The following is a 288358-nucleotide window of genomic DNA, read 5'->3' on the forward strand; positions in this document are numbered from 1 at the left end:
AAGACATATAATAAATATCAGTAGGGAATGACAAAATTAGTGTAGTTACTCCTTTTAAACATTTTTTAAAAATTTTAAGTGTTTTTTTTCTCCTCCCTAGTCTATATTTATAAATCAATTATCTAAAGCTACCTTTTTCAAAATTTGTATTTTGTTGATTATATGACCTAATCTATAGGTAGAGAGAATTTTCATACTCTGAAAATGGTCAGCAACCTATGGCAAGATAGACAATGTTGCTTATAGATAAAATGTGGATTTCAAAATATTAATATTTCTTGAAAATGTATAGAGTTGATGGTAATATTAAAAGAACCGATATGCGTTGAGATTTTTTGGGGAAATCTTTTATTATATATAACATATCTCCCAACTAATGGTGAACAATTTCAGGGTATGCAGGACCCTGGTCCCTCCTCAACTCTATATTCCCCCTAAAACTTCCCTCAGCAGCATCAACTTGGAGGAAGGGGCAACTTTTCTATTTTTTATGTCCAAAGGGACAACTGACAGAGTCTTGTTGTAAATCCTCTGTCCTGGAGGTTGCATTTTTTTGTAACTTTCCCTAAAGTGCCCTAAGAGTCCCAGTGGTCCTCAAAGTGTGTATTGTATTTTATCCAAATTCACATATTCCAAAGAGCCTGCTAGTGAGTCTAATCGTAGAGCTTGATGAAAATTATGTTCTTCAGTTCTCCGTCTCCTATCCCCTTATAACAACCTGTTTCAAAATCCTATTGATTTTGGTCTAATATCTTTCCATTACTCCTACCCAAATTAAGCTCCTGCTGATTTCTCAATAGGACAATTGCAAAAATCTCCCAAGGGCCTTCTTATTCTATCCATCTATTTGACAAATAGTTCTTATCAGTTTCTGTGTGTTAGGCACTGTGGAAGTCCCAGTACTGAAATATATCACTACCTGATTAGTATTTCTTAGTGGATAAAATTGATCATATTACTACCCTGGGTAAATGTATTTAATGGCTGCTAATTGAGGGCCCAACTACTCAATTTTGTATGCAAGAGTCCCATAATCTGAACCCAGGCCCTTTCTTTATGATCTACCTTTTCATCAAAATCAATTGGCTCTCTCCAAATATATCTTAAGATTTATCATCTTTGTGCTTTAATCACATCACTTCCTCTATACTGAAAGTCAGGGCTCCTTATTTTTATGTTAGTTGAATATTTTACATTTTTTCATATGCAACTCATGTGCCACTCCTGTAAATCCTTTTCTGGTTCCTCACCCAGGGATCACAATGCATCCCTGTGAAATATGTAACCACATTCTAAATGGGATAATAGTCGTAGGCACAAGCTGATTCCACCATGAGGGTGCTTAGGAGTTCCATGTCATGTCTTTCTTGGTCAATGTTGATGACCTCATAGTGTCCGACTTCACAAAAGTAAGAGCTCCATAAATGTAGTCTATGTGGAAAACCAGAAATGTCTTCTGATGTACACTGATGTTCACTGGGAGAGAATCATCGATTTTAGGTGAGTCTGGAGATCACTTAAATATCTATGTCTGACTAGTACTATAAACTACGTTGCCCTCAGCATGCTGAGATCTCTCTTATCAACTCCTGGAATTATATCACTTTCCAGTTAATCTTCACATCACTTTTCTAGTCACAAGTGACAGATGTTTAGCATGAACATGGTGTTTGTATTTCACATTAGTATCAGGGGAGCCATCAATGGCAAATATAAATCCTATCAGTTTGAGATTAATTCAATCAGTTCAATTTAGTAAATATTTCCTGAGCACACAATCATCTGGGCTTAAGATCTCCTATTTGGCTCATTTTATTCCTATCTTTCTCATTAAATGTCAAGGTAATTTCTATCATATTTTACTTTACACTTTGCACACTTAAATGCCATATATAGTTATTCATTAGGAAAATGTTAAAATACCAGAATTTTTAATAACCTAAATATCTTTATTTTTCAGACAACTTCATAGTTATCCAGAAATTTATAGAAGAGAACATGGGATCCATGTGAGTTGTGCTATGCTAGATTCTTTTTGATGATGATATTTTTGTAATCTTCTCTGCTTCATTCTAGAAATGTTTGTGCTTCTCAAAGATAATTGATTTAAACTAAAAGGTAATAGAAAAATAAATACAGCATTAATTATAATATTCAGGTTGTCAGGCAATTGAATTGTTAACAAAATATAAAATTTATAGCCTTCATATTTAATCTCATGAGTCTATGGAACAAATGCATGTTCCTCTGATTTTTGTTAGTGGAAATTCTGCAGATGATCACTGATTCTCCATGTCCACTGTTGCAGCACCATCATTGCCTTTGCTCAGAATGTTCAGGAAGCAACTTTTGATGAAATGGAAATTCTGATGAAATACGTGATAGAATATAGGGATAAATGTTTGGCTCACAAGACACTTCTAGAGTATGCAGAAATAGCTGTAAGTAAATCCCTTGCAATTCTTAAATACACAAGATTATTTGCCAACACTCAGAATGTTTCTGTATTAGAATCATTGAAAGATGCCATGTGTGCATCATTTTTATTTTTTCTAGTTTCAATATTTGGGATAAGGCATGTTCATCAGGTGAGATGCACTTCTTTTTATGATATACAGAAGGACTTGGGTATATTTGCAATATGTTGGCCTATGCCTTATGTATGCAGTATGCCACATGTATACAAGCAGCAGAGGAGCCTGAACATGCATTTGAGCCCTCCTCCAGAGTCCCTATCTGCATCTCTAGAAACTACTGAACACCATTTCTAAGCCCTTTGCTGATAAACTAACACACTGACCTTGTTACCTCAGGAGATGAGGAGAGAAGTCATGATGAAAGAAAATGTAGATAGCCAAGAAAGTGTAACAGATTAAGGGTCTTGTGGTGGGATAAAGACAGTTTCTCAATGTGTGGAATGGTTGTCAAGGGTGTGGATCAAGATGCTCTGCTGGCAATAGTGGGGAAATTGCAATCCTTTTCCATAAGATAGCACTGAACCTTTGTTGTATCCCTTGTTTCATCTCAGAAGATAGAACAGTTTTACCATGACAAAAAGTTACCCTTTTTTTCTGTTGTCCAGATTAATGTGTTACAGGAAAGGATATATGCTATGGAGGTGTTTCCACAAAAGTATAATTTTTTCACACTGCTGCAGTCAAGTGGACTTTGAAAGAAGACTCTGTTTCTTCTATAACAAGAAAGCTGATATAGGATTTCTGCCTCCTTTCCCTACTCTGAATCCTGAGGAGAAATGCCAGGCTTATAAAAATAAAAGAGAATCTTTTCTAAAGCAGTAAGTTTAATCTTGCTAGATAAGTGATTTAATCAAAGCATTATTCTTAGGCTAAATCCAACTCTTAACTCCAAAGTACATGACTGGGTTCATTGATTGATTGAACCAATGTGTACCATGTGTCAGGATCTGTTGAGGACATAGCTATGAATAAGATGTGGTCCACCTTTAAGACCTTTACATAAGTGCTGTGTATCTTCTGATGAGAAAAGCCCTAGAACAGAGGTATATGCCCCGAGTCAAACTGCTAGGAAAACAGTGAGGAAATGATGTATTTTTCCCAAGGTGAAGTTTCAGCTCTTGCCTTAGGAAGATATGAAATTATTGGCTGTTTAGCTAAAAAGCTATTTTTAATAGTTCAGTATTTGCAGAAGCCCAGGCCCTTTCTGGAAAGCTAGTGTGCTTTGCAAAGTATCACAAATTTATTTGAATATAAGTAATAATTATCCTTGAATTTCAGATGGGGTGTGTATAGGTAGCTGTTCTTTGAATATGGAAGGGAGATCTGATACCCAGCATCAAGGGTAGAGAAAGAGATCATTCATAGATGGGTGTGCTAGATTAGAACTGCAATTATCAATCTTAATTTGGAGTTAGTGATGTCAGAGATACTTGTGGTATAAAATTTTCTATAATGGAAACCTTTCTTTTATCTTCATTTTTTAAAACTTGTTTTTCTTGCCCTCTTCTCTTCTTTCCGTTTTCTCTCCCTTCCCTTCTCTGATCTACCATTTCTTTTCTGCTTCTTCCATTTTCCTTCTCCCATTCTTCTCACCTTGATTCCCTTCTTTCCTCCCTCCCTCTCTCCCTCCCTCTCTCCCTCTCTTCCTTCTTTCATTCTCACCTTCCTTCCTTAGGGCTAGGAATGCAACTCAGGGCCTTGCCCATGTGAGGCAAGTGCTCTATTACTGAGTTATACCTCCACCCCTCCTTCTCTGTTTTAAGAAATAGTTTGAACTTTTCCATAGCTACATGCATGAAGTTGCCAGAGGGAACCACTTTGCCTTTGGCCCTACACTTTTAACTCTTGCTGCTCTCTTTGAAGAAGTGGCAAAAATATGCTGTGAAGAACAACAAAAACCCAACTCCTTTCAAGCAAAGGTGGGTATTGCATTTTTTTTGTTAAAGGATAAGGAATCATCCCACTCCATGGCTCTAGACCCTTACTTAAAATTATAATTATTTTATAGCAAATGAGTTATTTACCACATTCTCATATACCAAGATAGTATCATGTACACTCACTGATTTAAACCCATTCTCTTTACCCAAGACCCTTGTCAGAGAGTCACAAATTTCCAGGGTCTTGTTTTCTGGCTTTATTTTCTTTTAAAGTTGGAGGAAAACGCTAGTGAGTGAATATCAGGGTGAAGGGAACTGTTTATCTTCTATCCTGGACAAACCCTCTTTGACACTTCCTGTTTGACACTGGAGCCATCGCAGTAGAGATGGCCAAGCTCACAGCATACTGCCCAACCAGGTGAGCACCACACATCCCAGTCAGTTCAGCCATCAGAGACACCAGCCTAACCTTCAGAGTGTACCACAAATGCATAGCTCTTTCCATATGCAAATGTGCCAAAACAAAAATTCCATAGATTTTCTTCTGTGAACAAACTCTCTAATGATGGAGATGTAGTTTAAAAATAAGAGAGTAGGGAGATTTTGGTTTTGTTTTCAACAGAATTTCCTCTTTCTCCTTCAGGCAGCACCTGTCACACAATATTTAAAAGCATTGTCTTCCCATGACAAACTGTGGTGCCTTTTTGATATTTGGACCCAAAATGTTAAGCTCTGTATGAGTTCTACATTATCTGTCTTGTCTATACTTGTATTTTCTTGTTTGCATCCCATTTTGGTTAAATAATTGATCCTTTTCATTTGTATTCCTCCTAGTTTCCCAGAGGTTTTGAGGTGGGTGAGCATGGCTGGCTCAGAACCAGGTCAGTCGAACAGGATGAGATAAAACTTGGGAAGAGGGAAGCTGTCAAGGAGAAAGGAGGCACTTCTGAGATGTATTTTGGTCAGTTTGTGGATTATCTATGTCTCCTGTGGGCTCACAGCAGGAAGTGGAGGCCCTTATGCCTTGTGCCCTACTGGGATTATGGAAGGAAACATCTCTTTTGGGTCTTTTATTTCCTTGGATCCAGCCTAGGACTTTTTTTTTTTTAAGTTTTCTTTCTTTTTTTGTCTTTATTAGTTTGTTTGCTTATTTTTATGTGGTGCTGAGGATCCAACCCAGTACCTCACATATGTGAGGCAAGCACTTTGCCACTGAGCTACAACCCCAGCCCCCCAACCTAGGATTTTTAAAAATGATCGTACAGATGGAGCAATATGCCATCAGCTGCTTGATGAGGACATCTGGGCAAAGTCAGTATGATACCAGTGGCTTTGGAGCTGTTTATGTTGTATTAATAAAGAACTCACTATTGTTTTATGGTTGTTCAAATTATTTCAGTGGTTTATCAATTCTCTTTCTAGAAATATTGCTGTATTCAATCAAAAATTCCCCAAGATTGAATTTAAGGAGCTTACTTCCCTTGTAGAAGATGTTTCTTCCATGTATGACGGATGTTGTGAAGGGGATGTTTTGCAGTGCATCCGTTGCCAGGTAAATATTCCCCAAAAGTAAGTAAAAATGGGATTTGTGGCACTCATTTAAAATTTTCTATTTCTAATTTACATGTAAAGTTGTACATGCTTTTTAGATACAGTGTGATATTTCAATAGACATATAAATGCAAACTGATCAAATTTGCAATTAGCCTTTCCATGTTTTTATCATTTCTTTGTTTAGATCTCTTCAAGCTTTTCTAGTTCTTCATAAAATATATATAGGTTCTTATGAACTATAGTTACCTTAATGGACTGAAGAACACTAGAAGTTGTTCTTTTTACCTAACTATATTTTGGTAGCCATTATCCAACCTCCACTGCCTTATGAAGTTCTAGTCTCTAGTAATTGCTATTCTACTCTTGCCTACTTCAAAATAAACTTTTCAAGGTACCATACATGAAAGAAAACATTTCACTCACTTAACATTATATTCTCCAGTTTCAGCCATTTTACCACAAATATTTTATGGCTGAATAGTATTCCTTTGGGTATATAGAACACACTTTTTTTTAAATCTGCCAGTGGCACTTAGGTTGATTCCACACCCTGGCTATTGTGAAGTGTTGCAGTAAATGCAGGTGTGCAGGTATCTCTTTCATATGCTGATTTCATTTCCTTTGGATATAGACCCAGAAGGGCAAAGCTGGAACATACATCTATTGGTATTTTTTGAGGGAAAAGTGTTCTCCATAACAATTGTACTAATTTACATTTTCAGCAGAAGTGTATAGAGTTCCCTTTTCTCTGCATCCTCACCAGCATTTGTTATTTTTTTTACTTTTTTTTTAATCCTAGCTGTTCTGAGTGCAGTAAGTAACCTCTTTGTGGTTTTGACTTGAATTCCCCTGACAGCTAGTGATGTTAACCCTTTTTCTTATAAGCTGGTCATTTGTATTTCTTTTTTTGAGGGATGTCTATTCAGATCATTTGCCTATTTTTGAATTGAAATATCTGCTATTTCTCTTGAAGTTTTTAAGTTCCTTTTATATTCAGAATGCCAACCCTTTCCCAGATAAATAGTTTGTAAATATTTTGTTCTTTCTTAAGGTTGACTCCTTTGCTGTGCAGAAGCTTTTTAGTGTGATGAAATTCTATTTCTCTAAAATTGCTTTTGTTATCACTGTTTTGGGGTCCTTATAAAAAATCATTTTCTGTATAGATGTTTTCAATTGTTTTCCCTGTGTTCTTCCTACCTACCTTCCAATTGACAAGTAAGAATCTGTGCATTTATAGTATATGGTACATTTTGATATAGGTATACATTGTGTAATGTATTAAGCTGTTAGCATATGCATTTCCTTATACACATCTTTTCTGTGGTAAAAACATTTTAAATCTACTTTCTTGGAAAATTTCAAGTGTTTAATATGCTGTTATTAACAATAGTCTCCATGATATGGATTAGATCTCTTTAACTTACTCTTCCTGTTGAATTGTAATTTTGTGTCCTTTGAGCAACAGTACCACTGCCCCTCACCATCTGGTAACCATCAAAGTGTTTTTTATAAGATAATATATTGGCAAACATATTATTGGCATGTTTTGATTTTTTCATGAACTCAAAGATAATACAATTTCATTAAAAATATACGGATTGCTTCAGGGAAATTTGGCTTTATCAGTGTAAATTTTAGTTAAAATGTTTTAGACTCTAATAAGGAGCATATAAATGAAATAGCATGAATTTTACAGTATTGAGAAATACCCTGTGTTTTAATGAGTGGACAGCAGACTTTCCCAAGAATTGTCTTATTTCCTACAGTTTTGCAGTTAAAGGAGTCTCACTCATATTTATTTTTTTTGGTGTTTGATTGCTAATGGAAATGTGGGATTCATAATGTTAAATCTGAGGTACTGAATTAGGACATAATTGAAAATTTCTGTGAAGTTTGGAATTAAAACTAATGTATTCTATTGTATTTCAAATGACCTTCTTTTTAAACACCTTTATAGAGAAATAAGAGGAACTCTATTGTTGTTAATTGAAAATAGAAGTAGATTGTCAGAGAATAATGATGCTGCGCCTAAGACACTGATGGTCTCAGCTGAGATCTGAATATGTGTCTTGTTAGAAAAAAGGTGCCAACCCCCATATCACCTCTAACCTCAACCCCTAACTTCATCCCATTGTATCTGGCAGGTGGGGTTCTCTCTCTGCTTTCTGATCAAAATGTGATGTCCTGCCTCACCAGGAGCCCTGAGGAATGGACACTGCTGTCTCTGCATTGAGACCTCTGAAACCCTGAAAATAAACATTCTCCTTTACAATTGTGCTGGTCAGGTTTTTAGTCACAGCAGTGAAAAAGCCAACTAAACCAATGTCCGAATAATACTCCATTGTGTACCATACTTTTTAATCCAATCATCTGTTGATGAGCATCTGGGCTGATTCTGCAACTTGGCTATTGTGAACTGTGTCACAATTAACACGGGTACAAACATATTTGTAAAATATGCTTGTTGAGAGCCACAGCCGAAGGGGCCCCAGCAAACTTCCAGCTGCCAGCAAACTTCCAGCTGCCGGCTGATGATTGGCTCACAGCGGCCCCAGCAACATCTAGCTGATTGGCTCCTCTGCGGTGATGCTCATTGGGCTGTTTCCCTGCCCTTTCAGACCACGCAGCTGCTCATTGGGGGACTTTTTTGGCTCCGCCCACATGACCCAGCCAATCGGCCTCAAGAGCAGGAGGATTGTGGGAGGTGGAGAGAAGCTTGTGTGGGAGAGAGAGGCTTGTGGAAACCCGGTGGTGGCAGTTGAGGCTCTGAGGGTTTTTCCTGAGAGGCTGTTTTGTTTGGTGTGTGTGGTTCTAAAAATAAAGTTAGTTTCTTTTGACAAGTGGCTCCTGATTGTGCCCAGCCAGACTGCGGCATTTGGTGGCCCGTACGGGGAGCGACTGAGGGTAAGTGAAACTGCTTGCCCCTGAGGGCAGGGCGAGAGGATGGGTAGCCATTTTAAGATTCCTCTTTTATTTTGCTTCACTTTTGTTTTAAGTTGCCTGTCCCTGGAGATGAGTGAGAAGGAAGAAAAACCGCTCACATCTGAGGAAAAACTATTTACGTCTGAGGAACAGATAGGGAGAAAGGACGGATGCACATGTCAGGAGGATAGAAAGGCTATAATGACTTTTTGTTGTTCCCTTTTTATTTCATTCTGTCTCGGTTTTGTTTGGCGTCATCTTGTTGGGTTGTATTATAGTAGAAATATGGGATCAGAAATTAGTAAAAAACAAACTGAAAGAGTGTTAAGTAAATTGTTAGAGGAAGGAGGCATCCCAGTAAAATCAAGAGCAGTCAGGGCATACGTTGATACAATACAAAAATGTAGCCCATGGCTTTTTAAGGAGGAGTTGTTAAATATATCACAATGGAACCATCATGGTGAAGATTTAAAAAGAATAGAAAAGAAAAGCCCAGGGACTCTGCCAGTTGGCACATTGCCATTGTGGACATTCATATCTTGTTTGCTTAGTCCAAAGCCTTCAGTTCAGACAATGGTAGAGGAAGGAGAAGACATATGGATTCAAGTAAAAGAGAAGGTCTCTAAGTTAGTCAGACAGAGGAAATGATTCAAGTAAAAGAGAAGGTCTCTCAAGTAAGTCAGAAAGAGAAAGAAAGTGTAAAAGAGAAAAAGCCATCAGGGGGAAAGTTACAACAGGAAACTGCTACTAACACCTTTCTATCACCAGAGGGTGTAAGTGTCCAACCAACAGCACCACCTCTACAGGAGACTGCTACTAACACCTTTCTATCACCAGAGGGCGTAAGTGTCCAACTAACAAGGCCACCTCCATATGCTGGGAGGTCCCCAACCCCCGCAGTTGATAGTTGGGATCCTGAGACAAGATCTCAAATATTAACATGCCCTGTATTTGAGGCAGGAGGGCAGCGATTTTACCATGTTTTAAATTTCAAAACAGTGAAGCAGCTAAAAGAGGCTGTAACAACCTATGGTCCTCAAGCACCCTTCACTGTAAGCATGGTCGAATCCATTAACAACTTGAACATGATGCCAGCAGATTGGGCTAATATGTGTAAAGCTGTGCTAAACGGAGGACAATACCTGTTATGGAAGGTTGCCAATGAGGAATTTTGCAAGGAGACGGCTAGGCAAAATGCAGCAGCTGGTTATCCTCAGAGAAATCTAGATATGTTGTTAGGAAAGGGACCTTATGAGGATCAGCAGCAACAAATTGCATATGATCCTGGTGTATATGCACAAATTGCTGTAGATGCAATTAAGGCATGAAAGACCAGTATGAGTTCCTCAGTGGCCCCTGACTAAAGAAAAGATACAAGCAGCCCATGACCTGGTCAAACAACAATTAGCAGAAGGACATATACAACCTTCTGTATCTCCCCATAATACTCCCATTTTTGTCATCAAAAAGAAATCTGGTAAATGGAGATTATTGCAAGATTTAAGAGCCATTAATAATGAGATGGTTATTATGGGACCTGCTCAATCAGGGATTCTTCAATTGTCTGCTTTGCCAAAAACCTGGTATGTTTTAGTTATAGATATTAAAGATTGTTTTTTTTCAATTCCAATTCATCCTGAGGATAGTCCACGTTTTGCCGCAGTCCGGCTGCTGCAGCAAAATAACCGGGGGGTGACGAATAACTTGTGTACGTTGATACAGCAGGAGTGGGAGCCATTTATTGCAGGACAGGAGCAGTATTTATACATTCCACACAGCTTATCTAATTAGCATAAACTAGATACATCAGTCAACCAATAAGGAATCTCCACACTTAATGGCTTGTTTTTGTTACTTCTCAAACCACTCCCTCTGGCATTTTGCCAGGCACCATCCAGACTTGTTTACAGACTCTAACATTCCCCTGGCAAAATGCCAGGTGTTATTTTTGACTTGTTTACAGACTCTAACATTTCCCCCTTTTGTTTAATTTAAATAACGACCATAGTGGTTTTTACAGAAACACCATAAATAACCTGCTACAAACAGAAAGGGAGGATACAAAATGCCACAATACCAAGCCACTTGATGGCTCCATGCAAGAAGCCCTTGGAAAAATTATACCAGCAATGACACTGTTAGCAAAGATACTGAGTTACAATTTGTTATAGATTACAGTTTGTTGTCTCAGTCCAGAAAGCAGTGTCTCAATAGATTAACTCACAGTCCAGGTAAATCACAGTCCAGGTAAGTTCTGCAGGCAGCTAGCTTAAATCACAGTCCAGGTAAGTTCTGTAGGCAGCTAGCTTGATACAGACTCTAACAACGTTTTGCATTTACTATCCCTGCACTGAATCATGAAGGTCCTGATCAGAGATATGAATGGAAAGTACTCCCTCAAGGGATGGCTAACAGCCCAACTATGTGTCAAATTTATGTTAACAAAGTAATCCAGCCACTTAGAAATCAAAATCCTGAACTACAAATATTTCACTATATGGATGATGTATTATTAGCACACAAAGATAAAAACACATTGCTAGAATGTTATGCCACACTTACAAATTTATTAAACAATTATAATCTAGAGATAGCAATAGATAAAGTACAATTAAATTTTCTAATTAATTATTTAGGAGTTCTATTATCCTCAACCATGGTCCGTCCACCAAAAATTCAAATACGAGTAGATCAACTCAAATCACTTAATGACTTTCAAAAGTTATTAGGAGACATAAATTGGATAAGGCCTTATTTAGGTATACCAACAGGAGAGTTGGGACCTTTATTTGATATCCTAAAAGGTCCATCAGATCCAAATTCACCCCGTGTGTTAACGCCTGAAGCAAGAAAGGCATTAAAAATCATTGAAACATATATGGAATATATGCATTTGGATAGAATTGATATAAGTTTGCCTTTATTATTTATTGTACTACCAACAAAAAATATTCCTACAGGAGTATTTTGGCAAGAAGGTCCATTATTATGGATACATTTATCTTATTCTCCTAACACTATTCTTACTAGGTATCCTGAGGCTGTAGGACAATTAATACTCAAAGGAATAAAAGCAGCAAAGGGAGTGTTTGGAATTTCTCCCAATAAAATTATTACTCCATATACTATGAATCAAATTGATGAGTTAGCTAATGAGTTAAATACTTGGGCAATAATCATGTGCAAATCTAATGTTTCATTTGATAACCACTTACCATCTAATCCTTTATTGTCTTTTTGGTGTAAGCATCCTGTAATTTTTCCAAAAATGACAAGAAAAACACCTATCATGAATGCTCCAAATATATTCACTGATGGGTCAAATAATGGTACAGCAGCAATAGTTACACCTGATAAAACTTTTACATTTTTACTACCCAAACAATCAGCTCAAAAGGTAGAGCTTAATGCAGTATTACAAGCTTTTGTGATGTTTAAAGATTCTGTATTTAATTTATTTTCTGATAGTCAGTATATAGTTAATGCTATAGTATCCCTTGAAGATGCTGGTAGGATTTCCCCTTCCTCTACTGTTTTCTCTTTGCTTTCCACTATACAAAGTCTAATCTGGGACAGAAAAGATCCATTCTTTATAGGACATATCAGGGCACATACAGGATTGCCTGGAGCCCTTAGTTTGGGCAATGATTTAGCAGATAAAACTACACATGACATACATATTTTCTCTACACTAGAAGAAGCTATAAATTTTCATAAAAAGTTCCATGTCAATGCTAATACTTTACAAAAGCACTTTAAAATAACTAAGGAACAAGCTAGACAAATAATAAAACAATGTCAAAATTGTGTGACCTTTTTACCACAAGTTAATCTTGGAGTCAATCCTAGAGGATTGATACCTAACCATATTTGGCAGATGGACGTCACACACTTGCCAGAATTTGGAAAATTAAAATATTTGCATGTTACAATTGATGCTTCTTCTGGATTTTTGATGGGCTCCCTTCAAAAAAAAAAACTAAAGATGTTATAGCTCATTGCTTACAAAATTTTGCCACTGTTGGTGTTCCAAAACAGTTAAAAACAGATAATGCCCCTGGTTATACTTCTACCTCTTTTAAACAATTTTGCTCAACATTTGGCATTACTCATATAACAGGAATCCCATACAATCCACAGGGACAAGGCATAGTTGAAAGAGCTCATCAAACTATTAAAATGTACTTATTAAAGCAAAAAGAAGGAATTGGGAAGGGGTATATATTCCCCAAAGATAAACTTAAAATAACCCTTTTTACTCTAAACTTTTTAAATTTGGATTCATCAGGACTTCGTGCTGCGGAAAGGCATATGTGTCCAAAAATGTGCATAAGCCCAAGGTACTTTGGAAGGATATTCTAACAGGACAATGGAAAGGTCCTGACCCAGTAATTGTCTGGAGTCGGGGGTCTGTTTGTGTGTTTCCACAGGGAGAACAGCAGCCGATTTGGATTCCAGAAAGATTAACTAAAGCGATTTCTACAGACCAAAAAGAAGATGATTTGGCTCAAATCCATAACAACTGATATCCAAAACTCCAGTTTGGCTATTCTTACATCTGAAACAGAACCAGGATGCTTTTTTCAATATCTATTTTATTATTGCCCTTTGCCATATCATGAAGTTCTATTTTGTTTTTTGAGCTCATACAGACCTAGGTTAATGTTTTGCTGATCAGTTCTATTTTTTGACTATAGAGTTTTTAAACATTGCAATGGAGATTTCACCTGTAAAAAGTTATAAGGCCTTTACTATAATGTTATATGTTGTATGTATTATATTATGTGTGCACACTTGTGTTTTGTGTTATATGTTTGAATGTACGTATGTCCATATATCATATATGATGAGCACTCATGATAAAATGGATCCAAATTTTTTTTTCACGTGATTTATATGATTTAATTTAAATTGGGTAAACAACTGTTGAGGATTGTTTTAATATGTAAACAAAAAAGAAGGTTAACACATCTGTTTGTTTACTTTCACCTTTCCTTTTCATTATATTTAATAATTCTCTTAAAGATAATGTAAATTGTTAAGAAAATTGTTTTCTTTTAGTGCCTTCTGTAATGTTACATAATTTTTTCTTTAGCCATTATTGCCAGAATTCCTATCTTCATCCCAGTGCTGGTGAAGTCAAAGATAAAACCAATCTACAGCTTCTACAATAGCCATCACTGAACTGCTTGCAGAACTTGCCTGGACACATTGTGAACTCACCTGTATGCATTGTGAACTATCTGTTGGTGCAGCAACTTGTGGTAGTGTTGGGGTATTTTTGCTGATGATGTCATTGGTGGTACAATTTTTCCAAAAGGAGCCGTCAATTGGCCTGGTGTATCTTCCTCCCTTCTGCTTGTCAAGATCGTCCAGCTAAAATTTGGGGGCCAACAGAGGTGAGGCAAAGAACCTCACCCCCCCCCCCCCGCTGGTACAAAGACCTCTCCACAGGTGTGGCTGTATACTGGACCGGTAGTCAGTGATGGGTAAGATCCAATTGCAATGGTACCAACCTAAGGACCATATGTACTATTGGACAACCTAAGGCAGGCACGGTCCCTAAGCCACATGCTTGTTGTTTAAACAGAGAGGGGGAGATGTTGAGAGCCACAGCCGAAGGGGCCCCAGCAAACTTCCAGCTGCCAGCAAACTTCCAGCTGCCGGCTGATGATTGGCTCACAGCGGCCCCAGCAACATCTAGCTGATTGGCTCCTCTGTGGTGATGCTCATTGGGCTGTTTCCCTGCCCTTTCAGACCACGCAGCTGCTCATTGGGGGACTTTTTTGGCTCCGCCCACATGACCCAGCCAATCGGCCTCAAGAGCAGGAGGATTGTGGGAGGTGGAGAGAAGCTTGTGTGGGAGAGAGAGGCTTGTGGAAACCCGGTGGTGGCAGTTGAGGCTCTGAGGGTTTTTCCTGAGAGGCTGTTTTGTTTGGTGTGTGTGGTTCTAAAAATAAAGTTAGTTTCTTTTGACAAGTGGCTCCTGATTGTGCCCAGCCCGACTGCGGCATATGCTGACTTCAGTTTTTTCAGATAACTACCAGGGGTAGGATAGCTGAATCATATAGTAGTTCTATTTGTAGTTTTTTTTTTTTTTTTTGAGGAAACTCTGTACTGATTTTCATGGGACTGTCCTCATTTACATTAGTATGTTAGTGTTTCTTCCACATCATTATCAGAATTTCTTGCTTTTGTATTATTGATGATAGTCAGTCTGATTGGAATAAGATGGAATCTTAATGTAACTGTGACTTGCATTTTAACTTATTGGCCATTCATACTTTTTGGAGAAGTATCCATTCAGTTCATTTGCTCATTTACTGTATGGTGTGTTATTATTATTATTTTGGTGTTAAGTTTTTTGACTACTTTATATATTCTGAATATTAATCCTGTCAGAACAAGAGGCAAAGATTTTTCTCCCATTCTATAGGCTCTCTCTTCACTCCATCAGTTTTTTCTTTTGTGGTGCAGAAGTTTTTAATTTATTCCCATTTATCAATTCTTCCTGAGTAATAGGAGCCATGTTTATGAAATCATTGTCTTTGTTTATATCTTGAATTGTTTCCCTGTGTTTTGTTCTAGCAGTTTTCAAGGTTTCAGGTCTTATACTTAGATTGAATTGACTTTAGTACAGTGTAAGATCTAGATATGGATATCCAGTTTGCCAGCATCATTTGACAAAGAAGCTGACTTTTCTTCAATTTTATGTTTTGGTGCTTTTGTCCAGAATCAAATGACTATAGCTGCATGGGTTTAATTCCAACTTTATTCTACCTTATCTGTCTAGATTTTTTTTATGGCAATATCATGCTCCTTTTGTCACTATAGCTCTGAGGTATATTTTGAAATTGGGTGTTGTGATATCTTGGGTATGGCTCTTTTTGCTCATGAGTTCTTTGGATATTGTGGGTCTTTGTTTTTCTACATGAATTTTGGGATTATTTCTTTAGTTCTGTGTGGAAAGTTTTTGATATTTTGAGGCAGACCACAATGGATCTGAAGATTGCCTTTAGTAATATGTCCACTTTAATATATGGACATATAAGTAATATGTCCAATATTAATTCTGCTTATCCATGAACATAGGAGCCCTTTCCATTTTCTAGTGATTTTTTTAAAATTTCTTTCTTTTTTTTTTCTGGTGTTTTGTTATTGTTATTGTAGAGGTCTTTCAATTCCTTGGTTAGGTTTATTCCTAGGTAGGTATGTATGTATTTTAGTTACTGTGAATGAAATTGTTTTCCTGATATCTTCCTCAATAGGCTCATTATTGATATATAGAAAAGCTATTATCATTTGATTTTTGTATCCTGCTACCTTGTTGAATTTGTTTATCAGATCTAAAAGTCTTCTAGAAGGGTCTTTAGGATCTTCTAAGTTTAGGATCATGTCAGCAGCAAATAGGCATACTTTAGTTCTTCCTTTTTTCTATTTTTTAAATTTCTTCCTCTTACCTAATTCCTCCAGGTAAAATTTCAAGTACTATATTGCTGAGGAGTAGGGAGAATGATTGTAGAGGAAACTCGTTCAGATTTAACTCATTCAGTATGACGCTGGCTTTGAGTTTGTCATGCATAGCCTTTATGATATTGAGATGAGATGCTTGTGTCCCTAGTTTCTTCAGGGCTTTTATCATGAAGGGGTGTTGAATTTTTTTTTTTTAATTTTTTATTGTTGGCTGTTCAAAACATTACATAGTTCTTGATATATCATATTTCACAATTTGATTCAAGTGGGTTATGAGCTCCCATTTTTACCCCATATACAGAGTTGCAGAATCACATCAGTTATACATCCATTGATTTACATATTGCCATACTAGTGTCTGTTGTATTCTGCTGCCTTTCCTATCCTCTACTATCCCCCCTCCCCTCCCCTCCCCCCCCCTCTTCTCTCTCTGCTCCCTCTACTGACATTCGTTTGTCCCTCTTATATTATTTTTCCCCTTCCCCTCACTTCCTCTTGTATGTACTTTTGTATAACTCTGAGGGTCTCCTTCCATTTCCATGCATGTTCCCTTCTCTCTCCCTTTCCCTCCCACCTCTCATCCCTGTTTAATGTTAATCTTCTTCTCATGCTCTTCGACCCTACTCTGTTCTTAGTTACTCTCCTTATATCAAAGAAGACATTTGGCATTTGTTTTTTAGGGATTGGCTAGCTTCACTTAGCATAATCTGCTCTAATGCCATCCATTTCCCTGTAAATTCTATGATTTTGTCATTTTTTAATGCAGAGTAATACTCCATTGTGTATAAATGCCACATTTTTTTTATCCATTCATCCATTGAAGGGCATCTAGGTTGGTTCCACAATCTAGCTATTGTGAATTGTGCTGCTATGAACATCGATGTAGCAGTGTCCCTGTAGCATGCTCTTTTTAGGTCTTTAGGGAATAGACCGAGAAGGGGAATAGCTGGATCAAATGGTGGTTCCATTCCCAGCTTTCCAAGAAATCTCCATACTGCTTTCCAAATTGGCTGCACCAATTTGCAGTCCCACCAGCAATGTACAAGTGTACCCTTTTCCCCACATCCTCGCCAGCACTTGTTGTTGTTTGACTTCATAATGGCTGCCAATCTAACTGGAGTGAGATGGTATCTTAGGGTGGTTTTGATTTGCATTTCTCTGACTGCTAGAGATGGTGAGCATCTTTTCATGTACTTGTTGATTGATTGTATGTCCTCCTCTGAGAAGTGTCTGTTCAGGTCCTTGGCCCATTTGTTGATTGGGTTGTTTGTTCTCTTATTGTCTAATTTTTTGAGTTCTTTGTATACTCTGGATATTAGGGCTCTATCTGAAGTGTGAGGAGTAAAGATTTGTTCCCAGGATGTAGGCTCTCTATTTACCTCTCTTATTGTATCTTTTGCTGAGAAAAAACTTTTTAGTTTGAGTAAGTCCCATTTGTTGATTCTAGTTATTAACTTTTGTGCTATGGGTGTCCTATTGAGGAATTTGGAGCCCGACCCCACAGTATGTAGATCGTAGCCAACTTTTTCTTCTATCAGACGGTGTGTCTCTGATTTGATATCAAGCTCCTTGATCCATTTTGAATTAACTTTTGTGCATGGCGAGAGAAAGGGATTCAGTTTCATTTTGTTGCATATGGATTTCCAGTTTTCCCAGCACCATTTGTTGAAGATGCTATCCTTCCTCCATTGCATGCTTTTAGCCCCTTTATCAAATATAAGGTAGTTGTAGTTTTGTGGATTGGTTTCTGTGTCCTCTATTCTGTACCATTGGTCCACCCGCCTGTTTTGGTACCAGTACCATGCTGTTTTTGTTACTATTGCTCTGTAGTATAGTTTGAAGTCTGGTATCGCTATACCGCCTGACTCACACTTCCTGCTTAGCATTGTTTTTGCTATTCTGGGTCTTTTGTTTTTCCATATGAATTTCATGATTGCTTTCTCTATTTCTACAAGAAATGCCGTTGGGATTTTGATTGGCATTGCATTAAACCTATAGAGAACTTTTGGTAATATCACCATTTTGATGATGTTAGTTCTGCCTATCCATGAACAGGGTATATTTTTCCATCTTCTAAGATCTTCTTCTATTTCTCTCTTTAGGGTTCTGTAGTTTTCATTGTATAAGTCTTTCACCTCTTTTGTTAGGTTGATTCCCAAGTATTTTATTTTTTTTGAAGATATTGTGAATGGAGTGGTTGTCCTCATTTCCATTTCAGAGGATTTGTCGCTGATATACAGGAATGCCTTTGATTTATGCGTGTTGATTTTATATCCTGCCACTTTGCTGAATTCATTTATTAGCTCTAATAGTTTCTTTGTAGACCCTTTTGGGTCTGTTAGGTATAGAATCATGTCATCTGCAAATAGTGATAATTTAAGTTCTTCTTTTCCTATTTTGATGCCTTAAATTTCTTTCGTCTGTCTAATTGCTCTGGCCAGTGTTTCGAGAACTATGTTGAACAGAAGTGGTGAGAGAGGGCATCCCTGTCTTGTTCCAGATTTTAGAGGGAATGCCTTCAATTTTTCTCCATTCAGAATGATGCTAGCCTGAGGCTTAGCATAGATTGCTTTTACAATATTGAGGTATGTTCCTGTTATCCCTAGTTTTTCTAGAGTTTTGAACATAAAGGGATGCTGTATTTTGTCAAATGCTTTTTCCGCATCTATCGAGATGATCATATGATTCTTATTTTTAAGTCTATTGATGTGGTGAATAACATTTATTGATTTCCGTATATTGAACCAGCCTTGCATCCCAGGGATGAATCCTACTTGATCATGGTGCACAATTTTTTTGATAAGTTTTTGTATCCGAGTGGCCAGAATTTTATTGAGGATTTTTGCATCTAGGTTCATTAGAGATATTGGTCTGTAGTTTTCTTTCTTTGAAGTGTCTTTGTCTGGTTTAGGTATCAGGGTGATGTTGGCCTCGTAGAATGAATTTGGAAGCTCTCCCTCTTTTTCTATTTCCCGAAGTAGCTTGAAAAGTATTGGTATTAGTTCCTCTTTAAAGGTTTTGTAAAACTCTGCTGTATACCCATCCGGTCCTGGGCTTTTCTTAGTTGGTAGTCTTTTGATGGTTTCTTCTATTTCCTCAATTGATATTGGTCTGTTTAGGTTGTCTATATCCTCCTGACTCAATCTGGGCAGATCATATGACTTAAGAAATTTATCTATGCCTTCACTATCTTCTAATTTATTGGAGTATAAGGATTCAAAATAATTTTTGATTATCTTCTGTATTTCTGAAGTGTCTGTTGTGATATTGCCTCTTTCATCCCGTATGTTAGTAATTTGAGTTCTCTCTCTTCTTCTCTTCACTAGCATGGCTAAGGGTCTGTTGATTTTGTTTATTTTTTCAAAGAACCAACTTTTAGTTTTGTCAATTTTTTCAATTGTTTCTTTTGTTTCGATTTCATTAATTTCAGCTCTGATTTTAATTATTTCTTGCCTTCTACTTCTTTTGCTGTTGTTTTGCTCTTCTTTTTCTAGGATTTTGAGATGAAGTATGAGATCATTTATTTGTTGGTTTTTTCTTTTTTTAATGAATGAACTCCAAGCAATGAATTTTCCTCTTAGAACTGCTTTCAATGTGTCCCATAGATTCCGATATGTTGTGTCTGTGTTTTCATTAATCTCTAAGAATTTTTAAATTTCTTCCTTGATGTCTTCTATAACCCATTGATCATTCAGTAACCTATTGTTCATTCTCCAAGTGATGTATTCTTTTCCCTTCCTTCTTTTATCGTTGATTTTCAGTTCCATTCCATTATGATCAGATAGGATGCATGGTATTATCTCTACTCCTTTATATTGTCTAAGAGTTTCCCTGTGACACAATATATGATCTATTTTTGAGAAGGACCCATGTGCTGCTGAGAAAAAAGTGTAACTGCTTGATGTTGGGTGGTATATTCTATATATGTCAATTAAGTCTAGGTTATTAATTGTGTTATTGAGTTCTATAGTTTCCTTATTCAACTTTTGTTTGGAAGATCTGTCCAGTGGTGATAGAGGTGTGTTGAAGTCTCCCATGATTATTGTATGGTGGTCTATTAGACTCTTGAACTTGAGAAGAGTTTGTTTGATGAACATAGCTGCACCATTGTTTGGGGCATATATATTTATGATTGTTATGTCTTGTTGGTGTATGGTTCCCTTGAGCAGTATGTAGTGTCCCTCTTTATCCCTTTTGATTAACTTTGGCTTGAAATCTATTTTATTTGATATGAGTATGGATACTCCTGCTTGTTTCCGAAGTCCATATGAGTGATATGATTTTTCCCAACCTTTCACCTTCAGCCTATGTATGTCTTTTCCTATCAAATGCGTCTCCTGTAGGCAGCATATTGTTGGGTCTTGTTTTGTGATCCATTCTACTAGCCTGTGTCTCTAGATTGGTGAGTTTAAGCCATTAACATTTAGGGTTATTATTGAGATATGGGTTGTTCTTCCAGCCATATTTGTTTATTTCTGTTACTAAACATGGTTTGTTTTCCTCTTTGATTATTTTCCCCCCTTTAGTGTCCTACCTCCCACTGTTGGTTTTCATTGTTATTTTCCATTTCCTCTTCCTGTAATGTTTTGCCAAGGATGTTTTGAAGAGATGGTTTTCTAGCTGCAAATTCTTTTAACTTTTGTTTATCGTGGAAGGTTTTAATTTCATCTTCCATCCTGAAGCTTAATTTTGCTGGAAACACAATTCTTGGTTGGAACCCATTTTCTTTCAGTGTTTGAAATATGTTATTCCAGGATCTTCTAGCTTTCAGAGTCTGTGTTGAAAGATCAGCTGTTATCCTGATTGGCTTACCCCTAAATGTGATCTGCTTCCTTTCTCTTGTAGCTTTTAAAATTCTCTCCTTATTCTGTATGTTGGGCATCTTCATTATAATGTGTCTAGGTGTGGGTCTCTTATGATTTTGCACATTCGGCGTCCTGTAGGCTTCTAGGATTTGGGGTTCTGTCTCATTCTTCAAGTCTGGGAAGTTTTCTCATATTATTTCATTGAATAGATTGCTCATTCCTTTGGTTTGAAACTCTGTCCCTTCCTGTATCCCAATGACTCTTAAATTTGGTCTCTTGATGTTATCCCATATTTCTTGGATGTTCTGCTCATGGTTTCTTAACAGTCTTGCTGAGCTGTCTATGTTCTTTTCAAGTTGAAATACTATATCTTCATTGTCTGATGTTCTGTCTTCTAAGTGTTCTACTCTGCTGGTAGTATTCTCAACTGAGTTTTTAAGTTTTCTTATTGCTTCCTGCATTTCTAGGATTTCTGTCTGTTTGTTTTTTATAACCTCTATTTCCCTGTATAGTTGATCTTTTGCTTCTTGGATTTGTTTATGTAATTCATTGTTGAAGTGATCTTTCATTGTCTGATTTTGCTGTCTGATATCTTCCTTGAGACTCCAGATCATCTGAAGCATGTATATCCTGAATTCTTTTTCTGACATTCCATCTGCTGCAGCTATTACCTCTTCTAACGTTGAGTTGACCTGCAATGCTTGTGGTCCTTTCTTTCCTTGTCTCTTCATACTGTTCGCGTTCCTTTCTACTTGGTGAAACTGTTGTGCTATTGAATTTTCCCCCTATATATTTATATTGGTCTTGTATAGTTGCAAAGTCTCCCTCGCAGGCGCGGGCGGCGGCTCTGTCCCTCTGCGGGCCGCTAGGCTTTTTCTGTCGGTGGTCACAGTTCTGTCTACTTTGCAGGCGCAGGCAGCGGCACTGCCCCTCTGCAGGCCTCTGGGGCTGTACTGCCAGTGGGTCGCAGGTCCGCCTAACTTGCAGGCGCGGGGGGTGGCGTCTCTACCCTTCCTCAGGCCACTGGGCCTGTTCTGTCTCTCGGTTGCAGGTCTGGCCTGTTCTGATGGTGGTCACAGTTCCGTCTACCTTGCAGGTGCGGGGGGGAGGGGGCGGCTCTGCCTCTCAGCAGGCCGCTGCTCCTCTTCTGCCGGTGGGTCGCAGGCCCGCCTACCTTGCAGGAGTGATTGGAAGCTCTGCCACTCCGCGGGCCACTGGGCCTTTTCTGTCAGTGGTCACAGTTCCGCCTACCTGACAGGCTCGGGGGGTGGGGGGCGGCTCTGCCCCTCAGCAGGCCGCTGGGCCTGTTCTGTGGGTGGTCACAGTTCCCTCTACCTTGCTGATGCAGGGGGAGGGGGCGGCTCTGCCTCTCAGCAGGCCGCTGCTCCTCTTCTGCTGGTGGGTCGCAGGCCCGCCTACCTTGCAGGAGTGATTGGAAGCTCTGTCCCGCCACGGGCCACTGGGCCTTTTCTGTCGGTGGTCACAGTTCCACCTACCTGGCAGGCGCGGGGCGTGGGGGGCGGCTGTGCCCCCCAGCAGGCCGCTGGGCCTGCTCTGTGCGTGGTCACAGTTCCCTCTACCTTGCCGGTGCAGGGGGAGGGGGCGGCTCTGCCTCTCAGCAGGCCGCTGCTCCTCTTCTGCCGGTGGGTCGCAGGCCCGCCTACCTTGCAGGAGTGATTGGAAGCTCTGTCCCGCCGCGGGCCACTGGGCCTTTTCTGTCGGTGGTCACAGTTCCACCTACCTGGCAGGCGCGGGGCGTGGGGGGCGGCTCTGCCCCTCAGCAGGCCGCTGGGCCTGCTCTGTGCGTGGTCACAGTTCCCTCTACCTTGCCGGTGCAGGGGGAGGGGGCGGCTCTGCCTCACAGCAGGTCGCTGCTCCTCTTCTGCTGGTGGGTCGCAGGCCCGCCTACCTTGCAGGAGTGATTGGAAGCTCTGTCCCGCCGTGGGCCACTGGGCCTTTTCTGTCCGTGGTCACAGTTCCCCTACCTGGCAGGCGCGGGGTGTGGGGGGCGGCTCTGCCCCTCAGCAGGCCGCTGGGCCTGCTCTGTGCGTGGTCACAGTTCCCTCTACCTTGCCGGTGCCAGGGGTGTTGAATTTTATTGAAGTTTTTTTTCTAAATCTATGAAGAGAATTGCTGAGAGCCATAGCCAAGTAGGAATGATGCATGGCATTTTTGGTTGAAAGATGATGCCAGCAAGCCATTGAGATGATATGATTATGTTAAGATCTGCATTCAATTGGATATTAGAGCCCTGCTGTCGGCCTAGGCCTGCTACTTTGGAGCTCTACTGGGACTCCTGGAGAGTTCCCATTGGTTGGGGAAGTGCAGTAGGAGGGAATTCCGGAGAAGGGATTTCCTGTTGGTGTAGTGTGGCCCAGGAGAATGCCGCGTGTGTGGTTTGGCATATTTCCCGGGAGCGTGTGTGGCATTGGCGGGAGTTTCAGAAATAAAGTTTGCTCCTACTTGAGTGGCTCGTGATTTTGTGCCCAGCCAGACTGCGGCATTTGGTGGCCTGTGCGGGGAACGCCTGAAGCTCGGAGGTAAGTAAAATTGCTCGCCCCTGAGGGAAGGCAAGAGAATGGGTGACCATTTCAAAAAACAATGTGTACTTGTTTTGATTTATTTTGTTTTTGTTTCATGCTGTGTTTCCCTAGAACTTTCTCAGGCAAACTGGGAAAAATGGTTGGCTCAAGGTTTGAAGTTGTTCAGCCCTGAGGAAAAGAAAATTGATACAACAATTTTTTGTTCCGTTTTTGTTTCATTCTGTTTTTGTTTTGTTTTGTGTTATTTTGTTGGGTTGTGTTATCTTTTAGTAGATTAGAAATTAGTAAAAAACAAACTGAAAGAGTGTTAAGTAAATTGTTAGAGGTCCAGACTATAGTAGAAAACATGTTAGATCAAGCAAAAGAGAAGGTCTCTTGAGCTAGTCAGATAGAAGAAGAAAATTTAAAGGAAGAAAGCTTAGAGGAGAAACAGCTATCAGGGGGGAAGCTACAATAGGAGGCTGCTACTAATTCCGTTCTATCACCAGAGGATGTAATTCAACCAACAGCTCCATCTATGGAGACAGCTGAGTGGCCCTCAACCCCCGTAGTTGATAGATGGAATCCTGAGGCAGGACCTCAAAGATTAGCATGCCCTGTACTTGAGCAGGCAGGAGGGCAACGAATTCACCATGCTTTAGATTTCAAAACAGTGAAGCAATTAAAGGAGGCTGTAACAACCTATGGTCCCCAAGCACCCTTCACTGTAAGCATGGTCTAATCCATTACCAACTTGGACATGATGCCAGCAGATTGGGCTAACATGTGTAAATCTGTGCTAAATGGAGGACAGTATTTGTTATGGAAGGTTGCCAATAAGGAATTTTACATGGAGACAGCTAGGAGAAATGCAGCAGCCAGTTACCCTCAAAGAAATCTAGATATGTTGTTAGGAAAAGGACCTTATGAGGGTCAACAGCAACAAATTGAATATGATCCTGCTATATATGCACAAATTGCTGCAGACGCAGTTAGGGCATGGAAGACTTTACAAGGACATGGAGATTTACAAAGTCAATTATCTAAGGTAATACAGAGAGCTAATGAACCTTATGCTGAATTTGTAGATAGGCTTATTCAAACAGCTGCCAGAATTTTGGGGGATACAGAACAAGCAATGCCATTAATAAAACAACTGGCTTATGACCAAGCAAATCGTTGCTGCAGAGAGGTCATTAGACCATGGAGACATGAAGATTTAAATACATATATTAAATTATGTAGAGACGAGGTGTCCTAGATCAATTAGGTTTGACATTAACAATAACATCAATCCTAACGCGCCCACTACTAGGGCTAGACAAGGTTTTAGGAAAGAAAAAAGATTAGGAGAACAAGAACAAGGTATAGCAGCACCAATTCAAATAGATCAAGGAATAAATAGACATGGATTGGATTTTCAGAAGGGGCCACTGAGACAATAAAAATTACTTAGAAATCAGAAAGACCAGTATGGGTTCCTCAGTGGCCCCTGACTAAAGAAAGATACAAGTATCCCATGACCTGGTCAAACAACAATTTGAGGAGGGACATATACAACCTTCCGTATCTCCCCATAATACTCCCATTTTTGTCATTAAAAAGAAATCTGGTAAATGAGATTATTGCAAGATTTAAGAGCCATTAATAATGAGATGGTTATTATGGGACCTGCTCAATCGGGGATTCCCCAATTTTCTGCTTTGCCAAAAACCTGGTATGTTTTAGCTATAGATATTAAAGATTGTTTTTTTTATTAATTCCAATTCATCCTGAGGATAGTCCACGTTTTGCATTTACTATCCCTGCACTGAATCATGAAGGTCCTGATCAGAGATATGAATGGAAAGTACTCCCTCAAGGGATGGCTAACAGCCCAACTATGTGTCAAATTTATGTTAACAAAGTAATCCAGCCACTTAGAAATCAAAATCCTGAACTACAAATATTTCACTATATGGATGATGTATTATTGGCACATAAAGAAAAAAAACACATTGCTAGAATGTTATGCCACACTTACAAATTTATTAAAAAATTATAATCTAGAGATAGCAATAAAGTACAATTAAATCTTCCAATTAATTATTTAGGAGTTCTATTATCCTCAACCATGGTCTGTCCATCAAAAATTCAAATACGAGTAGATCAACTCAAATCACTTAACGACTTTCAAAAGTTATTGGGAGACATAAATTGGATAAGGCCTTATCTAGGCATACCAAAAGGAGAGTTGGGACCTTTATTTGATATCCTAAAAGGTCTATCAGATCCAAATTCACCCTGCATGTTAATGCCTGAAGCAAGAAAAACATTAAAAATTATTGAAACATATATGGAAAATATGCATTTGGATAGAATTGATATAAGTTTGCCTTTATTATTTATTTTACTACTAACAAAAAATATTCCTACAGGAGTATTTTTGCAAGGAGGTCCATTGTTGTGGATACATTTATCTTATTCTCCTAACACTATTCTTACTAGGTATCCTGAGGCTGTAGGACAATTAATACTCAAAGGAATAAAAGCAGCAAAGGGAGTGTTTGGAATTTCTCCCAATAAAGTTATTACTCCATATACTATGAATCAAATTGATGAGTTAGCTAATGAGTTAAATACTTGGGCAATAATCATGTGTAAATCTAATGTTTCATTTGATAATCACTTACCATCTAATCCTTTGTTGTCTTTTTGGTCTAAGCATCCTGTAGTTTTTCCAAAAATGACAAGAAAAACCTCCATCATGAATGCTCCAAATATATTCACTGAAATAGTGGTACAGCAGCAATAGTTACACCTGATAAAACTTTTACATTTTTACTACCCAAACAATCAGCTCAAAAGGTAGAGCTTAATGCAGTATTACAAGCTTTTGTGATGTTTAAAGATTCTGTATTTAATTTATTTTCTGATAGTCAGTATGTAGTTAATGCTATAGTATCCCTTGAAGATGCTGGTAGGATTTTCCCTTCCTCTACTGTTTTCTCTTTGTTTTCCACTATACAAAGTCTAATTTGGGACAGAAAAGATCCATTCTTTATAGGACACATCAGGGCACATACAGGATTGCCTGGAGCCCTTAGTTTGGGCAATGATTTAGCAGATAAATCTACACATGACATACATATTTTCTCCACAATAGAAGAAGCTATAAATTTTCATAAAAGGTTCCATGTCAATGGTAATACTTTACAAAAGCATTTTAAAATAACTCAGGAAGAAGCCAGACATATAATAAAACAATGTCAAAATTGTGTGACCTTTTTACCACAAGTTAATCTTGGAGTCAATCCTAGAGGATTGATACCTAACCATATTTGGCAGATGGACATCACACACTTGCCAGAATTTGGAAAATTAAAATATTTGCATGTTACAGTTGATACTTCTTCCAGATTTTTGATGGGCTCCCTTCATGCTGGAGAAAAAACTAAAGATATTATAGCTCATTGCTTACAAAATTTTGCCACTGTGGGCGTTCCAAAACAGTTAAAAACAGATAATGGTCCTGGCTATACCTCTACCTCTTTTAAACAATTTTGCTCATCATTTGGCATTACTCACATAACAGGAATTCCATACAATCCACAGGGACAAGGCATAGTTGAAAGAGCTCATCAAACTATTAAAATGTACTTATTAAAGCAAAAAGAGGGAATTGGAAAGGGATATATATCCCCCAAAGATAATCTTAAAATAACCCTTTTTACTCTAAACTTTTTAAATTTGGATTCATCAGGACTTAGTGCTGTGGAAAGACATATGTATCCAAAAAAATGTACATAAGCCTAAGGTACTTTGGAAGGATATTCTAACAGGACAATGGAAAGGTCCTGACCCAGTGATTGTCTGGAGTCAGGGTTCTGTTTGTGTGTTTCCACAGGGAGAACAGCAGCCGATTTGGATTCCAGAGAGATTAACCAAAGTGATTTCTACAGACCAAAAAGAAGATGACTTGACTCAAATCCGTAACAGCTGATATCCAGAGCTCCAGCTTGGCTATTCTTACATCTGCGACAGCAATTAACCAGGATGCTTTTTTCAATATCTATTTTATTATTGCCTTTTCCCACATCATAAAGTTATATTTTATTTTTTGAGCTCATACAGATCTAGGTTAATGTTTTTCTGATTAGTTTTATTTTTTGACTGTGGACTTTTTAAACATTGCAATGGAGATTTCACCTGTGTAAGCTACAAGGCCTTTACTATTGTCCTATGTGTTGTATGTTATGTGTGCACACTTGTGTTTTGTGTTGTATGTCTGTGTGTGCATATGTCCATATATCATATATGAGGAGCGCTCATGAGAAAAATGGATCTGAATTTTTTTTATTCACGTGATTTTAATGGTTTAATTTAAATTGGGTAAACAGCTGTTGAGGATTGTTTTAATATGTGTATAAATAAGGAGGTTAACAGATCTGTTTGTTTACTTTCACCTTCATTTTCATTATATTTAATAATTCTGTTCATAATAATGTAAATTGTTCACAAAATTGTTTTCTTAGTGCCTGTTGGAATGTTACTTAATATTTTTTTAGCCATCATTGTCAGAATTCCTACCTTCATCCCAGTGCTGGTGAAGACAAAGATAAAACCAAACTACAGCTTCTTTGATAGCGATCACAGTAAACTGTATAAACTGATGCATCAATGAATAATAACTCAACAAGTAATGCTCAATAAAGGAGTCGATTTATTTTGGGAGGAAATGGACATATTGATAGATTCCTCCGCTTTGAACTGCTTGCCAAACTTGCCTGGACTATGTATCACTTGTATGCATTGTGAACTATCTGTTGGTGCAGCGAATTGTGATAGTGCTGGCGTATCTTTGCTGATGGTGTCACCAGTGATACAATTTTTCCGAAGGAGCAGTCAATTGGCTTGGTGTTGTGGCATTTCTGTATCCTCCTCCCTTCTACTAGTGATAGTCTAAAATTTGGGGGCCAACAGAGGTGAGGCAAAGAACCTCAGCCCCCCACTGGCACCAAGGCCAAATTTGGGGGCCAACAGAGGTGAGGCAAAGAACCTCAGCCCCCCACTGGCACCAAGGCCAAATTTTGGGGCCAACAGAGGTGAGGCAAAGAACCTCACCCCCCCCACTGGTGCATAGGCCTATCCACAAGTATGGCTGTATGCTGGACCGGTAGTCAGTGACGGGTATGATCCAATTGCAGTGATACCAACCTAAGACAGGAGGCTGACTCCTAGAAGTCAGCTCATCCAATGACGGGTAAGGACCATATGTTGTATTGGACAACCTAACAGGCACGGTCCCTAAGCCACATTGCTTGTTGCTCAATTAAACAGAAGGGGGGAGATGCTGAAAGCCATAGCCAAGTAGAAATGAGGCATGGCATTTTTGGTTGAAAGGTGACGCCAGCAAGCCATTGAGATGATATGATTATGTTAAGATCTGCATTCAATTGGATATTAGAGCCTTGCTGTCTGCTTCGGCCTGCTACTTTGGAGCTCTAGAGGGACTCCTGGAGAGTTCCCATTGGTTGGGGAAGTGCGGTAGGAGGGAATTCCAGAGGAGGGATTTCCTGTTGGTGTAGTGTGGCCCGGGAGAATGCTGCATGTGTGGTTCGGCATATTTCCCGGGAGCGTGTGTGGCATTGGCGGGAGTTTCAGAAATAAAGTTTGTTCCTGCTTGAGTGGCTCATGATTTTGTGCCCAGCCAGACTGCAGCAGAGAATCATTTGATTTTTGTTCTCAATTCTATTTATGGGTTTTATTACTTTTATTATCTTGCATTTGTTAAACCATCTTTGCATCCATGGAATGACACCAGCTTGACATATGTCAACATTTTAATGTGTTGTTGAATTCAGTTTTCAAATATTTAGTGAGAATTTTTACATTAGATTATCCAACTAATGTTCAAGTAAAATAACCTCACTGTCTCCCCAACTCTCTCTACTTTATATAGATGTCAGAATTGGGATGAAGGATAGGGATAGAAGACAGAGTAAGTAATGAAATTTTGTACATTTTTGATAATTTGAATGACTTCAAATTTATAGTAGAGATGAGAAAATGATACTATGAGTAGGGTAGCTTTTTATATCTGAGAAATTTTCACCATGGTAATTGGTATAGTGGTTTATTTATTTTCTATTCTTTCATTCATTTATCAAATATTTATTGAAATTTGTTATGTGCTTTGCCAAGAAGTTTCAGGCCATAAGAGAAACCAAGATAATAGTCATTACATTGACATGTCCTTGATGGCCACCATTGAAAGCACAGGTGTACTCTCAAGGAAAAGCATCAACATTTGGAATATAAGATGCTAATATATGAGGGGAATAGAAAATTTAAATGAACTCCATCTACAAAATTAGCTGATGAAATGATACTAGATATCATGTTTATGATTAATTTTCTATGCAATCATTCCATTATAAAGAAAAACCCAGGGCTGGGGATGTGGCTCAAGCGGTAGCGCGCTCGCCTGGCATGCGTGCGGCCTGGGTTCGCTCCTCAGCACCACATACAAACAAAGATGTTGTGTCCGCCGAAAACTAAAATAAAGAATGAAAGAAAATAAAGAAAACTCCAGCCCTGAAAATTTGAGAATAAAGTTATTTTTGTTCAAAACAAGAATCCATCTCCAGCAAGATCAAAGAAGGCTGTGAAAAGAAAATGCCAGAGCGTGAAACATACATAATTAACTCAAGTAAAGATGATAGACCGCAGGATTTATCTCTAAGAGAAGCAAAATTTACTGACAATGAAAATGTTTGTCAAGAAAGAGACACTGACCTAGACAACTGTTTTGCTGAGTAATATAACTATCTACTGAAATTTATAAGGCAAACAGAAGGAAACCTTATAAAATTTGTTCTATGTAGGCTAATCTGTGTGAAAGGATAAGGAAAGTTGTAATTCACTAGATATATGCAATTTCAAAAAAAAAAAAAAAAAACCACAGCTTTAAACTATAGAGTTTTCACATAAGTTAGTTGTCTTATTATAATGATGGCTAACATATATTGAGTACTTGATATGTGTCAGGCAATGAACTAAATATTTTGTTCAGATTGTCCTTTTTAATCTTACCACATCACTTAAAATAAGTACAGTTCCCCCCAATTTTTCAGATGAGCTTAACAAAGAAGTTAAGGGACTTAAGATTCACACCTACAAATGGCAGATTTAAGATTAGACCCCAGGAGTTCTGACCTAAGAAGTTACCCAGCTGTTAGGGGGAAGGTTAGCATGGACTAAATTGAATTCTGTTTGAGTCAGTAGGACAGATTAAATGTTCTGTGCTTCAAATTTCATCATATATAACGTTCACATGAGAATATTCATATGAAGTTAATAGTAATGAAATATCATTTAAAGACTATGAGGTGTCTTCCTCCAGGACGGTTTCATCTACAGGGAGTGTGAGATGGGAAGAGACAGATGTTCAATTGAAATAGTGCAAAAAATGTTCTTTTAGTTCTGATAGCACTAGGTGCTAGTAGTGTGGCAAATAACAGGTAGTAATGGGAGAGGCTGCTTCTCTTCTCTCAGGAAGGCTGCACTGGGAGTGAAAAGAAAGCCGCACTGCCCCCATCCCAAGTTGGAAGTCTGAATGTATTTTCCAACAGTTTGTAACTGATAAAATACTAGTTGCATCATATACTATTTCTGATACTTGATGAGTTGCATTATTCTAATAATTAACTCTAAGTAACTCTAATAATTCTATCCACTCAGGTTAAAAAAAAAAGCCTAAAACTTAACATAGATGAGAATTTATGAAACCAGAGGAGGAACTTAGCAATTGAAAGTGGACTCAAGATTAGATGTGAGTAGCCTAAAAGAAAGTGAGGCTAGATGTTTTTCTGTAAGTTTTAATATACAAAATATTTTACACATCTCAGATTTCTACATGAATACACAAGGAAACACACAGATCTCTCTACATCAGACCTTCTAAGAATTGCTAGACTATGAGGATCTCCCCGTAGATTGCTGCAACAAAGAAAATCCTCCAAACTGTTACCCTCAGGCGGTAGGTTCCATTGTCACAGGTTTAGAAAATTTTCAATAAATAAATAAATGAATAAAACACTTCAAAACTGATATTCAATTTTTACTCTACTTTAGGCCTGTAAAATGTGATTGATTGTCCTGAGTCTATTTTAGATTCAGTGAGGATGATCACTGGCAAAACCCACATTATCAATTTGGTTTATGCATAATGTTTTGAAGTACCTATCCAGCAGTAATCCAAAAAACTCTTTCTATTTAACATTTTCTATTTCCATGCTCTATTTTATTGAATCCTATTGGATTTTGGTATAATTTTGAAAGTAATAAATGATTATTATAGATGACTAGGAAAGTAGTAAAATTTAGAAAGAAAAAAGTAAAAAAAGAAAAAGAAACTTTCTGATTCTATCACCAAGAAATAGGTATAATTAACATTTACTTTCATCTTTTCTGTGCATATAGGCATATTTGTGTGTGTGTGTGTGTGTGTGTGCATGCGTTTTTAAAAACAAGATTGGAATAATTCTTTTTAGGAAACATTTGGTCCTGCAATTTATTTGGAGTCATAGAAATTTTTGTTAAATGATGCTTTATTATTGTCCTATCATGGTCACAAACGTAGGGACTTAAAATGACAGAAATCTACTCTGCTTGAGGAGACCAGGAGTCTAAAATTGTCTTACAGGGCTAAATCAATGTATTGGAAGGACCTTGTCCCCTCTGAGGCTCTAGGGAGAATCCGATCCTTGACTGTCCCCATTTCAACTTTCCATGTCATTAAACCAGCTTCAAAATAAATATCATTTTAAATAATGGTTTCCCATCATAATGATTTAGTTAATTTAACTGCTTTCCTATTTGGTATTGGTCATTGTGGAAGTTAGGTTGTTTTTTATTTTGATTTTTTTGTTTTGATTTTGTCTTTGATTTTGTAAGTGACTCACGGATAAGTATCTCATATCATTCATTTTTATTAATTTTTTATGAATTTTCTTTGGATAGATTATGAGGGGAAATACTACATCCAATATACTCCTGAAACAGAGTAGATTTCTATCATTTTAAATTACTATGTTTGTGACCATAATAGGATAATATTAAAGCATCATTTAACAAAAATTTCAATGACTCCAAATAATATATGTACTTTTAAAGAATACTTGACACAAATTTCCAAGTTACTTTCTTGCATAAAATGTCCTAGGTCCTAAGTTTGATCCCATCTGGAAAAAAAAAAACAATTGAGAGAGATTTATATGTAAAAAATAATGGTTATGTTTTAAGCAAACATTTATTTGATATTTTAAATTTCATTAACCTGTGAAAAATTTATTTGTGTCTATTATGTATTTTCCTACTGAAATTAGATTTTTTTCATATTAACTCTAATGTAATCCTTATATATTATAGAAACTAAGTATTTGACGTTCTAAAATTTCTCATTCCTTAGATATGTGTCACATTTGCTTTATTTAAAATTCTTCTTTTACTTATAATTGTTAGTTTACTGGCTCAAATTTGAGCAAAGAAGCAAGAAGACTTGAGTTTTTTAATTCTTGCCCTGTCAATTTCCCTTGTTAGGGAAATATATATATATATATATATATATATATATATATATATATATATATATATTTATTTATTTATTTATAATATATATATATAAATACAGTCTGCTCCTGATTCTTTTTTTTTTAATTTTTATTGTTGGTTGTTCAAAACATTACATAGTTCTTGACATATCATATTTCACACTTTGATTCAAGTGGGTTATGAACTCCCATTTTTACCCTGTATACAGATTGCAGAATCACATCGGTTACACATCCACTGATTTACATATTGCCATACTAGTGTCTGTTGTATTCTGCTGCCTTTCCTATCCTCTACTATCCCCCCTCCCCTCCTCTCCCCTCCCCTCTTCTCTCTCTACCCCATCTACTGTAATTCATTTCTCCCCCTTGTTTTTTTTCCCTTTCCCCTCACTTCCTCTTGTATGTAATTTTGTATAACCCTGAGGGTCTCCTTCCATTTCCATGCCATTTCCCTTCTCTCTCCCTTTCCCTCCCACCTCTCATCCCTGTTTAATGTTAATCTTCTTCTCATGCTCTTCGTCCCTACTCTGTTCTTAGTTACTCTCCTTATATCAAAGAAGGCATTTGGCATTTGTTTTTTAGGGATTGGCTAGCTTCACATAGCATAATCTGCTCTAATGCATCCATTTCCCTGCAAATTCTATGATTTTGTCATTTTTTAATGCAGAGTAATACTCCACTGTGTATAAATGCCACATTTTTTTTATCCATTCATCTATTGAAGGGCATCTAGGTTGGTTCCACAGTCTTGCTATTGTGAATTGTGCTGCTATGAACATCGATGTAGCAGTGTCCCTGTAGTATGCTCTTTTTAGGTCTTTAGGGAATAGACCGCGAAGGGGAATACCTGGATCAAATGGTGGTTCCATTCCCAGCTTTCCAAGAAATCTCCATACTGCTTTCCAAATTGGCCGCACCAATTTGCAGTCCCACCAGCAATGTACAATTGTACCCTTTTCCCCACATCCTCGCCAGCACTTGTTGTTGTTTGACTTCATAATGGCTGCCAATCTTACTGGAGTGAGATGGTATCTTAGGGTGGTTTTGATTTGCATTTCTCTGACTGCTAGAGATGTTGAGCATTTTTTCATGTACTTGTTGATTGATTGTATGTCCTCCTCTGAGAAGTGTCTGTTCAGGTCCTTGGCCCATTTGTTGATTGGGTTATTTGTTATCTTATTGTCTAATTTTTTGAGTTCTTTGTATACTCTGGATATTAGGGCTCTATCTGAAGTGTGAGGAGTAAAGATTTGTTCCCAGGATGTAGGCTCCCTATTTACCTGTCTTATTGTATCTTTTGCTGAGAAAAAACTTTTTAGTTTGAGTAAGTCCCATTTGTTGATTCTAGTTATTAACTTTTGTGCTATGGGTGTCCTATTGAGGAATTTGGAGCCCGACCCCACAGTATGTAGATCATAGCCAACTTTTTCTTCTATCAGACGCCGTGTCTCTGATTTGATATCAAGCTCCTTGATCCATTTTGAGTTAACTTTTGTGCATGGCGAGAGAAAGGGATTCAGATTCATTTTGTTGCATATGGATTTCCAGTTTTCCCAGCACCATTTGTTGAAGATGCTATCCTTCCTCCATTGCATGCTTTTAGCCCCTTTATCAAATATAAGATAGTTGTAATTTTGTGGATTGGTTTCTGTGTCCTCTATTCTGTACCATTGGTCCAACCACCTGTTTTGGTACCAGTACCATTTTGTTACTATTGCTCTGTAGTATAGTTTGAAGTCTGGTATCGCTATACCGCCTGATTCACACTTCCTGCTTAGAGTTGTTTTTGCTATTCTGGGTCTTTTATTTTTCCATATGAATTTCATGATTGCTTTCTCTATTTCTACAAGAAATGCCGTTGGGATTTTGATTGGCATTGCATTAAACCTATAGAGAACTTTTGGTAATATCGCCATTTTGATGATGTTGGTTCTGCCTATCCATGAACAGGGTATATTTTTCCATTTTCTAAGATCTTCTTCTATTTCTCTCTTTAGGGTTCTGTAGTTTTCATTGTATAAGTCTTTCACTTCTTTTGTTAGGTTGATTCCCAAGTATTTTATTTTTTTTTGAGGATATTGTGAATGGAGTGGTGTCCTCATTTCCATTTCAGAGGATTTGTCACTGATATACAGGAATGCCTTTGATTTATGCGTGTTGATTTTATATCCTGCCACTTTGCTGAATTCATTTATTAGCTCTAATAGTTTCTTTGTAGACCCTTTTGGGTCTGCTAGGTATAGAATCATGTCAGTTGCAAATAGTGATAATTTAAGTTCTTCTTTTCCTATTTTTACGCCTTTAATTTCTTTCATCTGTCTAATTGCTCTGGCCAGTGTTTCGAGAACTATGTTGAACAGAAGTGGTGAGAGAGGGCAACCCTGTCTTGTTCCAGATTTTAGAGGGAATGCCTTCAATTTTTCTCCGTTCAGAATGTGCTCCTGATTCTTAATGAAGCATGGTGCTAGAAAATTCTCTGTTTAAAGGGAAACAGAATTTGTCCCATGGCATTCATACATGGATATGTAGTTCCTTCTGGTGTTCACTTGGTAGATGTCCAATTTTATGCCATGTGAGATAGAGTACATAAAATATTTGAAGATGACCATTGGAGGTCCCTAAGTTACAAATCTAAATTATGAAAAAAAGATAAAGAGAAATACCGATTTAAATGATCTGCAGTAATACTTACTTGTTGAGTCATTCCAAGTAAGTCACTTAAATTCACAAGGCAGTTTCCTTTACTTAAAAATGCAGATAACAACTACAGTAGCCATTTGAATTGAAAATGGAATATAGTCATTGTCAACATAAAATTTGAATTGCACTTTAAAACTCTTAAAGCTCCAAAAACTGTAGAAGATAATAAAAATTTTGGACTTTCAAATTTTTGCAAAAAATACACCAATAATTGAAAAATTCAAATTCTTACACACATTTAAAAATTGCTGTCAATTTAGTGAGTAACATATAATAAGGAGAGTATGAAAACGTTCTATAAATAGAGAAGCTATTGGTCAAGCTGACAAAGAGTTTAAGATTGAATCTTACATAAAATGTTTGTAACTGTGATTGTTCTTAATTTTAAGGAAGACAAATACAATGAGACAATTGAGAAGAGCCTCAGAATTGTCCAGTAAGAAGGCAACAGTTGCAAAATTTGGGGGAGGATGACTTCAAATACCAGTAAGTTCCTTATACAAGTGTGCTAACATTAGTGACCAGGCAAAATAAAAAAAATTCCTCAGACATAAAAAAATAAAAGTCAGCCTTAATTAAGGCAGTTCACAAACTCTGGGAAAGAATAAAAACAAAAAGTCCAACAATGTACATTAAAATGTCACATTAAATCTTATGTCAGAAATGAGGTTAGAAATGGGAAAAGATCCAGGATTATGGATAAACTGGTTCTCTGATGCTTGAATTTCTGTTTGAAGTTGGCTTTCCTACTCCCAAAACAGGATCCCTGAATTTTGCCTTGTTTGGGAGTAGGATGAGCAAACTAAAGGTCATTATTGTTTCCTAAGAAAGAGATGGTTTGCCCAGGATTTGAGCCTCTCTTAACTGAATTTATAGAAATAACTCTGGAACTGCTTAATAGTGTAATAATTATTCTCTCAGTGCTCTTGTGAGCATTCATGAGTAATATGCAGTTAATTCCTATTTTCTTAGTTACCATGTAGTGCAGTGTTTGTTGATAGTGAACATCTTCAAAACATGGTTTAATCTTTATTTATTTATATATCTATTTATTTATTTGGTATCTGGGATTGAACTCAGAGGCACACAACCAAAAAGCCACATCCTCAGCCTTATTTTGTATTTTATTAGGGTCTCACTGAGTTGCTTAGCTTCTCACTTTTGCTAAGACTGGCTTTGAACTCATGATATTCCTGTCTCAGCCTCCTGAACCTCTGGGATTACAGGCATGTGTTACCACATCAGGTTAAAATATGGTTTTAAAAATATGACTTTACAGTTTTTTCTGCCATCTTGCTGTTAGCTGAGAATTCAAACCCAGACCATTAAAGATCTTATTTTCCTTCACCTCACTGCCAACATGTGTCTATCAATTTCTCCCTTTAACACTTACTAACTACACAAAGGATTTGTAGAAGGATTTTCACTTTCAAGCCAAGGAGCTCCACAGGGAAGAAAGGACAGGCAAATCTAAGAGCTTCTGAGGTAACCATGAAATGAGAAAGGCAGCAAAAATGCAGAGACATAGGAGGCAAGGTTGAGGAAGATGGAGAGTGAGGAGACATTTCTCTACCATTTTCTGAGAGCAGGGAGCACATTGTACTTATTTTGACTTACCTTGAAGGGTCTGGGTTTTAATAGCTATTCCATGGTCGATAGGAACCTACTTATGTTCAGAACCAAATGAATGTTCTCTCAGCTCCCTTATCAAGTTTACAAAGATAGCCCCCCAGCTCTCCACTGAAGAACTGATCTCTCTTGGCAAGGAAATGGTGACAGCTTTGACTACCTGCTGTACACTAAGTAAGGAGTTTGTCTGTGTTGATAATTTGGTGAGCATGGCCCGTACATCTGAAATTGATTCCTGTGCATGTATGAGTTTATCAGGATGAATTCAACTACTGTGTAGAATCATAAAGCTCGAATTAAAATAAATGAATAAAATTTTTTTTTTCTTTCTTTTTTTTTTTTTTTTGGTATCAGGGATTAAACCCAGGGGCACTTATGAATTTATCAGGATGAAATCAACTATTGTGTAGAATCATAAAGCTCTAACAAAAAATAAATAAATAAAAGAGATTCCAAAAACCAAAAAAGTATTTCCACTCTATCTACTTTCTTCTCTTCCTTGTTTTCAACATTGTTGAGCAAGTAATGTCAAGTCCTTCTTTTGGCTTACTGTGTGAAGACCCTAAGAAGCAAAAGAGAATGACTTAAATATTTTTCAAAGATTATCTAAATTACCTTGCTTATTTCTTATTTATATGAGAAATGATTTGGTATGGTAAATGTCCTAGGAATTACAATATTTTTTTATAATGACGCAGGAAACCTTATAATTTTAAGTACCAATACAAATTCTTCCTTTTGCTCTAAGAGGAAGAGTTCAGAAAGACATCTGCTACTTCCAGCCCAATCCTTTTAAGCCTGGGGAGGAAAATACCCAGCAGGGAAACATACCCAAGAAACACAGTGTTTGCTCACTACTTTCTGCTTGTTGACTGCAGTTCTCTGCTTACAACTAAAAGTTTGTGTGTATGTTACCAAGAAATTGATCTGTATGCATTCCAATTGCTATCTTTTGAATATTTGTCATAATGTCACTTAGGACCCCAAGCTTCACCTTCCTTTTGGCATAATACAGTGTTTTGAGATCCTGTGTCTTCTGAGTGAAGTTCACAGTGATCATGAAGCTTATAACTATTCATCTAATCATACTTTTCAAAACTCCATTTAATATTTAAAATCACATCTGAGTTCCAATTCTCATTGGTCCAGGCAGATTTAGATCTTGGAGAATTATATGGAATAAATGAAAATTGAACCATCAACCCTGCTGTGGACCATTGTGTAAAGCAAACTTTGCCTTCAGAAGGCTCTGCTGCAAGTATTTGAAAGCTGATGAAATGTGTGTGTTGCCCTCCTTTCAAGGTTTCTTTACCTCTGGTATGGACTGGTGTCAGGCTCAGAATGAGGACTTTCAGAGGTGTTCTTCTGTGCCTGTTCTTTTCAGCCAGGGGGCACCCCATGCAACCAGGAGAGGTTTACTGTAATAAGTTATGTGCTTTTGGTGTTCCTTCTACCAAATTGTCTACTCTCTCCTGTTCAGAAAAACACCAGTGCGTATTTATTACCACTGTTTATAACAAAATCCCGTTTTGTCTTTTCCTCTGCTAGACACTTGGAGTGCTTAGCAGACAGTGATTTGGAAACGTGAGGTAGGGCAACTAGTAAAACGCTCATGGACAGGTTCTCAATGAATTGGATTTTCTTAAGAGAATGACAAGAATATTCATCTTGAGTATTTCACTTAATGATTGAAAAAAGAAGGGGTCCAAAAGAATTTTACTCTCATTATTTTTTTAAATATTTTTTAGTTGTAGTTGTACACAATATCTTTATTTTATTTTTATGTGGTGCTGGGGATCGATCTCAAGGCCTCGCATGTGCTTGGCGAGCGCTCTACCACTGAGCCACAATCCCAGCCCCTTTACTCTCATTCTTTAAAGTGATATTTTAAATGGTAAGAAATAAACCCATTTTCAAATTTATTTACATAATATCTTTATCAAAAATAGTGGAAATTATATCTTTACTGAAGAAGGGAGATTAGAGTCGTTTTGGAGATAAATTTTCTGGAAAAATCAAGTGTCCTTGTTGCCAAAAGCTTGCTATTGTCCCCCATGCCAATGCAATAACAAGGACATGGTTTTTGAGAAAAAGGCAAAGAAGGTTTATTGCTTTGCTAGCAAAGGAGAAACACAGGGGACTCTTGTCCCAAAGACTGTGATTCTGCCCATCAGCAGGAACACAGGGCTTTTAAAGAGGTGACTCAAAGGCTACATTCCATGTGTTCTCTGTCTGGAGTTGTAATTCACTTGTTAATTTGGGAGCTAGTCATTTCTGAGATCTTCAGATGTCATCCATCCACAAAGTCTGGATTACTTTGTTCCTTGGGTATGTGTGTACTCAGGGACAGATTACTGTGCCTAGGATGCGGAAGAAAGGTCATCCTGTTTCCCCTGAGATTTGGGAGGGGGAGAAATTAGGGAGGAGCAGGGAGACAGCAAGAGAAAGAAACATGTCCATTTTAAAAATAAGTTGCAGTGAGCGAGCAGCAAAGGGTATATTCAAAGCATCAAGTGGACCACTGTTAAAAAATCATTTATTTTATAGCTCTGTTCATTTTTTATACCATTTTGCTTGTAGTTCCACTACCCTCCAAAGAGTCCATCCTAGAAATTTAGTGGAAAATTTTCAAAAATAGAATATTTTAGCTCTTTACATTTCCTCAAGTATTGAGATGGCCAAGACATGTGATTTTCCAACAAGCATTTTGGAAAAGAGGAGTGTCAGGAAGAAATTGTGAATTAGTTCTGTTTGATTTCTTTAGGTCATAGGTTTCTTGTTAATTTGGTGAAGCTTAAGCCTGGATTCTGTAAGCACAGTCAGGCATTGGAGGGGCTCATTTTCTGGGTGGAAAATGGCCTGTGGTTACAGAGGGGCTCTGAGTTTTATAGGTTACAATGAGGGTGAATTAATCATTGGAGATTGTTGGTTTGGCCAATCAGGAAAAAAGTTGTGAAACATCTGAAACTTCTTGTTACTGGGAAGAGCCAAAAGCTCAGAACCAAGCAGGTGTTTACTGTTTATCTTCCTCCTCTGGGATCCATTGTTAGCTGGAGCTTCACTGTTTGCTTTTCTCCAAGAAGGACTCACTGGCTATGGAAAAGGGTGAAAGTCCATGGCCTCAGGCTCAGTCCCTTCCGGATTCTTTGTTATTGGGAAGGGTTAATGTTTGCCTTACTTTTTCTCCCTCCTCTGGGCTACACTGCCGTCCTGTTTTCCCTGGGGCAGTCTTGGGGGATGTTTATTTCCCTAATCCTTCAGACTCACCCAGGAGGAGCTGCAGACTTTGTTAACAAACTTCTCTGATATGGCAGAGAAATGCTGCAAAGTGCAGGAGCCAGAAGCCTGTTTTCTGGAAGAGGTAGTTCTATTTCTTTTCCACTAAGATTTAACTGGTATCTCTGGTCAAATAGAACTCCCCATGGGACTCTGCCTCCTCTGTGCAATGTCTCTGAGACCTGTGTTTGAGAGCACAGGTGCTGTCTAGCTCACCTGCAGGCACCTCTCTGATTCAGGTATTGGGAACTGTCTCCTCCATGAGCACATGGTGTCAGGAAAGCCAAGGTTCTAATCCCTGCAGCTTTGGTTATGTCATTCAAACTGAATTTCAGTTTATCCTATGTAAATGGAACGGTGATAATGCCCTTGAGTTATACCACTGATCCTTACTCACCTGTTTGGAATCTCTCATCATAATAAACAGAGTCAAGGTGACCTACAAAGGAAATCCTGATCTGCTTAAAAGGAAGGAGAGCAGGAAGGATATGAGAAAGGAAAGCCTGGCAGAGGTGGCAGTCTCACCTTCCTGAGCCATCCAGTAGCCCTAGTTGAGAGCACATGAGGGAGTGGAAGGGAAGGAGTGGGGGTAGGGGCGCCCCTACTTCCTCTTGCTCCAGTGACTGCAGCAACTCCTGTGGAGTGAACCTCAGTTACCCGTGAATGTTACCTGCAATAGGTGATATGTGACCTCTAACTCCTGTGGTTATTATTTTATGTCCAGAGCCAATAAGTTCTCATTAGGATTTGGTAAAGTTTTATAGGAGAGAACAGAGTAGACAAACATGTGTGTGGGGATTTTCTGGGAGAAGACACAATGTGAATGTTCTAGATGTTTTTTCCATGTGACATTCGACCTAGTGATAAACTGCTGCCAAAGAGACTGTTGTCATCTAATGACATAGGCTAGTCTGCCTGAGACCTTTCCAGAACACCATGTTCTTGTCCAAAGATAGTGTTATCACAAGGACAACCTGATACCAGAATGATGGTCATTTTTCAGGACTTTATTTCCTTTCTAATTTGGGGCTCACCTAAAGGGATGATTAAGATTTAACTTCCCATACTGCCAAGTATATATGGTTCTATGTTTTACTACTATAGAGTACTTTTCATCTTTTCTCCACTATGTTTAAATCTAATTCTCTTATTGCACAGGATTCTATAGTGTACTATCCACACAGTGAACTATCTTGTGTAGATATTTCAAACTCTTTGTAGCTGAAATATGCCAGGATTCAACTTTACCTAAGATGAAGCTTTGGTGAGGACTGTATTTGGCTGTTCTCACAAAGCATGGCAGATAAATTCACCAAATAGGGCTGTCCTACCCCAACTTCAGACCCATGAGCTGGCGTATGATCTTAGTGCATATGCTTCTCATCCATTCACGGGGCATGTGATTATAACTCCTCAAGGCACAGTGATAAAGATCTTTTAAGAACCCTCTTGCCACTATGTAATTATATTTATATCCACTCTCCAAGAGCCTACCTGGGTTGGCCCAGGCAGTTATTTTGTGAGAGATTGTTCTAAAATTTCCAAATAAGAAGAGAAGTGGTGCAAAGTTGCTTTTGGCTTTCTCCTAAATCTATCTAAATTTCCCTCATTTTACTTCCCTTTTAAGGGATAATAGGTCTCAGAGTGAAATATTCTTTCTGTTGTCATTCTTTTTGAATGTCTCTTTTGCTTTCCTTATTCTTCCTCTGGAAAGTCTCTCCATTTTATTTTTAGGTAGAATGGAATGTCCCTTATTTACATTCAGAGTTCTAGCCACAGCCTATAAAATGACATTAAAAAAAAAAGATTGAGACCATTCAGCTTTTGCTTTTGATATGTAGATGAACAAGATTAAAGTGTAAAATATTTCTCTTCTATCAAAAAAAAGGTCTCAAGATTTTTGCATCCTGAAAACTCTATAATGACAGATGGATAGTAGCATTTCTTTCTCTTTTCATTCCTGCTATAACATTTTAATTTTCCCCAAAGCATTGAATACATAGAAGATAATATATAAGGAGGTAAAAATGAAAACTATTTCAAAAATTATCCTCTGTAAATATGTATTTTCATGTCTACATATATTTATTTTCCTCTTCCTTCTTCTTCCTGGTTTTAGTAAATTAGCTTTAACACCCCACATTTGTTTCAGAAATAATTGTATTCTCTCATTCAAAAGTTCTCTTCTCCCTCCCTTTAGAGAGAGATCCTTGCAGATCACTGTATCTTCACCCAATCTCTGTGGATGTTGATTCTTTACCTTCATCTAGTTCATGCTGTCTCTTTTCCTTAAGTTTACCTGCTTTGGTCCATTAACATGGTTGCATCTCCAGCTTTTGTATGCCAAGCCTATTTCATATCTCTTCTCTATACCTCCTTGCCTTGATTTTGATTACTCTTCTCATTGATAAATATTAAACATCAATGTTATACAACCTTCTTTGGCACCTTATATTTTACCAATTTGTTGGCCTTTCACTTCTTTAAAAGAACAAGTATTTGTCACTTATGTTAGCTGAATGATTCAGATTATAAAAGACTCTCATTTCTACTTTACTTCTCTTTCTATACTAAACACAGAGTCAATCACATTATTTGCAGTTAGGATTTTATTTTATAGGCAATGGAGAGCCATTATAAATTTTTGAGTGGAAGGAAGTTAACAAATGCATATCATATCCCAGAAAAGAAAACTCAAGTGTAGTCATTTATTTTATAGCTCTGTTCATTTTTTATACTATTTTGCTTATAATTCCATGACCCTCCAAAGAGTCTATGGTATAATTTTAATGGGAAAGTTTCAGAAGATCTTTTCAAAAATGGAATATTTTAGCTCATTACATTTACTCAAGAATTGATATGGCCAAGACATGAATTCTCCAACAAGCATTCCGGAAAAGAGGAGTGTCAGGAAGAAATTGTTAATTAATTCTATTTGATTTCTTTGGGCCATAGGTTTCTTGTCTACTTGGTAAAGCTCAAGCTTGGAGTCACCTATGAGGGGCTGCAGTCTTTGTTTACAAATTTCTCTAATATGGTGGAGAAACGTTGCAAAGTGCAGGAGCCAGAGCCTGTTTTCTTGAAGAGGTAGTTTTTGTTTGGAAGATCTATCCAATGGTGATAGAGGTATGTTAAAGTCACCTAGTATTATTGTGTTGTGGTCTATTAGAGTCTTTAACTGGTATCTCTGGTCAAATAAAATCAATGGAACTCCCCATGGGACTCTGTCCACTTTGCAATGTCTCTGAGTCCTGTGGTTTGAGAGCACAGGTGCTGTCCAGCTCACCTGCAGACACCTCTCTGATTCAGGTGTTGGGTATTGTCTCTTCCATGAACACCTGCTGTAAAGAAAGCTGTCAGGAGTCATTATGAGTTTTTGAGTGAAAGATAACAAACACATATCATATTTGAGAAAAGTGTGTGTGGGAATAATGTGAAGGATAGCTTGTGTTTGAAGTAGATCTATTCCTTAATATATTACTACAAGGAAATAGAACTGAGAGAGAGAGAGAGAGAATAAGTACAAGAGATTGAAAGAATCAAAAAGATAAAAGATATTAAACAGTTGTAAGAAAATAAAAAAGTGAACAATTTTTTTTCACCAAGAATATGGGGAACAAAAATAGTATGATTTCAATATTAGAGAATATTGGCCAAATTACATTGCTTTATTGTGTTCATTTATGAATATGTAAGAATATATCCCACCATTAAGTCCAACTATGATGCACCAATAAAAAACATGGAAAAAAACCATGATTTCACTGAGATCAACATGAAATAAGCTAATCAAATGTTATTGACTATGTCCTTTTATATGCATGGAATACATAGCAAATTCTTTCTCATTGGGATTGAATAGTGACTTGAATGCAGTTTCAGAGAAATGATGGGAAGTGGTGTGACAGGAATGTGTGAGTTAGGACTGGGTAGGACTGATGGGAGTGAGGTTCTGTAGTGAACTGGATGATCCATGATCTACCTAATGACATGCAGTTTAAAATGCTTTTAAAACATTTTTCATCACAGTAAAAAACTGGAATATCTGCAAATGTGTTAAGATTGAGGTGTAGAGGGAAGGACCTCTTACATCATGGAGTGGTCATACAACCTGACCTCTACCAAATGTATGTTTAAGTTAGACCTCAGACCTCAGATTTTATATCATATCTTTGCTTTTTATTGAGTAGGAAGTTTAGGAAATGAAACAGTGATAATGGTGACTCACTTGAATTGTCACTATTGCTGGCTATGGAGTTATCCCTGTGCTTGGAATAAGGCAATTTATGTAGTGTTAATATTTATATTTACTCTGGACTCCCCCTACTTTTAGCCTAGTTGAAGAACAACCTGGAACAAAAATGTTAAACACAAATGTGTTAAAATTTTTAGTAAGGAGGGGATAAATGGGTCTTCTTAGAATTCATCACGGCTGTTAATTTTTCCTTTAGTATTTTCACTCCAAAACAAATAATAGTGATCTATAGCCCAGTAATATTACTAATATTATGAACAATATTGTCACTATTTATAGGCAATTGATTTCATTTGTTTAATTAAATGATTAAAATTGCCTTTGAAATATAATTGTGTGGCTTTAATTAAACAAGAGGTTGCATTTTTTTTCCCAATAAAAATAAGCCTATGATGTTTTAAGAAAATCCAATAGAAGAACATAATTACACAATCAGAAGTTTAAGAACATCTTCATTTCAATGCAGAATATTATAAAGCAAAGCAAATAGATTTTATGATATCATAATAAGATATTTTAGCATTATTTTTAAGTATCTGTAACTCAAGATCATATAGGATCATTCTCTTGAAGAGAAAGCAGCTTTTCTATTTCATGGAATAATTGGAGGAGTATTGGTATTAATTCTTCTTTGAAGGTCTTGTAGAAATTGGCTGAGAATCTCTCTGGTCCCAGGTTTTTCTTGGTTGATACGCTTTTGATGGCATATTCTATTTCATTGTTTGAAATTGATCTGTTTAAGTTGTGTATGTCCTCCTGATTCACTTTGGATGAATCATATATCTTTAGAAATATGTCAGTGTCTTCAAGATTTTTTTATTTTATTGGAGTATAAATTTTCAAAATAGTTTCTAATTACATTTTTATTTTAATTGTGTTTGTCATGATATTTTCTGTTTCATCACGAATTTTAGTAATTTGAGTTTTCTCTCTCCTTTTTGTAGGGTAGCTAAGGTTTATCAATTTTATTTATTTTTTTCAAAGAACCAGCTTCTTGTTTTGTCAATTTTTTTCAATTGTTTCTTTTGTTTCAATTTCCTTGATTTCAGCTGTGATTTTAATTATTTCCTGTCTTCTACTACTTTTGGTGTTGACTTTTTCTTCTTTTTCTAGGGTTTTGAGATGTAATATCAGGTCATTTATTTGTTGAATTTTTATTCTTTTAATGAGTGAGTTTAATGCAATGAACTTTCCTCTTAGCACTTTATAGTGTCCCAGAAATTTTGATGTTGTATTGCTGTTCTCATTTACCTTTAAGAATTCTTTTTATCTCCTCCCTGATATCTTTTGTTATTCATGCATCATCAATAACATACTATTTAGTCTCCAGGTGTTGGAGTAACTTCTATTTATTTTTTTATTTTATCATTGATTTCTAATTTCATTTCATGGTGGTCTGATAGATTACAGGGTAATATTTCTATCTCTCTTTGTGGCATACCATGTGGTCTATTTTAGAGAAAGATTCATGTATTGCTGAGAAAAAAGGTATTTGCTCATTGATGGATGAAATATTCTCCATATGTCTGCTAAGTCTAAATTACTGATTGTATTATTGAGTTCTATAATTTCTTTGTTTAGTTTTTGTTTGGAAGATCTATCCAATAGTGATAGATGTATGTTAAAGTCACCCAGTATTATTGTGTTGCAGTCTATTTGATTCTTGAAATTGAGAAGGGTTTGTTTGATATACATAGATGCTCCATTGTTTGGGGCATAAATATTTATGATTGGTATGTCTTCTTGATGTATGATTCCCTTAAGCAGTATGAAATGTCCTTCTTTATCCCTTCTGACTAACTCTGCCTTGGAGTCCACTTTATCTGATATGAGGCTGAAAACCCCTGCTAGTTTATGCTGTTCATGTGATAGTTTTATTTTTTTTCCCCATTCTTTTACCTTCAGTCTATGGATATCTTTTCCTATGAGATGAGTCTCTTAAAGGCAGCATATTTTTGGGTCTTTTTAAAAATCCAATCTGCCTATGTCTTTTGATTGATGAATTTGGGCCATTATGGTTTGTATTCTTGGTTATTTTGGTTTATTTTTATTTTTTAACTTGACATGATTTCTCCTTTGATTGGCTTTTCCTTTAGCATAGTTTCTCCCTTTGCTGATTTTTTTTTTAATTTTTATTTTTGGTTGTTCAAAACATTACATAGTTCTTGTTATATCATATTTCACACTTTGATTCAAGTGGGTTATGAACTCCCATTTTGCTGATTTTCATTTTCTCCTCATGAAATATTTTGCCAAGAATGTCTGTCATGCAGGTTTCTCATTGTAAATTCTTTTAACCTTTGTTTATCATGGAAGGTTTTTATCTCGACATCAAATCTAAAGCTCAGTTTTTTCTTGGTTGGCATCCATTTTCTTTCAGAGCTTGGTATATGTTGTTCCACAATCTCCTAACTTTGAGGGTTTGGGTTGAATAATCTGTTGAGATCTGAATTGTTTTCCCCTATATGTAATCTGATACTTTTCTATTGTGGCAAGGAGAAAAGAAGAACTCAAACTATCACTATTTGCCAAAGACATGACTCTATATTTAGAGGATTCAAAAAATTCCTCCAGAAAACGTTGAGAACTAATAAACAAATTTAGCAAAATAGCAGGATATATAATCAACAACTATAAATCAAACGAATCTCTATACATCAGTGATTAATCCTCTGAAAGAGAAATTAGGAAAACTACCCAGTACACAGTAGCCTCCCTAAAAAATAAAATACTTGTGAATCAATTTAACATAAGAGATGAAAGACCTCTACAATGAAAAACTACATAGTGCTTAAGAAATAAACTGAAGAAGAGTTTAGAAGATGGAAAAAGTCTTTCATATTCTTGGATAGGAAGAATTAATGTTATCAAAATGGCCATACTACCAAAAGCACTATATAGATTTAATGCAATTCCAATTAAAATCCCAGCAACATTCCCCTTAGAAGTAGAAAAAGCAATCACGAAATTCATTTGGAAAAATAAGAGACCAAGAAGAGCCGAAACAATTCTTAGCAGGAAGAGTGAAACAGGAGGCATCACAATACCAGAACTTAAACTATGCTATAGAGCTACAGTAACAAAAATGGCATGGTATTGGCACCAAAATAGAAAGGTAGACCAATGGTACAGAATAGAAGACACAGAGACCATCCCACATAAATATAGTTATCTCATACTAGACAAAGGCACCAAAAACATACAATGGAGAAAAAATAGCCTCTTCAACAAATGGTGCTGGGAGAACTGGAAATCCATGTGCAGCAAAATGAAACTAAACTCCTATCTCTCACCATGCACAAAACTCAACTCCAAGTAGATAAAGGACCTAGGAATTAGACCAGAGACTTTGCACCTAATAGAAGAAAGAGTAGGCCTAAATTTGCATCATGTTGGATGGATTAGGTGCTAAGCTACTTAACAAGACTCCTAAAGTGTAAGAAGTAAAAACAAGAATCAATGAATGGGATGGATTCCAATTAAAAAGCTTCTTCTCAGCAAAGAAAATAATCAATAATGTGAATAAAGATCCTATAGAGTGGGAGAAAATCTTTACCACATGCACATCAGATAGAGCACTTTATTTGTCAGGGTTCTCTACAGGAAAAGAATCAACAGGAAATATAATTATATAAAGGGGATTTATTAAGTTGACTTATGCAACCAGAAGTTGGATAGTCTACAATGGCCATCTGCAGGCTGGAGAGCTGGAAGAAACAGTAGCTGCACAGTCCAAGAAGCTGAAGCCAGAACAAGAGGAATCAACAGTGCTACTCTAGTCTGAGGAAGGCTTCTGGGGAATCACTGGCAGAGTCTGATTTGGAATAATGAAGAAGGGAGAGTCCAATATCCTCAGATGATTACAGCAGGAATCAAGAACCTGTTCAAGAAGAATCAGGCTGGCATTTGCTACTGCTTTCTTATTCTTCCAATTTTTATTCCATCCAAGCCATCATCCTATTGGACAGTGCTTCCCACAATTAGGGAGGGTCTCCACTTCAGTTGGCTATCATACATGACAATCATTCCTAGACACACCCTCATTGACATACCCATAAGTGTTGTAATCCTTGGCATCTCTTAATCCAATCAAGTTGACAATTCAAATTAACCATTGCAAACACTAATTTCCAGGATATATAAAGAACTCAAAAAGCTTAACACCTCCCAAACAAATAATTCAATCAATAAATTGGCTAAGGAAATGAACAGAAACTTCTCAGAAGAATCTATCAACAAATATATGAAAAAATGTTCAACACCTCTAGTTAGAGATAAGCAAATCAAAACTATTCTAAGAGTTCACCTCATTCTAGTCAAAATGGCAGTTATCAAGAATACAAGCAACAATAAGTGATGGCGAGGATGTGGGGAAAAAGGCACACTTAAACATTGTTGGTGGGACTGCTGTTTGGTGCAACCAATCTGGAAAGCAGTGTGGGGATTTCTTAGAAAACTAGGATTAAAGTCACCATTTGACCCAGCTATCTCACTCCTCGGGCTATAATCAAAGGACTTAAAATCAGCATACTATAGTGACACAGCCACATCAATGTTTATAGCAACACAATTCACAATAACTAAACTGTAGAGCCAACCTAGGTGCCCTTCAATGGATAAATGGATAAAGAAACTGTGGTATATATACACAATGGAATATTACTTAGCATTAAAAGAGAATAAAATTATGGCATTTTCAGGTAAATGGATGGAGTTGGAGAACATCATGCTAAGTGAAATAATTCAATCCAAAAAAACCCATGGCCAAATGTTTTATCTGATAAGAAGATGCTGATCCATTGTGGGGGTGGGTAGGGAAAGAATGGAGGAACTTTGGATTGGGCAAAGGGGAGTGAGGGAAGGACAGGAGGTATGGTTAGGAGAGATGGTGAAATGAGAAGGTCATCATTACCCTAGGTACATGTATGATTGCATGAGTGGTGTGACTCTACATCACCAAAGAAATGAAAATTTGTGCTCCATTTGTGTACAATGAATCAAAATGCATTCTACTGCCATGTATAACTAATTAGAACAAATAAAACAGAAAGGATGGAGGTTTATTTTGGCTCATAGTTCTAGAGACTGAAAATCCAAAATTGGACATCTGCATCTGGTGTGGGCTTTGTTCTGTGTTATAACATGATCGGCAGATGAATGTGAGAAGAGACAAAGCAGGAGGGATGGTCTTAGCAGCCCACACTTGTGGTAAATAATCCAGTGCCAGAGAACAGCATTAATCCATTTATGAGGACAGTCCCTATGACCTAAACACCTCTTAAAGAATCCATCCCTTCTCCGTATCATTACATTGTCAATAAAATTTCAATATGAATTTTGGAGGTGAGAAATCACAGTCAAATCATAGCATTCTCCATGAATTTTATTTTATTTTATTTTAGCTGAGTATTTGTTGGCTATTTGGGTAGCACCGATTTTATTTGCAGAGGATGTGGAATATTAAATTTAAGTGCTGTCACTTAAAAATGGACCCATTTGCTTTAAGAGCAGTTGAGCTGATAGACACATTTCTTACAAAATAAGGTTCTTTTCTCCTCCATTTATTTTGAGGAAGGTGTTTTTTTTTTTTCATTTTTCATAAACATATTGTTTAGTGGTTTCTATTCTGCAAAGCCTTCTTATAACCAGCCAGCAGAGTTGATTTTCTTTGTATGCAATTTTATTATCTTACCTGTATGCATCATATATACATTATGATCTCACTTCACTACCTTATATTCTAATTATATGTCTGTGTATCTCCCGCTAGGCTGTCAGTGCCTTAAGGTTAGGAACAGGTATCATTCATCTTTTTGTGTGCCTGTGCTCCCCAGGACAGTGTCTGACATGATGTATAAAGAAAAAGTATAGTGAGTATCTATATATGTTAAATGAATAAATGAAGGACACCCCAGTGTTGAAGTCTGCCTCCAGAATATTAGCACCTCATGCCCAGTATTCTGGATGTAGCCCTTAAAACTAGCATACTGTGTTAATTGGCAAATTCTTGAAACCTTTTTCCTCTTAGCTTATAGAGAAGCATCCTGATGTGTCTCATTGTGATCTGACAAGTGCTATGCTTGATTGCTTGTTGATAATGAGTGGTGATAAGTGCCCTGATAGCAAGGTCATATCTTTCTGTTGGTTGAACATAAGTGGGTTTTACATTTCAAGATGTAGACTTATGAAATAAAAAGAAGAATAAAGCAGCAAGGCAGAGGTGTCTTTTCATATGAAATGTAGGTGACAGAAAAGATGGGAAATCTGAGTACTTTTTCAAAATGAGAATTAGAAGTTTTAGTCTGTACTTTTCCACTATATTCCTAACTCGTGAAATGTACTATTTCAGGGGACAACACCTCTTAAGCAGCATGTGTGTATGTCCAAGGTCTTGTTTAACTTAAAGAGATACAATATCTACCAATTTCCACACAAAAATGATCTGTTCAAAGTTCTGTGACCAGTGGCATGTAAGGTAATCCAATCAGGGCAACTCTGGTGATGCTCTGTTAAATTTCAAAGGTTACCATGCGTGGGCTTTAGAATTTGTTTAGAGAAGCTGTGATAACCTTTACTCCCTTTTGGCAGAAGCACAATTTTATTAATCTGAGACCCACCCCCTATGTTTGAATTATTAACGTTTACCTTGAGTTTCAGGTAATAACATCATTGTACTTCAGGTTACTTGATTCTTGAAGCTGGGTGACTATATCTTGTTTGCTTTTCTTCATGCTCCACCATCTTAAATTATCTTTCTACAATTTAATATTACTTCAGATTATTAAAATTAATGAAAGATGGTCAAATGCAGTTATCAGGGGTCCTTACTGATCTCCTTGTAAATAATAAGATTGGGCTTGTGACTTGATTGCTAAACTCAAGTTTAGGCATTCGTTTTTTTGTTGAAGAAATGGAAATAGATCTTAATTTTATCTTATAAATATTCCACTTTTTATTGGAAAGGTCTTTTGTATACAGGTCAACAAACATTTCTTTCAAAGAAAAATTTAAAGATAAATTGGTTGAGATTGAACCTCATCAAACTCTGTAAAGAGGTGCTTAATGTGCAAGAACATATACTCCATGAGTACCTTCAGGTTTCTCATTCAGGCTTCCCCCTTCCTGTTTTTCATGTGATAAGTTCTCAGTTTTCTTTTATGGTGTCTGAAAGGCAGATGTGCATTTCACTTTATGATGTGTAACAAAACCATAATTGTTATCTTCTGTTAGTTGTGATCTCCTGGTTTCATCCTTTCACATGCCATAAAAATAAAGCTTTTTTTAAAAAATTTTTATTTTGGCAGATGTTGCTGTGACCACCTTTTATTTGACATCTATATTTAACACACATTTCTTGGATATTGGTGCATAAGGTAATAAATATGTTCTTGTGTGCTTTACATGTTTTAAATGAATACTAGGAGAATGGGAGGATGCTAGACTCCAACTTAGAAGAACCAGGTTTTCATCCTGCTCTACCACTTACTAGCATTTGAACTTTGGGCAAGTTTACTCTTCTCTCTGAGCTTTCTTCATTGCCTTCCAGTGCTGTTAGAAGAGTTGTATTCAATTAATTTTGTTGCATAGCTGATAGTGTTACAGTTCTTGTTAGGTCCTGAAATTAAGAACAAGTGCCTGTTTAATTAAATTATGAGGGTCATATTTTGAGCAAAAATCATTGTCAACCAAAAGATTTTTTTCTTTATGAATTTAAATGGGAAGACTTAAAATGTATTACATGAAATTATATTTTTGTATGTTTTTATCTTTATTTTGAAAGATAATTATGTAGTTATCTTTATCTGGAGATAATATTAAATAGAATTACATAAAAATTAGTTTGTCTCAGAAGATTTAGATGGTGATTTGTCACATGTAGGAATCAAAGAGCAGTAATTCGATCATTTAAAATACTTTGAGTAACATTTCTCTCCATTACATGTATTTATTTTGTTGCAAGGAGAAGAAATTGTAGAAAATCAGCTACTTTTATAAAGAATAATTTAAAAATTTTTGTTTTTAATTCAGGAAACATTTGTTTCATATGTGCCCACTCACTTAAGAAATACTTATTGAATGTACAGTATTTCCCCCCTCCCCCCCCGGAGATAGAGTAAGAATTAAGATGGGTTAAGTCCCAGTCCTCAAAGTGCCTATCGTCTTCAGTGAGAAATGTTTCATAATAAAGAAACCAGATCCATTGAAGGCTTTCAAGAAGAGGATGGGAATTCAGAATATAATAAGGATAGTCAGAAGAACATCTAAATTCTTCATGAGACTTCCATTTTCAAAACATAATAGTAAATATTATGATAATGTCCAATGGGATTTCAGGGATATATAAATATGTGTGTATGGGTGTGTGTGTGTGTGTGTGTGTGTGTGTATCTCACATTTTTTCAACCCTGCCCTTTGCCTTTGGTTAATATTTAGGGAATCTCAAAGAGTTCTATGGTCTTAAATGATCAGTGCTTTTCATGTGGATAAAGTATGAGGTTTCTGTGACTCTAAGGCATGCATCAGAGTAGAGTAGTTAAGAGAACTACTTTTGAAGCCAAAACTGCCTGAATTTTGCGTTTTCACCGCACTACTTGCTAACTATGCACTCTCAAATTATTGAGACTAATACTTCAGCTCTTCATCTGTTGAATGGGCATAATAATAGTACTACTTTTTAAATGAGAAATAAATATGTGCATATGTGTAGGGTGTGGTCCATTTAGTGCTATTTAGGGGTTTCATTGGGGGAGTTTAGACAGTTTTCCCAGACAATCTTTAAAAGGGTATATAATATGGAAAGGTTAGAATGAAGTCTGTCATACAATTTCCACTTTTCCTGATGCTCTAATTATTTTACTGTTATTACATATCTCTTAGAATATTTTTTCAAGCTCTCAGAATATAATGTTTTATTTAATTAGTTAAATTCTGTTAAACCATGTCTTGAATTCATTATCTTTACGATTTCTTGGTTTGAATAGAAAGCTTGCTAAAGTAAATATATAATTTTCTATAATTTAGTTTAAAATTTTTACCTATTGAACAATTCCTGGCACACTGCAGGTACTCAGAAAATATTGGTGGACTGATTAACTAAAACAATGAATATTTCAAAGGAGCATAATGTATTTTAAAATGAGCTCAAGATTTTGCTAAAAAATTTTACTAGGGTATTTGAGTAAAGCCTACAAATATACTTAATAGTGAAATAGAAACAGAAAGATACCAGATTAACAAATTAATATAATTTAGAAATCATAGAATATGTAATGCTGAATAATTAATCTGTTTGATCAATTTCCCCCATTATACTCGATAGTTTGGGTGTTTATTTGCATCATAAATTTGTGAATCCTCTGGGGTTTGTTGAATGTGTGGGGAGATGTAGAAAATCTTTTAAAGCAAAATTAGTTTTAATTTACTTGACTACATATAGGTATATGTATGTTTGGGTGTGTTGGATATGTTTGATGTATGAGTGAGAGGGTTCACGTATGTTTTGTAAAAAGAGCAACTGTACAAGAATGTAACTTTCCTTAAAAATAGGTTACATTTTAGAGCAATTTTAGGTTAATAGCAAAATTGAGCAGAAATTCAGAGACTTTGCATATTTCCTCATCCCCTGTACTTGTATGTATCCAACGTCTTCTACCAGAATGGCATAGTTGTTACAATGGATAAATCTACAAGGACACCTCATTATCACCCAGAGTGCACTGTTTACATCAGAGTTCATTCTTAGTATTGTGCATTCTATAGGTTTGGATAAGTTTATGGCATGTATTTACCATTTTAGTACCACACAGAGTAGTTTCATTGTTCTAAAAATCCTCATTGGTTTGCCCATTTATCTTTTCCTCCCCACCAGGCTCTGGTTATCTTTGTACTATCTTCATAATTTTGCCTTTTCCAGAATATCATATAGTTGGTGTCATATGGTATATAAACTTTTCAGATGGGCTTCTTAAACTTAATAATATGCCTTTAAATTTCCTCCATGACTTTTCATGGATTGATACCTTATTTCTTTTGAGTACTGAATAGAATTCTATAGTCTGAGTGTATTGTAGTTTGTTTATCCATTCACCCACTAAAGGACATCTTGGTTGCGTCCAAATTTTGGTGATTATAAATTGATGTTTTACAAACACTTAAGGTTCTATAATCATCTGTGTACAGGTTTTTATGTGGACATGTTTTCAACTCCTCTGGGTAATCAGCAAGGAGTAGAATTTCTGGATCCAAATCAGCCTCATGAGTCATTGAATGATTGTTTTATTATTAAGAAACTCCTGAACAGTCTTGTAATGTGGCTGTACATCTTGAAGTCTCACCAGCAATGAATGAGAGTTCCTGTTACTCCATGCTTTCTGACACTTGCTGTCATGAGAATTCTGGAATTTAGCTATTCTAATAAGTATGTAGTGGTTTCTCACTGCTATTTTAATTTTGCATTTCCCTGATGACATATGACATGGAACATCTTTTCATGTGTGTATTTGCCATCTTTATATCTTCTTTGGGTGAAGTGTCTTTGGCCTATATTTTAATCAGACTGATGTTGCCTTATTACTGAGTCTTAAAAATTCATTGTGTATCTTGGATAACAATCCTTTATTAGTTGTCTTTTGCAAATATTTTCTCCAAGTCTGTGGCTTGTCTTTTCATTCTTTTGGCAGTGTCTTTTGCAGAACAGAACATTTTAATTTTAATGCAGTTCAGCTTATTCAGTTCTTTCATTTATGATTTATTTTTTGCCTTTGGTGTCATACCTAAGAAGTCAATACCAAAATTGAGGCCTTCTAGATCAATTTCCTAGAAGTTGTATAGTTTTGTGTTTAAATTTAAGTCTGTAATATTTCTCAAGTTAATTTTATGAAATTTATAAATTCTGTGCCTATATTCATTTTTTTGACTGTGGATATCTTTTTGTTCTAGCACCATTTGTTGAAAACACAAACTTTTCTCCACTCTATTTCTTTCAGTCCTTTGTCAAAGATTTGTTGACTATATTAGTTGACTATATTTATGTGGGTCTATTCCTCATTCTCTATTTAGTTCCTTTGATAGGTTTGCCTGTTCTTCTGCCAATACTCCATTATCTTGCTTACTGTAGGTTATAGTGAGTCTTAAAATAGGGTAGTGTCAGTTCTCTGACTTTGTTCAATATTGTATTGGCTATTCCTGATCTTTTATCTCTTTATAAATTTCAGATTCACCTTGTCAATATCTACTAAATAACTTGCTAGGATATTACATTGAATCTATTAATCAACTTGGGAAGAACTGACATCACAACAATATTGTTTTCCTATCCATCAACATAGAAAATCTTTGAACTCTATAATATACTTTGTAGTTTCTTATATAGATCTTGTGCACGGTTTCTTAGATTTTTTATCCTAAGATGTCATTTTTTGGGAGGTGCTAAAGTAAATGGTTTTATTTTTCATTTCAAATTCCACTATTCATTGATGACATATAGGAAAGCAATTTACTTTGGGGTATTAATGTTGTACCCTGAAATCTTAGTAATTGCAACAAAATCTTCCAGATTTACTATATTGATGATAATGATTATGTCATTTGCAACAAATTATCTTTTTCCTTCCAAATTTGTATACCTTTTCTTTTCTTTCTTATTTTATTACATTAGCCAGGGCTTCCAGTACAATATGAAAAAAAAAATTATTGAGAGGAGACATCCTTGCCTTATTCCTGAAAACACTCCTTAACTTTGTATAAGCCAAACTTTTTTTCTATTTTGAAGTGGAGACACTTTAATTTTTTATGTGTATGGTTATTTTCTAGGCCCTTTGGATATACTTAATCGCTGAATACTCTAAATAAACTTTTGTTCTTAATTTGTGGTTGAGGAAATTGAGACACAACAGAGTTAATTTGTCTAATAGCAAAAACTAGTAAATGGCAGAGAGAGAATCATACCCAGAAAGACCACATTCTTAGTCACTTCTTTTTCTGAATATAGAAGGCAATATCAGGGCTGTATGTTCTTATTGAATATCATGTTTTTTTTTTTTTTTTTTACATTGGGAATTGAATCCAGGAGCACTTTACTATTGAGATACATCCCCAGCCTTTTAATTTTTTCATTTTGAGACAGAGTCTTGCTAAGTTGCTGAGTATCTTAGTAAATTACTGAGGCTGGCCTTGAACTTGCTATCCTTCTGCCTCAGCCTCATGAGTCACTGGAATTAACAGACATGCACCACCATGCTAAAGCCTACATCATGGGTTTTTGACAATGGTTTAGTGGGGAAAAGAATTATTTACATAAGCCCAATATATTTGGAATAATTTTTCTAATTTGTGTGTAATATAGCACACATTTATATATATATATATATAATATAGCGTATATATATATATATATATATATATATATATATAAAGGTTCATCATATGATGATGAACTTTTATTTATTTATTTTTATGTGGTGCTGAGAATTGAACTCAGTGCCTCACATATTCACATATGCTGGGCAAGTGAGCCACCACTGAGCAACAACCCCCACCCACACATTGCAATTTTAAAAAATTTTTTTTCCACATTGAAAGACATAAGTGATCTTTATAGATATTATAGATATATGACATAACCTCTGGTTTTACCTTACCACATTGTCCCTTACAAATCTTTCTCCACTTATGTCTTTAAAATTGGACTTGATAGAACATGAGACTTAACAATAAAATATGATTTTGGTGTTTCTTCAAATGAGATCTTTATATTTAATTGAATGACTGTTTTATTATGTTTTTCACTGGAGGTTTTCAGAATTTTATACTGTCACCCACATTAGAGGATAATGGGACTCATTTGTTGACTCTCTGCCTGTGAGATATCCCAATTGATACACAAATGCTGGACTCAGCATTTGTCCTTCCTCCAAACTTGGCTAGTCCTTGGAAGGCATGCTTTTGTGTGTGGACTTTCTGTAATTCATTTGCTCAGTGTATACTTTTCAATGGACATAGTTCAGTCTTTGTCAATTAGGGTTGTAGAGTATTTGCTGTCTGCATGGATTTTGCAAATTATCTGTGGCAAAGGATTATAGTGTAAACATCAGGTCAGAGGCCTTCAGAGGTAGATGGACTGGCATTATATTTCTAAGACGTTTAAATGAATTCATCCTTTACTACATTAAAGGATTCCTACAGGAAACTTGTATGTCAAAGTCTCTATGGTCTGAGGTGATTCTAAAGTTTAAAGTGTTGAATATTTCTTAATTTCAAAATTTAAGATTACTATGAATGGGAGTACATAATGTTTGTAACTCTGGCACTCATGGCTTTCTATCATGTATTATACAGTTTTCCCCCTGCTTTAGTTTTTAATTTATAAAATCCTTACAAGGAGTTGATGCGCACTTTTATATTTTTGTATGTCTCATAAAAGCTCAGAACGTTAACTCTCAATAAAAAATTTGGAGTTAATTCTTTGTCCCAGTCAAATAACTATAAATCTACTTTGTTCTATTTTTTCAATCTTGGGATCAGGATATAGAGGCATGGTCACCAAAATAGGCAATATGTCATTATGACATTGGTTAGTGTGATGTGACTAACCAATAATTGTCCATGAGGATAATAACCAAGCGATGTTACACAGAAATATCCATTGACACCTCAGTAGGACTACAAATAAGTAAAATGGAAGTTTATTATTTTTCATATAAAGGTAAATTTGGTTTGCATTGTGATACATATGTATTTAATCAATCAACAATAACTTAATGAGTTCTCCCCATGTTTCCATATTGTCAGCTCCATTAAATAGTGTTCGTGATAGAGAAATAAAATAATTTAAGGCCTCTGCTGTCTTCAAGGTGCATACAAATTACTTATAAGGTGACAATGGAAGTCTGGGCTGTGCTACTAACCAGCAACATCACAATGCATGTGTGCCTGTCGTCTTTTCTAGACCCCTACATCCTGCATGCTCCTGGTTTTTCTGTGTGTCACTGCCCCTTTCTGTTAGCTTTCTCTGTCTCTTCCTCTAACCTCAGACCTCTAAATGGTACAGTCCTGAGGGTTGCATCCTCAGCACCCAACTCTTTCTTGTCTATACTCCTTTCCTGGGTGTGTACCTTATTCAAATCCATTGCTTTAAATACTATTTATGTAAGATCTTTTTTTTCAAATTTTTATCAGTGGCCTGGATTTCTCCCCTAAGTTACAGATTTGTATATGGAATAACATGACATATCTCTCAGGATGTCTAATAACTTCATACTTGATAAGATGAAACAGAAGTATTGATTACCTTCCTTAAATCTAGTTTATATCCTCCCACCTCTGCCCATCTGTCCTTACCCTTAACCTTCCTCACCTCCATAAATGGCCTCAGCATTGTCTCAGTTGTTAGGTCAAAACCTAAGAGTCATCATCGAGAGAACATTTTTTCCCCTTACACTTCAATTTTGATTTGTTAGTTACTGCTGACAGCTCTAATCCCAAAGTACATTCAGAATTTTGCCACAGTTTACCATTTCCTTTGCTATAATCCTGGTACTCTGGACCTTTGTCTTCTCTCGCCTGGGCTATTGCCACAGCCTGCTAGTTTTCTGATCTCCAGTCATGACCACTGTGGATCTTCACATTCAGTGATCTTTCTAAAGTTTAAATCAGATCTTCTCATGCTGCTTCTTAAGAATTGACCTAACACACAACAACCAGAATAAAGTTCAATCTCTTTACTGAGGTAGAGAGAGCCTAGCTTCTGCATCCCTCTGGGCTTCATCTCCCTCGCTCTCCACTTGTTCACTCTAGTAGAGCCACCCTGGTCTCCTTTACAACCTCTATTAGACCCTTTTCACCTACTGTGTCTTTTGCATTTAGTGAACTTGCCCCTCATCTTCCCAAACATATACTGGAATGTGTCATCATTCCAATCTCAGCTGAAATGTCACTTCCTCAGACAGGCCTTCTCTGACATCCTTCAGTAAAGTTTCTGCCTTTCATTGGTCACATTAATTGAGTACTTTTTAAATTTTATTATCATCAACTTAGTACACAAAACTAAGTCATTTGCATTTTTGTGTTTACTTGCTTATTTTCTGTTTTCCCCAACTGAAATGTCAATTCCTTCAAGTCAAAGAATATGCAACCAATTTTCTCTAAAGATTATTTTAAAATTATTATAAGATTTTTAAATTATGTGTGCATCATAGGTCTAAAATCTATTTTATTCTTTTAAAACTGAATTGGTCTGAATAATGAGGATAGTAAAATGTTCAAGCTGTACTTTTTTTTCTAAAGACATTCGAATAAGTCACATCTCTGACCACGGGGACCCAAAGAAGTTTCTCCCATCCTGTGTGGATAATCTTAGAGTACCTATAAGGCGATCTGCAGCTAAGCATATATGGTTTTGCCTTGTTACTTAAGTGCTTTTGTGTGCATATCTACAACTCCATTTTTTTAATATCAGGAATTGAACCCAGAGGCACACAACCACTTAACCACAACCCAGTCCCTTATTAAAATATTTTATTTATTGCTACATTGCTTAGGTCCTTGCTAAATTGCTGAGGCTTGGTATGAACTCATGATCCTTCTGTCTTAGCCTCCTGAGCCACTGAAATTACAGGCATGTGCCAGGCTACAAGTGCAATTTCATTTGAACATTTCTGAAGCAAGACCCTCTGCTGGTCCCAGTCTTCTTTCTCTCACAGTACTAATGATAATGTTTGTTAAAATTCCCTGATTGTCAGCTTGTGCCAGACTTATTTATATTGATATGTATTAATTTAGCCCTTATTGCTACCCTGTTAATTAATATTATCCCTAATTATCAGGAGAGGCAATCAAGGTGCACAGTGTTGAAATAACATATCCAATTACATACAAATAGTAAGTAGTAGAGTTGGTATTTGAATTTGAGAGTCTATTTCCAAGTCTGTGCTGTTAAAAAATACATAATAATATCTCATATGGTATTTATAACAGACACTTGAAAGAGTGGAAAATATAGCATACACTAGACAAATATTCGAATAAATTTGGTGAATAAATAGGAAAGAAATACAAATGTGCAGCTTTGTGGAGTATAAAATTTTAAATAGCTCTTGATTCAAGATATGTCCTAGACTCTTAGATATAGTGAGCATGAGACATGGATTGTGCTTTCAAGGACTTTATGCTGGGGATGTAGGACACAAAATGAAGCATTTCACTTGTAAGGAAACATTAATCTATCAACTTCAATGAGAGACAGACAGAGAGGAAGGAATTTCTGAACAGCCAAACAAACAAACTTTGGAATCAAAGTTTGCACATCAAAGTTCAGGCTGTAATGGCTATTTACAAGAGTCAGTTAACCTCTGTCCCAGTGGGCTAGGACCTGTGTGATAAGATCTGAAGCAGCACAGAACTACTGCTTTAGTTTCTTCTCTCCATTTTGTCACCTCACTGAGATGCCCTCCATTAGGAGCTCACAGAGACTGTAGCAGCCCTTTCTAAAATTCCTCTACTTCTAGGAAGGTTAGGTGCAGTTTGGGAGTGGAAATAGAAAATCGTGAATATATATGGTTTTGAGGTAGGGAGAGACAGTCAGATTTTGTGAAGCTTGTTTAATAAATTGTTGCTCTTCATCACCTGTCTGATTTTGCCAGCAAATTAAGAAATGGGAATTTCTGTCATGCGGTATGCATTAGAGAAAAGGCACATAGGAATGACAGGCTGGGTAATAGTGCAGGACTTGGTGCCCCTAAGAGATATGTCCTGGGGGTGGGGGGAGACCAAGACAGGCCTTTGAGGTTAGGGTTAGGGTTATAGATTTTTCTTACTTTTCAACGTAGCCCAAAGCAATCAATCTCTCCACTCAGGACTCTCTCTCATTCACTCTGACTGCCTCATGCTTCTCCATTTCCCTGTAGTATTCAACTCCAGGCTCTTCATTCTTAGGTGCCCCTACTTCAAAGACAAAGCACTGTAGGAGTTACAGATGGATTTTGATTCTAAATGAACAAATGTAACTGTATCTATATCCATTCAATTCTGCTTCCCTTCAGTTTTGCTAGGTAAGCTGCTCCTCTGCTCAGCTTCATTTGTGCTTTTGAGCTTATCCTTTCATCCACACGATCTCTTCTATTTTCTATGTTTAATACCTGAATCTCAGTGGAACCCTTCTTTGGGATTTCTGTATGCTCTCAAGCAAAACCTTTCATTTGCCCTCAACTCTCAACACCTGCCCACTTCACATTCAAATTTTTGGGGAAAGTTATCTAAGCTGGTTTCTTATCTTTCATACTTCAGTCCTTTCTATATCCACTGCAGTCTGGATTTTGGTCTTATCATTCTAACCAAAGTAGCTGTATTAGGGATCTCAGTCACCTTCATGCAAAAGATGATTTTTCAATTCTCATCTGTAATCCTTGCTGGTAATATTTGTAATTCTTGAAGTATTCCTTCTCAAGCATTCTCTTCCCTGTGCTCCTTAGTATAACACTGCCTTGACCTACCACCCCTCCCCACTTCTGTGGGCCACCTATTCTTGATTCCTTGATTTTTCTCAAGACTCCATCATGGTGCTCTCCCTGTTTCACTTTCCTTTCTCTCTAGGCTATTTCAATCTTGCCCTTCTCAAACATTCACAAATAATGTTTCAATGTTAGGCTTACTTCTAGATCCTTATATCTATAATTTACTTACTTGACATCTCTTCTTAAAAAAATAAAAAATGCCGAAAACTCAGCATGTCCAATCCTACCAAAGATTTTTCTATAGGAAGACTGACACTTGCTAGACCATTTTGTTGTATTAAAATTATTGCATTATACAAGGCAAAAGGTCTAAATCGTCACACTTGGAGTTTTGCGCTGGGGACAATCAGGCTGCAGCCCTGGCCCACATCTCTGCTCTGCCCATCCTTGGTTCCCTCATGCATTGTGTGGAAACTTCACTTCTCCTTTCCCAGCTCCACCCTTGCCCCTGTGAATAGCTGCCTCCTGGCCACTCCTCAGGCCTGGTGGTAAACACGTCAGTGATATTCTTTGCTCACGTGGGATTTGTGCAGGTCAGAAGCCCTCTCAGGCTCTAGAAGAGACTCATGGCTATTTGGATAGGGAAACCCAGAATCAGTGTGCTCAATCATGGTCTAGAAGAGAAGGAAGGCAGACTTTGGTGCTCACATAGCCTTGGTTTTGAAACTTTTTGCTCCATGGGGCAGAATAGAGATGGAGAAGGTCATGAGAGGTCTTCTAAGCATTAGCTTTCAGAAAGAGGACTCTCTTGCTTAGGTGAAAAGCCAGTACTCCTCCTAAATCTCTCTAATACTTTTCCTTCTCTCCATTTCTCCACCATTGATGCAATTCAATATCTCATTGTCTGTTTCTAGGATTGTTGCATTAGTTTCCTGATTAGTCTTCCTATATATACTCTTGCCCTCTTTGAGTTCTTCCCCACATGGCAACCAGAATAACCTTTCTGAAGCACAAGTCAGATTATATCATTGAGCTAATAAATTCATTCCATGTCTTATCATGTATTTCGAATAAAAACCAGATACTTACTGTAGCTATGAGGACATACAAAGCCACCTCCTACTCTTGTTGCACTCACACTATACTCCCTCCAACTTGTTGTAGTGTCCTCAGTTTCTTTCATGCTGTTTTTTAAATTTTTTTTTTAATTTTAATTTTTTTCCCCACAAGTATTTGCACATGTCATTCCTTCTACCTGGAAAGCTACTTTTTTCCCTCTCATTATTCATATGCATTTAAAATATACTCAGCTCAGAATCACATCTCCACAATGGTCCTTTCAGATTCCCAGATGTATGCTATTGATAAAGAAAATGCTGGCCTGGCCTGTTGGGGCACACCTGTAATCCCAGTGGCTGGCGGGGGATGGGGAGGGTGCTGAGGCAAGAGGATTGCAAGTTCAAAGCCAGCCTCAGCAAAAGCAAGGCTCTAAGCAACTCACTGAGATGCTGTCTCTAAATAAAATACAAAGTAGTCCTGGGGATGTGACTCAGTGGTCAAATGCATCTGAGTTCATCCTTGTAACCCCTCCCCCCCAGAAAAAGAAAGAAAATACTGCTTGAATTAGGAAAACTGTTTCATCCTTAAATAGTCAAGTCATCTACAGACTTTCAGTCATATTAGATAATCTATATCCCCATGGAACTTTTGTAGTTTTCTATGAGGATATTATTTTGTGGTGGTGGTGGGTCTTACAATATTAAAATGACCACATCCTTTTACTTAGCTTTGCCTGGAAACCCAAATAATTACAAATTCTGTTTTTCTTTTCTGCTTGCTAGACTGATTTTCTTTCCTTCTTAACATTCTGTAGGAAGTTCCATCATGTTCTAAGTTGGAGCCGTTTGCTTTTTTTATTTGTTCTTTTTAGCTATACATGACAGTAGGATGTATTTAATCAAATTATACATACATAGGATATAACTTATTCTATTTAGGATACCAATATTGTGATTGTAAATGATGCAAATTTTCCCTGATCATGTATTCAAGTAAAAGGCTGGAAAAGTTATGACTGATTAATTCAACTGTCATTCCTTTTCTCTTCCCTCCTCTCATCCCTTTGTTTCCCTTTGTCTAATCCAGTGGATTTCTATTATTCCCCTCCTGAACCTTCCTTGTTTTCAGTTAGTATCCATAAATCAGAGAGAACATTTGGCCTTTATTTTTGGGGGGATTGGTTTATTTCACTTAGCATGATAGTCTCCAATTGCATCCATTTACTGGTAAGTGTCAGTATTTCATTCAACAGCTTGGCTATTGTGTTGTTGAGCTGCTACAAACATTGATGTGGCTGAGTCACTGTAGTATGTTGTTTTTAAGTCCTTTCAGTAAAGACTAAGGAGTGGATAACTGGGTCTAATGGTGGTTCCATTCCAAATTTTCTAAGGAATCTCCACATTGTTTTCCATAGTGGTTGCACCAAATTTCAGTCCCATCAACAATGTATGACTATGTCTTTTCCCCCACATCTTTGCCAACATTTATTGTTACTTGCATTCTTTATAATTGCCATTCTGACTGGAGTGAGATGGAATCTCAGTAGTTTTAATTTGCATTTCTTTAATTGTTAGAGATGTTGTAATTTTTTTCATGTGTTTATTGACCATTCATATTTATTCTTCTGTGAAGTATTTGTTTAGTTCCTTCACACATTTGTTAATTGGGTTATTTATTCCTCTGGTGTTAAGTTTTTTGAGTTCTTTGAATATCTTGGAAATTCATGCCTTACTTATCTGAGAGGTACTGGTGGTAAAGATTTTCTCACATTCTGTAGAATCTCTGTTCACATTTTTGATTCTTCCTTTGCTGAGAAGAAGATTTTTAGTTTGATACCATCCCATTTATTGAGTCTTGATTTCAGTTCTTGTGCTTTGGTCTTGTTGAGGAATTCAGTTGCCAAACTGACATGTTGGAGAGTTGGGATTACTTTTCCTTCTAGAAGTGCAGAGTCTCTGGTCTAATGCCTAGGTCCTTGATCCATAGTTGAATTTTGTGCAGTGAGAGATACAGGGGTTCATTTTCATTCTATTACATATGGATTTCCAGCACCATTTGTAGAAGTGTCCATCTTTTCTCCAATGTATATTTATGGCACCTTCGTCTAGGATGAGGTAATTGTATTTATGTGGGTGTATTTCTGTGTCTTCTATTCTGTTCCATTGGTCTGCATGTCTGTTTTGGTGCTAATACCATACCATTTTTGTTATTATAACTCTGTAGTATACTTTGAAGTGTGGTATTGGGATGTCTCCTGCATCACTTTTCCCAGTAAGGATTGCTTTGGCTATTCTGGGTCTTTTATTTTTCCAAATGAATTTCATGATTGCTTTTTCTATTTCTGTAAAGAGCATATCTGGGATCTTTATAGGAATTACATTAAATCTGTATAAGCACTTTTGGTAGTATGGCCATTTTGATAATATTATTTTTGCCTATCCAGGAACATGGGAGATCTTTCCAATCTGAAGTCTTTTTCAATTTCTTTCTTTAGTGTCCTGTAGTTTTCATTATAGAGGTCTTTCACCTCTTTTGTTAGTTGATTCCAAAATGTTTTATTTTCTTTGAGGCTATTATGAATGAGAGAGTTTTTCTAATTCCTCTTTCAGCTGATATATCCTTGGTGTATAGAAATGCCATTATTTAATTGGTGTTAATTTTATATCCTGCTACTTTGCTGAATTTGTTTATGAGTTCTAGAAGCTTTCTAGTGATATTTTTTTGGGTTTTCTAAATGCAGAATCATGTTGTCAGTAAACAGGGATAGTTTGAGCTCTTGTTTTCCTATTCCTATCCTTTTACTTTCTTTGTTTTGTCTGATTGCTCTGGCTAGGGTTTGGAGAACTATGTTGAATAGGAATGGTGAAAGAGGGCATTCCTGTCTTGTTACAGTGTTGGAGAGGGAATGCTTTCATTTTTTTCTCCATTTAGAATGATATTGGTTTTGGGTTTAGCATATATAAGTTTCACAATGTTGAGGTATGTTCTTACTATCCCTAGCTTTTCTAGTGTTTTGAGCATGAATGGATGGATGCTAAATTTTGTCAAATGCTTTTTCTGCATCTATTGAGATAATCATGTGATTCTTGTTTTTAAGTTTATTGATGTGTTGAACTGCTTTTATTGATTTCTCTGTGTGGAACCAATCTTGCATCCCTGGAATGAACCCCACTTGATCATGGTGCACTATGTTTTTAAGTTGTTTTTGTATGCAATTTGCCAATATTTTATTGAGAATTTTTGTATCAGTGTTCTTCAGGGATATTTCTGATGTTTTCTTTCCTTGATGTGTCTTTGTCTGGCTTTTGTATCAATGTGATATTAGCTTCATAGAATGAGTTTAAAAGGGTTCCCTCCTTTTCTATTTCATGGAATAATTTGAGAATCATTGATGTAAGTCCTCATTTAAAGGTCCTGTAGAACTCAGCTGAGAACCATCTGATCCTGGGATTTTCTTTGTTGGTAGCCTTCAAATGGCATCTTCAACTTGATTGCTTAAAATTTCTAAGTCCATTCTATTTTAATGGAATATAGATTTTCAAAGTAGCTTCTGATTATCATCTCTATTTTGGTCATGTCATGGTGATATTTCATTTCTCATCATGAATTTTGTTTATTTGGGTTTTTCTCTTTTTATTTGTTATATTGGCTAAGAGTTTAGCAATGTTGTTTATCTTTTCAAAGAACAAACTTTTTGTTTCTTTGATTTTTTTGAATTTTTAGTTTGTTTCACTTTAATTAAATTTGGCTCTTATTTTTATTGTTTTCTGTCTTCTACTGCTTTTGGTGCTGGTTTGTTCCTCTTTTTCTAGGGCTTTGTGTTGTGATGTTAAGTTATTTATTTGGTGATTTTCTTCTCTTTTAATGAATAAGCTCAATGCACTGAAATTTCCTCTTAGAACTACCTTCATAGTGTCCCATGGATTTTGATATGTTGTGTTGCTATTCTCATTTAATGCTAAGTATTTTTAAAATTTCATCCCTGATTTCCTCAGCTATCCATTATTCATTCAATAGTGTATTATTTCATCTCCATGAGTTTGAGTAGCTTCTATTTTAAATTTTATCATTAATTTCTAATTTTATTCCATTATGATCTGATAGAATGCAAGGTATTATCTCTGTTTTTTTGTATTTTCTAAGAGTTGCTTTGTGGACTCAGATGTGGTCTATTTTAGAGAATGTTTCATGTGCTGCTGAAAAGAAAGTGTAATGAGTGTTGATGGATAAAATAATATATACATGTCTGCTAAGTCTAAATTAATAAATATATTAATTTAGTATATATATATATACTGTATGCCTTCTTTCTTTAGTTTTTGGTTTGAAGATCCATCCATTGGTGAGAGAGGCATGTCAAAGTCATCCAGTATTATTGTGTTGTGATCTATTTGATTCTTGAAATTATGAAGGGTTTTGTTTTATGTACATAGATATTCCATTGGTTTGGGGCATAAATGTTTAAGATTGTTATGTCTTGTTGAAGTACAGTTTCCTTAGGCAGTATGAAATAGCTTTCTTTATCCCTTCTGATTAATTTTGACTTGAAGTCCACTTTATCAGATATAAGAATAGAAACTCCCTGCTTGGTTGTTATGTCCATATGAATGATACATTTTTGCTATACTATAACCTTCAGTTTGTGGATATCTTTGCCTATGAGGGGAATCTCTTGGAAACATCATATTCTTGATTCTCCTTGTCTTGTTTTTTAATCTAATCTGCCAGTCTTAGGTTTTTTTGAATAATGAGTTTAGGCCATATACATTCAAAATTATTATTAAGAAATTATTCTCATTGCCTGTCATTTTGAATTCTTTCTGGTTTTTAATTTGAAGTAGCTTCTTTTCTGATTGTATATACTTCCAGTGTAGTTTCCCCTTTGCTGGATCTCATTTTTATTTTTTATTTCTTCTTCATGAAATATTTAGTTGAGAATCTTTTATAGTGTAGGCTTTTTGATTGTGAATTTGCTTATCATGAAAGGTTTTTATTTCTTTGTTAAATCTGAAGCTTAGTTTTGCAGCCTGTAGTATTTTGGCAGGCATTTGTTTTCTTTTAGTGTTTGGTATGTATTATTCCAAACCTCCTGCTTTAAGGGTCTGAATTGACAATTCAGCTGAGACCCAAATTGGTTTCCCTCAAAATGTTGCTTGATTTCTTTCTCTTTGTCAGCCTTTAGAATTCTACCCTTAATTTGTATGTTAGTCATCCTCATAATAATGTGCCTTGGTGTGGGTCTGTTGACACTGTGTATATTTGGGGTCCTGTATGCTTCTTATATTTGATAGTCCAGTTCATTCTTAGAGTTTTGGAAATTTTCAGACATTATTTCATTGAAAAGATTGTGCATTCCTTTGGATTATATCTCTGAGCATTTGTCTATTCTGATAAATCTTAACTTTGGTGTTATTATTATTATTATTTTGCATGCCCATTTTATTTTCAAGATTATATATTTTGTCTTCACTGTCTGAGCCTATGTCTTCTAGTTGGTCTAGTCTGCTGGTGATACTTTCTAATGAATTTTTTAATTTGATTTATTGATTCTTTCATTTCCTCAATTCTTGTTTGTTTCAGAATCTCTATTTCTTTATCCACATATTATTTTGTTACCTATAATTCCTCCCTTACATCAGCCTTCACCTCACATATCAATTTAACTCTGAATTCCTTCTCTGACATTTCCTCCACTGTGGTGTTGATGGGTTCTGTTTTTAATGTATTTTGTTTATTTTAGGCAATTGGTTCCGTTGCTATTTCATGTTATTTTAATGTCTAGCCATCTAACAGTTGATTTTGAGGCAGTAGAGTTTCTACCTTGTAGACATAAGAGTGTCCCTGAAGGTTTCCAGTATTTCACAGTTTAGGTGGAGATAGATAATAACAACAACTTATCCAGACAATTACAGGATTAAACCAAGTGCCTCTTATAATGAAATCTACAATGCCAATTGTTACAATACTGAGAAATGATATGATTAGTTATTGCCCATGGTGAAATCAGTAAGTTTACATAAGGGTTTACATTGTCTTGTGATATCCAGTGAAATAATAGAAGTGATATAGGATATGATGATTATGAAGGAGGAAGAGCAAAAATATAGGTAAAAAATTAAATAATGAGTGAAAGAGAGAACACTAGAGGTTGGCTGTTAGTGGAGGAAAAGGAAGAAAGAGAGTAAAAGGAAATTGATAAATGAGAGAAAATTAAAATAAAATAAAAAATAGAATTAAAAAAAAACTAAAAGAAAGAAAAAATAAAATATACAAAATAGAAATAACAGTTTACAAAAACAAAATTGATAGATTCTAATCAAGCATGTTAGTCTTTGAAATATTGATCCATGAAAAAGAATTGCATTCCAATAAAATGGTAGAAAGGAAAAGAAAAATGAATATATGAGTAAGTAAATGTATCCAGTTAAAGATAGAGTTATTTAAGAGGAAAAGAAAGTGATATGGGGCAGAAGAAAATGCTTTTAAGATTCAAGAGGTGAATAGGGTCTATGAAGAGGCTACAGGAAGTATTATTAACAGGTGAGAACAAACAAACAAACAAAATAAGTAAAGAAAAAAATAGACATAATAGAGTTAAATGTAACATAAGAGAAAGAGCAGTACAGTTTGGCTGTTAAAAAGAGAGAAGTATAAATAAAGGAAAATAGAGTTGTGAAGGAGTCAATAGGAAGTCAATCCAACATATACTAATTCATGACCTAATCTTACCAAATAAAAAATAATAATAATAAAACTGAAAAATAAGAAACTTAAAAAAAAGTGTGAATAATTTTTTTAAAAAGCTACCTTAAGGAAATGCTAAAGGCTAAAAACACAACAGAAGCAAATATGTATATGTATAAACTCATACATGTTCTTCATTTGTTAATCAGTATACACTCAAAAAGAAATCAAAACGTACCAAAAGCAAAAACAAATTAGCAGAATAGTCAATTAAAGGTTTGTTTGCTTTTTTTCTTTTGTTTTGTTTTTTCCAGGATACTCTTTTTGTTTTTTGAATTTCAAGAGTTGGAGGGAGGATTTGAGGACTGAACTCAGCCACTCAGCGCCATTCAGTTTCTCCCATCTGCAGGTCTTTCTCCCAATGGATTCAATAAAGTGGAGGAGGGGAGCACAGACTTTCTCTGGCCTCTCTTTTAATGCCTCATCTTTAATGCCCCCAGGCAATATGATTTCCACGCCAGAGACTCCTGATTTCTAGACTCACTTTAGATCTTGCAGTTTGGGCTGCTGGATTCCCGTGATATGATGGTTTTAGCTTGGATTTCCAGGATCCAAGCACCAGGGTTGAGTTCATGCCGCTTTCACATGGAGATGTTTAAGTCTATGAACCCTGTGCAGGGCTGGCTCACCATACCTTTTGCTTACCAGTTTATTTGGCCAAATAGCCTCTGGGTCTGCCCAGGGTGATCTGCCCCTCTGATTCTAGGGTTCCCCACACCAAGATATTTCAGGACTTTTAGATCTTTTCAAGCCTTGTATTTTTCTGTTTTCTTTTTCCCCCCACCCAACTCTCACCTGGAGCTCAGCTCCAATTCAGTTCCTTAGCCTTGTCTGGTGTTCACCAACTTTTCCAAGGTTTAAGGCTTTCTCTCCCATGTTGAGTATAAGCACAGTGGCTTTTTCTCCCCCCTTTTTTTCCACTTCTTGGAGATGTAGTTTCCTTGCTATTTGAGTCTTGGAGTTGTGAGATCTGCCTCTTCCCATTAATCTGCCATCTTTCCAGTTTGCTTTAATCTTTAATCAAACATATAGAAATTGCACATCTTGATCCTCCTTACCTCCCTCAGTACTCTGCTGACTCATTCCATTTCTGCAGGCAAAATTCTTTCACAAGTAAAAATGAACTCATGAACAATTTGAAATTCAACAGTCTCTTTAATTGCATATGTAGCTGAAGGGGTTAGAGCCCACAGCTCTGATTTATGGACAAGATTGCCTTTCTCCAAGTCCTAACTTGTATTCTACATGTATAGTAACTTATAATGTTGCACTATAATTATCTTCCAATGTTTGTTGAACTGTGTGCTCCTTGAAGTCGGGGAATGTGCCTTATTAATCTTTTGTATCCTCAGAGTCTAATAAGGCTTGGCATATAGGGGACACTCAATAAATTTTAAACCTGAATAAGAGACACCACTGAAAGTATGGAACGTTATTTAGTGCCTTCTGCCCTGTCAACAAGAACACTTTGGTTCTTAAATAAATAGTTACCTAACCGTTTACTTCACATTTCTCAATTATTTACTCTGTAGATAGATTCAGTTCAGTGTCAGTTTCTAGCTGCAGACTTGAACATGTAGATTTCTATATATATCTCCATGCTATATGAGTCAAATTGTGTTAAATTATCTTTAAGGCAATAATCTAAACAAAGTGTTTGCTGTGATGCCAGGGCATTGTTTGCTTCAGATACCATCATTCCTGATGTGCTCCCACCCTGCCCCAATATTCTATATAGCTGCAAAAAGAAGTTTGGACTAATCAATACCACCACTTGCTTTTAAGGCATTAAATGCAGAAAGGCTAACATATAATTTTAATGCATGAAAACATAAATTGTGCAAATAAAAGTTGAAATTACATTGAAATAGTAATTATATGTATTTAAACTACTTATTGAAGCTGTTAATGCTAAATATACTTGCCATGTCACAACTATAAATCAGAAGCATTTTGAAAGGACATTACCATTATCAACATCCCATGTTACTGAAATTAGTTCTTTATTCTATTTGAATATGTTCTTGTCACAGTGTATTAAGTGGGCTATTTTTAGAAAATACCTTCAAACCCACATACATTATTCTAATAAGAGAAATTTTTCTATTCAATGTCTATATAATTAAAAACTAATTTGAATAATTTAAAACTTATACAACCTATAATCATATTTAAAAATCACTTTAAAACATTTACATTAAGTAGTTTTACTATAATTAAGCTAGAGCAGAAAATAGACCAATTATTTATTTGATCTATTTTTTTAAAAAAATATTCTTAGTTGTATATGGACACCTTTATTTTATTTATTTTTACGTGGTGCTCAGGATCAAACCCAGTGCCTCACACATGTAGGCAAGCACTCTACCACTGAGCTATAATCCCAGTCCTAGATCTATTTTTTAAATGTTTCAAGTTTTTTTTTTTAGATCAGATAATTTATTTTTCAATGTTATCCCATATGGAGCTACTTGAAAAGATACAAGAATTCCAGGACTTAAATTCCCAGCTTCAGCCAGGGAGCATGTTGGGAATGATTTAGCTAAAACCACTGGAAGATCACAAAACACTGACAATTTGTTAAACTTTAGAAGATACTCAGGAGAAAAAATTTTTTACCCTGTAGTGAAAACATTCTGAATCTGATCCACTAAAATTTAAGGAATGGAACATTCTAGCTATACAAACAGTACAAATTATGAAAGTTTACTTTTGTAACTTTAAACTTCTTTTAGTTAGTAAGTCTCTTGATTTGTATTTGGAAAAAATATGGAATGTGAATAAACTCTCAACAGTGCATTCATTTCTGCTTGATTTCTGTCAGCTATCATTATGAGTGGAGTCACTAATATTAAATTGTTTCTATGTTTATATATTCTGTTTGCTGTTAATTTTTGAAAAAATTGATATGCACAGATTAGAGGCATTATCTATATTTTTCTTTCAGAAAAGTTTGATAAAAAAGTATGGGAAACTCTCATTTTATTAATACTGTTTAGAAAGTTTGCATATTTCCTTTCTTAAAAATGTTATAATGCCTGCAAAGCAACTGTTTAGTTTAGGAATGGACAAGCTCTCCAACTTGAGCCCCAATTTCCCAACTTGTTACATTTTTCCCCACCATTTAGGACCTTGTCTCATTTAATAAACCCATCACATGGGAAGCATGGAATCATGAAGTATTCAAGGTAGAAGGATCCTTAGGGATAATTTGATCCAACTTGATCCATATAACATAGAGATATACATAAATCTACCTGTACAAGCCTGAAACTAGAAATTATACTGAACTGAATGAAACCACAGAGTAAAATAATCAAGAAATTTAAAGTAAATGGTTAGTAAATCTGAGTGGAAATAGACAAAAATTCCAGAGGCTCAATCTAAACTAAGAAAAGGGCAAAAACAAACAAACAAAAAACCAGGAACCCTTCACCAAGGGAGTTTTGGGGGAAAGTAAGAGAAAGGACAAGCCAAAGATGATAATTGTGTGTGTGTGTGTGTGTGTGTGTTTGTATATGTTTATAAATACCTACCTAGACAATAGTGCTTTATTGAAAATGTTAGTTTAAATAAATATAAAATTGTTGTGTAAAATGAGTGTTTCAAAATACAATTCTATAGGTATAAATTATCTTTTAGTAAAAGAGCAACTATGAGCAAAATTATGTATTTAGATTTGGGTATCAAAACAGCAAGGATTAAGAAGTATGGCTATGTAAGCCCTCCCACCCTTCATAACCATTATTAGGGGGCAGTTGATACAGTTTTACTTGAACATACATAGAGTTTTCATTGATCACTTGAATATTTGATTTTCTTTTTTCTTTTTATTTTTTATGAGAAAAGTTAATAAATACCAAAATAACTGTAGTAATTGACTCTGCACAAATGTACTCTGAAGTCACGTAACACTTTGCTTGGTCAGAACTTGACACACTGAGTGTAAACATACAGTCTTTGACTATTCACAATTACGTAACAGTGAAGGGGCAAAGTTAGAATGGCAGATTATTTTCTGTAGTACATTTTTGTAACTAATATTTCTTGATCAACATTGACTTCATTTTATATTTTTCTGGTCAAAAGAGCAGCAAAAACAAGAACTGCTTTCTTATTCTTGAATGAAGCATTTTTTTCCATTTCAAAATGATAGCACTGACCCAGCACTTGCCTCCTCTTAATGAGTTGTCTCCTTTTTGTAGGCCCTCTCTGTGGTCAGGTTTCCTAACATTAGTATAAATGATTACAAAAAAAAAAAAAAAGAAAGAAAAGTGACCCTTGAAATGTGTCACAGGGAGATAGAGGAAGAAAGGACAGGAAAGGGGAAGGACAAGACCATAGTACACAGAAAACAGACCAGGAGCAGCTTTGACTGCTGTTGATAGCTTAGGCTACAGATTTGAAATTTTTTCATTCTGCATCTACACAAAGAAAATTGTACTACACAAAAGGAGAAAATGACAGGGGCTGAAAATAGAGGAGACAGTCTGCACTGTCATTTAAAAGTGATCATTGCTATTTTCCTCCTAACAGAAAAATTATTCCAAAAGGGAACAGTTAGAGAAAATCCAAGACAGAGAAAACTGGTAGGGATCTGGGCTTCAATATCTGGAGGCTTGGAAGCAGGAACCTGATCAGTGACAAGACTAGGTTCAGGGGGCATGCCTACCAATGGACCTCAATTTTCCATTGCTGAGGTGGATCTTGTACACCTGCAGATACAGAAAAGGCATTAAAGTGCAGTATGAAATACAAAAAAAAAAAAAAAAGATGCTTTCTAAAGAGATAAATTGCCAATTTTTCTTAAAAAATTATTTTCTAATTTAGTTGAGTAAAAATAGTTTGCAGACATAATTGCAGTATGAAAACTGGAGCTCAGAGCTGCTTTGGTTTTCTCCATAGCACAGTAATAGCAGTATTACTGGAGAACACTAAATAAATTGGCTTGTGGTATATACTCTGCACAGTGGTATGAGAATCTGGAGATTTCTTAAAATTTATGCCTCAAAGTGTGTTTTAAAAAGCTATTTAAATGTAGACATTTACCTCAGATAATTTTATTTTATTTCACTAACAAATGTGCATATGTATATATGAAGTAATGGTATTGTTCTAGCAGCAAAACTGGTTTTGGATGTTGTATATAAACATAAAATTGAGGAAGTTAATTATCTCCACATGGTGTAACTTAATAAGTAAAAAATTTTTGTACCAAATCAGCAGGGCTTTTTTTTCTTAATATCTGTTTTAGTTGTAGATAGACACAATAACTTTATTTTATTTATTTATTTTTATGTGGTGCTAAGGATCTAACCCAGTGCCTTACACATGCTAGGTAAGCGCTCTACCACTGAGCTACAACCCTAGCCCTAAAACAGGTTTTTATATCACCAGATATATTTCTCACAGGAGCATTGTGGGTAAGTCTGAATGTTCTAGATGTAAATTAAGAATGCTTCTAAATGTAATTATTAGACCAGTTATATCAAAGAAATTCAACATGAACTATACATTCTGACTGATTCTTGGAAATCATTTCTAACATCGGTGATTAGTTAAGGAAGAAGACAATGAAAGAGCACTTTCCAAAATATAAAATGTAACATAGCAGTAAAATACAAATGTTAAAAGCACTTTATAGGGAGGGGGAACCCACCACATCTAAAGCTAAAAAAGAAAGAAAGAAAGAAAGAAAAAAAGAAAGAAAGAAAATTAAATTAAAGACAGAGGAAAATGTGGATGGGCACCTGTCCAACAATCTCATGAAAACTCAGAGCTCTAGCACTCATTTAGGGTGTTTTCTTCTTTCTTTCTTAGTGTGTGGTATCCCAGGTCCCCACCTGGCCATCCCTGCCCTGCATCCTTTCAATCACCTTTTTGTGGTAGCAGAGCTCAGCTTCATTTCCAGCAATATGTGGTTTTTATTCAGGCTGTAGTTCTCCACTTTGCTGCCTCCTCTTTTGAGCCTCACAGAATGGAGGTTTTAATGGTGAAGGCCCTGGCTCACTCACTGGAGATCCAGGATGTGGGTGATGCAAATTGTTCTCAGCTCCAGAAAGATGTGTTCTGAGTTCTCCACCTCCACAGTACCCATGGGTGGAGGTGGCCTCTGATTTTCTTGCCCTTGGTTTCTATCAACTGATTGGATCCAACCACAGAGGGCGGGAAACTGACTTTAAGTCTAATCTTCTCCTTAAAATCTATATCTTAATCTGACTCTTCATCAGGTGAGTGATGGATCTTGGTGCTATGTTCTTCAATTCATCCAGCAACCTGTTTTATTTTTTCAACTGCTCCAGTTCCTTTAGAGTGAGAGTGGGAGCTATTGCAATGACTGGCACACCTTATTGTGCACTGTCTTCATAAATGTCACTTCTAAGGGCTTAACTTTCCAAATGGTGAAATAAGACAAAAGCCTCAGTAGTCTAGGTTATGAATGATGTGCTGTTGACTCAAGCCCCTCTTGTCATGCAGGTACCCTTTACACTCTCATCAATGTAGGAGATAATCTTCTTAAAATAATTTCTGCTATTGATGGCATCACCATAGCTGGGTGTGTTCACTAGTGTAAGGCAAATCCTGAGTCCCTCCTGACCTCCTTTCAATCTCAAAAGTTGAAACTGCAATTTGGACAGTTCTTTCAATTTTCTGTGCACCCTCAGGCATGATTCTTTCTGGGCAGAGATCTGTAAGAAATAGGTTGTTGATAAGAGTTGATTTCCTAGACTTGAACACCATTATTGTGAACTGCACATTTTTTTTTCACTCATTTTCCATGACTTGATTGGGAATATTGCAAATCTAGTGCAGCCATTTCTGGATATATAAGTTGAGCTAGTTGTTACTTAGACACCTTTCATAATGTTTCCTCTCTTAGTGGATCAGTTAAAGAAGAGGTGAATATTGACTACACCATGGGCTTGCCCCTGTATCTTGATTTTTGTGATGTAAACTTTTCTCTTTCTCATCCCTAAAAACACCTTCAGCAAATTCTATATTTCTCATTAATCCAAGTGGATATTTTGGAGACATTTTAGGGTTTATGGGAGTAATATTGGAAAAATGATATTTGGATTATAATTTTTAGTTGCATTGGAAAAGCCTGTATAAGTTTATACATTTTGAGCAACTGTCTTAATTTTTATTAGGAGATATATCTCCTTTAGTGAATATGAAATTAAAATTCTTATGTTTCCCTAAGTTACTCTGATTCTTTAATCTTTTACTCTTCTACTATTATGTATTTTTAGAAAATAATTCAGGCCATTCATGATAGGTAGGGTCTGCATATGTACATTGTATCTTGAATGAATGCTAGGAAAAGATTTTCCTTTCCCCTGTGTTCTCTCTAAATAAATCCAAATTTCCTGGTTTTTGGAATGACTATAAGCTCAGTGGTTGTTTTAGAAATTCCCTTAAAATACCAAGGATATTACTAGGTATTGTTGTCATGTTTCATGTCTCTGTTTCACTTTATTTCCAAGAGGAAATCCATGATTAGTAATCTCTCCCAGAGGGATATGGCATAATCCTGGGCCAAGCAGATTTCCATGTTGGGAGCAAGCCTGGTTTGAATGACTCTGTGAAAAGCTTGAGGAATCCCAGGGTGGGTGGAAGGTATAAGTTTAAGGTTATGATTGAGGTGGTAAGGAAGTGAGACTAGTCTAATGAGATATGTCATGTTCTTTCAACCAGTGCCTTTTCTACCTTGTTAAAATGAATGAAAAACAAAGGACAAAAGGAATAAAGGCTCAGGTTTATTTCCAGTTATATTTGCTTTTCAATTGGGATATTTTTTTCTCTTCTCAGTGATTAACACACAATTATACTTTCCAAATAAAGTAGTTTTCTAACTACTCTCTATTTTTAACCTCTCCAATAAACAGAAGAAAACATTTAAAAATTATTGAAGCTATTTTTTTTCTATTTAGGTGGAATTTAGACTCTCTAAACCATATTTAAAATTTTTAGTTTAAATGTTTGCATTTACCTTCATGCCAAAGTTCTCTGATGATTTACTAAATATAAAGTTTAAAAATTTGAAGAATAGGATATTTATAAATAACCAACAATGATGGGGCTTTATTACTCCTAGTACAAATGTATATGCAGAATTCACACCAGGATTTTCAGAGAAAAAGGCAGGAATTCTTACTTTGAGAATCTACAAAACACAAATGTTCAGAATTTTCTTATTAACTAAGATGAAATTTATGCATGGAGATAATGTTAAGAATTATTTATTTTAATTTCTCAATTATCAAATAATCATTAATAAGGATACATGCATGCAAACCACCATATTGGTACTGTTAAGGAAAGATTATTTCAGGTATTATCATTTTATATTTTAAAGATATTGAATCTTTATTAAATATAGAAAAATCCATTCAAAGTTCCTACTCTATCATAATGAATCATTTTTAAAGGTTTTTGATATTTATCATTGTATTGCATAATAACTTATTACAATATCAAGTAGATAGATATTATTCTTTTTGTTTGTTAAATTAAAAAAATGCATAAGTATATATGTGAGTGACAAATGCATGAATTTGTGAATTAGTAATATGAATATATTCAGTGATGTGATTGCATGCCTGCTTATATATCTGGGCTCACATGAGGAAAAGGCTAGGTTTGGCCACTGACTTCAAATAATTATCACCCATTCCTTGGAGGAGGTTAAAAGAACAATTCATAATTTATCAAAGAAAGAATTATCTTCTCTGTTTTTCTATAGAAGTTCAGATCAGTTTCCTTTTTTCATTTCCAATGTAAGTTTTCTGGCTTTTTAAAAAGTAGTTTTCTCCAATGGAAATAATTTCATGAGCAAATCTTCTTTAACTTTTGTTCATTTTTGGCCTGAAAGGCCAGGCTGGTATTGCCTTTCAGAACTCCTTTGAGTCACTGAAACAGAGACAAAAACAGAAACAAATCAATAAAAACTCCTCTATCTCTCTCATCTATTCTAGGCTCTTCTGTGCATAACTATTTAAAGTAAGGTCATAGAAAATATATTTCTTTCATTATAAAGTATCTCTTGAGTATTTTTATTATTTTCTGTACCTGTACGTGTCAGGGACATTTTGACTGACTCAGTTATTTAGTTAAGTTATTTAGTTAAGGCTTGTTATTTAGGCCATAGCTAGGATGGAAACATTGAACTTGTTAATATCTATTTTAGTTGTTATTGTTTCTATGCTTTTCTCCTAGTTTGTGTTTGAGGCAAAAATAAGACTCTTTTTTTTTCCAGATGGTTTCAAAAGAAATAGAAGCCCTATAAGATGTCTCTGCATATAAATTTTTCATTACTTTTAGATAAAAAGCATACTTGGAATTAATAGTAGTAGATGCAATTTGGATCTTAACTCTTATTTAATATGTCTTATTTCCAAGGAGAATCATTGGGTTGATTGCATTTTTGCAAACATCACAAACCAAAATGTTCAAATGGGAAATAGCAGATAAAGAACTTGGTAATGAATAATAGGTACAAATCGTTTAAACTGTTATGTAAAATTTGATAAGGTGTTTTACATAACTTTAATAAATTGACAAAGTGTCGTGGAGAAAACAGTTCCAGATGGCAAACATATGCAAGGGATCTAGTCAAACAATTTTTTTGGCAAGAATCTTATGACTTTGTAATCAGTTGGGAGCCAATGAAATACAAAGATGAGTCTAGTTAATAATCTACAATTATTGGTTAAAGAAGTATATTAGGGCTAATTTCCCTGCATTCATCTTACCTTTTCTATCAACCCCACAAGCCTTTGGCACAATGAAGTGGGTAACCTTTATTTCCCTTCTCTTTCTCTTCAGCTCTGCTTATTCCAGGGGTGTGTTTCGTAGAGAAGCAGGTAAGAATTCTGTTTTTCCTTTGTACAACTTTTTTTCCCTACAAAAAGTTTTAGTAAGCCCTGAATAATGAATTAAGTTTCCTTTTAGCATTTATATCTAGAATGTGATGTTCTTTTGTTTTTGTGAATGCTTATGTGGTTATTTAATTAATATGGTTCAAGTATCTTAAGTAGAAACAACACGGTGAGAATTACTTAGTGAAAGTAATTTCTTTTCTCTATAAAGAAATGCCAGGCAGAGTGACTTAAACTTCATAGAACAGAGAAGAAGATAGGATTCACCACTATCTCCAAGGCCTACCTAATGGACCTTGCTCTATGTAGAACAGAAAAACTCTTGTATTATTAATAATATAAGTAGGATTTCCATTTGTGTTTACTTTTAGATTTTCTTCTCAGTTGCTGTTCATAGGCCCTATAAGAGCATTAGATCTTACCCACGTTAGAAAATAAATTTATTAATATTTAATGATATTTAAAATAATATTCTTACTGATTGAATAATTCTTCTGTAAATAAAGAATATATACTTCATCATCCTAAGACTTTCTGCAATAATCAGAATCCAATATTTTGAAGTAATGAATGACCTAAGTTCAATGAAGAGAAATGGTAGAATCTAATTCATTGTTTCCTTTAATATTTAAACACATATTGTGTTTTTTTCTCTCTCCTTTCCCCTAGGCAATAGTGAGATTATTGATCGGTTTAAAGAATTGGGAGAGCAACATTTCAAAGGCCTGTAAGTTAAAATATGGAAGAGTCAAATTTAATGTTTCTGATTAGCGTTGGTTAATACACTAAAGGTGTTATATTCTCCTCTCAACAGGGTCCAGATTCCATAGCATTGCTGCCCCATAGAATTTTCAGCACTGATGGAAATATTCTGTAACTGTCTAATATGGTAGCTACTGGTCACACGTGGCTGTTGAGTACTTTAAATATGGCAAGTGTAATGGAGGAATAAAATGTCAAAATTGTATTAAAGTTTAGTTAAATTGCATTTAAGTATGTAAATTTTAATTGATTTAAACTTAAATAGAATTTTAGTTAAATTTAAATAATTTAAAAATATAGTCACATGTGTTTAATGGCCACTGTATTGAACAGTTAAAATCTGGACTTCTCACACTACCCAGAAACTCTGGAACAATGATGGGAAGACTAGTACATGGTTCATTTGGCAGCTCACTTACTCACTTCCCTTTACATACCAAATTGTTCTGGGGTTTCTTGGAAACATTTTAATATTTTTTAATCTAATAAAAATTTAGAAAATAGCCTGTTTTTTAAAGGTTATTACAATCCTACAGCCCAATTAAATGAGGTATGGTTTTTTTTTTCATTTTAAATAACTCAAAGGATTTATGCAAAGCCCAGCATTGACAATTAAATCTATTTGTTATACAGTTTTCTAGTTTGCCCTATGTATGTGTCTCTACTGACATGAACCCATACACTTTAGGACATGGCTGAAATACTATCCTCCCTATGTAGGAAGCCACATGTGCCTGATTAGGTCTCAGATAATACCTCATATGAATAGGCTTTCTGGTTAATTATAAGAAAGATATAGAAACATAGATTATAGACACATAAGTGATTTGCTCTCTAGTACAGCAAGCTCTTTTATGTTAAAGTTTTATTGTGCTACATGTTTCTGTGTTTTTTGTTTTAGGGTTCTTGTTACCCTTTCTGAGTATCTCCAAAAGACCTCATATGATGACCTTGTGAAATTCACAGCTGAAGTGACTGACTTGGCAAAAGCATGTGCTGCTGACGCTTCAGGGGCAGATTGTAACAAACCACTTGTAAGTTCTGATTTTGAGGATTCTTTCTTTTTCTTTATTATGAGTATTTCAAAGGAAAGATTCTTTTAAAACATTATTATTAAGTGACTGAATTTGTAAGCTACACTCAAAAGTTTCATATGGACTGATAAGTCATTCACTGTTTATTCAGGGACACAGATATTGTTGGTATGCCCACAGTTTTAACAAGATTTTTTCATTGAGAACACACATGATTTAATTTAAATCACAGGATTTACTCACTGTGTATTTAAATGGCAATTTGTGATTTGTAACAATCTGTTTTCAAGAAGTTTGGTTTCTTTTCATAGAGGCTAATAGTTATAATGTATCTTTATGTATTTATTAACTTTATTTTATTGGGGTTAGAACACTTGACAGTTCTATCCTCTTAAAAGTTTATGTCTGAAATATTTTATTTGTGATGATTGTTACAGTTTATTCATCTTGCTTAAGTGAAATTTTATGGCATTTGATTAGTTACCCCCCATTCCCTCCTTTTCCTAGCTCTTGGCAGCCATCTTTTTATTCTTTGATTCTGTGAATTTGACTATTTTAGATACCTCATATTAAAGGAATCATCCATCTTTGTCTGTCTGTGGTTGGTTTATTGCACTTAGCACAATGTCATCAAAGATTATCTACATTAGTGCCAATTGTAGAATGTCCTTCTTTTAAAGGATGAATACTATTCCCTTGTATATAGATACAACATTTTCTTTATGCATCCACATTTTCTTTATCCGTTTATTATTATCCGTTGATGGACACTTCAGTTATTCCCATACCTTGACTAAATAATGTAAATAATACCCAACTGAATACAAGAGTCTAATATCTCTTTGAGGTAATAGCATGATTTTTACTTCCAGAAAGCACCAACTGATTTCTATGCTATGGGCGAAATAATAGTTATAGTTATTTATTCATCATTTTAGGGTTATTAATGTCTTTCATAAAATTAAAAAAATGTACTTAAAAATCCTTTTGAAGAACTTGAATATTTGCTATTTCCAAATACATCTTCAAAATAAGAGGCCTGTGTTTCTTTCACCACTCAATCTATATATGCCTCTCTAGGGACAAGGTTCATATTGTCAGTGGACCCTTTCCTCTTCTCGTTTCTCTCTGGACGCATCTCATTGTTTCAGAATAAGTAATTTTACTTCCCCCAATTTTTTAGTTCTACATATGAATTTTTAAAATTGCATTTAAAAAAATAATAAATTCTGTCTAGACCAGTGAATTTTCCATATGGTTATATTTACTTATAACAATGAATGAGGAAAAAAAGGATTTACTCAATGAGTGAAATACTTTGAGAGAAATATTTCTAGAATGAAAAAATTCTATATTTTAATGCAGTAATAATATGTAGTAGATTTATGTTACTCCTCAACTTGTATATGGTATCTATTTAAAAGTTGAGTCTCTCAAAAAGAAGCAGATTAAATGAGAAAGTATCTGAGTATTTCCTCCCTAAGATGAATTCACCTGCTGCACTATAGGCTAGTTCCCTAGTGATGGGTAAGAAGCAAAGAAAGGTAATGTTCCTTAGAGCTATCAACTCTCTTTTTGTCCTTCAGTTTTATTCATCCTAAGTAATATTGTGGCAGTTGATTGTTATGACAATTTCACAGAGGTAGCCAAATCAAGGGGATTTATTTAATGGGGGAAGTAATTTCTTATACAATTTCCTTTTTTGATAGGTTTAGAATTTTGTATTTCATTAAAAATTTTTTCATATTTAAATTTATGTTCTACCTCATACATAAAACATATTCATGGGGTCCCCTGGGATGTTTCAATATATGATATACCATACATATGTGCAATATAGATGATTTCTTCACCAAGCTTTAACAGTATGTTAAATTTTTATGCTGTTTTTTGGTAATAAAGTCCTGCCCAGAAAAAAGAAGAGTGTTCTCTTCCATTTAGGACACTATCTTTGGAGAGAAAACATGCTCAATTGCCACTCTTCGTGATACCTATGGTGCTATGGCTGACTGCTGTGATAAACAAGATGCTGAGAGATTCCATTGCTTCATAAAGCACAAAGAAGAAATGCCTAACCTCCCTCCACTTGACGTAAAACATCCTGATGCTTTGTGCACCTCCTTTGAAGAAAGTGACCAGAAGGCTTTGGGACAGTAAGTAATCTATGTTTCAAAATTTAAAATTAAGGAATAAGTCAATACTCATTATAATAAAGACCACACCACAAACCATTTCCAACATTGACTTGGAAGTTTTGCTCTAAGGATGAGTTTTAAAGGAATAATATTTCATAGCACAAAATTCTACACAACGAAAAATATGATCAAAGTTCTTTGATCTTGAAACAGGATATGATCCATATGAAACATTGAAACATGCATGTTTGATAAGATTCTGAGAAAACATAGTTATTCTCAGAATTGATTTCATTTTAGTCAGCAATATTAGATCACTCCATTTGACCATATATATGTGATTCACACACACAAACTTCACAAATTCAACCTCTCTTTTCAATGATTTAAAGAATGACTAAGACAAGACAATGAGGCAAACATTAAGCTTTAATGGTAAATGACATGTCTTTGGGTTTTTGGAAGCTCTTGGAAGAATGTTGATTGTAATTGTTTTTGTAATGTTATGTGGTATGGAAAAATGATTTCTTGTTATCTTTTTTTTTAATAGTTTTTTATATGAAGCTGCCAGAAGAAATCCTTACCTCGGTGGCGCAGGACTCATTTACTTGGCTGAAAAGTATAAAAGCTATCTGACAGAATGCTGTCAAGCTGCTGATAAAGGAGAATGCCTGACACCAAAGGTACTCCCCCCCAAAGAACCAGTTCATAGTGCAACCTCAGATTTTGAACATCTTGTGGCTAGATTTAGAAAAGCTTAATCGCCTGAGGAAAGTTCCCTACACGTTCCCAACAGCCTTCCTTACTCTTATGTTCCCCCAAGAAGTTTTATTCTCTTTGAAGGCTTCTCCTAGGCTTCCATCCTCCTTCTGAGCTTTACCATTGCTGATCTGATGGAGGGAATCACTGTGCATATAGTTAAATGTCCTGCCCCTCTCTATTCTGAGGATCTCTATAATGAAGTGTTTGTCAAATCCACAGCAAGGGCCCACAGTAGTTGTTTTTTTTTTTTTTCTCCTAAGAGACTTTTTGTTGGAGAGAGAATTCAAAGTCGAGAATATTACTACAACTAGAATCAAGAGCTCATTTATTCCTTTCCTAAGTATTTATTGTGTGTCTCATTCTGTTCTCTGGGGAGTTTGTTGATGTTGTAGAGGAGGAACTTACACGGATTATAAACAAAATTAAGAACTCAGTTAAATAAAATGTACCTGGGAATTAGTGTACACTTTTTTTTCAGAAGCCTTTTCTTTGGCAATGTGTCCATGCTGGTTTTAATTACATAGAGTCCTCTGTTTTTACCAGACTAATTTTTCCTCTTACACGGTAAAATAATTATTTCCCAAAGGGAGTACTTGGGAATGTAGAAGGAATGTGGCATAGTCTCATTTGGGCTTATGAAGTGGTATTTTGTACAGAAGTTTTATTTTCTCTCTATATATTTTTTTTCAATTTGCTTTCTTTCTGTAGATTGAGAATTTGAAGAAGAAAATAAAGTTTTATTCTGCCAAAGATAGACTCAAGTGTAGCATTTTTGAGAAATTCGGTGAAAGAGCTTTCAAAGCATGGTAAATATTTTTTAACACAACTTGTATCTTTATAAAAATGTAAAAATGATAATGGTTCCGTTGACAAAAGCATATATTTATGTGTAATTTCTCCCAATCCATACAGATATATTTTGTTGTCGTTGTTATTTAATAGGTAGAGAGTTAATAGAGTTGAAATTCAGAAAATGAGTAAGAAGTTGACATTGTTTGTCTTATTTTTCTAAGTTGTTAAAGAATTTGGAATATAAAATTATTTTTGTCCTAAAAAGAAGTCATATAAATTCTATTTGTTTATGTAGAATAGGAATCTTACACTAATCATCTATTTCTTTTACAGAGCTCTAGTCAGTATCTTTTATCTAATTTTATTCTTTCCTACAATGACCTGAAGGTGTCTACTCCTCTTGTTATGTCCCAATAATTAAATTCAGTCACCAATTAAGCCACAGTTACTACTTGAAGTTTTCACATAGCTCCAACTCTATTCTCAATCTCATGTTTTTGCCTGGGTCTCTGTTTGTATAGTATTTAGTTGATTCTGTGAACATTCTTCAGTATCTGAACTAAGAAATATATTACCTGCCCTTCCAATCCCTCATCTGTCAGTTAACAATGAATCAATATAATTAATAGGAGTTAAAATTAAAATAGTAGCTATTATGCATGCTCTCTAGAGACTCTCAAATGAATTATCTTTGCCTATCATTCCTACCATCAAAACCATAAAACCCAACAAAATTGATAAACAAAATATCTCTAACTTAAAAAAATACACTTTATGCAGGCAATGACTGGTTCTGAGAAAGAAGTCTTCTTACAGCATTTAGATAGTCCTAAAATGATTTTGGAAAGAATGATGACATTAGCCTTTTATATCCTGTCATAGAATTTAGAGGCTGTGCTGGATCAATTTCTTAGCAAAAGTGTGCTTAATAAAAACTCCCTCATTATGTAGATGTTATGAAATTAATTTTCTTGAAGAACTTTAGTAGTCAGGCAGGAAGGAAAAAATGAATGAAAAAAAGAAATGGAGTTTGTGTGATACTTCCCAGATTATAAAATATTTTCACATGCATTATATAATTTATTCTTCAAAATAGTCCTTCCATTTAGCATGATTTTGTGACACTGAGAAGGCTAAAGTTCAGAGAAAACTTGCCTAGGTTTTTACTGCTAAGAAGATATGAAGTCACATTAGGAAGACAGATCAGGGCTCTATACTTGATTCTCCTCACACTGTTTCCCCTTTCAGCATTCCTCTTTGATTGCTGATTTTATGAATCATCAACTTTCCATCCATCACACACTTATACAATGGATAATTTTAAGAAAATAGGCAAAAAGGTGACCATTTGGTTCAGCTCTAACATTAAAATAACCAATGACTTAAAAAAATAATTCTATGTGTTAGTCTTGAATTCTTTGTTATAAGTGGAGTTTTCATAGGAATTTCACATCAGTTATTGCCTGATTATAATGTATTGATGGGGGGATTTTTTTTAAAGGTTAGTAGCTCGTCTAAGCCGGCAATATACCCACGCTGAATTTACAGAAATTACCAAGATGGCAACAGATATTACAAAAATCAACAAGGAATCCTGTGATGGTGATCTGCTTGAAAATGTACATGACAGGGTAAAGAGCCATTAATTTTCCTTTTGTAGCTCACATGCTTAAGTTGGTAGAATAAATGTGCTTAGAATAACTAGGACAATTGTCAGTTACTAAATCACCTGAAAAAGTTTTTCACCCATTTGTAACCTCTTTAAGTCGTACTCTGAGAATCTAGGCTGAAACTGAATGAGGACAGCTGCAAGTCAGTGCTAAGATATTTTTTGGGGAAAAGTGGGTTTGAAGAAGGGCTATTATCTCAAGAGACCTTTGGAAATGAAGCATTTTCCCCCTCTATGTTGTCTCCTTTCATTAAGTGTTTTCCCAAATATAATCTCTTTCCCCAAATTTGTAGTATTGTCTCCCTTTTTTCAAAGATCAAAAATAATGACCATATATCAGAATCCTGAGCTATCATGACACTTCCTGGAAATTTAAGATATATATACACATACACACACACACACACACACACACACATATAAACAAGACCCATGACTGTGATCTTGACTCATTTGTTAAAATCTTTACTTAGTTATTTGGTTTCAAAATTCCTGCATTTAATTTGAGGGCAAATTTGAAAAAAAAATAGCATGAGATTTCAATTTAAAAACTTAAGTTCCTCAACAGTGGAAATATGAAATTAATAAGTAGCTGAGATTAATTACTTATAATAAACAAATAAATGACAACTGGTTCCTACCTTGTCTTTTGTGATCAAGTGCATATGTTTTAGTAGTTACGAGGCTCCAGGCTCAGAAGCACTGACTGAGGATATGTATTCATTGAAGCCACATTGGTTGTGAATGAACAGCCTTGGAATATAGTGAACCTGTTCTGCAACATCATAATGGTCTGGAGAGAAAGTGTAGCAATGCCAATTTATGTTGAACAATTGTTGACCTCCTCACAGGTAACCCTTTCCAATTACATTTGTGATAATCAAGACACAATCTCCAAGAAAGTGGGGGAATGTTGTGCTAAGCCCCCGTTGGAAAAAAGTCACTGCCTCGCTGAGCTGGAAGATGACAAGCCTACTGACTTACCAGCACTAACAGCTGATTATGCTGAGGATAAAGATGTTTGCAAAAACTATGCTGAGGCAAAAGATATCTTCTTGGGCACGTAAGTTAGATAAGGAATTACCCTTTCATAGTGCTTGATTTAGCAAGATCATGATCTAGGAAGATATGCTAGGGTTTCCTTTGGAGTTACTACAGTTTCCATGTTGCCCAGGATGCTTTTTCAACCCATTGTCTTCCAGTCTTTAAAGGTTAAAACAATTAATTAATTTCAAACATTGCCATTCAGTATATATTCATGGTAAAATCTCAATGTTTGTTAATCCTTAGGATATCTCTGGGAATATCTCTAGAAATATCTGTATGTATACAAATTATGTATATAACATTCATTTGCTTAATTATTATTAAACAGGTATTTTTTAAATATATAAAATATATGTGAACATATATTGCCTATCGATCCATCTGTATGTTGGCATCAAATATGTATAGAAAAAGCATAGAATTTGACAATAGGTGTTTCGTATCTGAATGAAAATACCAAAAGCTCAGTAGTATGATAAGGCAGCTAAATAACAAATGATTATATATGATCAACAAGAATAATGACCAGCTTTACATTTTTTATAGTTGGATTACAGTAATTTTTTCTGCATTAAATAATATTTAATAAAATGATGTGTTGTATAAGATTTCTATCATATGAAGAGGAAAAAAATTAAGAATATATCTCTGTCTAGTGAAATGCTTTTTAGATGTAATCCAAATAAAATTACACATACATAAAAATAACAGGTACAATTCATGACATATTTAAGATGTATCAGGCAATATATGTTTTGCACACATTGTGTCATGTATTTCTCATAACCCAATATATGAGATGAGTATTATTATCATTCCCAATCTACAGAGGAGGAAACTAAGACTCTTTAGTCTTTATAAGTTGCCTAATGTAATAGAGTAAAATAAATGGCAGAACCAGAAATTGAGCACAGGAAGAACCCCAAGTCCTTTACCAATAAACTTCACTACATGGGGTTTAGTCAAATTCAGACCTTGGGAATTTTAGTTACACTTGGAGTTATTTATGTACACATTCTTGCTTGTTGGTATAATTAAATCTATATTTCTCTTATTTAGGTTTTTGTATGAATATTCAAGAAGGCACCCTGAGTATGGTTCCCTTTTGCTGCTGAGAATTGCCAAGGCATATGAAGCCAAACTGGAGAAGTGCTGTGCTGAAGCTGATCCTCCCGCATGCTATGGCAATGTGGTAGGTGTCCTGCAGGAAAAGAAGAATACAGCTCTTTGCTGATTCTAATAATGAGAAAGAAAAACAATACAAGACTGAAAGAGACATAGTATAATTTACATATTTTCTTGAGATGAATTCAATTCTGTGCTCTTAAACATCTTAGGGAAAAATAGCCTTATATAGAATGGTTAATAAATTTTAGAACAGTTTGTCTAGAAAAGAAAGATATGAAGATAATAATCTCTAATTTTACAAAATATTGGCCATCATTTCTGTTTTCCATATTCCTGAGAACCAAATAAAGTCAGGTAAATTTAAATGTCAATTAAAAGAGATTTAACTTATATATAAAGAAGGTTAACCTGACACAAGATTATATCAAGCACTGGAGATAATATCTTAAGGGAGGTGATGAAACTTTATTTCTTTAGAATGTTTTAAAATCTTTTTGAGAAGGTTTAGGAAATGTTTTACAAGATGATAAGTTAGAATACACCTGTTCTGGAGGATTTTAGGGTGCCTACTAGTATATATTAAAGGTTTCCAAACTGTTATAGAATCAGAGAAAGACTTTCTTTCCTCTACCAAGAAGCTGCTGTATGCCAGGCACTGTCCTGCAACTGATGCTGAGGGCAACATTCCTCAGAGAGCTGAGGATCCAACTGGAGAGATGGCCTAACAATAATAATAGTAGTAGTAGTAATAATAATAATAATAATAATAATAATAATACTCAGGACCAACATTTATTGACCTTTTACTATGTACTAGGTGCTATTTTAATTTCATTAGCTTAGTCAATTCCCAGCGTAATTCTGGGTGGTGAGCACTATTTTTACCTCTATTGTGAAGATGAGGATTCTGAATCTCAGAACTGGTAAGTAAAGCTGCATCACGGGAAAATGAGTCAAGTGGCCTGGCTCCAACGCCAGCCACTGAACTCCAGAGACTAAAGATTCTTAACTACATTCACTATACAGTCTTGTCAAATAAGAGAAACAATTTGATGTGATGTGACAGATGTGGCACTGAACATCTACTCATGTGGTTTTGGGAAGAAAGAAGGAAGGGGTAAAAAGTGACCGGTATCTGGTCCTCAGAAGGATACTATAAATGGATTCTTTTATGTTTCAGTTTGAGGAATTTGAGCCTCTTGTGACTGAGCCTCAGAATATAGTCAAGCAAAACTGTGATCTCTATGAGCAACTTGGGGAATATAAATTCCAAAATGCGTAAGTAGTTTTGTTTATTCACTGATTTTTTTTCCTTGACCAATTTGCTATTATTTAATACTTCATATATAGGCTGCCTAGCATATGACTTTTAATAGAAAAGATACACATATATTTCTAAACTCTCTTTATCAAGAAAGTCTGGAGAGTAGAGAAAATATAGTCGATGGGACGCAGAGGCCTCTATTTATGTACAGTTTTAAAAAATGGTCTTTTGAGACTGGGAGTATGTAGTCTGGGAGGGTTAGTGCCAAATGTTGGCTTATCAACTGGAGATGTTCCTTGGAGGTTAAGGGATAGTTTGTGAGTAAATGAAACCTAGCAGCATTTTACAGAGCAGGAAGTAGTAGGCCTTGAATAGCAGTAGTTCAAGAAGTAATATAAAAGCTGAACACAAAAACATGACAAAGATATGGACTTAGATAATATGGGAAATTGCATTCCTATTGGTCTATTGGTGGGAAGAGTGGATGTTCAGAAGATACATTAGACTTTGATTGTCATGACCTTGTTTTCCTGTGGGATTTCCCTCCCTAGAGGAGATAGAGATAAAAATGCATGCTGAAGTAAAGTCCCCATTTATGTATGGAGGAAAAGTCAAGAAAGAAGAAGGGACACATGGTAGGAATTTATTGTGCAGTTTATATACATAGTTAGCACTCTTTTATATACATAGCTCAGGGCTAACAATAGTGAATAATATATAGATTCTTCCATTGAGTAGATTACAGTCATACGTTGACTTTACATGGCGATTGGGATTCTTTATAAGTGATTCTTACATGCTGGATAACATGCCTGGTTCATTGCCTTGTCAATGTCACTTTCAGTTTAATCCTTGCATCATTCCTATTGAGGCAGGGATATTTCCTCCCATTTTTCACCCACATATTTTAAATTTATCATAGTCCTGATTTATATACATTCTCAATAGAATTTAATGAAACAAAGATGCAATAATTATTAATTATATTAATAATGCAATGATTATTAAGTATATTATTGTCACTGGATTATAATAAGGTAGATAAACGTCCTAACATTATTATGTGGTACAGGTGGTATTCAAAGCCATGTTTAATGATTGGTCAGGACAAATCTGACACACTCAGCCATCACCCTGAATATGAAGATATTTGTTGTTGGCCGGTACTGGGGATGAACACAGGAGTTTTACCACTGAGTTACAATCCTACTACTTTAATTTTTTTTTTTTTTTTAGATAGAGTCTTGCTAAGTTGCTTAGGCCCTCACTAAATTACTGAAGTAATCTTCTTGCCTGAGCTTCCTGAGCAGCTGGGATTAGAGGCCTGTACCACTGTGCTTGACATAGACAAACATAATTTGATGAATGGCTATATGGCTATTTAGGACATATTAGTTAATTTTGGATGGATTTTCCTCTGCTTGATCTACTATATTAGAAAAAGACAGTTTCTTGGTTGGCTAAACACACATGGCCCTTTTTTTATTTTTTATTTTTCATACAGACTTCTAATCCGTTACACTCAGAAAGCACCCCAGGTGTCAACTCCAACTCTTGTGGAGGCATCAAGAAACTTAGGAAGAGTGGGCACCAAGTGCTGTAAGCTTTCTGAATCACACAGACTGCCCTGTGTTGAAGACTATGTGAGTCTTTTAAAATATAATAATTTTAATACTGAATTCTCATCTTATGAAATTGACAAAAGTAACTTTTAGAGGCAGGAGTGGACTAACGTGTGTACATGACTAACAGGGGTTTATCTGTGTATGTGCATGGTAGTAGCAGTTAGAACTTGATCACCTATATCCCGACTATAAAACTTAGAATTTAGTTAAAATATGAAAGTTATAACTTGTTTTTTAAAAGGATCCACGAGTTTTCAGTGTTTTGGCATTTCCTAAATTTTTACTTTTAGGTGTCTCTGTTTCATGTACCAGTATAAGACTACTTCTTTCCTATTCTAACACATGTGTCAGGATATATCACCTCCAATTATTTTCATGAATTATTTTCTCAAGTATTAAGAATATTGAGACATCTAGACTTACTTGTAAAAGAGTCATGTTAAAGAGTCCCTTATGCTTAGTTTCAAAGATAGTCATTTGTTGCCTCAGTCAACTTTGGATTTATTGTTACTAGTTTAATATGTCACAACTTTGGGTGCGTGGGAAAAGGAGTGTTCGTGGACAATTTCAATTTTGCCTCTTTTGAATTTCTGCTCTCCTCCCTGTTCTTCAGCTGACTGCAATCCTGAACACAGTGTGTGTGATGCATGAGAAGAATCCAGTGAGTGAGAGAATCACCAAATGCTGCTCTGAGTCCTTTGTGAACAAGCGGGCATGCTTTTCTGCTCTATCAGTTGATGACACATATGTTCCCAAAGAATTCCATGCTGACACATTCACCTTCCATGCAGATATATGCACACTTCCAGAGACTGAGCAACAAATCAAGAAACAAACGTGAGCAGTATTTCATTATCACATGTTTGTAGTCTTGATGAAGAGAATATTGATTGAAAGGAGCAAACTGTCTCATGTACTGATTATACTTCTTAGAGTAATGTACTTAAGTATTGGCCTTTTTAAGTTGATAAATTGTCAAGAATAAAATGAATGGCTTTTTTCCCTTAGGGGGCAAAAACTATATTATTAGACTCTTATCTGCAAACTATTCATAGTGATATTGTGGATGAACACCCCAGTAGAATAAGATCATAGGCCAGGTCCATGAGAAAAGGCTGAACATTTAACTAATGAATTTGTATCCAGAGGCAAATTAGTTGTAGAAATCATAGGGGAATTTATTTCTAGGAATGAATGGTACTTTAAGTTTGTTCTAGAGTGACCCCATAGGTGAGAGAAAAGCCTGTGATGTGACTTTTGAGAATGGCAATTGAACAGTCAACATCTAGAAATGTGAGTTTTGAGGCTTAACTTCTCAATGCTATTACAAAAGCTGACCATAGCATGAACTTTAGTATCAGAAAATTGCTGTCATCTCTGGTGGCCTGTAATCATGATCCATACTTATAAATAATATTTCAAAACTTATTATTCCCACATAACACACTCTGTGTCTTCTGTTGTCTTTTCAGATGTCAATGAAAGGGAAACACCACCTCCCACTTGCTTGAAATCTTAACCCGTATAATCTCCCCATAATTAACTTTGAATAGGGAAAATTTCAAAGATGAACTTTAAAGATTCTTAGAGAAGAAGATTTTTCAATGATGTTTAATGTCTTAAAAATTTAGATGTTATTTTAAAACCTTCAATATCTATAAAAGTCAATGTGGCATAGCTTATAAAATCTGAACCATATCCAAATGCCACAACATACACTTTCTGGAGATCTGCTGAAATTCTAAAACACTGAGTGATTTGCACTGATTATCTTATTTGATTCTCCCACCAGCCCTATGAAGTGGATTTAAAATTAGAGTGGCATGCCTGGCCTCAAGCCCCAAACTGCCTGGCTCCAAGATTTATAATCTTTTGTTTGTTTTGGTACTGAGGATTGAACCAGGGGTGCTTAGCCACTGAGCCACATCCCCAGCTCTATTTTATGTTTTATTTAGAGACATGGTCTCGCTGAATTGGTAAGTGCCTCCCACAAGTTGGTGAGGCTGGCTTTAATTTTGTGATCCTCCTGCCTCAACCTCCTGAGCTGCTGGGATTACAGGTGTGGGTCACAGTGCCCTGCAAGGTTTATAATGTTAAGTGCCAATCTTATATTTTTCATATTTCTTATATTCTTAAGTTTTTCTTGCTGTGTCTTTCATTTTCTGTTCAAATGCAGAGCACTTGCTGAGCTGGTGAAACACAAGCCCACAGCAACAATGGATCAACTGAAAACTGTGATGGGGGATTTCGTAGCTTTTCTAGAAAAGTGCTGCAAGGCTGACGACAAGGAGGCCTGCTTCTCCGAGGAGGTGCTGGAGCTGCTTTCATTTTAATATTTCCAACTTTCATTTTTGTGCATTTGGTCAGGTCAGAGGTTAGGGATTTAGGTTTTGAAAGATGCATGGAGCAAAGATCTTATTCTATGAACAATTGTCTTACAAAATGAGTTTAGTTGTTCTTGGTTTTATCTCCTGCTACACTGTGGCATACTATTAAATTTTCTCTTCTGTTCCAAATTTGTAATTGGTATGAATAGATAGACATATTTATAAGGCCTAAAATGTTTTGGTCAGTAAAGCAAAGCATTAATTTAAACATTTTCCCCCAAATTGCTATCTTCTCATTTGACTGAATTTTATAAGTTAGTTCAGGTGGAAATGGACATTTAAATATCTAAATCATTTAATAGTCACCCCTATACCCTGACAATAGATATATATATATTTTTTTATTTTCTTGGGGAGGGTGATTGTTGGTGAACTTCCCTATAGAGATCCTGGTAGTTTAATGTGAATTAAAGGGGGTGATGCAGGTACAATCACTGTATATCACCTATTTTTTTTGTATAACCTGCTATTTTTTGTATTCTATGCTAATGCTAATATTTTCCCAACATCTGACATTTCTTTGTATTCAGGGCCCCAAATTTGTTGCTGCAACTCAAGCTGCCTTAGCATAAAAAACACCACAATCGCAAGCATCTCAGGTAACTATATGCTTTATGTTATTAAAAAAAGTAATTATAATCATTATTATTAAAAAAGCAAAGATGACTAAACATTTGTTAAGAGCCATATAGACAAACACCAATCAATACTCTTAGCTATTTATATATATTAACTTATATAATTATCAAAATAATGTCTGAGTTGGGTATTCTTGTTATTCCCATTTTGTAGATGAATAAATGGACACATAGATAAAAGGATAGGTTACATAATTTATCTATCTAAGGGACAACCAAGATAGTAAGAGGTGGAGTCAAAATTCCAGAAAGTGTTGAGTTAACCGTTGTCCTCTTCTGACATATGTGACTGTGTACACAGTCATTCTAGTGATGCCTCACCAGCAGAGACTCTAGGTGTTAGAACCATATGAAAGAACATTTTTGCAGATCAAAAATATCAATGAATATCAGTGGATTCACACGGTTCAACCTAAATATAATTCAATGAGGGATGTATTCTGTATGAACTTGTGCTATAGAATGAATAATGTGCTACTAAATTTCCAATATGTCAACATATTAAGTTTAATAGAATTTCTCTTCTTATGACAAAACACCCACTTTAAAACATATATATCTAAGCATAAACATGTTTTACTTTTTTTCTCTGTGTGTAATATTTTGCAGCAGTATTTAAAAAATAGAACAGCACTGAAAAAAAAGTATTGGTAAAACCAGGTTGTTTAACCATATAATAATACCTACTTGTGCATCCAAAGAATAGCAAATTTGTATCTCCCAAAATTTGGTCATTCCCAAATGTGATGTGTTTCAGTCCTAAGTGGAATAAATTTCTTCCTAGGGTTCCAAATTTGAGCAGGTATTTTTTGTTTAGGTATGACTTAGGTAAGAGTAGGTGCTAGATAGCCCTGAGGAGTGGTGATAGAGGCCTCTGACTTGAGTCTGGCGGAACCATTGAAGAAGAGGGGACTTCACAACATGTTGGTGTGTCCTATGCCCTTGTCCAGCAGAAGGGAAACCCAGCTAAGCTTTGGAAGGTTTAAATTGTTTCTGCTGGTGGAAATTGTAGAAAGACAATCGAAGCAATTTAGCATTAGTTGTAGCAGATTGGAAAAATATATGACCTTTTACAAACAGCTCTTCTATTTTTCTCTTTTTGTTTTTCAGCCTGACCAGAGAAGAAGAGAAAGAGACTAAATCTTTATCCATCTGTTTGTCTTTTCTGTTGGTGTAAAATCAACACTCTAAGAAACACAACTTTTTTCAAACGTTTGACCTCTTTGCTCTATGTTGAAATTAATAAAAAATGAAAAGAATCGAATATTGTGGTCCAGGACTGTTATTTTCCAAAAGTGTGTTTCCATCCTGAAAAATTTGTGGATCTGTGAAAGTTTCAATTTTCTGTCTCTCACCCCACTTCAGCAGAGGCCTTCTAGTTCCTTAGAGGCTACTTCATGAAAAGAAATGTTAATTCTCATCCGAGTTATGGGTTATAAACATTCAAAAATAGCCTTTTAACATTATGAAAAAATAACACCTGTGGCAGGGATAGGGCATTTACAGTCTGGCTCCTCCTCACTACTGGGACTCTCTGAGAACTAGTGAGGGACAAAAAAGATGGAGATAACTTTAAAGGTGGCTAATTAAATTTAAAAAGAAAGTCATTCTTGGAGAAATTTGAGACAGTTTAGGATGACAATACATGAAATGTGTAAGAAATTTGGAGAAGCATTATTGGAAGAAGGGGTTGGGTGATCTGGAGGAAGGCATGAATAGGAGTGATTAACTGTACTGAACTGATGAAGTACAAGAGTCTTTACAGTTTCTTGTAAAGAAGTTGAGATGTTATACCCAATACTGGGCCTCTTTTCCCTGTTCCTGGAGGTAATTACTTATACCATACTTTCATCTAGGAGCTTACATACTTAGTCATTTATAATCATATTAGTTGTTTGAATTTTTTTTTATTTTTATAGACTTGGTTTCATACTGTGTGTAAGCAACAATAACCAACACAATTTTAGCACCATTATGAAAACACAAATCACAGGGATGGAAGCAGCCCTCAAAGGGGTCATCAAACCTTCCTTTATTCCCTAGTGGATCAATCAGTGAGGCACTGGAGGGGTTCATTTTCTGCATAGAAAAATGGCCGCCAGTTACAGAAGAGGTTTGAGTTTTATAGTTTACAACGAGGGTGGTTTAATTATTGGAGAAAGAAGTAGCATGTATTGGACAGTCAGGAAAGAAGTTGTAAAAAGCCCCAAACTCATGGTCATTGGAATAATCTCAGAAGTTGGTGTCACTACTTAATTCTCTGGAATTCCTTGTTTCCCAGAGCTTTACTACTTGCTTTTCTCCTTTTCAGGGTCATTAGCAACAGGAAAGGGTAAAAGTCCAGGACCCAGAGTTTCAGCATCTGTCTCCTCACTTCAGGACCCATTGTTGTTGGGAAGGGATGGATGTTTGATTCTGGTGGTGATGCTTGGGATGAACCCTGGAAGGGATGAAAGTTTGATTTTCTCCCTCAGGGCTTATTGTTACTAGGAAAGGATTTAGTGGGAGAGGATTAGTCATTGCCTTCCTCCTCCCTCTTCCTCTGGGTCAGACAGTTTTGGGGTGTTGTCATTTCCCTGTCCTGAGGATTGTCATTTTCCATATACTTCATTGTGTATACTATTTCACAACTTGTTCTTAATTAATAGTGCTTCGTAGTTTCATTTTAAGTCTAATGCTTGCTCAAGTTGAAAAAAAAAGTCCCTTCTCTTCCCCTTATGTTCTACACTCCCACCATCCCATTCCCCCATTCTTATGCAACTCCTACTTTGGCCTCAGTCCAAAAAAATCATTGCAATCATTCCCAAAGCAGGAGAGAGCCCAAGGGAGAATGAAGTCTGGGGTCTCTGGACAATTTAATATTTTTAATATTTCATCCACTCAGTGCAATGATCCCCAATGCTTGACATCAGGGATGAGTAGCAAAAACATAAAATTCATCTCAGTTTCCAAGAAAGCTTTTAAAAAAAGGTAAATTATTTCAAATGGTTTTGGGGCCAGGTTATCATGTACAGAGCTACTGCCTTGAAAGACTGAGCAGGATTTGACAAGACATTAAATATGCTTCCTTTTCTTTTGAAACATCAACATATTTCTTTTCTACCTCTGAGTTTTAACTGTGCTGATACTCTCTGAATGCTACATCATTCTGATAGTTACCCCAAATTGATCTTTAAATCATTTCTTCTCCCCCTAGAATTGTTACTAAACCAAGTCCAAAGTTTCCCAGAATGATTTTTACTGAAATTCAGAAGCTGGTCTTGGAAGTGGCCCACAAACATGAGAAGTGTTGCACAGGAAATGTGTTAGGAACGTCTGTAGGATGAGGCGAGGAGTCTTGTTCCAAAAAGATATATCTCTGCTCCTCTTTCTTTCCTTCTTTTCTTTCTTTCTTTTTTTTTTTTTTTTGGTCTGATTCTTAAAGAGAGGAGGCTGTCTGGCTTGAGCTGGTCACAGGGTATGGTAATTAGGTGACCAAGTAACTTATCCACTTGTTGCTAATAAAGCTTAAACTATCTTTTCTAACCCTGGCTTTCACTTCTCACTTTTGTGAGACCAGAACCCATCCATTTCTTATGTTTAAAGAAGATATAACCTCTCAGGAGAACTCCATATGAGATCTTGAGAGGCAAGCTCTTTACTTGTAATGTATTTGTTTTTCATTCTATTTATTTCTTCATATTTCTTCAATATGGATACATATTGAGTACTTCCTTGGGGCTAGCCACAGTGAGGGACACTTGTTAGGAAGGCATAAGTTGACCTTCAGGAATTTTTAGTCTGATAGAAGAGATAAGAGAGTGACTTCCTTGAAGTCAGGGACTGTTTTTTTGTTTACTGTTCTCTTTTTTGAATAAAGGGCTCTAGAAGAATTAAACAAAACCCAAACCTCTACCAACAGATTCCTTATGTATGCCATAGTCAGTGGTGATCAAAGCAGTGTGGCTATCTGGACCACAAAGGACATTGACTGTCTTTTGTTTGCTGTTCTCTTTATAGGACAATGCCTGAAACATGGAAGGCATTCTATTATAGTATGTTGAATGACTGAATACAACAAAAAGAATACAAGCAATCCCAGCAGCTTGGGAGGTGGAGTCAGGAGTCAGGAGTTCAAAGCCAGCCTCAGCAAAAGCAACATACTAAGCACCTTAGTGAGACCCTGTCTCTAAATAAAATGCAAAATAGGACTGGAGATACAGCTCAGTGCTCTAGTGCCCCTGAGTTTAATCAAGCTAGCTGCGCCTAAGAGAGGTGTGAATAAAGGGCTCTAGGAGAATTAACAAAACTCAAATCCTGGCACCAGATTCTTTGTATATGCCATCTCAGCGGTGATCAAAGGAGTGTGGCTGTTTGGATCAACTCTAGGCATCCTAGATATTGTACAAGAGACCTGTCTACTCCCAATTTTCTTCCTCTCTGGTCCTATGTGACACACTCTTCTCTCAAAGGAGGCTTAAATCACTGTTCTCAGAGGCTCAAATGACCTGAAAACCAGGCTGGATCCTGGATTCTAGAGGGCTGATCATGCAGAGTAAAATGCTTATTTCAGCTCACTCCCATGGCAGCTAGTCTTGGAAGTCTGCAAGCAGCAGGGTGCAGGAAGGCTTCAAAGTGACAGTCCTTGAGCACAACAGAGTCCTGGAGTCAGCAGCTGGGGAGGATGAACTGGAAACTTTGCCACCTCACTGCCTTTCTCATCTAGAGGAGTTCACACACAGATTAGGAACACAACAAGAACTATTTCATTTTTCTTTGAAGTCAGCTTTTTCGATTTTTAAGTGGCAATTTTGTTGATTTTCTTAACTTAGCTTTTTCCCCCCCCTTCCATATGCTAGGAATCAAATGGAGGGCCACACACACACACACTAGGTAAATGTTCTACCACTGAGCTACATCCACAGCCCTAAATTTGTTGATTTTAAGGTTATTTTAAGGAAATAATTTTTAAAAATTGGAACTCATAAAGACTCTTTTCCTTTAAAATGGCAAAATTAATTTCCATATGATATGTAAGTTACATTTTAAAAGCTGAATAATGGATTCTAGTTGACCCTGCTGAGAATGCCTGGAATTTTCAGTCTCATGACAGGGGTCTATCTGAGAGCTCCCCCTCTTTCTGGCCACTGGACTGTACTGCCCTCTGGCGGAATTTGTGGGTCACTGCAGATTGTTCTGATAACAGAGTGGTAAGTTTGCTTTCCATGACACCAGCTGCAACTGTTGTGAGAGGTGAATCTGAATACTATTAGGTGCTATTGGTTTTAGTAGCACATTTCCCTTTTGTTTTGAAATAAGATAATAGTGGTTAGCTGACTGCTAAGAGCCAAGTATATGATGCATGGCATTTTTGGTCGAAAGGTGACGCCAGCTAGCCATTGAGATGATATGATTATGTTAAGATTTGCATTCATATGGATATTGGACTCCTGCTGTTCACCTAGGTCGGCTATGGGACTCCTGGAGAGTTCCCATTGGTTGGGGAAGTACAGTAGGAGGGAGTTCCGGGGGAGGAGCTCTCTCTGCGGGTCCGAGAGGAGGCCGCGCGGGTGGAAAAATCTTCCCGGGCGTGTACCGGACATTGGCGGCAGTTTCAAAAAATAAACTTTGTTCCTGCTTGAGTGGCTCGTGATTTTGTGCCCAGCCAGACTGCGGCAGCTGACAACTATGGGAAAAAGAATTGAACAAATGGGTATCTGGAAAGGAGTGAGGAAAATACTTTTTAGGATGGGAGACAAGAAAAGTGTCTTCTTTCTTCCTCCTTCCCCACTCCTTCCCTTCCTTCTTCTGCTCTTAGCTTTCCTCTTTCTTCTCTCCAGGACTTTTTAATTTTTTCCCTTATTCCTTCTTGGTAAAGATGGAGTGGAAAATTTGTCCTTTGTAGTTTCCTCCCTCCTGACTTCTTTCCCTTTCTCCCTCCCTCCCTTCTTTCCTTTCTTCCTCCTTTCCACCCTAGAACTGGCTCTGAGGTCCTACTTACAGAATAAAACTTTAAGACTTATATTTGGTTTTTCTAGTTACGAGGAAAAAAATTATATCATACATTTGTTCTCCACAAGATGCTCTGTCAAGCAAAATAGCAGAATGCTGTAAATTGTCCACACTTGAATTAGGTCATTGGATAATCCACGCAGAAAATGAAGACAAACCTGAAGGTCTGTCTCCAACTCTGAACAAATTTTTAGGAGATGGAGATTTCAACTAAGTTTCTTCAGGGGAAAGAAAGATCTTCTTAGCAAAGTAACATGTTCTGCAAATGTGTGTTCACACAAGAGATCATTATGTGGCTGACAGCTTTGTGTGGTTGAAGTGGAGAGTGATGGCTTTCAAACTCATATGTGAGGATGTTTGGCTAGAATATTCTGGTCACAAGAGATGTAAGCAGATAATTAGACAAAAGGGAAAGGCATCTGTCTTACAAGAATGAGGTTTTCACCATCTATTATTAACTGGCTTGCTTATGAAGTGTATTTTATTTAATATCAATTTCTCTGGAGTGAGAATTACTGTCATCATAATATGTTATTCATCTAAAGGCCACCATTGAACGGACAAATAAGATATGGATAGTTTTGTAATATGAAGGACTTATGATTAAGAATGTGCTTTTTTGGTTATGCACATTTAAACAAATTTTCCCCAAAATATAATTCCATATATAATGCTAGATAGAAGGTTTATTTGCTATTTGTTGAATACATGTTATATATTTTAAGAAAATCAAGACATATTTAGAGACATCTGCAGTAGAGTAATTTGTTGTAATAGAATTCACAGACCTAGTTCTCATTCCATTTGCCTTTAGGGAAGTAGGCATTCAGGTTAATACATTCTCCCTTTTTGTATATGTCTGTAGACACTATTATAGGGGGCATATGTGCAACTCTTAGGACATTATACTTAATGATCTTCAAGGTTCTTCCAAATTTAAGAGTCTGATTCTGATGCAGTAATGAAAATAATGGCGCAATTTTCTTTCTAATATTCCCTGAAGATATTGCATTCTGTTACATTAAAATTAGACAATCATACATTGTTTGAACTGCTAATAAAGTTATACAAATTAGAACCAAGATCAGAATAAGGAGACACATTTTGACATTTTATTGGTGTAAGAGCTTAATGCGACCAATTTCCACAATCTGGGAGTACAGTTAGTAAATTCAAGAGTTATCTTTAAATTTACACATCTATCTACACCTCTCTAAAGCTAATTGTTTGCTTAATGGAAGCAGTTCTTCAGTTGAAAGGGATTTTAGCAGCATAAATGGTTCTCCCTCAGGCACTTGCATGGCTTCCTTAACCCAGGTTTCTGTTCTGATATCAGCTGCCCAGAGGAGCTGTTCTTGACCCCTTGCTAAATTAGTGTCCTCTCAACTTGTAGGAGTTACCTCCTTTCCTCTCTTTCCCTTTATCAATGTATCACTACCTGAGATAGATGATCTATTTTTTGTTTGCTTTTTTTCTGCAGACATTTTATCTTAAAAGGGTTGTCTCTTTACTGCCTAAAACAATGTTAATGTAGACACAACTAATGAACATAAAACTCCACAATTGAAACTACAAAGTGAGCTAAGAAAGAAAATGAAATGCTACCTTACAGGACAACTTTAGGGACGTGGTTTATATTCATAATATTGTCATTCAAGTGGTCAGATCATATTTGATGTTCAGTTTTTATTATTTATCTGGTTTTAAACTTCCATGGACACTATAACACAGAAGTGATTAGGGAAGCAATGGCTTCATTTTATCTTAGTTCCAAGGATTTATGATATTTTCCCCCACAGATTTTAGTTTTGTTCATGAATATTCAAGAAGACATCCTGAGCTTGCTGTCCCAGTAACTCTGAGAGTTGCTAAAGGATAGCAGGAGCTATTTGAGAAGTGTATCCAGTCTGAAATCCCTCATGAATGCCTGGATAAAGGGGTAAGTAGATTGAGAATTTCAGGGAGAACCTGAAATAAATGGATTGACAGTATCCATTAAGAATTGCTGATATGGTGGTATATACCTGTAATCCCAGCTACTTGGGAGGTTAAGGCAGGAGGATTGAAAGTTAGAGGCTAGGCTGGGCAATTTAGTAAGACCATGTCTGAAAATAAAATTGAAAAAAGTCTGTGGATGCAGTTTAGTGGTAGAGTACATGAGTCAGGCCCTGAGTTCAAATCCCAGCACTGAAAACACTCTTTGAAATATTCTAGTTATTGACTAGTAGTTAGCTAGTTATATCAATGAACTAGTAATATAGACATTAAGTAGTTATTAACTAATAGTCAGCAAATAGTGCCTTACTTAAGAATAAAAATGTTAACCAAACATTCTTTGATACACAGAATAATGATAATATTCATTTCTGGACAGATCCAGAAAGGCAAGAGTTTTATACAGAAAGAAGTATAAATATTTGTCCAAAGATGTAGTTCTGCTATCAAACAATTTTGTGATTCATAAAGTTTTAAACTACATCCCTCTAAGTCCATTTCCTTTCATTCTTAAAATTTATACTTCACCATGTTTAAAAAGCCTCTAAGATTGGTTTCACAATAGCATAAAATATTGGTCAATTTTATATAAAGTTATGTGTCCTCTCTATTTATGTGTCCAGGAAGAGAGAAAAATGTATGCAATAATGTTTGTATTTCCTGAGGGATATGAAATTGACAGCCCAACATGATAACCCCCAAGAGAATCTGTGACCTGGGAGGAGGGGGGAGGGAGAAGGCAAAACATTGATCCTTCTCCAGTAAATCCTTTCCCAGTGACAGGACAATTCTTTTCCTGGGAACTCCTTCCCAGGAAGGAGTTCATATCAATCCTAAAATGGCAGTCCCTGGGAAGAGGACAAGTATTGATCCTTTCCAAAGTAAATTCTCTCCCAATGATAGTGAAACTAAACATTGATCCTGTCCCTGTGATAACACAGTGATCCCTGGAGGACAAAGCTAATAAGCACTGAACGCTGTGCTGAGCTCTGAACCCTCCATTGCCCTGTAAAAACAGGACCCAGTAAAAACAAGTTCCAAATGTTTGCAACATTTGTCCACATCCTGTTGGTTGCAGTCTTCAAGGGCTAAGTCACCTCCCAACGTAACCTATATAAACTCATACGCTTCCTGTAACTGGAGGCCATTTTCTACCCAGAAAGTGAGCCCATCCAGTGCCTAACTCTGCTGTTGAGTAAAAGACAGTGCTATTCCATGAGGTTTGATCCCGTCTTTGTCATTTGTGCTTACATTTCCAGGAAGAAGAATTACAGAAATACATGCAGGAGAGCTAAGCATTGGCAAAGCAACGCTGTAGCTTTTTCCAGAAATTAGGACAATATGACTTACAAAATGGATATGTTTTTGTAAATAATATTTTCAGTGATTTAAAATTACTAACAAGTGAGGGAAATATAAATCTAAATTACTGAACCAAAGCTACTTTAATTTCAATTGCTATTTGGATGGAAGTCAGTGTAATCTGATTAACATATTTCCCTTGAAAGAGGTTAGCCTTCCCTATTTCTCCATTTAGGGGAGGAATGGCCTGTGGAACTCCAAAGGTCCCCAAACTTTGCAAATGTTTGCAATAAATATATCCATTCTTCCATAGTCTCTCACTGTTAAAAACATCAAAAAAAAAAAAATTAAAATAAGAAGAAAGAAAGAAAAAAATCACAATTAAAATCAATGGGACACTGAGGTTGGGAATAGAAGTCAACTTTCTGCCCAGAATTTGCCTTTCCATGATGACATGTTGGGATAATGATAGTACAGAGTGATCTGATCTTGAGAGTTGACACATCCTCAAAGTCAATCCAAATATGGAGTCTTCTGATGCCAGAAGAGGGTCTTTGAGAGGACTGAAGAATCCAAAACTCATGAGGGATTCAGCAGGACTTGGTGAAAAATGCTTCTTTCAGGTTTCTCATTGCTTATATGAAGAAAGTGCCTCAGTTGACCTCAGCTGAGTTGATGGCCCTCACCAGAAAAATGGCCACCATGGTAGCCACGTGTTGCCAATTCAGCAAGGACAAGCAACTGGCCTGTGGTGAGGGAGCAGTGAGTGTTTTGCTTAATTTTTATCTCGTTTCTGCTTCTTGACTGGAAATGGGCTTCTAATTCCCATGTAGGGGAAATGGGAGAGCCCAGCATGTAGATGGCTTTCACATGTGTGTTCAGTGAGGTGCAGTTGGCGACCGTGTGAGAACCCAGCTCCAAAAGGTTGGCCTATGGCCAGGACTCTAGTCCTTCTAGAAGGGCTGGTGGAAATGCAGCCAGGCTACTACACAATGTCTGAGCAAGCTTTCTGTACAGGAAAGATGGAATACTAACCTCATATTTCCTCTTTTTGCTCATCAAATGCTTACTTTAATGTTACAAAAGAAAGAAAAAGCTGTACCCTCAATAGACTAAAATTTGTCATGTGACTTGAGCCATTCTTAGATTTTTGCCTTTTGTAGAAAAATCTTATCATTATAATGATCCCAGGGGCAATTTGTTCCTTTTGACAAGATATAAGGTATAGAACCGTGTAAGTAAATCCCATGTTCGAAAAGTAAAATGACTTTCCAGTTTCTAACAGCAATAATCTTTACTTTCTAGTCTCTCATGTCATACATGATTACAGACTGAATTTTTTCAATGTCTACATCTCTTTTTTTAAAAATATATTTATTTATTTTTGCATTATAATTGCAGACTGAATTTTTAAAAAATATTTTTTAGTTGTAAATGGATCTTTTTAAATTTTATTTATGTGCAGTGCTGAGGATCAAACCCAGGGCCTCACACATGCCAGGCAAGTCTCTACCACTGTGACAAAACTCCAACCCCATAGACTGAGTTTTTAAAAATTATTTTTTCCATTAATGTCACAATTGTGAACAAAGTTACATATCAGTTTTTCCTTCTTCTTCTTTTTGACCATGGGGAATTATTTGTTAATTAAGGTTAGGAGCAAAGGGAGAGTTTCCTGTGATTGTTACCTTAATCAATGATTAATTTCTTCACTGAGAAGCTGCAGGGATGCCAGGTGGTGTAATGATTCAGGAGTGAAGGTTCAGTTCTGGGGCTGCTTTCCTACAAGCCCAGCCCATTTCATCACTTAGTATTTATGTCACACTGGAAAAGATATGTATGTCATAAGCTTCAGCTTTTTCAGCTGATATTTGAGAATAAAAATTGTACCATCTTCATAGGACAGCTCTCTGAAACTAGGTCATCTGAGTAACTCTTACAGCATTAACCTGATACACAGTATTCACACAAAGCATGTTAACACTTATTGTATGCTATTCCTAGGCATTTAAGAAATGTCTGTGAATGGAAAAGCAGGTTCCACATTAGGAAAGCCTTCATGGCACATGGATATTGGCCCTATTTCTTTTGTGTTAGCTGTACTTATGTATGGATTGATAGATGGGAGAGAGCTCAGTTTGCACTATTCTTATCTTAATAATGAAAAGGAATAAACTCTATACAATCTATGGGACACCATCATGAGAAATAATTTCTAAATTATGGGAATTTCAGAAAGAGAACAAACAAAATAGTAGAAATTTATTTAAAGAAAGAGTGGATGGTTCAAATCCCAGTCTTTTGAGGATTCTCCATTTTGCAATCCAAAGTGGTTGAACAAATTTGAAGTAATAACAACAATATGTAAGATGGCATTCTCCTTCACATCCTCACAAGAAATTATTTTTATTTGTATTCTTGATTACTACCATTGTAACTTGAGTGAGACAAAAGCAATTCCACTCCTTGGTATTTATCCCAAAGAACTAAAATCAGCATACTATAGTGATATAAGCATACCAATGTTTATAAAAGTACAATTCAAAATAGCCAAAGTATGGAAGCATCCTAGGTGCCCATCAAAAAAAAAAGGTATTGAAAAAAACATAGTATATGTACACAATGCAGTTTTACTCAACCATAAATAAGAATGAAATCAAACTGGTGAACATCATGCTAAGTGAAATAAACCAGACCAAGACAGTCAAATGTATTCTCTCATATATGGAATCTAGAGGGAAAAAAGTAAAAGAATAAATAAGAGGATCTCACAGAAAAGAAGGGAAACCAATAGAGTAGAAGAAAGGGACAGATGGCCCGGAAAAGGAAGGACATGTGAAAGTAATGGGGTAAAAATTTGCCCAATTATGCAATGCTCATGTATGAATACTCCATACATATATTAGTGATATATATTCACTGTATTAGTGAATATATATTTACTAGTTAAAATGACAATATAAAGGAGATTAGTAGAATAGAGCAAGGGAGTCAGAGAAAAAGAAGGCACTGGAGAATGAGACAGATCAATATATGTCATGTTCATGTATAAAATATGGCATAAAAAATCCCACAAGTACATCTAATTACAATACACCAAAAAAAGCCTGAAAAAGTACATGTTCTGATTCCATTTACATAAAAAATTTGAGAATGTAAACTCTTTATGATGTCAGATCTCAGTAGTTGCTTGAGAAAGGAAAGAAGGGTGGGAAGAGTTTGGAGGGAGGGATTTTACAATGGGTCCTAGGGAAACTTTTGGAGGTGAAGGATATGCTTGCCATGTTGATTATGATGCTGACTTCATGGGTGCTGCAATATGTCAAAATTTGTCAAAATGTATCACAATATGCACTTTAAACGTGTGCATTTTATTCCACATCAATGACACTTCAATAAAACTACTTTATAAGGTTCATTAAAAAATTATGTTGCATAGTTTTGACTGAATATTTGTTGCTTCTTTTCTTACACACTGAACATTATGATTCATAAAACAATAACCTAATTCCTTATTTTAATTATTCTGCATGATATATAAAATAGTTTGAAAGTAATAATATAAGTAGTATACTTAATATAAGATTATTTGAAGTTTGAGATTAATTTTCAGAGGACTGATGTCAGTGTGATGGCAGAGTAATATATTCAGCCTTCTTCTCCACAAAGACCAGTAATTTGTCATCTATCATGAACAAATTAACTCTGGATAATCTAGGATCCACATGAGGAGCCACAATAATACAATGAAAGAAAAAAATAGTAAAAGGAGTTGTATAGGTCAGTTTGAGGTGGCTAAAGAATAAGGCACCAGGCAACCCACCAATCAGGCCTCAACAGAACCACCTGTCAATCAGCGGTGTCTCCTGACCAATTCTGGATCTCAGCTAGCTCCCCCAACCAACCCTAGTAGGACAAGGGACTCTAAAATCCTCCCTTTCCTGTCCCAAGCCCTCCTTTTCCTGTCCCAAGCCCAATAAAAATTCCAGTCTGGCTGGGCCCATACAAGGTTCCCCAGACTAGCTCTGTTGGACTGGAGGGTCTCACCCAGGAGCGAATCTCAATAAAGCCTCCTTCAGCAGCTTTTAAATCTGTCTCCTTGGTCACCGGTGCCTGACCTTACAGGAGTGACTTCAGCAAGATAGCAGAATTGGAAGTGCCAGAAACACATTAGAAATATAAGAGGAAGGTCTCTCACTTGAGCACATTGCCCTTCCAAAGTTGTCATGGTGCCACACAGAGAGGATTCTCCTAGGTCCACGGATACAAGAGTGGGAAAAGATAAATGGAAGTGTACATCTAGTTTACCCAGCACTGTGGGATTTTTCTCAGGAGCCAGTACTATCTTGATTCATGGGGCACAATAAGGATCAAACATGGCTAGATTGTTTGGAGTCAGGCAGAAACAAAGAAAGTGGGTAAGGTTCACAGTGTGCAGCATGCAGACATTGGTAGTAGTTCTCTGTTTCTGAGACAGTGGTCCACTTTATGCTTTGAATATAACAATTGCAGCTCTGCCGCTGCTACTTATGTTTAAAAATAGACATGTTTCTTTCTTTTCCTGTCTCCCTGCTTCTCCCTAATCTCTCCCCCTCCCTAATCTCAGGGAAACAGGGTTACCTTTCTTCCCCATCCTAGGCATAGTCTGTCCTTGAGTACATGCCCACCATAGGAACGAAGAAGTCCAGACTTTGTGGATAGTACCTGAAGATGTCAGAAATGAGTATTTCCCAAATTAACAAGTGAACTACAACTCCAGACACAGAACACAGGGAATGTAGCCTTTACCTCTTTAAAAGCCCCCTGTTCCTCCTGATGGGCAGAATCACAGGCTTTGGGACAGGAATCCCCTGTGTTTCTCCTTTGCTAGCAAAGCAATAAATCTTCTTTTTCTTTTTTATCAAAACTGTGTCCTCGTTGTTGGATTGGCATCGGGGACAAGGATCTAGCTTTTGGCAATATTTCTTCCACCAGCATGATCTGTGCTGATTGCTCATAGAAAAACACTGAGGAGTTCAACCTGGCTTGAGTCTTTAGACAGCCATCCCTCCCAGACTCAGAACCAGGCTGAGTTCTGAAGGCTGTCTGCATTTCTGCAGACCATAGTGGCTGCCCACACTCAGTCTGGGAGTCCAAACGTGTATTCATTCCAGCCTCACCCAAACCCACTCACCCCAAAGCTATTCCTAGGCACAGAGACAAGCCTCAACCATACATCCCCATTGAGCATAATTTCTGTTCCTGTTTGTCCCAAGCAACAGCTGTAAATTGGAGCCCAGACTGCAACCCTGCCCAAATGCGGAATACAATCAGCAATACCAATACCACCTGACTAATAAATACAGCTTGCATCCCTGCCTGATGAAAGGCTATTAAGAACACGTAGAAAGTCGGGAAGAGGTGGTTGCTTTTTCAAATACACAGACAAAAATCAACGGACACAAGGATTATGAAAAATCAGGGAAGGTTGGGTGCAGTAGCACATGCCTATAATTCCAGCAGCTCAGGAGGCTGAGGCAGGAGAATGGCAAGTTCAAAGCCAGCTTCAGCAACAGTGAGAATAGGTCTATAAATATTAAATAAAAAATAGGGCTGGGGATGTGGCTCAGTGGTTGAGTGCCCTTGAATTCAATCCTGAGTACCCCTCCCACCCACCAAAAAGAATTTTAAAAATCAGGGAATTATGACATCACCAAAAGAAATTAATAAGGCTCTAGTAAAGAGTATCGGAATATATGGCAATTCATGAAATTATTGACAAGGAATTCAGAATTAACATCTTTTAAAATTTCAGTGAGCTACAATAAAATGTGTACAGAAAATTAAAGTTTGGGAAACAATAAGGTAATAAGTCAAGAAGTTTGACATAGAAGCATAAACAATAAAAAAGATATCTTAGGTGAAGAGTACAACAGAATTGAAAAATTCAATAGAAATTGTTATTAGCAGACTTGATCAAGCAGAAAAAGAATCAGTGAGCTCATGTCCAGGACATTTGAAATTATCAGCTAGAGAAAAAAGAAGAAGAATTTAAAACGTCTGTAAAAATTATTGGACACCATCAGAAGAACTACATTTGCATAATTTTAAGAAGTATGAGAGATAAAATGGGCCACAAAGTATATTTAAAGAAGTAATGGCTGAAAACTTTCTAAATCTGGGGAAAGATGGACAACCTTCAGGAACAGGATGCTCAGAGGTCTCCAGTCAAATTCAACAAATTGAGGTGTTCACACTATAATCAAACTATGGTAGATCAAAGAAAAATTATTTTGGTAGTATCAAGAGAAATGAATCATATTACATAAAAAAGAGCCTCAATACAGCAAAAATTTTATAGACTGTGAGATAAGGGGATAATACAAAGTGCTGACAGAAAAAACTGCCAATCAAAATCATTTAGAAAAGCTGTTCTTCAGACATGATGTAGAAATAAAAACCTAATCCAGCAAACAAAAATTGAGGAAGTTGTTAAGCATTAGACCAGCCTTACAGAAAATGTTAAAATTCTTCAAGCTGAAAGAAAAAAATGCTAATTTGTATCAAGAAAACATACAAAAAATACATACATTCCTGGTAAAATGAATGCATAGTCATATTTTAAGTAATCCTCATGATAATCACAAAGCAGAAACTTTCGGTAGGTACACAAAAGAAAAAAAAAAAGAATTAAAAGCCCATTATTACAGAAAACCACCAAACCACAGAAGAAGATAGCAAGAGGGGAAGAAAGGAACAAAGTATGTGTAAAATACTAGAAAAAAATCTAACAAAATTGTAATAGTAAATCCTTATCTTTCAATAATTATCTTGGATGTAAGTAGATTAAATTCTTTCATCTAAAAATATAGACTGACTGAATGGATTTTTAAAAAAGACTCAACTCTATGCTGTCTACATGAGATTCACCTCACTTCTAAGAACACACATAGTCTGAAAGTGAAGCAATGAAAAAGATAGATATTCTGTGCAAGTGGAAACCAAAACATAGCAGAGGTAGCTATACTTATATCAGGCAAATGAGAGTTTAAGTCAAAACCTGAAAAGTAAACAAATAATGCAATTATTAATGATAATGGGGAAATTCATCAAGAAGACATACTATTTATAAATGTATATGCATCCCCAATTGTAACACCTAACGATATAAAAAAAACATTAATAGACATAAAGTGAGAGATAAATTGCAATGTTTAATAATAGGGACTTCAATTTTCCACGTTCAGCAAAATTACACTTTAGACCTAATAGACATATACACAACATTCCATTCAAGAGCAACATAATGAAAATTTTATCAAAAGTCTTCATAGCTGAAATCTACCAAACATTTAAAGAACTAATGTCAATCATTCTCAAACTCTTCACAAAAACTCAAAGAAGAGGGAACACTTCCAAAGTTATTTTTATGAAACTTGTATTACCCTGACACCAAAGCCTGACAAGGACATTACAAGAAAAGAAAATTGTAGTCCAATATTTCTGATGACCAATAGTGCAAAAAATTCTTTAAAAAAATCCTCAGCAAATTCAATTGAACAGCACATTAATAGGATAATTCACTACAATCAAATGGGTTTTATCCTTGGGGTGAAAAAATGATCAAACATAAGCAAATCAATAACTATGATATACCACATATGGAATAACGGACAAAACCTGTATGGTCATCTCAATGAAAAAAAATTGACAAAATTCAACCTTCATTCATGATGAAAACTTTCAGTAAATTAGGTACAGAAAGGATTGTCCCTCAACATAATAAAGGCTATGTATCAAAAGCCAGAGCTAAGAGCCCATATTAAAAAATATTTCCATATATAGAATCATGTCTTTAGAATAGATTTCTGGAATCTGGGTGATTGGTACAAATGACATGGGTATTTTTAAGACTATCACGTCTCATTATAAGCTTATTTTCCAAGAGCTTTGAATATATGAGCACTTATTTTGCTATATATTTCCAGAATTAGATATGTTCATAGTTTCCTTTGTTCTAATTCTATGAGATAAACAAAATTTAATATTTTAAAGTTTAACTTTCTTTGATTAACAGTGGAATTTAAGTTACAGTTGTTTTTATTTTGGTGAATTTTCTATTCTAGTTCTTTCTCCTTTAATATTTTCAGTATTTCAAGGTTTTTTTCCCTTTAGTTGTCTAATTGATTAAGTATGTGCATACTTAGCTTGTGGACCCTTTTTCTAACATGATGGATTTTTCCAGGAAAATACAGAGGCATTTTTCCCTAGTTAATAGTTAGCAAGAAATTCTGCTGTGTGACTAAAAATCAAATATGCAGTATTTCATAAATAGATTAAATAGGTTACTTTTTAACTAATTGTGTGAAAGAATAATATAAAATGGCTTTCTCAGCCACAAGACTTTCTTTTGTGAAGGTGATTTCTTTAGAAAAATGAAGCAATTAAAATTTTCAGGTTTTATTTTTTTCTTATTGTTCTTGACTGAATCCCTAAGCCTGCTTACAGAGACTCAGGATGTAGGTAAGAAATGTACTAAATATCAGTAAGAAATGACAAAATTAGGGTAGTTACTCCTTTGTAACATTTTAAAATTTTTTTCTTTACTTGTTTTTTTCCTCCCTCTCCCTAATTTATATTTATTAAACAGTTATCTCAAAGCTACCTTCTTCAAAATTTGTATTTTGTTGATTATATGACACATCTGTAGGCATAGACAGTTTTCACACTCTGGCAACCTATGGCAAGATTGATGGTGTTGCTTATAGATACAATTTGAATTTCAAAATATTAATATTTCTTGCAAATGTATAGAGTTAATGGTAAAATTAGAAGAACAGATATGAGTTAAGATTTGGGGGGAAAATTTTGTGTCACCTAACATATCTCCTAAGAGATGGTGAACAACTTTAGAGAATGTAAGACCTTGCTCCCTCTTCAACTCTACATTTTGTCCTTTGCCCCCAAAACTGCTCTAGGAAGTGCAACCTGGAGAAAAGGGCAACTTTTCTATTTCTTATGTCCAAAGAGGGAAAACTTCATTTGAGGAGGGTTTTGTAAACCATCTGTCCTGGAGGTTGCATCTTTTTGTAACTTGCCCTAACATTCCCTAAGTGTCCCAGTGGTCTTCAAATTGTGAATTATGTTTTATCCAAATTGACAACTTCTAAAGAGCCTGCTAGTGAGACTAGTCACAGGGCTTGATGAAAATGATCATTTTTCAGTTCTCTCTCTCCTTTCGCCTTGTAACAACCTGTTTCAAAATCCTGTGGATTTTTGTGTAATATCTTTCCTGTTTCTGTTTTCCATTTCTCCTACCCAAATAAAGGTCCTGCTGATTTCTCACTAGGACAATTGCAAAAATCTCCTAATGGCCTTCTTCTTCTGTCCACACATTTGACCAATAGTTCTTATCAGTTTCTGTTTACTAGGTACTGTGGAAGTCCCTGTACATAAGATTTATCATTACCTGATTGGTATTTCTTAGTGGATACCAATGATCATATTACTATCTTGTGTAAACATATTTAATGGCTTCCAATTGAGGGCCCAACTACTCAATTTTACATGCAAAATTCCCATAATCTGAATCCAGGCCCTTTCCATCTTATAGAGGTCCTATTACCTTTTTTTATGATCTACCTTCTCATCAAAATGATTTGGTTTTACTCAAATATATCTTAATATTTATCATCTTTGTTTTTTAATCACATCACTTTCTCCATATTGAAAGACAGGGTTCCTTATTTTCATGTTAGTTGATTCTTTTGCATTTTTTTCCATACTCAACCCATATGCCTCTCCTATAAATCCTTTTCTGGTTCCTCACCCAGGGATCACAAAGCATCCCTGTGAAATATATAACCAGATTGTAAATGGGATAATGGTCATAGGCACACACTTATTCCACTATGAGGGGGCTTAAGAACCCCACATCCAGGGGACTTATCCTTCTTGGTCATTGTCGATGGCTTCATAGTGTCCAGCTTGATAAAACATAAGGACTCCATAAACATAGTCTATGTGTAAAAAATAAACGTCTTCTGGTACACATATTACCATTGGGAGAGAATCTGTGATTTGAGGTGAGTCTGGAGATCACTTAAATATCTATGTCTGACTAGTACTATAAACTATGCTGACCATCAACATGCTGAGGCCTCTCTTATGAACTCCTTTTCTGGAATTATATCACTTAATAGTTAATCTTCACATCACTTCTCTAGTCATAAATGACAGATATTTGGCATGGATATGGTGTTAGTATTTAACATTTGTTTTGGGAGAGCCATCAATGGAAAATCTGAATTCCTATCAGTTTGAGATTAATTCAATCAGTTCAATTTAGTAAATGTTTCCTGAGCACATAATCAGCTGGGATTAAGATCTCCTATTTGGCTCATTTAACTCTTATCTTTTTCTTTAAATGTCAAGGAAATTTCTATCATAATGTTTTATACTTTGTATGCTGAAGTGTTATATAATAGGTATTGACTAGGAAAATATTAAAATACCAGAATATTTAATAACCTAAATATCTTTACTTTTCAGACAGCTTTGGTATTACCCAGAAGTTTATAGAAGAGAACACTGGATCTATGTGAGTTGTGCTAGATTCTTTCTGATGATTATAGTTTTATAATCTTATCTGATTCATTCCAGAAAAGTTAATGCTTCTCAAAGATAATATATTCAAGTTGAAACCATATAAAAAAGTAAATACAACAATAATTATAAAATTCAGGCCAGGCAATTAAATTATTAGGAAAATTAAAATTTATAGCCTATGTACTTAATCTCATGAAGCTATTGAACAAGTGAACATTTCTCTGAGTTTTTGTTAGTGGGAATTCTGCAGATGATCATTGATTCTCCATGTGGACTGTTGCAGCACCATCATTGCCTTCGCTCAGTATGTTCAAGAAGCAACCTTTGATGAAATGGAAATTCTGGTGAAAGACATCATAGAATACAGGGATAAATGTTTGGCTCAAAAGACACTTCCAGAGTGTGCAGAAATAGCTGTAAGTCAATCCCTTGCAATTCTTATATACACAAGATTATTTGCCAACACTGAGAAAGTATCTGGATTGACATATGAGAAGAAACATGCCCTGTGTGCATCATTTTTATTTCACCTAGTTTCAGTATTTAGGAAAAGTAATGTTCATCAGGTGAGATGCACTTTGTTTTGCTATATAAAGGTGAACTTGCTTATGCACTTGCAGTATGTAGGCATGTGTCTTATATGTGCAGTGTGCCACATATATACAGGCAGCAGAGGAGCATGAACATGCATGTGGAAGTGCAGAGGTATTCTTCTTAGCTGCTTCTCTCAATATGAACTTGCAGCCCCACCCCCATTTGGGGCCTCCTCCTGAGTTACCATCTGCATCTCTAGAAACTACTGAACACCATTTCCATCCTTTGCTGATACACTGATTTTGTTACCTTGGGAGACCAGGAGAAAGGCCATGATGCAAGGGAAACATAGGTAGCAAAGAAAGAGTAACAGCTTAAGGGGGCTTGTGGTGAGATAAAGACAGCTTCCCAACTCACAGGATGGTTGTCAAAGATGTGGGTGAAGATGCTCTTCTGGCAATAGCGGGGAAATTGCAATCCTTTTCCCATAAGATAGCACCAATCATTTGTTCTGCCCATTATTTCTTTCAGAAGATAGAACAGCTTTACCATGACTAAAAATTGTCCTTTTGTTCTCTGTTGTCCAGATTAATGTGTTACAGGGAAGGATATGTGCTATAGAGGGGTTGCCTCAGAAGTATAATTTTTCACACTGCTGCAGTAAAATGGGCTTTGAAAGAAGACTCTGTTTCTTGTATAACAAGAAAGCTGATGTAGGATTTCTCCCTCCTTTCCCTACTCTGGATCCTGAAGAGAAATGCCAGGCTTATAAAATTAACACAGAATCTTTTCTAAATCGGTAAGTTTGATTTTTGGTAGATGAATGATTTAATCAAAGCTTTATTCTTAGGCTATATCCAATATTCACTCAAAATAACATGACTGGGTTTATTGATTGATTGATTGATTCTACCAATGTGTATTGTGTGGCAGGTTTTCTATCTATCAATATAAAAATGTGGGCCCACCTTTAAGTCCTTTACATTAGTACTGTGTATCTTCTGATGAGAAAAACCCTAGAACAGAGATATGTGCTATCAAACTGCTAGGAAACCAGTGAGGAAATGAAATATTTTTCCCAAGGTGAAGTTTCAGCTCTTACCTTGGGAAGACATTAAATTATTGGGTGTTTAGCTAAAACCTGTTTTAATAGTTCAGTAATTGCAGAGGCACAGGTTTTTCTGTAAAGCTAGTATGCTTTGAAACCTGTCATAAGTTTATTTGAATATAAGCAAAAGTTATCCTTGAATCTCAGATGGGGTGAGTGTAAGTAGCTGTTCTTTGAATCTGTAAGGGAAATCTGATACCTGCCAGGCATTAAGGGGAGGGAAAGGGATTATTCATAGATGAGTGTGTAGGATTTGAACTGCAATTATCAACCTTAATTTGGTGTTAGGGATGTCAGGGATGAGGACTGGATAATGTTGGACTCTTACTGGGGACTGGATAATGATGCCTTGGATAAAATTTGGCTATAATGGAAATCTTTCTTTTAAGTTCATTTTTTAGAACTTGCTTTTCTTGTCCTCTTATCTTCTTCTTTCCCTTTCATCTTCTCTCCCTTCCCTTCTGTGATCTACCATTCCTTTTCCTTCTCCCCTTCTTTCCTTCCCCTTGCCTCTCTTTTCTTTCTTCCACTCACTTCTTCCTTTCTTCTTTTCTTCCTTCCACCCTCCCTCCTTTCCTTCCTTAGTGCTGGGGATGCAACTCAGGGCCTTGCCCATGTGAGGCAAGTGCTCTACTACTGAGCTATACCCCCACCTCTTCTTCTCTGCCTTAAGAAATATTTTGAACTTTTTCATAGCTACATGCATGAAGTTGCCAGAAGGAACCCCTTTGCCTTTGGCCCTACACTTTTAACTGTTGCTGCTCGCTTTGAGGAAGTGGCAAAAACATGCTGTGAAGAACAACAGAAAGCCAGCTGCTTTCAAGCAAAGGTGGGTATTGCATTTTTTCATTAAAGAATAAGGAATATTCCCATTCCAAGGCTCTCGACACTTAAAATTATAATTGTTTTTTAGAAAAAGAGTTATTTACCATATTCCCATATACCAAGATAGTCTCATGGTACACTCACTGATTTAAACTCATTCTCTTTACCCAAGACCCTTGTCAGACAGCCACAAATTTCCAGGTTCTGTGTGCTGGCTTTGTTTTCTTTTCAAGTTGAAGGAAAATACTAGTGAGTGAATATCAGGGTGAAGGGAACTGTTTATCTTCTATTCTGGACAAACCCTCTTTGACACTTCCTCTTTGGCATTGGAGCCATCGCAGTAAAGATGGCCAAGTTCACAGCATACTACCCAACCAGGTGAGCACCACGCATCCTAGTGAGTTGAGCCATCAGAGACACCAGCCTAACCTTCAGAGTGTACCACAAATGCATAGCTCTTTCCATATGCAAATGTGCCAAAACAAAAATTCCATAGATTTTCTTCTCTGAACAAACTCTCTAATGATGGAGATGTAGTTTAAAAATAAGAGAATAGGGAGATTTTGATTTTGTTTTCAACAGAATTTCCTCTTTTCCTTCAGGCAGCACCTATCACACAATATTTAAAAGCAATGTCCTCCTATCAAAAAACTGTCTGTGGGGCCTTTTTGAAATTTGGACCCAAAGTCTTAAATTCTATGTAAGTTCCATACCACTTGTCTTGTCTTACTTGCATTTTCTTGCCTGTATCCCATTTTGGTTAAATAATTGATCCTTTTCACTTGTATTCTTCCTAGTTCCACAGAGGTAGGTGAGCATGGATGGCTCAGAACCAGGTCATTAAAACAAGATGAGATAAAACTTGGGAGGAAGGGAGATGCTAAAGAGGCGCCCTTACACAGTGTGTCCTGCTGTGATTATGGAAGGAAATATCTCTCTCAGGTCTTTTGTTTGCTTGGATCAAGCAGTGTGCAGGGCAGAAAACATTAGCCTAGGATTTTTTTATAGTGATTCTACCAATAGCGCAAAATACCATCAAGTGCTAGATAAGGACGCCTGGGCAAACAGTGGTACCAATGGCTTTGGTGCTGTTTATGTTGTATTAACAAAGAACTCACTATTGTTTTATGGTTGTTCAAATTATTTCAGTGGTTTATCAATTCTCTTTCCAGAAATATTGCTGTATTCAGTCAAAAATTCCCCAAGATTGAATTTAAGGCGCTTACTTCCCTCCTAGAAGATGTTTCTTCCATGTATGATGGATGCTGTGAAGGGGATGTTTTGCAGTGCATTCGTTACCAGGTAAGTATTCTCCAAAAGTAAGTAAAAATGTGATTTGTGACACTCATGAAATTGTACATATTTCTTAGATAGAGTGTGATATTTCAATAGACATATAAATGCATACTGATTAAATTTGAATGTAGCATTTTCATCTCCTTATCATTTCTTTATGTTTAGATGTCTTCAAGCTCTTCTAGATTTTAATAAAATATATATAAATTATTATGAACCATAGTTACCTTAATGAACTGTAGAACACCAGAACTTGTTCTTCTTGTCTAATTATATTTTGGTAGCTATTCTCCAACCTCCTCTTCCTTGAGCCGCTCCAGTCTCTAGTAATTGCTATTCTACCCCCATCTACTTTGAGATAAAATTTTTAAGCTACCACACTTGAAAGAAAGCACATGATATTTTTTTTTTGTACCTGGATTATTTCTTTCAGTTAACATAATATTCTCCCGATTAATCCATTTTGCCATCAATATTTTATGGCTGAATAATATACCATTGGGTATACAGACCACTTTGTAAAAATCTATTCAATTGTCAATGGACACTTTGGTTGGTTCTACACCCTGGCTTTTGTTAAAAGTGTTGCAGTAAATGCAGGCGTGCAGGTATCTCTTTGATAAGCTGATTTCATTTATTTTGGATACAGATCCAGAAGGGCAATAGGTGGATCATATATCTATTGGTAGTTTTTGAGGAATTGCCAAAGTGTTCTCTATAATAACTACTAATTTATGTTTTCATCAGAAGTGTATGAGTTCCCTTTTCTCTACATTCTCACCAGCATTTGTTATTTTTTGGCTTTTTTTGATCATATCCATTTTGACTGCACTAAGGTGACATCTCATTGTGGTTTTGATCTAAATTTCCCTGACAGTGATGTTAATCCCTTTTTCTTATATTCTGGTCATTTGTATTTCTTCTGATGAGGCATGTCTATTCAGATCATCTGCCTATTTTTAAACTGGGTTATCTGTTTTTCCTGTTATTTAATTTTTTAGTTCATTCTATATTCAGAATGCCAACCCTTTCTCAGATGAATAGTTTGTAAATATCTTCTTACATCCTCAGGTTGTCTCCTTTGCCATGCAGAAGTTTCTTAGTTTTATGAAATTCCATTTCTCTAATTTTGTTTTGGGGTCCTTATCAAAAAAATCACCGTCTGTACAGATGTTTTAGAATTGTTTTCCCCCAGGAATTTCATAGTTTCAGGTCTTAGATTTAGGTCTTTGATCCATTTTTTGAGTTGATTTTTAAATGGTTAAAGATAGGAGTCAAGTTTAATTTTTTTTTTTAATTGAATAGGATGCCCACCCCCCCCTTTTTTCAATATGTTTCTGGTATCTTTGCAGAGACTCAGTTGGCTGTAGATGTGTGAATTTATTTCTGGGCTTTCTCTTCTCTTCTATTCTATTGGTTGGTATCTCAGTTTTTATACCAGTACAACGCTGATTTGGTTTACTATAGCTCTGTAGTACATTTTGAAGTTAGGTATTGTGATGACTCTATATATCTGTCTGTCTCTAACTGCCTTCCTTCCTTCTTTCTTTCCTTCTTCCTTCTTTTCTTCCTTCCTTGTAATTGACAAGTAAAAATGTGTGCATTTATGGTATAGGATACATTTTGATATATGTATACATTGTTTAATGTAAATAAAGCTATTAGCATATGCATCTTCTTATACACTTATCTTTTCTGAGGTAAAAACACTTTAAATATACTTCTTAGCAAGTTTCAAATGTTTAATATATTTTAATAACAATAGTCACCATGATATATAATAGATCTCTTGAACTTACTCTTCTTGTTGAACTGAAATTTTGTGTCCTTTGAGCAACATCTCTCCAACATCTGCCCCTCACCATCTGGTAACCATTAAAGTGGTTTTATAAGAGAATGTATTGGCAAACATATTGTTGGCATGTTTTAAATTGTCCATGAAATCAAAGGTAACACAATTTCATGAAAAATATACTGATTTCTGCTTCAGGGAAATTAGGCTTTGTCATAGTGAATTTAGTTTAATTGTTTTAGACTCTAGTGAAGATAGTATTTTAATTAAATAACATGAATTTCAGGATATTGAGAAATATCCCTTTTGTTTTAAGCATGGAGAGCAGACTTTCCCAAGAATTTTTTTAATTCCCAACAGTATTGCAGTTAAAGGAATCTCACTAGTGTTTATTTTTTTGTGGTGTTTTGTTGCTTATGGAAATGTGGGATTTATAATGTTAAGTCTCAAGTACTAAATTAGGACATAATTAAAAATTTCTGTGAAGCTTAGAACTAAAACTAAGATATTGTATTGGATTTCAAATGAGCCTCTCTTTAATGTCTTTATAGAGACATAAAAGGAATTCAATTGTTGTTAATTGAAAATAGAAGTAGATTCTCAGAGAATAATGATGCTGTTCCTGGGACACTGATGGCCTCAGCTGAGATCTGAATGTGGGGAGTGGTGCCCTAGTTCTGTGTGGTTTATTAGGAATATGGTGCCAGACCCCATTCCACTTTTTGCCTCAACCCCAGATTTCATCCATTCCTTACCCTCAATGTTCACCAAAAGATTCCAGGCAATGAGAATAATTTGAGCAGAGGCAGGGAGACCTGAAACAGCCCGTGAGCCTGGATCAGAGTAAGAAGAATGTACAGCATTATTCTGGAGAATCTGGAGAGGATCAGGGGCCAGATTAGATTTTTTTTTCTTTCTTTTGTGGTGGATATTAACTACACAGCACAGTGGGTTTCATTGTTGTATATTCCAACATGAGTCTGATTTGATCAGTTTCATTCCCCATTGCCTTCTCTTAGCCTCCCCTATCCCTTTCCTCTACACCAGTAGTCTCTTTTCTACATTCATGATGACTTTCTTGGTTTTTTCCTTCCTTTAGCTTCCACATATGAGATAATACATGTATTACTTGTCTTTCTAAATCCGATTTATTTCACCTAACATAATGATCATCAGTTCCATTCGTTTTCCTGCAAATGACATAAATTTATTTGTGTTCTCTTTGTGGCCGAATAATACTTTATTGTGTATATATACCATATTTTTTTTTATTCTAGTCATCTGTTGATGGGTATCTGGGCTAATTCTACAAATTGGCTATTGTGAACTGTGTCACAGTAAACATGAGTATGAAGGCATTTGTAAAAACGTGCTGACTTTAATTCTTTCAGGTGAATACCCAGGAGTGGGAAAGCTCCATCATATGATAGTTCTATTTTTAGTTTTTTGAGGAACCTTGTACTGATTTTCATGGTGGCTGTCCTAATTTACATTAGAATGTAAGTGTTTCCTACACATCATTGACAGAATTTACTCCTTTTTATACTCTTGATGATAGCCAATCTGATTGGGATGATTTGGAATCTCAATGTAACTGTGATTTGCATTTAAAATTATTGGCCATTCATACATTTTGGAGAAATTTGTTCAGTTCATTTGTCTGTTTATTGAGTGGGTTTTATTTTGCTTTTAGTGTTAAGGTTTTTGGACTTCTTTATATATTCCGAATATGAATCCTGTCAGAACAGTAGCAGGCAAAGGTTTTTCCCATTCTATAGGCTCTCTCTTCACTCTGTCAATTGTTTCCTTTGCGGTGGAGAAGTTTGTAATTTGATGACATCCTGTTTATCAATTCTTGCTGATATTTCCTGAGTTATAGGACCCCTGTTTATGAAATTATTGCCTGTTCTTATATCTTGAAGTGTTTCCGTGTTTTGTTCTAGTGGTTTTCAAAGTTTCAGATCTTATACTTAGGTCTTAGATCCATTTTGAATAGACATTACTACAGGATGAGATCTACATATGGATATTCAGTTTTCCCAGCAACATTTGTTAAAGGGGCTTCTCCAACTTTATGTTTTGGTATTTTTGTCCAGAATCAAATGTCTATAGCTGCATGGGTTTAATTGCAACTTTATTCTACCCTATTGCTCTAGATGTTTATTTTTATGGCAATATCATGCTGCTTTTGTCACTATAGCTCTGTAGCATATTTTGAAATTGGGCGTTGTGATGTCTTGGGTATTGCTCTTTTTGCTTATGAGTTCTTTGGATATTCTGGGTCTTTTGTTTTTTCATATGAATTTTAGGATTATTTCTTTAGTTCTGTGTGGAAGGTTATTTGTATTTTGAGGCAGATTGCATTGAATCTGAAGATTGCCTTTAGTCCACTTTAACAATGTTAATTTTGTGTATTCATGAATATAGGAGGTCTTTCCATTTTCTAGCCTCTTCTTTAATTTTTTTTCTGGTGTTCTGCAATTGTTATTATAGCGGTATTTCACTTCCTTGGTTAGGTTTACTCCTAGGTATGTATGTATATATGCATGTATTTTAGTTACTGTGAATTGTTTTCCTGATTTCTTTCTCAGTAGATTCATTGCTGATATATAGAAAAGCATTATATTGTACACATTTTCATTTGTACAATAATTTTGTATCCTGCTACTTTGCTAAATTTGTTTATCAGATCTAAAAGTCTTCTAGTAGGGTCTTTAGGATCTTCTAAGTGTAGGATCATGTCAGCAGCAAATAGGGATACTTTATTTCTTCCTTTTTCTACCCCTTTAATTTCTTTCTCTTACCTAATTGCTCCAGCTGAAATTTCAAGTTTGGTATTGGTGAGGAGTAGGAAGTGATTGCAGAAGAAACACTTTCAGTGTTCCCTCATTCAGTATGATGCTGGCTTTGGGTTTGTCATATATAGTTGAGGTGAGATGTTCCTGTCCCTAGTTTCTTCAGGGCTTTTATCATGAAAGTGTGTTGAATTTTATCGAAGTTTTTTTCTGCATCTACAGAGAGAATCATTTGAATTTTGTCCTCCATTCTATTTATGTGTTTTATTACATTTGTTAACTTGCATGTGTCAAATCATCATTGCATCCATGGAATGAAATCAAACTGATCATGTGTCAATGTGTTAATGTGTTTCTGAATTCAGTCTGCAAATATTTATTGAGGATTTTTATATTTGAGTTCACCAGATATTATCCAACTAATGTGCAAATAAAATAACCTCACCCTTTCCCTAACTTCCAAACTTTATGTAGAGGTCAGAATTGGGATGAAGAATATGGATAAAAGACAAGAGTAAGGTTTACTATTTTGTACATTATTTGATAATTTGAATGATTGATTATTTCAAATTTATAGTATCCATAGAAAGTGATACTATGAGTAAGATAGCTTTTCAAATTTGAGAAGTTTTAATTCTGATAATTGCTATAGTTGTTTATTTGCTTACTATTCTTTCATCCATTTAATCAAATATTTATTGAATTTTCTTATGTGCTTTGCCAAAGAGTCTTAAGCCACAAGAGAAGACCAAGACAATAGTCATTACATTGACATGTCTTTGATGGCCACCATTAAAAGCACATGACACTTTCATGGAAAAGTGTCAATACTTAGAATATAAAATGCTAACATATCACAGGAGTAGGGGTAAAGTATTAAAAGGTAAATACTTAACAATAAATGTTAACACACACACACAGAGGCACTTTTCATAATTATATTACTTTAAATCCTGAGGAGAATAAAATTTGTGTTAATGTGAAACTTCCCATATATTAAGTGAATAGAAAATTAAATGAACTCCAGCTATAAAATTAGCTTATAAAGCAATACTAGATATTATGTTCATGATTGATTTTCTATGCAGCCATTCCTTTATGAAGCAAAACCCAGCCCTGAAGAAGTTTTGAAAATAAAGTCATTTCTCATTCTTATTTGTTACAGAGCCAGGTTATGAGCCATATTTGTTCAAAACAAGAATCCATCTCCAGCAAAATCAAAGAGTGCTGTGAAGAGAAAATGCCAGAGCGTGAAGCATGCATAATTAACTCAAGTAAAGATGGTAGACCACAGGATTTATCTCTAAGAGAAGCAAAATTTACTGACAATGAAAATGTGTGTCAAGAAAGAGACACTGACCCAGGCAACTTTTTTGCTGAGTAATATAACTGTCTACTAAAATTCATAAGGCAAACAGAAGAAAACCCTATAAGATTTGTTCTATGTAGGCTAATCTGTGTGAAAGGACAAGAAAATTTATAATTCACTGGATATCATGCAATTTTTTTTTTAAAAAAAGTCACAGCTATAACTACAGCGTTTTCACATAGTTAGTTGTATTATTGGAACGGTGGCTAACATATATGGAGTACTTGATATGTGCCAGGCAATACACTAAATATTTTATACAGAGTGTCCTTTTTAATTCTCACCACAATCACATAAAATAAGTAGTTTCACCCAATTTTTCAGATGAGCTTAAGAAAGAAGTTAAGGGACTTAAGATTCACAGCCATAAATGGCAGAGTGAGGATTTGACCCCAAGAGGTCTGGCCTAAGAAGTTAACTGCCATGCCCTGCCACCCCACAGCTGTTAAGGGGAAGGTTAGCGTGGACTAAATCTGAGTTCTGGTTGAGTCACTAGGATAGGTTAAATGTCGTGCTTTAATTTTTATCATATAGAAAGTTCATGAAAGAATATTCATTTAAAGTCATTGGTAATGAAATATCACCCAAAGATTTTACTGGGTTTCTGCCTCTAGGATGGCTTCATCCCAGGAAGTATGAAATGGGAAGAGGCAATCATGTAACTGAATAAGTGCGAAAAATGTCCTTTTCGTTCTGATAACACTATGTGCTAGGTAATGTGGGGATACAGGAAGAAGTACCAATTGTATCTAGGGACTCTGGAGAGGCTCAGTAGGGAAGTGGTACTTGAAGAAATTTTGGCAATCTAGACAGAGAGGGTAGAGCATGGATTGAAATAAAACCTGCTTGGTGTATACACGACTCTGCAGGGAATCTGCAGTGAGAAATCAAGTAGTGTAAGACGGGTCAGATCATGCAGGCATTCTAAGTAATAGGAAGCCCTGGAGGGCTTTTAATGAAGAATCAGAAAAGGCAAAAATCATTTTTATTTTTTATAAACTGTACCTGGTTAACATGACTGGGATAGGTGATTTTCCCATTCAATGGGATGGGAGGTATGAGTGAAGAAATAGGTTTTGTTGGAAAGAAAACACACTTGAGATCTGAGTAGATTGACTGGAGTTGTCTGTGGAGTAATTGAGACTGTCCAGAGATGACTTTACCTGTGAACCTGGAGCTCTGGAATGAAGTCTCCAAATGAAGTTACAGAATGTAATAATGGCTAATGTTCATTGAATGCTTACTAAATTTTAAGGGCTAATCATCTATCTACCAAATAGATTTTCCAAACAACTCTCTGAGTTTAGTGCTCTTTTGTTACCACCATTTTACAAGTGATGAAACAGGCACAGACAGGTTAGATAACTTGTCATTCAGCTTATATGTGACAGAGCCAGACTTTCAATGCAAAGAGTTTGGCTACAAACTCTTGCTCTTATTATCATGGTGTTGTTTTGCTTCTCATGACTTATGGGAAGTAAATCAAAATAAAAAGAACAAGAGCTATAAGTTATACCTGACGGGTGCTCAATAAATAGGAACAATTATCCTTATTATTGGCATCATTGTTGGCATTCTTGTTACACTTAGTCCAGGGCTTACATCAGGTCTTAAAGGGCCCAATTCTCTGAAGGTTAAGCACCAGTCCAGTAGGGGTGGGAATGTATTCCACACATGGGACCAAGAGGGCAGATGGGAATCTGGAGAGAACCACTTGGTCATGAAAAACTTTTTTGAGATATTGTTCTCACAAAGCATGGAAGATTTCAAGCTTATTTTGCACGAATAGGTGAGATTCTTTTAAGAAGAATATTGTAAATAGCATAGCTGAGAAGATAGCTCTCTTGAGGAAGAGTTGACTTTTTATTAAAAAAACAAAACAAAACGAAGTAGGCATCTCATGGGATCTGTGGGTCAAATTTTGAAGCTTCCATTAATATAGGTTAAGAATCCCTTAAGTGAAATGCTTGGGACCAGAGGTGTTTTAAATTGTGATTTCTTATTTTTTTTTAATTTTGTAATACTTTATGTACTTATTGAGGTACCTCGGGGTGAGACCCAAGGATAAACATTAAGTTTTATGTTTCATATACATCTTATACATATAACCTGAAGAAATTTTATACAAGGTTTTTGGTGCACATGCATTTTGACTGCGACCTATCAGATAGGTCAGGTGTGGAATTTTCCACTGGTAGCTTCATGTTGGAGCTCAAAAAGTTCTGGAGCATTTTGGATTTCAGATTTTCAGATTAAGGATGCTCAACCTGTAGCAAACCAGTCTGGGACTTAGTTCTTCAGCTATAAAATAGTATCTGCCTTGAGAACTAAGTGAAATAAAGTAAGAATACAAAGTCCTCAAAGTGTATCTTTATCTCCTATGTCCAAAACTTGATCCAGGGCATAGTACCTACCAAGACTCAGTGAGTGTTAGCCTCATTCCTCTCCCTTCCCACCTTCTCCCCAGGTCTCATCCACTTGTATTCTGGGAGCCTCCTCAGAGGCCATGGAAACCACTTCCAGTGATTTAGAGCCAAACGGGTGATTTATCCTATAATTTGTCAAATAACAGGTGGGAGTAACAGGAGAAGCTGCTCTTTATCTCTCACGAAGGCTGCCCTTCCTGAAAAGAAAGCCACCCTGCCTCCATCCCAAATTTGGAAGGCTGAATGTATTTTCCGACAGAATTCCTCTCAGTGTGTATTTGCTAACGTGCTGGTTGCACCATGTAAATTTCTGATACTTTATGAGCTGCATTATGTAATAATTAACTCTAAGAAACTAATAATTCTATCCACTCGAGTTAAAAAAAACTCTAAAACATAACATGGAAGAGAATTAACCAAACCAGAGGAGGAGCTTAGCATTTGAAAGCAGATTCAGTATTAGACCTGAGTAGCCTAAAAGAAAGTGGGGCTGGATGTTTTTCTCTAAGTTCTAATATATAAAATATTTTACATATCTCAGATTTCTTTATGAATACTCAAGGAGACACCCAGAGCTGTCTACACCAGAGCTTCTAAGAATTGCAAGAGTATATGAGGATCTCCTGGCAGATTGTTGCAATAAAGAAAACCCTCCAGACTGTTACCGTCAGGCGGTAGGTTCCATTGTCACAGGTTCAGAAAAATCTAAAATAAATGAAATGCTTAAAAATCCACATTGAAGTTTTACTTCAGTTTAGGACTGTAAAATGTGATTGACTGACCTGAATCTATTTTAGATTCAATGTGGATAATCATTGGCAAAAACTACATCATCAATTTGGTTAATATGTTTTGGAGTTCTAGTTCAGTCGTAATCCAAAAAACTCCATTTTATCATTTTCTATTTCCACTTTTATTTCTGTGCTCTATTTTATGGATTCCTATTGGATTTTGGTATGATTTTAAAACTAATAGATTGTTATAGATGACTAGAAAAGTAGTAAAGATTACAAAGAAAAAGTTAAAAAAAAAGAGACTTTCTGATTCTTTCACCAAGAAATAGCTATAATTAACATTTACTTTCATCTTTTCTGCTTTTCTGTACATATAGGTGTGTGTGTGTGTGTGTGCGCGCAAGCGTGTATGTGCCTGTATAAAAACAAGATTGGAATAATTCCTTTATAGGAAACATTTGGACATGCAATTTATTTGGCGTCATAGAAATGTTTGCTATAGATAGTGCTATATTATTTTCCTATTAGGTCACAAAGTCAGTGACTTAAAATGACAGAAATCTCTGTTTCAGGAGGCCAGGAGTCTGAAATGAATCTTACAGGGCTAAAATAAAGCAGTTGAAAGGACCATGTTCCCTCTGAGGCTCTACGGAGAATCTGATCCTTGACTGTCCCAATTTCAAAACAAACTTCAAAATATATATCATTTTAAATAATGGTTTCATATCATAGTGATTTAACTAATTTAACTGCTTTCCTATTTGTGTAGGCATTGTAGATGTTTAGTTAGGTGTTTTTTTTTCATTTTATAAGTGACATAAGTATCTCATTTTATTAATTTTTATTAATTTTTATGAGTTTTGTTAGGATAGATTGTCAGAGGGGAAATTATTGGGTCTAAATATATGGACTATCAAAAAAAATTGAATACAAAATGCCAAGTTACTGTCTAGAAATGCTTTGCCAGCTTATAGTCCCAAAGCAATGCTTGAGTATGCTCATTTCAATTTCATATTTACCAAAATTGCACATGGAAATTAGCTTCTTAGTCTTATGCATAAAAAATAGGGCTGGGAATGTAGCTCAGTGGTAGAGCGCCTGCCTAAAATGTGCTAGGTTGTAAGTTTGATCCCCATCAAAAAATAAAAAAATTGAGAGAGATTTATATGTAAAAAATAATGGTTGTATTTTAAGCAAACATTTACTTGATTTTTAAAATTTCATTAGACTTTTCCCATATGATTTTAGCTACTACATTTATAAATTTCCTGTGAACAATTTGTTCATGTTTTGTTAATTAGATTGTATTTCATATTAACGCTAATGAATCCTTATATATTATAGAAATGTAAGTATCTCACATTCTAAAATTTCTCATTCCTTTTATATGTGCTACTTTTGGTTTTTAAAACTTTTTTCTTTTACATGCAATAAATGTTAGTTTACTGGTTCAAATTTGACAATGAAGTAAGAAGACTGAGTTTTTAAATTCCTGCCCTGTCACTTTCCCTAACAAGGTAGTCTCTCCTGATTCTTAACCAGTCATGGTGCTAGAAAAGTCTCTTTTTAAAGGGAAAAATATTTGTCCCATGGCATTCATATGCTGATATGTAGTTCTTTCTGGTAGTCACTTGGAAGATGTCTAATTTTATGCCATGCAAGAGAGTCCATAAAATATTTGAAGAAGACTGTTGGAGGCCCCTAGGCTCCAAATCCAAATGATGAAAAAAAGGATAAAGATAAACATCATTTAAAATGTTCTGCAGTAATACTTATTTGTTGGTTCATTCCAAGAAAGTCAAATTAATTTTACAAGACCAGTTTCATTTACTTAAAAATACAGATAACAATTACTGTGGCCATTTGAATTGATAATGTAATATAGTCATTGTCAACATAAAATCTGAATTGTACTTTGAAACTCTTGAAGATCCAAAAAGCGTATAACATGATGAAAATTTTGGACTTTCAAAATTTAGCAAAAAATAAATCTATAATTGAAAAATTCAAATTCTTAACACATGTGTAAAAAGTGCTCTCAATTTAGTGAGTAACATATAATAAGGAGAATCTCAAAATGTTCTGTAAATAGGGAAGCTATTGGACAAGTTGACATAGAGCTTGTGTTTGAATCTTAGATAAAATGTTTGTAACTGTGACTTTTCTTAATTTCCAGGAAGACAAATTCAATGAGACAACTGAGAGAAGCCTCAGGATGGTCCAACAAGAATGTGAACAGTTGCAGAATTTGGGGAAGGATGGCTTGAAATACCAGTAGGTTGCTTATACTCAGAGTTAATAAATAAAAGTCAGTCTTAGTTATGGCAATTCACAAACTCTGGGAAAGAATAAAAACACAAAAGTCAATTGTCACATTAAAGCATCTATCAGAAATGAGGTTAGAAATGGAAAAAGATACAAGATTCTGGACAATTGGTTCTCTGATATTTTATTTTATGTTTGAAGTTGGCTTTCCCACTCCCCAAACAGGGTCTCTGGATTTTGCCTTGTTTGGGAGTGGGATGGAGCACACTAAAGGTCATTACCATGTCCTGAGAAAGAGATGCTTTGCCTAGGATATAAGCTTATCTTAACTGAGCTTATAGAAATAACTCTGGATTTGTTTAACACTGTAATATTTATTTTTTCAGTGCATTCATGAGTAATATGCAGTTAATTCTGATTTTCTTAGTTATCATGGAGTGCAGTTTTTGTTGATAGCGAACATCTTCAAAACAAAACATGTTTAAAAAATATGACTTCCCTATTTCTGCCATCTTGCAGTTAGCTGAGAATTGAAACCCAGTGGATTAAAGATCTTATTTTCCTTCATCTCAGTGCCAACACATGTCTATCAGTTTCTCCCATTAATACTTACTGACTACACAAAGGATTTCAAGCAGGATTCTCACTTATAAGCCAAGGTATTTGTTGCCATGGAGCTCCACAGTGGATACAAGACAGGCAGATCTAAGAGCTTCTGAGATAACCATGAAATGAGAAAGGGAGCAAAAATGCAGAGATATAGGAGGCAAGGTTGAGGAAGATGGAGAGTGAGGAGACATTTCTCTACCATTTTCTGAGAGCAGGGAGTACATTGTACTTAATTTCGACTTACCTTGAAGGGTCTGGGTCTCAATGGCTCTTCCAGGGATAATGGGAACTTGTTTTTGTTCAATGAATGTTCTTTCAGCTCCCTTATCGAGCTCACAAAGATAGCCCCCCAGCTCTCCACTGAAGAACTGATCTCTCTTGGCAAGGAAATGGTGACAGCTTTGACTACCTGCTGTACACTAAGCGAGGAGTTTGCCTGTGTTGATAATTTGGTGAGCATGGCCCATGCATCTGAAATTGATTCTCGTGCATGTATGAGTTTATTGGGATGAACCCAACTACGAGTACAATCATAAAGCTCCAATAAAAAATAAATAAATAAAACAAAATTTTTTTTAAAAAAGTAAGAAAAAATATTCCTACTTACCAATTGGTAGTGGTTTATCTACTTTCTTCTGTTCCTTGTTTTCAACATTGTTGAGCAAGTAATATCAAGTCCTCCTTTTGGCTTACCATGTGAAGACCCTAAGAAGCAAAAGAGAATGTCTTAAATATTTTTCAAGGATTCTCTAAATTATTTTTCTATTTCTTATTTATCTGAGAAGTGATTTGTTATAGCAAATGATCTAGGAATCACAGTATTATTTTAAAATGATGCAGGAAACATTATAATTTTAAGTACTGATATAAATTATCCCTTTTGCTCTAAGAGGAAGAGTTCTGAAAGAGATCTGCTACTTCCAGCCCAACCTTTTTAGGCCTGGGAAGGAAGGTACCCAGCAAGGGAACATAAACAAGGAACACAATGTTTGCTAACCACTTTCTGCTGGCTGACTGAAGTTCTCAGCTTACAATTAAAAGTTTGTTACCAAGAAATTAATCTGTATGCATCCTAACTGATGTCCTTTGAATTTTTGTCATAATGTCACTTAGGACCCCAGGCTTCACTTTTGTTTGGATATAAGATAGTGTTTTGAGATCCTGTGTCTTCTGAGTGAAGTTCACAGTGATCATGGAGCTTATAACTATTCATCTAATCATATTTTTCAAAACTCCATCAGTATTTGAAGTCATATTTGAGTTCCAATTCTCATCCGTGCAGGCAGATTTAGTTCTTGGAGAATTATGTGGAATAAATACAAATCGAACCATCAACCCTGCTGTGGACCACTGTTGTAAAGCAAACTTTGCCTTCAGAAGGCTCTGCTTCAAAGAATTGAAAGGTGATGAAATGTATGAGCCACCCAGCTCTCAAGGTTTCTTTACCTCTTGTGTGGACTGGTGTCAGGCTCAGAATGAGGAGCTTCAAAGAAAGAAAGACAGGTATGAACATGCTCTTCTATGCATCTTTTTTTTTTTCAGCCTGGGGATACACCATGCAACTTGGAGGTTTATTGTAATGGATTATGTTCTTTTGGTATTCCTTCCACTAAACCGTCTACTCTCTCCTATTCAGAAAAACACCAGTGCATATTTACTGCCATTTTTTATAATCCGGTTTTGTCTTTCCTCTGCTAGACACTTGGAGTGCTTAGCAGACTGTTTGGCAATGTGAGCTGGGGCAATTAGCAAAACGCCCATGGACAGGTTCACAGTGAATTGTGTTTTCTTAAGAGAATGGCATGAATATTTGTCTTGAGTATTTTACTTAATGATTGAAAAAAGGAGGGGCCCTAAAGGAATTTTATTTTCATTCTTCAAGGTGACACTTTAAATGCCAAGAAATAAGACCCGTTTTTAAATTTATTTACACAATATCTGTATCAAACATAGTGGAAATGACTTTGCTACTGAGGAAGGGAGATTAGAGTTATTTTGGAGATAAATTTTCTAGAAAAATCATGCATAGTAATTTATTTTGTAGTTCTGTCCATATTTTATACTATTTTGCTTGTAGCTCCATAACCCTCCAAAGAATCCATACTGTACTTTTAATGGGAAAGTTTAAAAGCCCTTTTCAAAAATGGAATATTTTAGCTCTTTATATTTATTCAAGTTGAGATGCCCAAGGTCTGTATTTCTCTAACAAGCATTTTGGAAAAGAAGAGTGTCAAGAAAAAATTGTGAATTAATTCTGTTTGATTTCTTTGGGCCATAGATTTCTTGTCAATTTGGTGAAGCTCAAGCCTGGACTCACCTATGAGGAGCTGCAGTCTTTGTTTACGAGTTTCACTAATATGGCAGAGAAATGCTGCAAAATGCAGGAGCCAGAAGCCTGTTTTCTTGAAGAGGTAGTATATTTCTTTCCCACTGAGACGCAACTGGTGTCTCTGGTCAAATAAAATTTAAAAAGTGTGACTCTGTGTCCACTATGCAATGTCTCTGAGTCCTGTGTTTGTCAGCACAGGTGGCATCTAGCTCACCTGCAGACACCTCTCTGATTCAGGTGTTGGGTACTGTCTCCTCCATGAGCACCTGATGGAAGAATAGCTGTCAGGAAAACTAGGGTTCTAATCCCTGCAGCTTTGGTCATATCATTCAAACTGAATTTCAGGTCACCATATGTAAATGGATGGGTGATAACTGTCCTTGAGTTATACCATTGGTCCTTACCCTCCTATTTGAAATCACTCACCATCTTAATACAACAGAGTCAAGGGGACCTACAAAGGAAATCCTTATCCACTTCAAAGGGAGGAGAGCAGAAAGGGTATGAGAAAGCAAAGCCTTGCAGAAGTGACTGGCTCACCTTTCTGGGCCTTCTGACATCCCTCAGTTTTGAGCACATAAGGGAGTGAAAGGGGAGCGAGTGCGGGTGGGGGTGTCCCCTGCTTCCTCTCACTTTAGTGACTGTGGTGTCTCAGCAACTACTGTGGTATGAACCTTGGTTACCCATGAATGTGAGCTGTAGGCGATGGCACCCTGGAAGGGCCTGTTCATTGTGCTCAAAACCTCCTTTCTTCTTATCTCTTCCCCCATAACACCCATTCCACTTCAAAACTCAGAGTTCATATACAGGAACACACTACACGCATTTTTCATTCTGGTTGAGATCCATCTACTGAGTACATTTTTGGTATAAATTATCAGATTTTAAAAAATATATGATTAATTTAACTAAGAGGATATTGATTGGTATCTAGCATTTCCATGAATATGTATATTAGGTCCAAGTAAAGAAAATAATGAATGTATTAGAAGTTCATGAAAGACCTTGAGTGTCTGTTCTCAAGTTGTCCTCTGTCTTCTTATATAATGTAGAAGTGATTTAAATTTCTATTTTAAATTTTAAGATAACATGCTTTTCTAAATTTAGATATTAGGATCTTAACCTTTTCTTCATTTAGATATTAGTATCTTAACCTTTTCTTCCTATATTTTTTTATTTCTGTTTTCCATTGCAGGGTCCCAAAATTGGCAACTAAAGTCAGGCTGCCTGAGAAACATGAAGTTAAAAGCACCAGAGGTAATCCCTTCTGTCTCAATCAAAGGTCAGAGGTACTTGCAGCTAATTCATTCTCCCTGGCTTTACCCCATCTTTTTTCAATGTCTACTTGGGGTTCATTCTACAGGGCCCGGAGTTCATAATCCCAAGATGGATCTTGCAATATTTCTCCGGTGTCACTCACTCTTTTGCGGGTAGTAACGCTACATCTGTGCCAGCACTTTTCAAAATAGCTGAACAGCAACCACTCCTCTGCCTTTCTGCTAATGCATTCAGTTGTCTGCATGATTGAATCTTTGAATGCTGATAAAAGGGGGAGACAAATCCTTGAGGGTTGGCCTGGACACATAAGCCTTGATAAACCCTCTTCCAAGAATCCTTTTTGAGAGTCTCAATATGATATGTTGAATTGAGATATAATTGACATGCAAACCAAGAGTCTTGTAGCATTTACATGAACAAAAAGAAATATATTTGTGATTTCTAATATATATATATAAATGATGTTTTTCTTATGCAGTTTATGTAAGACTCATAATACAAACTTTTGGAACAAAATGTTGCATAGATACAGCAGTATTATAAAAATCTCAAGAAAGAGAGACCTGAATCCCAACAAAGGTGGGTCTGCAACCACTAGAGGCAACACATGACTACCACTAACTGTTTTATTGAATACATGACTTTCTATCACCAAGTTTATAACATTTTGTATTCTTTTGATGTTTAAAACGCTATCTTTTCTTTTCAGCAAAGATCACCTTATGGGCTTCCTATCTGTCCTGTGACAAATTCCCTTTTCTGAGAAGAATAAAGTAAAAGGATTCTTCTGTAACCTTTACTTGAAATCATGTCATTGTGGCAAGCAATAAAACAAAATTGTGAAGTTGTTTCTCAGACTGATGTCATCTATCAATGTGACCCCAAATCAAGCAATCATGATTCATTTATTCTATCAACACTGTTTGCACACTGGCCTCACCTGTCCTATTCCCTGGAAGTCAGAACTCTGTAGAAGCTCTGGGTGGGCAGAGTGCTCGAGGCTTCCTCCTTGCCAGGGCTGGAAGGAAATGGCCCTTGAGGGCTTGCACCTTTTACTGCTGCAGCTGCTGCTTCTACTCACAGCCAGCATTTATTCAATCTTTTCAATTATCAAACATTGTTACAGGTACTTCACATGATGATGTCATTGGTCACAACCACTGTATTAGTAGGTTTTATTTTATACACAGGAAACCTGAGATTTGGGGAGATAAAATAATCTGCTCAATGTGATATGACTAGTAATTGGCAGAACCAAGATTTGGGTCTGTTTCCTCTAATATTGGTAACTGCTGTCCACACCTCCTCAGTATGCCATGTGGCAATGCCTTAAAAATGTGTTATTTAGAGAGGGGCAGGGACATTCAATTCACCATCAATAGTAGTGCTTTTCTCATCTATTCCACACTGAAATCATTATGGGTTGGAGCTATGAGTGCTTGACAGTACTGTCACTGGAGAGGGGAACTCAAGGAATGAAGGATGATTAGGAGTTCATGGCCTGTTTTCCTGACTGTTCTCTAAACTTAAGGTTTTTAGTGGTTCAGTATCTAAAAATTAAAGAACATGACCATTTAATAGATCACATGAGGACATTCACAAATTTCTTTTGGTATAGTATTTAGAACATATTCTTAGCCATTTCAACTAATATTTATTGGAATCTCATTGTATGGCAGACACTGTGGATACAAACGTGAATCAGATGGACACCGTCCCTTTGTTTTGCTGAGTGGAGGAGAAGGTGGTCACCTATGATGTCAGAGAAATGAGAAAGGACTCCTGCTGTGGGACACACTGCAAGGGAATTGAGATGAGGATGCAGGATAGAATCTTCAAGTTCCTAGTGCTGCAGACTTGTTGCAGGGCCCAGAGAAGTTCCTTACACTCTGTGACCTCCATTTCCTTGTGCAGAGTGGGATAATAACCACCACATCGCAAAGGCTTTGGATAAAGTAATTAAATTCCTATTTAACTTATTACATTGGTCAGCGGGTGATTGGTGAAAAACTCATGAAGCTATTTTGCCCTTTGATCTTTTCTCTAAACACTCATTAACTGGGGAGAATAAGGAAGAAAGTAGAAACAATAGATAATAGGTTTAATAAACAGAAATGAAACAGAAGAGTACAGTTAGCTGATTCAATTTAATACTTAATGTTGGATTCTGCTTTATTGGATTCTAATAAGAGAAGCAGATATAAAATCTTAGATCCAAGAAACTTCTGCCACCTAACTGTATTATCATAGAGGAACCTGCCATACACTTCTATCTCTACTTCCATATCAAGGAACTCACTAATAAATTCAGGTAATCGGTGTGATATGAGGAAAGGAGGGAAAGAAACAGCTTATTCAAAAGACACATTTTGCCTGGAGAAGAGCAGATTTGGAGTGAGGGCAAGTCAAACTCGTTCTGTATGACTTGCCCAGAATCCATACCAATGACTAGAACATACCTGGACACAGGAAGTGTTCTATAACTCCTGAGAAGCTTGTAAATGTGATAAGTCAAATGGCACAATAGTGAAAGTCAAAACTACCTTCACCTGAGCTGTTACCCCTTAAGGTTCTGGTGAGATGCAGGGATCCTGTCCTAGTCCTTCTAAGATCCTGTTGAATCTGCTTCTATGACTTGAGCAAGAATTATATTTTATTTGCAAATAGTATTTGTTACAAATCATCACTAAGTCTTGTATTTGTATACCTTCCATTTTTTTATCTTAAAGGCCAGCCTGGAGAGCTTCTTTGTTATAGAGCAAATTCTGTGGAATCTGTTGAGTGATGTTCCACAAACCAGCTTATTCACTCAAATAATCCCCATGAATTCACTTTCCTAAGGTCTGAAATTCCACAATAAATCACTATCATTAGGGTTTAACACATTTTTGGATCAAAAATCTCATTCTAGTGATTGCAAATGTTTCTGAAATGAGGATCACCATGGAGAATTTGGGCCAGTCTTTATTTTTTTCAAGGAAAAAATAATCTATGATGCTTTTTGTCCTTTCAATGTCAACTCCAGTCCGTCAATAGTGGCTGCCCATAGCACTGTGCTCTTATAATTCTAAGGTTGAGCTTGGCTCGGAGGGGAAGAGTTTACTGGTCAGTTAGTCACAACCTCGGTAGGTAACAGTCTGACAGTATTCACTCAAAGGATGGAACTTAGTTTAAAAGTTCCATCTGATAGTTCCTGGAGGCTTATAGTAAGAAGTCAAGGGAACAGTGTGACAGTATTCACTCAAAGGATGGAACTTAGTTTAAAAGTTCCATCTGATAGTTCCTGGAGGCTTATAGTAAGAAGTCAAGGGAACAGCTCTAAGGACAACTGACAGAAGAGACACTGAGCATTAGGACTATTTAGAAGATCCCAGAAAGGATGGTGGAAACTGATCAAACATAGTCTTCTCCTTGCCAACCTTGGCTTTCTACCATATAGGGCCACCTGTATCCTCAACCAAAAGCTAATATGTTCCAAGTCTAAATAACAGATTTGGGGGTTGTTTTCAGGAAAATATATCTCTCTCATCCATAGTAAGCATTTAATAAATTAGGTCCCAATTCCTTGGATTTGCTCCCAATGCATGTGGGACTTGAAACTCCTCTTTTTCCAGGGTCTTGTAAATATGCCCAGCATTGACACCTGGGCCCTGACCATTTACTTAAGCTAGGGTAGCACATGTTTACTGTCTCCCTTGACACTTCAGAACTTTGTACGTGTCAATAAGAATTTCTAGGAAATAAGATATTGCAGACTAGTATTTACCAAAGGTGTTTATTATTTTATTACGAGGCCTGCATTTTGTAATCTTGGAACAAACAAGATTGACATGACTTGTTTTAATATCCAGTAGTCACTAAAGAATTCAATCCATCAATAATATTTCTTCATTGTCATGGATTTCCTCAATTCTCTTTAGGGTCAAAGTGGACTTAGAAAAAAATATTAGCCAGAAAAGTTAATTGTTAACAGTCAATCCTCAAAAAGAATATGAATAAATTCTTCATTTCTTTCAAATGACAGAACATCTTCCATAAAGATTCATCTGAAATAATGAAGACTCTTAAACCCATATGTTTTCTTGTTTTCTTCAGCTACATTAAATGTCAAATTCTTCAGACAAGCTTACTACATGCAGGTAGGAAATCCTACTGATAACCTACACATCACATGTGTAAGGCTAAGGCAAGTAGGCATAATGACTATGAAAATACACGTGGAAAGACTTACTGTCTCAGCAGTCATGCTGTCAGTAGAACCACTGAAAATTGCTGAACATTAGTGTGTGGGATGAAGTCAGAAAAAGGAAATGCACCAAGACAAAACATACACGAACATCTCACTTTAGCCTTACTTTCACTTTAGGTCAGAGAAGCAAACCAATATTGGAAATTGGATAAAGGAGTTTAGGCAGAGAAATAATATGAATGGTAACAGCAATAACATTATAAGCTTCATTATTCAGTATCTGTTATGTGCCAACCCAATGTTTGGTACTTCACACTTTTATTTAATCTTGACCACCTGATATGATATGTACATTTACAGCTAGAGAAATAAACTCACAGAGCTTAAGATATTTTCTACAAATAGAAGTTGAACTTAGGATAGCTCTCTCCTAAGCCTTTCTCATCTTAATATAGCAACTAATAATAGTATGTTTATTTAGTAAATAGCTGCCAAGTCCTTTAGAAGCTCTTAGTATAAGAAGGAAGACACTGTTTACGGTAGCGTGGTGGGCAAATCCGAGGTGTAAGACATCTTCTCTATCAAATTAAGCCTGGCAAGGTGTTAATGTTTACAGTTTTGTTTCCCATGCTAATATTTAACTGTGGGTGTGCTAATAACATCTAATTAAAGAGTTTAATAACCAAATCATCAAATTTAATTAACTCTGAAGTGTCAACACAACCATATGCAGCTTATTTGTAGACCAATGATAGAGTTCAGCTACACAATATGTTTGAATATAAATAAATCATTCATAGAAAACAGTTTAAAGACAAGTGAAAACATATTCTGGTCATTCATCTTATTCATTATGGCAATTAAGAATAGATACAAAAATTTATTATTATGTAAATACAGATTGAAGAATTTAAAGGGAGATTTAAATCTGGAAATTTTCCTCTTTTCTAAATGTCTTAGTCCATCTGGGATGCTATAATAAAATACCATGAATTGAGAAGATTATAAACATCAGAAATTTATTTTTTACAGTACTGGAGTCTGGGAAGTCCAATATCAAGATGTTGGCAGATTCTGGATCTGGTAAGTACTCTTATATTTGTATCTTGTGTAAATTCACTGTATGATTCATAAATAATGCCTTCTTGCTATGTTCTCACATGATAGGAAGAAAGAATGAGCTCCTTTGGGCCTTGCTTAAAAGACATTCCCCTTCATGACCTATTAGAAGTCCCCACCTTTAATACCATCTCTCTGAGGGTTAGGACTTCAATAAATGAATGTGGGAGTTGCAAGCACCCAGTTCATCAGCAAATAAAATTTTATTTTTCAGCCATGCAGCATCTTAGTACCCAAAATTATGTGGAAGAGAATTTAAAAGACCTGTGAGTTTTATCATTAATATTCTTTTGTTTGAAATTTAAAAATACAGTTTTGGGGCTGGGGTGAAGCAACAGTGATATAATAAAAAACAACAGAGAAAAAGGGTTTGATTCTATCTTTAACAATCACCAATATGTTTCAGTACCAGCATTATGATTGCTCAGTTTCTTCAGAAAGCAACTTATGAAGAAATACAAACTGTGGCTCAACAGTTACTAGATCTTGTGGAAAAGTGCAAGAATTTTAAATCACATGTGTCAGCCACAGAATGTGCTCATCAGTTGGTAGGTGAATCATAGACTACTTCTTTTTAAAACTATATTGTAAACAAGAGGTGTTGCTATGAAGAGTGGGCTGCTATAATTAGGTAGGGGATTGTAAAGCAAGAATATGTAGAGTCACAGCTCAGACATAATATCTGTAGGTTTATAAACCTACATTTTATCAGTTCATCCTCGGACATCAGATTCTGAGAACCAAACCCTCAAGAGAAGGATTTATACCTTGAGCACAATGTGCTAACTTGTTGGTTGCTCTGACTGAGTCTCTAAGCACTATTATCTGACATCCACATTTAAAGAATTCTGGGAAATTGGAGTATTAATTATAAAAAGTCTCTGAGAGGACATAAAAAAGAAGAAAGAAGTGAATAATATTACAGACTGCTTTCCCAGTTAGTAAAGAGTTGTGGGAATTATTATTATTTCTTTATAAACTATGTCTCTCTTGTGATAGCAAATTCCCTCAAAATCAGGATTCCCTCAAGAGATTCTTGATAAACACCAACATGGTCTTACAGCACACATTTTTTTTTCTTTTTACAACACACATTTTGATCCATTATTCTCATGCTAAATAATTTAAAATGTAAACCATTTTTCTTCTTTATCTACATTTTTTTTAAACTTCATCTTCTTAAGGCTAAAACCTACCTATATCTTTTTACTGGATTCTGAATAGACAGAAAAGTCATCAGTCTCATTCGAAACACATTTGAAATGAGGTTCTTCTATCAATGTCTCATTTTATAGTGTCACTGTTTTATTGTGATTCCTATTTATTTCCATTTCAAAAGATGACATGTTTCTGCTCTTATCCCTCACATCTGAAAACAAATGTCACTTAAGGTTTCCTGAATCCCACACATTTATTGCCACTTAAAAGTAGTTGAAAGCTAACCAAAATTATTGTATTTCCATGTGGATATTTGAAAACAAATACACATTACTTCAAAGTTCATTTCCCAAAATAAGTTCTCATGGAAACAAAACTAAAGAAGTAATGAAAGCTATTTGGAAGTAATGAAAGCTATTTCTTGGCAAATCCTTCTCTTTATGTATACCTTGCCCTTTGAATTTCATTTTGTTAGGATCCACTTTTTAAACTTCCCTTCCCCTAGAGTTACAAATTCTGCATGTACCAGTGCCTTAGACGTATGTGAAACTGAAGTAACTGGATGGAAGGAACCCTCCACAGGGCTTGTCTTCCAAAGTACTCAGAGAAACAAAACTATAAACCTTCCTAAGGGTGTTATAAAGCCATTTGAAAAACTCAAGAGTAAGGCTTATGAATGGAAATGTAGTACCAAAGTCACATTCTACTTTAAAGGATGATAAATATAGATGAGTTTAAAAAAATAAATATAATTTGCCTAAACAATCTGGCTTATGTTTATTTATTTTAGTAACTCAACTGTTTGAAAATGAAACAATTGCTTTGGAAAAGGGAGAATGAAAAATTCTACTTGGTTAAAGTCCAAATTTGGGAATTTAGACTTAAACTTAGGTTAAAGTCCTCGAAACTAAAAGACTTCTGCTCAAAAGAGCTACACCTAGGGACTAGTTTAATGTTATATACTTAGTTTCTTCTTCTTTATAATAATTTCTTAACTTTCCTGCAGTTAGGAGTGTCAATTACATAGACTCTTCCCTCTAAGTCATCATTCTTCCTATAGATGACCAGCTTCCTAGAGCATATTTGTGACAACCAAGGAATGCTTGCCAAACACCTGTTTACTAACTGTTGTAATACAAATAGCACAGCAAGGCTCAAGTGCTTCTTATTCTATAAAAAAGATTATGGAGATCATAAGGATAGATTCCAAAGTCTAAAGCCTGAGATGATCTGTGAAATGGACAAAGAAAATCAAGTGACCATGAAGGAGAGGTAAGCCATCTTTATTTGACATTGTCTCTGAAGGAGAGTATTTTCCAACATTGAAGACAGATTATTTTTTAAATTTAAGTTCCTCTGAGGATACAATGTTTTATTACATGGAATTAAATTAAAAATTTGAGACACTATATATATATATATATATATATATATATATATATATATATATATTTCTCCCTCGTAATGACAATTACTATTCTATTGAGACAACAGGACAAAAAATCTCTCTGTGTGAAATAAAAGAAAAATGAATAGGACCTATAAGACTAGTCTTCTTGAGAGCTAGATTAGGCAGATTAACAGCAAATGATATTGGAAGGTATAGTCAAATAGGCAGCCAAGTAGGCAAAACATAATAGCATAATAAACAAGTAGAGACAGAGACCAGGTAATAGGGACCAGCATTAGGGAGGGTCAATGATAAGTAGCAGAGAGGTTATCTGACAAGCATGAAGAAAAAGTCTGTCATTGAGAGCCTAGAAATAATCAGCAGTTGTAGGTTAGATAGAAATGAGTTTTCAACTTAAAAAATCCTGGCTCTGTAATTTCCATGTGGAGCGGATAGCACTCCAGCAAATATGTTGCTGAGCTCATAATTTGGAGTCCTACTTGGCACAGCATTCATATGATGAGTCTGAAGAGGGTACTAGCAAGCAATTGGGGTTTACAGTCAGAAAAGGACTGGGAAATATGAAACTTTGACTCTCAAAGAATGCAGTTCTGGCTATATTAGTCAAGACAGGCTCAGACATGAAGAATAAGGCAGATGATAGACTGTAGAAACAAAGCAGTGATTTGATTTTAGGTTTTAGACATGCAATCCAGACCAGGCATGAATAGGAGACAGGGCAACTGGATGATGAATGGCTTAAACTCCTTTACTTCACCCATATGAGGTAGAAATGCTTCTGGATCTTTCTGAAACTTCAAGAAGGAATTAAATTGTATCAGACATTAGGGAGGAAGGACTCGGGGATAAAGGAGTCAAGCAAGTTCCAGCATGCCTCATGTTAGGGGAGACCAGCTGGGAATCCAAACATGAGCTTAACTACTCATTTATTAAAGTGTTAACATAGGCTATCATTGACCACAGTTTCATGCCCAACAACTGGCCATCTCAAAGAGTCCCTCCTGGCACCGGACTGGGCACACAGCCAGTGCACCGCAGAGTCTAAAGGGTGTTGCAGTCAAGGACGCAGGCCTCGACTGCCATGTGGCTGCTATGCTCCCACCCACAGCTGCACCTCTAGTTCAGCTGCCTGTTTCAAGACCTCTTTCTAGAGGACCTTCTGCAGAGGCATTGCCAGTGTACCTCTGCGTAAATCCTGTTACTAGGGAATGAAAGGAGAAACTTGAAGACATTTCTCTACTCTGACTTTTTCCACTCCAGCCTTTTCCCTCTTCCTCTTTCTCTTGCTCCAGGGTGCCTTTTTTGGGGGACTCCCTCAGGGATGAGCAGACCCCACATCTATGCTGATCCACTGGATCCTTTTCCCTGGCACATGGGAAAAAATGGGACAGAGGGAAATTGGCACTTTCTTCAATTTAGCCCTTGTTTTTTTATGATGCTGGTAAATGATTAAAAGTGTAACTGTTACTTCAATTTTGGCTTCTAGTCATACTTGGCTACTTTGACACCTGATAGCTCAGCTCTTTCCAGCTCACCTCAAATCCTGACCATTCTCCTCCACAGTAACTATCTTTCCAACAGAAAGATAGTTAGGAATTTCACAAAGCACTGAATGGCCAAGCTGAGAAGGGGTAGATAGAATACTTATTCATATTTTATCAGCCAGAACTCAGTTTTATGTTCTCAATTTAAGTGGAAGAGAGACTGGAAAGGTAGTCTTCCTGTGCACACAGGAAGAGAAAATGGATTTGGGTGAGCATCAAATCACTTTTTATCTGTAATGTTGCCTTTTGTTGAGTATATTTGCATGTGTGAGCAGGTTGGTCTTGAATAAGCCTTAAAGACTAGTAAGAGGAAATGGTTATTGGGAATTCAGTAACAAATGAATGCATTGAACAACACACCTTGAAGGGCAATGGTGTTAACTCTCATAAAGAACTTCTGAAAGATCGTAAGAGACTTCTGTGTACCTGTCAATTCTTCTAAATTTAATTCTTATGCAGCACTGTTTACAATTCAGTTTAGACTCTTGAACTTTCTACATTCCACTCTATAAAAAAGTGGGAGGTTATATTACTGAGTTTTCTTTTCCCTCAGGCCTTGGTCACTTCATGGGCATTCAAGGAATGTCTGACCAACCTCACAGTGATCTGTCCATAGTGAAGATGTGAAGCATTTAAGCAAAGTGTGCTATTTCATCCTAATCACTATGCATTTCTAGAAGTTTCAGGTCAATAAAACGAAATGAATTCTGTTTTTAAGAAATAGTATCACCATTAATTATTTAATTCCAAATTATACAATTTTGTGTTTGTCAAATTACAGGTACAGTTATGAAATTTCTAGAAGGCATCCATACTTATATGGACCCACTATCCTGACCATGTCTGCTTGCTACAAAACAGCTATTCAGTCATGTTGTCAAGAGGAAAATAAGACCGAATGCCTGCAGATAAAGGTATAATAGACACAGGCCAATGGCTTTTTAGGGCCTTGCTATGGCAAGTATGACTCTGGATGAACAGTATACTCATCCCCTGGCAGCTTGTTAGAAATGCAAAATTGGAAGCTGATCTCTAGACCTACTAAACAGATTTCATTTTAACAAGATACGCAGGAAATTCATCCAATCATTAAGATTTGAGAAGCATACTATAACATAGATATTACTTCCTAATAAATAATAAATATTTAATATTCCAGCCACTATTTCTGCATAATAAAACACCTACAACTCAATAACTATCAGTTAACTATCTCTTATAATTTCGGGGGATAAGGAATTCAGGAAATAGCTCATCTGGAGGTTTTTGGCTCATGATAATTCATGTGGCTTCATTTACATGACATCTGGGATTCTGCAAGCTGAAGCACTGGGCATTGGTTTGCCATCTTTTTTTTTTTTCTTATAAAATATCAAATGTCTCTCCATGCAGTATCTCTGCCCTGGGTAAGTTTGGGCTTCCTCATAGCATAACAGCCTGAGGGCAGTTGGATGCTGACTTGTAGCTTAAGGCTTCAAGGCATTGTGTAATGGATAAAGACCAAGTTGCTTGGTCCTTTATATCTAGTGTCAGAAGTCATTTTTGCCATGCTCTACTGGTTGACACACTATGAAACCTCACCCATTTGGAGGGGACCATACACCTACCTTACCTCTTGATGGGAGGATTGTTGAGATCTCTTTGTAAGAACATGGGGTATGAGATGTTGTTTTAGCCACCTTTGGAATATATATCTGACAAGCAACTTTGTTATGTGGCCTTTCCTCCTTCATTGTATAGATGTGAATCAGTAAGTAGTTCCATTGTAAAGGCATTTTTTTTTTTGCATTTTCACTAAAGGTTCTAAATATTAACATAAAGTGATCATCTTTATTTTACTGAAGGAATACTAGGTCAATTTTCCAAAAGTCATGCTAAAAATGAATATTAGTTTAGCAATTATTTTGATGAATTCCTCAAGACTAAATGCAGTGCCACTTTTTCCTTGCTGTCTTCTTTGAACTTCTCATTGAGAAATTATCTCATTTCCTCTAAACCTCATATTTTAGAATAGGACAATTTTATTTCTCTTAATCAGCTTTTCCTTGTCTATCAGAAATTAAATTAAATGATGTTTCTTGCATAGGCTAAGTACTCAATGATTGTAGCTGTTTTCCTTAAATCTATTTATATATATTTCCTATTTCCCTCCTCATTCTTCTCTTGATAAACTCCAGTTAGGTCGGAAGTCTATTCCAAATTCCTAAGCAAGATAGTCATTTTTACTTCTTTTGGTTTCATATTAATTAAAAACCCAAAGCCAGTTATCATGTAGAGACATATCTCAACACCCAGCATTTCTGAAGGATGTTCCCTGCCCCCATGGAGGTGAATTTTATAAATAACTTGCATGTATTTATGTTTTAATTATAAAGTTTTTTATAATTAGATTTTTTCCAGGGGAGATTTGTCCTAAATTTCCCCATATTGTTAAACACAAGCAGGTGCTGTAAGTTAGCTAAGAAATCTTTCCCCCTCTTCCTCACTTGGTGATATTTATAGTGTGGCAACTGCTAGGATTTCTGTTCCTAGTGACTCTTGCTGCTTCCTTAGGAAAAGTTACACAATCAATTGTGTAAAACTTATGTCTATGATCAGAGAATGGGATCTATGAGTTAAAACTCTGTTATGGGAAAGTGGATAATCTCAATTACATTTGATTTTGAATGAGTGTGATACAACAAAATAATAACAATCCATAATTGATTATAAAATAAAATTAAGTTGTATTTGATAATATTCAAGTCAAGCTATTATTATCATGATAGTTTTGTGGTTTGAATATTACCTTTATATACATTATCTGTCTTGTTTTTGAAAATATCACTGTAAGGCACAGTTACTCATAGGAAAAAATAATATATGGTCAATATAATGTTTTAAATGAAAATATAGAACTTTTTGGAAACTTTTAAATATTCTGTTTCTACCACATAGAGATGACAATTGGGGTATATTTGCTTTTAATAATAATAATGTCCTCTGTTCACAGATTTCCTCACAGATTTTATTTTAAACATGGTTGTGATCACACCGAACATACAGTTTTTATCAGAGCTTAAACATACTTGTTTTCATTAGAAATATAAATTTCTCAAAAATAATGTGCCTTATTTAACTGTCACTCTGAAGTTGTGTTATTTTATTTTCTCAAAATTTTGCTATCATAACAAAACGTGTATGCATTTATTTTTGCATAATTATGTTTTTATTTATTTATGGAAATTTGTGATAGCTTCAAAAGTAGAAATCTGGGTAAACGAATATAAATATTTGGCTGGGCATAGTGACCATGGCTATAATCCAAATTTCTGGGAAGGTTCAGGCAAGAGGATTGCAAGTTCAAGGCCGGTCTGAGCAACTTAACAAAACCCCATCTCAAAATTTGAAAAAGGGGCAGAGATGTAGGTGAGTAGGGGTAAAAGCCTCTGCGTTCAATCTCCAGTACTGTAAAAACAAATAAAAACAAAAGAAGAACATGTGGAGGAGAAGTTAATTAATAGATATTGTAAACTGGGCACATTTTAGTTAAGCAGCATGAGACTTGTCCAAGATGGCAAGGTTAATAACTTTGATAAAAGCAAAATACAACTGTAAGACATTATTGAAATTTATTCTGGTGACTTTCCAAGTTTTTATTTGTTCACTTTCTTGTTCTCATTTATATTCCAAATGTTGAGGTTCTGGGACAAGTGATCTCTAGGGAAGCAAGATTCTATTTCCCAAGAAAAACCATATTAATGCTTTTACGTTTTGCCTCTTTTAAGTATTCAGTGGAAGACTTTCTAATTTCAAGAAGATATATAATATTTATTTTTCTTTCCTTGGTTTTTACTAATTCTGAGATTAATGTTTTCTGTTGCTATCATATTTCTTTGATATACTGTTTCTCTATTTACAGCTAGAACCCATCAGAAAATACATTAGAGAAATATCTTTGAGACATCATCATTTATGTGAAATTGGGGTTAAATTCAACCACAAAGTAGCAAAAGCTGTGTAAGTTATCTGTGTGGATTTGTGGACTTTGTTGCTCTTTTGACTAAACTTGAAAAATCATTTACCCTCTCACTTAGCAGTGTCTGTCAATAGAAACCTGGCATCTTTCTCTAAATGTGTTACTTGCCTGTTCAAATAGAGCACACAAGGCTGTGGATGAAATTGCATAATACCCAACTGCCCCCATCATCTCCTGCTTCAAGTTTTCCCATTTGCTTCAATCCCTTCATTTCTTCTTCAGTGAACCAAAGATTTTGGACATTCAGATACAGGCATTTACTAAAAAATTTGTCCTGCTAAAGGTTAGAGGACAAAAGGTATTCTTTTCTTTTGGAAGATAGGAAAGATTTTGGCTCCAACATCATGTAAAATAGAAAAAGTGAGGAGTGCTTTTGAGGGTGGAGATAGAGAATTTGATGCTGCTCAGCTGCCTCCTTTCTGGTCCAGATGACATTTCTGTCCAAGTTAACCCATGAAGACAGGCATCTTCCTTACATTGCCTTCTTCCCTAATTTAGGACAACAGTGAACTTCCTGGGAGCTCAGTTATCCTTTCACAGAAAGACCAGAGAGATTTCAGGGAAGTTATTCTCTTGTCCACTGAAGTAAGGGATCCAGCCTCATAATCTCTGCTTTGATGTTGACAAGGTTTAAGTGGGAAGTCAGACATTTCCAAGCCTAGCTAGCCTTGCATTTCATTGCCTAGCTAAGCAACTCAAGTTCTTTAAGAGATCACTAAAATGATGAAAATTGCCATATTTTACATGATGTTTAATTGCTTGTTTCTGTGACTTGATCTCTGGCTGCTGTCACTGAAGGAGTAGAATGCATTTGTAATGTTCTCTCTTCACATTTGCAAATACGTTTCTCTTCTTTTGGTTACTTGATGAACTAGAACTAATTTTAGAAATGATAAAGTTCAAAATACTGTTTAAAATGTGTTATTTTACTTTTCAGGGAATTGGTTCTGCTCACTAAAAAACAACCTAAATCTAATTTTTCTGAAGTTGCCAAACTGACCACTGATGTTAAAAATCTGCATGAGACCTGCTGTGAAGGAAACACAGTTGCGTGTGCTCTTGGTAGGGTAAGAACCTTCTTCCTAAAACTCACTTTATTCTTTAAACAGCTTTAAATTCTTAAATAATGGTACAGTGGTAAATAATTGATCTAGAAAAATAAGGATGATTTCTCAATATTATCAGTAGAATGCCGTCTCCCTCCTCTCTGGTCCCAGTTCATGTAGTAATTTTTCCTCTCTCCTTTGTTTACTTTCTTACTTCTTTTATTTTAATTTACTTATATGCTTGTTTGTTTGTTTATTTCTGTGCTGCTGCTGGGGTTGAAATACAGGGCCCCTCACACATGCTAGTCAAGGGCTCTACCACTGAAGTATACTCTGAGCCCCTATTTCATTATTATTATTATTATTATTATTAGGGTTTTTTTAGTTATACATGATAATAGAATCCATTTTAATAATAAAAGCATGGAATGTATCATGTTCTAGTTCAAACCCCAGTACGTCTCCTTCCCCTTCCTTTCCTTACACTCTCATCTCTTCTCTATATTGATCTTTATGCCATTTGCCTACAGTTTTTTTTAAATTAATTTCTTGTAGATGCACTTGATGTGAGATTCACTGTGGTATATTCATGTATACATAGGAAAGTCATGTCGGATTCATTCCACTGTCTTTCCTATTCCCATCCTCCCTCCCTTCTCTTCAATCCCCTTGTCTACACACTGACCATCTATTCTCCAGCACCCCCTCCACCTAGTGTGGGTTAGCTTCCATCTATCAGTGAAAACATTTGATCTTTGGTCTTTGGGGATTGATTTACTTCACTTGTCATGATACTCTCCAGATCCATCCGTTTACTGGCAAATGTCATAAAGTCATTTCTTCTTATGGCTGATTAATATTCCATTGTGTAATACTCCATTTGCTTTATTCATTCACTTACTGAAGGGCACCTGGGTTGGTTCTGTAGCTTGGCTAGCTTGGCTATTGAAAATTGTGCTACTATAAACATTGTACAAGAAGGTTTTCACTATTTTTTTGTAGAGTTCATTGCATCCTACCATGTTATTTTACAGCATTATGTCACAAAGCAGTATGTCTGTAATGAACATTAATATTAAATATTAAGTAACATAAATTAATATAGTTTAACATTCTTTATGTCAGCCAGTCAACACAATTCAATTAGGTTCTCTCTCTCTTTCCCTGATTTCATAGCACTATAGGAACAACTTACTAAGATTGTATAGTAATAACTTTTTTTATTCGATAAACCATTTTATAGCATTTAGTTTGTGTTAGGCTCTGTTATTTGATATTAAGGAATATCAATTCATTTAATTCCCACAGCCATATCAAGTATTATTATTTTTTATTTTTTATTTTTTAATATTTATTTTTTTAGTTTTCGGCAGACACAATATCTTTCTTTATATGTGGTGCTGAGGATCGAACCCGGGCCGCACGCATGCTAGGCGAGCGCGCTACCGCTTGAGCCACATCCCCAGCCCAAGTATTATTTTTAAACCCATTTTATAGATTAGAAAATTGAGATACAAAGAGATGAAGCAACTTGATAAAGTTGCAGAGCCAGGAAGTAGCAAAGTCAAGATAGCTCTGTCTTTATGATTTTATCTGTCAATCAATGCAACAATTTATTATTCCACAATAAATGGTGGGAAAAGTTTTTCATCTTGGAATTTCTATATTCTTACAGTTTCATTTATCAAATTTTTTCTCCTTTTTTACTACCCTTTAAAAATTGATATTCTAGACAGATGTGTTAGTGGCTTTATTTTATTTAATTTTTTGTGTACTGGGGATTGAACCCACGGGATGCTTAACCACTGAGCCACATCTCTAGCCCTTTTATTTTTTATTTTGTGACAGGGTCTTGCTAAGTTGCTGAGACTAGACTTGACCTTGTGATACTTCTGTCTCACCCTCCTGGATCACAGGCGTGCTCCACAGTATCAGCTGACCTTTCTTTTTCTTACCCTATATGTTCTGCTCCAGATGTTGTTATCCGGCAAAGGATTCAGGCTCCTTTTCCACAGTCCAGGGTGGTTGCTGGGCCATGAACTGTATTTCCTGCCTGTCTCAAAACTAGTTTTGTTCAGAGGTGGTCTATACCTTTTTTAGGTCTGACCCATAGAAACTTCCTGGCTATATTCTACAATACCCCCCAATACCTGGTAGACTTTAATGCTGAAGGCTACATTGGAAGGCACAGGTTGGATATGGCAAAGCCTCTGTCAGCCAACTTCCCAGAACTACTGCCTAGAGGACATATACCTTTCCTCCCTGATGGGACTTTTGGAGAGAGATGACCTTGTGTTTGTTGAGCCACCGAGAGCATGGTGCTTGCTTAACTGAGGCACTTTCCCTGAAGCACACTTGACTCATAATTTAGTTTCAACTAAAGTTACTACTCTCAGATTTGTACCTTCATTCTATTCTTCTTTCCTGAGTCATTAGTTTATACCCCCAACTTGTTAGAGGAAATCTCCTTGTAGATGTCTCATAGATGCCTTACATCGTATTGAACTCTATATATCCATATCAAATTCTTTGGCTTCCTTTTTTAAAACTTTTTTTTTTAGTTAGTTGTAGATAGATACACTACCTTTTAAAAATTTATTTGTATTTTTGAGTGTGGTGCTGAGGATCAAACCTAGTGCCTCACATGCAACCCTGGCCCTCTTTGGATTCCCTTTTATTTTGAAGTCCATTGACTTTATTAATCTAAAAACCTTTATAAGGACAGTGACTGCTATGCCAAAAAGGTGACAAAGGGCATCATACCAACCAGAAGTGAAGGTGGGGATGAGGGAAGGGGCCAGGAATCCAATCAGAAAGGCTGGTTAATGGTTTCCATGGAACTGGCAGGGAAAGAAAGGGAGTTGCATGCAAGAGCAAAAATTCCAAAAAGATTGAAATGGTGAGGGGAGAGAGCTCCCAAAGACAACAGCAATCTTTTCTTTTGTAAAGGACAAGGAGCCCTCACTCAGCTGCAAACTCTGGAGACTTGATAATGGGGCTGGGGATGGAGGGCCCCCCAGAGAACATCACAAGAAGGCACCCAAAGCAGTCCTGGGACTGCTTGCATTGGCGTTCCATGTGTCCTTCAGCCATTCCTGGAAGAGATCTTCATCTTTCTTTATCACCAGAAACTGACCAAGGACAACATATTCTTCCAGTTTCTTGCCCAGGCCTTCGCCAATCCAAGTCAGGCTCCTCACTGGCTTTCCCCCATAGGCTCTGCCACGAGGTGTCCATGCTTTTGGGAGGTTGTCATCTTGATCAAGCTTAATAGGCAGCTCCGGTTCCCTGAACAGCTGCTCTCCTTACTCAGCCCTTGGCTTCCCTTTTTTAACTACACTCCTCAAACCCGATAGTTCCCCTGAATATCAGTTTCAGTAAATTATACTATCATCAACCTTATCCCATATTATATCCTAGGTTATTTTTCCTCACTCCCCTTTAATTCTTATTTATTATTTATTAAAATATTTTGAATTCTACCTTTCAGTAGATCTTCAGTCTGTCCGATCATTGATTTGATTCACCCATCATCATTCCTTGACAAAATTTTCTCAATGACTTCCAAACACCCTACATATATGCCATTTCGCAAATATGTCATGCTTTTGTACCTTTAAGATTCTTTATATATAAAGATAAATAATTCCAGAATTATCTTCCTCTTCACTTGCTTCAAATTAATTTCTATTTGTCTTTCAAGACTCAAATCATTCAAGATCCTCATTGTGACATCCCTCCAGTCTGAACTGCCAATCTCTCTTTTTTGCTTCCAACGAAGCATGTGTGTACTTGTCTTACAACATCTAAAATTATAATGTATTAGGATTGTTATTTAATTATTTGACTCTCCAGCCAGATTGCAAATTACTTAAATGTAGAGACTAGCTTATTTATATACACACCCAATTATTTGCATGCATATATAAGTAAACATGTAAGTGTGATAGTAATATAGAATGTATACAATAAAATAAAAATTGTGATGTGACTCAGGGACAAAATGCTTCCTAAATTGGAATCCCTCAAAAAGAATCACAATAGAAAGACAGTAAAATTTTTCATTTGTATTTTTGGGGGGCTAAACATAGAAACAATAATAAAGTCTGTCTCATATGTTCTTCGCTAGATGTTAAAAAGAGCTGTGACAATTGAGTAAGTTCAAATAGGTGAGTATGTCTTTCTAAAATGAGTAACTATAAATGACCTTTTTGGCCTACAGATAAAGCCCTCTAAGGTACCAATTTTTCCCCTGGTTTTCTACTAATAACAATAAAAAAATAAGTCCGGAATGAAGCCATCAAAAAAGTCCCCCTCCTTTCTCTGTTTTATAGAGCCAGCTTATGAACTACACCTGCTCTACATGGGCTGCCCTATCCAGCAAGATCACTCAGTGCTGTGAACTTCCAGCGCCATTCCGAGGGGAATGCATTATCAACACAGGAAATGGGGACAAACCTGACCTTTCATCCCTGCCACTCAGCAGGTTTACAGAAGACCAATTTGTATGCCAACGATTCACTGACAACCAAGATGACTTTCTACAAGAGTAATATAGCTTTTTGTAAAATCTAAAGGATGGAATATGTATATATGGATTCTGTAGATGAGGTTGCAAATTTGAATCATGATGGGGCCCAGTCGGTGATGGAACTGAGTAGCCGAGTGGGAGCTTTGGGCAAAAAGGAAATGCTTTGTGGATTCCAAAGTTGGCAGTGGCTATTTAGGTCCAGTCAGACAGTTATGTGGGAATGTGGGTTTGGGATGTTGAGTCTACTGCATTGAAAGAAGCTAAAAATCTCTTGATTTTTTGAAGGTTGACTACTAATATAGGAATTTCAAAAACAAAAACACCCAGTGTTTGCAAGCTTTACTCTTAGGGACTAGAGATGAGCACAAGCTTCAGATTATTTTATGTACATGGCCAACTCTTCTAGTTAATATCCACTATCAAATCCATGGTGTAGTTTTTAAAGATTAGAGAATAGGGGTATTAACATTTTCGGTGTCCATTCAGAAGTACATGCTAATTTGTGCAAAAGGCAAACTGATTTCAATACATAGTATCAAGATGATATTGCTATGTAGTTGAAATATTTTCAAAGTCACTTTGGGAAGCAATGGAGAATTGGAGTTTTCCTCAAAGTCCATTGTAAAATGACCTTAACTGTATGTCCAAAATTGTATTTTATACTGGCTAATAAAATTAGATGCCACTATCTGAACGTACCCATTAAAAAATTACAAAGTCAACAGGCATAGGTCCTAGTGTAAAAAAGAACAAGGTTTATGAGTTAAGAGACTTGAGTTCTAATCCCAGTTTTGACATGCATACGCTGTGGATGGTAGGTAAAAATCACTGGATTTCCCCAGGGTTTGAGGTGGTTAGACAAGATAACTTCAAAGGCACCTTCATAATATTATAATTCCTTTAAAAACATTCTAGAATCCAATTTTGTTTTTGTGAATGAGATGAATGTGTAGATTATGAATAAACTGTTCACACTTAAAGGCTTCTTTGGAAAATAAGTGAACCCAGTGATTCAACACCTAGAGAGTATTCTATTCCCCCCCCCCCCCCAAAAAAAAAGCCTCAAAGATTACAGGGAAAAATGATTGTTATTCTACCCAAACACTTGAAATTAATTTCCAGTGAAAGTAAGTAGAGACTCAGAACCAGAAACTACCAGTGAACAAGTATGTTTTAGGTTCAAGTTCTGATTCTGCCATTCATTACTGCGTGACTTTGGAAAAGTCATATTATTTATTGATTTGGTTTTCTGATTTCAAAATAAAACTTCTCTGCCACTTTCCCAAGGTTTCTACATGCCTTAGAGTTAGTTAGACTTCATGACTGTAATTATTGTTTGTTTTAAGTAAATTCATGGCCTCTGAATTTTATTGTTTAACTTCCAATATATTTTACACAATACAGGTTTCTCTATGAATATTCAAGAAGACATCCAGAGTTGGCAGTTCCAGTCATTTTAAGAGTAGAAGCAAAATATAAAAATTTACTGGAAAAATGTTGTAAATTAGAAAAACCTTTGGAATGCTATAGTCACGTGGTAAATTTCTTCTTTTTCTTTTCTTTTTTTTTTAAATGTGTTTCTCATCAGTGATTACAAATAGGAAAAATTCCAGTGCTGTTAGTAGTGCCATATTTTTGTAAGATGATTATAAATGTTCTAGCTAATTGCAAGCACTAACATCTTACCTTAGTGACTCTGGGTGAGTCATTGCCTTACAGACTGTTTCCAGAAACCTCAGCAATCTTAAGTGTCTATAGATGTATGCTCAGCACAGTAGCAGGTAGCTTGAGAGTGCATCCCATTTGAGTATGAGTAGTTTACCTCTTATGGAGCCCTAGAAGATATTCCCTTTCCAAGCCAGAAACCTTACTGTTCACAGGTAGAAGCTCTTGTGCATTTAATATGGAAAAGCTGGCAGCCTAAAAATCTTCTCATCAGCCTATCAGTTATCTTTGAGTTAAGATAGGGTAGTTCTGGCTTTTTTTTCCTGCTCAATGCCTTACACATTAATAGATGTCTAGAGTTGTGTGTACAAAGGTTCGTTTTGTCCTGCCTGGCCTCAAGCAATCACACCTGAGACTTCACTGTTCTCAGAAGGTTAGGGAAGATGATTTAGTCTCCTGTATGGAAACACCCATCTCATTGCATCACTGTTAGTTTTTCACAATAATTACTATGACTATAGCAACTTGAAGGAGCATGGATGTTTAGAATTTACAAACAGCTTTACAACGAGTGTCCTATTTGATCTTCACTATAGCCTGGCATGATAAGTAATGCCTGAATTACCAAGCACACTTTATAGAGAAGACCTGAAAACAAAATTAGAAGAGGAAAAGTTTATTGGGGGGTCCATGGCTTCAAAGATCTAAACCCATAGATGGTTGACATGGTTGCTCTGGACCCGAGGTGAGGCAGAACATCATGTCAGAAGGATGTGGTGGAAGAAAACTGTTGAGGACATGGTTCCACAAGAAAGCAGAGAAAGAGAGCTTCCCTCACCATGGACAAAATGTAAACTTCAAGGGCACAACCCCCAGTGAACCACCTCCTCTAATCACTCCCTACCTGCTTACAGTTACCACTCAGTTAATATCTATTAGGGGATTAATGTATTGATTAGGTTAAAGCTCTCATAATCCAATTGTTTCACATCTAAACTTTCTTGCATTGTCTCACACATGAGCTTTGGGGGGGCAATTAATACCTAAACCATAACAAGAGTACTGATTTCAGAAGATTCAAGTGATTTGCTTGGTATCACACAGGTAGTAGAGACAGTGCTAAGAATAAAATCTAGGTCAACTCCTTGCACAATTGGGTGGAAATTTTACTGAACAAGAACTGCTTTTTAGGATAAGGTGGATTAGATCTGACTAGTAAGGTGATCATTTTTTCTACCAAAGAGTTCAGCCTGCAGGATCATTAGTATCTTCTCATTAGAATATTATTTTCATGGTTCAAGAATTCTTTGAATTTGCCATTACCTCTGAAAATTACATCTAGTTCAATTGATGTGTATTTATGTAATGTTCACAGCCTGAACATGACTTTTTTATTAAACCATGACTTCTTAACACATATGTATATTTCTGTACGTATATATCTATATCTGTGCTGCTTATATAAAAAGGCTATATTATTAAAATAACCAACAGACACACATGCACAGACCAAACATAAATCTATCAACTTCTCTGCATTCCTCTCTTTGGCTTGATGAATAATTGCCTTGTGTTTGTAGAACACAGCAGTTAAGCCCACAAATGAGTTTATATCATGGGAATCCAGATATCAATCTTGCTGTCCCACTTTTTTGCCACAAAATATATGGTGATTTTTCTTTCAGTAAAATGTGAGCTTTAAGATTTGTGGACTCACTAATGAAGATCTGGGTTTAGGGAAACATTTATATTATACTATTAAAAATGTGTTTGCAATCTCAGCTGCAGATAAATGTTTGCAACCATATATAAACACTAATCATCTCTATTTTCCAGGAAGTGCTGTTCCAAAGAGTGGTACGAGAAAGCCGTGATCATGTGAAAAATTACTGTGATTTACATGAAAAATTGGGAGATAGTAACTTCCATGACAGGTATGCCTCTAAGATATTCAGATTTGTGTTTGTTAGTGACTGGTGGTCTAGGGCTCTCCTCTGTTCATTCTTGACACTGAGAATTGCTTCAATCTCCCAGGTTGAAGAAAAATAGAAGGAAATGCATTAGGAGAGAAGGGGGTTATGGGGAGGAAGAAGGGGAGGGCAAGGGCATGTACTGAAGAGTGAAATTGATCAAAGTATGTCATATGCATGTTTAAATGTCCCACAATGAAACCCACTGCTGCAGTCTGGCTGGGCACAATTCAGGAGCCACCTGTCAAAAGAAACTAACTTTATTTTTAGAACCACACATGCCAAATAAAACAGCTCCTCAGGAAAAACCCTCAGAGCCCAACTGCCACCACCGGCTTCCCACAAGCCTCTCCACCTCCCCCACTCCTCCTGCTCTTGAGGCCGATTGGCTGGGTCGTGTGGGCGGACCCCAAAAAAGTCCCCCAATGAGCAGCTCCTAGTCTGAAAGGGCGGGGAAACAGCCCAATGAGCATCACCGCAGAGGAGCCAATCAGCTAGAAGTTGCTGGGGCCGCTGTGAGCCAATCATCAGCTGGCAGTCTGAAAGTTTGCTGGGGCCCCTTCGGCTGTACTGAAGAGTGAAATTGATTAAAGTATGTCATATGCATGTTTAAATGTCCCACAATGAAACCCACAATTACATATGATTAGTTTGCATGAATAAAAATTACATAGGAAAAAAAAAACCCTTCAGAATTAACTTGCCCGTTGCTTTGTTAAGATAGATGTCTATGGAACTTTGGGTATTTCCACATTGGCTTTCCAGGCCAGCTCCTCAGATGCCAGTCAATGTCCAGAGGTTAGGGAACAAAGGAGGCCCTACTGTCCCCTTGAAATCTCACAGAGGTCTCTTCCTTACATTTGAATGTTTAGTTTGAGTCAAGTGATTTTTGAGTCAAGGCTGCAACAGAAATCTAATCCAGGGTCCCTTTGTAACAGTTTTAAGTCAGGTTCATCAAGCAAATTTAGTATTTTCATCACTACCAAGAGATAAACATTATCAGTTATTTGCCAAAGAGAATATGTGTACAGAAAGCCTGGGAAATCCCACTGTATTTTAAAGATTAAGTTGTCACAAAACAAAAGCCAATTTTTAGGAATCTTTGAGACCTTACTGTAATAGTCTATTAAGAAGTAGAGTATTGAAGAAAACTTCAGTTTGATATAGTGTCTCATAATACTGAGCTTAAATTAAATGTCCAGAATAATGGATCACAAAAAATAGTTTTCTGACTCATCTAGAAAGAATTTCTTGGCTTATTACTTTTCTTTTTATGTTGTGTTCAGTTGCTAATGAAGGATTAGATTGTGATTCTCAAGTTTTGGAATAAATCAAAATGCAGAGAGATGTGTTAAAATATAGACCCCACATCCAGAGTTTCTGATTCTGTAAGTCTGGAGGGGGCCTGAGTATTTGCATTGCTATCAGATGCCTAGGGATGCTGATACTGTGGTCTAGGGCTCCCCTCTGATCACCACATGATTAGATTGTTGGTTTCATTGGATGTTATATAAACCACACTCTTCTCCAGCTCCATTCATTACAAATGCAGTAACTGATTATAATTCTTTGTTGTCTTCAACACCTAGTTCTTTAGAGTCTCTTTAAAATCTCTCTCCATCTCTTTTGATTCCATCCAACACTCTCTTAATTCAGGCCCTGGTTTTCTTTCACCTGGAATGTCAGAATTTGGAATTCTTTATTCCCTCAGTTTACCTCTTGCCCATCCCCAATCCATTCTTTATGTCTTAAAAACAATGTAAATATGATTTTATAACCAAGTTTTTTTTCTCTCCCACATCTCTCTGTCTTGTACTTTGTCCCCAAACCCCCAATCAAATAAAATCAAACCAAACCATAGTCAGTGACTTCATGATTTCTATTCTTCTTCACCCGACTCCCTCAGAGTCCTTGTCAGATCTCAGCTCAGAAGTCATTTCCTTAGGGCCACCTGCCTAAGTTCCCTGAGATGGGATTAGATGCCATATTTTGTGCACTGTTGGGAAATATAATTAAAAACAACATCTCCCAACCCAGAAAACCTCTCTTCAATGGTAGTGGAAAAATGAACTAGTGGGTTTTTAAAATTGAATAAATATAAAATCAAAATGTGATGGGCATCACAGGCCATCCATGGAGAGATTGCAAAGACAGAAGGAAATCTCACTCCACGAATACAGCCAGGCAGACACAACCCATTGCATACATGTTTTCATAAAAATAATAACTAGTCTCCAAGTGAGAGGACTTGACAGTACCATTTGTCACACATGGTTCATCCTAACTTTATCTGTTAATTGGGATGACCATTTGTGTTAACTATGTGACTTCATCCAGAGATAAAACAAAACCAAAAATGACAACAAAACAACAGCAACAAAAATAAACTTTTTAACTTCTTATATCTTTAAAAGAGGGAGTACTTTTGCAACTTGGAGCAAATCTCCTACCTTCTCACAAAAACTGGGAGATAGGGGTGCTATCTTTCATGTTTGCATTTCAAAAGGGTGGTTCCTGGGTCCTTGAGAAAGATGTTTCTGGGTCATAAAGCTGGAAAAGGCTGTTTCTAGTTTGAAAAAAAAATTGTATGAGTTTCAAAGAGAGGTGAAAATACAAAATAAAGTGTTCTAAAATAAATACACTAAGAAAAAGGAAGGAGGATAATTCTTCCTTTGTTTTCAATAGGATTGGATCTTCTTATTTTTAATTTCTTGTTCATCTTGACAGAACCTACAGTAGTACTATGTACTTTCCACAGATTGAATATACTTGTCCATCTCCCTCACTAGGATGTGAGTCCCTAGAGCACAGGGGCTGCTTGCTATGGTTACTGTACCCTCTATTCCTACACATGGCAGATGATCACTAAAGGCTTTATAGTTTCTGCATATATTTGTTTCAGAAGCTGTTTACTCTAGGTCTGATTTCACAGCCATCTAAGTTAGCTGTCACAGTGTCCCTGATAAGGAGAAAAAAAGGTGGTTTTTGAGTGGAGCAGTGCATGAGGCAGGAACAGACCTCCAGATATATTCAATATGGTGCTGGTCCAATGGAAGGACAAAAGGGATACAATTAAACTCAATTTAATATCTTGTTCCTTCTCAATCAGAGATAATGTCAGCTATTGGGGAAAACTGTAGAATTGATGTTTGGGTGTGTAACCATTGCTAGTAAGAGCAAATTGATTTTTTAGGCTCATGGTCCTTTACACCAAGAAAGCTCCACAACTATCTGCTCAAGAATTGGTTATGTTCACAAAGAAGATGGCAGCTGCAGCCTCCAGATGCTGCCCACAAAGTGATGAGCAACAGTTTTTCTGTATTGAGGACTCAGTAAGTATATCGGTGGCATTATGTCTGCTTGTTCCTGAGAGTTCTAATTTGTAATCCCCAACAATCCATCTCACTTTTGTGGACATCCACAAACTGTCAATGGAGCCTCATAATTTTGTTCTCAGGGGACATTCTTGAAGGTAAGCTAATGCTAATTGTCTTCAGCTATCAACAGGGTAACCTCCCTAACTTCAGGCATGTTAGATTCACAAAGTTTTTCCCTGGATCATATCTCAAGGTCTATTGCTTGGATATTTAAGCACTAAAGTGATTTTGTCAGAAATTTCAAAAATAGTTTCTTAGACTAACTCATTCTAATCATACAAGTATTAAATTTATGGGAATCCATATATATTCAATTACAATGAACAGTGTCTTTTTAACAGTAGAAATAATTGGTATAACCAGGCTACCCTTTTTCCTGAATGAAAAGGCTGAATTAGGATATGAGTAATCATATCCTAGAATCAGAGGGAAAACAGATGGTCTTGAGAGATATTTCCTTCAGGCTATAGGAATCATGACAAACTATTTCTTCCTCACAATGGATAAAATTCCTCCAGGGACCAGATACTCAAGTCTCTGAGATTTAGCATCTGGGTCTCTAGCAGTATTTTCTTAACACTCCTGAATTCTTGTTTGGTAATAACTTTCTCTGCTCTGTGTCCATGGTGGATCCCATTCTCTACAAGTGGTCTTTATTTTGATGAAGTATACTTGCCACAATTGTAGATTGAAAAATTATTACTTAGCCCTGCCTTCCTTTATAAAAAAACTTTTTTTTTAAATTGAGTCATGTCTACCTTGGGGAACTCTTCTGATTAGACTTGTTTATTCCTAAAATCTAGTTTTGGAGCAATATCTTGGTTTACTTCTAAAATGGGTAAACTCATACATTAAATTTATTGATTTTAATTATTTCATCCTCACATATGTACAGGACAGAGAATTTGGGTAGTCAGCATACTCTGTGGGGCCTACGGGCATCCGGGTAAGTATGGGTGTCTGAGAACCACGTTGGGAGTAAGGCAAGGTGACAGGTCTAAAACTGTCAAGAAAATGGCGACAATCAACATAGGATTCCAGGAGTTCTTTCATTATTCAGTCAGCAAATATTCATAGAGCATCTACTGTGTGCCAAGTTCTGTGGTTGGTTACATATGTCCAATTATTAAAAAATAGGAAGAAATTGGATTTGAGCTTCTTAAGAACTGCAGTTACCAATCTTACATCTGAGTCAAGTTAGCAATAGTGTTGACTTGAGGCTTGATTCAAATTTGGTGGAGCATAAGAAATTCCTGCTTTAATTAACACTGGTCTGTCCACTCGACTGGGAAGGAACCTGAAAATGGGGTCCAGCGGAACTCAATTTGAAGGAGGAGGAAGAATAAGGCTAGGAATAAGGCTGCACCTGGCACTCTTCTGTTTTCCCACACAGTGAAATCCAGGTGGAATTAGCAGAAACTAGAATTTGAAAATACTTAAATGTAATCTTATGTTCTATGGGCAAAAAAAAAAAAAAAAAAAAAAGCAATAACCATAAACTTTATCACTCTTATTTTAATTCTCCTTCGGGAAAGGCAAAGCTAATTCTTGGAGCTCTGTGCAGAAGACATGAGGTTGAGCCTATCAATGCTGGTGTGGGTCACTGCTGTGACAACTCATATGCCTTCAGGAAGCCATGTTTTGATGATCTGCAAGTAGACAGAACTTACGTTTCTCCATTTTTACCTTGTGACCAAGTCATCATCCTTAAAGGGGACTTGTGCAAAGCTCAGAAGGAACTCCAAATTGAAAAGCAAAAGTAAGGATGCTTGCTTACTTTTTTTTCCTTTTTTGCTAGCAACAAGAGAGCTGATACAAAAAAATTTAAACTGAGTACAGATTTAACTATTGCAAAATGAACAGAGCAGCAAAATGTTGTATTAGAAGTCAAGTGAAATTAAGAATATTCAGCAATTTAACAATTATGCCTACCATGCCTGTTACCCTTACTTGATTAGTTAATGAGATAGAAGCAAACTGATCAGAAATATCAACAGAGATGTAATTAATGTGTTTTTCCTAAAATGTGAACTTTGTCACATTCGTCTTATAAGGTGTTGCATGCAAAGAGGGTTCTGTTGTCAGGTTCAGGTAAGTTTGGAAATAATTTATTTCCTTTCTCCTTTTGGAAAGTAATCTTCTCCATCAAAAATGGAAGCCAGAGAAGTCCTGTAATAAAGTAAACTCCTTGGCTTATTCTTATTAAGAATCTTTTGGGTTGGGGATGTGACTCAGTGGTAGAACACTTGCCTAGCACATGTGAGACTCTGGGTTCAATTCCTTGCACTGCCTCCTGCCAAAACGAGAAAAGAAAAAAAAAAAGAAAGAAAAGAAAAGAAAAAGAAAAAGAATCATTTGGGCCATAGGACCTTCAATTTTGAGGACCTATATTATGGGAAAGTACTTGAACTGTTCCATTGGAATGATGGATATTGCCTCAATAGTATGTCTTTATTTATTACCACTTTCAGTGCTATTGTTAGGATTGCCTGAATCTGTTTTGAAGAACAGTTTTGGGGCGATTTATTGAGGTTGCCAGCTGGGAGACAATGTAACGTCTATGAATACAACTCCCTGAATCCTTGATTTCCCTCTTTTTCCTTGTTTAATGGAGTGCCTTGTATCAGATAATGCTCTGTAGTGACTTATTATAAGAATACAAAATATTACTAGGCATTCTCAGTACAGGAAACAAACATTTAAATGCCAAAAATCTTTTCTATAAAGATATAAAGTCAGTTAAATTATTATGAAAATGGGAGGAATTTTAGATATTACTTTCCCAGCCCCAAGTTTAGGAAATCCTTCTAAAACACTGTTTAGTTCATCTATAAATATATCCAGTGATGGGAAAGCAGCCTATTTCATCTTTAGATATGTTAAGTTATTGGAAACTTCATCTTTTTTTGTTGCTGTTGTTAAATAGAAATGTTTCCTTGTCACTTCCTACAAAATTTGTGCCTTTGAAGCTACACTACATGTAGCCAGTGTAAGGACACTATACCCCCATGCAGTATTGTAAGGACAGATCTTTATTGTTTGACAATCAACTAGGGATGAGGCAGGATTTATACTCAGGTGGATTTCTAAGGGGAACCTGAGAGGAATGATATACTATGGGAAATACATATGCATGTGTAGGTGTAAGTATCATGTGAAAACATTTACACATTAGAAAAGTTTACAAGTAAGTGATTTTGCAAAGTGCTATTGCTGTTACCAATATTAAAAAGCCTACTGATTGGAAATGCTACCAGCAGAATGCACTCTCTCTATGTTTGAGCAGGATTTCCCAGTTGGTGCTCTATATTTAAGAAGGCTTCTGGATTAAGTCAGCAAAAGTACTGAATCCCAAACTCTTACTTACTCCCACTTTTATAGCATCTATTAAAATAGTTGTTTCACTGGGCTGTTCTTATTTCCCCTCCACTACTACACTCCATTATCAAGTTTGCCCCCCATCCCCTACTCACAGATGTATCATTTAGTTTTGCAGCATAACAAATCATATGAAAATGTAATGACTTAAAAATGCTCACAAATCTATAGGTTGATTGGACAAGTTTGCTGACTTGGGCTAGCCTGGGCCATTTTCATCAAGGTTTGCTCCTGTGTTCGCAGTTAGCCAGGGGCTGGCTGACTCTGTATGGCTTCAACTAAGATGGTTGTCTCTGCTGCATGGGGTCCCCTGCCATCTGACAGGCCAATGCAGCTTCTTTATAAGGTAGATGGGAGAAATGGCAAGTGTGGAGACTCCATGAGGCCCAGATTTGGAATTGAGCAATGTCAGTTCTGCTGGGAGGTAGGTCACAAGGCCAGTTCAGATGAGGGAGTGTGGAAATAGATTTTATTTCTTGATAAGAAGAATTGAAAAGTCACATTGTAAAGGATATGGACGAAAAGCTAGACAATTGGGTACCATTTTGCAATCAATCTGTCACATGTGCATAATTGATGTAGTTGCTAAAATTACAAAAAATAATAAATGGTAAGATAATAGTAAAAAACATGACAATTAACTGGGTCTGAAGTCATAGAAAATGAGGGGGCATGACCAGGCTTTCTCTATGTGAAAGAAATAGGGATAGGGGGTGAACAAAAAGTTCAATGACATATACTTCCTAGAAGCTGTGGCTTTCAAAAGAGGATAAAGGAGAGATCTGTTGGAAGCAGTAAAAAGGGATCCAAGTGCTAAAGTCAGTAGTATTCATGGAAAAATAGTCTCCTCTTTTTTTCCCTTTTTATTTTACTTATTATTGCTATTGTTATTTTTATAAACAATAGATTTGCTGCAACATGCTCTGGCTCATTTTCTTGAATTTAAAGAATTAACGCATTTCAAAAATATAAAAAATACATCATAATGAGTCTTAGAACTATAGTAAGATAATGATTGCACAAAACTCTAAGATATGAGCCCACCATCTGCCTGACGTCCAGTGGCAACCATGAGAGAAACCCTATGGCATCTGGGAGAGATGCATGAGGTTTAGAATACAAGGAGTTTATGCAGATTAATCACCAAGTGAGGGAATCAGAGCAGGTTTGACTGTAGCCACTTTTCTCCATCTAGAAGTGCTTACATAACCACGGGACAAAGTCACTACATGGAGAGAAAGAATAAGTTGTGTCCATGATTGAAGAGTCTGGAAAGCTCCACCCTGAAAAATATCCTCCTTTTAAGAAAATTTGGAGTAAGCTCTACCATCAGGGAGCCAATGTCTTGTATAGAGGGAGAAAGAGAAGTTCAGAAAAAAGGTGGATATGGGGGAGTTTTCTAAGAGAAAGCCCCAAGTCCTAAGAAGACAGAGGAAGACTTAGGGAGAGCAGGAAGGCAGGAGATGGGTCAGATTAGGGATGTGGAAAGCATCAGTGTGAAGGTGGATCATCTGGGAGATGAGATTTCTGAGCATTACTAGGGCATGCCATGATGGGTATAGCCTTGCCAGTTATCCCTGCAATTCATACAACCTCAGGGGGTGCATGTTACTCTTGCTACTGAGAGTAGAGGTGATTAAGATCTCACAGGCAGTGGGAAGGCACTTCCCCTGTTTCGATCTCACATAGATAGATGGAATGGAACACTAACTATCAGTTCCTAGAGACATTTTATTTATTTATTTATTTTGCTGCTGCTGACATAGAAGCATCTTTCTTAGTCATGTATGTCTCTAACCCCACCTCATTCTGAGCCCAGAGTCAAGAAATTTCCATGGGCCATATATTCTCCTTGGAGTGACTCCGTAGGTGATAGAGCCCAGGTTAGAGGCCCCTGTTGGGATCTACCAGAAGTGACTGTGAGAGGAAACACCAAAGGTTCCCATTTCCCTGAACCAGTAGGATGCACCCAAAGCACCCCCCCTCCAATGTGGGGTAGTTCTGTTACAGTGCCACCCACCCTTTCTGCCCTCCTTCAGGAGAAAGCAGGCTCTGGTCCTTATTGCTCTTTTTCTCCCAAGATCATCAGAAGTAGCAGCTTATTTCTGATTTATTTACTTTAAGACTCATTCTGTCAAAGCAGTCTAAATATTATTAGTACAAAAATATCACCTTGCTGAGTGAGACAGGTGTTCATTACCTTGGGAGTGAACACATTCTCCTGGTCAGCAAGTACAAGGTTGTTACTTTTTCTGTTTTTTTGCAGTACTTGCTATTCATAGACCGGCTGACCCTGAAGTCCTTTCATTTCCCAAGGTGAACTGGTCACAAACTAAATCTTAGAGCTTTTCACTAAGTACCCAAAGACCTTTGTAAAATGTAGTTCATCATTCTTTATCCCAGGATTGAGGAGAGAGTCCATTTCATTTCCAGAGAGGAGGTTTTGTTTGCTTCCTCTAGTGACCATTCCTTGAACACAAATAGGCACATGTCATGATGTCATCTCATTAAATCCTTACCATAAATCTATGACGTAGATAATATTTTATTTGTTTTAATTATAAAGAAACTGGGACTGAGAAGGCAAAAATTCCTGCTATGACATTATGCAGGAGGTCCACAGGTAATTGAGCTGGGATGGGAACTCAAGCTATCTGGCTCAAAACATTTAGGCCTAACTCCCAGCATCAAGCTGTTAGTGTGCCCCAAATCCAGGGCTTATAATACCAAGCACTAGAATTTTTAAAACCTGGAGTTATTCACATAAAGGCTAGACAATAGTGCAAAATATTAGGAAGCATTTTTGTTCCAGTAAATGCACTGAATTCTCTTTATGGAGAAAACAGGAGCATAGAGACAGTTAATGAAGGGGTTTATGGAATTTTCTGGGAGGATTCATCCTGGGAGTCAAATGTCAGGCTGAAAAAAATTCTCTAAGTTTCCCTGATAGTGGCAAGGGCTTTCTCACTGCTCTCAGCCTGTATAACTCTGGCTTACCATCACAGCACAGATCCACAAAATAGTAAAAACAAGTGAAGGGACTCCTAGAGCAGAAAGAAAAAATTCAGCAAGATGGTAAAGAGAAAGCAGAAGTTGAGATCATGGAAAAGTTTGAAGAGTATGATAGAGAAAACAAAAAGGAAGTATAAATTCAAAGTAAAATAATTTAAAATGCAATTAAGAAAAAAAATTGAGCTGAAATGTTGAGTGTAGATGGTAACTAAAAGTAGACTAAGGTTTAAATGAAATGATGGATAGTTTAATGAAAATTAAATACCATAGAAATGAAAAGCTGAAAACAAGTTGCTAATATTATGGGTCAAGAATATATGTCAAGATTTTAAAAAGTAAATAATAAAGAGCTAAAGTGTTGGAAAGATTAGGGCAAATAATTTTACATAAAGGCACTCAGGCGGTATGTAAAGAAACAGGGCGGGAGGGCATAGGAGAGGTAAAACAACTGTACGTGAGTCACACCGTGTGCAACACAGTTGTTGGGGTGAGGGTCCAGCTATTGAGAAGCACAGAGTTGCCGGGTCCTGAATCCTATTCCCAGACACTGCCTGGACCACTTTTTTTTTTTTTAATTTTTATTGTTGGTTGTTCAAAACATTACATAGTTCTTGACATATCATATTTCACACTTTGATTCAAGTGGGTTATGAACTCTCATTTTTACCCTGTATACAGATTGCAGAATCACATCGGTTACACATCCACTGATTTACATATTGCCATACTAGTGTCTGTTGTATTCTGCTGCCTTTCCTATCCTCCACTATCCCCCCTTCTAAAGCGGTGGCAGGCCAAGGAGGAACTCAGCCGCTGTGCTCGTCTTCCCTCTGCTGGCCGCTCTGTGGAAGTGCATCCAGAAACTAGCTGACCCGCAGGGAAAGCAAGCAGAGCAGCTAGCTAGGTGTGACTCAGGGGCAGGCTGAGAGACAAGACTGGAGGGGTCGAGGGTGGGGGGCAAATCACGAGGGCATTTGGGATCCTTCAGCTTGTGAGAAAAGAGAAGGCGACTGTATGACACAGATACTTGCTACCTTTCCTGTTAGGGTTCCCTGTTCTGGTTGAATCAACAACTCAAGTCCTGAGGGCACTGTAAAAAAAAACTCACCCAGAACTTGCTGAAAAAATAAATGAATACATAGGAGAGAAGCTGTGACAATGTACCATCTTACTGTGAGGGTAAGGGAGGAAAGAGACCATGGTTGGAACAAGTGATAATTTAACATGAATGCAAGTTGTGTTATGTTATTATTGTCATTTTTATTCATTGCTATTATTTTCTTTGCACTATTTATTGAATACATTCAGTGTGCCAGGTACCATGCTCAAACCTTTAATATATTATTTTTGATTCTCACAAAAACCTTGCAGTATCCATGCTCAGATTTTCTTTTTATAGAATAGGGTCAGAAAGGTTAAGTGTCTTATCCACCATCTCACCAAACAATGAGTGGAAGACCAAACCAGAACTTGTGACCTTTCATGATCTTAGAAGAAAAGAGAAATCCAGGTTTTACATGAACGAGCAGAAAATGATGTCCCTATCTTATATCAACTTTGGGTCCTTATAGTACTCAATCCCCTTTACCAGACCACAGAAATCTAAATCAGGTGTTTAGAAATACGATCATTCCACTGTGTAAGCCAGCAAGGTCTACAATTTTATTTTAGGTACCTAGGATCCCTGGTTTCTGTAATCTGGGACTTAAGCTACACTATTTTTTTTAATGGGTTGGACAGTGCACTTTAATACCTCAAGCATTACTGTTTCTGTAAGAAAACATATTACACACAAAAATCCACCAAATTCCAGTGGAAAGTAGTTTGTATTGTCATGTTAAATAATCAACTAAACACTGGTAATTGTCATTCAAGGATAGAATAACTTACTTGACTATATATCCTAACTACGCAGACTTGAATTTTATAGAGACACAAACAAGCACTGTGGTTTTTTTCAAGGGAAGGGGGTCAAATTTAGTTCTGCTTTAGAACAAAAATTGACTATGTATAGAACAGTTGGATAGAAAAATATTCTCCTAGTTCTTTAAAAACTTTTGATTTCTTTTATCATTAAAGTAATATACAATCACTTAGAAAACCCAGAAAAAGTAGAGAGAAGACAATAATAATAATTTAATTCCAACACAGCAGATACATATTATAAATATATGTATAGCATGGGAGCATAAGATGTCATATGTGCAAGCACACACTCCCAAAATTGCTTTCTATCCATCTTTCATTCTAGATGATTAATAATGCAGGTTTGTAGGCTCCTGCTACTATCTGTTTATGCTGAATTTCAGTCACAGAAATTATCCCCAGAATCTTCGGGGAGATGGAATTCTCCAGGCATGCTATCTACCTTGATGCCATGGGGAAAGTCATCCTCTCCAGTACTGCTGACTCCTGCTCAGCTGCAGTCTGGATCCCTGGACTAGCAAAGAGGCATATGTTTTGTTGTAAGGGTAAGAGTCGACCTCTCCCTGCCTGCTTTCCCTTTCAGAGGAAACTTGCCAGTGCTGCTTGTGTGTTAATGATTTGCAGGACTTGAATGAAAGTGCTTTCTTGGTATTTTTTTGAAGTCTGACTCAGAAATGAGTGTCTGCAGACCTGGCTGAGGAACCACAACTTTACAGACTTCACTCACCAAGGCTGTCTTACTGGGTGGAAGTCGGAGCCTGGCTTCTTATCTCAGGAAGAGTTCTCCAATGAGCATTGGTAGTTCCCCCATGCTGGTGGCTTCTGGGTGAGGCTCACCCCACCAGTCTGTTATGGAGTCTGAAACCACTGCTACAAAAGCAAAGTGGAGATGACATAGGACCTTTTTTTGTAGGAGACAACTGAAAGTACAACATGAACTAACATATATAAAGTGATCAGCACATTACCTGAAGCACAGTAAATGTAGTACATACTAATATACCAAAAGATGTTGGCTATGGCCACTATTTTAAATATAGCTTGTCAAAATGTTATCATGTATGCATTTTGTCACTATTCTTTAAAGTAGCATTTTAATAAATCTATAATATTCCACAGTATGAATTTAACCATTTCCTATTGTTGAATATGAAGATTGTCTTCACCTTCTATATTGAATTGTTATAAAGAAAAACTTGAGCATAAATCTGTTCCCCATATCTGATTTCTCTAGATTTCTAGGACTTGGAATTAGAGGCAAACCTGGACTTAGTTAATGGCCTCACTTCTTTTTGCACTGTCTTGCTGAGTGCACCACTTATGTGCTTCTCAGACCGGCCTCACCTTGGGGTAACTTCTGGAAGAACAGGGGCTGTGCTTCCTGTTGTGCTGCTGTTTAGTTCTGTTTATACTCAGGTGTGGGTAGGGTGTGGGGGTGGTGGGAATGGGAGAGGGTGACGCTGCAATAAGAATATCAAAGTGGCCTGTCCCTGGTCTGCTACTTTAAGCTGGAAGTCTGCTTTTATCGTTTCCATGGAGGTCTGCGAGCTGTGTTTGTGGGAGCTGTGGGCACTGCTTCTGTAGACTAAATCCTGAACTGAAGTGTGGCTGATTGGCTTCATCTGTTTCCACTTTGCTTCCAGTGCCTGTTTGTCCTGTGGTGACCCTGCTTTCTGCTGCCCAGGGCCTGCTCTGGTACCACATATACTTTGTTGTTGATGGCTGCGGGGTCAGCCAAGGGTGGGTGGTGTCTCACTCCTGGAGTAAGTGCCTCAGTGATTGGCTTTGCTGCATAAGGGGAGACAGCTGAGAGAAGAAAAGGGTGTGCTGGGACCCTTGTCACTGGGGTGGAGTGAAACTGACCACCCCTTCCCCTGCTGCTAGACACTCTTCTCCATCATCTTCAGTCAATGACAGCTGTCACAAACTGTATTTGTCACCTGTATCTGCCATCCCAGGCAAACCAAAGTCTTCTGCCTTGTAATAGAAGTACCCATGTAATATCCTAAATCCTAAAATATTTACTACCTGAAAGAGTTTGGTGATCTCAGATTTAGACTGAAATAGAAAATTCATACCCCATTTGAATCAAATGTATGATATATGATATGTCAAGATCATTGTAATGTTTTGAGCAACCAATAAAAAAAAGAAATAGCTACTGAGAACTTCGAGATATTTTTCTTTCATTTATAGCGCAGATAAAGCCACTTAGTATTGTCAATGTGAATTTGAAAATGAAGACTTAAGTAAAGGTGTTGAGTAAGCTGTATAATATCGATCAATGTACATTCTTCCAATTGTTCGTGCCTCATTTTCCTTTTTTTAATGTTTTCTTGCTCTGAAACAGTGAAAGAGGGGGTAGGGGAGGGGGAAAGGTGGGAGGGAGGGAAAGAGATTTTCTGTAAGCATAAGCAACACTAGTATCAGAAGATTTGAATACCTATTAAATAGGGAGACAGAAACCGGATTACAAGGTTGAATGTTCAAGATATTAAAACACTGTTGTTTATAGTTGTGGGGGAAAATTCTGTGGGGAAAATCTGAGATGATGAATCATTGAAGTTTCAAATTAACTTGTTGGTTTTATCATTAATAACAAATAAGGCATCCTCAATTTCTATGTGTATTGTACTTGTAATTTGCTTGGAAATTTATTTATTTATTTGTTTGTTTATTTTTGCAGAACTGGAGATTGAGTCCAGGGCCTCACATGTGCTAGGCAAATGTCCTACTACTGAGTTGCATCCCCAGCTCTTGGAATTTAATTGTTTGGAATACACAAAAAATATAGGAAAAACTTTAATTCACTATATACTATCTGTATGCAATCAAACAGCAGAAAACAAAGATGTTTACCTACTAATAATTACAATAAAGAATTAAATTTAACATTATGGTTGTACTGAGGAGGCACGCTTGTAGAAAGTTTGCTCTGTAAACATAAAGATAGCAATGACCATTGTGAAGGCAGTGAGGCTGGCAGGGCCATTTTGGAGGTCTTCAGCCTGGAGAGTGGGAGCAAGGATAAGGCCTGGGTGGTGTGTAGCTCTGAGTAAGTAGGGCAGGTTTGTGATCTGGCCTGTGGACCTCAGAGAGTGCTTGTATTTTTGCACCTCCTTTCTGATTAGGCTCCTCATCAGCCTCGTGCAGCAGAAACCATCTGCAACAGAGGCGCAGTTCCAGTCGGTACTTGTGGACTTCACGCACCTGGTGGAGATGTGCTGCCATGCAGAGGAAAGTGACATGTGTTTTCAGAAAGAGGTAACTGTGTTTCCTTGTTTATTCTTAAACAGGAATGTTACTGTGAGGAAAAAACCTTTCCCTACTGCAATCATGAAAAGGTTAGAACATCAGGCAAGGTGGATTTGAGTCATTAACTATATTTCATCTTGGAATAGTTGAATATTTATGTGTATTTGAAGAAATTTGGCACAAATAGAGATGCATACAGCAATCATGACACCAGATAGACTGGGAATGTTTAGCACTGGGTATGAGAAGAAGGAGGAATTGGTGTAACTATAGAGAAATTATGTCCTTGAAAAATATAGAAGAATTTAAAAAAAATTTTTTACACAAAATTAACAGTTTAAAAACCTGTCTGGGAAACTTGGAGTTTTGTTTTAGAAACGTAGGGGCGCAATCAGGTCACTAACTATGTTTGGGAGAGAAACTAGGGAACCAGGTAAACAGATTTTATTTTCTCAGTGCTCAGAAGTTCATGAGAACAGGAGTTAAAGAACAAACAGGACAGAGCACTGAGAGGATCAAGAGACCTGTGTATACACACACCCCAAGCTAACTACCAGGACAATATTTTCTGTAATTAATCTAATTGCATGTAATTAACAAGTAAATTATTTTTCACAAGTTGGTGAATTATGCAACTTACATTGCAAAGAAAATCTTGGTGGGATGTGCCACAGCAAATTCATGCAAACTCACCAAAGGGGAATTAATGCAGGAGTACCTGGGTTGGACTGGCAGAGACATGAACTCAGGAGCAGAAATTAAAGTACAGCAGGTGATAGAATCTGAGTACAGGAAGGTGAGTATGTAGTTAACAAAAAGAGAGAAAGTATCTTGATGCTTTGGCAAGCCAGCTGGGACTGATTAGGAGTAAGGGTAAGTTTAGCAATGGCCCTGGATAATACTTTCAAAGGTAATAATTTTCACTACTGCCTTAATTACCTGCAGTGGCTTCTTTCTACTATTCAGCTAAACTTTGCATGTGTTTATATTGATATTCACGTAGCTACAGATGCTCCTCAACTTATGATGGGGCTACATCCTGACAGACCCTAAGTTGAAAATTTCACAAGTTGAAAATGTGTTTAATACACTCATCTTCAAACATCATATTGCAGCAACCCAGTACACTGTAGAGTGTGGTTGTTTACCCTTGTGATTCTGGGACTGACTGCCACTGTTCAGCATGTCTATATATAGTACAGCATATGACCAGCCTGGACAAAGATCAGAATTAAAGTTCAAAGTGCTTTCTACTGAACCTGTATGGCTTTCATACCATCATAAAGTCAAAATATCCTAAACCATCATAAGTAAGGGATCACGTATATAGACTAGTCAAGGGCAGGCAAATGACAGTCCTCAGGATAAATCACTCCTGCTTCCTGTTTATGTATCAGTAAGAGTTTATTGGCAGATAGACTGCTGTGGTTTGGATAAAATGTTCTTGTGCTGGAAGCTTAGCTCCTAGTGTGGTCATGTTGAAGTGGTGGACCTACTGTCAGGGCTTGGTCATTGAGGGTACTGCCCTCAGAAGGAATTAATGTAGTTCTCATGGGACTGTGGTTATTTCCCACAACAGCAGGTAATCATAGAAGAATAAGCCTGGCTCTTGAATCTCTCTGGCTTCCTGTCTTGCCATGTGGTCTCTCCATATATACTCCCACCATAATGTTATCTGTCAGGTTGCTCCCACCAAAGGCCAGATAGTGCTATGTGATCTTAATCCTTCAGCCTTCAAAACTGTGAGCCAAATAAACTTCTTCTCTTTCTACATTACCCATCCTCAATGGTTTTGTTACAGCAAGAGAATGCAGACGAAGGACAGATCCACCCATTAATTTATCGCGTGTCTATGGCTACTTTCTTGTTATAGTGGCAGAATAGTTAGGACAGAGAATATATGAACTACAAAGACCAAAATATTTACAATCTAGCTTTTCACAGAAAATATTTGCTGACCTCTGGAATAGTAAAAAATGAATATATTCACAAATACTAGAGTCTATTTGTTTATTTTAAATACATTTTAACTTTCACAAAGCATTCAGAAAATATTTCCCCACTTCATATCCCACTCATAAAAATACTTTCACTGAAGGGGCTCTGCCTGTTGATTTCTGAGGGACTGTTTTTGAAGTGATCGTCCTTTTGAGGTAGAATTCTACTTGTTCAAATTATTTCATCAATAGTGTTACAGGAAGATTCCTGTTTCCTTTCACTTAAAATTGTTTTCATAAAAGAAATTTTCAATTGAATGATTAAAAAGGACAAATATTGTTCATTTTCTTTCCCTTCCTTCATTACTTTAGGATCTCTCCCCAAATTCAGGGTGAAAACAGAAGTTATAGGAAGAGTATGTCAGGCTAACTAAAATTAAAAATCCAAACAAAAATGCTTATTTTACATAATTATGCCAATCTCTGAAGTTTGGTCAGGTTTACCTTTGTGCAATTATTCAAAGGCAAGATTCTCAAATTTTTGTGTGTAGTAGAATCACCTGGAAGGCTTGTTAAAATGAAATAAATGTGTTGCACTTGGAGTTTCTGATTCAGTAGGTCTTGGGTGTGGACTGATCATTTGCATTTCTGACAAGCTCCTGGTGCTGCTGCTGCTGATGTGGGCAGCACATTTTAGGAAGCGTTTGTCTAAGGTGCTCCTAAATAATCATAACCTGCTTCTCCTCCAGTTCAGTATTTCCTTATGACTAACTCTTGGTGAGAAGTTGGAACCAAGGACTGTAACATAAAAAAACAATTCAAAAATAACATAATTGTGAAAGAATTGGGGGACATAAAATATGAGGATAAGAAGACAATATATTCAAAATAACTGAATATAAAAATGCCTAGTATACAAGGTAGGAAGAGAATATGAACATATTTTGGAATCTAATGTTTTGCCTCTGGCTTCTACATTTGTGGAAGGAGTCTGGGATTGACTGTAGTGCAAAGGAATAATACCCAGGAACTTCCCAGGAGTCTCCACGAAACCCAATCCCAGGAGTGAGGAGGCATAGGTGCTCCTAGGTCTGTGAAAGACTAACTGCTCCAAGGACCTACAAGGCATATACTTTGTTTTCTTTTCTGAGATAATAGCAGTCGATTATGTGAACCTGTTCTGCCTGTTGAAAGAAAAGTGGGCAAGCTTAAAACCTGCCTGTCCAGCCATATCTGTTGGGAGGGAAAGCAATTTATAGATAAGATGGAAGCCATATTTTAAGAAGTAAGCCCACAATAAAGGAGAGTTCTAAGGAGAAAAAGGAGAGACAAAGTCAATATTACATTGTTGGCAAAAGTAAGAATGAAACATAAAAGGGGAAAAAATCAGGAGATTCAGATTATTTTATCTACACAGAGTGAAATTGTTTTGGGTGGATATAACCTGTTCAACCTATCTACCAGCTTACCAGTGTGGATTTGGGCTGTCCAGAGAAGAGGCATTATACATTTCATGAAGTAATGTGAATTGTAGTCATTCACAGGCTCAAAGAGAAAATTGTATTCAAAGAAATTCTTTAGGCTACTCACAGAAAATCCTCCCTGTGAGGAATGATAATTAAAGCCTGAGACATTAATCTACAAACCAGTAGACTATGAGGATATTCTATTATGATCCCATATTCTGTTATGAGAATTCTGCTATGAAAATAACCAAGTTAATATGAATTAGAAGATGTTTGGACAGGTTGAAATGATGGTTTGAAAATAACATATGAAATTTAACAAAGAAGAAAAGGTAAAGTTTCGCTGTTGGATGAGGCTTACTTAGCACAAATTCATGTGAAGAGACCTGTTGGCTTTAATAATCTATATGTAACCATGAGACTCACAGCTTGATTGCTCTACGTCAAAGGTACTGCAATATTGGGATGCATTCCTGAAGGAAAACTATGATTGGATCACACAAATTGATAACCTCAGTTTATATTGATCTTATCATTTGGGGTTGCTATAATTCATTGTCTCTTGATATTCTACATCATCTTGAAGATGATAGAAGTAATACATAAATTTAGCAAAAGTTCAAGTAGAGGAGCAGAGTAGCTTCCTCACTTCCAAGAGGCAACCAATCTTAAACTTTCACTACTAATAACCTGTGATTTTTATCATCCTTTTAATAGTTTTTTAAAATGTTACCATCACTTAAAAATACAGTGCACTTACACTCACTTCAATCATCCTGTCTGTATCCAAAGACTCTGTGTGTATGTGTATGTGTGTGTGTGTGTGTGTTTATTGTTGGTTTTAATTGGTTATATTCTATTTCTTGATCCTTCAACTTTACTCAGCATCTAATAATCCTCTGAGAACTTGATTGACATGTCTAAACTTCCTTTAATTTCTGTGCAACCTTTCCTATCTTTTATTTTTATATTTTAAATATTTATTTTTTAGTTGTAGGTGGACACAATATCTTTATTTCATTTTTATGTGGTGCTGTGGTTTGAACCTAGTGCCTCACGTGTGCTAAGCGAGCCCTCTACCACTGAGCCACAACCTCAGCCCACCTTTCCTATCTTTTAAAAAAGCTATTCTATTACTTCTGCTTTGTCTAGATTTATACAGCCTGCTTTGCTTCTATAACATTTATGTCTTTTGTTAATAGGTTGCTGCTGTAAGCTGGGAGCTATTAAACAGTCTATTCAATGGCATGTTTACTTGAAATATTATTTATAACAGTACCATGTACAGGTTGACAAATAGGTCAGTAACTTACCCTCTATCTCTCAAAAGAGATGATCTTACAGATGTCAAGATTAAGTGCCATCTTTTCTCTTTTTCTAATATATTCTCTATTGCAGAAAATCATGCCACATCTACTTAGTTTTGCATAATCAGCCTGCATCTATTTAGTTTTCCAAATATGCAAACTAAATATTTCCTAGTATATTCTTCCTTTTTGAGAACTTTGACTTTCTTTTTCTATGTTGACAAAACAACAAAGCCCCTACCTTCATCACACCACTAAAATATTTCAGGTTCTTACATACTTTCTATGACAGAATATTCTATCAACTTAGAGCTGTATTTTGAAAACTCCTCTGGGTTAATGTTTCAGTTTGAATTGAGTTACTTTTAGATCCAAGTAGTATCTATCCACATGAGTTTTCTTTTCATTGCAATCCTGGGTAAATTGGACTATTTCTATTATCACATGTTGTGTTCTTTCTTGAATTCTTTTAAGTTTTGTTGGGCTGCATTTTCAAGTTATGTCTGTCTTTTGTTATTTTTTCTTTTTCAGAATGAATACCTTGGAGAAAAACTTTTTGGTTCTTTGCATTTTTAAAGATTATTTTGTCCACATATTTGCATAGAACTTTTGCTGGTGTGCCAGAGGGAATTCTTTAATTGTTAATTAAATTAAATTCTGGCTAATCTAACCCAGGTAAAAAATGAATTCATTTAAAGCACAATGGTGGCTTTAAGAATCTGTGGGAAGTTTGAAAAAAATGAACTTGGCACTAGAAAGGAACAAAAACAGCGCAGAAATCAATGACTCTCTGGTCTTTTGCTGCTGATACATCTTTTTATGGTTGCTATTCTGAGATCCTATTTATCCACTTTGATATATTGGTCAATATTATTCCCAATTGCTTTCTTTTTTCTCACTAGAAATTCATCAACATCTCTTACACTGATGGTGCTTTTTTATAGTTTTTAACACATTGACAGGGGTTTCTTCTCTTTTTGTATATTTTTACTGTTACTGCATTGTGATTGCAGAAAAGATGAATAACACATTTTAAAAGGATATGGGAAATTGTTAAGTCCAGAGTATACAGAGTAGAAAAGGGATTAAAAACCATGTCATGGGGATATGGAGGAATAGACTGGTAATACTTATCCTAAATCTGAGGGTGGGTGACATGATAGCAGTCCCCCAACAGGCCCAGAATCATAGTAAATCAAACAGTGGGAAATTTGAACTCAGTGTAAAGAAGATTTTTCTTTTCTATCCTCCACATTCCCTCACATGAGTCCATGTTTTACATAACCTGTAACTAAGTCTTGGATGGGCCTTGTCTCTAGCTGTGGCGTTATCAACACTGGTTTTATTTCATTCCAGGCCACTCTCATTATTAAAATATTTTTCTTAGAGGCCTTTCTTTTACCTCATCTTAGTCAGTAACTTTTCTTTTTACAGAATTTTTTATCATAACAGAAATTTATCAGGGAACCATGGAATAAGTGTGGTCAGGAAGGACTGATGTAAGAAAATATTGTTCAGAGAAATTGACAAGATTAAATATTGAAGGTCTTGGGTTACACTTATAAAGAACTTTCCCATGAAAATTGATTTAAAAAGTCATGGATTACCAAATAAGCATCTTGAACTCCAGAAATATTTATAAAAACAATCCTAAATAGATTCTAAAGTGTCTGAATGATTTAGTGTGGTACATTTTAAAGAGAGTAGGAGGACGGATTAAATTAACAGTCTTCTAAAGATTTTCCACAGAGTCCCTGGAGCTCATAGGATTGCTAGTCAGCTGTGCGTGTGTGTGTGTGTGTGTGTGTGTATGTGTGTGTCTGTGTATACCTTAACAGTGGGGTTCTGAAGCTCCATTTTCACTTTAGCTAAAGATCTCACTTCATCTGTCTAGGCTGCTACAAATGATTTTTATTTGAATAAAAACTGTACAGGTAAAAACAGAGGAGAACTGCTGGGCTGAATATGCAGTGGTGGAAATGTTGGTTCAAATCTGGTGCTGGTGTCTCTGTACCTCACTGAGTGGTGAAGGGGGCCAGACTTGACTAGTTTTACAATTCAGTAAGAGGTTGATGCTAATGATCTGTTTATATCCTGCAGCAAAGAGTACAGCATTTTTGATTTTTGTGAGGAGAAAAAAAATTTATTTATATATATATATATATATATATATATATATATATATATATATATATATATTTGTCCCCAAAGTAGAACAGAGCTTGAAATGAATTGAATCTTTATGCTAAGGGACTAAGTCTGTGGGAAAGTACCTTGAAGAAAGGCTATAGTAGAGCCTATCTTGGGCATAGTAATTCCTGAAGGTTTTTCTACTTGGGGACCATAGTTGTTTAGATTTCTCATTTCTTCTTCCCCATCCACCCCCTCACATTTGTGCTTATTTGCTTTTTTCTCTAGGGGTCAAAACTGATTGAAAAGTGCCAGTCTTTCCTGGAAGACTAAATAATGCCAGAAATTGTCAACGTAGGATCTTGGCTAAGAAGACTGTTTTGTTTTGCAAGAATAATGAAACTCATGTTGATTATTGAAAATAACAATTAACAAATAAACCTTTAGCACCTCACAATGTTATCCAAGAACACTGGCCCAATGTATACTAAATATGTTCTTTCTACTGAGCAGAAAGCTACTTATCGAAACCCTCAGATGATCCACTCTCCTTTCCCTTCTCCTTGTAAGTTTTTGCCTCTAGAGAGCAGCAGGTAGAGGTAAAGGCTACCATATCTAGCTGAGAACTGGCTGCTGGTCTGTCACCATGAAAAAGACTCCAAGGGTGATTTGGAGTTCTGTCTATATCACTATTGAAAGTCAGCAAACTTAATTAAGCATGTTTTATCATAAAATTACCTTTCCCCACAAATGACACTGATATTGGTACCATGGGCTTCTAATATATTGATATTAATTTGATCTTTTTTATTGGTTGTTCAAAACATTACAAAAAAGCTCTTGACATATCATATTTCATACATTAGATTCAAGTGGGTTATGAACTCCCTTTTTTAACCCAAATACAGATTGCAGAATCACATCGGTTACACATCCACATTTTTACATATTGCCATACTAGTGTCTGTTGTATTCTGCTACCTTTCCTATCCTCTACTATCCCCCCTCCCCTCCCCTCCCATCTTCTCCCTCTACCCCATCTACTGTAATTCATTTCTCTCCTTGTTTATTTTCCCATTCCCCTCACAACCTCTTATATGTAATTTTGTATAACAATGAGGGTCTCCCTCCATTTCCATGCAATTTCCCTTTTATCTCCCTTTCCCTCCCACCTCATGTCTCTGTTTAATGTTAATCTTTTCTTCCTGCTCTTCCTCCCTGCTCTGTTCTTAGTTGCTCTCATTATATCAAAGAAGACATTTGGTATTTGTTTTTTAGGGATTGGCTTGCTTCACTAAGCATAATCTGCTCTAGTGCCATCCATTTCCCTGCAAATTCCATGATTTTGTCATTTTTTAGTGCTACATAATACTCCATGGTGTATAAATGCCACATTTTTTTTTATCCATTCATCTATTGAAGGGCATCTGGGTTGGTTCCACGGTCTAGCAATTGTGAATTGTGCTGCTATGAACATCGATGTGGCAGTATCCTGTCGCGACCCCCTCGCCAGCAAGGAAGACACGACACAGGATTCTTCTTTCAGCGGTTTATTCAGGCCTTAACTCTAGTCTTCTCTCTAGTGCGCGCTCTCTCCACGCACCCACACACAGCCTAATAAAGCTTACTCAAGTCCAATCCAAAGCTGCCACGCGGGGTTTTCTCATAGGGTGTTGAGGGACAGCGCGCCAACTTTTCCTAATAAGGAGTTGTTTACCAAGATCTACAACGGAGACCGGCGCCATCTTCTAATGGCGGCAACGGTCTACAAACACGGCTCACCACAGTATCCCTGTAGTACGCTCTTTTAAAGTCTTCAGGGAATAGTCCGAGAAGGGCAATAGCTGGGTCAAATGGTGGTTCCATTCCTAGCTTTCCCAGGAATCTCCATACTGCTTTCCAAATTGGCCGCACCAGTTTGCAGTCCCACCAGCAATGTACAAGTGTACCCTTTTCCCCACATCCTCGCCAGCACTTGTTGTTGTTTGACTTCATAATGGCTGCCAATCTTACAGGAGTGAGATGGTATCTTAGGGTGGTTTTGATTTGCATTTCTCTGACTGCTAGAGATGGTGAGCATTTTTTCATGTACTTGTTGATTGATTGTATGTCCTCCTCTGAGAAGTGTCTGTTCAGGACCTTGGCCCATTTGTTGATTGGGTTATTTGTTATCTTATTGTCTAATTTTTTGAGTTCTTTGTATACTCTGGATATTAGGGCTCTATCTGAAGTGTGAGGAGTAAAAATTTGTTCCCATGATGTAGGCTCCCTATTTACCTCTCTTATTGTTTCTCTTGCTGAGAAAAAAACTTTTTAGTTTAAGTAAGTCCCATTTGTTGATTCTTGTTATTAACTCTTGTGCTATGGGTGTCCTATTAAGGAATCTGGAGCCCGACCCCACAATATGTAGATCGGAGCCAACTTTTTCTTCTATCAGACGCAGAGTCTCTGATTTGATATCAAGCTCCTTGATCCATTTTGAGTTAACTTTTGTGCATGGCGAGAGGAGGGGATTCAGTTTCATTTTGTTGCAAATGGATTTCCAGTTTTCCCAACACCATTTGTTGAAGATGCTATCCTTCCTCCATTGCATGCTTTTAGCCCCTTTATCAAATATAAGATAGTTGTAACTTTGTGGATTAGTCTCTGTGTCCTCTATTCTGTACCATTGGTCCACCCGCCTGTTTTGGTACCAGTACCATGCTGTTTTTGTTACTATTGCTCTGTAATATAGTTTGAAATCTGGTATCGCTGTACTGCCTGATTCACGCTTCCTGCTTAGAATTGCTTTTGCTATTCTGGGTCTTTTTTCCATATGAATTTCATGATTGCTTTATTTATTTCTACAAGAAATGCCGTTGGGATTTTGATTGGCATTGCATTAAACCTATAGAGAACTTTTGGTAATATCGCCATTTTGATGATGTTAGTTCTACCTATCCATGAACAGGGTATATTTTTCCATCTTCTAAGATCTTCTTCTACTTCTCTTTTTAGGGTTCTGTAGTTTTCATTGTATAAATCTTTCACCTCTTTTGTTAGGTTGATTCCCAAGTATTTTATTTTTTTTTTTGAGGATATTGTGAATGGAGTATTTTTCCTCATTTCCATTTCAGAAGTTTTGTCGCTGATATACAGAAATGCCTTTGATTTATGCGTGATGATTTTATGTCCTGCCACTTTGCTGAATTCATTTATTAGTTCTAGTAGTTTTTTTGTAGACCCTTTTGGGTCTGCTAGGTATAGAATCATGTCACCCGCAAATAGTGATAATTTAAGTTCTTCTTTTCCTATTTTTATGCCTTTAATTTCTTTCGTCTGTCTAATTGCTCTGGCCAGTGTTTCGAGAACTATATTGAATAGAAGTGGTGATAGAGGGCATCCCTGTCTTGTTCCAGATTTTAGAGGGAATGCCTTCAATTTTTCTCCATTGAGAATGATGCTAGCCTGAGGCTTAGCATATATAGCTTTTACAATGTTTAGGTAAGTTCCTGTTATCCCTAGTTTTTCTAATGTTTTGAACATAAAGGGATGCTGTACTTTGTCGAATGATTTTTCTGCGTCTATCGAGATGATCATATGGTTCTTATCTTTAAGTCTGTTCATGTGGTGAATAACATTTATTGATTTCCGTATATTGAACCATCCTTGCATCCCAGGGATGAATCCTACTTGATCATGGTCCACAATTTTTTTGATGTGCCTTTCTTTGTATCCGATTCACCAGAATTTTATTGAGGATTTTTGCATCTAGATTCATCAGAGATATTGTTCTGTAGTTTTCTTTCTTTGAGGTGTCTTTATCTGGTTTGGAATCAGGATGATGTTGGCCTCATAGAATGAATTTGGAAGAGCTCCCTCTTTTTCTATTTCCTAAAATAAGTTGAAAAGTATTGGTATTATTTCTTCTTTAAAGGTTTTGTAAAACTCTGCTGTATACCCATCCGGTCCTGGGCTTTTCTTGGTTGGTAGTCTTTTGATTGCTTCTTCTATTTCATCCATTGATATTGGTCTGTTCAAATTGTGTGTATCCTCCTGACTCAGTCTGGGCAAATCATATGACTTAAGAAATTTATCGATGTCTTCACTATCTTCTATTTTATTGGAATATAGGTTTTCAAAATAATTTCTAATTGTCTTCTGTATTTCTGTAGCATCTGTTGTGATATTGCCTTTTTCATCCCGTATGTTAGTAATTTGAGTTCTCTCTCTTCTCTTCGTTAGCATGGCTAAGGGTCTGTCGATCTTATTTATTTTTTCGAAGAACCAACTTTTAGTTTTGTTAATTTTTTCAATAGTTTCTTTTGTTTCAATTTCGTTGATTTCCACTCTGATTTTAATTATTTCTTGCCTTCTGCTACATTTACTGCTGTTTTGCTCTTCCTTTTCTAGGGCTTTGAGATGAAGTGTGAGCTCATTTATTTGTTGGTTTTTCCTTTTTTTGAGGAATGACCTCCAGGCAATGAATTTCCCTCTTAAAACTGCTTTCATTGTGTCCCATAGATTCCGATATGTTGTGTCTGTATTTTCATTTATCTCTAAGAATTTTTTGGTTTCCTCCTTTATGTCTTCTGTAACCCATTGATCATTCAGTAACATATTGTTCATTTTCCATGTGATGTAGGATTTTTCCTTCCTTTTTTAATCTTTGATTTCCAGTTTCATTCCATTATGATCAGATAAAATGCATGGTATTATCTCCACCCCTTTATATTTACTGAGGGTTGCCCTATGGCATAATATATGGTCTATTTTTGAGAACGATCCATGTGCTGCTGAGAAAAAAGTATATCCACTTGATGATGGTTGATATATTCTATATATGTCATTTAAGTCTAGGTTATTGATGGTGATATTGAGTTCTATAGTTTCTTTATTCAACTTTTGTTTGGAGGATCTGTCCAATGGTGAGAGAGGTGTGTTGAAGTCACCCATGATTATTGTGTTGTGGTCTATTTGATTCTTGAACTTGAGGAGAATTTGTTTTATGAACGTTGCAGCACCATTATTTGGTGCATAAATATTGATAATTGTTATGTCTTGTTGGTGAATGGTTCCTTTTAACAGTATATAATGTCCTTCCTTATCCCTTTTGATTAACTTAGTCTTGAAGTCGATTTTATTCGATATGAGGATGGCCACCCCTGCTTGCTTACGAGGACTGTGTGCGTGGTATATTTTTTCCCAACCTTTCACCTTCAGCCTGTGTATGTCTTTTCCAATCAGATGTGTCTCCTGGAGGCAGCATATTGTTGGATTTGTTTTTTTAATCCATGTTACCAGCCTATGTCGTTTTATTGGAGAGTTTAAGCCATTAACGTTTAGAGTTACTATTGATATATGGTTTGTACTTCCAGCCATGTTTGATTATTTATCTTTTTTTTAAAATTTAGTTTGTTTCTCCATGATTAGCTTTTCCCCCGCCCTCTGTCTTTACCGAGGCACTTCCCACTGATGGTTTTGGTTATTTTTTTTCATTTCTTCCTCGTGTTTTGCTCAAGACGCTTTGCAATGCTGGTTTTCTGGCTGCAAATTCTTTTAGCTTTTGTTTATCATGAAAGATTTTTATTTTGTTGTCATACCTGAAGCTTAATTTTGCTGGATACAGAATTCTTGGTTGGCATCCATTGTCTTTCAGTGTTTGAAATACATTGTTCCAGGATCTTCTCGCTTTCAGCGTCTGTGATGAAAAATCCGTTGTTAACCTTATTGGTTTACCCCGAAAGTAATCTGCCTCCTTTCTCTTGTAGCTTTTAATATTTTCTCTTTGTTCTGTATATTGGATATCTTCATAACAATGTGTCTTGGCGTTGGTCTACTGTGATTTTGTGTGCTCGGTGTCCTTTATGCATCTACAATTTGTATATCCGTTTCCTTTTTTATTTCTGGAAAGTTTTCTGTAATTATTTCATTCAGCAGGTTACTCATTCCCTTGGTTTGAATCTCTATACCTTCCTCTATCCCGATGACTCGTAAGTTTGGTTTTTTTATGTTATCCCGTATCTCTTGGATGTTTTTCTCGTGATTTTTTACCAGCCTTTCTGAGTTGGCTAGACTCTTTTCAAGATGATATATTTTGTCTTCATTATCTGACGTCTGGCTTCTACTTGCTCCACTCTGTTAGTGATACTCTCAATTGAGTTTTTAATTTGGTTTATAATTTCCTTCATTTCTAGAATTATTGTTTGATTTTTTTTATTATCTCTATCTCCTAATAAAGATGCTTAACTTCTTCTTTTATCTGTTTATGTAATTCATTTTCAATGTGTTCTTTCACTGTTTGAATTTGCTGTCTCATATCCTCTTTAAGGTTCCATTCCATCTGTCTAAGGTATTCCTTGAGTTCTTTATATGACCATTTTTCTGATGACTCTAGGTCCTCCTGAATATTTAGGCTGTCCTGCATTGTTTGTATTCCTTTTCTTCCTTGCTATTTCATGCTGCTCATGTTACTTCTTGTTCTGTTTGATTGCTGAGTTACTGTTTACTCTTATAAATTTATTTGATGCTTGGGAAGAAAGATATTAGAAGGGAAGGGGAGAAGTAAGTCACTAAAGAGAATGAGAGTAAGCAGGCAGAATTCAAGGAAGGGGGAATAAGAAAATTGAAAAGAAAAGACAAAAGAAAAAAATAGAAAATAGAAAAAGAAAAAAAATTTAAAAAAATGAAAATTAAAATTTAAAAAAATAATAATATAAAACATTTAAAAAAATAGAAAAAAAATTCAAAAAACAACAAAAAAATGGAAACAAAACAAAACAAAAAAAACCCAAATTAAAAAAAATAATAATAATAAATACAGTCTTAGAGTTTGATTAACTTCTCTTCCAGTAGGTGGAGCTGTGCCCACTGGGCCAAGCTTCTCCTCTCAATAGGCAGGAACCAATCACTGTGCAGCAGCTCTTCCTCCCAGACTGGGCGGGTCTCCAATCCTGAGTGCCTCGGGCCTTCTCTTGTGTCTATTCACTTCCCCACTTTTCCTCAAGCTAGGCCCCGCTCACCTGTGATGCTCACCACAATACTGGCTACACGCAAGGTCTGCTGCTCCTGGGAGCCCTGTTTTCATGAACGCCTGGGCTCACTCTCCCTGTTTGCCTCCCTCAGACCCTAAGTTTGTAGAGCTTGGGGCTGAGATCCCCCAGCGAATTTGCTTGCCCTCCAGTAGCCACACCCCCGGTAGCTGGTGCAAGAGACCTCGGTTGTCAGCACTGGTGGGAGCAGTAGCCGGGAGTTCTGCGCTGCGAGTCCCGCGCCACGCCACTCCTGATTCCCTCAGTCTGGCTATCGCGCTCATGGGAGAGCTGGGAGGGGCCCTTACAGGAGAGCTGGGAGGGGCCCTTAAGGTTTCCCCGCTGTGTGGAGAGGGAGGGCTAGGGTATTACACACCTGTTGCCGCTGGTTTCAATGAAGTTATCTCCTCCGCCGCGTTATGGTGAAGTCAGTTCTCTGCCATGGTGGTATCCCATGCAAATGGTGACAGTTCGTTCCCTTTGCTGGGTGACCAATGCAACGGGTGGGTCCTGACTGTCTCTCCCAAGCCCCGTTTCAATCCTGTGGCCACTGCCTATGAAGGCTCAGTTGGCTTTTACCTCCGTAAGTTCAGAAGGGCTGACCAGTTGTTTCAGTGGGTCATTAGTGCTGAGTCACAGCACTTTGGCTGCAAGAAGCAGGCGAATGGGAGCTTGAATTCAGCCGATCCGGGCTCGGTGTGTGTTCTGAGAGTCTCAGACTGTTCGCCCCAGATCCAAGTCAGCTCAGCATTGCCTAGTGATCCTGAGCAAACAGCATTTAGACAGTTTATGACTCCCTATGCCCGCACAGCTGAAGAGGTCAGAGACTTGATCTCTCCGCGCCTGTCGCCATGTTGGATCCGTCAAGAATGATATTAATTTGATCTTTAGGTGATGATTAGTCTTTACCCTGGAAATCTTGCTAAAATAACCTAAAGAACTTATAATTTGAACTGATTTTTACTTTTGCCAGATTCTTTTTTATAATGAAATAATCAGTAATATTTACTTTCCTGATAGATGCATACTTTTGATTGGAGAAATACAGAAGAAAAATTTCATTGTCATTATGGTGCTCTTTATTTGATTTTAAATATTGTTTTTCTTCACCACTTTGATTTCAATATGGTAGTACACATTAGCAAATGAAATCCAATAAACAGTTGTGGGCTTTATAATGTGTTCAGTGCACTGTGCTAGATACTGTAGGGAATAATGTAAATATGAATATAGTAAGAACAAATTTCTAATGAATTAATATAAGATATAAGCACATAAGGAATTATAATAAAAAGCAAATCTCACATTTCTGTTTTTTCAAGAGCAATGAACTCTCATTGTGGTATACAGGAATTTGAGATCATATATTGTCATTGAAAGAAGTGACCCTAGCCCAGCTCTAGAAAGTGGGAACAGTTAGTTTCAACTGAGATGTGAGGAAGGTCTTCAGGGAGGGTGAGTGATTCATCTGGCTGTTTTTAAGACAGGAATGAAGTAATGGTGGACAGTAAGGCTTAGTAGAATAGAAAGCTGCAAGGGTGGGTAAGGATTTCTGCTAGTTTAACTGTACTATTTATCACATACTTCTCAAGTGCAAAGTGCCAGCTTTTCTGTGTATTATTCACATGATTCCCACAACCGTCCAATAGAGTAGGTACAGTAGGCTCTCATTTCTGGGTTCCTCACCCATGGGTTCAATGAACTGCAGATGGAAAATATTTGAAAAACAATGGTGTCTGTACTGGATACGCACAGACTTTTTTCCTTGTCATTATTCCCTAAACAATATAACTACTATTTACATAATATTTACATTCTCTTAGGTAGCATAAGTAGTCAATCGATAATTTACATGATATGGGAGGATGTGGGTAGGTTATGTGCAAACACTATGTCATTTTATATAAGAGACTTGAGCATCCTCAGATTTTGTAATCTGAGGAAAGTCTTGACACCAATCCCCCACAGTTACTCAGGGATGACTGTACTATGTTTCCCATTATATAAGTGAGGACACAAAAGAATTCCAGACTGAAAGAGCCTAGTTGAAAGTGAGGACCTAGATTATGGGTGCTAAGAGTATGGATTCTAGAGTCAGAGGTACAAATCCTACCTATTTCTTCTACTAAAGATCTTAGCAATCTTCTTACCTCTTCATGGATTACTTTTCTCATCTATAACATGGACTTGAAAGAATAATGTCTTCATTGGGATTAAATGTCTTCATTTGCATTAAATGAGTCAATATATGTAACGCACTTAAAATAGTGCCTGGTGAGTGGTAAGTGTATTAGGTAGAACTATATGAAATTGCTTTTTTCTAAGTCAAATATTGATAATTTTAGGTGGCTCAATCCAATAAGTGTTAACATATTATTAAGAAGGCAAATAGATGCCATTGAAGGGTTTTGCCCTCCCTGGTTGCATCCTATTCTCCTTTCCTTTCCTATGTACTTACCTCAGCCTAATAGTCACAACTGCTAGCTTTTTCTCTTCATCAATTGCCTTGCAAATGGAGTTCTTTCTACTTCAGTTCCTGAAAGAAATCTGAATAGCCCCAAAATCCATAAGAACACTGCTTAACTGTCTTCCACAGAGCCATGAGATAATAAAATATACTCCCATATTAGGGAAAATCACTTACCAGAGTTTCTATATTTCTTTAGTTATTGGATCAGACTGTGAAAAAAGCATACTTATAAAGGACATTTTATAAAAATATTTAATAATAAATATTTAATAATTTACTCACTTATTCATTCACTAATTCACTAATTACTTTATTCAACTTATTTTTATCGAGCACATCCTATATACAAGGCACAATATGAAGTACAACAAAGTATATAAAGATGAATGTGACAGGTTCTCTACTGTTAGTAAAGATAATAAATTATCTAGAGTTTAATTTGATCAATATATAAATGGTGAAGTATTTGAACTACATAAAACAAGAAAAATGTGTTTGTGACAAAACTTTATAGTATTATGCAAAATAACTCTTAAATAGACAGATTTTTGCCTCAGAAATTGTGTTAGTTGTTTATTTCCATATAATGAGCTATCCTAAAATTTAGCAGCATATCACAGCAAGCCTTTATTCTCTGTTTACAGGGATCAGAAATCCAATAGTGATTGCACTGAGTTTTCTGGCTCTGGGTCTTGCACGAGTTGCAGTCAAACTAGTAGATGGGATAAAGTTATCTCAAGACTCGACAGAGGGTGGAAGATCCATTTTCAAGCTGGTCCATTTATGTAGCTATTGATGGGAGGCCTGGATTTCTTGCTAGCTTTTGACAGAGGTGTAAGGCCTCAGTGTAATGCCTCATAAGGTAAGCCTTTTCCTAAGACTACTTAGACCATGAGAGTTGTTCCCCTAGAGCAAGAGAGAGAGAGCAACAAGGAAGCCATAGTGACTTTTTATGATCTAATCTTCAAAGTCACACATGCTTCCTTTTGCTTTCCCTTATTAGAAGCCAGTCACTAATTATTTTTAAAGAGTAGATTTTAAATATACTAATCATAAAGAAATGATAAGTATGTGAAGTGTTGGATATATTAATTAACTTGATTTAATTATCCCACAATGTATACATATGACATCACATTTAACCCTATAAATATAGAATAGCTATTTTTCAATTAAAAGTAAAAAAAAAATCAGTAAGTCCAACTCATTCACAGGTGAGGAGGATTAGGCTGCATCTTTTGAGAGGAAAAGTACCAAAGATTTTATGGATGTATCACAAGTTCAAGACCAGTCTGGGCAACTAAGTGAGACCCTAACCCCAAATAAAAATGAAACAAATTGAATATTAAAAAAAAAAATCAGAAAGGGCTAGGGATGTATCTCAGTGGTAGAGTGCCCATGGGTTCAATCCTCAGTACCATAAACACGCACACACACACTAAGAAAAAAATATTTAACACATTTATTATCGAAGCTTAATAAGTATAGCAAAACTAGAAATACATAATCACTCATAATTCTATAGTACAGACAAAATTACATTTAAATTCTTTTTTGTGTGTACACACAAATATTAGTGTGTGCATGTAACACATATAAACACATATGTATCTTGTTGATAATAAATATTTTGCAATATGTATATATTCTTACCTAGCTATATAAAGAAAATTTAGCTCTATAATCCAAATTTGGAAAAAAAATTAATGACCACATAACATTTTCTGAGTAAATGTGTTGTTTCTTCTTAAATCTTTTTCCTATTTTTTGGACATTTATGTTTTTCACTTCCTTTTGTCACAATAAATGACAATATTATATTTGAAGAATGTCTTTGCGTCTCTATTTCTATATAAGATCTTTCATGTAGAATTATAGAATAAGCTTACTACTAACTTGTCTTAAAAAAATCACACCTATTTGTATTTCTATCATTTGTCGGAGTGCTCATCTCATTGTGATTTATTGAGTAGTTAATATTTCTTTATCTTTGCTAATAGAATTTGTCTTCTGTTGACATGCTAGTTACTATGTTATTGTTTTTCAACTCCAAGTTCAGTTCGTTGCCTGCTGTTATGAAAATGAGCATCAGCCCTTTAAGTTTCCTTTGCAGTTTACATGATGTCATGCTTTGCCAGCAGAGGGCGATGCAGGTGAAAGGAGGCTTTCTTAATTCCTAGGAGCTGGCAGGCCAGATTCCCGGATATAGGACTTTGCTTCTCCACCACTCTGCTCAGAGTGGTTTCTCCAGCCCAAGTTGCCTGTAGGGTGCAGCTTTCTTCAGCATTTGTTGCTTCATCTGCTTCTCCAGCTTTTGATTTGGGCAATGGTGGTCTACCCTGAAGCCCAGGTACAGGCCTCTTCCTTGGCTCAAATTGCTGCTGTCACATCTGAGCACAGTGTCTGCTCGCAGACTCAAGGGGTCAGCGATCTAGTGTGCTTCTTTCCTGGCATTTGTTCCATGCAGCTTCGAAGATGCCCCAGCCTAAATCTTATACAGTATTATTCTAGATTCCTGCAAAACAGCCCCTTCAGCTCCCAGTCTTCGTGTCCACCTTTAACAAAGCTCCTAGTTCCTCTGTGTATCTCCCTCATCTAGTCACACTCCAAAGGTTAGTTCCTGCTTGCCCAGCAAGTGTGCTGCTGCTCTGGCCTGGGCAGCCTCCCTAACTTCTATCCAGGGGGCTGCAACCACACCTTTCCCAGTAAATTCTGAAATCCCCATTCAATTTCTTCCTTTTTAGGGTTGTCTCCCTCAGCCTTAGGTACCCTTTCATGTTCTCTTACCATCTTTACACATACTCTCCCATCATGACTTCATAATTCTTTTTAAGTTACTGCATATTTCTGTCTGCTGATTGAGCATATACACGAAGAGGTGATCGCTGTTAAAGATACAACTTTTTTTCATATACTTAGTTGCCATTTGTACTCCCTCATCTGGGATTTTTATTTTCATATCATTTCATAACATATATCTTTTTATTTTCTATGCAAGGCTTGGTACTTATGCATTTTGTAGATTTTCAATATGTTAATTTTTATCATTTATAGAAGGCACTTCATACTGCCTTAATTTTTTTAAGTAGACTGAATTTTAACTATCACATTTATCTTATTTTAGTGAGACAAAACTATTTTCCTATTAACTCATTGATGATAAAAGTAGAAGCCTCTTTTTTACTCAGTAAAAGAGTAACAGAAAAAGTCATAGTACACTTTCACTTTCAACCAGTTCAGATTTTTGTGATAATGGTAAGTAATACCTCTGTCTTAAAAATGTTTCACATTTTAATGTTAATAATTAATCTTTCAACTGGGTTTATTACATACAACCTTATTCCTTAGGATATGCAATGACCAACAATATAACACAATGCTTATGAAAAATGCAAGTGGAAGTAGTTTGGGGAGTGGAAGAATGTTGGACCATTCTTCATTTTAATACAGATTCATAAATAAAATCATAGCTGGAACTTGTAGCATTTCTTCCTTCTGAGTGGGTTTTTTCAAGATGAGCTTAGCAGACTGTAAGTACCTCGAGTGTGACTTGTAGACCAGGGTGCTGCGACAGTACAGTTCCAGACCTCTGCCTGCCACAGCCACCACAGCTTTGCTTTATCCACTGTACTCATTCAGCCAAAAATAGATATTTGTGGCCAAGTCTGGTTTTATCTAATGCAATATATTAAGTCTTTGTAGTATATTTGCTTGGAAAAATAAAGAAAGGGAGTTCAATTTTAAGAATAGTTTTGAAAGTGCTTAGTAGAGCAGAGAAAGAAAAAAGGGCCAAGACTGAGAAAATGATAATTTGGATCTCTTAACAGACTCCATAATCTTTTCCTTCCCAAAAGATAGATAGCTGTAATATTACAGTCATCAATTCAAAGAGAGGCAGTCCTGGCTTTAATGAAAATGTCAGCTTGTTCAAGGAGATGTGGAACACTGTGACTGTCAGATCCCTGATGGTGTAGGAATATGATTCTTGTTCATTTTAAGAACTGGCTGTTTTTACTTCCAGTCATTTCTGTGTCAGTTGCTGATATTTCAGTTCTCTTGAGAATTCAAGCTAAAAGAAGTTTGACCTGCATAATATCTAAAAATGCCACTTAAACTTATGTTCATTACACATTTTATGATAATAGATATTTTTGGAATACACAGTATCCAAACTTATTTCAGTTTCTGAAACTAGATTTGAACTCAATTTTAGTCTAAACATGAACCCTGGTTAACCTTATCACTTCAAAGAAAAACAAGCTGCTTCAACATTTGGTTTTCTACCAGTTCAAAGTCACAGGTAATGGTTTGAATGCTAGTGCAGACTTTACGCATTTGTCAAATAGCAATCTCTCTGTAATTTTGTTGACATGTTTTAGTAATCGAGGCCTGTATTACTAAACTGTCGTCTCTGTTTTTACTTTCCGTTTACTTTGAAGACATTTCAGTATAATGGCCTTTTCTGTGTGGAATCTGGAAATGAGAAGTAGGAGAGAGTATTAAAAACGGACGCATACTGTGCATTCAGTCTTTTAAAAGGACCAAGTGCCCAGGTGCACACACTTGACTTACTTTGCTATTGTTTTTTGAATCTCTCTTTTCTCTTCTTCATTTAATCTTTGAAGAATGGACTCCAAGAGGGAAAAATGAAAGTTAATGTATTGCGCCACCTGAGAAAGATAAAACACACAAAAAAAGAAAGCAGAACATTTATGTGAGAGGTGCTGAGTCAGGAGGGAAGATGCAGAGGCAGATTCAGGGTGGTCATATCCATACATCACTGCTAATTTCTTCTGCATCTTTATCCATAAGAAAAATTCGAGCGTTGTTTTTGGAAGGTCCTTGTAGAAGCCTTTGCAGTAGTGGGATATCTGTCTTTTTTAGCCGTCTCTGCTCTGCAAATGAAAACAAGAATCAACTACATTCAGGGATCATCCTAGAGAAAAAGAAGAAAGATGATTTTCCCATTCACTTTCTTTGTCTCATTTCGGAAGAAATAGACCTAAAGAGAACATACAACAGGAAGCTCTCACTTGAAATGGTACAGTATCCCCCCTCCCCTGGTTTGGGGCAGCTGTTCCAAGACTCCAGTGGGTGAAACTGCAGATAGTACCAAATCTTACACATGGCATGTCTTTTTCTTATACACACATACCTATGATAAAGTTTAATTTATAAATTAGGCACAATAAGAGATTGACACTAATAATAAAGTATAAAACTGTAACAAATATATTCTAATAATATCATCTGCATCACTACTCTGAGGCCATTATTAAGTAAAATAAGGGTTATTTGAACACAAGCCCTGTGGTACCTGTGGTACCTCAACAATTGATGAGTAAGAAAGAGACGATCAGGTCAGAGAGAAATGGGAGGCAGTGATGACTACCCTAATAGATACAGCAAGAAGAGAAAATGAAAAAGATAGATGTGCAGAGGTGGACAGAGATATAATTGCCTAACACTTCCTGGAGAACCCTCAGTGGACCCCCAGGGGTTCTGATCCCCATTCAGATAATCGAACGGCCACTAAGAAAACTCTTAAGTATTATAAATTCTTTGAGGATACTTCAACTTTAGATTATCTTTCTCTAAAATTGAAGGACATAAGTAATGTTTGAAAACCCTCTTCTCTTTCTCCTACCTTTCCTCTCTTTTTTTTTTCCCCCACAGAATGAGGTCATTATAATACACTGGAGTCAGGTGCAAAGAATGATCAAGCTTTCTTACCTCCTGTTGAAAAAATAATGTAAAGAGCAAAATCCTGAGGACTATTCTCAATCTGTCAATGGAAAAAAAAAAAAGAACAGACATGATTCTTTGTTTTCATGATATTTTCTAAGCCAACCAACTCCAAATTATGCATTTATATCCTCACTTTCCTTTTTTACTCTCAAACATAAAACCTCTGCCCTCTTGGAAATAATGTGATTTCTCAGGGCATCATTACTAAATGGTGTTATACAAAGAAAAGACTCCTTCAGAACTGGACATACAATTTAGATTTACATGTTCATGGGTCTTTTCAGAAGAGTGCATTTATTTGTCCACAGTTAAATTATATTCAAGATACGTATAGCTCTGCTTAGTATAAAGAGTACCTTAAATTTTTGGAGAAGTTGCTTTATTACTTCTTCAGTTGTCATGGTACTGTTTATTCTGACCTTGGTTTCTGATCCAAAGGCCGGGGTGAAAATTGATGTCTAGGAAAAAAATGTCATATAAGTCCTTTAAATTATATAAAGCTAACAAAAATCATATTGTGAATCTGAAGTGGGAAGAATATATAATTCCTGAAAGTGATGACATTATTTCACAGGATATTCTAGAATTCTCAAATAACTAATTATTTAACATAGTCTTGGCAATGTATCAAACTCTTCTAGACCCTTTATAAATACTTACTAAATTAATTTTTAACACAATAATAAAATAAAATAAAACCAATTTTAAATTTTATGATACAAATGATATGTGCTTAAATTAAGGAGAAAAAGTAATACATAAGTGGGGACTCAGAAGTAGGTAACTAATGGTGTGTGCACACTTTATTACATTCATCTTGGAGGAAATATAACTCTGTGTGCCAGAACAATAAATGAGGAAATGCTTAGTTTGCTTCATTTTATTTAATCCCACCAACAACCTTGTAAAACAGGAAAGTATGGAAGAAACAAAGACCAAGAGATTGGGCAACCTATTAACTTTGCTTGACAAAAAATTTGAAATCATGTTATCAAGCTCCAGAGCTCAAGCACTTAACCACTATGTTAAGACGACAGTTTAGTGCTATTTTCATTCCCAGCACAAGTGATCTATTTGGAAGCCACTCATTTGTAGCAACATTTCTTCAACACAGATCAGCCCACAAGATGATGACAAATAGCATAATTCCTGAGGAGAGAAAGAAACCAGGATAATTGGTATGTAAATATCTGTGGAGAATGCTTAACGCTACTTTATAGGTAGGAGGATAGTTATTGAAACCAGAAAAAAATTGTTTAATTTGAACAAAGGATTGAGAAGAGAGGTTTCTCCCCACTGGGTTCCAAACACAGTACTGATAGCCTCCCAGCTACAGAAAATAAGCAATAATGTAGAAAATTCTATAGTAAAAACCCTACAGAGAAATCAGTTGATATTTCTGATTGAAGGTCCAGAAGGTGCTTGATATAGTTAAGTGCTTTTAAAGTATGTGTTTAAAAAAGGCATAAATGATTACTAAAGAATATGACATAAAAATATTTGAGTATTAGAAAAGAATGATATATTTCCTACCTTCAGCAACATGAAATGTCTTATAAGTACTAATAGAAAGACATACATAAATATAGCATACATTAGTTGCAGGTAAGAACACAATTTTTTTCCAAACCGTAACCACATATTCATTACAAAAATATGTGTGCAGGTACAAAACTTGAAAGAGAAAGAGAAGAAGTTGTGCTCCATTTGTGTACTATATGTCAAAATTCATTCTATTGTAAAATTGATTAATTAATTTAAAAAAGAGAATAAGTAAAATAAGAAGTTTGATTTATTAGAATAAATATGTTTTGGCTGACTTTTCCCTTTTATTTAAATGTTAATATTCAAGTGTCCTTTGAGCCAACTTCCATTGTATTCTTTGCATTATTCTGACATTATCTCTTGGTATTTTTATTTCCCTGTGCAAGCTCTATGGCTTCATGCTGGCAGAGGCATCCATTGACCCATTGGTATATTTCCAATACCAGGCTCAATTCCTGACACTTAGGTGGAGTTCAACCACCACACTGATTAATAACTTGGGTTCTGGAATCAGACAAATCTGGATTCAAATTTAGAGTTAATACTTAAAAGCAGTGTGCTCTAAGACAAATGACTTAACCTCTGTGAACCTCAATTAACTCATGTAAAGAAGAGAAAATAGTTGTACCTACTTCATAGGATAGCTCTAGAGGTTAATGAGATAATTCATCAAAAATCTATTTGAAACACTTAGTTTAGAGCTAGCACATAGGGAGTGCCCTGTGAAAGTTAGATATACTACTGCCATTGTTACTATTAGTATACTAAATTTTAAGTTGAATTGAGTGGCATTCAACTTTTGTTAGAGCAATAGACAACATTGTTTTAAATCACATTAATGGAACTGTGACTCACTCACTTCATGGTTATAGAAGTGTCCATTAATAGAGGCCCTATGGCTCTGTCTGTCTTTTCGGTCCATCATTGGAGGCTTCATTCTTTTTCTTACCAGGGCTGCTTCACTCATGGTTCTATAGAGCAATGGGGACTCTGGTTCTTCATATGCATATGGCTTCAGAGTACTGCTGTGATAAGATAAATAGTCTGGGAAGAATAAAGATCATGAGCCCATATCATTTAGCTGCCCATCTCCTTGTATCCAAGGTAGATTGGGATATGTTTTCTTTAATTTTGAGGATATTGCTATTTCCTAGCTGTTTAAAAGCATCACAATCCACTACTTGTCTACATATTTACTTTCTAAATATTGTTGGGGATTGATCAAATAGAAAATTCTCTCAGTGAATTGTGTCTCACATGAAATGATCACAACAATCACATGTTTGGGGGTGGAGCATTCTTTCAATGTTAATTTAGTGTGAATAGTAAATTTTATAGAATTTCAGAATATTAGAGATGGAAGAAACTTAATATTCTATTAATCTGATCTCATATTGGTAAGATAAAGCACAATGAGTTGAAGTGACTTTTCTGTGAACACAGTACCTTCAAGTTATGGAGTCAAGTCTGGATCTTGGTTTTACATTTACTCCTGAGAAGATGGACATTGGCCCTAAAAATTCTATAGACGCTTGAGAAGCCATTTTTAATGTATGTAAGAATCTTGAAAGATTTTGTTCCCATCTTTTATAAAAACAAAAGTATCAATATGCTTTGGACAGATGTCAGCTAGTAACATATCAGATAATTCATTCTAGGAATACGATTTGGTCATTCCCTTTAATTGACCACTATCCTATTGTTTCTTGTCATTGGGCCATGTGAATTCAACAATGACCCACACTCTAGTCAAAATTTGGTTATTCTGTTATTCCAATTCATATACCAGATTTTAGAATATAAAATTATAGTAAAGCTTCAGACTGACCTAGTTACTATTGGGTGTACTGTAACCGTTAAATGAAATTGGACTGAGCAGCAATGTATTCCTAGCCCAAAGATGCAGAAGATTCAAAACTGCCTTCAGTACTTTTTCCAATTTTCTCAACTGGTTTTTCTGTAAGAACTGGGCCATCTGGTACCATCTGTGTTCTATTTTACTTTGGAATCTTAAATAATTTTCTATTGTGACTACAGTACCATCAAATAGGTATGAGTTATTTAATCTTGCTCTGGAACGAGTGCATAAATACAAATAGATTTTTGTGGTAGCTTTGGTGCCTGATATTAAGATTCCTTTGGATTTAATGATGATTTTCAAAGAGATAGCAAAGAGATAGTTGGATGGGCCTATAGATAATAAGATCCTATAAGACAAAGATAAGGGAAACTTGGAAAAAATATCACGTTTTGTTACAGTATCTGAGAACTTATGGAGAGAGTGGAGGAAACAGAATTAAGAAGGGTTTAAAAACAAAACTAAAAAACAAACACTGGAAATTGTTGATAAGCTTATGAATTCAATACCAGCTGCATGCCCCTTGATCGGTCTGAACCTGGGCTGGAAATATCAAAGCCCCAGTTTAGGTGTCTGAACCCTGCTGCCCTGGCCCCCAGCTTCAGTCATCAAATCCTTTTTGGATCTCTATATATGAGAAGTACATAAAAAACATCCATTTAAAATATAAAATATCATGACTGATATTTGGCAGAGTCTCACTAAATTACAACTGTAATAATCATTATTATTACTACCACTGTCACATAATCATCATTATTATTGCAACTACTAACATCACATGTTATAGGAACTGGAATTTTCCATTGGATCCTCAAGTCTGATAGAAGACCATTTGATATTTAAGTAGATTTATCTTTTAAAAATTAAAATAACTACCAAATATAAAAGTGACTATAGCATATTTGCCTCTTTCTAAGCAGCAATACTACTTAAATATCTATTAACTAAAATGTTCAACGTCTAAAAACAATGTGATATTAGCTCTGAGGGACTTGGTCTAACATGAAGCTAATGAGAATAATAAATGGCTCTAATCCTCAGGGAAAATAGTGAACACTTAACAATACAAACTTTGTTCAAACCATTAGCTCTAGGTAATCTAATAAAGCTAAGGGACTTGATGTAATTTTTTAAAAGGTCAGCATATTTTTATATAGCAAAATAAGGTTCTTGAACATCATATTGTAGAAACTTAAATTACTATGCTTCTAGGATATTTTAAAGAAATACTTATCTGTATATATTTCTTATAATTCATATATATTTCATGTATATGTATGTGTATACGTGTGTGTGTGTGTGTGTGTATGGCAAGAGTTTACTGAGTAGTGGTCTGTAGAAAGAAACATTTAGGAGTCAGGTTTTACACTGATTAAAAATAAAGTCTCCCCATTAACAAGTTTTGATACTGACCTTCCTGGGAATTGCTTGCTTCAGACAATGGAATCTGGGTCCTCTCCAGCTCACTGATATGATAAAGATCATCAAATTCCCCCCAGCGTGTCATTCTCCTAAAAAGTAATAAATCTTGTAAATGTCATCAATTTCATTTGTATTGAAACTCAAGATAATTTTCAGATTTATAATATTAATATAATACTTGTAGGTTTTTGTAGGTAGACATATTATTCAAAATTATAAAAATTTTATGATGCTGTTAACATTATATTCATATCAAAGTCGTCAGTATGTGTTTTAAGTACTTCCTGAACTTTTTTTGGAGCCACATCTTGATATCTTTAATGTAATAATTCGGTTATACACTGAAACACAAGGTTATATAGAATCTATGAAGCATATATGCAAATGTAATTGACCGAAACCAATATGATTCATTTTTACAAGCATACCTCACTATATTCTTAGGGGAGTTTAGATACTAAAGCGTTCATTCCACCAATATGTATTGAGTACACCCATTGTATTAAAATGATTATTATGTAAAGTAACTCTGAAATAATAAGATATAGTGCCTAATAATAAGATATAGTACCCTGACCACATGAAAAACACAAAGGAGGAAAATGTATGAGAAACTCTGTCTATAGAAAATTATGATTTATTTTGGAATATAGAAATTTTCTATGTATTCTGGTGCCCTGAGTAAATGAAACCTGCTTATTTTTGCAGCAGGCTAACACTTATTTTATTTATCTGATCTTAAACAAGTTACTTATCATTTCTTGGCCTTAGTGTTATCTGTAAAATGGAGATGGTGATGGTATGAGATAGGATGGGGTGCCTTTACTGATTAAATGAATTAATTCATATAAAGTTCTTGAAATGGTGCCCTGAATAATACTTAATGTGAGTATGATACATACTTAGTATATATCTAAAACTTATCAGAATTGTCTTCATCTTCATCACCATCATCTGAATCCATTTCCATGGGTTAAGCACAACTGGGATCCACATATTCCTGGATCTCTTGGGGAAATGAACACCATTATTTATGGAAACAGTCTTAGTCCCAATAAAGACATCTTCCATAATATCTGTGTATTGTGAACAAAAACATATTCACCCTAGGGAGTATGTGACATTAACACTACCAAAATGTCATTGATAGAGTATGTGGAGGGAAATCTATTAATACGAATGGTAGAGAATGTGAAAAAAAATCATTCTTGTTTTTCCTTGACTTCTGAATTATTCAGAACTCTTTTCCAGCTATTTTATTAATTCATCTCACAATAGGCATAAGAAATAGATAACACAATCCTGATATATTTGTTAATGAATTTTCCAGCAAGATCTCTTGTCCAGAATATAGTTAGTTGGTTAAAATAAATGATATAAAGGGCAAATACTACATGTAATAACTTAACTCAAAGGAGGACTACTCAGGTCCTAATGTGGAATCTAATTATTCTCACATTATATAAAAATTATCCACTTCCAATCTAATCTATAGCAGATTAATAATCAAAAAAGGGCAGGTTTAGTTATCAGAGAAAGAGGGTAATCAGTAGAAAAGATGGAATTCCACGGAAAAGCAGAAACTAAATGGGCAAGCAACTTGATGGTATTTCATATGGGGGATGTAAGAATTCCCAGGATGCCAGACCAGTGATGTACAACACAAATTATTGGTGACTCTGGTAAACTTGTCAGCTGTCCTCTTCTTCAGTTTAAAGGTGCCACACAGACACAGGAGTTCAAACATGGCTCAATATATTTAGTGTTTGGTTTATTTTCCTCCTTACCATCTACAGCTGAAAAAAAAGACTTTTAAGCTGTGTATTGTGTAATTTGAGTGCCATTCTGTACAACTGTACACATGACTAAGCTTGAGGGCAGTTACCCAGTGTTTTCAAGAGAGAACTGGTTGGAAGTTTAATATCAAATAGTTTAACTTGCCCAAACACAGGACTGTTTGAATTGCTCTAACCAAACTTCAGGATGTGTACCATTTGCAAATTTAAACTCTAAGGAGGTTTCCTAATGAGTTGCAAAATAAAATAGAAGTAGAAATTTGATATACAAATAGAAGCACTTCCCTAACCATATGGTAAAAAAATAAAAACAGTACTGGTGCTATTCAAATATGCACCTGTCCTGTTTCTACTCTTTACCTCATTCTGCCATGACTTGTTTAAAACATGACAATACTGATTTTGAAAAAATATTAAAAATAGCAATGAAAAATAGTGCAATCAAAAATAACCTCAATGAAGCTGTTCTTTCCTTTCCTTTTCTTTTCCTCTTCTTCTTTTTTATTTTTACGTTTTGAATGGAAAATTTTCAAAGAGAACACTTGGCCCAAATATGAGAGATCAAAGTGCTGCTCACAGATTCATTTCTGTAATGGATCACAAGTGGTCAGAACTCAAACAGATTTATTTTTTTTTGCTACAACTCCTATGTAACTGCTACTTCCTCAGTGTGACTCATTTTTAACATAATTAAAACAAACTAGCATGATAGGACTGACGATTCTCTCAAACAGTGAACTGAAAGACATGCAATTGCAGCCCTTCCTGCAGCTGGGTACACAACAGCCATGACCTTTCCTGCTCTTTAACCCACTGGAGATACCAAGTCCATGTTCTTGCAAGAGTAGAGGTGTTAAGTTCTGCCTGCAGGTGCCCTGAATGGAAAAAGGCCCTTTGGAAAAACCTTGGGTGAGGGGCTAGTCAATTTCTTTACACAATCAAATAGAGGCTTAGAATTTAAATGAGTCAACCAGAGTGGTAACCAGAATTAGGACATTTAAGATTGGATTAAAACAAAGAATGATACCTAAGTTTGGCTATGCACCCCATGAGAGAACCAGAGACCACTGAAAAGCCATTCCAAGTTATGCTTTGTCTTCCAATATGAATGTTCAGCTAATTTTCACCAAGTATTCTCGACTTATTAATCACAACCAAATCTAATTTTGCTCTTATGTGTGTGAGAATCTAAGTGTTTGTGGAAGGAGTGCCACTATTTCCTGCTAGTTCTTGTCCACCAGAAATATCTGATATTCTGCAAAAGTATACTTCACATATTCTAGTAAGTCTTGTTACTATGTTAAAGGCAATCTGATGTAGTTTTCTAAGTAATTCCTTTTCAACTTTAAACAATAGGAGATCAATGTTCTGGTAAACAATGAAAAATTCAAATAGGTTCCATAAAAGGTAAAGCATAAGGGTATCATCTTATAATCTGCCTCAGTATATAGAATAACATTAATATTACCTTGACTACTTGGGATCTTGAAAGTTATCCAAAAATTTAGGAGTATTAGGAACAAGTATTTTGATTTTCAGAAATTAAAAAAATATCTTGGGATAGCCACTCAAAATAATGATGGTTTACTGTGATATTGCAAGTACTTTCATTTCATCTCCTTGACATTTTCCTTTAATTTAATGCACCACACTTATTAAGTTTTCATGAATCAAAAAATGAAAATGCATCAAAAGGAGCTAGCTGCTCAGAGAAATTTGCCATGTGTTTTTAGATAATATGAAATGCAATGGCTAATTTTGTGAATTTGTATCTTATAAAGTTGAGTAATTTGATGCTCCTAGACATTTAAATCATCAGTACTATTGTTAACAACAGCCAAGCCAGGGAACCTGCCTAGATCCCAGCTGGCTGGATTTGGTCCCCTGCCTGCATAAAAAATAATCAAACGATAAAAAAAAGTAAAAATGAATGAGACCCAGTTTGACCAAACATGGAGAGAAGCAGCTAGTTTATTGCTCTGTCAGTCCTACAGAAGTAGTTACGATTTTAGAAACAAAACTCAGGAAATGTTCATATATAGATCTAGCTAGGCTGTGCTAGTCAGAAATATGTCACGGTTTCAGTTTCTTTGGTGCCTGCCAGGGCCAGGGGTAAACCTTCTCAATTTCTATTCTTAGCATGAAGAAGTTCAGGAGCAAAAAGTGATTTGAAACTTTTAATTTCAAAGAGGCTCTGTTACGCTATCAGTCATCTAGTACCTGAAGGAGATGAATGTAGGACTTCGTGAGGCTGCCTGACTGTTGCTTGTCTTTTGCTTTTTCATAAGTAGTAGACCCTATGCCTACCCAGAGTCCTTAGCTTAGATGGAAGGAAGACTAGTAAGAAGTGGCAGACAGAGAGACAGTGCTGTCACATAAAGAAGAAGTAATTTAATCAGTTTCTGGGTACCTCACTGGGGGACTGGAACACAAAGATGATTCCAGGTCAGTTGGGTACCATTTAGCAGCTCACACTGCAGAGAGGGAGATAGGTGTGTACAAATACAATGGGATGCATGCTCTAGAGGTGATATAGAGAAGTGGCCAGCTATACTGAGCATAGACTGAAAGATCAAGAAGGCTTTTTTTACCTGACCTGAGAATTAAAGGATTAGATAGAAGAAAGTCAGGCAAATGGGTGTTGAGAAGCAGGTAGACTTCCAGGCAGAGTAAGATAGGCAAGGAAGAAACTTCAGAATATGTTTAGGGAATTACAAAACATTCAGCATTGCTGGAGCATAATATTTGAGAAAAGGTAAAAATCATGGTGAGGCTTAAATATTTTCTCCAAAGGAAAAGCAGACTTCCTTCAAGATAATACCTGGTTTTCCTTAGTTGTGGCCAAAGATCAGATGGGGCAAATTGTCTTGGCAGCTCTTTCTATACCCTCTCCTCTGATAGAACTCCAACTCATCCATTAGTGGATGGGAGGATGAAAGATGAGAAGAAATGGCTTAGGATCTCATGGCATATGCAAAAGGGCGATGAGGCTAAGGATCAAAAGGAGAGAAGGGAAGGAAGGAAGGAAGGAAGGAAGGAAGGAAGGAAGGAAGGAAGGAAGGAAGGAAGGAAAAGAAGAAAAGAAAGGAACTTTCGTAAGTTTGATTCTTGCTGGGAATATTTATAAAATTTCCTAAAATTTGTAAGGGGTAATAAAAAAAAATCAGCCCAACTTTGATATTCAAGGTATAGTTACATAAATCCATACAGAGAACTGTGTTTTGTGTACTTATTTAACTTCAAATGCACTTTGTTGTGCTCTGTTAAACAATTAGGTGGAACATAATTAAGTCATCCTTCTGGAAAGCAAGAAAAGACTTGTTCCAAGGAGAGGATATATGTAAATTTTATGCCTCTTCCCCCTTTTTCAGAGACCAGGCCATGAATAACTGGATTCTGCCTTTCTTCTTTGTCTCTTGCAATGAAGCCTGTGGTCTTCCAGGTGGGAGAAAAAGTCTGGAGTCCATAGAAGTAAAATAAAGTCTGGTTTTGTGGCATAGTCATTGGGAAATCTTGTACAAATTCCAAAGAGCCCTGAACACTTAATTCATGGAGTTACTGGGGTATTGTATGAGGCTGTGTAAAAGCACATGCAATAAAATTGTTATGAAGATCATCTAAGGAATTAAAAGCATGAAAGATTGCTCACCCTTTGTTAGAAAAGACATCTGGTGACTTTGACATAGTGAAAGAAGAGATTGGCTTGTCATCTTGTATTTTCAGCTGTATAGGTCGTTTCACTCCCCAGAAAATGTCCAGCATTCCTTCAACAATTAGTTTCCCATCTTCAGTCTAGAAAGAAACCAATAGTCTCTATAGTTGTTTCTGTATTACTTATAAAAGGTAAATGTTTTCACCAAAGTTGTAGAAATTAAGTTCATAAGAAATGTTAAGAGGTTAAAAAAATCCTCAAAGGAATTATATGACTTCTCAGTTTATCTGCAAAATAATTCTATCTTTGACACATTTTTTCAATTTTTGAAAACAGCTGTACCCAGAAAAGTGAGCAAGTTATAATGCTAACAGCATGTCCACCAGAGGGTAGAACACGTGAGAATGCTTTCTGAACTCTATACTTCTTCAATTAAGTGGAATTCTAATGCTCTAATACTGTTTAAAATTGAAGCCTTTTAAAAACTGTATTGAACTAGAACCTAGAATAAAGTCATTGAGGGACTCAGCAACTTGTTTATTCATTTCTAAATGAGGCTGAATTTAACTCACAAAATGATGCAGAACATGTGAAATAATACTTGTGAAATACACCATAAGATGCAGAACATAGAAATATTTGTAAAAAAATAAATATGATTTGAAAATTCATTTTGAATTAGAAATAGTACAACAAAAGAAGAAAACATCATGCAAACAAATTAGCATATATTAAGAACAATTAGCATATATTAAGAACAAAGAATATTCCTATAAAACTTACTTTCTAGTCTATTTCTTTATAAAGAGTTTAGTTATTTTTTTTAGTATGGTATTAATTTGGGGAAGGTAATTGAAATATCTAATTGTACTAAATCATTTAAGTTCAGTAGTAAAAGCTAGAGTGTTGTTATAGTTTAGATGTGGTATCCCCCAAAAACTCGTGTGTAAGAGAATGCAAGAAAGTTCAGAGAAGAGATGATTGGGTTGTGAGAACCTTAACTGAATCAGTGATTTAATCCCCTGGTAGCGATTAACTGAGTGGTAACTGAAGGCTGGTAGGAATGGTTGGAGAAGTTGAGACACTAGAGGAGTGGCTTTGGGGCATATATTTTGTTATCTGGTGAGTAGAGTCTCTCTCTCTGCTTCCTGATCACCACGTGAGCTGCTTCCCTCTGCCACACTTTTCTGCCATGATGTCCTGCCTTACCTTGAGCCCGAATGAATGGAGCCAGCCTTTTATGGACTAAGACCTCTAAAACCATGAGCCCTCAAATAAAACTTTTCTCCTCTACAATTGTACTATTGGGTCCTTAATCACAGTAATGAAAAAGTTGACTAAAACAAGTGTTTTTAAATTTCCTTCTTTACAACTTGTAAATTTAAGTCACATCATAGTGGTTGAAATTCTATGCTGCACCCTCAAATCTGGAGGTTTAAATCAGGAGTAGAAAATTCTAATGTTCCCTGAAGCCAGAACTGTAAAGAAGTGAAGAGAGTCAAATTAGAATATGAGACTGAGTGCAGACAGCTAAGGAGACTAAAGCATTCAGATTTTTAAAAAAGATTAAAAAAAAGAAAACTTAAGATTACTTTGTATAGTAGCATGCCAGTTGCACCCCTAAAAATGCATTCTAGTTTCATGACTTTCCCATACTGTTCAAAATTTTTAAATTTGTTGTTATGATATGGTGTATATTGATCAGAATCTAACTATCCATTTGAACAACCAAATCAAGTTTGAGTTTATAGGTGATTTATTTGAATACTCCCCAGTGGTAGACTTCAGATACCTTCAAATTTTCTCCATTAAAAATGATGTCACAACAAACATCCTTTTATATATATCCTGGTACATTTGTAAGAAAGTATTATGATAAATTTCTAATGAAATAGCTGCTCAAAACATATTCACACTCCAGTTTTTAAACATAAAGAGAATATATCATTAGAATTATTTTTAGCTGGGTATGACAGTGCACATTTATGACCCCAGCAACTCAAGAGGCAGAAGCAGGAGGATCACAAGTTCCAGGCCAGCCTCAGCTACTTAGTAATACCCTGCCTCAAAATACAAAGGGGTAGGGCTGGGGATATAACTAAGTTGGTAGGTGCTTAACTCATATGCATGAGGCCCTGGGTTCAATCATCAGCACCACAAAAAAAAAAAAAAAAAAAAAAAAGGAAAAGAACAAATATATAAATGGGATTGAGACATATGTATCTCAGTAGTAGAAAGCCCCTTGGTTCAATACCCAGAACCAAAATAAATATATAAGAAAAAAAATACTTTTAAATGCTTTCCTATTCCCAAAATGTTTGGAAGATCACACATGTCCAGGCCTGGTATTCTGTGATATAGTCTAAAAATAGAAACTAAAATCAGGTTAAAGATTCACTTGTTTCTCCCAGACCACTTGTGCTACTAGGTTATAGACTCTAACCCATTCTTACTCCTCTGAACATTTACAGAGTATTTTTCTTTCTGTTAATCAAACTGGGATGCATTTCTTTGATGGTCTTACCTGTCCATATAAAATATGCAAATTTTCCTGGTTCCCATAAAAAATGTTATAGGTCTTCAATAAAGAATGAAGCTGTTCCCTAAAAAAAAAAATAAATAAATATTACATTCTGTTGCTATTGGTGTTAGGCTTTGTAACAGCAAAAAGACAATAATAGTATTTATTATCTCTAGGTTTCTAGAAAAAAAATGTTTCAATGGAATCTTTCATTATTCTGTCACTTTAACTTAATGTAAGTCTTGGAAAGTCAAAGCACTGTTAGAACATTAGCATACATTGAAGATGCTAATGCATAAAGAAAACCAGACAAGGGAAATGACTGAGGAAGGTGAGGTAAGTAGAGCATGCTGTAGAAGGAGGTACCCATGAAACAAATTTGGTTTCGCATTTTTGATTTGTTTGGGACATTTAACGAAGCTAAACTTAGCACCTATATTCCTAACACATTGTCCTTCCCACTGGTGCTACAGCAAGGGTTAAGGAATTGTCACTGCTGCTGAGTTGTCTCACCCTTAGTGTCAAGTGGGCTGTGGCAGGTTCCAGCCACACTCCTATCCTCCTGTGTCCTTCTGTGTCCTCACATTTTAAATGTTTATTGTCTCTCACCTGGGTTACTGCAATGGCCTCCTAAGCCTATCTGTTTTGTATTCTTAACAGCTTAAATTATTTTAATGCAAACTTGACCATCTTTCTCCTTTGCTCACAATTTTCCAGTGGCTTCCCATTACTCATAATAAAATCTAACATACTTAAATTGAATTAAAAGGCTGGATGGGATCTGCTCTCTGTTACTTCTTCCCTCTCACTTCCCACTGCTCTTTCCTTCACTTACTGTATGCAGTCTTAGGGCCCCTGGATGTTCTTGAGGCACACTCCAATCTCAGGTTTTGAACTTGCAGATCCCTTTGCCCAGAATGATGCCCTTCCCCACTATCACATCACTCATTCATTAGTTAACTATTTAATCAAAAGTAACCTTCTCAAGAGTCTTTCTTGACTACCAAATCTAAAAAGTTTGCCTTCTCCCATCATTTCAGATCCTGTTTGCCTCCTTTACCTCTTTTGCCTCTGCCCCGAGACATCATCTAACCTTCTATAAATTTTACTTAGTTATCTTATGTTCTGCCTTCTCCACTAGAGCATAGCTCTATGGGGGTAGAGGGTTTGTCTGCTTTATTTTTTTTCACTTGGCACATAGTAGGAACTCAACAAATTCTGATTAAATAAAATTATCAACAAATTCTCCTCCTAAAAGACAATGACAAAGGGAGAAAAAGCTTTTGTTATAGAAGCATCTTTTATAGGAAAAAATCCCATGACATTAAAATTCCAAGTACTTCAACTGTCAAAAATCCCTTTGATCCCCAAATATCTGTCTCCTTCTCCTAAGCCCATTGGCTCCATGAGGGCAAGCAGTTTGGTCTCTTTTGTTCACTGCTATGTTCTCCATGCTTTGAACAGAAGCTTGATCATAGTGTGCTCTTATGCAATCAATAGTAACTGAATATTAAATGACAAAATTCATATACATTGATTTTTCATGTTAGAAATCATATGAGCATACATTCTGTACTGGATTTTCCCTGCTTGGAATTTTCAGTGTGCACATTTCCAAGGATCCATACCCTCCATACAATTACCACATGAAAAGATTCTCCAGAAGTCCTCCATGCTGCTGTTTCATTTCCCAACAGGGTTACTCTAAATTTTTAATGTTAATGAATATTTCTATTCTAAATATCATTGGGTGCACTGATTTTTCTTCCCTCAGGGTCATTACTGTGGGATATTTGCTAAAAAAATTCACTACTTCTAAAGAGCCTCTGAGCACTTTTATGGCTCTTATTATTTAGTGCTAGAGCATCACACAGAAACTTCAGTTTCACTTGGGATGTAACTCCTGATATGCTGAGCTGTGAGGGTTGTTATGAAAGCAAATGAACTTTTACATAATCTTATTCCCTCAGCTTCGGCTTCTGAAAAAATTTCATAACACAGTATAGCACAAGTCTCCTTCAAAGTATTTTCCCCAGGATTTTGTACAGTTGGAAAATGTTTCCGTTCCTAAACAGAATCTGACTAAAAGTTTTTCCACTGAAATGAGTCTCCAAATGACCCAGGGAGTTAGCAAACTGTGGTCTTGGGCTGCCTGGTTTTGTAAATAAAGTTTTATTTGAAGCTAGCCACACTAATTTGTTTGCTTATTGTCTATATGGATGCTTTCCTGCTATAATTGCAGAGTTGAGTGGTTGAGATAACCACTGTGTGGTCCACAAAACCTAAAATATTTATAATCTTGCCCAGTGCAGGAAAAGCCTGCCAATCAATGTTCCACTGTATAACACAGGGTAACTAGACACCACAGAAGTCTTCCATATTTTCCTACCACAAGTAGGATCTTTTTTATTGAGTATACATAGCACTTGGAAAGATTTTGGATTATAAGAGATGATTAGAATTCAGTAAACTCAAGTATTAAAATAAAATTAGGTACATTAATGGTGTAAGAGTGAGGGATTAGAAAATTCAGAAGTCATGTAAACATCAATAGCAATGGTAGATACATTACAAAAATGTCTTGTAATTTTATGTGTGTTATCAGACTTGAAGATGATTGTTTTATATACCTGATGGAATAGCAGGTCGAATATAACACTGGGAATCTAATGTTCCCATAACTTTCTAATTTGACTTGCTGGCAATTGGAGGTATGAAGAGCTGAAGAGTTACTGTCAAATTGATCACCTGTGTCTGCTGACTAATTTTAATTATGCCTGATAACAGAAGGCCCACACTAATGGTCATTCATTCACATGGGGTCACTGTGTAAGCACACTTGAGGAGCCTCATTCATACGTAGAAAGAGGGTAAGAGTTGATACTACCTACTGTGAATCTTGATGGGTAATAACAAGAAGAGTGTCAAAAGCTCATTAGGCAAGGGAAACAACATGCACAACATATCATTATTTCTATAGTTTGTGAAGAAAACTCAGAGAGTTGAGGATCTAAGAGTATGACATGTGAAGTGGGGAATAGTGAGCAATGAGCACCAAGAAGCATCCTGAGAAACTTAAACTTCATTCTATAGGACATGGGCAGCTAGGGAAGGTTTTAGGCAATATAAAAATAGGATGATGGTAAACCCATTTGGTAGTGTGTGGAAGCTGGATTTCAACATAAAACAAGATGTTGGCAGTAGAGTGAGTGAGAATATTTCAACATTTGGACAGAGGTGTAGGAGTAAGGCTGATGTTCCATGGAAAGATGATAGGATGTCCCACATATATGGAAGGATCTAAAGTCTGGAAGAAACCTAAAGTAAGTATAGCATAAGAATTTATAGTTAGGAGATTTAAAATATTATCAAGGCAGTTTCTTGTCATTAAAAAGGGGACACTGATTTAATATATGCTAGTAGGGTATGTCAGTATTAATTTCAGCAGAAATTTCAGAGCCACTTAAATGGACCCCTCTCCCATAAAAGAAAAAAAAAATCTGTGCATCTTTCTCCCTCAACCCTTAAAAAGTTCCCCACCCAGCATAGATCAGCTGCTTAGTACAGGCTGCTCAGATGCTCTAACAAAGGTTTAAAATGGTATAAACTTGAGATTTGTAGAAGTCACAGAATTAGACATGAGGAAATGGACATGAGGTTCAAACATACTTTACACGTGACACATAAAAAAACTGATTTCCTAAGAAAAGATCCCTTTTCTCTGAAACACAAAATATCCTATCACAACATTTAAGGATTTTCAAAAAATCATCACCCACTCTATCATGGACATGGTGTTTTTACCTGAGGAATGCCAAACTTCATATATACTGAATTTCTAAATAATGCACAGACTCATAAGCTTCTCTTAGGATAGAAGTTGGCACTCTGACACTGGCTGTAAAGGAGAGGATTCTGATGGATGCTCAGAATTCTTCATCAGAGCCTCTTGCAGAGAGCTAGTCTAGGAAAGACTTGCCACTGGGTGGCAGGTGTACGGAGGGATGGAGGAAATCCCAGAGACTCTGTTCTTTTAAGCTCCTGTTTGGTTTTAATGAGTAATAGTGGACCCAGAACAAACCATAAAATGCTCAGGTGTACTTTGTACTGTGGCTTGAAATGCAGCTGCTCAACAGATGGGAACCACCACAATCTGATGTTTGCCATGAATAATACATTCAGTGAGAAATGAGTTCTCCAATCTCATTCAGGCTATTTAGCTGTCTAGAAGAAAAAAATTTTATTTGATTATATAAACCTGTAAAAAACCTGAGCATGGGACATGATGATAAATGGAAGTGAATCATGCCTCACATCTATAGATAGACAGATGTCAAATATCAGTTGTAGTAAGAGTTTTTCTTCTTGTTTTTATAATGATTAGCAACATAATTAAATGGCAATTCTATTTCTTCCATTGAAATTAAAAACCACTGTTCCACTCTTGCTTCTTAAAAATTTAGACCTACTATGGGCAAAACATAAATATCACATGTGGTAGATAACCCAACACAAATTTCAAAGGCTGCTAAATGATGTAAATAAACTTCAGGAGAAAATATGACTACCCAGAGCCACCAAAGGCATATTTCGCCTTTTGCTACACGTGGCTGACCTTCCTGAGTTTGTTTCTTGTGCTTCTTGGAGACTTGCTGAAAAATGTTCATGGTTTAAGATGAGCTACATAGTGACAGCAGCATTCTGCTGTGTGTGTTGCCATGCTTAGAGCAGAAACCCAAAACTTTCTCCTAGAGCGTCAACAACAACAACAACAACAACAACAACAAAAAAAAAAACTAAGCCAAAATAAAACACTTACTTATTCTTTTGTACATTTAGTTTTTCTATCCCCAGCCTTGGATTTTGTTCATGATGTTAAATTTTTAGCAATGAGATGATTCAACAATTTCATGTTAGCTACCAAAAGGTGAGTTTAAAATTTTCTGTTTTTATAAATAACTAATAACTATACAAGTAAAGTTAACAAGGTGAGTATTTGCTGGGATTAAATTTGTGATTTTTGTGTGTTGTAATTCTGTATACTTTCCAAACTATTTAGTAAGTATGTCACACTTTCTTTGTATTTTTTCATAATTTAACAACCAAAAAAACCAGTACAAACTTTTGCCTTTTTAAATGTTTTTAAGGTGGAATCAGGACAACAGAAAAGAATAAATAAAGCCTTGTCATTAAGCCATTTGCCAAGACAAGCCCTCATTCCACATTACAGATGTCTGCAAGCAGAGGCAGAATTCACTCTTTATCCTTCATTACTGTCCACTCAAATCTTGGAAATAAAATTGCAAACTTTGGCAGCCCCTCTTCTATAAGTGGCGGTGGCACGGATCTTCTTGCCCTTGGCTTCATCCAGGCTCCACTGATCAGGAAGAATGTTTTCCATCTGGGCAGAGACCTTCCTCAGCCAGCCAAGTGGGTTATTCACATTTCCATTGCAAATGAAGGGATTGGATTCCAAAGGCTGAAAACTGAGAAGTTGGGGTGGGGAGGGCTATCTTGACCAAAGTAAAACTGCAAATCCTAAATTATCAGGGAGCTTCACATTTTGTTGAACTTTCCTGACTTCAAAGCCCAGGAGAGGGGCATCTGTGTCAAAGGGGCTGCCTCTTTGAAAAGGAAGTTTCCTAGCAACTCTGCTGGAGTATCATTAATTATGATGGTGGTTGGGATGGCAGAACCTTCTATTTATTTACTCTGCCCTTCTATGCATTTCTAGCCTTAGACCTTAACTCCTTCAGTGCTGATGACTGTCAAGAAAAAGAATCTGGGGATTTCTTGCAGTCTATTTGTGATCTAATCAACAAGGTAATTAAACCATACTTGTCTCATTCCCAACAATAAACACTCTCTGGCTGCTTAGGGTCATTTTAAAACTTTTGTATTTTCTAGGACATTCATTTTTTCAAGATTGCCCCTGTAGAAAATGGCGTTTGGGCTAACTGATGGACAGAAGTCTTGTCTTCACTCAGGTACTCAACTCCTAGGACTCAGAAAGAGCAAAAGGATTAAAGATTAAGGAAGAAGGCCCCAGTATTAAAAGAAACTTGAAGTGATCTGCCCTAGCCTCTAGTGAGCAGACACAGAACAAATACCCAAAATATTTTTTATGTAAACTTCTACTTGGACAGGAGTTACAGCAAATTGAAACAGTGTCACTAGTTGTTAGTAAGGCATGGACAGGGGAGTAAAAATGAAGAGACAAAGATAGCATGACTTTTTTGTTTAATGCTAGTGCTTCTGAAGAAAGCAGAAATGTACTCCAGATCTGATATCTGGTCATTTTTCAGAGGACCCTTTCATAAGGGTAAATATCAAAATTTGATACTTTAGTACCTAACATGCTTTTCAACCTTAAATGAGAGGATGTACTTATCTCTTCCCTTTCCCTTAATATTTGGCTCCTAAAGTTTAAAGGAAAAAAAATTTTAAATGCACAACCTGTTGTTCCAATTGGTACATGCAATGAACTGCTGCCACATCAGACCTCATTTTTCTGTTACCATAAGCAGCTGACATCCTTGTCCTCAGAGCAGCTTATGAAGCTAGTGGACAGGAAAGAGGGTGAGGAAAGGCTCTGCCCTATCCTCTTCTCTCCTGGCCCCAGAAAGGCAGAAGCAGGCTCTGATTCATGGCCCTGATGCATTCACGAATCAGTACCAATTTTTATATTTTGATAGTAATCCAAAGTAGAAACTTGAACTTTGGATAAATGCAAATTTGTTTCTTGTTGTAGGTGATTGTTTTGGAGGGAACTGATTGAGAAACATTCAGGGGTAAGAAAGTCCTATTTGAAAACTACAGGAGCATCATGTGCCCCTGAATGTATAGACAACATGAATTCCAGGTGTATATCTACTCGAGTTAGATATGTGGTTCTCAAACTTGAACTAGCATCAGAGTCACTCAAAGGGCTATTGAAACTCAGATTGCTGAGCTGCATCCTTAGTTTCAGTAGGTCTCAGGCAGGTACTGACAACATGCATCTCTAACAGGTCTGCCGGGTTCTGGTGCTACTAGTTCAGGAGCCACACTTTGTATTCCACTCTTTTCCATCTCAGGTCACTGAGAAACTAGGTGATATATATATATATATATATATATATATATATATATATATCATATTTTATATATATATATATATATATATATACATATTATATATATATATATATATATATATATATATATATAATATGTATTTATTTATATATGTATATTTAAGAGACAGGAAGCTTTCTACTGACAGACTGCAGTTTTAGATATGTGGTCATTCTAAATAGAACTAAAATGAACACTAGTAATCAATGTAGAAACTTGTTCTTACATTAGAATAGCAGCACTATGTAGGTAATCACCCTGCCCCTTTATGTTGAAACAGTATTTCATTCAGGGTGACACATGTGAAGTCATACCAATGCTTAGTTCTTTGAGGCTAGTCATTTCCATACTCATCTGTATTCAACTGAATTTTACTAAGGAATTACTATATAACAGACAATATAATAGATTCTAGGGATCAGTAATGTTTAAGAAAAAAAAAAAAACAAACTAGGCTCCTGCAGTGGTAAGATTCACTTTCTAAAAGAGGATGAGAAAAGAAAACAAAAGAACAAATAAACAATTTTATAGAGGAATAAATTTGATGAGAATAATAAAACAGGCTTATGTGATATAGCACTAAAGAAGGTGACATTTTAGAGGAAGTCTGAAATAGTAAACTGGAATGTCAATAATGGAAAGGAGCCAGCCACAAAGAGTCAGAGAGAGAGTTTCCAGGCAGGCAATGATGGAACTGTTGTGTCTTGTATGCAGGACTAAGCTTGGCATGTTTGAAGGAAAGAAAGAAGTAAAAAGTGGTTCAAATGAAGTTATAAAGGCCCTCTGGGCCTTAGAGCCTACACAAGGAGTTTGCATCTTACTCCAAGTGCAGCAGAAAACCTCTGAAGTTTAAGAAGGTAGGTGTGATTTACATCCCAGAGAGAGATTCTGACCTATGGGGGAGAATGGACTGCAGGGGCAGGGAATGGTAGAGATAATGGCAACTTGGACTGGACGGTGAAAGGTAGTTGGATTTTGGAAGTATCCTCACTGTGTAGAGGATAGAAGTGGGAGAACGGAGCAAGTAGACTGGTACCTAACTGGTACTTAGGTCTTGCTTCTCTTTCCTCCATGGTTTACTCTTACATTTTATCTTTTTCCAATGTGAGCCTTTTAGATTTTTTTTAAAGCCAGTTGAAAAGTAAACAGAAATGCCCCACACAGAGCTAGTTATTGCTGAAGCAGAGGCCAGCATGCTGTAAGACAACACCCTTTGCATATGGAGAGCTAGGGCTATTGTGCAGGTGGAAGATGACTGTCTGGCTTCACAGTCTGATGCCCCTTGTTCCCTTGGGAGGGGAAACGATCTGCGATCTGCCTCTTTTGTTTAATGAAGTCTTTCACTTATTCTACTGATATGCCTTCCAGCCTCATGGACCTCTGGGACTGTTACTTAACACAACAGTGGCCAGTGATTCTCAGGGTCATCAGTGTGAGCATGAGCTGGAGACAGGAGCTTTCTTGTCACATGGCCTCTTCCACTCACTGGCTCTTGCCTTGCTGTCCATGACCCTGGCCCCTGATTCTTCCTATTTCTGACAATATATTAATCAACCCATTGTTTCTATTCTGTGTCCTCCATCTATTGCCTACGTTACATCTAGAGAATACAGAACATGTCTAATCATACCATCTGCTTTGCTTAGCATCCTTAAACATAAGTCTTTCTGCTGCTCTTGGGACAAACCCCCTAAATTCTATCACAGCACATAAAGCCCTGAGTGGTCCCTCTCCTGCCTTCCTATTTAGCCATCTTTTAAGAGATATTCCCTTGTGTCCTGCACCATAGCCACCCTGGGCACATTTCACTCACTGATACTCTGTGGTCTGGGATCATAAGGAATAGAGGGAGACTTCCCCATGTCAGGAATACACTCCCACCAGCTCCCCTGAACCTTGTTAGCTCCCTCCCTATTCAGATCTCAGTAGAAACAAAATTTCTAGGAAGAAACTATCCTAGACACCTTTGTTTAGGCAGGGTCCTTCAGAATATGTATCTCAGTTTGTCTTGGGCCTTCAAACCTGCAGTTCTCAAAGTGTGATCCCCAGACTACAGCCCCTGCTTAGACCTGCAAATACTCACCAATGCCAGACCAAGTGACTTAGACACTCTGGGGATGGGGCCCAGCATTCCTTATTTTAACAAGTCCTCCAGATGATTCTGCTAGACGCTCAAAATTGAAATCTGCAACTTCAGACTGTAAACACTGTAAGACTTGGCTCCTTGTCTGTTTTTCTCAAAACTGAATACTAATCCAGTTTCTGGCTTATGATATGCTCTCAAAAATCATTTGATTAGGGAATAAAATATAGAAAAATGAATCCTGACCTACTAATAGGGTCAAAAATATTTAATTAGTGTAGAGACACATCCAGAAATTCAGGTGAATTCCATACATGTAATATACTCTGAAGTCTTTGAATTTTGACTTCATCAGACTTTCTATGGAAACATTTCATCTATCTTGCAAAGAGCTATTGTTTTTCCATTGACTGAAGTGATAACATAGGCAATGTGTAGTAGGTAATTTTTACTGTGAATAATAGATTATACAATAGGTTTTTGTCATATTGCTATCCTTAATGATTATTGACAATATGTTTATTGGAAAATATTGGACATAAAGAAAGCTTAATACTATCCTTTTCCCACATACCTGTGGGTGATGTTATTGACCTTCTATGACATAGTAACATGTGCTAGCCAGCTTTTTATAATTTATTTTCACTGGATAACCAGATATGAGTAATATAAATTAAAAAAAAAGTTTCTCATGTAGAAAAAATAACTAAATTTAAAAGGAAACAGTTCCAAGCACATGTTTCAGACCCTTTGTTTCTGGCTTATTTTGAATCTTGACTCCTTTTTATAAAAGTATGTCAGAGAGGTCTCCACTAGTTTCGTTAAAGACAGAGATCCAAGGTTTTGCAAGACAGTGATGCCCTCTTCATAACCCTGTCTTCAGAACTGGCTGACACTGACTCCTGCACAGTTTGCTTTTATTCTTTTGATCAGGAGAAGACCCTGGAGATGGAACCTGCCAAATGCTTCCCTCTGGCTCTAAGGGCAAGGTAGGAGGTGGCCTCCTGAACACTGGTTCTTTGTGTTTAATTTGTACTTTGAGGTGCAGGTGGCTGGTTCTTTTGTTTCAGCAAAGAGTTCTGGCCAACGTGCTTGGAAAAATAAACTGTTTGGAATAAAGCACTTTCTGCTAAAATTTATTACATCATGCTAATTAAATGCATTCACTAAAGACAGGAATGCATGTGTGACTTTCAAGCTTCTGACAGAAGAGTCAAACCTCCAAGGGTTTATATCATGTTCCTAAGCAGCAGAAAAAGTCAAGTTCTGAGAGTGAAATCAGATCTGTGCATTTGAAACTGGATTGGAACTTCTGGGTTTTGTTTTGTTTTGTTTTTGTGTTTGTTTTTTAAACACGGAGCTAGCATTTATGCACCTGTGCCCTGATTTCAGCCTACTACCTGAAATTAAATGCTATGAAAGCAGATACACACAACCAATTTTTTTTTTTTTTTTTTTTTTTTAGGTCAGAGTATTTGCCATTTGAAGCAGCAGAGCAGTGTTGACTCCAGGCAATGAAACAGCAAGTGGAATTGTCGTCACTTAAGCATGAAGCTAACCAATGCCAACACCCTTCAGCCAGGAACTTTCTACCCTTAGAGAATGCTCATCCAGGAATAAGACACAAATATTATGCTGCCTACAATACCATTAATATCAGGACCTCTTAACTTAATAATCATATATAATGCTCATGAAACTTGCTGAAAGAAATTTTCAATTACATAGATTTGATTAGACTATTAATTTCTGTTGTTTTCCTGTATTTTTGTGCAGAAAAATGAAAATACCTTAATAAATTGATCATTTCTACCTTGTTTACTACAAAACAGTACACATAGAGAGTTGCAAAACTACTTAAAATAAATGAGTGTGTGTGTGTGTGTTGGAGCAGGGTAATGTTTGCAAGATTTGTGGTAGGTTGGGTATGAGAATTGGCTAGTGGCATTGTTATAATTTCTGGTTAAAGTTTTGCAGAGATTTCTTCTGGTTCCAGGAATGTTGTTGATGTCAGGAGGTCAGAAGTTCTGAGAACTTTAATCCTTTTTTCCTCTGAGAAGTTCTCAGACTTCAGAATGTATCAGCATCACCTGACCTTGATTTGGGAATGGAGCCCATGATCTGTATCATTAGCAAGCATCTGATGTGGAAGTGGTGCCATGGACCACACTGCAGAAACACTGTCCTCAAGTCTGGTGTTTGTGGAATTATGCTACGATATTTTTACTTCACATTTGGAGCTCTAATTAACACATGGATCTGAGAGCCTGAAAGAGGCTCTGGATTACAGAATACAAACTACAAGTCCTTCATTATGCCAGAATATGACACTAAATAAAGGTCACTGATCTCAGATTGTTCTTTGGAAATATCCTCCAAATAATGTCCACTGGGACATATTTTACTGCAGAGAATGAAATGGGAATGCACATAGGTTCTCAAAATGTGTTAGTCTTCTTTCTCTTATATTGATAATTATCAGAAAATTCTTATAAAATTGTTTCTAGAGATTAAAAATTAGACTTTTATATAAGGTTTTAAGGCTAATTTGTAAGAAAGATGTTATGGTTTGCATGACGTGGTGACTACCAGTATACGGATATGTGTCTACTCCAGTGGAAGCAAGCGATAAGTTCACACTGTATTACACAGGTAAACAAAAGAAGGAAATGTGGTGTTCTGGGATGACAAGTTACCATTGGCTGGTCATGGCTACAAATGAAATTTTATATAAATCCATTGAGAATAGAACCAGTAGCTCTATACAGGAGAAAGATGAAGTTGTTCTAGAAAAGATGAAGATGAAGGAACTCCAGGAATCTAGAGAATAAAGATAAACATACACATAAAAATGGCCTGGATTAAGAGAATCAGGACCTCCAGGTGCAGACAAGAGTCAGGAAGGGCACAGAGGCTTCTCTGCCACATTTGCTTTGGAAATTTGTCAGGGAAGTGAGGTCTTTGCTCATGGAAAGGCCAGTGAGTGCAGCCAGAGAACAGGACTGCCATTGGGGCTGCCTGGCGCCAGTTTAGAGTAGGTTCCAATCTGAATAAGGAAAGGTCTATGGAACTGAGAGAAGCCTTTGCTTCCTTGGGATAGAAGGTAGAGAGCTACTGTATCACAGCTGAAGTAGACTGAGGGAAAAGGATGGTAACTTCAGACCAAGAGGGACGGCCTTGGTGTAGCAGTGTCCTGGCAGGACAGGGTGGGAATCATACTTTTGTGAGCTGAATTGAGTCAAGCAGAGCTGCATAACAGGAAAATAACTACACAGGTTGTTCATCTGCCTCTAAGGCTACATACTGTCTCTTCTCCAAACTTCCCTCTCCGTCAGTGGAGTAAATTTGTTTTAATTGCACAGAAAACCTGTAGGCAAAAGGAACACAGGTGCAGATGGTATCTTTAGAGGCACTTCTCTTCCTTCTGTAATTCTCTTTGGGAAGAGGCAATGAGGGAAGGGGACTATCTCTCAGTCTTTTCCAGCACCTTTCTGTCCCCCTCCTTCTGTTTTATGTGACTGTGACCTTCACTGGCCTCTGCCTTTCAACTGCCCATCTCCTCAACTTCCCTTTTTGCGAATCTCCATCAATACTTGGGTTTCCTTGATGACTCAAAGTGGTGTCTTCTCTATTTTACCCTCTACACTTGCTTTTCCTCTCTGTCCAGTCTCCACATTCATTCTGTCCACTTTTCACCGGAGGCTCTTCTGCCTCGCCTTCTGTTTTTTCTTTTCCAATTTCATTTCAGCTTTTTCTAACATTGGTCCTTGAATCTTCATATTTACACTCATCCCCTTGGTGATTGTATTCAATCTCAAATGTAGCATGTCCAGGAATTCTTGGTCTTTTACCCCAGAATTGCTCTTTCTTGTGTCTTCATAATATCAGAAAGTGTTACCCCATTCGTTTAGACCAAAATCATTACAATCATACTGGACTATTCTTTTTCCCTCATATCTCACATCTAGTCTTTCAGGAAATCCTATTGTTCCTTCCTTTAAAATATAGTCTGTCCCTCTGTCTGAGCAGGGCATTGGTTCTAGGAGCCCCAACAGATAACACAATATTCAGATACCCAAGACTCTGACATAAACTGATGTAGGATTTGCCTATCACCTCCAAAAACCTCTGTAGACTTGAGATCATCTCTAAATTATTGAGAATACTCAATACAGTATAAATGTGCTATATAAATAGTTGGTATGTTATATTTCTCAGGAAATAATGACAAGAAAAATGTCTGTACATCGTCAATACAGACACATTTTTCCCCCTAATATTTCTAAGTTGAGGTTGGTAGAATTCACAGATGTGGAACTCATAGTTATTAAGTGCTGACTAAAATCTGACCATATATATAATTTTTTCAACTTCCACTGCTGCCACCTTGGTCCAAGCTACCATCATCTCTACCCTGGACTATCAGCTCCATGGTAATTCTCTGCTTCCACCTTTGCACCCTCTCCAATGTGTTCCTAACACAGCAGCCACACTGGTATTGTCACTCATGTGTTCATATTCTTCCTCAGCTTCTTATTTTATAAGAAAGGTCAATAGCCTATGAAATAATAGTCTATGAAACGCCAATGTTCTGGCCCCATTTTGTCTCTGTCTACTTCTATCCCAAACCTTCTTCACTTTCCCCTAAGGTCTTTCTCTTTCAGTTTACCTATACTGGCCTCCTCAACACTCACTGATATGCACCTGCCTCTGGGCTATGGACTTGCTCTCCCCTTTGCCTGGAATTCTTCCAGCCACATACCTGCAGTTTTTGTTCCTATCCTCTCTCCCCTCTCAGGCCTGAACACAGAGTCTTTCCCATGGGCTACCTCCAATATTCTTTACTCCCTTTACTATTTCATTTTTATTTCTCACAACTTTCAGCATTTATCCTTCATATGGACTATATCCCCCTGCTCCTGGGCACAAAATATAACTCCCTAAAAGTAGGGTTTTGTTGGGTTCGTTGCTGAATATTCAGATTCAGAAAAGTATCTCTCCGCAGTGAGCAGTCGGTAAGTATTTGAGGAATGAATAAAGGGATCATCTCTTTCACTTTGTGTCTTCTTCCTACCTTCATATTTCACCCTTGTCCTCTAGCTCTTTAAATATTTGACCATATTAGTTCCTCGTTCCCTCTGCTTCCTAGTCCCCAATCCTGCATCAGTAGCACCCACTTCCCTGTTCCATTGGCCTTATTTCCTTTCCCATCCCTTGTTTGACTTGGTCATGGTTATTTCTTTATTTCTTTTCTTTTTCTTTTTTTGACTGTTTTTTTTCTTTTCTAAGTCTTTACCTGTGCTTGGCCAGGTTTAGTACTCATCTTTGCTCTTAAAGTTTTAAAACCCTTCCTCTATTATTTCCAGAGCAACATAAGATGCTATAACCATGCATAAGAAAACAGTTGTGCATGTTACCTGTATATTAAATAACCAGCACACCAGTGGGAACCAGGAAAAAAGAAGTGTGTCCTGAGGAGCAAGGAAGGGAGAGGACAGGAGAGAACACAATGTTATTGGCCACAGAGCCAATTCTTTGGGTGTATCTTTTATGAGGAGCCTTGGAACCTTCACTTAATCCTGCTCTCAAGATCACTGCAACTATTAAAGCAGAAATATAACTTTTATGGAACCCAAACCACCATTAATGAACTATGAGTGACTGTTCCACAAGAGAGTATGGTTTTAGTGGTCTTAGGAATATACTTTTTCAACTTCTTATCCAGAATCTCAAGTGATGATTCTAACTGTTGATCTTGTTAATCATTTATCAAGCTTATACAACTCTGAATGGTATATTCCATATTACTTCTATCCCAAACCTTCTCCCCTTGTAGTCTTCATAATAACAAAAATGTTAACCCCATTCACTGAGCAGGTAACTGGTGAGCAGGATGACATATAATATAGGTATATAGTTACCTGGTTATGAATGTCCTCTCATTGATGAAGATCCAGGAAGGGTACTGGTGGGCCATCATAGTCATCTTCACCCCCTTTTGAGATGGTATGAGGATACCCTAACCATAAGAATAATGTTAATGATTTGTTCTTGTGATGCATTCATAAATTAGTTTCTTACTTAAATTGAATGTTTGATTGTGTCTCTAGCATATAAGACTATTTAGCGGAGCTTTCAGGTGATATTTCATGCATGAGCAAAAAGGAGAAAAACGAGTTGTGTAAATTGAAAAACTACAGATGCAGTTGCTCAAGGAAGGGAAGGATTGGGCAATTTGGTTTTTGATGTATTTTTCGAAAGAGTCCTCTTGTGTATGAATCTCTAGGAGCATTTTCCTTCAATTACAGCAACTTAGCCCCAACTAGCTGGACCCTGCCCTAGTCAGCCCAACACAATTTCAAGTTTCCAGGCAACTAAAATCAAGTTCTGACTCGAAGGGTTGATTAAGGATGATATAATATCCTCATGTCTCCTTCAGGCTCTGGAAACCGTGGTCAGATGTGAATAATCTCCTTCTTTATGAGTTCATGTAAATGGCATTAGGGTGTGGTCAGAAATTTTAAGCAAAATATTTTCTAGTTCTAGTTTTTGCAGAAATTTAACTTTGAATTATCCTTGCTCCAAGCTTACAGAATCATAGGAAACATAGCTAGAATAAAAAGGTGGGATGGAGAGGAAAGTCCAGAAAAAGAATGTGCGCGTATAGAATATCCTTCTTTTACTTTTAAATCAGGTTATTTTGGTTTGGTAAGATGAGTGGATACCAGGAAGGAAGAGAAAAGAGCAGCAATTCTGCTATTCTCATATAACCCCTGAGGTCTCTTTTCCCTTGTAGCATTTTGTTCCTTTCCCCAGGCCTCTGAGATGAATGCTTGACTGGAGTCCCCTTTTATGCTTTTACCATTCTGCTCTTCATATCACCTTTTTGGGCCCAAACCTCCCTGGCATCTCATTCTTAGTAAATTCAGCCTAATTCATTCAATCTGACATTTGAACTTTCTGTTATTCTACCCAAACTCTCCTTTTTAAACTCAAAATTGAAGCAGGCCTTATATTCAAATGAGATTTCACACCACTGAGTCTCCTCTCATGGATTCCTCTTGCACTGGAAGGTCCTAATCCCCTCAAACCCAGCCTCTGCTTCCTTTTGGTCCTCACTCAGGTGGAACCTCTGTAAGTCTCCCCATAGCCTTTTTATCTGCATCTCTATGATTCTACTTTTGGCTTTCCATTATCATCATTACTGATTTGTGCCTAACTTCATTCTTTATTGCTGTCCTGTTGCTCAAAGAGTGGTGCTCCCCTGTTTGGGAATGTCATCCTCTTTGGCAGCACATCACTGGCAGGGGTCTGTCTCACCAAGGACTTGGTCAGAAGTTTAGCCAAAGCAACTCTGCAGTATGGGAGCCATAAGGGCAGGTTAGACTGCCCTGGGACATCTGAGTCCATGAGCCCAACAAATCTCATTCATTGGCAGGATTTGGTCCGGGATATCTGGTTATGCAGTCCGTGCTCTAACCTTGTTCCTAGAATTTGTCATTATAATAACCCACAAAAAGGATTATAGATGCCCCATATCTAGATCCCCCCAGTAATGACCCCAGATCCCAAATACTACCTTTTCCCTCCTCAATCTAGGTTATTTACCATCTATTCCTTTATCTTCCCTGCATTTCTCATCCCACATTTCAAAGGCCTAGGCTTTGCCAAATTGTTCATTTTCTTTGACTCACCGAAGCACTTGATGAGATTGATTTTTTCTCTCCCTTTGAAACACTTTCATCCAGAGGCTTTTGAGACAAAATGGCAATAATGACCCTGCTGCTCTATTTTCTGATTTCTCACAGGGCTCAACATGTTAGACTCCTCTGCTCACTTCTCTATACAGTCGCTACATGATGCCTGGTTTCAGATACATTCTGTCCTCTCTTCTACACTTTCTTCCAGGGAAGCTAATCCATCTGCAGCCCAGCCTCTTTACTGAGTTCCAGACTCACTCATCATCCACTTAATCTCTATTTAGATGTCTAATGGGCATCTCAAGAGCAGCATGGCTGAAACAGAACCACTAACTTTCTCCCATGCTCCAGAATTCCCTCCTCCACAATTCTTTTCATCTACCCAATTGGGTACCAAAACTAAGATTCAGTCTTGATATTTTTCCCCTTTCTTTGCCAAAAGAAGAATCTAAGCTAAATGTAAGTCCTATTAATTATACTTTCAATATATAACCTGAATTCAAAAGCTTTAATTTCTTCTGCCATCACACTAAGCCAAGCCACCATCCTCTTTCTCCTGGATTACTGTACCAGCCTCCTCCTAACTGACTGCCCTGTGTCATGGTCTCAATGTCTGTGTCTCCCAAAAGTCATATCTTGAGATCTTATCCCTCATGCATGAGAGTTGGAAAATTTAGGAGGTGACTAGGTCATAAGGATCAAGCCATGATGAGTACGATTAGTGTCCTTTTTATAAAAGAGAACTTGGGAAGCTGCCTTGCCCTTCCACCATGTAAGGACATAGTTAGAAGAAACTACTTCACAACCAGAGAGCAAGCCCTCATCAAACACTGGGGATATTTTGAACTGAAGAACCATCAATGGAAGTTTATTATCATCACAAAGTGAAGATTGGCAGTGATGGACTAAAGAATCATTATAGTAATTTCCCAATCAGTTCCCTCTCCTTGTATTCATAAAAATCGAAGAATCATTAAAGAGAGCAAACAGTTGCTATGTAATTATATTGCCAGACTTGTGATCTATGCTAAAGTAAATCATGGCCAGCTTCAGAAAAATTACAGAAGCCTTGACAAAAAAAAATTTCAAAGCTCTTTACATTATTCTCTGACCTTACGAAGGAAGACAGTTGAATGGAATTTAATAGAAAAGGAAAACAACATAATTTTTTTCATAGATAGCATATGACAATTGGATAGGAAATAATATTTATCATGTCTGATTTAAAAATTGGCTTAAAATATTCAAACAATTCAAATACCTAAAAGGCAAGAAAGTGATTTGGTAAAAGTATCATTGATATTATTATTTGCTAAAGTGAAGCACAGATCTATGAATTCAAATAGCTTTCCCTCTGTATTTCCCCATTCCAGAAAATTCACAGAAAATTGAAACCTGGTCGAGTCCCTAATGAAATCTAAATTGTGAAGACTTAGTAGTAGTCTTAGGGTCTAATTTAGCTTTCTTAAAGGCTTAAGAGAAAGACAACAGAGAGGTCATGAATAGCAAAGACAAAAATGACTTATGAAGAAAGGAAAAGTTGGAGGTCTACAAGTTTTGAAGTCTGTCTTTGGATGTTCAGTTCTTTGACTTGAAGAGGAAAATGATTGCTATGTGGTTTGCTTGGAGGGTGAATCATATAGTTACTATCAGGCCTTGGGGCCAGAGTTTATTGACTTAGATTATATATAAAATAAGATTATTAATTAATAAGTTTGTTCATTTGCTTTTCCATTTTGTCCACATAGAGTGGACCTCAAGAGACAGGGAATTTGACATGCCAGGAATTAAGTCCTGGAGAAATAAACAGCACTGGAAGAACCAGGCAGGTCTAAGCTGAGCATGAATGGGAGAGGCCCAGGGAGGTGCGATTGTTCTGAGCAGGCACATGGGATCTGTAGAAACAGAACCCCACAACAGACAGCCCTCAGCAAGGGGCAATGCTGAGACCTACAGAAAAAAATAATGTAGCATTTTCTGCTCACCTTGCCCTGCTCTGCACTCCTACCTAGATGTGGGCTTACCTGGATTCAGTTTTCTTGTGATCAGAATGCAGCCAGAGGATGGGGGAGGAAAGCTCAGGCCCCAGTGAACACAAATGGGCCAGTCACTTAAAATACCTTCCTGTGCCCAACCATGGGTTAACTAAATGGTTACTTATTTAAAAGTGGGAAATTTGATTTGCTTGTTTGTATATTCAACAAATATTTCTTGAGTTCCTTCTCTGTACCTGCTACCAGGCACAGGAAGTGAAGCCTGTGTCTGTATCTCTATCGACAGCCCCTTGTTCCTCAGATCACTTGAATATGTGAAGTGTCACAGTGGTCAGGATTTTACAAAGAATTACAAAACAAAACAAACCAATCAACTGAAAAGAAAACCAAAAACAACCTCCCCAAACCCCAAAACAAAACAGTTGCTAATTTCTCTTGCATTTGAACTTCCACAGCAAACTAGCTGCAGTTTTCTAATTGCTTATTGCTTTCTTCCTCTAACCATGTATTACTTTACTTAATTTGTTGACTAGATCCTTTAAGAAAGGATCATTATTATTCATGTTTCTTCAAGAGTGAGTGAATACACACACACACACACACACACACACATAAACATTTATACAGTATTGAATACATTCAATATTCAGGGAAACATTTAAAATATTAACAATGATATTAAGAGTTATAAAGATATGAAAGTTTATTTTCATTTTGAACTCATATGTACTTTCCAAATTCTATACAAGGAACATATATTATATCACATATATGCCCTCAATAAAAGTAACTAAAAAGACAAAATACCAAAATGTATCCCATTGGAATAGCAAGTGTGTATTTTAATTAGGAGTTAAGATTATATCAATGATTGTAAACATGGAGTTTTTAAAAAATGTTCCATCCTGAAGAGGCAATGGAAAGTTACAAGGATGTTTTCAGCCCTAAAATAAAACTGTTTTCTTAAGGCTATGATCTGGAACCTGGGAGTAGGGAAGAACAGAGCCATGCACAGATACATCACTCAGGGGAAACCAGACAAAGCTATCAGCTTCCTATAATTCCATCCATTATCCAGTTTGAAAAGAAAGGAAAAGAGTTCAAAGAAGTATGGTTTCTGGAAAACATTTGGCTCCATTTTTTCCCCCTGAAGAATGTGCCTCATTTGCAAAGATGGTAAAGGTTGGGAGGAGAAATATAAAAACTATCACTTTATTAAGTGATATTGTTTGCAGTTAGAAATTGTCTTGAGATACAAATAAAAATTGATTTCAATTCTTAAATTAAAGACAGGATTAAACAGTATATGGGTCAAGCAACCGACTTCTAGGTGACCATGCCACGGCTGTCAGTTCAAGTGGAATCTCATTTGAAGTGTCAAAGCACTAATATTCCATTGCATATTTACATGATGCTAATGTAGTGCACTTTATTCTGCCTGCAGTGTCCTCAGGGAGGTGAGGAAAGCAGGAGTGGAGGATGAAGTGAACTAGCATGGAGCCACTTAGGAACTTGCTACCACTCCACTTGCCAAGGGTATATTCTGAAATTGTGGCTGTGATGGAGCTCAAAGATCTTCTCCTTCATCTGAGTTTTCAAGAACAAATCTTAAAAGTTGATTTCACAAAGATCCTGACTCATTTTTTCTTGTTCAGTATTGGCTATGAAAGAATCAGCACTCTTGCTTTTTGAGCTCCACTTACTAAACTCTGGGTGATGATGCAGAAATTTTCCTACAACCATTTAAACTAAGATTACATCCTCTTGCATAAAGAGGAGACAGCTCCATGTTCAGGGACTGAAAGCAGTGATACCAGTTGGTTTGATACTTAAGACTGTATTATGAAAGTGAAGAGATCACAATCAGTGATAGTTTTGAAATATTGAGATAAATTTTTGCAACAGAATAGTTTTTTAACTCTAAACTTCAGAGCAAAGAGAATATTGAGAAGCTCTTTCTCAGAGGCTGTGTTTTCAATTTGCCTTTATTTGAATTTTTTTTTAAATCCAAACTTACAGAAAGTCCATATGTCTCCAGCAACCTGAATTCCCTATTTACATTGTAATCAGCAAATCTGTACAAGTAAATGGACTGCTAGCATTAGGTTTTTTTTTTTTTAATATTTATTTTTTAGTTTTCGGCGGACACGACATCTTTGTTTGTATGTGGTGCTGAGGATCAAACCCGGGCCGCACGCATGGCAGGCGAGCGCGCTACCACTTGAGCCACATCACCAGCCCAGCATTAGGTTTTTATTTCAATTAAAAGAATAGGATGCTTCTTATTTCGGAAATTAAAATGTACATAAGGTATAACATTTTAAATTATAATTATATATATATGTATGTGTGTGTATGTGTGTGTGTATGTATATAGTTGTTTATGGACCTTTATTATATATATAGTTAGTTAGTTGGTTGTTGGGCCTTTATTTTATTTATTTATTTAAATGTAGTGCTGAGAACTGAACCCAGTGCCTCACAAATGCTAGGCAAGCTTTTTATTACTGAGCTACTTAAGACATTACATGTATGTTACACTATGTTGAGCTCTTTCCCTCTCTCTTGGATTGATCAAAATATTTAATAGTGCCTGGTGTGGTGGTGCACACCTGAATCCCAGAGATTCAGGAGGCTAAAGCAGAAGGATTGCAAGTTCAAGGCCAGTCTCAGCAACTTAGTGAGACTCTGTGTCAAAAAAATAAATAAAAAGGACAGGAGATATAGCTCAGTGTTAATGTGCCTCTGACTTCAATCTTTAGTACCAAAAATAAGTAAACAAATAATAGTTTACCATAGAGTGTTATATACATTCGAAATAGTAGAAAAACTCTTTCTATATGCATATATATATATATAATTATTTATAATCAACTAATTTAATTTAAGGAATTTAACAATATATATCAGCATAAAAGCATATTTTCTCTTTGAAAAGTATTTAATAAATATTCATATTCTAATTCATTCTACGCTGATTTGATTATTTTATAAGTGTTTAGATAAACTGCAATAATTACTAGTTAAGCCTGGAGGATAATAACATAATAAAGTTCATGTAGTTTGGCTTTAGAATTCTACCTAGAATTCATTAGTCAATACCTAATTATAAGTACATTGGAGTACCTCAACTCTACAATTTGAAAAAAAGAATCCATTAAAACAATGATGGAATTAAGTTAGGATCAACTGCAAACCACTTAAATATTTTATGTTAATAAAATAAAAAGATAAAATGACATCAATGGAGACTACTAGTCATAGCTACTAAATCTGTCCCCCTCAAAGTTATAAATACTAATAAAACTAACAACATCATCCACAAAATTTCCCTTTAACTAAAACTTCATCAAATAAAACCACTTCTGTGTAATTTAAGCTTAAGAGGTAAGGACTGACAAAACACAGTTACCCTTACTTCAAGCTTTCACATATGAAAGTCTATATCATTTCAATGCAAAAAAAATCAATCTGTGCTATAATATTAGGACTTGGACCATATTGTCTATTTTGATCAATATTATTTAAACACAGACTATCTTGTGAAACTTGAAATGCCATGGGCTCCACAACATGAGATAGTAACTATTCGCTATAAAAGCTTGTTTTCTATTTTAAAATAATAGATTTACATAAATATGAATTTTCTAAGATCAAAGTGAGTGGCAGGTAAGTTTAAATTTGCCTCTACATAGTCTATTTTTTTTTTGAAAAGTGGCAAGAAAGCTGGTAATTTCATTTCTACTCAGAGAGATGATACTTGCCCACTTGCCACCTGCTCAGTGTCTTGGACCCACTGTCTGGAAACCAGTTCAGTTCCAGTGTCACCACACTGACTGGTCTGCCAGCTCAGCTCAGCTCACCTTCCCTGATGTGCCTTTTTGGCTGAGCTATTTTTTAAATTTATTTTTTATTCATTTTAATTAGTTATACATGACAGTAGAATGCACTTTGATGCATCATATATAATAGAATATAATTTCTCATTCTTCTGGTTATGCATGATGTAGAATCCTACCAGTTGTATATTTATATATGTACACAGGGTAATAATGTCTGATTCATTCTACCATCCTTCCTACTTCCAATACCCCTCCCCTACCTTATTTCTTAATTCTATTAGAAGGTGTCATTTCTGGAACACCTGCTAAGTGTTTAATTCCTACCAAAGCCTTATGTGGAAGATCCTATTATGATGATAGTTTTATAAGGACAGACTTTGGCGGCTTAGACAGGTTAAGTAACTTGCAAAGGGGCAAACTAATAAGTGGCACCTACTTCAGAATTTGTATTCCTAACTCATGGACCTCTATTTAATTACAATCGTTCTTTCATTGTTTGGTGAGATCTTAAATTATATCCCAAATCCTTTTCAATTATTTGGGGGTTATTTCTCTGTTGCTTTGTGGAAACAAAAGTTCAACTGCATCCTCAGTTTGAAAGATCCTTTGGATCTTATGATTCAACACATGTTCTTAAAGTCTTCAGAGAAAGCGGGATGCCCTCCAGGAGCCTAGTGTCTTTGCAAGGGTATGCTCCAGGTAAAGGGTTTATAGAACTACTCCCTCCAGGAAGGGAGGAGGAAATGGCAAGGTTTTCTCCAAGCCCTTCTCCCCACTCTCTCTACTTCCCCACCCTCCCACAAGCTTACCTTGGTCAGGAAGGGGTATTCTGAGAAAAATCAAAAGGAAAAGTCATGTCCGGGTTCAGGCTGCTCCGATGCACCCATTCACCTTTACTGCCAATGGGATTCCGCTTTCTAATAATTTGCCCTCAACCTCACCCCAGAAAGTGGACTAGAGGGGTTCTTTGCCCGACCCCCATTTTCACCTGTTGTTCACCCTGTGAGCGGGAGGAGCCTTTTCACCGCAGTCCTTGGGCTGAACTTGCACGGGAGAGTTTGTTCCTGGACTGGGTCGGAGGCTGGCTGCGGGAGACAGTGCTCTCCTGTCTCTGCCTGTCTGTCCTGGGGCTCCTCCAGTCACTCACCTGCAGCGGAGGTCTGAGACCAGCGTGGGCGTCGCGCGTGCTCCCTGAGCATGGCTCGGGGCTCCGCGCTTGCAGTGGCCCCCACGCAATTAGCAACCCGGAGAAGCTATTAATTATTGCTTTTTTCTATCACTGCAGGCAAGTGTGAGAAACCTGAGCCACTCCCAGAGCCTCGGTGCATGTTGGGAGTGTTTACTTTCTTAGAAACAGCTGATAGGTACACTCCTTCGCTCCCTAACACACTTCTTAAGTGAGCTGACATTCTGGGTGACGCTTGAACCACGGAGCTGGACGGATTTTAATCTCCATTCTATAGTCCAGCTGGACTCTAGTTGAATGGCTTGTGAGAAATGACGCTGACCAGGACTGAACACCATTATTCACATCTTTCCTTTTAAAATTTTCTCTTTGAATTTGAAATTCTTATTTTTTTTTTCCTCTTGGTGTTTTGCCACTCAGTTTCCCAGCCAGCACCTTTGCACCCACAAGCAGCTTGCCACACCTCTGCAGCTTTCCCAACCCACATACCTGCAGGCCTTCCACCCCTGTGGCTCTGATTTAGTAGGTCTTGGGTATGTTGTGCGCTCATCCATATATTAAATATCGCCACAAAAGAATCTGGTCGACATCAAAGTTTGAAAACGATTTTAATAAAGTACAACCGAAGAGATAACTAATAACAACTAAGTGGATATGTTCAAAAGGTCGGATAGTTATCTATTTAGCCAGCGGTGTGCAAAGACCAGGAACTGTGAGATTTATCATTCTTTGAGCAAATAGGTTTACTGAATCATAATGAAAACTTTTGCAATCTTACATAAGGACAGGTGTGACCAGCTATAACTTGTATTAGTTTGATCGTCACATTGGCCCCACGTTCCCTGGTGTGTGGTTGGTGGTATAGACTGACCTTTGGATGGTGACTAACAGGACCTGCAGTGTTTACAGCTCCCAGGTTCCGGAATGCATGTTCAAATGCATGCTCTATCAGTGTTGTCTATACTCAGAGGGGATCATTTGTTTATTATCAGCAACTGGGACATTGTTTTTTGCTTTTTATGTACAAGCATCTTTGAAGGTTTTATTTTGATTATTGTCTGCCAACTGGTTTCCTTTAGTTAGAGGCTCAGTGACTCGTCTTGTTTTTGAATGCTATAGTAAATAGGCCATTTTTTATTTTGGAATATGAAGAGTATATAATTACGCATGTGCAGTGTAGAAAATTTATAAAACAGAAATGTAAAAAAAAAAAAACCCTACAATTTCCCTCACAAATATAAGTCATATAAGCAATTTGGTGAATGTCACTCTGTAGATATTTACCAAAATACTGCTACATTCAGTTCATTGTTTTATAACCTGCTTTTATCTCATAAAAGATATTCTGAGCAATTTACCATATGTCAAGGCAGTTTCTTCCTGCAATATGATTTTAACTAGCTGCACTGTAATACAGCATATGCATATACCACTATTTCATCAGTTCCTTTTTGTGAAAAAGTTGTACTGCTAAACAACATTCCAGCAAATGTTTATATATAACTACATACAGCCATGATTATGACTTTTACATGTATTTTAAAATTTGCCAGATGAAAGAGGATGTACATTTTAAAAAATTTTTTCTCATCAAAAATCCTTGTCAATTTTATACTCCTAAGGCAACTAACATTAATTGTAATACTTTTTTTAAAAACAGTTACTGATTTGAAAGGTTAAAAATCTGTATTATATTTTAATATGTAACTTATTGATTATCTGTAAGATTGAACTCTTTATTTAAGATACATCTTGCATTTTTGCTTTTTTATTTATTGTATTCTTTGCTCATCTTTTTCATATTGATTTGTAAGATGTGTTTATATATTAAGTATATCAACTCTTCATTGTATTTGCTGTGACTTTATTTCCCATGTTGATTACCTTAGTCTTAATTGTGTTTTTTTTCTCGTGGGGGTGATGATTGGGGGGTACTGGGGATTGAACTCAGGGGCACTCGACCACTGAGCCACATCCCAGCCATATTTTTTTGTATTTTTATTTAGAGACAGGGTCTCAATGAGTTACTTAGCACCTCATTTTTGCTGAGGCTGGCTTTGAACTTGCGATTCTCCCACCTCAGTCTCTGGAGCTGCTGGGATTAATTATGGTATTTTGGACATAGAAAAGATTCAAAATTTAAAGTCAAATATATTATTTTTCTTTATCAGTGATTCCTTAGTTTTATAAAAAGCTTTTCCATCTCTAGATAAATATGTATATAAATGTGTGTGTGTGTGTGTGTGTGTGTATCCCTTCTAATGTTTTGAGAGATTATTTATTCATTAAATTGAACCTTTCAACCCATCTGGACTTTATATGTTAAAAGCCATGAAATGGAAGTTTTCACTGGTCTATTAGGCAAGTTACATTTATCAAATAACTATAAATTATAAACTCCATGAAGTTTAGGACTCTGTCTACCTCATTCTCTATTTTATCTCCTGAGTTTAGCACAGTCATTGGAAGATTCAAGTTTGCTCAGGCCAAATGTTTAACCAGAACTCATGATCCCTTCCTTTCTTTCTTTCCATGCCCAGTAAATGAACCAGTCTTGCTGTTGTACCTCCACTGGTTCCACCCCACATCTGGCCTACAAATGGCCTCCTAATTGATTTCTCTTCCCCAACTCTGTCCTATGAGAGGCAATTCTTCATCCAGACAGCATAATCTTTTGTAAACAATATTTAGACCATAACATCACTCTGATTTTCTTTTCTGAGAACTTCTCTAGTGGTTGTCCCATGTAACTTGAAGAAAGCCTAAATCTGAACTCCTTCCTGTGGTCTACAATTCCCTGCAGGACCTGGCTCCTTCCTATTTGACTGTATGGATTCTCTGATTCTTGGCCTCCCTGGTACTCACTTTACACTTACCTATTTGTCCTATTTGTCTTTTTTTTCCTAGAATAGACCGACACTTGTTTCTGCCTCACCATCTTGCCCCCACCTCCACCCCAGAAAGCTCTGCTCTGGTCAAAGCTGGTTTATTTTTATTTTTCTGTTTTTTTTTCTCTCAAATATTAAATCCTCAGAGAGACTTCCATTACCATTTTTCCTGTACTTATGGTGGTTATCACCAGTTGAATGTAATTTTTTTTGTTTGGGGCTAGTTCTTTATCTTACCTCCCCTCTCTCTGAAATATCAGTTCTAAGAGATTAAGGACTTTGACCTCTAGGTTCACTGCTCTATCCCAGTATCTAGAACTATTCTAGCCCCTTGTCAGAGGCCCAGGGAACACTGCACTGGCTCATAAATAAATAGTGATGACTTAACAAATATGTGTTGTGTCAATTAATATAGATTATAGTTTTTCCTTATTTTAAAATGACATTTCCATCAAATAATAAAGGCATATATTTTTAACATGTTTCTAGTACTTGTATCCAACTGACCTACATACCTACATTGTCATCCATTTCATATTGCCAGTTTTATAATTTAATATCTGGCAGATTAATCTGATCATTATTTTTTCCCTAAAATGTTCTGGATTAATCTTGTCATATGCCACCATAAATAGCTATTCACTCTAGGATACTAATAATATTTATGCTTACATTTAGTGACTTTCCCATAAAACATTGTCACTGGCAGATCTTCCTAGGTCAATTGTCTAATCTATATTACCAATTGATACCTTCAGGTTCAGGAGGGAAAGGCTTCTAAAGTAGAGGTTTTTCTTGGTTGTAACCTTCTTTTAGGGTACTGAAATGAGTGTTGGATTTACCACTCTCATTTTGTTCATGTCTGTTTCCTTTGAAGGACTTTCTTACATTGATTCTAGGCGCGCCCATGTGACTTACTTTATCCAATGGGCCAGTACAAAGCAAGGAGTTTAAAACCATTTATGCATTGGACTTTTTCTTTTGTTGCTCTTAAAGTTTCCAAACACCATATGAACCTAGGCTAATCTATGGAATGATAAAGACTCTTGACACAGGTGCCCCATTACTCCAACGAATAGCCTAAAAGTAGAGCCCTTAAGCTAACTGACAGCTGATTAAAGATTCATAAATGAATCCAGCTAAGAACAGCAGAAAAACTGCCCAGCTCAGCTTAATTTCATATCGCCAACCCAACAGAAACTTGAACCACATTAGTGGTTGTTATTTTACGCTACTAAGTTTTGGGGTGGTGTTACTCAGCACAAACTAGCTGATACATCTGGTGTGTTTTTCACATACACATATATTCATGTACACAGAAACATACATTCACACCAATATATTACTACTTGGAAAGTAAGAGAAATGTTTGGATCATAATGTCTCCATACCACACATACAAATGGATCAGAAAAGAAAGAGATTTGAGTTATCATCAGGTTGGGTCATTTCCACAAACCACTAAATCACTCCTGAAAAATATTTGTAGATAATTATATCTTGAAAGAAATAAATGGAAAACAAGCAATTATCTGTTTTAGCAACATATGATCAAATTGCAGTAGGCACTTGTGTCCGTGTAATTTGTGACCTTATATTTCATTTCAAAGCTGAGGCTGTAATAAAAGCCTAGATATCAAGAGAAGTGTAAAAGGAAGCAGAGTTGCTCTGGACAATGAGGGAACTTCCATAAAAACCTAACTGGAAATTATCTACATGCGGAAGCCCTTTTTTATCACAAGACAACATAATGCTTTATTTTTCCAATATGTAAAGCTTAAAGTAAATATATTTTACAATTGGGAATTTTTGCCATAATATTTTTAGTAAGTTGTAACAACTACAACAGATTAATTCTCTTGGGGAAAAAATCCCAGCATTTTTGCAGAACTTGAAAAATAAATATCACTTCTTGTTTCCATTAAGGAACATTTGTTTTTCCTATGAAAACAAATGTAGAGTTTGATTTTTTTTAAAAGAAATGTCTTTGTTGATAAAATAAAGAAGAAGAAATTTTCTTTAAAAATTTTCCCACAACTCCATTAAAGCAATGCTATTATTTATGTATAGGTTATTTAAAACTTTTTGATAGTTGATGGATTTCTTAAAAGCTTCATCCTTTTGTAGTTATATTATAGGACTGAACAGTGGCTTCTAAGTGAGGCCATTATTTGTCTGATGAAGATAAATGCTACACATCTGTTTTTATAGTTTGAACAAGGAAAAATAATTGTATTAATTGAGAAGTGATAAAAATAACTTCCATTTTGAAAGCATTTTTCTTTCTCTTGTAACAAATAGTTTCTTATATTTAGCATAGTCTTGTTCTCAATAATGTACTGATCAGGGGATAAAAGTACAGATTAGTCATTCATTGAAAAATTATTCTGTGCCAGGCAGAGGCAAAGATGGTATACAAACCAAGATGAAATCTCAACCCCTGAGGAGCTCACAAGACAAACTCGTCAGTCTTCTCTATCAGAGAAGAGAAGAGATTTAAAAGCATGCACACATTCAAAATTCAGTGACAGCAAGAAGCATGGGGCCCAATTGTGCTCGGAGAGATTTTAAGAGATAGAAGGAGAAATTGTTTGTTTGCTTTTTAACCAAAAGTGTTCTTTTTAACCATAGAGAATCATTTTCATATAGATGAAATGAACAGTAATCTTTCTCCCACCCCCAAAGTGACTGCCTTTTAAAGTTAACTGTGTGTACAAACATAAAGAAGTCCAGTGAAATGGGATTCCTCTTTTTCTAAATATAGCATTTAGCAATTTTCATTTTATTCATTTTCTATTGAATCGTTGATTTCTTTTTAAAAATAAACTGTGTATATTTGACTCTTACAACATGATATTATACAATACATATAGATAGTAAAATGCTCATATAGTGAAGTAAATGAAAATATCATCATTCAGTCACTTTTTGTGTGTGTGGCAAGAGCCACTAAAGAACTTATTTAACAAAAACTCTAAATACAATAAATAAGCTTATTAACTGTCATCCTCACATTGTACATTAGATAGTGAGTCTTGTTCATTATCTGTAACTGGGTAGCTTAGTCTACATCATCTCTTAATCTCTTTCCCTCTTAGTAAATGCTGTTTTTTTTTCCCCCTCTCTCTCTGCATTTTGGTCTCCTTTGTTTTTTTCTTTTTCTTTTCTTTTCTTTTCTTTCTTTCTTTTTTTGGTACCAAGGATTGAACCCAAGGGAGCTTAACCACTAAGCCATATCCCCACCCCCTTTTATATTTTATTTAGACAGGATCTCACTGGGTTGCTTAGAGCCTCGCTAAGTTGATAAGGCTGACTTCAAACCTGCAATCTTCCTGCCTCAGCCTCGAAAACCGCTGGGATTACAAGCATGCACCACCTCACCTGGTTGCTTTTTCTTTGATTCCACATGTGAGTGATATCACACAAGATTTTGCTTTCTGTATCTGATTTATTTCACTTATAAAAATGTCCTCCAGGTCCATCCATTTTGTGCTATTTTTTCAAGACTGAATAATATTCTGTTGTGTCATTTCCTTTATCCATTCATCCTATGGACATTTAGATTTTACAATATCTTGGATATTGTCAATAATGCCTTAATTAACATGGAAATATAGATATATTGACAAGGTAGTGATTTCATCTCATTTAGTTTTATACTGAGGAGAAGGATTGCTAAGTCATAATGGCAGTACTATTTTTAATTTCTTCAGGAACCTCTGTGATGTTTTCCATAATTACTGTGACCAATCTACAGTCTAACCAACAACATCGGAGTGCTTCCTTTGCTTTATTCTTGCCAACATTTATTATCCCTTGTCTTTTTGTTAATAGCCATGCTAGCAGGTGTGAGATGATACCTCATGATAATTTTAATTCACATTTTCCTGATGATTAATGATGCTAAGCATTTTCTGACATACCTCTTGATCATGTTTATGTCATCTTTTAAGAAATGTCTATTTATGTTCTTTATCCATTTTTAAATTGATCTATTTGTTTCTATACTATTGAGTTGTAATAGGTAATAGCTGTTTATAAATTTTGGATATTAACATCTTATCACATATGTGGTTTAGAAATAATACTTCTCCTCAGTCTATATATTACTTCTTTTTTTTTTTTTTTGTATCAGAGATTGAACCCAGGGGCACTTAACCTGATCCACATCTCTGGTCTCACTAAATTGCTTAGGGCCTTGCTAAATTGCTGGCCTTGAACTTATGATCCTCTTTTCTCAGCCTCCTGAGTCTCTGAAATTAGAGGTGTGAGCCACCAGGTCCAGTCCATAGATTGCTTTGTAATTTTGTTGATTGTTTCCTTTGCTGGGCATAAGCTTTCAAGGTTGTTGTAGTTTCATTTATTTATTTTTGCTTTTGTAGCATAGGCTCTTGCTGTGTGTGTGCATATATGTATATATATGCACACACATCATATATATCATTGCCAAGGCTAATGTCAAGGAGCTTTGCCTGTTGATTTCTAGGAGTTTTATGACCAGGCCCTACATTTAGGAATTTTATACATTTTGAGGGATTTGTGTGTGTGTGTGTGTGTGTGTGTGTGTATGGTATTAAGGGTCCATGCCAGGTGTACAGTGGCTGACACCTGTAATCCCAGCAATTTCAGAGGCTGAAGCAGGAGGATCACAGGTTCAAACTCAGTCTCAGAACTTAGTGAGGCCCTAAGCAACTTATCAAGACCCTGTCTCAAAATAAAAAATATAAAGGGCTGGGCATGTGGCTCAGTGGTTAAGTGCCCCTGGGTTTAATCCCTGGTGCCAAAACAAACAAAACCAACTACCATATGATCCAGTTCTACTCCTGGGTATATACCCTAAGAAAATGAAGTCAACATGTAGAAGAGATAGCTGCATACCCATGACTATTGCAGCAATAGTCACAGTTGCCAAGATATGGTATCAGCCTAGATGCCCATCAACAGATGAATGGATCTAGAAAATATGGTACATATGCCTATTATATATGTACACACAATGAAGTATTATTCAGCCATAAAGAAGAATTAAATAATATCATTTGCAGGAAAGTGAATAGAACAGAAGACCATTATTTTGAATGAGATAAATCAAACTCCGAAAAGTATGTTCCCTCCACATATTGAGGCAAGAGAGGAAGTAAAGGAACTTCATGAAGTAAAGGAAGAGGAAGGGGGCTGGAAAGAAGAAAAGGGGGAAGATATTGGGGTATTGGGGAGTAAAATTGATCAAATTGTGTTTTTTCTATGTGCAAGTAGGCCACAGTAAAACTTATTATTCTGTATAATTGAGATGTGCTTATAAAAAATAAAAATAAAGAAAGAGATTTATACAGCACCAGTATAATAATGGAGTATTCTGAATTTGACATTTTACCTCTACATTTGAGCTTTGTACTTTCATATGGTTTTTATGATTATAATCCGCATTCTTGTTTTCCAGTTGAAGAGCTCCCTTAAGCATTTCTTGCCAGGTAAATCTGGTGGTGATGAATCCTCTCAGCTTTCGTTTGTCTTAGAAACACTATTTCTTCTTTATTTCTGAAGGCCAACTATGCCGAGTAAAGTATTCTTGGCTGGTAGTTTATTGCTTTATTTTTTCCTTTTAGCATTTTACATACATCATCCCATTTTTCTCCTGTTCTGGAAGGTTCTTCAGAAAAATCCACTGATGATTATCTCAAGTGAAAAAAGCATCACATTGTCACATGATTTCTTTCTTTCTTTCTTTTCTTTTGGCTTCTACTTTAAAACTTCTCTTTGTTTCTTGGTGTTTTAATATTAATGTACCTTAGTAAGAAATCCATAAACTTTTCTTCAGTATTTTTTTAGTCTTTTTTTTCTTTTTCACTTCTGAAATATTTCGTGAAGATCTGTTTTCAAGTTCAAAGATTCTTTCTTTTGCTTGATCTAGTCTGTTATTGAAGCTCTCAATTGTGTATATTTTTTTTTAACTTTCACTCATTGATTTCCTCAGATCCAATATTTCTATTTCTTTTTTTATATCCATTATTTTGTTGAGTTTCTTATTTGGATCATAAATTGTTTTCTTGATTTTATTGAATTGTCTATCTGTATTTTCTTGTATCTCAGAGTTTTCTTAAGATCATTATTTTTGAATTTCTTTTAAGCTGTTCATAAATATTCATTTCTTGGCTATTACTAGAGAATTACTGTGTGGTGTTCCTTTGGTAATGCCATGTTTTCATTTTTAAAATTTTTTTTTCAGATTTCTTTTGTTTCTGTGTTGACATTTGCACATCTGGGGAACAGTAATTTCTTCCAAACTTTATAGAGTGGCTTTCATAGGGAGAGACTTTCACCCACAGATCAGTCCCAGGATGTCAGAGGGGAAAGATCTTATGGCTCTGGTTGCAAGTGAATGCTATGGTGGGGACTCTGTATAGCTTCTTCAGCTGTGATAAATGTCAGCAATAGTTGTGGCCTAGGCTCCAGGAGTTTGTGACAGTGGTGGCAGCAACATTTGCTATTAGAGCCCTCAATGGAAAGAGCTTGTGGAGTCTTCCTGTTTCCATCTTCCCAACAATGGGGAGTCTTAGTTGAGGGGATCCTTCTTGGTGTCAGGTCTGACTTGGCTCCTGAGCAGCAGCAATGGTGCTGGAGTCCAGTGCACAAACGCTCAGAGTACCCATGGAGCTGGGGTCCTGGGCTCAGGGTCTCACACAACTATGATGGCAGCTGGGACTCAAGGTGAATGTTTATTTTCCAAGGAATGGGTAGGGGCAGATTGTCCACAAAGCTGGGGTCTATAATTCCAAGGCACACTCCATCCAACCACTTGGGCCTAAGAGGCTGGGTTGTAGATAGGAGCCTGATCCTGGGAGGCCTGGTGTGGCGCTGTTCTAGCTCTGGAGAAGGAGTTCTGTGGACCTTTGGGCTCTGGGAGCAGGGCATGATTGCAATTCAAGAAACACAGCATCTGGGGCACAATAGCAATTTAGGTTTCAGGGGATGAAGTGATGTAGTGCTGACTCTGGACCCTGAGACAGTAGGACACATTAGTTTTTCAGGCTCTTAGAGAACAGGTACAGTGATAGCAAGGGTCTCAGAGTGCTGGAACACAGCTATGACTTGAGCCCTGGGGGGAAATAAGCAATGCAATAGTGTCTCCACTCTCCAGGAGGCAGGGTGCCTCAGCAATTCCGATTTGGGGTGGTGGTGGGATTAGTACAATTCCAGGAAAGCAGTGTGCTACAGTGGTTTAGCCTAGAGGGCAGGGGGTCCAAGTTCAGCCAATGCTGTTTTCCTTGACATGAGGGGTACAACATTGGCTAAGCCCTGGGAGGCATGGCTATTGGTTCAGTCAAGGTGGGCACTGTTTTAACTCCAGTATTAGCTTTGGGTGGCCAAGGCACCATTGTCCTGGGAGGCAGAGCACCAATTCAGGTCCAAAGGTGCAGGCCAGTACACAGTGTCTGAGAGGAGTAGGGCACAGAAGCTTGCCTCAAGGAACAGAGTGTGGCAGCACTGCATATGGTGTTATGGATGGATGTTAGGCCACAAGGTAGGGCAAAACCTCAGGCATGGATGAGTGCAATGGTGAATCCTTCCCAGAGGACACATTATAGCAGTGATCTGGTTCCCAAGATGGTGCAGTGCAATTGCAGAGTGGGCTGTAGGGGTAGGAATACAGTCTTGGCTCCTTCTGTATGGGAATAGCTGTGTGGATATCAGGCAGCTTCCTCTGCTGGGGTTGGGTCCTATGAGGAGACTCCAGTGTTGGGGATTGTGATTTGTTTCTTTGGCTGTCTTTGTGAGAGGGACAAGCACAAGAGACTTCTTGCTCTTGCCCATTTTGATTTGTATTTGATTCTGTTCCTCCATTCCTTCTCCTTCAATACACACATACCCTCACACGCACACACAGAGACACATACACCTTAGTATCATAGAAGATATCTCTTAAAGTTTGGGAAAAGAATTAAACAAATAGATAATAATAATACCATCTTATATAAAACTTTTAATTCCAATGCCAATGGCTTATAAGCAATTAAGATCAATGTACATATACCTGAACATCATCAGTTGAATGACATTGAAAGTCAAGCAGTAACCTGAACATTTCTTTAGGGATGAATTGTTATAGTGAATATATTTCCAATTTAAAAACTGGAATACTTGGTCTGACTTCTGGATAGAAAGACATAAAGTTAGAATTTTCCCTAGGAAGTCATGGATATGTGAATGTTAAACAAACAACAGTCTCATTAATGCAGACTGCATATGGTGTTCTGTATTCATTCCTTCATTCTTGCCCTAATTGTAAGAGATCTAAATAATAACAGCTCCCACATATTATATAGACTTTATTGAGTTGATACTCTACTCTCTCTCTCTCTCTCTCTCTCTCTCTCTCTCTCTGTCTCTCTCTCTCTCTCTCTCACACACACACACACACACACATTTTAAGTGTGCAGTTTTGACTTTTGATGAATATATATAGACATTATAACCACTGTCATCAAGATAAAGATCATTTCTGTCACCTCAACATTTTTCTATGTATTCTCTTGTAATCTCCCTTATGTCTAGCTGCAGGCAATGATAGTAAAAATGGAAAGAATTTCATAGCCAGATTGTATGGATAAACTTATACTGCTTGTCAATATGAAATGAAGAAGTTAGGAAGAGAAATATGCTGAGTATTTTTCTTTAATCTTCTCCTTGAACAATTATATTTTTTATTTTGTACTAAGTTTATTAAGTTTAGTTTACATACAATAAACTGCACATATGTAAAGCATACAATTTGTTTTTGTGTGTGTGTGTGTGTGTGTGTGTATACACCCACACATATCACAATCCTGAAATCAATATCACAATCAAGGTAATGAACATGTCCATTACTCCTAGAAGTATTCTCACTTCCTTTTGTAATCCTGAACTCCTCCATTTATCCAGCAGTATATGATTATGAAATTGACACACTGCTCACTGTACCAAGAATGCGACTTTGCCCAGCAGTATATGAGAATCCTAATTATTGTACACTTTGGTATGGAGTAGCCTTTTTAATTTTATTCATTCCATTAAGTATGTAGTGGCATCTCATTGTGGTTTTAATTTTCATTATTCTAATGACTAATTATGTTGTGTATGTTTTATGTAATTTTTTGAAATCACATATCTTATTTTGTGATGTATCTATTGAAGTAGTTTACACAATTTAAAAATTGTGCTGTTTGTTTTCATATTATTGAAACTTAAGAACTCTATAGATCCTGGATATAAGCCTTTTACCAAATGTGATTTACAAATTTTCCAGTCTGTGACTTCTCTTTATATTTCTATAAGAGGATCCTTGGATAAGTAAAGAGTTCATTGACATTGTTTTCAGATTCTACATTGCAACTAGGCTTTAAGAAACTACCACTTATTGAGTTTTGGTATAAGATCAAAGAAGAATATCCACAATTATCTAAAGTTTTTAAAAAAGAAAATGTTATTAAAATATTCCTCTTTCAACTATATATGTATATGATAATTTTTTTCAATATTATACATGGTTAAATACAGAAGCATAAAAATTCAGATGGTTTTTATTAAACTAGATATGCTAGATATTAAAGATATTGTAAACTATAAAAAGGGCTCTTTTCAATACCTGTCATGAAAATATAGTTTTTTCTTAAAATGTTATAAAATTGATATGCAATGATTTTATTTTAAAAAATTAAAGTGTAAATATTAAAAACTATTCTCAGTTTTAATCTCTAACATGGTAAGTATTGATAAATATAATACACAAAACAAAAAATTATTTGGGGTCCTCAACAATTTTGAAGAGTATAAGTCTATAAACTGAAACAATTGAGAATTGCTGGCTGGGAACAAAGAGATGGGTAGGACTTACAGGATAAGAATTGGGAGTAACTCATGCATGTAATCAGCAACTTGGGAGGCTGAGGCAGGAGGATTGCAAGTTCAAAGGCAGTCTCAGCAAACTAGTGAGGGCCTAAATAATTTAGCAAGACCCCATCTCAAAATAAAAAAAAAAAATAAAGAGGGCTGGGAATGTGGTTTAGTGGGTAAGCACCTCTGTGTTCAATTCCTGGTACCAAAAAAAAAGAAGAAAAGAAAGAAAAAGAAAAAAAAAATAGAATTGGGAATAATCATTACATTCAAAATGCAAATAATAATTTATGCTTTGTTGTGAGTTAGCATTTGAAAATTACTTGGCACAATGTAGGCATTCAATAATGTTTTTTTAAAAAACCTTTATTTTAAGGGATAATATAAAATCAGTTTCTTATATTACTTCCAGGTAATTATTTAGTGAAATACTATTAATTTTGTTTATGCAGGAATAAGTGGGAGGGGGAATACAAAGAGGGGAGAAATTTTGATTGAGAGAAACAATGAAGAAAGAGGTATGTGGCTTGACATAGTCCTTCTTGTATTCATATGAGTCAATAGTCCCTTCCATTAGATATAACTAGTTTTCTTACTTTTTAATTGAATTTCTTACTCATTTAAATTACTCATTTTGAACTTTTAAAAGCTAAGTCCAAATGTTCTAGCTAGTTTGTAGTGTGGCAGAAAGAACACTAGAGACAGGAGATGTGATGTGATTTAAATTCAGGTCCTACTCTTACTGGATTTGCTACCTTGGTTACTTAACTGTTTGAAGCCCTAGTTTCCTCATCTGTAAAATGACAGTTTGATAGTATTACACAGGAGATGAGAGTGAAACACACACACACTACATGCCTGGCATATACAGGTATACAATGAATGGCCACTGTGACTGCTCTTTACTGAAGTGTGACAAGCAGAGGATAAAGATCTTGAAAGCAAGAAATATGTGCTTCCAGGACTGAATGTAAGAGTCATAACTGAGGGATGGAGCTAAAGGAGAAAAACGTAGACTTTGGAAGGATGAAAACTATTTTAGAAGAAAGGTTGGTTTGAAGTTTTGTCCTTTCATTGTGACTTAAATACCATTGTAATCTGATCTAGTTCTATTATCTCTACCTGTGGGACTGATAAAGATGGACTGAGGGCAACTGAAATTGAATGTGTATGTGGGGGGAGAATAGGAAGAATGGGGCCAGGCCAACACCACAGATTTCTAGATAGAGAGAGAGAGAGTTATGACAGAGACTGAGACAGAACATCTCCACAAGTTCAAAAGTTCAAAGATCTTGCAATATCATTCACCCCCAGCCCTGTGCTTTGCAATCATGTTGCGGTTGTCAAGTGTCAGGCTCCATCTTCTTGGCATTGCTTTATAGGTTTTTAATTTAAAATTGATTTCTTTTCCTAAACTCATGTGGGTATGTGGGATGCAACATAACATAATATTAAGAGATTAGTCTTTGGGCCTAGACTGAACTGAGTGTGAACTGCGGTTTTGCCAGTTTGGGTAACTTAATGAACACAATCTGTGTTATTGAGTCCAAGCCATGTCTCTGGTATTGCTCTAATTTCTAACAATATGATAGTCAGCAAGATACTCTATTGACCTCAGAATATCAACTGGGGAATCAATAATCCTTTTCAAATGACACTGACGAATGTATAATTACACATTTACATCAGTTCTGTGAATTAGGAGTGCGTGTGTGTATGCAGGGAGCATTATAGTCAGAAAAAGCAGCATGTACAAAGACCTGAGGCAGGAAAGACCAGAGAAAATGAAAAGACTCGGATAAAGCAAGTATAGCTAGAATGAAGGCAGCAAGGGGAGAATGCAGACGCCTCCATTTCCTGGTGTGTGGATTGGGGATAACACTTCACAGGGTCATTTTGTGGATCAGTGAGAACACATGACACTGTCCAACCAATAGTGACTACTCATTAAATGGTGACTCTAATTGTCATTATGTAATTACTGCAGATGTAAAGATACTTCCTTGAACTTCATAATGTCAGATTGGCCCTCTCTTCAATGTTTTAAGTGCATTGGCCCTTCAAGACTGACCACCGGCAGACAAATGGATCTCCGTCCCTGCAGTGCCCAGCAAATCTATGGTTTAGTGGCAAGGGAGGGATTGTTTTCTTTTGGTCTTGGATTATGTAGAAGCATGACATTAAAAAAAAAGTTGTAGTTGAAAAGAAGGAAGGAAGAAGTTGAAGAAACTCAATATTCTAAGTTTATATTCCCCAGACGTTTTGAAATGTGACATTCCATTCCCCTAGTCTGTCATTTTCTATCTTGCAGGCATAAGGTCCAACCTCCCAACATGTTCCTGCAAGCAAAACTCTGAACAAAGAAGCTTCTGTAAAAAAAATATTTTCTAGAAGTATTAGTAGAATTGAATTTCAGGATCAGGTGTTCTCACCTGTCTGGTGCCTTTTAAAAGGACTCTAGGGAGCAGGATCCTGCAGCCCAGGGATTGTAGTACTCACAACCTTGATAAAAATCCCATATCATCGCCTTATATACATGTGTCTTAGCTTTCCAATGTGGGAAACAAGAATAATGATGAAAATATTATCCACTCTTCATCTAATTATGAGGATTAAAAGGTTGAGCTTAGTATACGTGGTTTGTGAAGCCTTGACTCTATCATAGAGCAAGCATGTGTGTTAGCTGGCATTATAATGCCTGGGGTGGTTGCCAATTTTGCCCTGCCCTCCTTCCAACATATACACATGCACACCCATGTGCACACATAGAAATGAATTTATGATCTTGATGTCAGGATGTGGCATGCAATTAAAAAGACTTTGAATCTAATAACTTTCCAAATACTATATTTATTAAGGGCAAAGGGAAGAATAGTGTTTTAATTTTTACAGCATCCTTCTAGGACCAGTGTTGTTTCATAACAGCACATGAGGGAGAAAGAATGGGGGAGGATTACACCGGGGGGGGGGGGTGGGCAGCTCTTCTCCTGTCTAATTTCATACATGAATCTCAATCCACAACCACCTTACCAGCAGCTACAAGGCCCTAGTATTCACCATAGAAGAATTAAGGCCTGAGGAGAAGGGAAGGAAGATAGCAGGAATAGGAGTTTGGAAACAAGTATATTCATTGTGCTGGGAAGTTTAGATTTTTTTTATCCAGATTCAGGTCCTGAGACCGCTTTGCTTGCAGAAGGCTGAGGTAGGCAGGTACTCAAGATTTGTTTCCAGGCTTCAGGTTTCTGAGTAATTTTGCCTTTGGGTGAACAAGAAGGAATTTACTGACACATCAACACCTCTCCTCCAAATTCCATGTTAGCAGTTATCAGCGTTTGAATTGCAGGTTCCTACTGGTAGAAGTTTCTGGAACCTGAAGCTGTAAGGGTCACATTTCCATTGCCATCTTGTAGCCAGAAAGGTTCTTGCTTCCTGTTGATCTCTCCCAGTGAGGGCCTTGGTTCTTTGCCAGTCTTTTATAAATTTGGAGAACCGGAAGCTATAGGAACCTGTAGTCTGCACTGTTGAACCTGCAGTTTCAGGATACACATCTCTCCTTTCTACCTGTCCTTACTTCAGACCTATTCATGGCTTTTCACACTGAAAACTTCAACCCAGCCTTTTTACACCTCTGAAAGTTGCCATGTTCTTAACTTTATTAGGTCTAACCAACCCAGAGACTACTGTAAAAGGAGGTGCGGACACTTGCACGTGAGTAAAACGTGGCTGTACCTGGGCTTAATGGTGACCTCCACAATTCCTTGGCATTTGTTCCTAACTACGTAAGAACAGAGCTCATCCCCCATGCAAAATCCCTTCGTAGGTCTTCTAGATTTTGAGGGGAATCTTAACCCAGTCCTTCTATATTCTCCCCAACCTTCATATTCACCACTTCCACTGTTGCTGGGTTCTTTAGGGAGAGGGTGACTGATGTCCAGGCCTGAGCCTGGGGTGCTTTATCCTGAGGCCTCCCAAACTGTCAACCCTGAAGGGGCCAAAGGGTCACACACATCCATGAGAAGAGGAATCCTCTTCCCCTCAGTCAAGCTGCAAAGGCCCACATGTCTTGCTCCTGTGTGAGGCCTCAGTCCTTCCTGGGGAAGACTCTTCCCTCCCTACACTTCACACTGCATAGCTGAAGGCCTATGAAGTGAAGCTCAGTTTAGGCAGTATATCATGCAGCTATCCAGAAAAATTCACAAGGCATACTAAAGTGCAGTTTGAAGAAACCAAGACCAGAGTCAGATAGGGTAGGAACGTGGGCATTATCAGACCGAGAATTTTTCTATAATTAATATATGAAGGCTTCTAGTTGAGGCAATATTGTCTTGTCCTTGGATTTTGAAGAGTTTAATAATGGGTCTACCCCTTCTATTCTGTTCCACTCCCAAAGTCTATTCTCAGCACTGTAGCCAAAGTAGTCATTTTGAGATAAAAGTTTCGTCATTTCAGTCACACTGTTTTTAAAAGCTCAAATGGCTCCCCATTTCACTCACAGTGGAAGTCAAGGTCCTGACAATGGCCAAGGCTCTAACTTGGTCCTCACTGAATAGCTGAGCATGTTTTCTAGTACTTTCCCTATTTCTCAGTTGGTTCTAGCCACATTGGCCTCTTGCCCTTCCTCAGGAGCTTACAGTGCTGTTCCATCTGCCTTACACATATTTCCTCCAGATGAGACATACACATGGTTTATCTCCAATTCCTGCTGAATTGTCATCTTCAGAGAGACTTTCCCTGACCACGCTGCTTAAAGTTGCAGCCCCAGCCCTGCACTGCCTACAACATTTCCCTGATGTATTTTCTCTATAGAAATCATTGCTCTTTAATTTTTCTATTTGTATATTGTCTAGCTCCTTTCAATAGAATATAAACTTCATAAACACAGGGATTTTTGTCTTTTTCACTGCTGCAATCTTAGTGGTTACCATTGTATCTGGAGTACAGTGAACATTCACAAATAATTGTGGATTGATTGAATGAATAAATGCCAACAATTATATCTGTTTTGGAATATACTACTAGGTGAAAGATATGATAATAAATTTTATTTTAATTTGTTCTCAAGTTATTGGATGTTTGTTAGAGAAGGAAGTGTTTTTGCTGATAATTAATTTATTTTGTAGTTTACCAGACATACAGTAAAGCCCTTTTTAAAGGTTTCTATTCATGCATATGAACCATTTTAGGATAGTATCATATTTAGGGAGTAACTCTGAACCTAACAAAAAACACGTTCTGATAGAGAATTCTAAAAGGACTATATTTCCCAAATCTTAACAGAACTGAATCATTTTCACTTTGTTCAGTTGTATGGAAGCTATAACAAAAAAGATAATAGTATCTTTTTTGCTTCAAAGAAATGTGGTATTGTCAAGGCAAATAAGCATTTGTGACTAATGCATTTTTATCAGTTAATAGTCTCTGAGACTTTTCAAGAAGAGCTTCTTGCTAAAGATCCTGGACAATTCAGGAAAGAGGCTCAACTATATGGTGACTAAATACCCAGAAGCCCACAAGTCTTACATAAATCAAGAACCAGGATGCCAATTTCTCGAGATTCAGCTGGTCTTGGGGGGCTGCACACAGAACAGGGTACTGGTTCTCAAACTTCAGCATCTTCATTCAATGTCATCCAAGGACTTGCTAAAAACAGAAAACTGGGTCCCATGCACAGGGTTTCATTCAGTACATTCACCTGAAAACTTGCATTTCTAACAGGTTCCCAGGTGGTGCTGATGCTGTTGATTCCAAGACCAGACTTTGAGACAAGGTACTGAGTGCTGTTTGCTGCTTCTGTCTTTTCTGTCTGGGTACAAATCTCTCCTCCAGCCTCACAGCTGGATCCAGTGCCCAGTCCTCTAACCTTTACATCCAGGGCTGCTGCTGGTGGCTGAGCATGAAAGTTCTAGACAGTGATGAATATGAGAAAGTAAGAGTCTCACTCATTCCAGCTGAACTTTTCTTCTGCTATGAGGAGGACAGACATTTTCTATCCCCTATAAGTGGTGATGATGCCACAGAAGCACCTGTATCAAAGAATTGATTGAGCTAATTCAGTAATTCCTCAAACGAAGAAATGGTGGGGAGTGGGTTAAGCCAGTGGTCCTGTGACCTGAATGTACACATTCAGGTGATTACTAAAAATGCAGATTCCCCATTGCCTCCACCATTTCCTTACTAGGGTCCTGGTTTATTAGGTCTAGGGTACTTTAAGAGACAGCATTTTAAATAAACACACAGATAATTTAACTAAGGCAAACAGAGGACCCACTTTAATAAATATTTGATTACATAATTTGCTTTGTTCATTCAGATGATAGTATTCATGAAATAGAATCATGTCTAATTCTTTCAAATATGTTCTTGAGTGACCACTGTGTGCAAGCAATATTCTAGGCTTTGAAGAGGCAAGATACACCAAATCATTGTGCTCTTTCAACTAAACCCGCTCTCTGTGAAAATAAATCTGATTAATTCTTGAGGTGAATTAGGCTTTGCTGTGGTTCAGTTTCAGCCACTGTTAAGGAAATGATTATTGGCATTAATTTAAAAATATAAGAGTAAATAAAAGCACTTTCTCTGAGGAAATCCAATTAAATACCACATTAATCCATAGCAATGACACAAATTAGTGTAATACATTTTAATACATCACAGTACCATGCAGCAAAAAATGTTGCAACGCATTGCTAAAATCTCACTGCCTCTTTTGTTAGTGTCAGCTCAGGTGTTGGACTGTAGCACCCTCTACTGGCAGAAACTGAAATCTTTTTTTGATGGCTGCAGACAGCTGCACTCCCCTAGCAAGAGAACTGTCAACAGCCTATTAGAAGGGAATGGAGCTGAGGTCCAGCTGGCTGCCATTTAATAAACTGAGCTCCTGGATTAAGAGAGTTGCTTCCACTTGAACTAGCGATAAAGCAACTAAAGGTGTTATCTATACTACTGATTGTTTTTACCATATTGTTTCACCATATTTTTTTTTCTTTTAATTGGTGGGGGGCCGGTACGGGAGATTGAACTCAGGGGCACAGGACCATGGAGCCACACCCCCAGCCCTATTTGGTATTTTAAAGACAGGGTCTCACTGAGTTGCTTAACTCCTCGCTTTTGCTGAGGCTGGCTTTGAACTCAGGATCCTCCTTTCTCAACCTCCTGAGCCGCTGGGATTACAGGCATGCGCCACACCCAGTATTACCATATTCTTTTATTTGTGACCAATACAGATAGTGGTCAGCTTGACTTTATCAGCCTGCAGATAGGAGCTTGAGGTGGCAAATACTGAAGTGTTAGAAACCATATGAAAGATTAAAATAAAATAAAGAGAAAACCAGAATATGCAATAGATTATAATATAAATAGAAAACTCCATACCCTGAAATATAAAGTAATTTCCCCTCTGTGGTTGGGAGCAGCTGCTCTTATGCTGTTCAGAGATAGCAAGGAGAATGCTAATGATTAAAATTCCTCCTTTGGAAAAATGTACATGTGTAATTGTAATTCATTCAGTCATATTTATGGAACATGACTATGCTTCAAGCTCAAATTTTATATATGCAAACATATGTGCACACACAGTAAGCCATTGTTTTCTGTATAATAGGCCCCTTTTTCCTCCTTCACACACTTGCTGAGGATGATAAGCACTTTCTTGGTGTTGGGCATTATATCAAAGACTTAGTTTCATTGTTTTAATTTAATCCTAGTCAATCAATGATAGAGGTATAATTATCACAATTTAGGATACTCAGGATTAGTAACACTCAATACAAGTTCCAAAAGTCACAATGCAGGTAGGTGGCAGGCATGGTTTGAATACTTTAAGCAGAAAAACTGAGGAGGAAGAAGTATACAATTTTGGAGAAAGCTGTTTCATTGTGGCTTTGTCTGTGGAACTCATGAGATGATTCATTATTCCTCTTTCCTAATGTGAGCGCCCTCCTGGCATCCTCTTTTCTCTCTTCTTGCAGTGTTCCTTGATCATCTATTCTGAGCCGGTCACTAACAATAGACTCTAGGATACAAACCTGGAAGGATATTTTATTGAGATAGTTATTTATATTTACTTGTATATATTTTTTCCTTCTTAGAGTCCTGGTTCTTGAGCCTTTTGGTCTTGGGACAGGTAGAACACAGAAGTTACTAGAGGGAGTATTCATTCAGGTTTTTGCTTTCTTAAAATCTAAAGGATTGAAAAGACTTAGGGAAAAAAGAGAGCAGAGCTGTGGGGACATGTGAGAAGAGAGAAGACACTGCCCCAGAGAGTGAATGGGGACAGGTGTCAGTGGATCCTGGCGGTAGCTGTGCCTTATCCTGTGGCAGCTCCCTGGAGGTGTGAGCGCTGGAGGCTGCAGGCAGGGGAGCATCCAGGCTTGGCAAAGACACCAAGAGCCAGGGGAAACATGGTTGATCATCCAAAGAGAGATCCTGTGGGAGTGAAGGGGGATGCTATCAACAATTGTGCCAGAACAAGGTATAAAGAGGGACTACCCTGAACAGGCCAGCACATCGGGTCCTTCTACCCGTAGCCTTCTTGGCTCAGAAACAGTAGAACCCCTGTCTTAAGGGCCCAAGTGGCTTTGAACAATGAGGATTTCAGATTCCATTTTGCCGACTTTTCTTCTTATGAAAACATATATTTACTCAAACATTTAGATGAAAATGCTCGTAGAAGTTTTCCTTGCTCACATCCCTCAAATGGAAACTGTTTAAATGTACAAAAAAAAGTACTGAATAAATAAATGAATTGTGGCATATCCATGCAGTGGAACTCTTCTCAGCAATATGAAAGTTGGCTTCTGATTCTCATAATAGCATGAATCAAACTAAACTACTATTGAGCGAAAGAAGCCTGACACAGAGGACAATATACTGTATAACTATAAGAAATTCTAGGAAAGTAAAACTGTAGTAATAGAAAGCAGAAAAATGGTTGTCAGAGATGGGGTGGTTGAGGGGATTGGCTGATAGGGACACAGGGGAATGAGAGGTTCTGTATCTGTAGCGGTTATACAACTGTAAACATTGGTCAAACTGCTAAACTGTACTATATGTTAAACTCCAACAAAATTGATCTTTAAAAAAGCATCCAGGAGAGTGACTTGCTGGAGTGGATACAGTGTAAGACTGAAAGCCACACCAGATGATTATGTTTCTCAGGAAGTCATTCCAAGGCCAGCAGGATTGTGGGGGTGAGACTGGAATCAGCGTAAATGAGATTGGTGGTGTTTCTCGCCTGCTATGTGGGGCTGATGCATGAGGTCATCTGGCTTCACTTAGCCATCTGGAATGAGTGGATGTGGCTAATTTAATGAGCAGAGAGGCAGCTGAATATCCTGACCTACAAGGAATTGTGATGATGATTAATAGAACATAAAATGTTCTGGGGCAAAGCTGGGCCACCAGCAAGAGTAGGCTTGTGCCATCAGAAGAAACCTAGGCTGGATAATAAGGAGGCTAAGTGTAGTTGCATCTATAAAATTTTGACTTTTTTCCCAGTTTCAGACCAGAAACTATCATCAATACAAGAGCCCATGAATCCACTCAATTGTCATTCCTTAGTCTCCAAAATATATAATTGGGTTATGTATACTTGATAGTTGACTCAAATGTCATTGGTACCTACAGTAAGTTATCCCAGTGGGGAAGATAAAATAAAATTCTAAAACTCTTCCTCCAGCCCACCTACCCTTGGCAGAAACAATATATAAAAACCAGTACAGAATCCTAGAAGGAGGGATGAAAAAATTAGTTCCACTTTTAAAGGACTAAAAAACATACAGGATAGTTGTCTCCACAAACTCAACCAAGGAATTCCTCCTCTCCCAGCCCATTGCAATCACTGTGCCAGATACCGCAGATGACCCTGGCTCCATGTGCATTCTGTGAAGCCACTGATTGTTGGATGAGTGTGTTCTTTTTTATTCCCATAAAAAATACTTCTCATTCACATAGATTGGACAACCATGGAGTGGAGAATGAAAATTGCGAAAGCCGCTGAGGTAAGCAAGGGAGCAGGAATTTTATTAAAAAAGGAAAGTGAGAGAAAGATTCAGAACTGAGAGGGGCAAGATGACCTTTAAGGCTTACAGCACTCCTCCTTTCAAAGGCATGTAAGGAGAAGTTGATAAGCTCCTCTTGATTGATTTTGATATTTCATTTGTCCATGGTAGACAAAGGCTAGATTATGGATTATGGATTATGCAGTCGCTTTAGGCAAGATGGAGATTTATGCACTTTCTGAGGGACAGGAACTGTTTTATAACTTGTCTGGCTACCCACGTGCTCCACGTGCTTGCCACCTTCTTTTGTTGTTGTTGTTTCTGAGGATTGAACCCAGGGGTACTACATCCCCAGCCCTTTTTTATATTTTGTTTAGAGACAGGGTCTCACTTGAGTTGCTAAGTGCCTCACTAAATTGCTGGCTTTGAACTTACCATCCTCCTGCCTCAGCCTCCCCATCTACTGGGATTACAGGTGTGTGCCATGGTCCCTGGCAACCATTAAATTTCTCACTGAGTTACTTAGGGCCTCACATAAATTGTGGAAGGCGGGCTTTAAATTTACAATCCTTCTGCCTCAGCCTCCTGGGTATGCACCAGCATACCCAGCCAAATTTTCTCTTTTTAAAGACTATTTACATATTTATATAAGATAAAGTCCCAAGGCAGTGTTGCTAACTCAAAGCACACCTACCTTTTTATATCTCCTGAGGTCTAGTGGCCTCTCGGTTTTTCAAAAAGATCATATATGTTTTCATGTATTTCACACTTTGTAAACGTTTCTAGTTCAGATATTTGTGGATTCTTAAAAATCCTGCCATTTCTTTTTCCTTTTCCTTTTTTTTTTTTGCATACAAGTTTGTTCAACAATTTTGAAAATGTTGACAGAGTCTAAAAATTTTGTTAAAATTTGAATGAAGATGAAAAATTTTATCAACTTTCTCTAATGAAACTTACTGTTAACTTGATAAAACAATTCTTAATTCACTCATATATTTGCAAGCACTTCTTTCAGGCTTTCTTCTTTTTAACTTTTTATTATTTATGTAAATAGTTTTTTAAGTTAATATTTAATTATTTAAATAATTATTGAAAATTATCATTTATTATTTTAAATTTCTTATTTTATTTTTATTGTTTTAATATTCCAAGTATACATAATAGTGGGATTCATTATGCCGTGTTAGTGCATGCACATAACTTAATTTGGTCAATTTCATTTCCCCACTATCTTCCCCTTCCCTCTCTTCCTTTTGGGCGGTTTTCTTTGTTTAGTGGGAAGATTGTCTTTATTGGATGAGATCCTGAGAAACTTGTACGGTTTTGAGAAAGGGAAAGCTGCCCCTTGTAAGGAAAGAAGTGAATGCGTGTAGTCAAGAGAGGGGAGAGGAGACTCAACAGTAACACAGGTTTATTTGGAACAAACCTGTGGAGGGGGGACAGGTGGAGACTGAGACCCGCCTTCCACTTACAGCCTGGATTAAATATAGGGGAATGAGTTGGCTGTTGCTAAAGGGGTTTCAGGGAAAGGTCCTTGTAGTGTCACCTTCATAAGCAGCTAGGTGTTTTCAGGATTTCAGTCCCAAATATCAATTTCCTTTTATGATGATGGAGTGTTTGGGGTTTCTTTGCATGATGATGGATTATTATTTGGGGTTTAGGTCAGGCTGAGACAGAGTGACCTTAAGGTGACTCTGGTTCTAAAGTAGTGTTGCCTGTGGCTTCTTCCTAACACCCCTGACATCCAGGAGCTGATCTGGTACTCCTACTAGGTCTTGATGTTCTCCTCTTAAAATAAATAATTCATAGAACAGGCAAGTCACTTTTGAGACCACAATGGATCAAGATGAAACAAAAGCACTCAAGAACCATGTCTGAACACTGCAAAAAGCTTGAACATGTGTTGAGCCACAAAAAAAATGACCCTCACCCCCCACCTATGCCCTATTCTGGCTAAACCAGCAGCTACTGTTTCTTTACCAAGGAGTTTTAGCCTTACTCTTCTCTTCCTAACTTCCAGATAAGATCTGAGACCCAACCATGTAATCACACTATTTATCGAAAATATCCAATCCATAGCAAATTCTGTTTTCTAACCTCTCCCAAGCGCTCCCCAAGACAAACCCAGATTCTGCAAATTCTCCTCAGTGCCCTCCTGCTGAGGACCCTTCTCCATGGTATCCTTGTTCTTTCTTTGGTAGTGAGCCATGCACACTGTTTGCTCCATCACAGGTGGAGAGCTTTGACCTTTTCCTTAAATTACCTATGAGTGATTTCAACTTAGCTGGATTCATTGCGGGGCAATACAGCTCTTTCTCAAATGAATTCCAAGGCACAATTCTAGGTGGTTTTAGCATATTATCCTTCAGGGTTAACTTTCCTAACTTGCCTAATATAACTTCTACTTATCTTTCCCAATTTCCAGTACACTCTTCCTCAAACAAGTAACAGGGAAACAAGAATTTTGTTAAATACATGACAATCTTTCTTCTTCCTGAATAAATTTTAATGTATATGTATGTGTATATATGTAAATTCACAAATAAATCTGTCTATTTTTCATAAATAAATGGACCGTAGAACTGCTTATGGAGAGCTCATTGTCTAGTCTGTGTCTGGCTGGTATGCTTCTTGCCACTTCCTTGAACAAGCCTGTTGAGAATTTGAGGTTTTCTCTGAACCTAAATAGAGCTGATCCAACTATCTGGGAGTTAGCAGAAAGACCAATGGACACTGACAGGAAATATGCCAAGACACAAATGAAACTTGGGTTGGAGAGGGGTCTTTTTGATAACAAGAGCTGTGGTAAAGTCCAGTGTGGGACAGTGAAATTCTGCCATCCTTGATAACGGAGACCAGTGGGAAGAGTGAGTCATTTTGCACATAATAATTCTCCGAATTCTTGAGGGGAAAATTGTGAGGAGATGGTTTAAAGTAAAATGAGAATCAATTTGGTCACATTTTATTTCTCAACAGAATTTCCTGCCTGGAGTCTAAATGTACTCATGACTCTTAATATTTCCACCAAATTCTCAGGAAATGAAGCTAGTTTTCCTCGAGTTTGACACAAGTTATATTTCATACAGTTACACAAGTGGATGAACAATAATGTGATTAATTCAGATTCATTGTATTTTAACCTTTTCCGATGAATTTTATATCATGCAATCTAGATGAGTTGCAGAAAAGCACTGTATTGGTTTAGAAGAAATTCTATATCTTTATCCTTACAAAGATGCCCACAATGAAGTTCTCAATAGAACTATGGCACATATAAATTAAATTGCTCATTTAAAACAATTCCAAGCACAATGAAACATCAGTATTGGTATCTATATATCAGTTAAGAGCTTTCAGTTGTATATAACAAAATTCAATGGGAATTAAACATAAGGTGGACTTTTTTGGCAATTAAAATTGAAAATCAAACGAAGATCCAGCAACAAACATGTTTTGGTCAAGACTGTAGCCTTTCTCTTCATCCTGGTTTTATCCTCAGCCTGGTTGTTACTTCATGGTCACAAAGATGGCAGCCAGCAGCTGGGGCTACATGTTTCCTTGTCCATTTTCACAAGATCACCAATTATGTTTCCAGATCTTTATTAGATTGAGCCACTTTGCAAAGGGTATGAGGATATGCTTGAAGTGGGTTAGAACACTCAAATGTCATGGTTACTGAATGAATACTAACTATAGACATTTTCTTAATGGAAAATCAAAGTTCAGTTGTGGAGGGGAATAGAGGGAATCCATAGATGTTCATCAGGTCTGTCCAGGTCTTTCCATTTTAATGATATCCCTATAAGAAGTATTATTCCATTCTACCTAGAGGTGGCAGTATTAGGCTAAAATACAGGCTCTGGACTTGGGCTACCTCTGTTCAATTCTTAGTCCCGTCATTTACTGGCAGTGTGATTTTATGCAAGTCACCTAACCTCTGCAGCCTCAGCATCTCCATTTGTAAAATAAAATTAGGAGAAAAATCCTTGTAGAATTGCTAAGAGGATTCAATGGAGTGGTGCATACAAAGCACTCAGCACAGAGCTCATCACTGCCTATTCTTGGAACACAATATTTGTATGTGAAAGGGCGATCTGATGGGTTCTCTAAGTATCACCTTTTTTAGCTTGAGTATCTGTGTGCTCCGCAGTATGTTTTGAGGCTTCTCTTCTCATCCTCGTCATTTTTGTCAGGTACAAAATTCATTTTAGGCAGACTCAGTTCTTTGACCCAGAGACTGCTGTGTGGACAGATAATTGTCGAGTGCTGTGTTGTGGCAAGGTGTGGTATACATGCTCAAAAAGAAGCTTCATTGGGGGTTCCCATTGGGGAGTTTCCTTTGAAGGGTGAATATCGTTCTTAAATTGTTCGAGAACAGGGTGAAGCAGCATCTTACTGGGTATCTATATATTTGTTTGGGGAGATTTACCATATGAGGCCCAATCATTTGCTGTGAGCATGCACCCACTTATGCAAACTGTTCACAATGTGCCTTCTTTGTCTGGCCTGCATATATATTTTAAAAAGTCCTATGGAAATGGCCCAGGGAGCTAAATGCAATTGGCTAGGGCTAAACAGGGCTGGAATTGGAGGCTAAAGGCTCCTGCCACCTCTGAAACTCACACAGAGCAGTAATGTTTTATTTATTCCTTGATTACTACCTTTAGCTCAGGAAATTGAAAAGCTGAATCTACTCATCTGGCAATAATCAAGTGGTTTTAATTTGGCTTGTAACCCTTTTATTTCATTTTAGTTGAATTTCACTATGTAAAAGACTTGGGGGTAAGGTGAGGGCAGGGGAACAACAGGGAGAAAGAAGGTGATATAACTCGAGCTGTGTGTTTTAAAACTCATCCACGTGGGGACTAAAGTCAGAGGTTGTATTACAGTCCTTTGGAAAAATCTGAATGAACTTTGCAATGTATTATGTAGGTGTCAAGAGGGCTCAAGATAGCTATAGTTAGGCTCCCTTAACAAAGCTTCCAGAGGACTCTCTTTCTAGTATGTTACCAAGGTCATGAACACCCTGATTCAACATGTACTTAGGGTTATAAATATTTGCTGTGAGCAGACACCCACTTATGTAAACTGTTGATAATGTGCCTTCTTTGTCTTGCCTGCATATATACATTTAATAAAAAGTCCTATGGAAATGGCCCAGGGTGCTAAATGAAACTGGCTGGGGCTAAATTGGGCTAGAATTGGAGATTAAAGTCTCTGCCACCTCTGAATAAAGAATGTCTATTATTCCAAACTGTGTCTTCTATCTTCTTCCACCTTCTGGGATTCTAAATCTGTTTCCCTAGTCTAAGGCTCCACTCTGATAGTAATTAAATCAGGGGTGATTGCATCAAATATGCTTTGTGAGGTAATTGTTCATATGTATTTATTAAGTGATAAACTTGGTGAATTTGAAATATGATGTCTTTATATGGAAGTAGTTAGAATAGTAGAAAACACTTTCATTTTGGAGATGAAAATATCTGTCCTTAAATCCTGGCAGCTCATTTATCGAATGTGCTACCTTAGAACAAGCATGCATTAACATTTCTTAGCTTCATTTTCCAAATCTATGAAGAGGGACCATGATACCTTCTTTGTAGAATATGGGAAATGATGAGTAATAATGGACACAATCATCTAACAGTGTATTATAGTTATAAAAGCACAAAATAGCTATTATTTATAAAACTTGTTGTATAGGTACATTTGTAAGGAAGTATCTATAGTAGTTCTCAGAATTCCATGACTGTTGAATGTCCTACACCCAATCAGAAAGAATTCTCCTGTTACAGGGTTTCATGGATTCAAGTCTAAAACAGAAATTTACATACTTCCTAGTGCCACTGAGAGCTATTCCTGACAACCCATCTGTAGTTCTCAGCCTTGGCTGCATACTAAAGTCACTTGTAAAACCTGAGTACCAACTGTTCCCTAAAACAATTAAATGAGAAGTTCTGGGCTTGAACCAGGTATCAGTGTTTTTAAAACTGCAGAAAACCCAAGTGCAGCGGAGATGGAGAATCATCATTCTAAACCATTGCTTCTCAAATTGAAATGTATTAGAATCAGCTGGGGCTTGCTAATTTGTTGTTCTGATTCTGTTGTTCTGGAATGGGCCTAAGGTCTGCATGTTCAGCATTAGGCAATGTCCATGCTGCTGGATGCTGGACCACCCTTTGAGTAGCCAGATTCTAAAAGGCACCATCACTGATCTAAGGTGTAAGTTCCCTCATTCTGTCTCTACCACTGCTCAGTTCTTGGGAAAATCCTTTCATGAAAGGATATTTTGTTTTTCCCAAGAATTACTTTTCCTCCCATAAAAGTCACAGACATCTTTATTTATGAGAGTAAAATGTCACTGCTGGAGAAAGGAGTTTCAAATTGTTCTATGCCTTTTGGTTATTGTTATTGCAGTGTCAGAGATGGAACTCAAGTCCTCACCCATGCCAAGCAAGAGCTCTACCACTGAACTATATCCCCTGCCCTGCTGTAAACTTCTTAAAGTAATTTTGACTTATAAGAAATGTATATCTCTGCTCTCATTATCATATGATCATAATTTCACCAGAAAAAAAAGAAGCTGTTAAAGTATTTCACAAAACTCCTTCAGAAATTTTTCTGCTGTGGAAGGAAAAAGCTTTAAAGATATTAATTTTGCACAAGCAAAAATCAAGAATACTTTTCGGGTAGTGTGTCTTCATATTGAAAACCATCAACGCTTGTGGATGTTTCTACCATTTGGATTTGAATCCCTAACATCTTGAAACCAAACTGTCTGGTCAGTCTTATGCTAAGCTCCACTAGTCAAAATGTTACTAACTGCTCAACAGCTGACCTTGACTTAGGGAATAGTAGCAGAAATTTCTGGATAAATCTGGAACTTGTCAGTATGTGATATGGGGATATTCACCATAGTGCTGTGGCAAGACATCCTTCAAAGGAGATAGCCAGGATACTCAATATTCACTTTTTACTTTCTAAGATTTTAATTTTTTTTTAGTCTGACATAAAGGACCAAGCCAATGGCTTTCAAGAGATGTATCTGAGTTTGAAATCTCAGCCCTTCCTCTTTGTCCTTTTGGAGACTGGGACAAGGTACTTTGCTTCTTTGTAGAAGTAATTACTTATTATGATCTTGTATAACAGGAAGTCATGGGATGATTGTTTTTTTAAGAGTATCCCAGCAACTTGATCATGTCATCAAAACTCTTTTGATACTATCACATTCACAATATCATTCATCATGGTTACAAAATGGAAACTCCAAGTACTATACCTTCATAATACACATCCTTAGTAGAAGGCGAGACTATCACATGCCTCTATCAGGGAAGAAAGTCTTTCCCAGGAGCCTCCCTAATACATAGCCATGCCATCTAATGGAGCAGAAGAAAATTTGGGGCTAACTCCTAAACCAATCACTGGCAAAATAGAATAGGATTATCATGACAAACTCAGATCAGTCATCATTCGTTCCCAGGGGACAGAATTCACATTGTCACTGGGGAGCACGTAGTTGATTTAGGATCTTAGAAGGGAGAGAGAGATGGGCTACTAGTTTGACAAGGCTTAATCTATTTTACACCACTGATTTCTGTCCTGATTGACTGTTCAAACTATCTGTGAATTAAACAATCAGACATTGGCCCAGGAGGGAGCTTCCGGAGTCATGTTACCTGCAAAATGATTTATTTCCTTATATACCTGCAAACATCTTTAACTTGTATCATGGAGATTCTGTTTCTTTGTTTTTTTCATCTTTAGTTAGTAATTGAGAACAGTATTATCCTTGAATCTTTTTTCAAAATCTAAGATTAAGAGAGTAAACTATCAGCAAGCTAAATTGATATCAAAATAAATCTCCCTCAGAGAATATCTGGACAAACTTTGCTCCAATTTTATTCAAATGTCATGGATATTTGTTGCTACCACCAATACTATGTTACAAGTGTCTTATTGAAGGTGATTATGTCATATTATATCTGTGTATCCTGAGAAACTAACACATTTCTTTGGTCATAGTAGATGTTCAATAAATGTTGTGCTGGAAATAATCTCCAAACTTATGGGTTTACCCAAAGCTTCTTGGCAAAATTGTGATTTTTGTTGTAGTATTAATAAATATTTCTTGATTTTCCCATTTTGTACTTCAGGTTGTTTGGCATTGACCTCCCAGCTTATTGTGAATGCACCAAATTGCACTGGCAGTGTCAGCTCCTGAACTGGCATTTTATGATTTACAGAGAGTAGGTGTGGGATTAGTTTGCTTTGGTAGCACAAAACCCTCTATTTGTCCCAGCCTCACTGGTGCACATCAACCCCAGAGTTCACAACTGAGGGACTGAGGCACATCAGCAGTGAAGGAGCCAGCTCATCACATCCTCAACCTCAGGGATGTTCAGGCTGAGTTCCAGCAGTGTGCAAGTACACCGCCTCCCCTGCAACTCGTTGGGCTGGTTTTCATGTGTCACCTGATTAATTTTGACTGTCAACTCATTTCTCAGTTGGAAAAAAAGGAACCAATGTGTAATACAAAAAAATTCTTGAAAACGCAATATGTAAAGATATTTTTGAGGCAAGTCTTAAGGAAGTAAGAATCAAAAATAGCTGCAGACAAGGAACTTCAGAGTATGAATTCTCTGGGAGGGCAGAGGCCTATGACTTCCCTACCTTCGGCTCCAGTCATCCAACCTAAGACTTCATCTGTAGGGTCAACCCTGGGGAAGGGAGAGAACTCATGTTCTGGAGACCTTTCTCCCCTGAAACATGGGGTTTGAGGCTCATAAGCACCTCTGGGAGGTCCCTAACCCAGCTCTCTTAGTAGGAGGTAGTTCTGCGAGGCCTGGCCATTCTGACAGGCTGTGGCAAAGCCAGGTGGTTATCCTTCCAGTCATTCTCAGTCTTGGCAGCTTTTGAAATCTTTCTTGAAAGGAAACGGAGGGCATGAATTTCCTCACCTATAGCTCTCTATGACTAGGAGTTGCCTGGGGCGAGAAGCCGACACAGGAGGGTAACTAACACTGAGTCAGAGGGTAGTGGACCACTGAGATCCTGGAGCCACATGTTCCGGGTTCAAGTCTAGGCTCTCCACTAGCAAGCTGTGTGGCCCCAGGCGAGTCTCGAGCACCTCCCTTTGCCTCATCACCTCACTTTCCTTACCTCCATTCCAGGGCTCTAGTGGAGATTCCATGAACAGTATCTGCCACATAGAAAGTACTCCCTAAGTAAGACTCACTGCTTGTGTCTGTTTAATTCAGACATATAGCAGCCTTAGCAGTTCCAGGTGGGGCTTGTATACGGTAGCCTCTCTTAGAAAATCGCTGGACTTGGAAAGAGGAGCTAAAATAGCATGTATTTTACACAATGTGGTTGCAGTCACCAGTTTGCATCAACATTTTATTTTAAATTTTCTTAAATATCAACTGAGTACAGTGGCACATACCTGTAAGCCCAGAGACTCAGGAGGTTGAGTCAGGAGGATTGTAAATTTGGGGCCATCCTTGGCAACTTCGCATGCCCCTAAGTTAATTAATGAGACCGTATTTCAAATTAAAAAATAAAAAAGACTGGGGATGTTACTCAGTGTTAAAGTGTCCCTGAGTTCAATCCCTAGTACAAAAAAAAAAAAAAAAAAAGCTTGTATGGCACTCCTATAATTTTCAAATTAAATATAATATTTTCTTTTTAAATTTCTTTATATATTCATGGCAGACATACTATATATGTGTCCGATAAAAAGTGAATTATTTTCAGAATTAAGAAAAAAAATCTATTAACAGTTAGGCCCTTTACAATGCCAAAACAAATAGACAGCAACTCAAAGACAAGGCCCTGGTTTCAGGAGGTTAAATCCTAGGGTTGATTTCATCACTCTTAGTGTGGATCTGATTGTGCTATCACATAATCTCTCCTCCTAACATCCTTATGACTTTGGGATGCCTGAATCTCAACACTGTCTCTTGTTTTAAGGAGGATCAAATGATAGGATTACTACTAGTTTATAGAAAACTAGAGATTGTGGTATTGAGGAATTATCCCTATTTAGGGATTAGGAAGACTCATGTACAGGTCATATGCAGGTAGGATTATTATTTTTTTAAGCTATGAAATATCCAAAATTCAGTTGGCATTACTCAAATAACACAAGAGTTTCTAATGTTTGGAAATCAGTGTATCATGGGCAAAGTGGTGGTGTACTCTGGTTTAAGAGATGGCATTTTGGTTGTTTCTCTGGGCATAGAAAACCTGCATAGACGACAGACATACACAGATTCTTGTAGGTCACTTAGCACAGATTTTTTCCAGCAGGGTTGTGGGTTCCTAGGTAGGTAGTGCAGCAAACATATTAAGATATTGGCTCTAGAACTGGATTCCTTGGAATCAGATAAAAACAGACACACTTACCTGCCATATGACCCCAGGCTGCTGCCTTGACCTCTGTAAGGATCTATTTTCTTGTCTGGAAAATTTGTGTAAAAATAGTACCTATGTTATTAGGTTGTGGTGAGTATCAAATAAGAGGATTTGTATCAGGTACTTAGACCAGAGATGGTGGAGAAAAGAGCTCACTACGTACGAGCTACTGCTTTCCCCTCTATCCAATGACATTCCCCTGCCTTAGTAAAAACATGATGATGAAGAGAAGTCCTTTTCTGATTAGTACCTAGACCTTCTTTGTTCAGGGAACTCTAACTTGTGTTCCCTTTAAATGCTTTTAATACTGGTAAGACTGGAAGGTCCTGAGCTTCTGTCAGAACTTGTGAGTCTAGTTAAGACACGCTATCACCTTTATATACTGTATTCATCTAATGAGGCCACTTTTATTACATTGTTTTCTTTGTTAGGCCAAGGAACTAGAAACTTGAAGAAAGCAGGCTCCTGAAAGGAAGAAATGACTTGCCTAGGGCCATGTAGATCTAAGTTTAGCACAATTACTTGAACTACCTTAACAATAGCCTATTTTAATGAGCATTTACTATGTGCAGAAACAGTATTTACGCAGCTTAACTGAGTTAAGAACCTTACATGCATTATCTTGCTTAATCCTCATAAAAACCTTTTGAAATGGAACTTTTATTATTTCATTTTTATATGAGGAAATAAACATAATAAAAGGTATTTCATTTGTCCAAATCCACCACAACTTGTGAGAACTAGAATATGCTCTGAATTCTATTCACTGAGGGATGCAAGAACTTGTGTCTGAAAATTGTGTCCCTTTGAGGACTGTGGGTGCCTAGAGATTTGAAAGAGAAAGGGATAACTTTTACTCAATTTTGTCTTTTTCTTTAGTTATAGATAACCATTCATTTCCATGAATTTCCTAGTTAAGCTTTTACAGTTGTCTTCCTTTAGAAATCTTGACTGACTTTGGAGGGCAGCCAGGTGGGTTTGGTTCACTGTTATTTTATTTTTTCATTTTTAAGGAGCAATAGAGTAGCTCTGGCCTATGCCTAGCACTTAATTTACTGATCCCATAATTGTCTTTGATAGATCTATCCCGGAGGATCTTCCAACCAGGTATACCAGTCAGCTTCACATTACTATAGCAAAATACCTGAGGTAATTAACATATGAGGAGAAAAAATTGTTTTGGCTCACACTCTGCAAATTCTAGCCCAAGATCAGGTGCCCCCATTGATTTGGGCCTCAGCAAGAGCTGTACATCATGGCAGGAGTGTGTGACAGAGCCAACCGCTTACATTACAAATTAGGAAAACAATAAAGAAGAGGAGAGGAGGAGACTGGGATCTCACAGTCTATTTGGGGGTCACTCCACAATGATCTAAGGATGTCCACTAGGTACCTCCCAATTGCACCACCCTGGGGATCAAGCCTTTGTCACATGGACCTTTGGGGGACAGTTATCCAAATTAGCACCAGGCAAAACTAAAGACCACTCTCCAATCTTCCACAGATATTTAGAGACTCATGACAAAGAGTTTCTATTTTGTGACTCACTTGGGAAATATGGAGTAAACTCCTTTGTAATAGGCAGTGTCCAGAGCCACAAAGTATGTGAAGGGAGTCTGAAATCCTGTTTTCTGCCACCATGGCGAGCGGGACTTTCTGCAACTGTGTGTTTACTGGGGTATTAGTGGTGGTTTTGCAGAAAAGTGTGCCATGCTCCAGTGAGTTTGTGAAAGTCTGTGTAAGTCTCTTCAGAGTCTTCATTCAACAACATTAATGGTGATTTACCAAGCATTAAAGTGACTTAAATGACTCTAGGGTCATTTTTAAATGAAGCATTCTGTGGGACTACTTTCTTATAAAAAACACTTTGAGAAACCTTGGTATAAACTGTTTAGCATGTAGGCTGAGGGTTTGGTCCAGGCTCTACCACTCAAGGGCTGTGTGACTTTGGGAATGTCACTTGAACTTTGTGCTACCTCTCTTCCTTCATGAGTAAAATTCATATAATGAGGCCATCTACCTTCTCAGGTGTGGTGTATGGTCACCGTTAGCATCTTATAAATGCTAACCATCATCTTTCAAATATGACACTTCAATTCTGAATTTTGGGTTAGTTTCCTTATCTTCATGTAATTTAATCTTATTTTCTTTATATTGTCATCTGTTGACTTAGAATGGAAAAGAATCCCCTCCCCAACCCCATGCTGTTGACCCAGTGATGCATTTAAAAGTAACATGGAACTCTGGGAGCATTAAGGGAAGAAAGAATTTCCTTGCATGGTCAAAGGGGTCTATGGGTTCCTCTCCCAGCCTACAGGCAGTTCATGTTTTAAGTTGTCATTCTCAGTTCTCAGAACATGGGAATGGAACCTGGGGCTCATCTACTTCCATAAGAAGGCCTCTGGCAGGGTTGCACAGTTGGGTAAATGACTGGAGCCCTTCTCCTCGGTTGCTCCTTACTCTGAAAGCCAAGAGCTTCACGGTGCAGTTCAGGACATCAAACTGGAATTTCCTGGTATGAGAAAGCAGACTATCAAAAGATTTTTAAAACCAGCCAAAACTGGTTGTAAAAATGTTAAAAAAATTATGGCAAATGATGTGAGACTGTAGATAGAGAAGTACTATTTCTTTCCTTTAAATTTCCATGGCTACTCCTAGGGAATTGGTAGAATTAGAACCTGCTGCTTTCTGTGAAGCAGTGTTGGATCACAGAGGCATCTTCCTTCAAGTTCACCTTCAGAGCTTCAGACTCACCTTTCTCCTAGGATGGGCCATGCGAAATCCTCCATATTACAACCAACACAACAAGAAGCAATACCACGGGGCTGAGGGCTAGGTGGTGGTATTGTTGTATAAGAAAGGGAATATATGGGCAAAGTAGGAGAGAGAGCCCTGCAAATCCTGCTTCCTGACCCATGGAGAAGGGTGAAGGGACGGAAAACCTCCAAAATCTTCATGCTGGCAGGTGTGGATCCAGAGGGCATCTACAGGACTTAAGCAGCCTCCTTGTCACCAGCCTGGAGGTGAAATTAATAATCTAGAGTACTCAGGGTTAAGATGTAAAGAGTCAGAAGACAGCAATAATGAATTGGGGGACTTTATTATTTTGTTGTTGTTGTTGGGGGGTAGGTGGGGGACTTAACCCAGGACTGCTTTACCACTGAGCCACATCTCCAGGTATTATTTAGTTATCTTTGTAAATTTTGAGACAGGATTTCACTAAGTTGCTTAGGGCCTTACTAAGTTGCTGAGGCTGGCCTCAAACTTGTGGTCACTATTTGAGGCCTCCTCAGTCGCTGGGATTACAGATGTGAACCGTTGGAAGCTGTCTGGACCCAGCAGCCCAGTGACTTTTTGGAGGATTAAATATGTAGACATGAAGAATGTGTGCAGTCCCACACTCATCATAGTTTAACACAAGGGCCAGGGAACTCTCAGGATGTTCATCTGAACAAAATGTACCCTCTGACACAAGCAAAAACAATAAAATGTCTTACAAAGCTCCTCTGAGAGTGTCCTCTGTCAAGAATCATTAGGAACTAAACTTACAAATGCTCCCAAATGTTAGCCATCCAAAGCCAAGTGGGAAGGAGAAAGTGGAAATTTTATTCTTTCTGTTTTAGGACCTCTCGAGGTAGGAAAGATGCTGATTTCCTGCAGAGATGGAGGAAGAGTATCTCAATATGTGTTAGATTTTAATTGGTACTATAAAAGTTTAAACTTCTTGAACCAGATGTCAATCAGACCAGCCAAACCTAGGCTGGAAATACTTTTTTAAGGAGAACTGAGCTGGGTAAGAGGTTACTACAGCCATCAGCTACATCCTCATCAGGCCCTGTTCCTAGGCTTTAGCTGCTGCTTTGTAATCAGGACAATTAAATGTCTAACACATGTTGTGTAAATGTTCCCTCTATGAAAAGTGAAAGTTTAAGGTCATCTCCAGAGCTTAAAGAAGTTTCAGTTTCTATACTGCTTATAGTCTATAATTGTTTCCTGAGAGGAAACGATTTATCCAGCCTTTGTTTCCAAAGATAGAAGAGGAAAATCTGAGTGTAGGAAATGGTCTGGACCCCTTCTCTTTCTCTACTTGCCCAGTATTTCCATCTGTTCTGAAAACAACCAGTTGTACTGAGTACATTTAACTAATGTATTCAACATATACTTTTGAGGCACCTACTCTACTCCAGGCACTGTGACAGGAGCTGGGATGCAAGAATGGACCATCAAACTCTCCATTCTCCTAAGGCTCACACTCTAGTCAGAGATAGAGCAAAATAATAATAATAATAACAACAACAAATAAATATGTTTAGATGAATGCACATGTCAGGAGATGAGCAGGACTATAAAAAAAAAAAAAAAAAACAACCCATGGCAGATGAGTGAATAGAGATCCACAAGGGAGTGCCAATTTAAACAGGAAGGGAAGCTTCTATGATAATGCCATATTTGAGATAAGACTTGAAGGGAGTCAGGACATGAGCAAACATATATCTGGGTGAAGAACAAACCAAGCCAAGGGAAGAGCAAGTTCCAGGGCCCTGAAGCTGTTCTTTGTGTGTGATGACATGGTAACATAAGGAGTTGAAGTGCTGTGGGACTAGCCAGGAGTTGGCATAGACTGCACCAGGTGCTGGTGGAGAACTGGGTGAAATAAAAAGGAAAACAAAGAGGAAGAGTTTTTATATTGCTATATGTATATTAATCCAAGCATACTCCTTTGAGAATATCCTGTACACTGCAAATCTCTTACATTGCCACTGACCTAATGGCCAGATCTCCATGCTGTTCTGGATTTCAGACAGTCAGGTTTAAACCTACTCTCTGGGCCCTTTTCATTTCTAATCTCCTCTTTGTCGATGGCTGCAACTTCCTTTTAGAGACTTATTTCTCACTTTTTAGTTGAAACTTGGTGCAAAGAGTTCTTTCTTTCTGTGAACTAGTTCTGCTACTGCAAGTTTCCTGCACATCTGAGCACATAAGGGGTTATGTGCTGAAAGTTAAAAAAGTCTTGGCTCAAAAATAATGAATTGAGATTTTGGGGCCATCAACAATGTCTCTACTCCCCTGTGCATGAAAGAGCTCCATGTGCATCAGTAAAATACAAGGGAGAACTCTTCCTAACTGTAGAAATAAATTCACAACATCAAGAAACTGCTCTCTATGATGTCCAAAGTCTAATTACTGCTCCCCACAAATAAGTCTTAATAAATTTTGGTTAAGTTGAACTGGACTAGAAGCACCTCATTTAGGTATTCTGTGGCAGATTCTCTGCTCTGTGTCGAAATCATCCATGACAAATAGCCTTTTTAATAAATATTCCCAGTAAACAACATCATCTTTAGGAAAGACTTTGTGAGATTTTTTTTTTTTTGGTGGGGGCACTTGGGATTGAACCCAGGGACACTCAATCACTGAGCTGCATCTTCAGACCACCACCCCTTTTTTTAAAGTTTGAGACAGAGTCTCACTAAATTGCAAAAGCAACTGGTGTTGCTTGTGCCTCGGTCTCCCTAGTCACTGGGATTTCAGATGTGTAGCAGTGCACCTTGTGGGAGATTCTTCTTAATAAAAATGTCTTTATTCTACTCTACTGTACAAAATTTCTTCCTCTTTCCCTCTCTTTTGTGCTCAATGGGACATAAAAGATCCCAGCGTTAGTTTACTTTCTGGAATGTGAGACCCAGCAAAGTTATATAGGGTTAGAAACTAGGTTCCCGATTCTCAGGTTGGGAATTGAATTATTTTTTTTCATTACAACATTCTCACTTTCATGGTTTCTCATTATTGCCTCATATTCCAGAATGATCTTCTCTTTTTGGAACCATCAAATAAAGAAATAAAACGTATGCCAGTAAATCAGAATTCTAGGGAAAATGGATTTATTCTTAATGGATCTTTGGGTGATAATTTAATCCAAGGCTCAGTCTGGATGGAGAAAGACGTGTTACAAACAGTCATTGCAGACCATCACAAGATGCCTGCTTTTCCATTTTACTATATTTACTGTTGCAGTCATTTTTTTGACTAAACACTAGTAGATTTTCTAGCTTAATAACAATCTAAATAAAACTTTTTAACAGTGGGCTCAGAGTCCTGTGGTGGAATGAGGGAAGAGTTCAGCTGGGATTTTAAGCACAATAACCAAATTCTTTCCTGCTGGTCACCAAGAATGATGCTAGACAGAGTTCGTAATTCTCTTATTTACATTGGCTAATGAGGTAACAAAGCTGCTATTCATGTCTATAATTGTTTGTTGACAAAAGGACACATCTTGGGTAAATAGAAACCTCTCTGTTCATAAAACAAAGGAAAAAAGATTTTGACTCATTGCTTTGAATGGAGTCTTTATAAAGAGTAACTTTTAATATATGTGATTCATAAGAAACAAAGATACATTAACAAATGAGGGAAATCCCTCAGTCTTATGGTGGGCCTTGGTCACAAACCCACTTATAATGTCTAGTCAGTATTTTGTTCACAAAGTTTAATGGTCACTTACAAAATCTCTCCCTCTCCTTCTGTGAGGGTCTCTTTTAAAGTAAAAAGAAATTTTAATATCTCAGATGGAAATAGACCTATGGTCCCTGGGGGAAGTTGAGCAATGTGACAGCAATTAAAGTGTGAGAAATGCTTTGATTTCATTTTTTTCTAACTCAGGTGTACTCTGTAGCTCTTCCTCCACCTAGTTCCACAATGAAAAATAATACTCATGATAATAAAAAGAACAAAAGTGTTTGCTTAGTAATCATACTCTCCCCAACCCTATGTCTCCCTTAAACTCTGCTGGCACGTGCTTTGCCTAGGCCTCATTCATCAATGACAGTCTCTTTACTTTTCATTTCATGTTGAACATTTGAATCTGAAACAGTTCTGTTTTCCTTGGGAACACTATTTTTTGATCTCTCTACTTTTTTTCCCCCTCAGATTTTAGTCATTTTGATGAAAGATGAGAGGAAAAAAAGGACAGAAAAATCACCAACACGTTTATTTATTTATTTGCAATGGGGTCTTGCTATATTGCCCAGGTTGAAATCTAATATGAGAGCTTGAGAACTCGGAGGGGGCATGGTAAACACTGTACTTTATTCTAGGTACAGTAGAAAGTCACTAGGGTTTTTTTTTAAGTGGAAGGGCAATATGACTCAACTTCTTTTCTTTAAGACTACCCTGGCTTTTTCATTGAATGGAAGCAAGAAAAGTATTAGGAAGCTGCTGAAGGAATCCAGAATAATCAAGGTAAGAAATGATGAGGCTTGGATCAGGTAGGTGCAGTGGAGATACAGACAAGGAGGCAAGTTTGAGGTGCATTTTGAATGTAAAAGTGAGAGGATTCCTTGATGGATTATGTAGCATTGTGGTGGGTTAAGGAAGAATCTAGGGTAAATTCTTGACAGTTAGGTGAATCATGGTATCATGTACCAAAATGAAGAAGCCTTGAGTGTGAGCTGGTTTGCACAGGGAGCATCAAGAGCTCTGTTTTGACCATAAGTTTGTGGGGAAGTCCTTAAGACTTCCAAAAGAACCTTTATGGCCAATAATACCATCCACTTATTAAGTATACACATACCTTTATGGTTTTTGTTTGTTTGTTTGTTTCTGTGACTGATAGGTTGATGGTATGGGCAGATGGAGAGAGCTGTCTTGAGGAAACATGAGTGGAGAGAGGAGGGGACACAGAAGCATGGTGGAGTGCCACTTGCTAATGTGATACTTTACTGTTGAATCAGCCTTGGCTCTGACTGGTGCCCCTGAGAAGAAGTTCACTTCCTCCTCTACCATAAATTCCCCATTGTGTCTTTCTGAGGGCTGAAAGGAAGCAAGTTCCAGAAAAGTGAAAACAATGACCCACGTAATCTTTCTTTTATAATCTTTGTTATCTTTGAAACACAATCATACTTGATTTATTTGCCATTCTAATTGGCCCATTCAGGCTCTCTAGTCTATGTACTTCTGGGTTCACTGAGATCTAAAAACCAGGAAGAGAAATTATTTTTTTCTAATAGTTTAGCACTTATCTTTTTTTAATATTACTTGTTTATTTTTATATATGGCAGCAGAATGCATCACAGTTCTTATTACACATATAGAACATAATTTTTCATATCTCTGGTTGTATACGAAGTATATTCACACCAATTTGTATCTTCATACATGTACAAGACTCCTTTGGCTCAATAATTAAAATGAAGAATCAATAAATGGGATGAAGTAAAACTAAAAAGTGTGTTCTCAGCAAAAGAAACAATCTGTGAGGTGAATAGAGAGCCTACATCTTGGGAGCAAATCTTTACCCCTCACACATCAGATAGAGCACCAATCTCTAGGGTATATAAAGAACTCAAAAAGTTAAACACCAAAACACCAAGTAACCCAATCAATACATGGTCCAAGGACCTGAACAGACACTTCTCAGAAGAGGATATACAATCAATCAGCAAATATATGAAAAAATGTTCATCATTGCTAGCAATTAGAGAAAGGCAAATCAAAACTACTCTAAGGTTTCATCTTACTCTATCAGAATGGTAGCTATTATGAAGACAAACAAAAATAAGTGTTGGCTAGGATATGGGGGAAAGGGTACTCTCATACACTGCTGGTAGTACTGTAAATTGGTGGAGACAATATGGAGATTTTTTGGAAAATCTGAGAATGGAACCACCATTTGACCCAGCTATCCCTTTCCTTTGTCTATACCCACAAGACTTAAAATCAATATACTACAGGGACTGAGCCACATCAATGTTTATAGCAGCACAATTCACAATAGCTAAACTTTGGAGGCAACCTAGAAGTCCTTCAGTAGATGAACGGATAAAAAAAAATGTGGCATATATACACAATGGAATTTTACTCAGCAATAAAAGAGAATAAAATTATGGCATTTGCAGGTAAATGGATGGCGTTGGAGAAGATAATACTAAGTGAAGTTAGCTAATCCCAAAAAACCAAATGCCAAATGTTTTCTCTGATATAAGGAGGCTGACTCATAATGAGATAGGGAGGGGGAGCATGGGAGGAATAGACTGACTCTAGATAGGGCAGAGGGGTAGGAGGGAAAGGGAGGGGGCAGGGGGTTAGCAAGGATGGTGGAATGGGATAGACATCATTATCCAAAGTACATGTATGAAGACACGAATTGGTGTCAACATACTTTATATACAACCAGAAATATGAAAAATTGTACTGTATATGTGTAATAAGAATTGTAATGCATTCTGCTGTCATTTATTTTTTAAAAAAATCAATAAAAAAGAAAAAATAGAGAAACCTTTTTGAAAACTGTAAAGTAACACAGAAGACAGATCTTAACAATGACTCATTGTCTTTTGTATACTTAGTTTCTAACTGAATTTGAATTTTATTTAAAGTTGCTAAGTGACATTTATACAGTGATTATTGTATTTTAAAAATCTTAGTGATGAAGTACCTACACAGAAATTGCAAAAGATAGTATAGATAGATCCAATGTAGCCTTCATCTGGTAATAAGTACTATTGTAGAAATCCTAATATATTTATTTGCCTTTAATTTATTGAAAGAGCAAAAATCCTCTTAGCTCTTTCAATGAAAAAAAAAAATTGCATTTCTATTATATATGTCTCCCGAGTGGAATTGCAGGGTCACTGGGTATGTACATGCTGATTACTGGATTCTTAATGGAAGACAGACAAGTTTGTAGAGAACTCCAGATGCCACTAAGAAAGCATCGTCTTTAAGAACCTAAGAACTAAAGGAAATTCTTTATGGCTGGGTCTCAGAGTACAAGATGAAAGACATGGCTTTTTCTCCTGCAGGATGAGTCATTTCCATGAACACAGGGTCAAAGTCCGTCATATTTATTTCTATATTCCCAGCATCCAGTATCTACAAAGAAGGTGTCAAAAATTTTGCTTAATAAATATATGAGTATTACAAGAAAATCAGGCACATACTCAAGTGATTTTAATACAGAGTACGGTGATTCTCGCCATGATAGAGACACTCATATGCATGAACACAGACACAACACACAGTCTACTCAATGATAAGCAAATAAAATTATAGGTTCACATGATGCAAAGCTCAGAGATACCTCTGAGTTCATTTTGCACAACTTCTTGTTTCAATAAGTCTTGCTACTGTGTGCTGCACATGGTGTAGGACGATCTCAACAAATACCATTTTTTATAAGCAAAATACATTTTAATCCATAATCTTCGTCTTAATTTATAACTTGTGTTTAGTGGATGCTGTCATACTTAACATGTTAATATTTGAAAAGCTGCTATTTTGCATCTTCTTCTACATAATGTTCAATGTCATGTCTGCAATATGGAGTTATTCCACAGAAACTGAAGACATTTTCACCCCATGAGAATTTTGTGTGTACTTGATACTGAAATACAAGCATGTCGGTGGGGAGCTTCACTAAACAATCAACAGAAACTACACACAATCCACACTGATAGTTTCTGTTTTTTAATAAAATGTTTATTTAATTTTGATGGTTTCAATGCTTCATTGGCAAAAAACAAAGTGTTGGCAAAGGAACACAATGGTAAATCAAATACCTCAAAGAGGTAAGAGGAATAGAGGAATTGTTTTTACCATGTGGTCAGGAGGCCTCTTAAAGAGGGGACACTTGTCCAGTGGGAGGAGGAAGCAGTCAGGATTGGGCAAAGTGGTGGAGACCCGGAGGGTGTGTGCTTAGCAGGTACCAGTGTCTACAAGGAGGTCAGCTCAATAAGGCTAGAGCAGAAGACAGCTCAATGAATAGAGAAGGTAGAGGAGGAGACTAGAGAGGAGGAGAGAGCCATTAACAGTGAAGGAGAATGTTTCAGGGCTTGAAAGCTATAGCATGAGGACTTCGGACTTTTATCTTAGTAAGATGTGGCACCACTAGGAAAATGATCTAACATGTTAGATATAAATTTTAATAGGAGTCTTTCATTCTCACAGAATGAATCCAATTACTAATTAAATTAAATTAAATTACTCTTAATAATTTCTAATTAAATTACCCTGAATAAAATAATTCATCCCTAATAACTGTGTTTCAAACAAGTTACTTTTTTCACATTTTTAAAAATTAGTGCATTATAATTGTACATACTGATGAGATTTGTTGTTGTATATTTGTACTTGCACCAACACACAATAACAATGTAATTTGGCCAATATCACTCCCCAGCACTTTCCCTGTCCCTCCCCACCTCTCACCTCTTGGTCCCTTTCAGGTACTGATCTCCCTTTGATTTTCATGAGATCTGCTCCCACCTTTTGTTTTCTTCCTTTTTCCTCTCTAGCTTCCAAATATGAGAGAAAACATACTTGACCCTGAACTTTCTGAGTTTGACTTATTTTGCTAACATGATGGTCTCTAGTATCAATCATTTTCCTGCACATGACATAGTTTCATTTTCCTATATGCCTGAATAAAATTCTATTGTGTACATATACCACACTTTCTTTATTCATTCATTGGTTGATGGACTCTTGGGCTGGTTCCATAATTTGGCTATTGTGAATTGAAACATATTGCTTTTGACATGTTTCCTTTGTATCTTCAAGCCTCGAATAGTGAATGTGAATCTTACACTAAAAAAACTTGAATATATGGAACAATTCACATTCTTTTTAAAATTTGATCCTTACTCTCTGTACCACCAGAATTGTAAAATACTAAATTTCATATTAATGAGCTTCTTGGTTTCTACCATCTTATTTATTATTTTTAAGTTCCTAGGAGACATGTGCAGAAGAAAACATTGGGAGAATGTCTCTCTGCTCTTAGGACCCCCAAAAGGATCCATTTGCTAAGCCCACACGGTTAGTTGAAGTGCAGAGCTTCATGCTTGGAGCACAAACAGGAGGCCACGCTTGGAATTCAGAAAACTTGCCAAGTTGGAAATCCCAGATCTTGTGTTAGTTAACTTTCCTTTGTATAAAATACAGCCATTTCCCAGAGTCCTGCCACTTCTTTGGGGTCCTGATTGGAGAGATTTGGACTCCCCTTTCTAGTCAGAAGTCAGAACTTCATGTCTTTTCTCCTCTTGGATAATACACCTCTCTCCACTTCTTAGAATCTCTTTTCTCCTCAAAGACATCTTGCCTTTCCTCCTTCCCTCCAGAATTGCTATGCTAATCTTCTCAATTAGTTTGGGCTTTTACAAATAAAGAAAATGCTAGTCCTTAGACATCTTCTGCTTTAGACCCAATACATTTGGAGCTCCCCTAAGTTAAGAGAGGACTAAGAGTGCAGATAGCCAAAGCATAAAATAATTGCTTCATAAAGCATCCTCTCATCCCTGGAAAGCCATCTCTGTGTAGATTTGAAGCTTGGCCCTGACTTATCTGCTATTCAGTTAGTCTTGTGCTGAGGGCGAGCAAAAAGGGCAGCACACTCTGAAATACCATTTATAGTCCTCTCATTTGTCCACATTGGTAATGTACTATCTGATTTATTTAAGGCTCTTCCAGTAAAACTGCATCCAGTTGCAAACAGAAATGCTACTTCATTCTCCAACTTGTACCCAGAGGACACAAGCAAACTTTGCAGGCTTATTCTTGCAGCCAGGATGGCCTACTTCCCTAATGCCCTACTCACCTACTAAAATCCCTGAGGTTCAGAGCTCTGTCATATGATCACTTGAATAAAAGCTACTCAGGAGATTAAGTCCAAAAGGAGGAAATATATTTATGCTTCACTGAGTTGAGCCATGATCTCAGTGTAATGGTGCTTCTGGTAAAGACAAAGATGGTTCTGGAAAAGAAAAACCTGCTAACTTGTAACATGCAATATAAGCATTATAACAAAGGTAAAAGCTCTTTTGACCTTGTGAATAGACTCAGTTTGTTCCTTGCCTTTGAGTTTTTCAAATCTGTACTAATTTTGAGCCTTATAACCCAGACTTGAAGACAGCCTTATTGAATCTACCTGTCACCTTTTCACCATTCAACAGCCTAGGCAAGGACCAAGTGTCTGTGATCCAACTTTATTGGCTTAATTTTACATCCTTTTCCAAAAAAAAAAAAAAAAAACCTTCTGAAAATAAAAAGGAAATTGTTCCATTTTTTACTCAAATAAATTTACTCTCTATTAAATCTGTTCTTATTGTCATTGATGTGATACAGTCATATTAAGTGATAAAAGCATCTTTTTCAGTACAAATACAACCAAGAAGAGACCTATGATAGTCTCACACTCCAAACAGCACATAGCAATAAGGAAGGTCCGCAGTAGTTGAAGGCCATGTTTATTATTATTTTTAAAAAGTTTTACATTTTACTAATTTACATATTTAATAGAATGTAATAGCATTTTATTGGTTCTTTTTAGTTATATATAAAATTAGGCTACATTTTGACTTAATCACAAAAACATGAAATATAATTTGCTCTAATTCAGTTCCCAACACCTCCCTCCTCTTCCCTACCTCTGCTCCCCTCCCTCTATTCTACTGATCTTTTTGCAATTAATTCATAGTTTTTCTTTTTTTTAATTAGTGTCATGGATATATTTGATGTCAGGATTCACTATTTTATATTCATGTATGTACACATGAAATTTTGGTCAGATTCATTCCACTGTTTTTCTTTCCTTTTCCTGTCCCTCATTTGTCCCCCCCAAAATCCCTTTGTCTACTCTACTGATCTTTTCTCTATTTGGATGGAATTCAAAGGCCTTGTTTTTTAACAAGCTCTCTTAGTTAATTGCATCTAAACTGACCCTGTCATTTGGTGTCATTGGTGATTAAAGCCTCTCCATACAGTCATTCATCAAACATTTGTTCTGTGGCTTCCACAGGCCAGAAGTCACACGTATCCATTATTGTGACAGCCCAGTGTTTAAGCTTCCTGTTTTTTAAAATAGAAATCTAAAAGCAAAACAGATCCAGATAATTGTTTTTAAAGGTGCACCTCAATACTTCTGAATACACAATGCCTGAGAACAAGAATGAAGTCGTTATTTTAAAATCATCTTTCTGAGCTTGGAGGGGAAAGCAGAATTTTCTGTCTTTGGTGTACTCATTTATTACTCAAGGTGGTACACTCTCCAGACAGAACCACAATTGAGGTACTTTTTCTTTCTCTTTTGGGGGGTAGAAACGTTCTCCAAAGATCTGAGATGGGAATATTTTGTAATATTCTGTTTAGCACCTCAAAAAGAAGGGGTATCAAGAATATTGCCATAGTCCTCCTCCTCCCCTTAGTTCTTTCACTTTTTCTCTTCCTCCTTTTCTTCCTCCTCTTCTTCCTCTTACTTTCCCCCTTTTAACTTTTATTCCCCTTCTTCTCCTTTTTCCTTTTCTTTCCCCTCCTCCTCCTCCTCCTCTTCCTCCTCCTCCTCCTCCTCCTCCTCCTCCTCCTCCTCCTCCTCCTCCTCCTTCAGTTTATCACTTTCCTGTAGCCCATAGGGAAATCTGAGACTCTGTGTAGGCCAGTGATGATGATGTGGGCCCTTTGCTCAGGAAAATGAGTAGGTGGGAGACAGAGGCTTGGAATGAAGAAAACAGTTACTACTTTTTAAACTAAACTTTCCAGTGTTGGGGCTTTATTTCCATTAACTTACATATGAATGTCTTCGAGTATTCTTTCCAGTAAGCCAATGTGCTGCTTGGATTCTAGACAGGAATCTTACTGTCCTAAATTTCTATGGTATTCATATAATGAAACCGTGAGCTATGTAATGGAAACACAAAGATGAATGGTCTATGATCCTGGCACTAGGGAACCTCATTATTTAGGTTAGAAAATAAAAACATAATAAGCACTTTAAATTGAATTCTCACAAAATGTCATAAGGAAACTGAAGCATGTGAGGCCCCACCAGTATAGGACTTGACTCAAGGCTTGAACCTACAGCATTTAAGAGTCAGTCCTTGAAGTTCTGAGGACTCACAGAGAAGGAAGGATTTGAGGCCTATGATCATGTTTTGGCTTAGTCTTGAAGAACACATGGTAGACTGCACCCTCCTGGAGGATAAACCAGGTGAGGACATTCAATATATAAGAAAGGGAAGATGAAAGATTGTCAAAGGGTGAAGAACAACATAGACACTCTTCATCTCTAGTAAGTCAAGACCTATCTCTTTGTTCTTAGGCCATTGATTATTTATCTACATGTGTTCATATCATTTGGTTTAATTATATAGTTGCCCAAGGAAGTATATTAAAAGCAAAAACTTGGAAAGGAAACCCTGAATGAATAATTAATATGAGAAGTATCATGACATACTGGTGGAGAAAGGTACTTAGAGAGCCAGGCAGTAGTATATGCCTGTAATCCCTGCAACTCGGAAGGCTGAGGCAGGAGCATTGCCAAGTTCAAAACCAGCCTCAGCAATGTAGCAAGGCCCTAAACAACTCAGTAAGACCCTTTCTCAAAATAAAAATAAATAAATAAAGGGCTGGGAAAGTAGCTCATTGGTAAAGCACATGATTCAATCCCTAGCACCGCACCCCCCACCAAAAAAAATACTTTTATTTGTATGGGAAAAAATTAAATTGGTACTTGGCTTGTGTGCAGTGGTGCTGTGCCCAGATCTCCCCTTCAGCATGATGGCATTAATGTAATGGGAGTGTTGCTATTGACACTTCACAACTGAATCCTCAGGAATCGTTCTTGTCCTAAGAGAGCTTCCTTGCTGTAGGCTGTGCCCCTCATGAGAACAGCTCATATTTGAGAACTGGTTGATGTAGGAGTATAAATTCCATCAATTTGAGGCATCCTGGGAAGGCCATGCCAGCACTGGAGCTCCCCAGGAATCTGTTGCAGCCTCAGCTTCATCTGCTTCCCCATTCGAATTCTTTCTCTGTTCAAACCTGCTTCCTTCACTTCTTTCCAGATGTTGTTCCCATGTTCATTCTCCAGTAAGCATCATGTATATGAATCATGAACTCAGAAACTGTTTCCCAGGGAGGTCCACCTAAGATGAATCTCTAACTCACACCATACCAGGTAAAGAAAACCAAGGCACAAAGTGAAGAAATAATTTGCACAAGGTCATACATCTGAATAGTGATAGAGCTAGGATTCAAATCTGGGCGGTCTGGATGTCTGGTCCTTACCCTTAGCCACTAATGGCAAAGAAAACATCATGGATGAATCACACAAATATATGGCAGAGCAAATAAACCAAGTCATAAAAAATACAAGCAGTGTGATTCTAGTTATATGAAACACAAGACCAGACACAATGGTGTAAAGAAAGGTAAGTGAATGATTGTAGAAAAAAATCAGAAAGTGGTTATCTGGGAGGTTTTTACACATCTGTACATGCACATAATGATGTTTTAAACTATGCGTATGCTTTCTGTTCACTTTTTTTTGGTGAATGGAACTTATCTCACAATTTTAAAAATTGGAATAAAGAAATCCCTGGTGAGGGGAGGTGACTGCAGCTGAACCCTGAGAAGTGTCTCCCAAGGTCAGCGTTAGGGTTTTACTTCTTTGCTCTTCAGCCACTAACCATGGCATTTTGCAGAAGACTTTCCAAGTTATCTGGTTTGAACAAGGGACTCTGGAGTCCTTGGGTTCCAGACAGGTGTTCACTCCAATTTCTCTTGTTCTAGAGCCATAGATTGCTAAACTATCCATCTCCCTGTGGATCTTCAACGCCTATGTTTTAATTCACCTGTACAACTTTCTCTCTTATATATTGTTTCAGAATCAACATTCTGAAACAAAACTCATCTGTAGCAGAATGAGCTTTTAAAATTCTTTCTTTTTCTTCCTGGGATTCAATTCACATAGCCTGAGACTACAAAGGGAAATAGACATCCTTTCAACATAATAATTAGATTGTAGATCTAGTAGTGTGCAAGATCTGATTACCTTGAAGATAACCACTTTCCTTCAGTGTGACACTGTTTTCCTTTATTCTTATGTTATCGGTCAGGGTCTAGACAGTTGGAGATGAAGGGCTGATAATAAGATCAAAAGAAAGGGAACTACTAGAAGTCTTGAGCAAATGAATGTAACAGGAGAAACAAGTTTGGGGGTAAGAGAGAACAATAGGGCCAACTGAGTGCATGGAAAGTCAAACACTGTGACATTGAAATAGTAAGACAAAGTGTGGCCACAGTGGTGTAACAGACCCAGAAACCACTTTGGACTCCTTAGACATTCCCCCCTTATATGTTTATAATTTTTTCAGCTGTGTGTCAGACAAACATTCAGGCTACGTGGAGTAAGGACCGTGCTCTTCCCTCTCCCTCTCCAAAAGGACATAGTTCTGGAGATTCCACCTTTATCCAATTTACCAACTCTACGAGCATATGCTAAGTATTAAGGATCTGAACAGAAGAGGCACTGAGAAGACAATTCCTTCTGTCAGGGAGACAACAGGTCAACTGATAAGGGGAGCCTCACACATGCCATGGGGGGTAGACCTTCTCACACATGCCATGGGGGGTAGACCTTAGGGAAAAAGGAAAGGAATAAACAGGGCCCTGTCTCTGAGTCCATCTAGAAGTTAAAGTAAGTCATCAAAAATAACTTTAAAAATCACATATTATATGTATTCTCCATGAGGATGAGTTGAGGGAGTTTAGACAGTGGAGGAAGAGTTTTGGAAAGGAATCTTGCAAGAAAATGTTGAATAGCTGGGGTTTGAAAATAAGCAGTTAAGTAATTATGGTTACCCTGTATTCTGCCTTTTTTTTTTTTTTTTTGTACTAGAGACTGAACCCAGAGACACTTAACCACTGAGCTAAGTTTCCTTTCCTTTTTCCTTTTTGTTTTGAGACAGGATATCACTAAGTTGCTTAAGGTCTCGCTAGGTTGCAGAGGCTGTCTTTGAACTTGTGATCCTCCTGCTTCAACCTTCAGAGAATCCAGGATTACAGGTGTGTGCCACGGCACCCTGCTGTGCTATATTTTTGAAAGTTTTTCTGTTTGTATTTTTTCTCTTCACATTTTTATAGTATAGTACTTTGAACTCAGCAAATACAGAATGAATTGAGGGACGACATTTGGGGAAGGGACTAGAGCACAATTTCAATGTTTAAAGACTTCCAGATGGAACATGGACTCCAAGGGCATAAGCACATATTTCTTTCAAGTATTATTTCTTGGGCAATTAATAGAATAACATTTTAATTAAAGCCATGTTGTGAGAACATGGAAAAATAGGGTATGATTAGGAAAAAGTAGAATCATGGTCTTGCTTATCTTGATTCCTCAATGGAATGAAAAACTGCATCATGAGACAGAGCCACTGTTTGATGGTTCAGGAACCAAAAAACTAAGCTGATATTTGTCAAAGCACTTAAGTGGGTTTGTTTTATGATAATCTTTTTTCCATTACTAAGGCAAAGAATAAACTTGTATTTCTTCATTGAAGAATTTCTAAGGCTTAGCATTTCAACAGCAGGAAATTCATTTCTCAACTTGCACTTATCATGTAAGAGGCATGAAATTGCTCACGAATTAATAGACTGACAGCCATTGTCATTTCCTGGTGGAACACTTTAATAATTAGGGGGGGGGGCGGGTGGAAACCTGGATACCAGGCCCAGTTCATAGTTTCTTGGGACATGTTCCTGAATTTCTGAGATTTGCATTGGATTGTTTATGGGAACTAAAGCCATTGAATTTAGGAGGGAGGAATCCATCTCTTAGAGCAAGGCTGTGGAGTCGGATCATCTTGTCAAGTGTCTGCTGTGCTCAACCTTTAGCTGCAGCTTGTTTCTCACATGTAATGACTCAGGAAATACTGCTTCATGGGCTGTAGCTACTTGTCAGGCTTATGACTCAACAAACTGAAATATTAACCAAATGAATTTTATTTCACAATTTAAGCTGCTCACACATAGCACATGCGACTGTGAATGTGATCAGCAGCAGCCTCAGATGTGCCAGTAGAGGAACAGAGATGAAGCAAGAAGTGAGATAGCCTGACCTTAGCTGCAAAGGGCAACAGGATACCAACAGATGCAAGGTCATGCTGTTTTCCTCCTGTTGAAAGTCAGGCCCCTGACAAATTTATGCAAATGCAACATGTCTTGAAGGCGACTTCTTTGTGCCAAATGTTTTCAGTTTTCTTTGGCCAAGGCTATAGATAATATTAACTTATTTTAGAGTATGCCTTCCAATTTTTCTGCAAGCTGGGGTCAAGGGGCATCCATTTCACAGAAAGGCCAAGGTCTGAGATGCAAGGTTGAGAGTGAGTCCCAGAGCAGGGTTAAAACGGGAGACAGTTTCACTGAACTCACGCCAGCCTTCCTCCCCACCCCTCCTCAGAGTAGCCAGGGTTCACTGAAGGAATAGTAATTATCATCTAAACCTGGGAACAGAGGAGCCTGGCACTTTGAGGTGACCCCCCTCACTTTATTCAAGCTCTCCCTTGAAAAACTCCCTCTTCTCAATTAACATGATATGAACACTAGGGAAAAATATAGTGGCCACTCATACTTCAGAAGTAAATTTAATTAAAATTTAATAAAATGCTCAGAAAAAAAATATTCTGCAACAGAACTATAATCCTTGGTCCTATAGGAGCTCACTATTGGTCAGCAAGTGTCTCCAGGTATCACTGCAGTCCCTTGAGTCCCACATATGTGCTATATGAACATACTGGCCCTCCCCTTGCACTGTCCTCTTCTGTGGTGGCCTCATTTCCCAGATGGGATATATATATATATATATATATATATATATATATATATCCCATCTGGAAAGCTCTCTTGCCTGAGAATGTTTGTCTTAAGAGTGTCCCCCCACCCACAATTGGACTTATTGATGATGAAGGTGTTTCTTTTGACACATGCCATGGCTCTAGAAAAGATAAAGAATGTATTTCTCACAAGCTAGACATTCCTTCCATAGTGTCCTAGACTGGTACAGCATTCTGCATCCAGGTGGGAATTCTCAGTGACTAGCTATGTGTCCATTTTTATTGTTCCCACTTCATTCTTAATGGATCCTGAATTCTAATCAAATTTTGCATGCTCATGGGTAAGGAATATTAAATGACCCTACACGAATGGAGAGAAATAGCATTTTGTAAGTGGAAGGGGCCTAAAAAATAATCTACCCCATCTCCCTTAATTTTCTGATGAGTAAAGAGAGGTTTAGAGAAGTTGTTCATTGACAGTGCATTGTTGGTAATAGGACCCTGGCTTCCACTTTAGAGCACTGTTAATTATACCATCACTTTGATTATGTTAACATCATTACAAGGGCCATGGTAAATGTATTCAATTCAACAAGTAGTTACTGATTCCCCAGTGTGTACAACTGCAGTTCACTATATGAGACACAAATGTTAGACATACAGCTAAGTGCTAGCAATCCTGACAAAGTCCTTGTTCTCCTGGATTTCACATATAACTGGAGAATAGATTGCAAGGAAAGCATTACCAATATTATGGTTATGACCTTGAGTCACCTCACTACACAGTGAGATCATTTGCAAAGAAGCAGCTAACTGAATGCCACTCTGCAATCATGGCCAACATGATATCTTCTGACTTCTGTGGCATTCCCAACTTAGAACCCTCTAGGCACATGTTAAGGATCAGGCTCTAAAGAGGTGTTCACAATGAACATGAGAGGTGTTGGGGTGGTCTGCTTAGAAAACATACTAGATAAGCAATCATTTGTAGAAGCAAGTACAGTAAGCCAAAGCAGAAATTTACCCAAAACCAATTGAGAAAATTTTTATTTTTAACATGTATATTTCCTTGTTAAAGAATTAAATTAAGTCAGAATTTCCTATAAATATTTTTGTATAGAAATGAGTTAACTCATTAATTATAAAGTAAAGGACTTAAGGAGCAAGGCAGAAATTCTAGCAATGAGGCCATTAGAAGATGGTTTAGAGGGCTTTCCCTGCCCTGGTGAAATAGCCCTTCAACCCTCAACCTCCTTTGATTTCGGTCTCAACTTTTTTATTTAAACCAACATTCTGCTGACTGGACTTCAGACCAGGACACTGGCATTGTGTGTTTTTTTAAAGAAAGTGCTATCTATGCTGCTGTGCATAAACCAAATGGTTTAAATTCTTTCAGATGGCAATTATATATCTATAAAAGTGCTGATAAGTTGGACAAAAGTAATTTCCTCAAAGAGAAGTTATTTATGTATCTTATATGTTCCATGTTGGATGTTCTTTCCTTAAGAGAAAAAAACCCTAATGTCTGGGGATGTAACTCAGTGTTAAAACACTTGCCTAGCATGCACCATGAGGACCAGGAAGGGAAAAAAAATCCCAAAACCCAACCCAACCCAACCCAACCAAACCAACCAGCCAACCAACCAAACAACAACAACAAGAAAAGAAGACTTAGGATTTGTCCTAGAAGAATTTACAGTCCAGTTGGGGAAATACCATGAGATAATAAAACTCCTTGTCAATTATGAGTAGCAATTCAGATTGAGAGTCAGATCATGGCTGTTTTGGAATTTCCATGTGAAGTTATGGTGCATACCACATTCATGCTAAATAGAATTTCCTCACTAAAACATTCTGTGTTAAGCACCTACTATGTGCCAGCTAGTCATCTGAACCATTGGAACTGACTTGTAAATAAAACAGGAGGAATTCCTTGATCTCATGAGAACTTACACTTTAGCAGAGGCTTGGTTGTTTAAATTGACAGACCCTACAGGGGCTCATATCCTGTGATGCTTTATAGTACTTAAGATAAGCAAGTTGTCTGCAACAATTAACATCATAGCAAAGCTACCTGGAAGACCCATTCAGAGGAAAAAATTGTCCAGAACAGGAAAGCACAAATGATTTTAATTTACCTGCAGTTGAAAATATTGCCATAAACATTTCTCTTCAAATTTTCTTTCCCCTTGCATTTTTTTTCATTTAAAAATAAATTTATAAAGGCTGACTTACATGGATTATCTAAAGCATGCTAGTCACTCCATCTGGGGTGTTCCACTGGGCAATTACAGGAGAGTCAGAGAGTCTTCCTTCTAAGGATAAAACACTTTACAGTGGCTTTTATCCAGTCTACTAAGCTGGCAGTTCTCTTGAAAATAACTTTCTGCATGTCTAGCTTGTGTACAATCATCTGTGATTTTTTCCTGAATGAACCCAAATATGCTTTTCTACTCTGCAGCATTCAGAGTGTAGCCCCCAAATTAGTTATACTCACAGTCCCTGTGTCTTAAAAGTTCTTCAGGGAAATGATGATATTGTCCCACATCATGTGATATATACTTCTCATAATGAACTGGGCTCTGTCTCTGCTCTGTGCCTTAGCAGCTTTGTAAAGGACAATTTCTCAGAGCCTCAGTTTTCAATGATACAAATGAAAATAATTGGCAAATTCTAAAATGGTTGATGTGAATGATTATAAACACGTACATTGAGGTCTAGCTATACATTGAGAACTTGCTTTAGGCTGTGCAAAAATGCTGGCTTCTTCTGTGGTTCTATTTATTTAATTTTCATGCAAGTTTTATAAACAGAGATAGATTATTAGTTATATTTAATAGATAAAATAAATGGGAGACAGAAAGTAATCTAGAGTAAAACAGGCAGTCAGCAGAGGGACTGGGATTCTAATTCTGAATTATTGGACTTTACACCTGCTCTTTTTCAGCTAGACCAGGTGACTGCCCCCATACAATAAATAACACCACCACAGAATTGCCTAAGTAAGTATGTTGCTAAAATGTACTTTTTTGCCAAGAATGATGGTGCACAACTGTAATCCCAGTGACTCAGAGATGGAGGCAGGGGATCAGGATTACAAGTTCGAGGTAAGCCTCAGCAATTTAGCAAGGCCTTGAGCAACTTAGTGAGATACTGCCTCAAAATAAAAAAACAAAAATGACTCTGGATATAGCTCAGTGGTAAAACACCCCTGAGTTCAATCCCAGTAACCCCCACCCGCAACAAAAAAAATAAATTTTCTTAACAAAGAAGTGAGATCAATTTTCAGTCAGGGGAGACATTTTGAAACTATCCCCCTAAAAACATATGATAACTTAACTTTCTTAGAAAAGTTCTTCTGACTGTGATCCTTTTTGAAGATGGGAAGCTACAATAGAAGACTTGAGTGGAAATTTAAGCATTTATTTGGAACATTACATTTATTTAGATTATGGATAAGAAAATTTGGTGGATTCTTTCTTGTAGAAGACTAAGTTTCTGACAATCTCTTGACTTAATTTATTTTGTGGCCTGATGTTGGCTAAAGTCTTCACAGTTTCCTCAATCTTTCCAGATTCCATCTGAGGGTAAAGTACTACTATTTCCTAATTTTATAGATGAAGAAAAGGCAATAGAGAAATGCAGAGGTGGAGTTCTACCCGGATGGCCACCTCCACTAGAGGGGGTGCTGGGGGTGCTCAAAGATATTTGCTAAGAGATGTATACATCAAATTTGTCACGGAAACAACAGAGACATGAGGTAGGGTTTCTAAGAATCAGCTCTACTCTGACGAAGGTCATGCTTAAGTTATTCCAAAAGATGCATCTTCACATTTAAGTGAATGACCATGACACCAGCGGGGAATCTAAGAACATTTTGTTTTCTTGCCAGGATACTGAATTGCATTTACGTCACTGTGAAAAGGGAAATGAGTTCTCTGACTAGGTTTGAGGAATAAGTCTGCTAGACCACACATCCTTAACTCCAGCGTGATCCGTGCCCTCAGCAACTGACCTCATCCAAGCCTGGGATGAGGAGGCCGACTTGTCCAAAATGGAAAGTTTAAAGCTTTTTTTTTTTCTCTCTCTTTTAATGAAATTAATTTTTCCTTCCTTCCTTCTTTTCTTTTCTCTCCTTCTCCACTGACCCACCTCCCTTTTTTTTCCCTTTTATATCTTCTTTCTAAACAAGGAGATAACATGTAAGGTTATACACTTAAAATTTTTCATCTGATAATTTAGTTTTATTTATTTGTCATAAGAATGAGAGCTACCAATTATTTAGCACTAATTGTATTCCAGGGTCTACCTAAGGAAGATTTTTTTTTTGTTTGTTTAGCGGTGCTGGGGACTAAACCCAGGGCCTTGTGCATGCTAGGCAAGCAATCTACCATCTGGACTATATTCCCAGCCCCCAGGTTCTTCTATCTAAGACTTGACAAGTGTCAACAAGTTCTTTGGGAATTTAATTCTTGACCATATTATGAGGTAGATAT

At 36.7% G+C, this 288358-nt stretch overlaps 4 protein-coding genes, 1 long non-coding RNA gene and 2 pseudogenes across 15 annotated transcripts; 5 read left to right on the plus strand and 2 right to left on the minus strand.

Annotated features, from left to right (window-relative positions):
• The first annotated feature begins 1006 nt into the window (after window positions 1–1006).
• On the plus strand, window positions 1007–41313 carry LOC131423596 (afamin-like; annotated as a pseudogene).
• Window positions 41314–76155: 34842 nt separating this feature from the next.
• On the minus strand, window positions 76156–78338 carry LOC124082272 (septin-2-like; annotated as a pseudogene).
• Window positions 78339–80049: 1711 nt separating this feature from the next.
• Window positions 80050–96727, plus strand: LOC124082215 (albumin). Its single transcript, XM_046428678.2, has 15 exons — window positions 80050–80205; window positions 80890–80947; window positions 81884–82016; window positions 83958–84169; window positions 84702–84834; window positions 85622–85719; window positions 87207–87336; window positions 88226–88437; window positions 89481–89613; window positions 90730–90827; window positions 92318–92456; window positions 93052–93275; window positions 94615–94747; window positions 95356–95424; window positions 96574–96727. Exons 1-14 carry the CDS (start codon window positions 80127–80129, stop codon window positions 95395–95397), a joined length of 1824 nt encoding a protein of 607 aa, XP_046284634.1. The 5' UTR covers window positions 80050–80126; the 3' UTR covers window positions 95398–95424; window positions 96574–96727.
• Window positions 96728–113116: 16389 nt separating this feature from the next.
• LOC124082216 (afamin) lies at window positions 113117–136677 on the plus strand. Of its 3 annotated transcripts, XR_006848304.2 has the most exons (16): window positions 113117–113253; window positions 115282–115330; window positions 115622–115754; window positions 116460–116671; window positions 117677–117809; window positions 118408–118505; window positions 118978–119107; window positions 124854–125068; window positions 128025–128157; window positions 130394–130491; window positions 131411–131543; window positions 132374–132594; window positions 133370–133502; window positions 134616–134677; window positions 135177–135277; window positions 135408–135553. XR_006848304.2 is itself a non-coding variant. In XM_046428680.2 (15 exons), exons 1-14 carry the CDS (start codon window positions 113166–113168, stop codon window positions 134634–134636), a joined length of 1797 nt encoding a protein of 598 aa, XP_046284636.1. In that variant the 5' UTR covers window positions 113117–113165; the 3' UTR covers window positions 134637–134677; window positions 136378–136677. The 3 variants fall into 3 exon arrangements, 2 of the variants coding, with proteins under 2 accessions (XP_046284636.1, XP_046284635.1); XM_046428680.2 differs by lacking the exons at window positions 135177–135277; window positions 135408–135553 and adding an exon at window positions 136378–136677; XM_046428679.2 differs by lacking the exon at window positions 135177–135277.
• Window positions 136678–138664: 1987 nt separating this feature from the next.
• LOC124082214 (alpha-fetoprotein) lies at window positions 138665–189992 on the plus strand. Of its 4 annotated transcripts, none has more exons than XM_046428675.2 (15): window positions 138665–138837; window positions 139920–139970; window positions 140221–140272; window positions 140413–140554; window positions 142225–142436; window positions 144901–145033; window positions 148021–148118; window positions 149075–149204; window positions 153518–153732; window positions 155119–155251; window positions 157216–157313; window positions 160543–160681; window positions 162262–162485; window positions 172174–172306; window positions 189262–189992. In XM_046428675.2, exons 1-15 carry the CDS (start codon window positions 138753–138755, stop codon window positions 189277–189279), a joined length of 1863 nt encoding a protein of 620 aa, XP_046284631.1. In that variant the 5' UTR covers window positions 138665–138752; the 3' UTR covers window positions 189280–189992. The 4 variants fall into 4 exon arrangements, with proteins under 4 accessions (XP_046284631.1, XP_046284630.1, XP_046284632.1 ...); XM_046428674.2 differs by lacking the exon at window positions 189262–189992 and adding an exon at window positions 179426–179599 and having other exon boundaries at window positions 138672–138837; XM_046428676.2 differs by lacking the exons at window positions 140221–140272; window positions 189262–189992 and adding an exon at window positions 179426–179599 and having other exon boundaries at window positions 138701–138837.
• Window positions 189993–190064: 72 nt separating this feature from the next.
• Window positions 190065–231205, minus strand: Rassf6 (Ras association domain family member 6). 6 transcript variants are annotated; one of them, XM_046428682.2, is made up of 11 exons: window positions 231045–231205; window positions 222283–222380; window positions 207166–207244; window positions 204639–204781; window positions 199185–199282; window positions 196770–196954; window positions 194722–194823; window positions 194351–194402; window positions 193394–193512; window positions 193190–193287; window positions 190065–193090 (listed from the first exon to the last, which is right to left on the minus strand). In XM_046428682.2, exons 2-11 carry the CDS (start codon window positions 222345–222347, stop codon window positions 193015–193017), a joined length of 1017 nt encoding a protein of 338 aa, XP_046284638.1. In that variant the 5' UTR covers window positions 222348–222380; window positions 231045–231205; the 3' UTR covers window positions 190065–193014. The 6 variants fall into 6 exon arrangements, with proteins under 6 accessions (XP_046284638.1, XP_046284637.1, XP_046284639.1 ...); XM_046428681.2 differs by having other exon boundaries at window positions 230886–231205; XM_046428683.2 differs by lacking the exon at window positions 231045–231205 and adding an exon at window positions 230707–230859.
• On the plus strand, window positions 208547–218794 carry LOC124082219 (uncharacterized). Its single transcript, XR_006848306.2, has 4 exons — window positions 208547–212985; window positions 213070–213149; window positions 214993–215135; window positions 217827–218794. It is a non-coding gene; the product is annotated as an uncharacterized LOC124082219 (long non-coding RNA).
• Window positions 231206–288358: the final 57153 nt, after the last annotated feature.

The sequence above is a fragment of the Marmota monax genome, unplaced genomic scaffold (genome assembly GCF_021218885.2).
Source record: "Marmota monax isolate L192 unplaced genomic scaffold, Marmota_monax_Labrador192_F-V1.1 WCK01_AAM20220418_F8-fsc00132, whole genome shotgun sequence".
Taxonomy (NCBI): domain Eukaryota; kingdom Metazoa; phylum Chordata; class Mammalia; order Rodentia; family Sciuridae; genus Marmota; species Marmota monax.

Excerpts from the sequence above, each read along its gene's own strand:
- Rassf6 (XM_046428682.2), bottom strand. The coding sequence starts at position 222,347 with ATGACTATGATGGCCCACCAGTACCCTTCCTGGATCTTCATCAATGAG. Across the intron at positions 196,955-199,184 it reads AGCAAGCAATTCCCAGGAAG|ACTATTTATCTTATCACAGC; the intron begins GTCAGTATCAAA and ends TATTCTTCCCAG. Across the intron at positions 194,824-196,769 it reads GACACTTCTATAACCATGAA|ACATCAATTTTCACCCCGGC; the intron begins GTGAGTGAGTCA and ends TTTTTTTCCTAG.
- LOC124082215 (XM_046428678.2), top strand. The coding sequence starts at position 80,127 with ATGAAGTGGGTAACCTTTATTTCCCTTCTCTTTCTCTTCAGCTCTGCT. Across the intron at positions 82,017-83,957 it reads CAGATTGTAACAAACCACTT|GACACTATCTTTGGAGAGAA; the intron begins GTAAGTTCTGAT and ends TCTTCCATTTAG. Across the intron at positions 84,835-85,621 it reads GAGAATGCCTGACACCAAAG|ATTGAGAATTTGAAGAAGAA; the intron begins GTACTCCCCCCC and ends TTCTTTCTGTAG.
- LOC124082214 (XM_046428674.2), top strand. The coding sequence starts at position 138,753 with ATGAAGACTCTTAAACCCATATGTTTTCTTGTTTTCTTCAGCTACATT. Across the intron at positions 145,034-148,020 it reads CCGAATGCCTGCAGATAAAG|CTAGAACCCATCAGAAAATA; the intron begins GTATAATAGACA and ends CTCTATTTACAG. Across the intron at positions 149,205-153,517 it reads TTGCGTGTGCTCTTGGTAGG|AGCCAGCTTATGAACTACAC; the intron begins GTAAGAACCTTC and ends TCTGTTTTATAG.
- LOC124082216 (XM_046428680.2), top strand. The coding sequence starts at position 113,166 with ATGAAGCAATTAAAATTTTCAGGTTTTATTTTTTTCTTATTGTTCTTG. Across the intron at positions 115,331-115,621 it reads GAAGAGAACACTGGATCTAT|CACCATCATTGCCTTCGCTC; the intron begins GTGAGTTGTGCT and ends GGACTGTTGCAG. Across the intron at positions 115,755-116,459 it reads CAGAGTGTGCAGAAATAGCT|ATTAATGTGTTACAGGGAAG; the intron begins GTAAGTCAATCC and ends TCTGTTGTCCAG.